We start from the raw sequence: 288358 nt of genomic DNA, 5'->3' as shown, positions 1-288358 counted from the left end.
AACCAGACCAGAATTGTACCACTAACATGATATAAGAGCTAAGAACACCTCAGATCACCTTTGGTAACCTCATAATGACTTCTGAGAGACTCAAAGACTTAAATAATCCTGTTAATACATATTATATTTAACCTGCAGAACCCTTATTTCACTTTTGTTTTCCCAGGCTGACACAATAATGTCCTGCTAAATTTATATAAGTGCTAAGTCCAGCATATTTTTATGTAAAGAGAAAAACTTAATAGATACTATGTAATGGAAATAATTACCACAAAGCTTCCACACTGTTACAGTGCCCTTGTTGTTAAAGATGAGGGGAAAAAGACATTTGAGGGAAATGTTCCTTGTATTCATTAAATTAGCATAGTAGGTACTTGATTTTATTTTTAATTTCCCTTTCTGGTTGTTGCTGAGTTTTTACATGAGGAGGAGACATAAACAGAGTCTATTAAAGAGACTTGGATTAAAACAATTGCTGACATAGCAGCAGGAAACAAACAACACTAGTAAATCATATTACGTCTGCAACATATACTAATAACAGGTGTAACTCTATGTAAAATCAAATACTTTACCTAGCAATTGCTTTGTGGATAAGTCATGAGACATGTTGGAAGCCTTTCTGCAGATAGTACATGTACTACAGATCAACTGCAGTTGAGATTTAGCATTCAGGATTATCTCTAAAAAACCAAAAGTACTGGAATTCTGTTCTGATTTATATTAGTGTACCGCCATTTACCCCAGAGGATTTACAGCTGAGTCTAAATGAAAATAGAACCATGTCCTTAATTTCTACCACTAGGACTATAGGAGAAACTCAGTTGTCAGCAGAATAGGGGTGTTTACCCTTTTGAGAGCCAACAATGAGATTTGACAGTCACAAACAGTTTAGCAGGTTGACTCCATATGAGGACAGTGGTGCTTATTCAGATTATTCCATTATATTGCAATACAGTTTCTCCTAGAATTGGTATTACATATAGCAATGATCAACACCATGCAATTTCCATTCAGATGATGACTAAGTACAGCTCACATGTGATTTCATTTTGGACTCATCATTGATTAAAACAAAGCTTAACTTTCTCTATCCTACATCAAGTATATGCCTGGGCAGCATGCCCAGAAACACAGACAGAGAATAAACTAAAAAATAGTGTTAATGCAACATTAGGGTTGAAATCAAGCTCTCTAAAGTCAAGACAGCTCCTGGATAAGACTGGAATCTCAACTGTAACTCCAGTCTCTTCTTTAAAATATGGTCTCTTTATACTGCTAATTCAATATGACACACAATTGAGTTTTTCTTATCCCAGCTTACATATAGTCCCTGGTGCTTTCTTTAAGCACTGAAATAAATAAATGCTACAGTACAGTGTATGCAGTCTTCAGACTTAACTTGAAGGCCCCCAAAAAACTACAAAATAAACCATTTGAAGAAAATTGCATGTAGATGAAAACTTGATCCTTGCCCCCAAGACCATACATCTCTAGTCCTTGGCACAACACAGTCTGGGAAGGTGAAGGTTGCCTCCTGTTGTATTCCCTTGCATTAATCTCTGTGCTCCCGCACACCAGCCCAATGAAGCAAAAAAAAAAAAAGTGCAGAAAGGATGAGAGCTGGTACTGGCTCTTTCTTTCCACTCACCCACAGAAAATGCTGCACACCTGAAAGAACACCATGCACAGAAAAGAGCTCAGGAACTAACTACGTCTGCCTGAATGACAGACTTAGCCTGAGCTCCTCCTGGACAAGTCCAATGCAGAGTTGTGCCTTACAAACTCAATCAATGTCCTCCAGCACACATTACCTGTAATGTAGCCCAAGGAGTTTTCTCCTTCTCTTGATATATATTCTCTGAGGGCTAATCAACAAAAGATCGGTAAACCCAGTCTCCAACTCTAAAGCCATTAAATCACTCTGGAAGACACTTCATTAAACTGGATTTTCATCTAAGTGCTACTGACCCAGACTAGGCTATGAAACATCTGGTCATTTTTGGTAAGGAGATTACAACAGATGCTCTGTGTTGTGTCTCAGGGCTACATGTCCATTAAGGAAATCACCAAGGCCAAGATGTTTAACCACAATGTTCACTAATCCCTCTGAGTCTGACAGTGTATGAGAGGCCCTTGATGAAGGTGTAGTTTTACCACAGAAATAAATGTCCTTTACATTCCCTACTTTGCAAACCTCCTAGAAGCAGAGTGACAGTGTTATGTCAATAAATCATCAATCACAGGATGTGCTAATAAAAAAGAAACAATGATTGACAGCGAAAAGCACAGTGAATCAGTAACAAGGGTGGTTTGACACGACAGTCAAGGTTTGATTGACCTGTCCAGGTGTCTAAATATAAATAGTTTCCATTTCTCATTTTTAATTTGAAAGAGTGCCTTACAGATATGGTAATAGAGAGAAAAAACTCACATTGCAGGGAGGATGAATTCAGGTTTATAAAGTACTCTGACAGCTCTGGATGAAAAGGGATGCCCAAATGCAGAAGACCCATACCTTAAGGAGTAAAAGCTGGGTTTCTAACCAGGATCTTCAGCTCTGAATGCACTATCTATGACTGATGCTAGTCTTGTCATTTGCTGCATTATTGAGAGGTGCCCAGATATTATGGCTGTGGCCATCAAGCATAAAAAGCTGAATGGAGTAAAATAAAGCTTAGCTGTTTGATTGAGAAGACCCATTAATTTTTTGTGTGGTCCAGCTACTAGCAGAGGCTGCAGCAGGGCCGGATTAAGGCATGGGCTAGCCGGGCAGCTGCCCGGGACACCAACCTATGGGGGGGCACCTGATGGTAGCTGTAAGGGACGCACAGCGCCCCTTATAGCTGCCATCAGGCGCTGCGTGCCCGGGGCAGGGGTCACATTAACCCCCTCAGCGTCGGCCAGCAGTGCCTTTCCCCCCCGCTGCCGTGGGGCCCTGCACAGCCAGGTTCAGGCACACCCCGGGCAGCCACGGGCTGTGCACCAGAAGTGGTAGCCGGGCTGGGCTGGGCCAGGCTGGGAACGTGCATCGTGCCGCCGCCAGCTCCGCGCGCCCTCCTCCGCGTGCTGGGCGGGGGTAGGGTCGCACATGCGCCTCCCCAATCCGGGGCTCAATTAAACTGTCCGGGGGCACCGGAATGGCTCGGTCCAGCCCTGGGCTGCAGACCCACATGTGGCTAACAAGTTATATATCCTTCCTATATCTGGGAGCAATGCACTAATCCCAAGTGTCTCAGGCTTTTGAGAGTTCAAATCCCAAATTGGGTGCCATAATATAAGCGATCTGTCTTGGGCTGTCAGCAGAGTTTGAAGCCCAGACTTCTAATGTTAAAGACCAAAGGGGAAGACTAAAAGCCAGATTTTTAAAGCCATTTAGGTGCCTATAGTAGGACTTTCAAAAGCATCAAAAGATGCCTAACATCCATTGAAATCAAAGATGTTTGGTGCCTAGTTGCTTTTGAAAACCTGTGAGACACTTAAATACCTTTAAAAATCTAGCCATAAATCCCTTAGGTATCATATTTAGCAAACTCATTACCCTCTTTTTGGACTAGTGATGAGGAAGTAAGTTTTGTACTTCTGTATAGGGATAAACTTAAAAACACACTTACACGATTAACTGACTTGGTGACAGCTTTTTGTTCAAAATATGCTGGACTAGCAAATAGTGTATCAAGTAAAGGTTTTCTCAGTACCAGCTACTGATGAGAAAAATAATATATCAAACCATAGCAGAGATGCAATCGTACAGTGAGCAATTCTGAAAACTTTAATGAACCATTTGAAACAAACTCATTGAAAGGTAATTTGACAACACCACTTTTACAATTAAATGTTCTGTTTTAGCATGCAAATGCAGCACATTAATCCCATGTCAGGATGGAAAATGAAGTGAAACTGAAGGAATTCTGATACATGAAAGTCTTCTCAGTAATTTCTCATCACTCCACGGTGCTCTTAAGCAGAGTAATGAAAGAATGAATTGATTTAAACAACATTTTGTTGGAGCAATGGGGTTTGAGGAATTAAATTAACTTGATGGTTTGTTGTAAGAGCCAAGCCTAGAATTGCATTATATTACTCCTGAATATTTCTTTCCACTCTAAAGTTTTTTCCCAGCCACCCCACACACTTGTTTTGGGTTGGTATTTTACTCTTGTTTATTTTCATGACATCAGATAAGGACTTCAGCTCTTGTCTTTCTGCATTTATTACTTCATTAAAATAAAAAACTGTTTATTCAAATCCTTGTTTTCAGGATCCTGAAGATGGTGAAGGGGAAATCAGCAAGACATTTGTATGACAATGTATTTATTAAAAACAATGGAACCTTCCTTTTGTCTTTTGCACTGCTAATAAAATGCTTATTTTCTTCCCTCTTTTATCTAAGAAGCCAGCTTTGATAAACAAAGGAAGGTGGAGTTGATAAATGGAACAAATATTTATTACAGTTTTATTACAGTTTTATCCAAGAAATCTGGTATAATTTTTGTAATAAAGCAAAACACTGCACCTTTCAATCGATCCACTACAATATTCTGTGCTATTAATGTAAATACTGCAGTATTTTTACAAAAGGATGTACTGTATATTCATAGATAGGTGCTGACATGATTTCAGTTTAATCTTTTAGAAATGACTACAATTCGTTTCAATGGACTTTAGACTTCTGAGAAGCAGTTCATAATTGTTTTTATTTCTGTTGGATTTGTTCCACTGATGGCATTTAGCTAAGGCATCCGGTGATAATATACCCTGAGTCATATAACATCCTTTATATTCCTATATGCAACTTCCATTGATATAAATGGGAGTGATATAGATGAAGGAATTTTTCATTGGAGAGTACAATTCTCCAGTTTTTATAGCTAAAAATACATCTATACATTTGGGAATGAGAATGGGGGGACCAGCTCTCATAGTGGATTGAATTTATATGGTTGAACTGAAAATAAATCAATTAATTTAAGGTGTTGGGTATATGTCTGAAAAGAGTAAAAAATAAACTTTTATTCCTGGATGATCACATTTCGCTCTTAATACAAAAATAAATTAAATAGACTAGGGGACTTTAAAAAAAGGCAGGTTTGTGGCCCTGGATTTAGTAACTTTTGAAAGAGAAAAAAATACTTGAGATATCAAAATACCTAATTCAAATCTATACTGCAATTTCAGTAAAGTAACAGATTAAGTTATTGAATGTATTGAATTTACAGGAAACCACTGAAATATCCAAAATTCTTGTGGTGGTATTCAAATAGTAACACAGAGTCTTTGTGACACTGGGTCTGACCATTGATGTATTTAATTATGTTAACACACCAATTGTTAAGCTCTATTCCCATCAATGTATCTTGCACACTATATGGGCATGCCTACATTACAGCGTTATTTCAAAATAATTCATGTTATTTCAAAATAACGGGCTTCTTGTTCCAGAATAATAAACCCCCATTTTAGGAGGAATAATACCTATTTCAAAATAACTATTTCAAAATAATGGTAGTATGGATGCTCCACTGCTGCTATTTGAAGTAGCTCCTCACCAGAGCCATACAAAGTAATTACTCCCCAGTGTTTGCTAGGGCTCTTAGTCGAGGTAGTGCATCCACATTAGGGGAGCCTACCTTGAACTAATTTTGAGGCTTCCCTGTAGTATGGACCTGCTATTTCGAAATAGTTATTTTGAGAGTTATTATTCTGAAATAACTTATTTCAAAATACCCTTGTAGTGTAGACATAGTCTATCAGGGCCTGATTGAAAGCCAGTTGCATCCAGTATGGATTCCCGTCGACTTCAGTGGACTTTGGATCGATCCCCAATATCATGGGAAAGGATATTGGCTGACCCCAAGCCATGGCAAGTAAGCCTTTTTCAATGTGCCATACTTCATCCATTTACTAGCTGGTCTCTGCTTCCTGCTTGACTGGATTTCTTTATTTGGTTAATTAGCTACCATGATTTCCCAAGTGTCAGATGTTTCTACTACAGTTACATTACCTTAGCCAGAGGAGCAGTTTACCCCAAGCCTTAACTCTTTGAATGCCGAACTTCTAGAATGCCTATTTTACCTTCAAGTCCTTTATACCCAAACTTGTTGAATGTGCTTTTCTCAATATATCGCATTTCTATGTGCTTCTTCCTGATTTTGTCAGCTTGTCCTTTAAATGACTGGCATGCAATGTGCATGTCCGATCCTGACATATACAATATGAAAAAAAAACTTAAAATGTGGGGCACTTTTCAAGCACAAGGACTTCTTCATTTTGCTTGTGGGGAAGTTGCAAACTGCATCTTAATGTACTAAAGCTCTTCATTAGGTATGTAAAAGGAAAATTAAGCACTGAAAGGATTTTTGCATACCATTCCTCCCACCACGTTCCATTGGAGCTAGACAGGTTCCTTCTAAAAGCTCTCCTCCATTTGGACCAACTTTAGGCAACAATAGCAGATAGCCCAGATGATTTGTTTGTTTTTTCAAGTCGCCGCATATCTTTTCTGGACTCTTTCCTGTTACCATCTGAAGAAGAGTAATAGGTGATTGTCATTCTGCATTACATGTTCAGTTCCTTCTCAATCAGACAAGCCTGCTCTTTCAAGCAAGGATGTCAGGATTAGGTCTATATGAAATTCTGAGAAGCTCATAACAAAGAACCAAAATGCAGGACAATGTAGCACTTTAAAGACTAACAAGATGGTTTATTAGATGATGAGCTTTCGTGGGCCAGACCCACTTCCTCAGATCAAATAGTGGAAGAAAGTAGTCACAACCATATATACCAAAGGATACAATTAAAAAAAATGAACAAATATGAAAAGGACAAATCACATTGCAGAACAGAAGGGGGATGCGGGGGGGTGGGAAGGGGGAGGAAGGAAGGTAAGTGTCTGTGAATTGCTGATATTAAAGGTAGGGAGAGTGAGATGTTTGTGAGTTAATGGTATTACAGGTGATAATTGGGGAAACTGTCTTGGTAATGGGTGAGAAAGTTCAAAGTCTTGTTAAGTCCTAGTTGGTAAGTGTCGAATTTTAACATGAATGACAGTTCAGAGGATTCCCTTTCAAGTGCAGATGTAAAAGGTCTTTGTAGCAGAATGCAGGTGGCTAAGTCATTTAGAGAGTGTCCTTTCTGGTTAAAGTGGCAAGAAACTGTTTTCTCTTTGTGATCTTGTCTGATATCTGTTTTGTGGGCATTAATCCTTTGGCGAAGTGTCTGAGATGTTTGTCCAATGTACATAGCAGACGGACACTTTCGGCACATGATAGCATAGATTATATTTCTGGATGCGCAGGAATATGTGTTCTTGATCTTATAACTCACTTGGTTAGGTCCAATAATGGTATCAGCAGAATGAATATGTGGACAAAGCTGGCAACGGGGTTTGTTGCAAGGGAAGGTACCAGGGTTGGTATTAGTGTGGTATGTCCTGTGGTGGTTGGCCACTTTAACCAGAAAGGACACTCTCTAAATGACTTAGCCACCTGCATTCTGCTACAAAGACCTTTTACATCTGCACTTGAAAGGGAATCCTCTGAACTGTCATTCATGTTAAAATTCGACACTTACCAACAAGGACTTAACAAGACTTTGAACTTTCTCACCCATTACCAAGACAGTGTCCCCAATTATCACCTGTAATACCATTAACTCACAAACATCCCACTCTCCCTACCTTTAATATCAGCAATTCACAGACACTTACCTTCCTTCCTCCCCCTTCCCACCCCCCCGCATCCCCCTTCTGTTCTGCAATGTGATTTGTCCTTTTCATATTTGTTCATTTTTTTTAATTGTATCCTTTGGTATATATGGTTGTGACTACTTTCTTCCACTATTTGATCTGAGGAAGTGGGTCTGGCCCACGAAAGCTCATCATCTAATAAACCATCTTGTTAGTCTTTAAAGTGCTACATTGTCCTGCATTTTGCTTCAACTACCCCAGACTAACACGGCTACATTTCTATCACTATTCAACAAAGAACCAGATGCAGAAGCCTTGTAAATTAAAAAGGCCCCCTTCACAGCCAGCTGTGTCATATTAAAAATAAACATTTTATTTGCATTCCCTTCTGGTAGTGTCATATGGTTTTATCTTCTAGCCTGTCCCCTCCACAACTTCCATTCATATATAATATAACATGATTTATTATAGATTATATTTGCATAAGTTATTTTACCAGGCACTTTCAATTCATGGTCAGTGTTTGCTTTTTTTCCTGGAAGTTCTCTCCTTACAGTCTTTTAGCAGAAATTAATTTAAGCACAAGATAAACCAGTTCAGTTGTAAAGTTCATACAAAGAATCTGTAAAGGTAGAGTGAAGACTCCTTTGTTGCTTTTATAGTTTGACATAGAGTATGTGGGGTATCAAGAGGTGGAATACTAGGTGTTTGTTTTATTTTTCTTAGTAAATGTATTCAGGTACTGGGATGCAGTTAGTTATTCTTTAAGTTATCCAGAGGAATTTGGCCACATGCATAATTAAAATAATAATACATTATTTTAATTATATATTTATAATTATTATGTTACACACTGCAGGTGGGATTTCCATAAACATGCAAAGAAGCATTTATGCATATTATTTTTGTATTGATTATTCTTACCTTAAAATAATTGTTATACATAACAACTATCAAAAAGGGGGGGAAGTTATTTTGCATGAGTCAAACTCCTGAAATCAAGATTTTTCAATAACTGAAGGGACCAATCCTCTGCTTGTGCACTTTTCTTTAGGTCCATTGGCTTCAGTGAAGTTACAGCAGTTTTACCAACTGGGGATCTGGCTCATAGTTTTTAAGTACTTCAATTTCTTGTGCTGTATCATTTTCTCAGATTTATTTACACAAGATTCCCACATTGATTTCAATGGAGAGTTCTACTCAAAAATTGTTGGCTTGCTCTAGCCTTTGATTTTTGCACATGAAGCATCTGTTTTAGTGACTGTTCTTCTTCTGCTAGGATGCAAAACACTGGTGGGAGCAGTCATCAGAAAGACGTCTCATTGTGGAGAGGAGAGCAAAGGACTTTTGAGGAGAGGAGAGCACACAACATAAGGCCCACTTTTGCCCATACTTCAAAAGTGTTTTTTAAGTGGTGCATAGGATTCTCTATTAAGCCTCTCCAAAGAGCTCAATTTTATCCATTGTGATTCTCAAAAGAACTCTGCCATGATATCTATGTGCTCTCCCCACTTCCCCCCCCCCCCCCCCACACACACACACACTCACCCATATATATATACAGTTTCTGCAAGAATTCTCAGGATCAAATCCAAACCTTGGACTTAATTACACACTAAGCATTACATTCAGTGAGAATTTTTCTAAATATGAAATTTATAACTGGATCCTATAAAAATAAAGCTAGATGTACCACATAGCTATGGCTGAAATCACTTTCTTATCACAATGTTTTAATTTTAAAGGGTTCTATCTACTGGGTTCTCATCCATAGTTTTGAAGGGAGGAAATAAACCTGTGACTATTAAAAAATGCTACCTACTAAAAATAAATAGAAATGCCAGGATTTTCCATACTGGAATAGACCACTGAACCATTTAATTTCTCATCCCATCTTCAGAAATGTCTATTTCCAAATGCTTAAGGGAAAACACGCAGCAGAGCCCATATACTTGGCAAAGTTATGTTCTTTCATGACACAGGAATCTTGAATGACATAGACAATACTACAAACATAATTTCACCCTGAAAAGTACATAGTTTACTTTTTTTTTTTTTTTTTACTTCAAGAACTTTTCAGCATACTTTTGAAATCACATTCCGTGCAAAATTTTGGGAACTGTCAAGTTCATTTGAATTTGAGTAGTGTTGCATATCACAGATCAATATGACAAATAGTAATTGCTTTCATAACATCTCTGTTTTGTGTTCATTGTCATTCAAGAAGTGGGCCTGATAATCTTCTACAGGACAGATCAGCCATAAAGGTGAGGGGTGAGGTATCTATCCATTATACTATTACTAAACAAACCAATCCATTCAGAGACTTCGGTGGACATAGGATAAGGTCCTTTTAAGATCATAAGACTGGCCATACAGATTCAGACCAACAGTCCATCTAGCTCAGTATCCTGTCTTCCAACAGTGGTCAATGCCAGATGCCCAGAAGGAATGATCCAGTCTCTGTTGTTCATTCCCAGTTGTGGCAAACAGAGGCTATGGACACCATCACTGCCCATCCTGGATAATTACTTTTGATGGACCTATTCCTCCAGGAATTTATCTAGTTCTTTTTTTAACCTTGTTATAGTCTTGGCCTTCACAATGTCCTCCGGGAAGGAGTTCCACAGGTTGACTGTACATTGTGTGAAGAAATACTTCCTTTAGTTTATTTTAAATCTGCTGCATACTAGTTTCTTTTGGTGACCTCTAGTTTTTGTGTTATGAGAAGAATTAAACAGCATTTCTTCATCTCTTTTCTCTACATCAGTCATGATTTTAGAGACCTCTATCATATCCCCCTTAAGTCATCTCTTTTTTTTTTCATGCTGAAAAGTCCCAGCCTCATTAATCTCACATCATACAGAAGTTGTTCATAAGAACATAAAAACTGCCATACTGGGTTAGACCAATGGTCCATCTAGCCCAGTATCCTGTCTGCCGACAGTGACCAATACCACATGCCCCAGAGGGAGGGAACACAAGAAGTAATCCTCACATGATCCCTCCCCTGTTCCGTTCCCCTAATCTTTTTTGTTGTTGTTTTTGTCCTCAAACTTCTTTGAATAGAATATTTTTTCAGTCAGTCAAAAAAAAACCCCCACAGTGTTTTTGTACTACAATACTAAAATACATATGATTTTTATCTGATGACTGATTTATGCTCTCAGATACCTAGGTTCAACGAGACTTGCCTGAGCCAGTAGTAAATCTTCTGAGAGGCCAAATAGGTTGAAACTATCAAGTTCTATATTGGAAAATTTAAACCCATTTAAAATATAACCTTCCTCTTCATTTAATTTTCGATTGCTAAGGGTTTATAGCTGATTTTATGGCTCTACTGTGGTTAATTTTAATGCAATTCTTTCTTTGTTCTTTGATCAACTTTTCTCATTTTCTGTTCTGATTTAGTTGTACTTTGCTAAATGTATCTCTTGCCTTTCTTTTTGTATATTCCTTTTGAAACAGTAAAATCTTCTCGAGAGACTGCCTTGCTAAATTTACTGTAAAGTGCCCCTGCAAAGTTATTGGAAGATATAATGTCTCTGAGCCTTTCTAATGTTACCCAATTTGATCACGTGATCCCTTTATCCTAGAAAAATCTCCAGCATCTTCCATATCTGGGACTTTTATAGTAAGCCCTGGTATTGCCACTAAGTGGATTAATATGTTTCAACCTATCAGGACTTAAATTTGAGACACTTCTATGTCCAGTATCAATAGTGGTCAATGTTCAATGCCCCAGAAAGAATGAACAGAAGAGGTATTCATCAAGTGATCCATTCCCTGTCGCTCATTCCCAGTTTTGGCAAACAAAAGCCAGGAACGCCACCACGCCCATCCTGGCTAATTGCCCATCCCTGTCCATTCTAACACTGAGACAAAAAAACCTAGTATTGTAAGGGTATATCTACACAGCAAAGTTATTTCGAAATAACAGCCATTATTTCCTAGCGTCTACACAGCCAAACCGCTATTTTGAAATTAATTCAAAATAGCGGAGCACTTATTTCGAATTTGGTAAACCTCATTCCACGAGGAATAAAGCCAAATTCGAAATAGCTATTTCAAAATAAGTGCTGTGTAGACATTTATATTGAAATAGGGGGCCTCCAGCCTTCCCAGGGTGCCCTGGCGGCCATTCCAGCCGTAACCAAGATCACTCCTCTCCCTTCCCCATCCCCGGAGCCCTTAAAGGCTGGGGATGTCCCCAATGTCCATGATCTCTGCACTAGATGGAGGAACACAGCCATCTATGGCAGGATAGCAGTCAGCCTGGCCACCAAAGGCCACATGCAAACCCAGGAGTAAGCATGAAAATCAAGTTAGTCCAGCGAGTCCCCACCCCAACCCTGAGCCCTGAGCTTCCCCTCCCCGTTCTTCCTCTTGCTTCACCCTTCCAGCTCCCTCTTCCCAGGTTTCCCCCTTTGGTGGCCAGGCTGGCAGCTTTCCTGCCATGGATGGCTGCATTCCTCTGTCTAGTGCAGAGATCATGGACATTGGGGGCATCCCCCCCAAACCTGAATAAGGTCCACGATCTCCACCCTGGACCAGGAAGGTGCCATCTTCTCCGGGCCCTGCCAGGCTCCTGGGAGCTGGCAGACTGCTCCTGGAGAGCGGTGGAGGGCTGGCTGCCAGTGGCTTGCTGGCTCATGTTTTGGAGCCACTGGTCGGGGCAGTGACTTCTGGGCCAGCAGATTTGGAGCTGGCACAGGCACTGTGACCAGAATCAACCCCTTTAAGGGCTCTGGGGCTGGGGGGAGGGATAAGAGTTTTCCTGGTTTGGCCCAGAGTGGCCACCACAGGAAACTGGGAAGGCTGGAGGCCAGCTAATTCAGACTAAGCATCTACACAGCGCTTATTCTGAATGAGCTAATTCAAGTTTGGCGTTACTCCTCGTAGAATGAGGTTTACCAAACTCGAATTAAGAGCCCCCCTATTTTGAATTTAATTTGAAATAGTGGTTTGCTTGTGTAGACACTATGGAAGTTAATTCAGAATAACGGCTGTTATTCCGAATTAATTTAGCAGTGTAGACACCCTTAGAAAACATGCCATTTGCTCTCAGGAGTAGAGTGCCTCACCTTTTTACAGCAGGCAGCTTACTACCCAATACACCGCAGCTATTCTAGTCAGCAAGTAGAGGAGTAAAGCCAAATCTGTGACCCACTCCCTGCATGCTTGCTCATAAGGCAGAATATTAGAGAACCAGCTACTGCTCACCCATCATGACCAGAACCACACTCTGAGCTTGCTCAGTGGAGTAAATCAGAGGAGAGGGAGACTTCTCCACATTGCTCTCCTATGCAGCCAGGATAAAAAAAAAAAGTATCTATTTCTAGTATGATTGCTGAAAAGCAGATAACTAAGGTCACTAGGTTTGAGTTCCCATTGATCTCCTGATAGAATTGTTTTGAGAGAACATTGATAAAAATAGGATTCGTTATTATTACTCTGCCAACAAAATAACTGGATAGCAAATAACCAAGCACACATGCGAAAAACATGTTCTTAATAATATAAAGATGATAAATTGATACATTTTTGCAGTAAAGCAATAATTGTGAAGATATTGATCAAAGGATTTCATACATATAATTCCTCCTTTTTAAGAGACTATTTTGCGTTTCACTTTTTTTCTCTTCACTTTTTCCTTTGGAAGTTTAAAGCTGATTTATTTCTAATCCCAAGTGCTTTTAACAGTAAACAGCTTCATTAAGAAATATTTTCCTTTTTTCTCTATGAATGTTACCCAGAGAAAACAGTTTCACTGCAGAAGTAAATGATTAAGAAAATAGTCTTTAAAAAGGGAGGAACCTGGTTTGGAGGGGATAGCCCCATAATCATTACTAAAACGAATGTTATTAATTCATCCCAAGGTACAAAAAGTGTTCCTTTGTATGGATAGAATGATATTTAGTGGCCACTAGATATCATAGGGAGGGGTATGCTGGAAAAGCCAATCTTGTCTAATTCTCATTCACTCCAGTTGTCCTCTTGCACGTGAATATATGAAGTCAATTAGAATCAGGGCCTTAGAGATAGATGGACAGATTACAGAGAGATGGTAAGGAAGATTATTAGACCACTAGTCATTGTGCTTTGTCCACATTGGACTCCCCTTTTTATTGCAAGACACTTTCTCAAGCTTTCCCCCTCCCCACCTCTAGTTGGGGTGAGACCCTCTCTCACTCACCAGTATAGGAACTGCATCATGGTAGAGACTGCGGAAGTTAAGGACTAATAGATTCCTCACCCCCTCTTGCTGCCTCCATCAAATAGAGGCAGCAAAGGGGGATGAAGAGGGAATACTTCAAAATGGCAGCACCGCACAGCTGAGCCCAGGTCAGCTACTCCAGCCCAAGGGACTAGTTCAGCTGATCCCGGGCTCCCCAGCTGAACCCAAGGTTCACTGAAATGCCACGCAGAACCCGCAGTCAGCTGTGGAGTCCCCTGCTGATCCTGGGTTCCACTGAAATGCCACGCAGAGCCTGGGATCAGCAGGGGAGTCCCCAGCTAACCCCGGCTTTGCATGGCATTTCAAATCGGCAGTGCAGCATGGAGCCCAGAGTCGGGGGGACGGTCTGACCCCAGGCTCCATGCTGCACAGCAGCTTTGAAATGCACATGGGGACCCTTGCGCATTTCAAAGCTGGTACGCCACCTGCAGCCCAGAGTCAGCGGGACTTCCTGCTGGCCCTGGGTTGCACATGGAGTTCTGCATTCCTCCTTTGAAATGCACAAGAGCCCCTCTTGGGGCTCTTGTGCATTTCAAAGGAGGAATGCAGAAGTGCCTATTGACTAGTCGGGTAGGCAATGGAAATTCCATTGACTATTCAACTAGTCAATTAACCATTACTTAACCCCCTTAGTAGAGACCTCTTGACACCTGTTTAAGCCAGTTGAGGGGGGGGAGGGGTCTTTAGAATAAAGCAACTTCTTTGAAGACTAAAATGAAGAGTTTGTTTTTTCATTAAGTGATTTTTCTCTGTTGTTTTAATTATAACAAGTGTCAATCACCTTGCAGGAGTACAACAGATTTTAAATAAAGTGTTTGTTTATAGCTGATTTAACAGTAATTGTGCATTACTAATGAATAAAAATTTTCCATGGACCAGAGATTGGTTACATAAAAGGGATGTCTCTTATTATGCAACCCCGTAAGAATGTTCTTCTCCCTTGCTGAGCAGTAGCAGTTTGGGGAGCGTTTGGACTGGGTCATTTTCCAGTTGGGAAATAAATTGGTGGGGCAGAGATTTAAGATATTTCCCATGATCGGTTTTTTTATCCACCAGACTTGCTTCCTTTGAAGAGAAATGGCAAATAAAAAATCAAACTATACACTGGCAATTCTCACTTGCAAGAGCACCGTATCAGACAGCTTCATAGCCAGAAAGAAGCAGCCTATCTGAAACTCTCAACACACTTCCTTTCTTTGCCTTGTACACAGTAACACACCATTTCTCCCTGTGGTTTGCCTACTCTCAGCATTCAGACCTGGAAAATGTCTCAGTCTAACACCACAGGGTTCTTGAACTGCTTGGAGCCCATTGTCTCAATACAATGTATGAGCTAATTCAGGTTGATCTTTTCAGCAAAGACGCTCTTCATACAGCCCAGCTACAGCCAAGATCCACTAGAAATGGCTTTTCTGGGTACCTCCCTTTGATCCTTGGAACTTCTTGCGCAAAAGCGCATCCACACTACAAAAGCGCATCGCAAAAGCAATGTGCTTTTGCGCAGGAGAGCATCCAGACTGCATGGAAAGAAAGCTCTGATTGCTATTGACAGAATAGCCACCAGAGTACCTGTGCTTTTTTGATTGGCTCTTTTTGCACAAAACTCCCCTGTTGCCCATCCACACAATAGCCTGTGTGGGTAAAATCACTGTCAGTGGCCCTTCTGGGGGCCATTGAGGAAAGCAGACCCTGGTTACCATTTTTCAATGCAGAGTTTAATTTCAAAGTATGAAACTACCTCTGCCAAACAATCCATTTACAACAGGTGGAAACCAAAACAAATTTTTTGGAGCTTGGGGAGGAGTATTTTAAGCAGAAGATCCTCCACTGGGAAATATCGTCATACTGATGATCAGAACAAGCCCATGTTCTCCTTTTTTACTGTAAAATCAATGTTACTCTCAACAGAGCAGGCCACATGACCAAACTCATGGAGCAGACAAGAATTTCCCTTCTAAATTCCTGCTCCAAATATGTCCCATAAGAAGTATTACTACCCATGCAAAGAGTGAAGAAATTGATCTGTTCATGAAAAAATAATTCCTGCCATTGTTGCATTTGACACTCAGGCTATGTCTATACGGCAGGCTTCTTGCACAAGAAGCTTTTTGCAGTAGAGATCTTCCGTAAAAACTTCTTGCGTAAAAGTACATCCACACTTCAAAAGTGCATTGCAAAAGCAATGTGCTTTTGTGCAAGAGAGCATCCAGACTGCATGGATGCTCTCTCGAAAGAAAGCGCTGATTGCTATTGACAGAATAGCCACCGGAGCACCTGTGCTATTTTCGATTGGCTCTTTTTGAGCAAAACCCCCCTGTTGCCCATCCACACACACCTTTTTGCACAAGAAGTCTTGCGCAAAAAGGAGTTATTCCTCATAGAAAGAATACCTACACTGCAAAAAAACCTCTCTTTTTTATTACTATTTTTATTTACTGTAAATTTACTGGCACAAAAACTCACTTCAAGTGTGGATGTTTCGTGGGTTTTTCACAAAAACCCTGTAGTGTAGACATAACCTTAGTCATGATGGTTCAGGTGCTTTACAAATTCCTCCACAGTATAGCGGTAGCTCCCTCCATTACACTAGTTTATTGCAGAGGTCTCTGATCAATGCACAGTGTCTTACAGAGAATTGTACTGACAGATTTAATTATATCTGCTCTTCACAAGATCCCATAAATTTCCATATCTTGGCTTTTTTGTACCACAACCTTAATGTTGCTGAAGTGAATTTGTTTACATAGTTTATTGTCTTGTTTGTAAGATAAAGCCAATCAGCAAGCTACTATTAACACAATTCATTTACAAGAAGTGTTTTCCAAGCAAAGTGAAATTACAGCAATTGTTCATCATTAATTTTGTTAATAGATGTTTGTTCATTTGTATTACCTTGTAAACAAGGCACACCGTATTACACAGTAGTCATATAGCTAAACTTCGAAAGCTGTTTAATGTCCTCAGTATTATTATGTAAAATCGCAACATTTCCAGGAACCCATGACTAATAACCTTGAGGCACGATTCTTTATGAATTTTGAAGGACCAAAAAGCTCAGCTTTGGAACGAGTCCTGAATATTACAAATCTTCCCCTACATCAGCACGAGAGCAATGTAAAGTGAATTATTGAGACAGCTAGCTTAGCAAGATTCCAAAAAAAGAATTAGACACATCTGAATACCATGAGAAAAGCATCTGCAGTTACACTAGGTAGGATAAAATTACAAGGTCTATCAGTCCTCATGGTTCAAGGCATACGCCAATCATCAGCTTGAGTCAAGAAGAAATTTTTCTCTTTGAGAATTATTTTCCTTCCGATTGCAGTTATATGCATTACAAGAGGAGTTCAGTTTTTGATAAATCGGTCACTGACTACTGTTAGAGACAGGAACTAAAATAGATCATTGATCTTTTCTGGTAAGGAAATTCCTAAGCTAATGATACCTGGCAGATATAAGGCTTCTGCAGCCATAGATCTCAAAGCATTTTATAAAGCTATCAGGTGGAGAACCTGAGACTCAGCAAGATTAAGTGACTTCCCAAAGTCACCTCATAAACCAAAGCCCAGACCAGAACCTAAGTTTCTTGACTTCATATTCTATCAACTGAACCAGGGCCTGGTTTGCTTTCTGTTCTCCACAGAACTGTCCCACAACAAATTCCTTATGAATATATTCCTACTGCTTCATGTGTGGTGTTCAGTGCTCACAGAGAGCCAAGGAGGCTCACAGAGATCTGCTGCATTCAGTGGCCAAGGCCTAACTGATCTGCATTAAGAGCCTCTGCATTACATAACAACCAATGCCAGCTAGTTTTTGCCAGTCTCTCTTAAAGGTACAGTTTCCCAAATCTTCCTTTCCCAGCCAAATATAACAATAATCACCACTGGCAACCAACATTAGCCTGACACAGAATATAAAATACTTATAATGAACCTGCTAACTTAATTAAGTGATAATGTTCAGTTAGTCTCTGAGGTGGCGTGTATTGTCATGTGGACTTGTGAGTGTCTCTTGAGACTTCAGTACTATTGTTGTTGGGAGAGGTGGGAGGAAGAGAGAGAAGACATTAAATCTATTAATTCCAATTGTACCATGTCCTGGGTACAATGTCTCAACCTGCTGAAGTTGTTGCCTAAAGGGTACCTTCTCAAGCATCTTGGACAACTTAGTGTCCCCAAAGCTCCCTCTCTTTTGGATTTGGAGATGGCATCATATATTCCTATACAGCATGTGTCTGTCGAGGGTGACAACCTCATGCAACTGCAGGATAGCCTCTTGTGACACCACTGCTGTTTGTGGCCTTTGTTGTCCATTTTAGGTATACACTGCTACAGAATCATTCTTATGCTTATGCGCTCACGCTCTCTCTCTCTCATTAAGAATAGTGATAGAAATGTAGCCGTGTTAGCCTGGTGTAGCTGAAACAAAAAAACAGGACAACCATATAATTTTCTTCCACTATTTGATCTGAGAAAGTGAGTCTGGCCCACAAAAGCTCATCACCTAATAAACCATCTTGTTAGTCTTTAAAGTGCTACATAGTCCTGTTTTTTGTTTCTCTCATTAAGAGTCCTTTGAGTGACAGAGAGAGAATGACTCTCTAGCCTGGTAGTTCAAGCACTAGCCCACAACATGGAAGACCCATTAGCCAGCCCTCATGTCTAACAACTATTTAATTATCTATCCAAAATACAATAGCCCCAAATAGGAGAGGCTGTGGGAATGCCATATCAGAATTTCCCATAGCCCAGTGTTTAGCACAAAACCCTGCTTGGTGGCAGATTCTTGTACAAATCCTTCTCAGATGGATGACACAGGACTGCAACGGGGGTGGGTCTCTTACCTTCCATGTGAATACCCTAACCACTGGGCTAAAAGTTGTGAGGGAACACTTCCTCCCCCTTCCCTCACTTTTTTTCAAAAACTGCATGGAAGCTTATCTCCAAAGACGATATCCAGTGCTGGATCACTGGCAGAAATATCTGCAATCTCTTATCTTTATGAGTGGGGTTGCGTTTAAGAAACACTGCTCTTGTGGGCATATCCTACTGGCTAGCTTGGGAAGGCCCCTGCCTAGCATGCTGGTTTTGTGGATCTCAGTCGAAGGCACCGATCTCTTACCCCCATTCATTGTATTGTAGCTTAAACACCTGACTTAGGGTAGATGAATCACAGTGATTATCTCCATCTCTAGAAGTTAGGCTTTGTGAAGCTCACCATCACAACAACTAATGCCTTTTGTGCATTCAGACCATAGTCCTTAGGTATTACCCGATGTTGTACTTTTAAAGCACCACAGCAGAATCAAGGGGCCTGCTTCTGATCTAAACTACTCCACTGTAAATTTGGAACAACTTGCCTATAAATCAGGCATGATGAAAGAATGTGTATAGACAGGGTGCTGACAGCCATTGAACCGAACTGTAAACCTTGTCTATAATGAAAACCACTTCAAGCCAGGGGGTGAGATAGAACCCTTAGCACTACTAGTTCCAGCACCTATGCTATAAATCAATGTGTAACGGAGATTAGAATCAAATAAAAGGTTGAATTTTACCGAACACTTGTATGAAAGGAGTTAAAATGAGTTCCCCCAATTGTTAGTTAGAGGTAATATCGGGCCTGATGCTCTCTCATCTCTGATGTGTCTGTTATGCTGCACCGTAGGTGACCTTGTATTTTTTTTTAACATGCATACGTTCCCATTTTGTCTGCCCTGGATACTATTCTAACTGGCTAATATGTCCTTGTGATTCTTAAATCACCGCAGTGACATTTTATCTTAAGATTAAATATCTTTCTTCTCAGCTGTCAAAAGGAAAAAAACTAATGACAGCATTACATTTTATTGGAACACAGATGTCAAATCAAATCAATTGTTTTGCCCAATGGTCACTAAATCTGTCTTTATGCATTATAAAAAAGGTCCAAGCTTAACAAAATTGAATTAAATCATATAAATATTAGAGTTCTGTAGGAGCTGATGAGAATAGACATTTGATATTATGGGATTTGTAAATCAATTTATGAACTGTGTGACGTATAATATTGGAATGAATGCAAGATAACTATTTTATGAAAAAATAAAATCATATAGCTGTCTGAAAGTCTATCTTGGCATGCACAATGGACTATTGAAAGCTAAGTAAATGAGGCTACTGCAGACCTTGCTGAGCAAAGTTAATGAATTTCTAATTTTACTATTAGTACCATCTTTTTAATGACAAAAAAGATCATTTATTCCTGATTTCACAATATGGCCATTTACACACAGCCTCTTAGGAGTTAGTGAATCTCTCTGCAAGCCAATCATCTAATGAAGCTTTTTTCATGCATTTCTGTATTTACTAAATTCTCTATCCCTTTTACTTTAAGCTATCCTGGCCCGAATGTCTTTGTATTATTACCTTGTCTCTTGTCAGACAAAAATGGATTGTATTGTGAGTTGACACACCCTTTTCTAAAGAGCAATCTTGGAAATCCTGATCCGTAATGCAACAGCAGAATGGTTACAGAGAGTGTACATAAGAACAATACAGAAGATAAAATAGCTATCAAATTTAAAGCCCTGGCAGTGTGCATTCTCTGCTGTTTCATATTCCAACTGTGTCAGGGGGGATGCTATTTACTACTCATGACTGTATTTTTCTTTTCTTTTCGGTTTTGGGCAGTGTCAACATCTGTCAACATAACTGTAGATAACATAATACTCAACAGTCTAAGATGAAACCATGTTACATAAAACTATTATAAATAATGCATTTTCCCTTAAATCTTTTAATTTGATTAAGGAGATAAAAGAGAGATATCATGCAAATGTTATTCAATAACTAGTTTATCTCTGCCAGGAAACAGGAAAATCAAAAGGCCCCACTTTAATGTATTCATGCATTACAATTAATCAGCATTTTTAACTTACAGATCACAAACTATTCTATATGTTTTGGCTGCTGTGCTGAGACATCAAATTAGAAATTCTTTTTCTGAACACACTTGTCAATACAGATGCGACAGTAGGACACATGCTCAGTTACTTCATTGTTCTCCCTGATGAGGCCCATTTCCTGTCGAACAGCATAAAATAAAACACAATCATAAAATAAAATTTCAGTGGTGGAAGTCATTCATGAAATTATAGTTCATGGTCACTGCCAGGGGACTGCTATCATGTATTGCCCTTCTATCAGCACTTTTCATCTGAAGAGGTCACTGTAGTTTTTGCAAATGTGAATTAATTCACCCTTGCAGCACATTTTTTCCCTGGTACTGTCAATATTATTGGTGTCATTTTTCAATGGGGTAAAGTGAAGCACAAAGTGGCTAGATGATTTGCACCAAGTCAATGAATGCAGCGATGCAGTATCCAACTAGGAACACAACAGGCTGTAGGCTCCCATTCCTCTCTCTCCTAAACAAGGCACTTTTCCAAGGAAGAGAGTACAGCACAACATGGATTCTTTGAAAAGAAGAGCCTATCGCGTTCATCTAAATTAAGGTTCAAGCCAGGCTGGAGTTCGCAGTGGCTCTGTTGTGCTCTTTCACTGGCTGACCTCCTCCCCTTGGTTCTGGCACTGCTCATTTCAGGACTATGCCAATTCAGCCATCTACTGAACCCCACTTGTAAACCTTTGCCTCCTGGCAAGACATGCATGATCCTAAGGTGGAGCCACAAGAAAGGTGCCTTCTTATTTGATACTAAAGAGTGCCTTGGTTTTCAGTCCTGTGTTCTAGCTAGTGTGAAACTATTACACTGAGGTTTCTGGGGGCAGATTTTGTGCCACAAGCTGCTCTTCTCACAAGACGTAGACAGCACAAAGAAAGGGAAAACCTTCTGCAAATCCTTGTAGTGGATACTCTTGCCCAGGGGGATCCTTAGCATGGTACAGCTTCTTACTCTTCCTGTGGTACATGGTTCAAGGCAGTGTTGGCAAAGAGGAGGGACATGGTGAGGGCAAACAGGGATGAGGAGTAGGAACTAGTTCACATATGCTACACTTCAACTACCCACTGCTGGCAGACAGTCCCTTTGAGACCATCACCTAAGAAATTGCTCTGTGAGGGAGCTGGGCAGAAAATCAGAGAGCCTCAGCCATCTCCCTGTCATCCCCTCTCCCTGCCCTGAACAGAGAAAACTGGGCACATCACAGAACCTGCCAAAAGTAATAAGTATGGCACCATCTAAATTTAAATATAAACTTCCAGTCCATCTCCCTCCATTTGCGGAACACCTTATTTAGTATTTGTAACATTGCAAAGTGATTGGGGGAAAAGATCAATTGCTGCCTCATTTACATTCTGTTAAATAACGCAAAATTTGGGGGAGACAATTTTCTCTGTTGTTCTCTAGTGTTGTCGGGAGGGTGGGGGGAGTACATTCCTGTCGCCTAACCCTGTAATATGGTGTTTTTAGCAACATGATTCTGAGCAAAATGAATAAAAGATAATTCAGTGCATATGTCACTTCTGGTATGGGAAAGACTTGATTTGATATTTATTTGAAGAAGGCTCCTGGTGATTGTCTATTGTCATAGCATTAGATGAGAGGAGAGAGAGAGAGCAGCAACTCTATGAATGTGACTGCAGTGACAAGGAGAGCCTGCAGTCATGTCTTGTTAATTCACTGTGGAGGAAAATGTCACATTTACATTTCAAATTATCCCATTGCACTGCTCACAACTTGCTAGGATTATCTTGAGTTTTAAGCCATCCAGATTCAGGTCTCATTCCTCTTCTCTCCACTGTAATCTTCTTCTTCTCCCCACTCTCCCCCTCCCAGGAAAGGAAAAGAAGCCACTCCTGAAAAATCTAACTCCAAAGAGAATAACCATTGTCACTCTGTAAGTATAAGATGATTCTCTACAAAGGGGGTAACGTGATTTTTATTCTTTCTTTTCACCACCTCCTACTCACAGTTAGGTATCAGGGTAAATTTCTCCCTGGTACTGCCATGTTCAGCATAAGGGGTAGTGATTTAGCTGTTTGAACCTATTGCTATTGTTAATGAGAACACATTAGCACAGCCAGATGAATGTGTGCACTCTTTAATGTGTATCTAAATGTTCTCAGGCCCAGATCTTCAAAGGTATTTAGGAACCTAGCTCATTGAAATCAATAGGAGTTAAGTACCAAAATACTTCTGAGTATCTGGGCCACAATCTTCATTTATATCCTGGGCCTGAGTCTGATTTCATATTGGTTCTACACTGATATAGGTGATGACAGTAGAGTTATCCAGTGATCAGAGGGGTCAGACTTATACCCTCTTCCCATCTTCCACAAATGCCACATGCCAAATCCTTCAACTATTATCCACAATTGTCATCTTCAAGTCCTAATGCCTTTTATTTCAAGGGACACTGCCAAGAAATTAGGACCCTTTAAAACAATAAAGGAGACATTTGCAGACTGTTTTGTGAAAATAAACATTTTCATGGTGTGTTATATAATGCAGGAAAACAAGGGATTTGCTTTCTTTTATTAAAAACACCTTTCTAGTCAATGAAACACAAATGGGTTAATCAAGGGTCAGTGTGTGTGAAAAGGAGAAGGTGACAGAAACTATAAACTTAAAGTGAAACTGATCACGTTAGTGTCACAGTTCAACTTGAGTGAACTGCAAAAAGCAAATGAGTGGCATTGATGCTAGTGAAAAAGAAATCAGGTTTCTAAAATGCTGGTTGTTTTAATTTACGGCATTAGTAGTAAATAGCACAGGGACTTATTTATTAGAAAGCTGATCTTTATGTTGACGGTGTTGCTCTCAAATGTTTCTAGATCTAATACACTGAAGTTTTACTTCGCAAGTGAGAGATACAAATTGGCCTAACTCTGCACCTCTTAGAACCAATTAGCCAATGCTGAGTATTTCTGAAAATCCCATCTATAACGACTCACTGATGTGCTAATGTAGATTGTAACAGGAGTGGGAGATTACATAATACCAGCCAAGGGCTAAGGAGGTGCTCTGACTGAGAACAGAAACAAAAAACAGGACTATGTAGCACTTTAAAGACTAACAAGATGGTTTATTGCATGATGAGCTTTTGTGGGCCAGACCCACTTCCTCAGATCAAATAGTGGAAGAAAATAGTCACAATCATATATACCATATGGTATATATATATGTATGTACCATATATACTATTTGATCTGAGGAAGTGGGTCTGGCCCACGAAAGCTCATCATCTAATAAACCATCTTGTTAGTCTTTAAAGTGCTACCTAGTCCTGTATTTTGTTTCAGCTACACCAGACTAACACGGCTACATTTCTATCACTATTCTACATGACTGAGAACAGTGCTCCAAAGTCCTGTAGCTTTCTCTATAGTCTCCTTTATCAACAGCTCTCCTAAAAGTGAGGTAGGTAGCATTATCCCCATGCTGCAGATGAGTAAGATGAAGAGAGAAAGAGAGATTAAATGAATCACAGAATGAGTCAGGCTATGTCTAGACCTCAGGCTTCTTTCAGAAAAATCTTTTTTCGGAAGAGATCTTCTGAAAAAACTTCTTCCGAAAGAGAGCATCCACACACAAAAGCACTTAAAAAAAGTGATCTGCTTTTTCGAAAGATAGCATCCACACTGAATGGATGCTCTCTCACATGTAAGCTGTGATTACTATGGATGGAGTGGCCACCAGAACACCTGTGCTTTTTCCTCTTTCCTTTTCTTTTGAAAGAACTCCTTCTTCCCCATCCACACATGCCTTTTTGCGAAAGATCTCTTTCAGAAAAAAGGCTTCTTCCTTGCAGAAAAAGGATTACCAATGCTGGAAAAAACCCTCTGCACCCTCTGTTTGATTTACTTTCAGTAGAACGTGATTGCAGTGTGGATGTAACTCAGGTTTTGTCAGAAAAACAGTCATTTTTCCGACAAAACTCTGTAGTGTAGACAAACCCCTGGCTATATCTACACTGCAAGCCTCTTTCAAAAGAGGCTTTTTCAAAAGATACTTTCGAAAAAGCCTCTTTTGAAAAAGAGTGTTTAGACTACAACCAGTACTTTCGAAAAAGCAAGCCACTTTTTCAAAAGAGAGCACCCCGGCAGTCTGGATGCTCTCTTTCGAAAAAGCACAGTTTGCATTACATAGCTCCTTTTTTTGAAAGAGCACTTTCGAAAAAAGGCATTCTTCCTTGTAAAACAAACTTTTCTGCGGTCAAAACAATTCCTGCATTCTTTCCATTTACTTTCAAAAGAATGCGGCAGCAGTCTATATGCAGGGGAAGTTTTTTCAAAAAAAGGCCACTAGACACACCCTCCGTGTCTAGTTTTTCAACCAGCTTTATGTAATATTTATTTCTATGGTAGTAGTGCTTATTACTCCCACTCAAGCACCTTAGGCTCATTGTATACACATGTGAAACAGAAAGAGAGTTTCTGCCACAAATTGCTTATACCCTAAGTACAACCCATGAGAGAACAAGTAAGAGAAACCTTACTCTTATGGGTGAGGAGCTTCAGATAAAAGTGAGACAGTTATAGTCAGTGCTAGAAGTAGCCTTTGCACCACAATAGTTCTGAGCCACCACACTGCTGCATATAAGCAACATTTCAAAAAGTAGCTGGGAATGCAAGTACAAGTGAGACTAACTCCCAGGGTGCCCTAACTTTAGGCAAAAGCATTAATTGAGGTAGATAGGAATAATACTTATCTTCAAAGTGCTAATTAACTAATTAATTAGTCAATCACAAGATAACCCTCCAGTTGATACTTACAGAACATTGCAAGGACCACAGAGGGTTGGTTTTCATTCAGATGAACTATTGTGAGTGATTTCTGCAATTTATTATGGGCAGAAAGGTTTTACTCTCGTGTCAAGAGTGCCATGCCTGGTTTTTAATTCCAACCCTTCTTTTGAAGGCACATTGTAAAAGGATACAGCAGTGAAAGGAAAAACTTGCTTTCCAATTGTGTTGCATGCATCTCTCACGCATTATATCAAGGAACTGCTGTTGTACTCTCTGAAAAAAACCCACACTGGGAACGTTTTGGTTTTTTTTACATTTATCAGAATTCAGCACTAAGGGTGCATCCACACTGTACTCATAGCTTGAAATAAGCTACGCAATTTGAACTATGCAAATTGCATAGCTTATTTTGAGTGTATTTCAAAATAGCTTATTTCAAAATTTGGCACTGTCTACTCAGTGCTAAATTTCTAAATAGACAGCTATTCTGACAAGTCCCTTAATCCTCATGGAATAAGGTTTACCAGGACGTCAGAATAGCAGGCCCATTATTTTGATTGCATTTCAAAATAATGGGTATGCTGTTTAGATGTGGAAAACGCTATTTTGGGATACCGGAAATATTCTGAAATAGCGCTGATGTCTAGACATACCCTAAAAGTGGAACTGAGACCTCTCAATTACCTTCTGCATTGGAGGGTTTCTTGCAGAGAGGAAAATAGTGCATCTATAATGGGATAATTCCTGCTACGTATTGTCCGAGACAGAACATCAGAAATGACTGCCCGTCACAGGGAGCCATAGCCTGTAATACCTCTGAGGCTGGTATAGGGGGCTCTGTCTGTGAGGTGGAGTGTTTTCCATATAAGGGCATGTAAATTAATAATCTTCCCCTGCTCGCTCCACCCATTGCAGTAACAGATCAGCCAGTGGGCTGACTGGTGCTCAGGCCTGCTACTCCACCCACTGCAGCAAAAACCAACCTATGGGGTGATAAGTTCACAGGCAATAAAACAGGCAGGCAGCCCCTCTCTCACTGGGGATTCGCATTGAGTGAACGCCTGGCCTGATCACCCAGACGCCTTGCACCCCCCGCTCTTGAGTCTTACTGAGCGTACTCCGAGTTGGTCGACCCGAGTGGAGACAGTTTATGAGCGTGTGACCGGTACTTGTGTTCCTGCTGTCTCCAGAACTGGTATAACACCCCCCCCCCCCCCCCACCATCATCCCTATCCTAATTGATTTTTTAGTTGTCCTTATTGCTTGCCAAGTGACAGTGGCTAAAAAGTTACTAAGTTAGTTTATAAATAGTTGTGGTTTAGATTTTTTACTGTTTCCTTGTATAAAGTTGTGTAAATAGTCAGCCCTATGGATAATACCAATGTTAATTCAACTGTTCCTAACCCCTGGGCAGTTATTGGGAATTATTGTGATTTAGAAAAGCCTCAGGGAATTGTTTTGTGTTGTCTGGCAATCTGTTTAATTTTTGTTCTGATGATTGTCTGGCGCCATCAAAATAAAATCAGTTTGTACTTTTTGAAACCCCCAGTTGTGGTCTCATCCTTTCCGGCATCCCTTCGAACCTCGTGTATTATGGGGACTGACATGGCGTCACGAACAGGATGCCGGAACCCCGGAGACCATGACAACTCTGATAGTTGCCCCTGGGCTAAAACTGAGACCCCAGGTTCTGAGGAGGATCAGTTTAATCATTTGCAATACCACCTCCTCTGTACTCGACAGCGCGAAGGGGCCCCTAACACTTTTGACTGGGTCTGTGTCATAGGACACGGCCATGATTGTAGGACCTACACCATTCCTTTGGGGTTGAGCGATGTGGGCTGCTTGCTAACTTGCCATCCCACCTTCAGGGCCACCCCGGCTGATAATAGCCTTCAACCGTGTCTCACTCAAGTGGGTGAGACAGCCCCTAATTCAAACCCTCTTAGCCTCTGGAAAGAGGTGAACAGGGTAATTAAACTCTGTGGGGTAGCCCCCTCCATCTTGGCCCCCGAGCCAAGAGCCCCACATGGATCACCTGCACACCACCTGTTAATAGGATTGGTCCAAAGGTTAGATGGGATAAAAAAGGTTAAAAAACTACGCCCCGATTCTTATAAATCAGAGGATGTTCTGGCTGCCATCTGCAATACCCTAGCAGCAGCCCTTGATAAAGTTACTGTCTACCATGGGGCCGTTACAAATTGTGCACGTGGGGTGGCGCACTCACAGTCAGAGGGAGAACCGGAGTTTTCCCCTCAGGCGCCAAAGACGCCTCCTTTAGAGACACAACTTCCTCCCCCATACCAAGGCTCTCATGACCCACCAAACATTTACCCTGGCTTGACTACCCTGAGTTCAACCATACCCACAGCTCCCGACCTGATTGTACCGGAGGCCCTCCCTGTGACTGTAACCCGATTAAAAATGGATGGTCAGGGGAATACCTCTCAGGTAACTGAGACCCGCCCCCGAACTAAGGCGGAAATGAAGGAGTTCATCACAGATACTGCCCGACGTCCAGATGAGCCTCCTATAATCTGGGTAGGGAGATTAGCCTTGGAACAGGGGAGTGACTGGGTTGACCGGGAGGAAGCCTTAACGTTAACCCGTACCGGGAGTTGGTCGCGGGGCCTTATGGGGGGAGTATTGGCAGCGAATAATCATTGGCCTGTAACGGCCGCAGCTGCTGCGCACCTCCAAATACAAGGGGGATTTCGCGCAGTACAGATGCCACCTGATTGTGTGAATAACTCCACTACCCTTATGTACGCAATCGCTGGGAGTTCTATTCTGCTCTGGGATCCCACCGCACACCCCCTCAACTTAACTAACGTTCAGACGGTAGCACAAAACCCATTTCGTTTTGTTGATGATCCCACTCAGATTCCCATAGAAGATGCGGCTGTTACCCTAGCCGTGGACAACAGCCCTAATCTAGACACAGGGGCTCTTCTGTGGCTAAGGGGATACACAGGACAACCTATTGGCCGACTATACGACGCTGTAGAGAGGGTGAAGTGGGCAACACTAAAAGCCGCCCTACTTGCAACCCCCTTTACTCTGGTGAAAGGGTCCAAAATGGCGCCCAAACCCAAATACCCCGAGCGTTCGTTCATCGAGCGTAAGATTTTTGGATTTTTATTGGGTAAGGGACTCGCCAAGGAAGCTATTAGGAAAATGAATAGTGATCAACAGAAAGACTTGGCTGTGAAACTGGGCTGGGAAGATCGCCCTATTTCCCTGCAGCCAAAAAACGGGGAGAGGCCGAGTGCCTAGCGGTCACTCGGCCCGATTTAAATGACCCTCGACCCTATCAAAACCTGACTACTGAAAACAAGACAATTATCCCCTTTTTGTTAGGCACGGGGGCACAGGTATCCATCATCCCCCCCGATATGTCCCACACCCCCACTGGAAAGATAGTCTTTGTACAGGGATTAAATAGCGTTGAAGCAACCTACGTTAGTCCATCACAATTGGCCTTCTCTTCGATCTTAATTAGCCCGCCTTGAGGGCGTTGTTTGTCCCCTTTTTGTTTTTCAGGTACCAACCCATTCGAGCCCCCCACCGGCTGTTTGACTTCCGGAGCCGATGAGAACCATCAAGATGGAAAAAATTTAAGTCTGCCACTGAATCTTTCGTTTGGGAATATGTTACCAAATGTCCCGCAATCTCGAAGCCCTCACTAATTTGACCGCTGAAGGGTTTCGACAAGTCGATTTGGCTCTCACTGTACTAGCTCATTATGCCGAACAGAATCGTCTAATGATACAGGTTATATTGCAGAAGGACTTTTGTATGGCACTCGAGGACCTTGACCCCAGGTTTAAGGACCAATACTGTTTGCGTTTCAAGCCCGGGTGGAACAACGTTTCAGCCATCACCCAACAGCTGACCTCACTTGCAGTTCGGATTCGCGAACAGCGGGAAGAATGGGACTGGTGGCAAACAAAACTTTCCTCTTGAGGACTGAGTACTTGGGCTTCCACCATTAAGCAGTGGTTGATTGTATGTGCTCTTGTGTTACTAGTCTTTTTAGTGGGCACTGCTGTTGCAAAAGCTCTTATCCACAGAGTTGTTTCCGCTTTCCCTGTTACTGTTGCTTACTTTTCCCTTTCTCCCCTTTCTGAAGACAGCAGCTCACCAGAACCTCAATTTACCCAATTGGCTTCTTGCTGATTACCCTTACGTGCGCTCTCACCTTAGGCAACCCCCTTACCGCTTGCTCCGGACAGCCACGGGGGCATGTCCGAGACAGAACATCAGAAATGACTGCCCGTCACAGGGAGCCATAGCCTGTAATACCTCTGAGGCTGGTATAGGGGGCTCTGTCTGTGAGGTGGAGTGTTTTCCATATAAGGGCATGTAAATTAATAATCTTCCCCTGCTCGCTCCACCCATTGCAGTAACAGATCAGCCAGTGGGCTGACTGGTGCTCAGGCCTGCTACTCCACCCACTGCAGCAAAAACCAACCTATGGGGTGATAAGTTCACAGGCAATAAAACAGGCAGGCAGCCCCTCTCTCACTGGGGATTCGCATTGAGTGAACGCCTGGCCTGATCACCCAGACGCCTTGCACCCCCCGCTCTTGAGTCTTACTGAGCGTACTCCGAGTTGGTCGACCCGAGTGGAGACAGTTTATGAGCGTGTGACCGGTACTTGTGTTCCTGCTGTCTCCAGAACTGGTATAACACCCCCCCCCCCCACCATCATCCCTATCCTAATTGATTTTTTAGTTGTCCTTATTGCTTGCCAAGTGACAGTGGCTAAAAAGTTACTAAGTTAGTTTATAAATAGTTGTGGTTTAGATTTTTTACTGTTTCCTTGTATAAAGTTGTGTAAATAGTCAGCCCTATGGATAATACCAATGTTAATTCAACTGTTCCTAACCCCTGGGCAGTTATTGGGAATTATTGTGATTTAGAAAAGCCTCAGGGAATTGTTTTGTGTTGTCTGGCAATCTGTTTAATTTTTGTTCTGATGATTGTCTGGCGCCATCAAAATAAAATCAGTTTGTACTTTTTGAAACCCCCAGTTGTGGTCTCATCCTTTCCGGCATCCCTTCGAACCTCGTGTATTATGGGGACTGACACGTATCACATGAACATTTCCATTGACTTCAATGAGGCCACTGGTGTGAATAGGCTAGCAGGGTTGGGCCCAGCCAAGAAACATGCCAGGAGAAGATAGATATATTGCACTATATATTTCAAGTATTTATACTCATTTAAAAGAGAGAAGACAAAAATGACTAGATGTGTTTTCAGTGTTGTTGTACCCATGTTGGACTCCAGATACTAGAGAGTAAAGATGGGTGAAGTAAAATGTTTAATTAGACCCAAGTCTGTTGGTCATATTTATATGAAATGAACTACCTAGTACAGGGATGATTAATTTTGGTTCATGGGCCAGATGTGGTCTGCAGGGTTAGTCCCTGGCAGGCTGCCGTGGCTACCTTTACCTGCACCTCCACAGGTATCAAACAATATCATCTCTTGATGGCCGGGAATTGTCATTCATGGCCAATGGAAGCAGCATGGACTGAGACACCCTTCCTGCCATTCCCATTAGCCACAAATCATTAATCGCAGCCAACGGGAGCTGCAGTAGCCAGATACCTGTGGAGGCACAGGTAAATATAGTGGCAGCAGCCCGCTAGGGACTAACCATGGCAGGCCACCATTTTTTCATTGCCCACCCCTGACCTAGTGGGGGGCATGCCTTTGTAACTATGTCAGGATATAGAGATTAACCAGGTAGTCAAGCAATCTTCCTGTGTTCACAGATGCTAGTTCTCAAATTCAGCTATGCATCATAGGAAATGAGAGATGTTCTTTTGAAGACACTTAATTGTTTCTGCAAGCATGTTTGCCACAGAGGAGAAATTCAGTAGGAAAGTACAACTCGTTTTTTTTTCTCCCCCGTTCTAGTTGACTGCTTATGAGATAAATAATCAGAAGACATTTATTGCTTAAGGGACCGATTTGCCAGATAGAACAGTTGATTGTGTTATTCTAAAGAAATGATACATAGTATCTCAAAATAATTTCAGCTTGTTGCTCTCAACTCACTTAATGCATGCCTTGCTGCAGAAACAGCATTCAACTAGCACCAATCTGACAGTCCATTTTTCATTTATTTCAAAAAAGGGGAATTTGGGGGGGGGGTGTTAAATAGGTTGCTAATTTTGTTTTCTTATGCCACATCTTTTTCTTATTTTAAATTTGTTTTACTTCAATTTGTCTTATTGAATTTCAACAAACACATAACAGTCTTTTTAGTATTTCATTTTCTTAGGCCAGCCTGTGCATTACCCAGCAGTTTCCATGTAATAGTAAAAGAGGGTAAGCTGCATTTTTTGAGACTGTCAGATTTAATCATACCTATCTATGTAATATGGATCCATGATTGCATGATGTGAATAACTCCCAGGTTTTTATAGATTAGTTCTCTTAACGCTTCTGTGAGAGAGAGAAATATTATCTCCATCTTATACCCGGGGAAACAAAGGCATAGAGACTACAACGGAAGTGGGGGGAAAGATCTAAGTCACAGACTAATGTCTTAACAAGGACATCCTTTCTCACTTTATACCATGCCAAATTCAGTGTAAATCCAAAGTAACTCTCGTCATTTCAGTGAAGTTACTCGGATTTATATTAATGTAATTAAAAGCAAAATTACAGCCTTACTGAAGCTAAGCTCTATGTCATCAGATTTATGAAACAAAAGTCATGAGAGCACTCAGACAATTAAGCTTTGATGCAGGTTAGGGTGTTTCGTAAAGCATAGTGACTAATTGTTTCTTTAAGACTCTGTACTATGTAGCAAGCCTTGGATATCACCTAACTGTAAACTGATAATATTATTATGTAGAGTAGGGCTGGGGAAACTAAGGCCTCTGACTTGCCTGAATCTGGCCCCTGAGGCTCAGGGCTCCCCTCAGCATTGGGATGCCTGCGCTGGTGCTCCAGCCCCTCCTCTCCTTCCCCCCCAATCATCCCCCTGCGGGGCTGGAGTACAGAATCTACTAACCTGGTGTGTAAGGGGAGTGTTGGGAGTTTGGTTGTTAGGGTTTTATTTGCTTCTCACTTGTGCGTAACTAATTTTTCTGTGGGTGGCCCCCAACCCAAAAAAGAGTTCCCACTCCTGATGTAGAGTTAACACTATGGCTGAGTCTAGACTAACAAGTTTTTCCGCAAAAGCACCTGCTTTTGCGGAGAAACTTGCCAGCTGTTTACACTGGCCGCTTGAATTTCCGCAAGAATACTGACGATCTCATGTAAGATTGTCAGTGTTCTTGCGGAAATACTATGCTGCTCCCATTTGGGCAAAATCCCTCTTGCGCAAACGCGGTATTGTTTTGTGCAAAAAAGCCCCGATGGCGAAAATGGCAATCGGGGCTTTCTTGCGCAAAACCGCATCTAGATTGGCACAAACGCTTTTCTGCAAAAAGTGCTTTTGCGGAAAAGCGTCCGTGCCAATCTAGACGCTCTTTTCCGCAAATGCTTTTAACGGAAAAACTTTTCTGTTAAAAGCATTTGCGGAAAATCATGCCAGTCTAGACATAGCCTATGTGATAAATTGTTGGACTAGATCTGTTTTGACATTATAATTACTTTAACGGGGAAGATCAAATACACGCAGCATCAGACAATGAAAAATAGTTATGATCATTATTTTGAACCTTCTTCTCAAACACAGTACATTTAATATGGAGTTTGTCATCTTTTGTTTCTCCAGAACAGCATTGGGTACTACTAAAAAATCTGCCTGAAGCAGTTTTTTTGGGGGGAAAGGAGTACAAATTAAAATAACAGAAATATGATCTGAAACTTTCATGGATAATCAGCATGAAATTCCAGTAGGAAGCTGTTAATTTTAATAACCCATCAGATCTCATTTTGGATGATAGTTCAATATTAACTTATTACATATATCTAAATGGTATTTTATTGCCTTAATGTTGTTAAGGCATTTACATTCTTTTGTACCATTGTACATTACCCTTTGAGAAGCAAAAAATAAATCATTTGCTACTAATATGCCCCGTAGGTGCATAATGGGGTTTCTTACATTATTTCTAGTCTAGAAGCTCTCACTGACTCCTGCCCAACCCTGCTAGCTCAGAAAAGAACCAGGCATCTGCTTGAACAGAAAATGTCACTAACATTTTGTGTTACTGGACTGTTGGAATGGAAGGATGAAACTTTCTGTCCTTTTCTGATGCAAATCCCTGCACCCAACATCTCAGCCGTTCTAAAATGCTTGCTAACGTACTGTATGAGAGAAAAAGCCCAAATAGCTTGACTGTTTTATGATCATTTGCTGTCCCATGGTATTTTTTTACTGAAGCTGAAGGTGCTAGCTCGGGGACCTGAGGGACCGTTGCAGCCAAAACTAAAGTATCTCAAATGTGTGTCCAAGACTAAGAAAATTTTCTAGAAAATATCCTACCATTTCTAACAACACTTCATTCAGTCCCAAGGATGTTAGCAATACTGGCAGTCCTAGTAAGGATGGGCCACCTGCTGGTGTTACCATTTTATGTTCCACGTGAAGTAGATTTTTTTCTGGAGCAGGGTTATATGATTGATACAGTGCTTACATGAGCAGTGGTGAATAAGAACTTACATACATATTGTCTATGGACCAGACTAGGAGAAACACCTTGAATCTCAGCATCACTCATTCCTCTCTGTGGCCAGACAAGAACCCCCCATAACATCCATTTTTGCTTTCCTGGAGCATACAGGGCACACAGAACAGTAAAAGCCTTGAACAGAAGTCCCAGATATGGCAGGCTGCTGTGACCCTGAATGGCTGTAAACAGAGATACGCCAATCGCTGACCAAGAGGCTGCTGAGGAGTGCCCTTGACTGAAACCCATATTGATACGAACACACAGCCGTCAGCGGGGGGAGGAATCTCTCGCCCAGTAAAAAATGTCTAATACTCACAATTTATTTATCTCTCTTGCAAGTGTAAATTAAGTTGAAACTTGCTTGTAAGAACTGGCACCACAAAACGGACCAGTACAATTTGGCATCTTAGATAAGAAAGAGGATACGGGCCCCTATGGGTATAAAGATGGGTCCAGCAGCACATTTACTCTGAGTGTCAATCTACCATCTATCTGCTGGTCAGGTTAGGTGTTTGACCTCCCAAGGTTCCACGGGGACACCCACCTCGTATTCATCTTTCCTAGGAATTGAGGGACCAGCCCTGGCTTGACCCGCTGGAGTCGAGAGGCACAGAAAGGGGTAAAAATTGTACCTAGATGTGGTCCTTTGTCTTAAGTGTACACATAGACTTAGAGCTCTTTAAAGATTAAGCTGTCACTTGGTACCATTATTTCTATTTTCTATCTTTATTTTCTTTGTAAACATTTTTAAGATCTATGTTTGCTAGCAGTTAAGAAATAGAGCAATAGCCATTGTAACCATATGATTTATAAGACTTTTTAATAAACCTGTAACTGGTTAAGTTTTAACCTGACTCCTTCAGTTGCTATAACAGAACCAAGCACAATTTAAAAGAACTCCAGATGGTCATAAGGGACAGGTATAGGGAGAGCTTGCGCATTTTGGATCGTGTCACTCCCAGGTGACAGATCCATTGGGGCATCTCTCAGTCTTCCCTAGACTGCCCACTGTGAAGGGATCCTGTATCCTAGCAGCTGAAATCTGAGATGTAATAAGCTCTTCCTTGTAAACTCTGGGGTGTCTGTCAGCCTGTTGGATGCCTTCCACGACTGGACCCCGGTCCTAGCGGTAAAGTCACGGACGTTAAACCTTTTCACGGTCACACACACACACACACACACACACACACACACACACACACACACACACACACACTGCCCTGACTGTCGGCTGACATTCTCCCATGGATAAAACAACTCATTTCAGATGTCTCAGGGCCAGACCCTTATTTGATGTAAATCCTCCGCTGAAGTCAATGGAGCTTTGACATATACACAAGTTGAGGATCTTCCTCCTTCCCCACCATCCCTCTTCTCCCTTCTGCCCCCATACCCTCAATTCTACTGTGATGGCACAGAAAATGGGAAAGCAATTTTTTAAATTCCTGTGGAATGAAAGCTTCATGATGTACATCCAAGATATTTAGTTATATGAATTTATAATATGAAGTCTGTTGTGCTAGAAAGTCTATTTATTTACCAACCTGGAAGAGAGAGATAATTTCTGTCCATTTGTATGTGTGTTTCAAACTCTGAGTGCCTAATCCTCATTTGGTGTAAATCAAGACTATCTCTTGTACTTTGAAAGTGGGAGTTTCTATGGCTTTCTTCAGACGAAGGCAGCATCTGGGTAGCGGTGGGGGTAATGCACAATTCAACATTTTGCTGAAATCCAGTACCAGTGCTACTCAGAATCTTTTAATAACCTTGTCAACTTGGACAAGTCAGTTTGCCCTACAGCAAGATTGCCTTGCCAGCCTTATTGCTCTCCCTGTTGTTCCTGCCGGGCTCAGGAGACTAAGAAGCAAAGTTGCTTACCAGTTTTAATCTCACCGAAACCAAGTGGGAATGTTTATTTTTTCACTTGCTTCAGCCACGTTCACTAAGGGGATTATATAGGCATTCCTGTTTGTGAAGCTGAGGGCTTTCCAGGTGTTGACAAGAGACGCAGAACAGCTATTGCTTTCTTTCCCTGGTTTTTGTCCATTTCCATTAGGCACTCGCTTCCCTTCCCCCACCCATGCCCATGCCCGTGTGTGTGTGTGTGTGTGTGTGTGTGTGTCTTTCTCTCTCTTTCAAGTGCACATACACATATATTGCAGGAGAAAAGGAAGAATCAACAAGCTCCTCTCTTTTTAGTTTGAAGAAATTACTTAAAATTGATTTAAGTTGCAGGTCACTATTCATCATTGATTTTTTTTTTTTACATTAGTCAAAAAAAATCATGAACACTCATCCACTGCATAAATGATGATTTTCTTAGAGTCATGCATTCATTTAGGTCTGGCTAGTAGGATGATCTATGCTACACAGCCTCAGGGATAATGCATGGCCCACGAGTGCTTCCATCTCTGAGTCACCCAGGCTTTTCTGAACAAAGTTATTTTGGGAATCTCATTAATTTTATGTCTGGATTTCAGATAACCTATTGTGGGAACAATGTTTTATTAAAAGTACTTAATAGACAGAGAGAAGGTCTAATTAAGTGGCATAATGGTATTTTTAGCTGCATCGAGATGGACACAGGTTTCATTACTGCTTCTCAGCTAATCGGTCCATAAGAATATAAGAATGGCCATACTGGGTCAGACCATCTAGCCCGTATACTGTCTTACAACAGTGGCAAATGACAGGTGCTAGAAAGATGATGAACAGGACAATTGTCAAGTGATCCATTCCCTGTCATCCAGTCCTAGCATGTGGCAGTCAGAGGCCCAGGAACAGACAGAGAGTGGGGTTAAATCACTGACAGTGTTGGCTAATAACCATTGATGGACCTATCCTCCATGAATATATCTAATTCCTCTCCTCCTCCCTCCCCCCGTTATACTTTTGGCCCTCGCAACATCCCCTCATTCAGTAGATTGACTGTAAATTGTGTGAAGCACTTCTCTATCACTTTTCATATTTATTTTTAACCTGCTGCCTATTAATGTCATCAGGTGAACACTGTTTTTTTGCATCCTGTGAAGGGGTAAATAACACTCTCTTATTTACTTTCTCCACACCATTCATGATTTTATAGACTTGTATCATTTCCCTCCCCTCCCCCCTTGTCATCCGTTTTCCAAACTGAACAGTCCCATTTGTTTTAATCTCTCCTTTCCTCCCTACCCTTAATAATTCTTGTACTCTTCTCTGTACCTTTTGCATTTCTAATACATCTTTTTTGATATGGGGTGACGAGAACTGCACACAGTATTCAAGGTGTAGATGTACCAGGGATTTATAAAATAGCATTAGGATATTTACTGTCTTATCTATCCAAAGGGCAGGCAAAATATGGCCCACAAGCTGCATCTGACCAGCCATGAAACTCTGGGCCACTGACCCCACTCCCAGAACAATCCTCAAAACTCCCACTGGCCGGTTCCCAGCCAATGAGAGCTGCCTGGCCTGTGCTTACCAGTGTGTGCAGAAAGCAGAAACCTGCTGCCCCCTTCTCCCAAGAGGCTCACTGAGCAGAGATGCCTATACTAGCCCCCAGCAGGTAGCCGCTTTGAGGAGCATGTGAGGGCATGACAGACAGGAGCATGTCTGAGGTTCCTACTGGGCTGCTGGCCAAGAGCTGCCTAAGGTCAGAGCCTAGACTTGGCACCCCACTCCCTCCCATACCCCAATCTCTGCCCCAGGTCACAGTCTCCTCCCACACCCTTACCCCTTGCCCCAGATCACAACCAGCTCACTGCACCCGCCTCTTGCATCTCTCCCCCAGGTGAGAATCCTCTTCTGCACCCAAACCGTTCCCTAATCCTGTACTCCCTCCTGAACCCCAAGGTAACACTTACAACACAGGCAACTCCATGAGAACATGAGTAATCCCTAGAGACAGGTTGTAAATCTTAGCCAGAAAAGAGTGTGCTGAAATATAATACCAACAGACATATCTGGCGAGTTCCATATGTCAGTGGAGCAATTTGCTATGTTCCAATTCCTGATAATCACATAATTAATAGTATTGTTCTAATGCCTCCCATAAAGCCATTGACTAAGACACTTCACTGGATTTTACCCATGTAAATCAAACCATAGCAGTACATATGATCTGTTTAATATTACAAAGCACTAAGAAAATCCATAATTATATCTACAGAGCTCTCGTGAATTCAGTTTAGCTTTTCAAAATCAGCTTCCGCTATTGCAGTAATTATTGACCCACAGTTGTCAAGTCTGCCATGGGTTACCAACTTGAAGGAACAGATCTTTTTTACAAGTAGAAGCCATTCATCTTTTAGGGATTGTCATCTTGCTCCTTTCAAATTATTAATAATCCACTTGTTATCGTGAGTATTTTGACACATCTGCAATAGCACAGGTTGAGCAAATATTTCCTTCTCTCTCTCCCATGTTTAAAAACAAGACACAGAGAGAGAAAGAGTCCAGGAAAGCTAACACACTGGTATAATTATGCTCTGCTCTGAACCCTAGTCATCTGGGATATTGTTATTTCACAAAAGAGGCAAAAAATAGGGAAATGAAGATTTCCATCTTTATCACACAGTCAACTTCATCCAGAGAGTGTCAGACCTCATAAACAAATATTATAACTACAGGGGAATTGCAGGTTTGGCAGCTACAAGTTCGTGTCGAATTAGAGTCAGACTGAATATTTCCCCCTTGCTCTGTGTTTAATAATACATTTATAAAGAAGACAGTGGGCCAAAAACATCCTTGGGATAATTCCATTTGAAGTTTGGCCCAACTAAATTTAAGGCAATGAAGAAAATTGCATGGTTATGAGCAGGAACTATTACACGCACAAAGAGAAAACAAAACTTTGTAATACATTTGAGAATACAAGAAGGAATACAAGCCCCAATGCATACAGGAGAAAAAGACTGGGGGTATGGCTACACTGCAATGCTATTTTGAGATAGCAGAGATATCCCAAAATAGCTACCCCACATCTTTTGAACACGTCCGCTATTGCGAAATATAGTGCACACGCTATTTCGGCACCCCTGTAAACCTCGTTGCACAAGGGATAAGGAATGTCTCAAAATAGTGGGGGAGGGGTTCGAACTTCGGTGCTGTGTAGATGCACCAAATTTCGAAATAGCCTATTTTGAAAAAGAATCGAAATACAGTACACAATTTGCAAAGCACAAATTGCATATCTTATTTTGAGCTAAGGATGCAGTGCAGATGCACCCTCAGAGTCAAAACTCTTGGCATCTATTCCAAATTGTGACACTGACTTACTTAATGACCATGAGCACATCATTTAACCTGTTTGTATTTCCCCACCTGTAAAATGTATATAATGCACCCTTTGTTTTTCTCTACCTTTTGTCTCTTGTCACAATCATAAACTCTTTGGAGCAAGCAGTGTCTTTTTATGCCAGCACAATGAGGCCCTACTCTCAGACTGGGATGTCTCAGAGCTCTAGCAATACAAACAAATAGTTGTTGTTAACATAATAATTTGTTCTTGCTAGCTGAGGAACCAACAAAGCCACTCTCAGGAAGTGGCTAAGTTTAGACTAAGCATATTGGTCTAGAGTCTCTCCTGACACCTGACCCTTTTGTGCCATACAGTTGGTAGAAAGTGGCCAAATTCTAACCACAAATCAATAGCAGAGAAATTCCCCTATCAACGAGGAACTCCTTGCTTAGTCATCTGTGTTGGATTTGGGCTCTGCACCTCTATCCACCTGCTGCCAGTGTAAGGATTATACTGGGGGTGGAAGGTTATGGAAAGGAGGTATGGCTCTGCTATGCTGTATCTATCTTTTGTTGGTATAGGGTCTGATCCATCACAAGTGGAGTAACTTAGCGAGGCTCTGCGGCAACTCCAAGCATTGTGGGATCCTACATTTGCAACTCATGGAGATTTAACCAGCTCATTCAAGTGTATTGGCCTGAGCAGTATAGGAATGCCACCTGCAAAATGAATATAATTAAAATAGTAATACTTCGATTTTATTAATTAAAGCTGAAATTCGTGGATGAAAGGCAGTGAATAACTGCAAAATATTATTACTGATCATACTTGTCAAAAGAAATACTGTTGTTATGAAAGCAAAATAAATTCTTCTTGTTCCTCTCTCAGGAGTAAGTGTGAAGCAGAATATAAAGCGGTGACTTATCTTGATCCAATGCTTGACAGGAGCATCGCTCCTGTGATAAGAGGGCACTCACCTATTACTGCTATTCATTAATGATTCAAGTAATCTTATTTTGTATAGGCACAAAGATTTCAAGATCTCAATATGGATCAGAGAACAGCCTTAGGATGCTCTGAAAGACAAGGTGGAAGAGTAATATCCTTCATTGGACCAACTTTCGCTAATGGAAGTGGTTCTAATAAAAGATATTACCTCACCCCCTTTGTCTCGTTAATATCCTGGGACCAGCAGGGTACGAAAACATTACAAACAATTGAGGATGCTCTGTCATTCCATTGTATTGACAGTGTTGATTGATGAAGTTCCTCACAGTGGATTTAAGCATTTTCATGCATGATAATCTCAGTTTGGATTCTTTTTCAAAGCCAGACATGTAATATACTCAATTAGTATTATACTGTCGCATTTCCATTTTGATGGGTATTAGAGAGGAAGATACTTCTAGGTATCCAGCATTCATCAGCTGTAATTACCCAGATTTTTTTATTGTTGTTGTTAGCACTGCAGCCAACTGGAATATACAATTATGCATTTCTGCATATACTCAGCAAGGAGAGAAAAGTTTATAAAACAGACTCTGTAATAACAACAACATCATGTTTAAATTATAGTGACATGAATTACTTTGTAATACTTTAGAACCCTATAACCCAACAAGAGCTGAAAGGTCTATTATAGTTAATGAGGCTGGTAGATGGGGTATTATTATAGGAACAAATGAATAGATGTATGAATCACCAAAACAGAGTGCAATCTTAATAATTTGTTCTGATCTAAACCACGACATTACTTCTGTATTGAACATTTGTCTAAATGAAACATGATGTGCTACTTTAGATATTAAATTATAGTGTTTAAGGACAAAAGTTGGACACAACAGCTATGGAAGGAAAGAATAAATAAATTGAATCCTCTGAGTGCAGTCTCAGACAGCTGCCACTCCTTGAAAAGATGCCAATAAGAATATTATCAATTACTTTCTTTCTGACTTCATTTTCACGTTTCAGTTAAAAGCCAACATCAGTTCCATCTTTCTTGTTAGTTTGTTGGAATAAATGAAGAAAACAAAGACCATTTTTGTGGCTGAAATCCATTGACACCTTACTATGCTCTGTATATAAAGGTGAGTTTTGAAACCAGCAGTGATGCACCCAGCACATCAAAGAAAATGTTAAATTTTGCCTTCATCTTGTAGAGACAATTTCATCCAGTGAGAGGTGCTCCCCAATATTGTTCTCAAGGGAGTGCCATTTGCTACCAACAGCAAGATTTCTCTGTTCCTCCCATAACAGACTTTGTGTCATAGGCCACGCCGCTGGTGGCCAATGTGCTCGTCACTGTATGCCCGTGGGCGGAGTGGGGGTCCGGGCCCACCCTCTCTCCGGACCCCGGCCCAGGGCCCTAACGCTGAGTGCAATGCTCTCGGCGGTAGCAGACGGGGTATGTCCCCCAAACGCGTCTGCTCTCGGGTACCACGGCCCGCCCTGGGCCCGGGACACTCCGCCGCAACTCACGGGCCGGTCACGGACCTCTCTGCACCCCCCCCCCCCCCGCTTGCCGTCCATTCGGCACACCCGCTCCTCACCCCTTCCGCCAGCCCCCGTTCGGTGGCCGCGCCTGAACCCTCCCCCTCCTGCCTGGTGGGCTCGCCCCTACCTTCCTGCTCCAGGCGGTTCCCCCCCCTTCCGGCATCCGGCGGCTCTTAAGTGCCGTGCTTCCGGGTTGCCCTCCCCCGTGACGTGCCCGGGCATGGCCGTGACGTCAGCGGCTGCCCCGGACGCGTCTGTGACGTAGGTGCCTCCCTCGGGCGCCGGTTGATGCTGCAGTGCACTGCCGCGCGGCAGTGCACCTGGCGGGGCTTGGCCCGCCACGCCGTTTTCCTCCTCCCCTTCCTCGTCCTGCGCTAGTAGGGGGTGATGGGGTTGCTCCACCTCGTCACACCTTGCCTAGAAAAACAATCATGTTTGACATCTAAGCCAATAATCACTTCCCACTGCTCTCTTTAATTGCTGGTTAATAGACTGTAGAAAGCAAATGATGCAACAACAAAAAGTGATCTGCCCTACTGAACGCTTATTCATGATTTTTCCAAAGAGCTATTTAATTTTTTTTCTCTTTTGTAATGCTGAGCCAAAAATGAAAATAATATATTATTCTCTTGTCCTTTTTAATGTGATGCTTGTGAAAGGTCTTGGAGAGAAAGCACAGTCAGCAGCAACATGAGGGTTCCTAATGCTGCTCTACCATTGTCACCAACCCTGCTATTTATGGTGGCAAGAGGATAGTTCAATAGAGCCTTGCATGGATACAAAATTTGTATCCACATCCGCATCCATATCTGCCAAAATGAGCCCTGGAGGCCCACATCCATATCTGCAGCTGCAGATACCCGCAGATATAAAGCATATCTCTGCGGATTTGCAGGTCTCAAAAGTTTAACATTTGAGTAGTAGGACTGCCAGCAAGGATGTGTGACCCTGTGTATAAAAAGATGACCATTTATATCATTACTGTTCCCACAGTTATACAATTGCAACACATCTTGTACAAAGTATATCATCTAAAGTGTCAATGGAAAGTTACAGGCTATCAAATATGATTTTCCAGGTTAAATCCATCTATCATCGCTGTATCTAAGCCTCATTGGAAATGTCTCACCAGGGATATGGGCAATGGCTACCTCCTGTGAGTCATGAAGCCATATAAGGATCTGTGATATGCTCATGTGATCCTAGAACCAGTAACTTTCCACAAATGGAGCTGTAAGCTTTGTTTCAGACAATGGCTTTGCAGGCACATGGCAAAGATCATTTTTAAAAAGCCTCAAAGATATCTCTATTTTGCCTCTTTTCTGCTCTAATGTATGGATTATGTATTTACAAATTAAAGAGCATTTTTAACTATAGACTGAAGAGCTTCCCCTCTTTTGAAACTTTCAGAAAGACTTTACAAGCTACAATCTAAGAACTTTGCAATTATTTGTAGCCATATGATCCATTAACAATTATTAACTCTGTTCTTCTTCCCTTTTATTATTAAACCTTTTGTTTTTAGTTAGTAAATTATTGCCATCATATGATTATTGGATAAGATCTGAGTTATATTGACCTGGCTAAGTAGCTGATCACTTGTGATTAGAAAGTCCCCATATTTGGCCCATAATTTTCTTTCATTAATCTCTCATCATAAAGTCTAGTGTCTTGGTGCTGAGATAAGAGCTGGAATGCTTAGGGAAACTTTTTTGTTGGGTGGGGGGGCTTCTTGTTAACCAATGTGGTGGGAAAGAAGTTTACTTTTATTACTGGTTTGGCATAACCTAATGATAGAACAAAAAATTGTGGTGGGAGAAAAAGGAAACAAAATGTATATATTCTGTTTAAAAAAAGGAAGACTCAGATGGAACATGATCAGGATCTATAAACATTTCCAAGAAGATAATATAAATGAAGGAAGGGGATTACTAGAATTATCTCAAGTTGGTAGGATAGGGAGCAGTAGCCTAAAACTGAGAGAAAGTCTAAAAGTAAATAAATAATTATAAAGGATGGGCAGACAAGTCCAATGTAAAACATTCCAATGGTATCATGGGTTCACAGCGCTCATAAAACTACTTTTAATTTATTAATATCCCTGCCCTTTCCTGCACTTTAACCCAATGCCTTTGCCAAGAGAGATCTAGCTTTAAAATTGTTTCTTTAATTAAATGGAAGCCTGTGGCTTGTACTAAGAGTAGAACAATCCCCTAAACCTAGGCTGACACAAGGGGCCCCGTTATCAGGACTAACTGCTATAGTGAGGCAAAATGCAGGATTACATAGCACTTTAAAGACTAACAAGATGGTTTATTAGTCTTTGAAGTGCTACATGGTCCTGTATTTTGCTTCAGCCATGCCAGACTAACACGGCTACATTTCTATCACTATGCTATAGTGAGGACAGTCCAAGTGTTGATGCTCCAAGACTAATCTTCTCCTGTCTCTTCTCTTAGTCTGGTGAGGTACACAAGAAAGGAGCTTGCCTACAGCACAGCCTTTTGTTTAGCAGAACACTGATCTGCTTAAAGAATGCAAGATTAGAGCCATTGGTTTTCCAGTAAATCAGTGGTTTCCAAACTGTGTTCTACAGATGACTGGTGGTCAGCGGAAACCTGGTTGCTCACCTTTTTATCACTTACAGATACATCCAGTGCTTTTTTGTTTAAAAAAAAAGTGGAGTTCTGACTGGAGGTGCCGGTACTACGTCTGCAGGTACTGGTACTGCGTACCGGGTAGTACCATCACAAAAAAGAAGCACTGCTTACATCCAAACCTTTCCCCCCATTTCTTCTCTCAGTACGAGTGCATATAAATCATACGAGAATGGAGGAGGGAAACATTCACTCACTTTTTTTGAAGGTGCTACTCAGTATCTATTCTTATCTCCTCTAGAAGGGTGGTTCTAATCCTGGGATTTTTTTTCTCAAATCTGTTTACCATGACTTAGTGCCAATTTTGTTTTCCCTAGCCTAAAGCAGTCATCACTTCCTCACAGGCTGACCAGTGAAACTGCCTATTAAGCATGCAGCATCAGTGTCATGACATTTAGTTTTATAGCAGTACATTTATGGTCATTAAATAAGTCAATCACAGTAGATCTAACTCTGTATTGAAGTGGAAAAACTCCCAATGACTTCACTGGAAGTTGTAGTCAATAAGCAGCCTTGACACAGAATCCAAAGGCATTTATCTGTATCTAATGATAATTTCATATAGAGAATAAGGAAGAATTAAAAGGATGGGGATTTCAATGTTTTGTGAATTAGGGGTTAGGTATGAGAGAGAAATACCTTACAACTTTAAGTATATACTGCAATGGAGTCAATTTTCAAGATACTGTATGGAGTGATTTTTCAATTGTATCATTGATTTAAAGAGAACTTAGAAAATGGTTTTACTAAGAACTGCTGCATTTTGACATGTATAAGATCTCTCAGAGAACTACTGGCTTTGAATATTTTCATTTATTCTTTAATATGGTAGCTTATTCCCAGTCCTCTGAGCCACCAAGTTCTCCCCTGACTATGGTATGATGAATGGAACTAGAGCAAAGATCAGATTTAAGAGTGGACTTCTATTGGAGCAAAGATCCGATTTAAAAGTTGTGAAGGATCAGGAACACAGAAATGCAAGCCAGAGGCTGCCTGCTAATGAGTCAGCAATAGTACCTCAACATGTGGCATGCTTAATGAAGCTCTTTTTCTAATAACTCTTAAGGCATTATTTAGTGCTAATGAAAGAAGAGACCCTTTTCTGTTTTAAGTCCTCTTTGCCAGCAATGCCTCACTTTAAAATTCTATTTCTTCATGTCATACCAACATGAAACTTCTACTTTTAGACATGGTCCTGCTACCGCTATTATCCTTCAAAGGCAAAATTTCAGAAAATACTTTTTAGGCTCACCATGGCTCTAAAAAAAAGATAAAATTCCCCCAAAACATCTGTAAGTGACTTAGGAAGTCACATCTTATAAGTGGTGTGTAGTGGTTCCCTATTTGAAATAAGTTTTTCTAAATAAGATACGCAATTGACATAGCTCAATCTGAGTAGCTTATTTCGAGTTAAGCCCTGCTGTGCAGAAGCACTGCAAATGCCTAAGTCCCATTGAGCTAGATAGATTCATGGAGGTTAGGTCCATCAATGGCTATTAGCCAGGATGGGTAGGAATGGTGTCCCTAGCCTCTGTTTCTCTGGAGGTGGGTGACAGGGGAGGGATCATGTGAGGATTACCTGTTGTGATCCCTCCCTCCAGGGCATCTGGCCACTGTCAGCAGACAGGATACTGGGCTAGACGGACCTTTGGTCTGACCCAATATGGCCATGCTTATGTTCTTATGACCTTCAGTAAGACATTAGCTCTTTATTGTCTAACTCACTTCTGAAAAGGGGGATTAAGCATCTCTCTAAAGTGTGTTTGAAAATTGTATTCCAGAACTACAGGCTCAAAACTTTTTGCACAAAAGATTCAAGAGACCTCAAATTGAAAAGTGATATTACGGTAAAAAGACATTTTAGCAGCATCCAAAAAGAGTAGAACTCTCTTTCCTGGTTGCTTCAAGCACAATTGCATGCATCTCAGAATGTATGTTTTCATTCTTAATTAGTATTGTTATTCAATAAATCGGCTGAAAATAACAACAACATAGGTGAAATGAAAGAAAAACCACCCTATACACACAGCAAGCCTGTGGTGCAGCACTTTCTGTTCTAAGATGAATTTCAAGTTGTCCATTGTGCTTTTCTATTTTTATAATCACTCTTGACTGTTAGAATAGCTAAACTGTCCCAGCTCAGGGACACAATATTTTTCCTTACAATAAAGTGAGAAACAAACAGTACAAAAGCATAGAAGAAATTATTAGAGAAGAAAGAGATTTTTTTTCATGCATTGGAAGCTTGGTCCCAGAAATTTTGTTGCTTTTTTTTTCTATGATGTGTTTTCATTGTACTTTTGGGAATGAAAATGCTCACAGTCTCTCTTTTAAATCAAGTCTTTTCAAGAGTATCTTACATCCCCTTCAAACACACATAATGTCTTCATCAGTAAGCATGTGAGGGAGGAAAGGTTGCCAAAGGCAAAAGATAAAGAAATAGCAATATTATTTAGAGACATTTTAAAGTAGCATATCACTGATCCCAAGCTACCATCTTTGCTTTTTGCCTGTTTCACACCGCTCACATATGTAAACAAAGACTCTGCCTCACACTATCCAAGAAATTAAGGAATCACCTGATAAGTATTTTATACAAGAAACAGAAAAACATCAAGAATGACATTTCTAACTTAGAGAGTCTCATCTCAAGACAAACATCCACACCGACTGACACCTTGCAAGACTTTTGTTCCACCAGACAAGAAATCTACTATACACACTTCTATTCCCTACAACAAAGAAAAGACAATAAACTTTCCAAATTGCTCCACACCACAGGCTACAACAGCAACAACCTCAACCCACCGGATAATATTGTTAACCTCTCCAGCTACAAACTCAATCCAGCAGAAGAGTCTGTCTTGTCCAGGGGTCTCTTTTTCTGCCCCACATCCCCCACAAACTGGATACAATTTTGTGGTGACCTTGAAGCTTTTTTTCGCCACCTCCGCCTCCGATAATATTTCCAAACCACCAATGAACACCAATCTGACCTACTAGATCCCCCCTATCAACACAAAAGGAAAAATAATTCTATATGGACTCCAACACATTATCAATAAATTACAGCCTATACTGGAACAGGATACTAAACTCCAAGAAGCTCTGGGAGACAGACCCATAGTCTCCTGTAGACAACCACTTAACCTAAGATGATTCTTACCAACAACCACAGGACATACCACACTAATACCAGCCCTGGTACTTTCCCTTGCAACAAACCCCGTTGCCAGCTTTGTCCACATATTCACTCTGCTGATACCATTATTGCGCCTAACCAAGTGAGTTATAAGATCAAGAACACATATTCCTGCGCATCCAGAAATATAATTTATGCTATCATGTGCTGAAAGTGTCCGTCTGCTATGTACATTGGACAAACGTCTCAGACACTTTGCCAAAGGATCAATGCCCACAAAACAGATATTAGACAGGATCACTGTGACGGGGTGGAGCAACCCCGCCACTCGCCAGCACCACCAGAATCGGCCGGCGGCAGGAAACGAATGCTACAGGCCGTCCAGCCCCGGGACGCCTGAATGATGAGGAAGCGGCGCGTCATCATGGGGCGCCCGGGCGCGCCGTTGATGACGTCACGGGCGCGACACCAGAGGGGGAGGGGGAAACCCGGAAGTGCGGGACAGAGAGTGAGCGGGGTACAAAGGGAGCCGGAGCGGCCAGAGGGGGTGGCCGGAGCCAGAGGAACCCGGTGGCAAGGGCAAGGCGGAGGTGAATGAGAGGCCTGGACAAGGGGGAAGGCAAGGACACCACTGGGTCTGGAGGGTAATTGTTGCGGCCAATGGCCGGCGGAGTGGAATAGGACCCAGGGCGGGCCGTGGAACCCAGGAGCAGGTGTGTTTGGGGTTAATAACCCCCCTGCTACCACTGAGAGTCACACTCTCAGTGTTAGGGCCCTGGGTCGGGGTCCAGAGAGAGGGTGGGCCCGGACCCCCCACTCCTCCTGGGAGGCACTGAACCGGGCGGTGACTGGCGCAGCTCTGAATATCAGCAGGTCGGGGTGTCTGACCACCACCCCACCCGGTGACAATCACAAAGAAAAAACAGTTTCTTGCCATTTCAACCAGAAAGGACACTGTCTCAACGACCTAATTACCTGCATCCTACACCAGAAGACTATCAAATCTGCACTTGAAAGCGAATCCTCTGAACAGTCATTCATGCTAAAATTCAACACTCTTCAAGGGAGGCTCAACAAAGACCCCAACTACCTTACCGATTACAAAGATAGCTTCCCCAATTATCACCTCTACTACCATTAGCTCACAGACATTTACCTTTCCCCACCTCTAATATCATTAACTCACAGACATTTACCTTCCTCCCCCCCTGCATCTCCCTTCTGTTCTGAAATGTGACTTGTCCTTTTCATATGTGTTCATTTTTTTTTTAAATTGTATCCTTTGGTTGTGACTATTTTCTTCCACTATTTGATCTGAGGAAGTAGGTCTGGCCCATGAAAGCTCATCACCTAATAAACCATCTTTTTAGTCTTTAAAGTGCTACATAGTCCTGTATATGTAAACAAACTGATGTTTTATTGCAAGGAAGCATGAATCATGTGGAAATTGGGTATTATTAACAGCATCACCTTACTGAATAGTAAACATATTAAAGATATGATTAAATAATGATACCTTACCTTGATTAAATGCCTTTCATGCTGAAGGACCCCAAAGTTTTGTATAAATCTATCTATCTGGTACATAGGGAATAGGTTATCATGTGTTATGGCATGAAGGGTCTTGTCTGAAATGGATACAACACAAATGAGTTGCAATAAAACCATCTTCCAGTATCCTTGAGGTGGGAGGATCTCAAAACTCAGGTATCAGCTTGAGCCCATATGCCTACATCACAATTGAACAGCCCTGTGCCCTAGCCTCACAAGTCCACGATAGTTGAGAAGTGGTTAATCACAGTGTAGACATACCCTTGGGTCCAACTTCAGAGGGCTCAGTAGAAGTCATAAATTCCAAGGCCAGAAAGGACCACTATCATTATCTACTCTAGGGTATGTCTACACTACCCTCCTAGTTCGAACTAGGAGGGTAATGTATGCATACCGCACTTGCTAATGAAGCCCGGGATTTGAATTTCCCGGGCTTCATTAGCATAAGCGGGGAGCCGCCATTTTTAAATCCCCGCTGCTTCGAACCCCGTGTAGCGCGGCTACACGGGGCTCGAACTAGGTAGTTCGGACTAGGGTGCCTATTCCGAACTACCGGTACTCCTCGTTTCACGTTTCACGAGGAGTACCGGTAGTTCGGAATAGGACCCTAGTCCAAACTACCTAGTTCGAGCCCCGTGTAGCCGCGCTACACGGGGTTCGAAGCAGCGGGGATTTAAAAATGGCGGCTCCCCGCTTATGCTAATGAAGCCCGGGAAATTCAAATCCCGGGCTTCATTAGCAAGTGCGGTATGCATACATTACCCCGCTAGTTCGAACTAGCGGGGTAGTGTAGACATACCCCTAGTAATAGAGATGTAGCCGTGTTAGTCTGGTGTAGCTGAAACAAAAAACAGGACTATGTAGCACTTCAAAGACTAAAAAGATGGTTTATTAGGTGATGGGCTTTCGTGGGCCAGATCCACTTCCTCAGATCAAATTGTGGAAGAAAATTGGCATGACCATATATTCCAAAGGGATACAATCAAAAAAAGTGAACACATATAAAAAGGACAAATTAAATTTCAGAACCTCTAATATCATCAGCTCAAAGACATTAACCTCCCTCCCCTCATTCCCCCTCTGTTCTGAAATTTGATTTGTCCTTTTTATATGTGTTCACTTTTTTTGATTGTATCCCTTTGGTATATATGGTTGTGCCAATTTTCTTCCACAATTTGATCTGAGGAAGTGGGTCTGGCCCACGAAAGCTCATCACCTAATAAACCATCCTGTTAGTCTTTAAAGTGCTACATAGTCCTGTTTTTTATTATCTACTCTGACCTTCTGTATAGCAAGCACTGGTCATAGAACTTCTCCCAGATAATTTCTAGAGTATAAATTTTAGGGAAAAGAAATCCAATCTTGATTTAAACTGGATCCTTCTAAAATCCTTTTAAAGTACCCAAATAACTTTCTATGCATTAGCAGGATCATCACTTTAAATCTGTTATTTAAATTGTTTTATGAGGCATAAGGGATCGGATGGAAAAGGCTTTCCTTGTCGACTGATCACTGTCTAGACTGTCACTTGTTGCCGGTAAAGTGCCACGTCGGCAAAAAGCGGCAGCCATTTTTATTCTAATGAAGCGTGAGATATTTAAATCCCCACTTCATTAGCAATTTTGGTATGTCTAATTTACATCCCTGTGGTGACAGAGGGATGTAGTCTAGACATACCCCTAGTCTTTGAGAATTTATCCATTACAGCTTCACCTACACCACTTTCTGTAGCAATTAAATGTTCAGGAGCAGGAGGCTCCCTTCCAGTTATTGGCCCAACTGAACCCTTCTTGGACTCAGCATTATGCAACTGCTGTAGAATGGTGTGTTTTCAAGTGAGATATTTAACATTCTCTCCATGCTGTTTTGTGCATGGCAGTAATGCCCAGACAATGTGGTGTTTTCCTTCATTTCATTGATAGTAATGTACTCAGATTACTACACATCTGAGGTGCTCAATAAAGGTAATAAGACTTCAGGCTTTTCCTGTATAGTACCACCCAAGGCGTGTAATAACCATTCAGAAACAGACTACCTGCCGAGCCTTATTGCTTAATTAAGTATTGTTTGAGTGTTAAATCTTAAACAGCTTGTAATATTTAAGAGCTTTATTCATGTTCTAATGTCCACCATGGATAAAAGTACAGAAAGTTAGCAATATATCAGTGCACAGGACAAAGAGCAGCTATTAAACAAAAAGCCATATGGTGTCCTAGAATTTCCTAAGTAGGAGATTATAGAATCATAGAACAATAGAACTGGAAGGGACTTTGAGAGGTCATCAAGTCCAGTCCCCTGCCATCATGACAGAACCCAGTACCATCTAGACCATTATGTAAAAGGGTGGCCTCTGCAAAGGGCTGATACCCAGGAGATGCCTGATTTCAAAACTCTGGGGGCATACATTAAATATTGTGAATTAATTAAGAAATAAAACCATCAGGTCCCATCGAAAGACCTGTAGAGCTATTAAAAACCTATACATTCTGTTATTTAAAGCCCATTTCCATAGGCATATTTACACATAGCTTCCCACTGAAAGCTCCCAGTTGTGGCATTCTATAGCTGTGAGCTGTATTTATGTGCAGTTCTACTAATCCCTAGTCCCAGAGCTGCCTGCAGTCTGTAGAAACACTTTGTCTCTGTAGACAAGTCCTTGTAAATCTCTTCTTGTCGAAGGATTTAGTTCACTGATTGTCAGCCATGAGATACTTCATAAAACAACTCACAGAGGAATATAGCCTTCTGCTTTTGCCTTTTACTGGCTAGGTTGTTACACTAGATAACCTTTTAATGACTGTATTCCATTTTAACTTGACTCCAGAGAGAGAATAAAAGAAAAGGGAAGCTCCTTCCTTATTGCTATGCATTTTTCATATTGCATCTAGAGCAGCAGATTAGTAAAGATGGATCATGGTCATTTGTGACTCTGAAATGCCAGAATCCTATATCATTGAAATTGGCATGGTAGTCCCAATGGTTGAAGGGAACTTGTGAATTGTCAGGCACATCTCTTTATAGTTGTTAGCATTCTCTGTTTCTCTAAACACCTTCCCGCTTTTAAGTTAGACACTTCCACCTCAGGAAAGGGGTCTGCATCAGAAAAATTAAGCTTCCAATGCCAAGACAGTAATGTAGCAGTGTCTTTAATATAAATTACAGACAGGCCTTGTTGCAGCAGCTATCAAAAGCATGCAGAGTCACAGCATGAACCAGATTTCCCCTCACTTGGCAGATGTCAATAAAGTGTGGTTCTCATCAGAACATCTTTGTACAAATAAAGCTTCCCACAAGCTGGGCCATCCATTCCTGAGCCCCTATCAAATCTGATGACAGATCAGCTTAGTCACCTTTGAGCTCTACCTGCCTGAGTTCCTCATTAGCCATCCAAATTTCTTGTCTCATTATTAAAACCTTGCACAGAAAACAGCTATCCCACATTGGGATCAGTCACCTCCTCCAGCAGTATTCATACACGAGCTTGAAGAATACATCATACATACAAGAATCCAAAATTTAGCCAGGCAAATTCTGATATCTAATCAACTGGGGAGGATATTGCCCAAAAAAGTTAAACTTGGGAGCTGCCAGAAAACATTCACGCCTCCTCTCTGCTGAAGGTGTTCCACAAAAGCAGCTGAGAAACCTGGTTTAGCACTTCTCCAAAGATACCCCATGGGGAAAGATCTCAGCCCCACAGGTCTCAAATCTGGAACCAAAGAGTTCCCCATTTTCTCATGTTTCCCTACTCTCACCCAGTGACTCACTACCAAACATCTGGGTGGAAAAGCTATTAAACCTGAAGCTATATCAAGGATGCTCCCTTTGGTTCCTGCTTGGAGGAATGTTATGGCCTCTTTAAACCCAAAGACAGGCACAAGAAGTTGTCTGCACAACTGAGTGTGACCTGACTGCTGCTTGGACCCCTTTCCTGTCTGCAACTACAGACTCCAACCCTTCCAATTTCTGGTATCTTAACTTTGGCCTGAATCCTAGTGACTCAACTAATGCCTGATGGTGACCCAGTAAGTTTAATTTCATTAGCTCCTATCTTGATTCCCATATCATCACCTTGGCCTGACTTCTAGGGATCTGATTGCACTCAGTCCCATTTGGATTAGTCTGACTGGCTCCTACCTGATTCCTAGTAGCTTGAACATGACTCTTTTCAACTAGGTTTGCTGATCACTCAAGCTGGCCACCCACATCCCAGCCCTTATACTTGGAACCTGCTACCCAACCGTGATTCTTGTTTGCACTGCAAACCAACAAGGGTACAATGCTGCACTGCAGCTAACACATGTACTTTATCACACACACACCCTCATGCATGCTAACCTTTTCACCTTCTTTTCACCTTCCATCCTTCAGGAATGTAAATGAGGACAAAAGGGGGGTTATGACATGAACCACTCAAAGACATATATATATAGTTGCTGGTGGAGATGTACGCTTGGAAAATTCTAACACATTTCTGTATCAATGGATGTCCATAAAAGCAGGAAGTTTAATATTATTTTGAGTGAAAGCTTCAGGTCTTCAGTAACTGGGCATGGAGGAGATCATCAAGAGGCTGCAGTAATATGTTGAGGTCCAAACAGGCTGCTGACAAGCCTTGAGCGATGTGTGTTAGACCAGTGTTTCTCAACCAGTGGTACGAGTACCCTTAGGGGTACTCGAGACGTCTGGGGGGTATGTCAATGCAAATAAAAAATTCATAAAAATATGCAGGACTTAGCACTTATATAAATTTAGCAGGACATTATTGTGTCAGCCTGGGAAAACAAAAGTGAAATAAGGGTTCTGCAGGTTAAATATAATATGTACTAACAGGATTATTTAAGTCTTTGAGTCTCTCAGAAGTCATTGTAAGGTTATCAAAAGTGATCTGTGGTGTTTTATAGCTTTTATATCATGTTAGTGGTACAATTCTGGTCTGGTTTTTAATGAAGATAGCACACAGAAGATGGCACTTAAAAGTGATGGCCAGATCCTCAGATGGGATGAATGAGCATAGCTGGACTGATAGCCCACTGAGTCTCTGGCATATAAATCTTCGGGTCATTTTTGTTGTCTACATCAGAGTTTCTCAACCAGTGGCATGAGTACCCTTAGGGGTACTTGAGAGAAGTCTGGGGGGAGGTACGTCAACACAACTGAAATGTGGAGAAAACTGAATTTTTGTTTTAAGTTTTTCAGCGCTTTATTATTTTTGTACTTTTTATACCCCAAAATGTAATTGCCCATCCAGCTATGATTAAGTTGTTTAAACAAATGTGTTGCAATGGTAGAAAAAAATTGTGTGTGTTTGAAAACTGTATGTACTGGGAGTACTTATAATTTTATTTTTTTCTAAAAGGGGTACTTTATAAAAAAAAGGTTGAGAAATACTGTGCTAGACTATCATTCAGTGTCTGCTTTTGCATGTGTTTATTTATAGCATCCTGTATCTTTGTGTATAGCAACTGCAGCTGGGACTTGTAAGCAGTGACTTTGTCCTTCTCAACAATAATGAAAATGATATTATTAATGCAAAGGTTGCACTGACATGGTATCAACCTCAGTGCTACACATCTTACAGAGTTTTTAAGGCTACCTACATCTAGACTGCAAGCATCTTTCAAAAGAGGCTTTTTTGAAAGCTGCTTTTTCGAAAGAGAGCACCCAGGCAGTCTGGATGCTCTCTTTCGAAAAAGCACAGTTTGCATTATAGAACACCTTTTTTTTTAAAGCACTTTCAAAAAAAGGCGTTCTTCCTCGTAAAATGAGGTTTTCTGCCGCGTTCTTTCAATTTACTTTCAAAAAAATGCAGCAGCAGTCTATATGCAAAAGAAGTGTTTTTGGAAAAAGGCCACTTTTTTCAAAAAACCCCTGTAGTCTAGGCACATCCTAAGTCAGTTTAGTGGATGAATTACATCAGTGGAAGCTACAGTGTGGTGTAGACACTTAGGCTATATCTGCATCTACACAGCAAGCAGTTATTTTGACATAATGTCGAAATAATGGCGAATGGAGGATTGCTTACTCTGACTCCTGTAACCCTCATTTTACAAGGAGTAAGGGAAATTGGAGGAAGAGTGCTCTAACTCGGATTTCCTGCTGTGTAGACAGCTCCAAAAGCTGAAATAAGCTATTTCGAATTAAGCTACACAATTGACGTAGCTCAAGTTGCATAGCTTATTTAGGCATTAGTCCTGCTGTGTAAACATGCCCTTACAGAATTAGGTCAATGAAAGCTGTCTTATGTCAACCTAACTCTATAATGTGGATCAGGCGTGAGCCCATGTTTTTTAGTGTGTATCAGAGTTACGGATTTAAATTTCCACACGTCTTTGGAAGGTGTTATGCAGGCTGTCACTAAAGTGACATCCACGTTCGTGATATTTCTGACCTCTTTCTTCACCTGTCCATGAGTATTCACAAAGACTAATGTGTGTAAAATATTCATCAAGGTACTTACATTAGAAATGCTCTCTCAGCTATTTTGAATGCAATGTTTTATTATTCACACATTGGTTTTACTGAACAACTGAAGATAATCAAGGGTAATTTGTGAACAAAAAGAAAGGAATCCTGTTTATAAAGCTTATGTCAATCAATCAATCAGGAAACAAAATGAATATCATGTAACTTGGATGATTGACCACTAGTGTGAATAAGTAGGAAATGTTCACAGTGACCAAACTATCCTGTCACTAGAAGCCAAAGAATGAATTTGTTTTGTTGATTGATAGCTTGTTGTTTCCTGTCTCCATATAAAGATACAGATCAAGCAACTGAACAAAATAATAGACTAAAACTGGTATTATATATGATTTTCACAACTACGATTAATTAAAGAGTAGGCTTCTGGCTTTTTGTATCGAGTTTCTATGGCAGAAGTGATAAAATCTTATATTATACAAAACCCTAGTAATAACAAAAAATATGTTTCTTCCTTGAAAGACAGATTGTCAAGCAGAAGTTGTAATTGAACCAAGATGATTTACATATAGATTAATCCATATTAGACCGTATGAATCATTCAGTTCAGTTAAGAGAATGATCAACATCCAATTTCTCTGCTCGCTTAATCCAAGTGAGTTTATAACTTTAATTGTGGTGTATGTTCCATAAATATCCATCATGAACATAGTAGGTTTGAAATAATTAGGCAGAGACTATAGTTACTGGGTCTTGTGTTTTAATTTTGTTGTAGATGGGCCCTAACAGCAAAGTCTAGATCTTCATTTTAAATTCTCACCAAAGTTCAGGGATGGAGAGAGTGATATTTGAATCTGGGGTTTTGCTGCTAACCTGCATTTCTTGGACAAAATGGCAAAGGTGACTACCCCGTCTCATGACTAGAATCAGTTTCCAGTGGCTACTTTTACAAGGCCTGTCTCTAATTTATACTGAAGAAACTGCTAAAATAGAACTGTAGATGATATTTTCAGTGCCTTCCTCCAGTTCAAGAGCACGCCACTGGTGCGCTAGATTTCTCTGCTTTGGTTGAGTATGCAGTATCAATGGACAAGGGGGACAATGGACAATGGTTGAGGGGACCTCTTCTTTATCTCTCTCCATTCTCACAGTGAGTCATCAGTTTGCATATCACAGCTGATAAAAGCATTCTGGGCTGCAGGACTCTTTACCTGGACTGACTTATCATTAACTTCCTCCCGCAGACCCCATGGGAACTGGTATCATTGTACTGCCTCACTCCATTCAGTGTCCATGATAAGCCAGTGGATGTGAATTGGGTAAGACCTATTGATGCCTGTATCTGCTGAAGCTTCTGTAAAGAGCTTTCTGCCGAGTGGGCACAATGAGGATTATCATAAACTGTATTTCCTGAAGTAAAATGTCCCAGTTTGTCAATACTTAGCTATGGCTCTCCAGCAAGGAAGAAAACCCAATTGAAAGCTTCTCCCAGAGAGCAAAATAGCTGCCGGGCATACTTTATCCTGTTTTAGAGACATAGGCCTGATGACAGTGTAAGAACTGGAGGCAGCCCTGATCTATGAAATCCTGGAACCAATGACTATTACAATCAAATTGTCCCAGCGGGAATTTTGAGGCACTATGCTCAGGGGCTGATATCACAGGTCACACTCACAACATTGTGTTCTCATTGCAGAGTTAGCTCACCTGCTTTGGCAACAGTCTCAGAGGTCAATTGTTCAGCTCAATTCTGCAGTGCTTGATTGTCTGCCTGGAGGCAGGTGATCCACTCAGGCAAGCCCGGTTCTTCCTGAAGCTGAGGTTGACAAACAGGCTCCACTGACATTCTTTTGCTGGGTCCCTCTCTTGTGGTAGCAGTCCACACATTCGGGATCAGGATGTAGGCAGCTGGACCTAGTGGTTAGTGACGTAGTTCAGCAGAGTTATGTTCAGGCTACCAGTCATCAGGCGGGAGTCAGCCAAACTAATCCATATGGGGTAGGTACTGTTTGAGTCACCAGAAGTCAGGTCAGGATAATTGGGTATCAGGCCTGTCAGATCATCAGGCCTGGGTATGTCTACACTATGGGGGTTTTCCGGGATACCTCTGGTATCCCAGAAAAACTCCACTGTGTCTAGGGAACTCGTCTGCTCTTCCACTTTTTTTTTGCAGAAGAGCAGACGCGCTCTTTCGGAAGCCCTATCTTTCTCCTCCCACAAGGATGAAGGGCTCTTCCGAAAGAGGAGGCTTTTCTGAAATTTGGCCCAGTGTAGATGGGCCAAACTTCGGAAAAGCCTCTTCCGAAAAAACTATCGGAAAAAAGCAATTTGCATACCTTTTTCCGATTCATCAGTGTAATGTCGTCATAGCCTCTGTAGCATTTGGTGAGGGACCTGAGCAGTGGCCAGCTAGTGCCTATGCCCCTCTTTGTGCTTAAAAAGGAAGCCCTGACCAATCAGAGGCCCCAGTGTTCCTCCAGTCCAGGCACAAGGGAAGCCTCCCAAATGTGGCTTTAGGTTTCATGGTCTCCTCACCCCACGTTACTTGGTAGCGAGAGCAGGATGGCATCAGTTACATGGGAACTTTCAGCTTCAAGTAACTTTCAGCTTGCCATGCGCTCATGACATTGAGTTTCAGTAAAAGCGACGAGGAGTCCTGTGGCACCTTATAGACTAACTGAAGTGTAGGAGCATAAGCTTTCGTGGGCAAAGACCCACTTCGTCAGATGCAACTGACGAAGTGGGTCTTTGCCCACGAAAGCTTATGCTCCTACACTTCAGTTAGTCTATAAGGTGCCACAGGACTCCTCGTCGCTTTTGCAGATTCAGACTAACACGGCTACCCCTCTGATACTTGAGTTTCAGTAGTCTTCCTCATCCATTCCCACAATGCCCTAAACCTTTTTCTTCCTGACCTTCACACACAGAGCAAGATGCTTGCAATGGGGAAAAAACAGTTGTGCTTTATTGACTTCCAAAAAGCATTTGACAGAATCTACCACTACAAATTGCTCAGCGTATTAAGATCAGTAGGGATTGATGGATATGAACTCTGAGTAATAAAACAAAATTATATTGGAATCAGCAGGTGATTATAATGGGAATTGAAAATGAAAATCTAATAGAGATCTGGAGAGGAGTGAGACAAGGTTGTATAATGTCACCAACTTTGTTCAATGTTTATAACAAGTGTTTGATTAAATTAATGCAAGAAAGAGAAGAAGGAATTAAGATGAATAAAAAATGGGTGAATAACTTTTGCTATACAATGGCACAGTGCAGTTGGCTGATTCAGGGTAAAGTCCAGCGAATTTGGTGGAGATTATCTCTGAATACGGCAAATATGGTCTAGAGATGAATGTGGAGTAGATGGAAACTATGGTGATATAAACTGATGCTTGGAAAACATGCTAGATTCCAATGAATGACACAGCCATACAGCAAGTGAGAAATTATTGCTGCTTAGGAAGCATCATTACGGAAGACGGAAGATCAGATATGGACGTCAACACCAGAATAGCAAGAGAAAAAGAGACATTCTGGAAGAATAAACATCTGATGAGAGAGAACATAAATCTGAAGAACTGAATTCCAACTCTGAAAAACTTACATTTGGTCTGTGTTAAATTATGACTGTGAAACTTGGGCATTCAAAGAATCAATAAATACGAAATTACGCTCCTTCAAATTATGGCGTTATAGAAGACAGAATAACCAGTGAAAGGGTATTGCAGATTATTGGAACTCAGAAAATGCTAGTCAGAGATCATATGAAAAGATCATTTGATTTGCAGGACACATTTTAAGAAGCTCGGTAGGCAATGCATGTTTATGGGCACAGGAAGGGAAAGTTGATGACAGAAGACCCCAGGGCAGAAAAAAAAGATCTGGATGGAAGATATGGTATTCTATGTGGATCAAAAGGACTATTCATCCACAAAGCAACTAGAAGACAACGACATAGAATGGACTCCTATGGTTGCAATTGTGAAGTGATGGAGATGCCACATAAGAAAAAGTAGAAAGGTGCCTGTTCCCCTGTATGAACCCCTTATGCAGGCAGGAATGGTGGAAACTCCCTAAAAGTGAGAGGGAACCAGTGCTTCAACCATGGCCCCACCCTCCCACATGACCCCTTTGCCCTGAGACCCCATCCTCATGATGCCCATTCCCCCCAAAGCCCCAGCTCACATTGCCTCTTAATGGAGGCCATGCCCCCACACTGCTTCTGCTCCCAACACATCATCCCCTTCTTGCTCTTTTCTGCACCTCCCCTCTTCACTTGCCATTATGATCAATTAAAAATGATCAGGCTATGTGCCCCTTCCCCCTCCCCCCCATTCTGACCAACACACATGTATGCAGGTAAAGGCATGCTGCAAAGACCACGCCAGAATAGCTTTCTCTTTTACCCTTTATAGATTACTACAGGTGACAATGGATCCAGCTCCAAGAGCAGCCTTTTGGCCTGCCAAGGATCCTCGAGTACTCTCTGAGTGGAGTGCAGCACCCTCCCTGATTCTGGCCACAGTGGCAGAAACTTTGATTTTCAGTGGCAAATCTCAAGAAGGCTGGGATAGACTGGCATTCACTGGATTGTGCAACACTTGAGTTTCCTGTACAGTTTCAGGAGGGCTTCTTATAGAAGACCTTTCTATAAGGAGCTTGAACAGGAATTGTCAAGACCCCCAGTATTCAGCCCAACATGGCTCATGATTCCCTCCTCAACCCAGCAGCCTCATTGTCTGACAAGACAGTGATAAGGGCCCGACTGAGGAGGCAGCAAGGACTGTGATGGTCGCCCAAAAAATCTTAGAGAGTGAGCATGAGGTTATTCTGCACCTTCACCCAGAGCTTTACCTCAAACCATTTCACTGTGATGCTCCACACCCACACCAAAATCCTCCAACTTTCTTAGTTCCTGTTCTGCTCCACCCCCAAAATGGTCCTCTCCTGAGACAGAGGGTACGTCTATATGGCCAAAGGAACAAAAACATGGCAATAAAATTCTCCTGTGCTGTCATCACTGCATGTTTAAAAAGAGCTGCTTGTTGTACTTTTAAAATAGGTCCTTAAAAACATTCCAGAGACAATTTCACTTGTGAAACCATTTCAGTAATGTATAGGTTGCATATCTTGCCTTCATGTTCTTTTTACATTTCTCTAGAAAATAAACCTTCTACCTCAGAGTTTTAATAAATTTTATAATGTGTTTAACTCCATGTCTCCTCTGTCCTTGGCGTGGCAAACTTAAGACGGTGGAGAGTTTTGACAGGGATTGTTTGGGGGCACGAGGTTGGTTGGGTTTTTTTGTGTGTTTTTGTTTGGTTCAGGAATAATCCCTAAGATTTGTGAGTAATGTAATAGTAAAATTTTGGTGTCATTACAGCAGCAATTTTGAGACTTCTCCCAAGGTTCACAAATATGTGAAGTCTTGGGGAAACACAGGCGGAATGGGAAAAGTGGAGTGTATGTTTTTTGTGCTATAAAAAGTTTCTATTAATTCTCACCACAGCAGAGGTCTTATAAAAAGGCACTAAGGGTGAATTGATGGCTTTTTAATGACTTTATTAAACATGTTGAAATTCAAAAATAAAAAAAAGTACTTGCAATCACACAGCATCTGTCAGTACTCTATACTGCATTCACCACCCTCGCCTGAACTTTAAGCCAACCTTGGATTAAGGCCAGAGTATCAAACAGCTGTGAATTGTAGTTAGAACTGGTGGCCATTCTTAATCAATACATTAACACACAGGACCTATTTCTCCCTTGAGGTGGCATTAGCTGAGGTCCATGGTGAATTTGCACCCACAGAAATCAGGTCAGATCATACTTTCTCACTCAAAATTGGCCCCTTTTCATGGAGGCTGGGTCAAATTTGAGTGAGTGCTGTTGCAACCTGGTGCATGAGATGGTATCATCATTCAAGTTTAATGTCTGTCATTGATAGAACGGGGAGCAACTCACCTGCACCAGCAAGATCTGCTCTCACTGTCGAGAATTTATGCTAAACAGTCTGTTCAAACTTTGTATTTAGCAGCGACGCTTTGAGTTAGTTTCTCAGATCTGAAAAAGAGCTCCATGTAGCTTGAAAGCTTGTTTCTGTCACCAACAGAAGTTGCTCCAATAAAAGATATTAACTCACCCACCTTGTCTCTGTAATGTCATTGTGCCAGGCCCAAAGCAACCCACCAGATCAACACCTCGGATAAGGTGTTAGTGATACCACTTCTACCTGCAGAGGGACTGGGTTTGAGGAGAGGTACCTGGCAGAAGGCAGGGCAGAGCCCATGCAGCTACCTCCCCACCCCCACACCACCACCAAGACACATACACACAGGCCTAGATGCCTGGGCATGCTCTGTCCCCACATGCAGACCCACTGATAGGGGGCAAAGGGGACAATTGAGCTGGGGCCTGACAATTCAAAAGGGCTTGGAGCTCCTGGGGGTTCTGCTACCATGGCAGTAGCAACTCCTGGAGCCCCGAGCCCTTTAAATTGCCACTGGAGTCCTACACAGCATGCTCCGGGGTAGCTCTGAGAGCTGAGGGACACACTGTGGTCCAGGCAGTGTTGAGGACAGGCTGCCCCCAGCCCTGCCCCTTCTGCTTGAGGCCCTGCCCCCTCTGGGGGTATGTCTACACTAGCTCGTTAATTCGAGCTAGGTAGGCAAATGAGGTGACTGGAATTTCAAATGAAGCATGTTTCCATCCAGTCGCCATTTTGAAATTTCACTAGCCCGAACTCACTGCTGTGTGGCTACACGCGGCAGTGAAATGTTAATTCGAACTAGTTCGGGCTTGTGAAATTTCAAAATGTCGACCGGACGGGAACATGCAACTCCGGTCACCTCATTTGCCTACCTAGCTTGAATTAACGAGCTAGTGTAGACATACCCTGGGAGTGTATACGTCGCCCCCCCCCCCCCATAAACTTTGCACAGAGGCCCTGTCAGGCTGTTAGCTTCGCTGCCCACCCTATGGAATTGGGAGCTCATAGCTGCCTCTGCCACCAACAGTAATCAACAATGCCTCAGGAAAGTTTAAATACTTACAAATAGCAGGGGTTTCTAAAGAGATATGAAGTGTGGCAGGCACTTGAGGCCCTGGAAAGTTATTCAGACACACAATGATAGCATTTGTCTCCATCACTAGGAAAATCCCACACCTTCAACAGCTCTTGAAAGGCTGAAATTAGGGGTTGCATTCATCAAAGAAATGTTTTATTGATTAAAGTACTTGGAAATTCAGTATTTCACAAAAAGAAGTGCAGATGGGTCCTTCACTTCTCCAGGTGAAAACAAAAATAAATCACACATACACTGTGTGAATTGGGTTAAGTGTGACTCCTCATACAGCTATAAATTCAGTCAGGAAGATGAGAAGTTTTTTTTTAAAAAGTCATCTGTACAAATAGATGAGTCACCATCATCAGTTCTACCCCCACTAGATTTTTTACAACGAATAACTGAGGAAATGACTTGCTTTCAGACATCAATAGTGAGAAGAACAAATATATTGAACAATGAGTGCATAACTACCCAGCCATCATCCTCAACAGCAGAATCCCAGACCAAAGCTGTTAACATAATGTAGGAGCCCTGTAATAACTGGGTTTGTAAATGTTTGCATTGTAGCCTGCAGGCGTGGCTAACAAACTTCAGCAACAGCAGATAAGGTGGGGGAAAAAAACCTTAAGATCTTCCAGAGTTCAAATTAGCAGGTCTAGTGAAGACACGCTAATCCAAAGTGAGAGGGGCACTCTGGTCGATGCTGCTAGTCCTGCTTCCTCGAGGAGTAATGGAAGTTGAAAGGAGCGTATGCTCCCTTCGACTTCCTGCAGTGTAGACAGCACCAAAATTTGAGTGACGATACCTTGACTTCAGCAACGCAATTAAGGTAGCTGAAGTTGCATATCTTAATTCAACTTTATACCATAGCATAGATATACTCTAAGGTGCTACACGACTCTTTTTTAGTTTTGCAGATACAAACTAACATGGCTACCCCTCTCATACTCAAGGAGATATGTAGCCCTGTAAGAATATAGGTATACAGGTTGGACCTCCCTGGTCCGGCACCCTTGGGACCTGACTGGTCCCAGATGAGAGATTTTGCCCGGATGATGGGAGGTCATTTCTAGACTCCTGCTACCAGCTCCCCTGACCCAGCCCACTGCCCTGCCAGCCCCTAAGGGAACCTGGCTGTTGGCCCTCCATCGGGATTCTCTTGAACTGCAACATCCCAGTTGGACCATGGAGGTTGCCTGACCAAAGGATCCTGGTTAAGAGAGCTTCAACCTGTATTCCCTGTTATAAAGCAGCTTCACAAAGAGATGTGAAAGTGTCTTTGCCACAAGTACAAGGTGGATGTTAACCTCTGCCTCTGTTGTGTCAGAATGTGAACACAAATGGTATCCTTAATTTCCCCTTAATTTCTCTAGGGAGCACAGCGTAGTGGGTTTAGGGATCATGGCTTGACTTCGCGAACGAAGATCTAGGAAAGAAATCCACTTCTTCTGCAGGCACACTGGTGGCTGACGAGGCCTATGCGGGACAGGCAGGTCCTGCCACAACAGCTGCAAATATAGGTCTGATCCAGGATAGGTGCTGAGGGGTCACAGTTCTTCTTCCTTCTCCTTTTGTCCTCCATAAAGGCCCTGCGGGTATCTTCGAAGAAGGAGGTGGCCTGGTGGACTGTATGCCACCAGAAGTTGCAATCAGCTGCTTGTGTTGCCCACTGACGGTGATTGATACAACAAGCAGTGAGGGACTTCTTCAGGGAGTCTTTGTACTGCTTTCGTGGTGCCCCTATGTCGAGGTAGACAGAGGACAGTTCCCCATACAGCACGATATTGGGGAGGCGGTGGTTCTCCATCCTGGCAATGTGCCCTGCCCAGCGAAGCTGTATCTTGAGGACCATGGCCTCAATGCTGGTAACCTCCGCTAACTCGGGGTATGTCTACACTACCCCACTAGTTCCACAAGGAGTACAGCTAGTTCGTATTAGAAGCCTAATCCAAACTAGCTACTCCGTGCTGTGTGTAGCCGCGCGGCACGGGGTTCGAACTAGCCGGGATTTAAAAATGGCGGCGCCCGGTTTATGCAAATGAAGCACGGGAAATTCAAATCCCGGGCTTCATTTGCAAGTGCGGTATGCCTACATTACCCTCCTAGTTAGAATTAGGAGGGTAGTGTAGACATACCCTCGAGGACTTCAGTGTTGGCGACGAAGTCACTCCAATGAATATTGAGGATTGTGCGGAGGCAGCGCTGATGGAAACTCTCAAGGAGACTCAGGTGACGATGGTACGTGACCCAGGACTCAGCGCCATACAAGAGAGTGGTCAGCACAACAGCTTTGTAGACGCTGACCTTCGTGTCTCTTTTGAGGTTGCTGTTGTTCCAGACACATTTGTATAGTCTGCCAAATGCACTGTTTGCCTTGGCCAGCCTGTTATCGACTTCTTTGTCGATCTTGGCGTCAGACAAGATCACGCACCCCAAGTAGCTGAACTGGTGGACAACTTTCAGTTCTGTTTGTTCAGTGAAGATGCTTGGTGGATGGTGCTCCTCATGGGGTGCGGGCTGATGAAGAACTTCAGTCTTCTTCAAGCTGACTTCAAGACCAAAGATCTGAGCAGTTTTTGCGAAACAAGACATAATTCGCTGCATAGCCGCAAGAAGGGCAGCATCGTCAGCAAACAGCAGCTCCCTGATCAGTTTCTCCATGGTCTTTGTGTGGGCCTGCAAACGCCTCAGGTTGAACATGCTCCGTCGAGACGAAAACGGATGTATACACCATCAGTGTCGTCGAGGTCCTCTGTGACCTGCTGGAGCATAATGCTGAACAAAATGGTGAACAGTGTGGGAGCAAGAACACAGCCCTGTTTCACACCGTTTGCAATAGGGAAAGGCTGCGAGAGGTCGCTGCTATGTCTGACTTGTCCAAGCTGGTCTTCATGAAGCTGGATGATCATGGTGAGGAACTTCAGTGGGCAGCCTAGTTTTTCCAGGATTTTCCAAAGTCCCTGCCTGCTCACGGTGTCAAACGCTTTTGTCAGGTCCACAAAGGTGACATACAACACTTTGTTTTGCTCCCAGCACTTCTCCTGAATCTGCCTCAGGACAAACACCATATTTGTAGTTCTCCGGTTGGCTCTGAAGCCACACTGTGTTTCTGGGAAGTGATCTTCTGCTATCGCGGGTACCAGTCTATTCAGTAGTACTCTTGCGAAGATTTTGCCGGCGACGGATAGAAGTGTTATGCCACGATAATTGGAACAGTCTGACTTCTCCCCTTTGTTCTTGTACAGGGTGATGATGACTGCGTCCTTGAGGTCATGAGGGAGTTTACCCTGCTCCCAGCAGCAGACGAAGAATTCATGGAGTTTGGTGTACAGTGCTGGGCCTCCGTTCTTCCATACCTCAGGAGGGATGCCATCAACTCCTGCAGCTTTACCACTCTTCAGCTGTTCAATGGCTTCCTCAATCTCTTGTAATGTTGGTGCCACATCCAGTTCAGTTTTCACTGGTTGTTGTGGGATGCGGTCAATCGCTGGTTCTTGGACTGAGCGGCTAGCATTGAAGAGGGTGTAGAAGTGCTCAGACCAGCGGTTCAGGATAGAGTCCTATTCAGTGAGCAGTTCTTTCCCGTCTGCACTCCGCAAGGGGCTCAGGATTTGGTACGAGGGGCCATATACCACTTTTAGAGCTTCATAGAATCCCCTGTAGTCGCCAGTATCAGCACAAAGCTGAGTTCTTACTGCGAGGTTGGTCCACCACTCGTTCTGAATCTCTCAAAGCTTGCACTGGAAAGTGCTGCATTCAAGGCGGAAGGCTGCTTTTTTGTGCGGGCAGGATGGTTGGGCCTGGTGTGCTGACCTCTTCTTTGACAGCAGCTCTTGGACTTCTAAGTTGTTCTCATCGAACCAATCCCTGTTCTTCTTCGTGGAGAATCTGAGGATATCTTCAGATGTTTGCAGAACAATGGTTTTGATATGATCCCACAGCACTTCTGGAGCCGGAGGCGAGTCTGCTAGGCAGCTCGGTTCCTCTAGCCTAGATTGTAGGCTCTCCTGGAAAACCGCCTTGACCACAGCAGACTGAAGGCTGCAGACCTTGAGCTTCTTCCTCGGGGCACCACCTTTCCTTGGTTTGGGCTCAAAGTGGAAGCTGAGTTTGCAGCGGACAAGGCGGTGGTCTGTGTGACACTCGGCGCTGGGCATTACCCTGGTGTGAAAGGCATCTTTTAGATGACTCTGGCGCACTAGGATGTAGTCTATGAGATGCCAGTGTTTTGACCGAGGGTGCATACAGGTTGTCTTCAGACTGTCTTTATGCTGGAACATAGTGTTGGTAATGGAAAGCTGCTGTTCCGCGCAGAGTTCGAGTAACAAGCATCCATTATCGTTGCAGCTGCCCACACCATGCCTTCCAAGTACGCCTTTCCAGGTTTCCGAGTCTCTGCCCACTCTGGCGTTGAAGTCGCCCAGGATGACAATCTTGTCATCAGCTGGAACATCCGTCGAAATAAAACTTGTCTTTGTCAGCAGGGTCTGCCTGGAGAGTTGAAGCATACACACTAAACAGTGTGGCGTGTTGCTGGTCACGAAGTGGTAGACGCATTGAGATGATGCGGTCAGAGTGGCTGGTTGGCAGGCTTGCTAGCTTGATAGCGATGGAGTCCCTGATCATGAAGCCAACACCTGAAAGGCGTCTCTCTGTCGCTGGTTTGCCTGACCAGTAGAGGGTTTAACCTGCGCCATGCTCTCCTAGGGTATGTCTACACTACAAAGTTAGTTCAAACTAACAGACGTTAGTTCGAACTAACTTTCATAGGCGCTACACTAGCGCTCCGTTAGTTCGAACTTAATTCGAACTAACGGAGCGCTTAGTTCGAACTAGGTAATCCTCATTCCCCGAGGATTAAGCCTAGTTCGAACTAGCTAGTTCGAATTAAGGGGTGTGTAGCCCCTTAATTCGAACTAGTGGGAGGCTAGCCCTCCCCAGCTTTCCCTGGTGGCCACACTGGCCAACACCAGGAAAACTCTACTGCCCCCCTCCCGGCCCCGGACCCCTTAAAGGGGCACGGGCTGGCTACGGTGCCCGTGCCAGGTGCAAGCCTGCCAGCACCCAGCCAGCAGACCCTGCACCTGGCACGGATTGAGCCACCCACCCGATGCCCCCCAGCCCTCCCCCTCTTCCCGGGACCAGGCTGGCGGCTCCCGGGAGCTTGCCCAGGACCGCAAGAGGCGGGCACCCGCCTGGGCTAATGCGGACATCGTGGACCTCGTCCACAATCTCCACACTAGGCACAGGAAAGTGGCCGGGTTGGGCAGGAGAGCTGCCAGCCTGGCCACCCAGAAGCAGGTGTGCAAGAGAATCAAGGGGGTCCACTAAAACCCCCGACCCCGAGCCCTGAGCTTACAATGGCCGTCCTGGGTCAGACCAAAGGTCCATCTAGCTCAGTATCCTGTCTGCCGACAGCGGCCAACCCTAGGGACCCTGGAGGAGATGGACCGAAGACAGTGACCAAGCCATTTGTCTCGTGCCATCCCTCTCCAGCCTTCCGCAAACCTTGGGCAGGGACACCACACCTACCCCCTGGCTAATACCACTCCATGGACCCAACCTCCATGACTTGATCTCACTTCCCTTTAAACTGTTCCAGTTCTAGCCTTCACAGCCTCCTGCAGCAAGGAGTTCCACAGGTTGACTCTTTGCTTTGGGAAGAACAACTTTCTGTTACTAGTTTGAAGCCTGCTACCCATTCCTTTCCTTTGGTGTCCTCTAGTCCTTCTTTATGGGAACTAATGAAGAACTTTTCTGTATGCACCCTCTCCACCCAACTCCTGCTTTTAGAGACCTCTATCCTGTCCCCCCTCCGTCTCCTCTTTTCTAAGCTGAAAAGTCCCAGTCTCTTTAGCCTCTCTTCATATGGGACCTGTTCCCAACCCCTGATCATTTTAGTTGCCCTCCCCTCTCCCAGCCTCTCTCTTCCCCTCTCCCACCTCCTTTTCCCAGTCTCCCCCAGTTTTGTTCAATAAAGACAGATTCCATTTTGGAAGACACGTTATCTTTATTTTGTACATCAAGAAGAGGGGCTAGGGAAGGATAAGTGGAAGGAGGTGAGGGAGGAATGGTGCACGAGCCCCCGATGGGGAGGACTGGGCTGGCTCTGCGGGCTTCTGGGGGTGGAAGCTCTCCTGCAGCCCCCCCAATTGCCCCCTCTCCCCAGATGGCAGCCTGCGGCAAGTGCAGCCGGGGTGATGGCCGAGTGCTGTGATGTGCCCAGTGTGGGCACTCAGGGCACTCCAAGACAGGACTGCTTTGCAAGCGGGGCACCCCTGAGAACTGTCTGTCCGGGGTGGAGGTCGGGACCCTTTAAGCACAGCCCTCAGCTAGCCTGAGACAGCATCTCCACGCTCTAAGTCCTCCTCTGATGCCCTGCTGGCACTGCTTCCGGCCATCCTTAACCCCGGTTCAGGGTCCACTTAATGTGGACATGCTAGTTCGAATTAGCAAAACGCTAATTCGAACTAGTTTTTTAGTCTGGATTCGTTAGTTCGAATTAGCTTAGTTCGAATTAACTACGTTGTAGTGTAGACGTACCCCCTGACTGCCTTCCTCTGAAAAGCAGATTTCGCTGAGTGCGGTGATGTCAAAATCCAGCCTATTGAGTTCATGTGCAATTAAAGCAGATCGTGGCTCAGGTCGAGTGCTGTCGGCTGAGTCTAACATGGTTCTGATGTTCCAGCATGCGAGTTTAAGTCCTTTCCCACCTTTTAAGGTGAGTGGGATGCACCGTTGATTCTTTGATATAGTTCGACCGCATATGGAGATGCCCATTGGCCATGGTAAGCCAACTGGGGGAGAAAGAGACTAGCTTTGTTTAGGCCACCTTTTCTAGGCCCCTCTCCGTGTGGAGCAAGCAGTGCTGTCCCTAAAAAAGGCTGCTTGGTCACTCAGGGTGCTGCCGAGTGATGATGTTGTCTCCAGGTCATCATCAGACGACCACTAACGCCTGAGCCGCCTGCATGCAGGATTGAGACTGTGGCTGCCAGTGTCATCTTACACCTGCCGAGTTCGCCCCTTTCCCATCGCTACAGGACTTAGTGAGACCAGGGGGAGTAGACATGAGTATTTCCTTCTTGCCTGCGCAAAGGAGCTTTCAAGTGGAGTGCAGTGAGCGCAGAACTGGCTCCACCCTTTGAATCCGGGGTTCAGCTGCCATGGCCTAGCAAGCTGGGACAGTGACAGCGAGGTCCTCAGGTCGTAGGTTTTACATCAGAGTTTCCTTCTCTTAGGCAGACGGCCTTCCAGGGCTGAAGAGATCCACCTTCCCTGCTATTTCAAACCATAGCTGGTAGGCCACAGCCGTAATCCACAATAACGAAGTGGTGCGCCTTGGTCCCGAACACTTGGCCGTTGGGTCCTAACGAGACCCTTCCGCCCTGGCCGGTTATTCCGTCGTGGGAGTTCATTCACCCAGTGATGCAGTGTAAACATCACCCCCTCACGTCGTTTAGCCCGCCAGCTGAAGCGGTTTACCGGGGTGTGGCACTAGGAGCCAAACATGAGAGATTTAGGAGATGGATGAGGACCAGTGCTTCCGTCCACTCAAAAATTGAGTGCAGCTACCAGAAAACAAAGGTACCACCTCTACCCAGAGCTCCCTACATCCCAGGGATAAATTAGAGCTAAATAACAGCACAGAACACTGAGAACTAGGACTGGTGGCTGTAAACAAACTTTCCAGGACTACGACAAACTTGACCACACCCATGATAATGGATGTCTGGTTAACTAAAATCTTTCTGGATCATGCATGTTGCCAGATTAGAGAGTGCAAGACCAAAGAGGTTCAACCTGTAACAGCAATCAATATTAGTCAACTGTGACATAACTGTATTTTCATTGACCCTCAAGGCCAGACATTTTTAATGTCAGAAATTGCTGCTGACAAGCCATCTGAAATTTCCCAGAGTACATCCTATACCACATAAAGATTTTTCCCATAATGATGAGCAAGAGCAGAACATTATCAACCAGTTGATCCATGACTTCAACTTAATTGTTCATGGGAAAAAATAAGGGACAGTGTGATCCCGAAATGCCATTGGCACATCTGTGAAGGCAGGGAAAGGTACTGAAAACACATGATAAATGCAGTCCCTAGATTGCCTCCCTAGGACACAAAGGACCTTGGGATACAACCCCTGAAATGATAGCAGTAACCTCACATACTGGAGTGTGGCAGTGGATTCAGATACACAGCATGCACAAGCATGAATGTGATCCATACTCCACGAAGAGTTCCACGAGGAGTACAGATAGTTCGGAATGGCTACGTAGTTCGAACTATCTAGCCCGTGCCGCGTGTAGCCGCACGGCATGGGGTTCGCACTAGCTGACTTTTAAAAATGGCGGCGCCGGCTTTATGCTAATGAAGCCCGGGAAATTCAAATCCTGGGCTTCATTAGCAAGTTTGGTATGCATACATTACCCCGCTAGTTCGAACTAGCGGGGTAGTGTAGACATACCCCCTGACAGTTAGGAACTTTTTCCTAATGTCCAACCTAAACCTTCTTGCAATTTAAGCCCATTGCTTCTTGTTTTATCCTCAAAGGCCAGGAAGAACAATTAAGCTTCCTTTCTCAAACTCAATCTTTTCTATTTAGACTGTAAACTCAATGGGGGGCAAGAACTGTATTTTACACAGTGTGTAGCACAATGGGGCCTCAATCTCATCTTGGCTGGAGCATAATAATAATAAATCCAGTACCTGCTCTCTTTAATTTATATTACCTTATTGGATTGGGACTAGCAAAGCAGCACAGCTAATAGCCTCCCTGGCATGTCAGCAAGGCTCTCTCCCATCCCTCATTCAAAACTCGACAGGACAGAACAGTATCTGTGCTCTCCGACTGCCATCAAATTGCAGTACATCATGTGGCACTGCCCAAGATATATGCCACTGGTCTGATCACTCTGACTCTGATGTTCCACTAATGCTGCTGTACATCTGTTTCAGGAGGCAAAAGCAGAATCCAGATTGCTGGAGTTTAAAAGGAAAAATAAGATATTTTCTTAGATACCAAAGATATTTTAATATCCTTGCTACTATTAGATATTTAACCCTGGTGGTGACTCTTACTCCTGAGTTTGAGGGTGAATACTGATCACTCAATTTAGAGAAGTGAGAATTTTCCCCAAAGACACTTTGATAGGAATCGCGAAGGTTTTTCATCAGTGAGCACAGGGCAGCCATTTGGTTCAGATACATATCAAGATACAATTCCGGTGATTAGAGTGGTAGGCACTGCAAGATGTGACCTCCAATCGCCTCATCCCTATGTCTCCACAACAGGAACATTTTGTATCACCTTTGCTTTCTCTCCTTAATGCTAAGAGTTGGCACTAAAATAATATGACTGGACATTTTTTAATACAAGAAGTATAGAATAGACTCTTAAATGTCCCCAGCTCTTAGCAATAGGGCTAAGGCTTCGGAGCTTCCCAGATCCTCATTGCATACTCCCCTTTCCTTCTCTTATTAGAAAGATTGAGACAGATTTATTGACAAGTTAGGGTTCAGTACAGGTGTTGGCTACAGTCAAACTAGTAGGTCTGTGATGCCAATTTATACAAGACTTAAGCAACGATAAAATGTTGTCTGTGCCAAGAAATGTCCAGTTTTAAATTTGATTAGTCGCAAAGGTGTCTCTGTGGATTAATTACTGGAATTTCTTGTGAAGAATCTGGCACAGATCCAGTGTCTGACTAGAATAGCCAAAAAGTCATTCTCATGAAATAGCTGAAAGTCTTAGAGCAATGCAATTCTCCCCCCCCCCCCCGTCACACACCTCCCATTAATTTCTAAAAATTGTCAGCCTTCAAAAATCATTCTTTGTATGTTACAGATGGTTGGTCTTTGTTCTAGAAAAGTCAGTACATGAAATCTAGAGGGGAAAGGAACAAACATCTTTTGAATGTTTTTATTTTGCTTTTTTTGCCCCTCTGTGAAATAAACCCTATATGTTAATTAATAATTGTGAAATTAAATTGATAGGGTGCAGCCCAGCAATTCATATTCAGGGAATATTCCCATGGAAGTCCATAAGGTTACTGAATGATGGATATTTCTAGAAAAATTAGACCCTTTATATTTCTGCTTCTCTGTTAGCTTTTAATCTCTTGCTGTAAAACATGAATCCGTGCAAAAATAAGCAAATCTTTCATGAAGCTTGCTACATGCCTATGTGATGCTCACATACTTGTGTTAAGTTCCCATCCATTCTTATTTTTCCCCTAAAACAAATTTCTGGTTTTAAGGCTATGAAATACAGCTCCTGAATGAGTCTGCTGCTCTGCAGTTAATATTGCTCTTTTCTGACATTTAATTTAATGCTGCCAACTCCTTCCCATTTCCTTGCATTCCCGTCCCCATCTCACTTAGATTTTTTATAGCTTTTGAGAAACACGCCATCAAATGAATAGTATTGTGCGATTTACTCCTGGTAGTTTTTCCCTAAGGACTATTGAAATTAAATTCTTCATTAACTGTTTTATGACAACCAGAAGGTTTGGTAGAACTTCCAAATATTTCCTGCTCTTGGGTTTTTTTTTTTTTTTTTTTTAACTTAAAATCTCAATAGTCTCACTGGGAAAGAAAGCCACAATAAGCTTTAAGGGGCCTTAAACTAATGAATGAGACACAGTACATAAATAATGTGGGCTATCTGTAACAGCTATAAGTAATGGTGACACTACTGTAAACTACCTACTATAAAAGAAATGTCATAAATGAGGCAGAAGCAAAGAAAAACTCTTGCATGCTTTGCATCTGATTAAATTGATTGATGGCAAGAAAGACAAATATAAAAAAGGTATAATTTTGTTCAACAGCATGTCAAGAGAAAGCTGAGACAGTTGCAGGGAAGGCCAAAAGGCTTACATTTCCCAAAGTGACTAGAAATTTTGGATGTTCCAGGTATTTGGTATACATTTTGAGATTGAAAGAGGCTGTTTCCACAGAGTGCTGAGCATCAGCCCTCTGAAAGCCAGAATTCCTCACTGGAATGCAAAAAAGGAGGAACCCAAAGTCCTTAGTCACTGGAAAATTAAGGCCAACATTTTCACTCAGTTTTAGGGCACTTATGTGATATCTTGAGCTTGTGTTTCCTAAGTACTGAGTTCCTATAGCTTTCCAATGGGAGCTATGGTGCTCAGCACATCTGAAAAATCAAATCCCAAGTGCTCCTATGCGGTGTCAGAAGCATTCTAGAAGGGATGCAGCCATCCAGTATTTCCCCACATTCCCCAGAAGTCGCCACCAGGTCTCACGCTGATGGTAAAAATTGACCCAAACCAATACATTTTGGTGAAGAAACATACCATTGATCATAACATTGATTTCTTCCAAGCTATCTGAGCTGTTTTTCAGTACACCCAAGGAGCTGAATTTTCTGAACTGTCCAACTAGTATTATTACATTTATTTTGGAAAGGAAAGGAGCAAAGTAAAGAATTAATGCAGAGACACAAAAGTTACTTGGAAAGGAAATATGTTAAGTAGCAAATTGCTCAGCTTCAGGATAATATTTATCAGCCAAATCCTTTCTGATCCACTCTGCAGCATTACATAGTATTTTACACCCTATGTAAACAGTTCCAAAATAACCGCATCTTAACAGCGTCTGTTATTTCGAAAAAGTGCTATTTCAAACTAGCACCATAAAGCGAATATGCAAATGAAACACAGGATATTTAAATCCTGACTTCATTTGCAATTTCGAATGTCTTCATTTTCATCTCTCTCTCAAAAGAGGGTGCATGTGTAGACATACCCGTAAACCAACAGTTAAAAAATTGAAGAACGGATTACAGCAAGCCTTATACCAGATCTAGCAAAATGATGGCTCTAATACATAAGGTAATTAAACCAGATTGTAAAAAAGCAACTGGAAGAGCAGCTGTCAAGTGCTGGAGAGGAAAAATGCATGAGAGGTAGGGAAGGGGTCCTCTTGGAGTTAGAGATCTTGCATGGTAGTTAGAATGAAGTTTTCAGTAGGAATCTGAAAGAGAGGGATCAGTTAGGAGAACAGGCAAGCTTTGGAATGGAAGGCAAGATCCGAGAAATGGTGCAAAGACTGACATATGGGATAACTGGACGTCTGAGTGTTCTGTGGGTAAAGAATTCCACAGTGTTCCCAACCCAAAGAATTATAAAATCATGAGTCAGGCCCTCAAAAATCATGAAAATGACTTTAAAATCATGGAAAAACTTAAAATCACGATGTGTTCATAAATAAATAAATTACTTCATTTGGGGCTCTGGAGCCTTTAAGGTTAATGTTTTCAAGCTGTTCTTTACAACTGTGAGGGTAAGAAAATGACTTTAAAAGTGAAGATTGGTTTTCTCGTGTAACCCCATGACTTCCGGTTTCTAAAGCTACTTTAATCAGCACAAGATTTCTGACAAAATCATGAGGGTTGGCAATACTTGTGCTGTGCTGCTATCATTTTGTCTTTGACCCCAGGCCTTGCAAAATCTTAGGGAGTCTAGTCACCACTTTGATCTTTTGTTTCAGCTCCAATTAGTCAAAGAGAAATGAAATATTCATACTGAAGGTTCCTAATTTTGGAATATTTGTCGCTCAGATTCCCAGGTCATGTAATGTATATTATGAATCTTGCCTGTCACTAGCTGTACAGTTTTGACAAATAAAGCATAACAACAATCTAACATGGACTTTATGAAGCCACAGGTAGCATTAATCTTTCATCTTCATGAAAACAAACAGAAAAATAGAATAACCCTCCTTATCTGCAAACTGCGGAATAACTAAAAAATCTGAAAGAAGTCAAGAGGAAGGAGAAGGATGAACTAACACCATTTTTTAAAAATTATGCGAGGAAGAAAAAGGCCTCAGTATCAATGGAAAGATATGAAATACCATTCTCTGTGTTTGCACAGAAAATGTTCCTGCTTCTAGACAGTAAATTTGATCTGTAAAAGCCTCTAGAGGAGCTCAGCTCCCAAGTAAAATGGTTGAAAGTGAACTTTATCATGGTAAAGATCAGGCTCAATAAACTGTACAGCTATTTTTTGGGAAACAATAGGCTGAGACAGCATTATGTGTCTCATCCCCAAATTGCCCCAACAATGGACTACAGTGCTGTACGGAAGTGTCTTTCATATACTATTTCACAAGTCACATGCTTACTATCTCGCTATTCACAGTGCACAAACAACACCCTGATCTTTTCAAAGAAGTCTGCACAATTCTAACTTCCAGAACAAATAATCCAAGGTCTTACTGATCGCACCAAAACTGCACAGGTTCAGTATCAGAGCCTGTTTTGGAGGCTGAAATGTTCTTAATCTTTATTTATTTATGTGTTTATTTATTTTTAATGCTGACACGGATCTAAATCACGAGTAATGTCCATTTAAATGAGAATTAGGTCCAACTTCTTTCAACACCAGGCATTCAAATCTTCACTTCTGTATCAAAATTTGGCCTAAAAAATGAACAGTAAAGCCAAGAAGAGCCCAGTTCTCTTCTGGGTTTTGTACATCACTGCATTAATCAACTCTTATGCCGAAAACCAAGCCTGGAGCACTGTTTCAATACCAACTCAAGGTATAGCTACACTTGAGCTTAGCGATGTGATTCCCAGCTTGCATGGCTATACCCACACTAAGGCTACATCTACACAGCTTCCCTCTTCCACAAAAGCCTATGCAAATGAAGCACAGATTAGCATATTGCCGTGCTTCATTTGCAGAATTAATTACGAGCCAGTTTTGCGCAAAAAGGCACCGTCTACACAGCGCCTTTTTGCACAAAACCCCCTCTCTTGTGCAAGAGCCGTTCTTCCTGAAAATATGAGGCCCACAGAGGTGGAGGGCCAAGGGGGCAAAAAGGGGCCCAAGGCTCCTGGCAGCAGCAATGATCTGGTCCCTTTAAATTGCTGCGGGAGCAATGCATGGTGCACTGAGAGCCCCGGGTGGTGCACACTGCACTCCAGACAGCACTGGAGGAGGGATGGTCCAGGTGGCTCTGAGGGCTGGTAGCCCACCCTGCCCCTTCTGCCTGAGGCCACAACCCTTCGGAGAATGTGGAACTACCTCCCCAACTTGCCCAGGGCCCAGCGAATATGCCAGCTCCCCTGCCAGAGTACAGGCTGGGAATCACACCTCTCAGCTCAAATTATTATCTCTATATATCTCATTCAATCAGTTTCAGACTCCAGTGCACCTCTTTCTCTACTATTAGCAGCCTGTGGCATATAATAGTCCAGTCTTCTGTGGGCTGTAATACTTTGATCTTATTTCTGTCACTGGGTTTAGAGTGCAGATATTTCATGATATTGGTGGCCTGTGATAAAGGGGTCAGTCTAAATAATCCAGTGGTCCCTGTTGGCCTTAAAGCGTATGAGTCTCTGACAACTTTCCTGTGTCTTTGCATTGCCTGAACAGTGCAAAGTAGCCAGATCTGGCCCTAGATGTAAACAAGGTAGTTCAAGAGCTGTTTCTTATACATGTAATTTTCTTATGCTGTATGACAGAACTCCTAGGAACTGATGTTGCTCCTGTAAATAGATGTATAAAAATTTTCTTTATTTTCTTAATAATGTATCTAGATTTAGCCTCTCCTTTGCAACAAACAAAATTAAAAATAGTAAATCTGCCTTGGGCTATGAGCCTATTATTAATATGGGTGTGCTTACTGCATGCTAAAATACTATTGCATTCCCTAACACTTTCAGTTCCATTTGCATGAGGGAGAGTGAGTTCATCAAATTGGAAATAAAAATGCATGACCTCCCGAAATGAATGTCCTGGATGAATGAATCCTGCTGGTTGCACACGCAGCCCAATGTGTTGCTTGTATGCTCTTGTTTTCCGTGCGGGTGAGTAATAGAAAGTCCCGTGTTCAGCGGCTTCTTTTGCATATGACTTACACACAATAATAATCCAATGCCAAGTGTATCTTTTCTAGAGAAACCTTAAGCAGAAATCCAGGGTGTTACCTTTGCATTGCTCCCCTTAAGGTAGCATAAAGGTTCTATTTGTAACCTACCTTCATTGGTTTGCTCCAAAATATGCCAGATCTCAGCCAACTTCTGTACATACAATTGTCTACGCTTCACGAGCTATACTTTCAATCTACAGAACATTTTAAAATATTTCAACAGCTCTGTTCCAAGCTGTGATTATCCAGGAAACTAAAAGTGAAGCACATTTACTGGCTAATGTTCACTGCATCTTGTCTTAGATTCACTACTTCACTGCCTGTTAGCTTCTTATGTGTGTACATGTGCCCTTGAGAGCCTATGAATGAATCCAAAATATTAACTCAGCAGGGTATATTGATGTGAAGGCTACAGAAAGGGTATTAATGTCCCTATGTGAAAATTTCAAGCTGACCTAAACAACTCATTCAAAATCTCCAGGTACTATGCTGTGAGGAGGAAGAATAAAAGACCAAGCATTTCTTTGGCTGATGCTAGAAAGAGTAACTTCCTAATTAATGGCTCAGCTATTGTTCCCTTAGCTCTTCTATTCTGTCTCTGACTGTTGTTTTCTTTCCTGTTTGCTCTTCCTAATTCAATTCCATGTATTCAGAAGCATAGTATCAAGCGAGTAAATTGAGGCATGTATATTAACAAAAAATACAGATCTCCATACCTACATAAAAAGGGATTTTTGTCTTATAAGGAGCAGCCATGTTACTAGCCAAATGGTGTGTCTACACAGCAGGGCTTAACTTGAAATAAACTACGCAAACTGAGATATGTCAATATCTTATTTCGAATTAGCTTATTTCTAAATAGGGAGTGTCTAAATAGCACTTATTTTGAAACAGAGCACTCTTCCTCCGACTTCCCTTATTCCTCGTACAATGTGGGTTACAGGAGTCGGAGTCAGAAGTCCTCCAGCTTGACAGTATTTTGACACTATTTCAAAATAACTGCCTGCTGTGTAGACACAGCTGAAGTTATTTCGGAATAGCGCTAGTTATTTTGAAATAGTGTTGCAGTGTAGACATACCCTAAGTTACCTTCTGATCACTACAGTTATGTTACAAACATGGCTGGAAATTATTTCACATCTTAGGTCCAAATATATCCCTTTAGTCACTTCACTGACTCCAATCTCTATTGCTCTCAGTGCTCAGTCAGTTTATCACCATGTTTTAAAGGATGCTTTCTTCATTGACATCACCTCCAGGCAGCTCCACCACCATCTTGCTCCACCAACATCACGCCCTCCCCAAGCAGCTGCCAATCCTTTCCAGCACCAGCTGTCATCCATTCTCCATGCCCTTCCTCAGAATCTTCAGCACCTCTCAACCTAAGTACCAGCATGCCCACGATCCGTCCGCTCCTAATGTAACCCCCTATGATGAAATTTGGATTTCTTTTCAGCTGTCTAGACCATCCAAATAGTATATGTATCCATATTATTAGTGTTTTCCTCCATAATGGGCCATTAGAGATAAAGTAGGGTGATGACTTGAATCATGGCTGACAGATCCTCCTATATTTTTACCTAAATTGTCTAGATTTTACATTCCCAAAAGTACTGACAGAAAACTAGTCTGGTTTCTAAACATCAATATATTTGTAATAGTCTGTTACATCTGCTGTAGAATTTGGGAAATAAACCATTTCTAAACAATAAAACCCTGAGTTTCTATCCAACTGTAAGTAATAAGTAGGACTGTTTGTTGTCCATGATTATTTTTCAAATCCCAAATGGTAAACTCCAACTTCATATTAATTTCCCACATGAAATGACTCTATTGATTGTAAGTTGGTATTGAACATTCAGCTTCCAGCGTAGGCCTCTGTCACTTGAACTAAAGGAACAAATCCATTAACTGGTAGAAATAGTAAACTGTTACCCTCTATACATTGAGCACGCAGTAGGGGAATGCACACGTAGCTATTATACTAAATCATAATCATATACACGTAGCCATTATACTACAAATACAATTGAGGACTTCCTTAATGATTATTCAGGCAGGATTACAAAGCTGTGAATAGATATTCACAAATTACCTGGTAATGTCCAGCAAAAGATCATTTTAGAGATGGATCAAGGGAGCAGTAATCAAATGTGCATCCAGAGAGATGCATTATAAATTTAGGCCTGGGTTGAGCCATCTGTACTAGAGAGTGTACAAAGAAAGGGGCAGATAGAGAAATAGAGAGAGAGAGAGAGAGAGAAATGTCTGGTCTAACCTGTAAGCAGCATAAGTACATAATTTTAGTAATTTCCACCTCTGTTCATTATGTATACATCCAACCAGTGCACCAATTAGACCATCACACCACAAGTATGAAATGAAAAATGTTAGAGGACATTGAACATGATTATTTAGTGAAGGTAACTTTATCTGTAACTGTGATATGCTGAGAAAAAAACCACAGTGTTTAATGGACATCATAAAGGCCGTGTCCAGACTCAGGGGTTCTTTCGAAAAAAGTAGCCTTTTTTCGAAAGAACTTCCCCTGCGTCCAGACTCAAGCCGCGTTCTTTTGAAATAATTTTGAAAGAACGCGGCTTTTCTTTCGATGGCGGTAAACCTCGTTTCACGAGGAAGAATGCCTTCTTTCGAAAGCTCCTCTTTCGAAAGAAGGCGTTCTTCAATGTAAAGAGGCCGTCTTCGAAAGAGAGCATCCAGACTCGCTGGGTGCTCTCTTTCGAAAAAGCGGATTTCTCTTTCGAAAGATCCGCCTGCAGTCTAGACGCGATCTTTCGAAAGAGGCTCTTTCGAAAGATGCTTTGGAAAGAGCCTCTTTCGAAACAAGCCTGCAGTCTAGACAAAGCCATAGAGACTTGTTTGCTTTCTAACATTAAAGTATACTAGACTGTAAGGGTATGTCTACACTACCCCCCTAGTTCGAACTAGGGGGGGTAATGTAGTCATACGGAGTTGCAAATGAAGCCCAGGATTTGAATTTCCTGGGCTTCATTTGCATAAAGCCGGCCGGCGCCATTTTTAAATGCCCGCTAGTTCGGACCCCGTGCCGTGCGGGCTTCATTTGCAACTCCGTATGACTACATTACCCTCCCTAGTTTGAACTAGAGGGGTAGTGTAGACATACCCTAATATACTATGAAACATGCAAGAACACCAGCTGTCTTGGCACCTGGTTAGAACAAAATTTGCTATTATTATTATTATTTATTATTTAAGTGCCTGTCTCTCTTTTTTTCTTTTTTACATTACAAATGTAAGAGGGAAATATAATGAAGCATAGATATAAATAAAACAGTGATATCTATTCCACCCTTTCAGCTGTGTCTGATCCTGCAATTGCAGAGCCCTCCTCCATGCAATCTCCTTCAGTCTATTCTCTATTTCCATAAGGCGAAGGATTGAGCCACTGGCAGAGCAGGGCTCACCAGCATCAGTGCCCCTACTGCATAGAGAACTTAACACCAGACAAGCATTTTGCACCTATGTGTCCCCTACACCTATGTGTCCCCTTCTAGGCACCAGCAAATCAAGCACGTGCTTGGGGGAGCACATTTCCAGAAGCGGCATTTCCATGTAAGCAGCTGCCCCTGGCAATGCCCGGCCCCACCCCACCAATTTTACACGGCTGCGTGAGACGCCACTATCCACTGTGCAGCGCTGGCACCATGCGCACCCGGAGCCTGCTGGCTGCTCTCTGCCTCCTGCTGCTACCCGGCTCCACTGCCTACTTCAGGTCAGCCCTGCCCACAGGGAGCTGGGGCGAGTTCACGGGGGGATGGCCCTGGTGCAGGAAGCGCAGTCTCCCCTCCGGCCAGGCTCATGGCGGCTGCTATAACATTACACATTATTTTAACATTACCAGTATCAGTGGCTTCTGGTGAGTGCAGTTTCTCAAAACTGAAATTACTAAAAAATTATTTGAGGTCCACCATATCTCAAAATCATTTGTCAGGACTCGCATTAATTTCAATTGAAAGTACCATTGCAGAAAATTTAGATTTTACAGAATTATTAAAAGGGCTACGCAAGTATAAAACCCAAAAAAGTTCAGTTCATATAAATTCTTTTAATTTATGAGAAACTGGGTGCACTGGAAGACACTAACATTTTTCATTACAATGTATAGTTGAACCCAAATTGTTTTTAATTGTGATTGTGTTAAAATTAAATGAGTTACACTAGTAGGAAATTGGTTTATTTCACTAACTAAAAATTTTCAGTTTTCATTTTTTTTTAAATTTTAAACAGTCAAAAACACAAAAGAAAAAAAACATTGCAAAGTGCAAACATGTGTAAAAGCCAACAAAAAAAGGGGGGGCAGCCAAAAATTGTTTGCTTGGGGCAGCAAAAAAACCTAGAGCCAGCCCTGATCCCCTCCACCTGTTTGTGTAGCAGAAGCATATTAGATTCATCACCAGGAGACTCTCTGAGCTGCAGATTTCTCTCGGGTGTTCCAGTTTTTCATTCTGAAAGTAGAAGAGCAGGGGCCAAGAGGAAAGGGGACCCATTTCCTGTCTACTTCCCTATTCACCTCCATTATTGCCCACTTTGAGACAGCCCCCTTTATTTCCCACCACAGCCTGAGCCACTTACAGCAGAAGGAAGGAGGCTAGGAATGGAGGAGGGGAGCAGGCCACCTGCAATGCTTCATGTATTTTGAGTGCCATCCACCATACATACCACCATACATACCAGCTCTTTTTTTTTTTCTTCCATTTTATTATCTTGAACAAAGGCCAGACAATGATGGACTTTTGGACCAACAATGTTTGCCAAGGAAGTATCTAGCGGGAGGGGGATGCAAATTTCCAAGTTCAAAAACAAAAGCCCGGGGTTTTTTAAACTATGCACAGAGGAAGGGACCATTGTGTACTGATTACATGTTCCCAGAATTTGAATCTCAAAATCAACCGCTTTTCCAGAAAAACTTGCCAGCTGTCTACACTGGCCGCTTGAATTTCCGCAAAAGCACTGACTTCCTACTGTAAGAAATCAGTGCTTTTTGCGGAAATATTATGCTGCTCCCGTTTAGGCAAAAGTCCCTTTTGCGCAAAACTTTTTGTGCAAAAGGGCCAGTGTAGACAGCTGAGATTTGTTTTGCACAAAAAAGCCCCAATCGCAAAAATGGCGATCGAGGCTTTTTTGCGCAAAAGCGCATCTAGATTGGCCACAGACGCTTTTCCGCAAAAAGTGCTTTTGCGGAAAAGCGTCCGTGCCAATCTAGACACTCTTTTCCGAAAATGCTTTTAACGGAAAACTTTTCCGTTAAAAGCATTTCCGGAAAATCATGCCAGTCTAGACGTAGCCTAAATGTGCTTGCTTAGAAAGAGCTGTGTGGTAACTGAAAACTGTGGGCAATTATACTGTCTATATCCTCAGGAAAGAGAGCAAAGAACAGATTTAGGCAATCTGGATTGGGAATAACAGAGTGTAGGCTAAGAACTCAGCAGCCTGGAAAAATCCCCCTCCAAAAGAAAGAAAGAGCTGGGCCTCTGCCCAAAAGAAGTGATAGCTGAGGATGTGGAAGCTTAGGCTACGTCTAGACTACATGCCTCTGGCGACAGAGGCATGTAGATGAGGCTACCAGGCATAAGAAAATGAAGCGGCGATTTAAATAATCGCCGCTTCATTTAAATTTACATGGCTGCCACGCTGAGCCGATCAGCTGTTTGTCGGCTCAGCGCGGTAGTCTGGACGCGCGGGTGTCGACATCAAAGGCATTTGTCGACCACCCAGGTAAACCTCATCCCAGGAGGCATACCTGGGTGGTCGACAAATGCCTTTGATGTCGACACCTGCGCGTCCAGACTACCGCACTGAGCCAACAAACAGCTGATCGGCTCACCGCGGCAGCCATGTAAATTTAAATGAAGCGGTGATTATTTAAATCGCTGCTTCATTTTCTTATGCCTGGTAGCCTCATCTACATGCCTCTGTCGCCAGAGGCATGTGGTCTAGACGTAGCCTTAGAATGGGTGTCCTTGCTCAACTATGGGGAGCGAATACAGGCACAGTTGCCCTTAACTGTGACAAATATTAGAGAAAAAAGGGGATAAAAAGAGGAGAAGTCTGACATAAAAATTCCTTTTTACATGGAAGATGATTTATAGAATATTTCAAACCCTTCAAAATCAATTCCAGAACTATTCAGAACAATAAAGGAATATGACTCAATTTCTTGCTGTAAGATAGATGACAAAAAACCAGCAGCGATGGTGCTAAACAACAGGTAAACAGATAATACTGGTATTATAGATATAGTTAAATAGAACGAAAGGGGATTGAAATACATAGGAAACACAACTAATGCCAGCTTTCAATGATTCATTTACAGAACATTAAAGTGAATGATTCCAAAGAATAAAAGATTATTTAAATTGATGAGATAACTCTAGTAAAGATAAGTCAGGCTAATAGAAATAATCAAAGGTCCTAGGAATACTGCATTTCTTCCGATATTTTCTACCCAACAATACCTGATAAACACATCAAAAGATTCATATGAACCAAAAACTATGGAAGAGTGTCTTGGCCAAATCTATGACTATGCTAGTGTATACATCAAGTTTATGATAGACTCAATCAAAGATAATGAGATCAACATGGTTACCAGATTGGAAAAGGTGAAACATAATTAATAACATTGAAAGATGTACATATTAGTCAAATAAATCAGAAAGAAACAAAAAAAATATGGCAAATAATTTGTGGATTTCCAGGGTACAGACAATATAAGACACACTAATGTGTTTATAATGTCCCATATGGCTGAGACTTAATTTCACAAAAGATGTAATTATAGAATGATTAGAATATATAGTAGTCAGACCCTGCCACTCTTATATGGGGGCTGGTCCTTAGTTTATTTACATCAATGGACAGACTGTCATAAATTTCAATCTGAGGAAGTGAGTCTGGCCCACGAAAGCTCATCATCTAATAAACCATCTTGTTAGTCTTTAAAGTGCTACATTGTCCTGCATTTTGCTTCATAAATTTCAATGGCCTTTGGATCCATTAATTCATTCTGTAGTATCAGTGACTGTGTATGTTGGACCAGATTCACATTTACTCTAAGGTCCCGGTCTAGCCCTGTAAAGAGATCTTATTACAAGAGTCAGCTATGTTGCCAGGGTAGTATTAATGGACTTTAGTGGAAATGACAATCTCTCCCATTAAAACCAGTGATTCTTGGTGATAGAATCTAGTCCTAGGAAACGTATTGAATGGCACGAGAAATATGTTCCTAAAACAGGGCTTTTCCATCTTATTATAGTGACTGCTTCTCCCCACACACCAGTGTAAATCAGAAGTAATTCCACTGAAGTCTGTGGACTTTTGCTGGGGTAAAATCAGAATTATACCCTGTATTTACAAAAATCGTAAGACCTGGAGGCTATTTAAATCCGATTAATCCTCAGTAGAGAGCTATGTGCAGAAATTTTAAGAGAAGGTCACTAGTGACAATTTTTTTAAAAAGTAGACACATTGTTTTCAGATTTCTCTACAGAACTATAAGGTCATATTGATATCATGCAGCTATGTTGGGGGAAGAAAATGAACCAACAATCTCTCTGGAGTGTTGGAAGAATATAATGCGTTGTACTATGATCCCTCGCAGAGTAAATACCAGTAGAAAATTTTCATTAGATACATCAGTCTTAGACATGGCACATCAGTCTTAGACATGGAATTCAGAGCAAAATGCTCAAAGGAGCCTGATAATACTGGGAAGCCAATTCATGTAACCTTTGGCCAGAACGTGGCCCTCGCTGCATGCGTAAGAGGGAGTCAAACCTTGGGTCCAGGTGCACAGAAGTCAGTGGGCCTGACTGTGTACTCACTACTTCTGTGAGCTGTTGGGTGGGGAATATGGAAAACCTGGGTTCTGCTCCTGCAACACACCAGTGCAATTGAACCCGTACATGATGGAATAGTAATATACTTGTGATCCGAACCAGTAGTATTTTGCTATCACCCCGTGTGACAGACCGGGCCATGTCTGGGCACAGCTGAGGGCATCCGCTCAGGGCGAATTGCTCAAATCCGGGGCTTCTTACAGCCCCCTTGACTGGTGACCTCTCCAAACAGGCCACAAACCAGTCTCACAGAGCGCTTCAGCTGCCTGCCTGAAGCCTCCCGAGCAAAACCCCTCCGACACCCCAGCAATATCCGTGCCCCAGATGGCCCCGGGCCTATACACGGGTGGGGGGTCCTAGCACCCAATCCCACCTACCCCGAACAAGTTCTGTCCGGTTCCAAGAAACCAGCCACAGATCCCTGGTCAATTTACCCTCTGGATCTTACCCACAAATCACGCTGGGCCAATCCTTTAGAATCTATATCTAAAGGTTTATTATTACAAGAAAGAAAAGCCTGAGAGTAAGGTTATTAAAGTACAGTACGTTACATGCACCGAATCTCCCAGTTCTCGATGCAGGCTCTAGCAGAGATGTTGCAGCTGCTGGTTAAAAGTCCTTATTGCACATCCTACGATCAGGATGGGTTCACAGGTCTTCCGGGCTCTTCAATCCCTGCAGTGCTGCCTCTGGGATGAAGTACTGAGCTGAGAACAAAATGGCATCGACCACATGGCCTCTTTATACTCCTTCCTGGCCTCTTCTAGTATGTAGCAGGTCACCTGGTCCTCAGCCTCTCTGCTGGCAGCTCTTGGGTCTCTGCCCTCCTGCTTTAGGTGTGTCTTTGGGCCATCAAGGGCCATTGTTCCACAGGGCTTCACTACTCAGTCTGTCCATAGCAATGCTCAACCACATTCACAGAAATATTCAGCTTCCACACAGATTACAGATTCCTACCTACACACACAGACATTATACACTCACATAAATAGCGTACATAAGATCAACAAACAATAATCTCCCATTCAATACCCCACATGGCTCCCCCCACACCAATTTCTGGGGCCAACACCCCCACCTAGGGGTGCAGCAGCGATCTGGCTGCTTCCCTCCAACTCAGTAATGTGACACCCCGGAGCAAGGGCACAGCAGAACCAGGAGGCACAGTTCTTTTTATGTGTTGCTTCTAAAGTATTACTCATCACTGTGATGGGGTGAGGCAACCCTACACTGACCTGGGATGCTGTGAGGGCCGGGACAAGAGACACCCCAGCAGGGATCCCCTCCGGAAAGCAGTTGGGGACGATATTCCTGTCCCATTGGGGGACTGGCCGGGGTCAGGCCAAACGCTGGCGCAGGCACAGAGAGCGCAACAGGCGCTGGGGTGCTGGGCGCCGGCTGATGAAGTCACCCAGCAGTGAGGTGGTGACATCAGGAGAGCGCCGGGAACGCCACGGGAGGGGAGGAAAGGCCCTGGATCTGATCGGGGAGGGGTTAAAAAGGCCGAGGATTTGCCAACAGGGCGAACGGATAGGGGCGTGCTGAGGAAGGTGCAGCCGCTACGGTCGGGGTTAAAAGGGAGCGCCCTTTGCTCCAGGGGGGGAGAGGGAAAACAAACAGGCACCAACATGGAGGTAGGAAGTAGCCCAGGGTGGGGTTGTGGAGCCTGCAGGCTGATATGTTTAGGGGCAACTCCCCCGTCAGCCAGGCCAGGGAGGAACGATCCCTGCCTTAGGGCCCTGGGCTGGGACCCGTGAGAGGGGGTGGGCCCGGGGCCCCCTACCCCACCATTTGTGGTCGGGTGTCTCTAATAGGGACGCTGTAAACGCTGATAAAAACTTGACAGATTTCAGGACGTATGGTGCCGAGGGGGTACAAATGGTGATGGGGCGATCACAATAAAAGGAGCCTTAATAGAAACTCCAAAAGTGGTCTGCGTACAATCACCCTTTAATTATGGCTGGAAATAAAGGGGCAATTTTGTCTGTTGGCTTCACATACATAACACCTACTATAGAAATGTGGTGGGCAAGAATAAAAGAATTAAACAAAATGGAATGGCTTCATTCTCTTATTGGCACTATTGGAGAAAGCAGTGGACCAAGACAGGAGAGATGATTAAAAAAATAAACCAATCACATTTTTGTGTGTGGCAAATAATAAATAATAATAAACTTTTTTCAAAGCAGCCTTGTTTACTATAACCCATATATATTCAACTCTACAGTATGCCCTTAGCTACAGCCAAGCCTAGGCTGCTTATTTTGAAAATATCTTTTACTGTCAACAGTTCTGTTTTATCATCAATAAAAAAATGGCAACAAAAATAGATGGTGTTTGATTTCCTTAGTATCATTTTAAGAAATCATACACGCCAAAGTGTAAAACTCTGTTTTCTTGCAACATCTGGGCAATTTCTGTGTGCTATGTTTACTTGGTAATGTGCATATTATGAGTTAACAATATCTTAATATTATTATGGCAAATTGGTAGCAGCCTTCTTACATACAGGGTCTTAGGGAAAATATTATCAGAAAATGCAGGTTATATGTAAATGGAGAAGGATGAGATTTTTTCTTAAATGAAAAGCTGGGAATAAAATTGTAGATAGAGACAAAATGTCATGTGGGAATCCTTTTGATTTGTGATCAATATGAACCCATAATTTCTGAGTTCCGAATAGGACTCCTTTATAAAGAGTTTGTTTAGCAAGAATGTGGGTGTTACATTTTTCCATGTCGCAAATTCTAATCCCATCTGGATGATTTATGTTAGATTGTTGTAAACAGCCAAACAAGGAAAAATAAAAAAAGTCAACATAACAAAGTACAGTGTGTCCCTCTAGCATGCGGCATCTGTTCTACTTCACAAAATGGAGCTGGCTGTGGACACGGCAGTTCTCAGAAATGTAATGGAGCCATCAGCAGAAAACAGGATTGTTACACTTATTTAGTTAAATAAATCAACGTGAGTACCATGGCATGGTTTCTTTGCTGCATTATTCCCTTACGTATGTGAGGATGGCAGCCCCTAAAAAATCAGAAAATTCCTTTCCCTCTGACAGCTAATTCTTGTTCCAGGCAACATTAGGCTCCAATGTAGTTCTGTGCACCCACCATCTTCACAGGAAGTTAATACCACAATGTGGGCATTGATATATTTCTAAGAATATTATCATCCAGAGCAATTTGTTGTAAACTTAGAAAACCATTTCAGATTGAATGCTGCTCCCCAGCTTCTCTTCCCCTTTGCGGTGAAGAAGAACATCAGCCAGAGTCATTGCCTGCCCTCCTGCCCCCCAGTCCACCTTCTTGCATGTCTTTCTTATATGGGCATAAGGGAAGGGAAGCACTGGGTCTATAGCTGTGGTAAGACACTGAAGAGTAGCTTGGTCTTCCCTGTAGCACAGCCATTTGTAATACCTGAAATCAAAAAGTATTAGAGAAAACTAGACGAAGTAGCCTAGTTAGTCAGGAAAAAAACAATGTGAGATGCTGAGTCAGGACTTTGTTCCCACGTAGCTGTAGTCTTCATGAAACCTAAGCATAACTATCTTCTATTATTGGGAAAGGTTACAATCACAGTGCGTCATTCCATGCCATGAGCGGGCACAAGATAGCCCACACAAACCAACTTTCTGACATCAGCAAACTAGTTCAGGAAATTTGCATGGCAAATTCCACCAGAATGGAGAAAACTATGATGCAAATAACTTCCATGTGTTAGACAGTAACCCAGACACCCAAAAACCTTGCAATTGGCTTCAATGGTGACCTCATACGTGCAATCTCAGGTTGCCACTAACCAAAAAAAAATGCCATTGCTTCTGCACCTATCTGCATGAGAAGACAGATAGATCTTTCAGCATGAAGTCATTTAATAGAGATATTCTGATCTGGAGACATTCACATGTGGTCCAGCCTTTTAAGCTTATTGGCATTGTGGAGTTGGAGCTGATGGTATGAGACATGAGCATCTGCTTGAAAACGTTGCACAACAATTCATCAGTATTTGAGATGTGACATCATGTTGCCACTAGTGATGTAAGGGAATGGTTGAGTAGTCGACTACTTGCTTCCCCATCCCCTCACTGCCTCTGTATCAGAGAGAGCGAGGCGGGGAGACAGGAGCTGGTGCTGGGGACAGCCGGCTTAAAATCTGGTTCCCCCAAGCACTGTCCGGCAGCAGCCCCTATCCATGGGGAGGGTCCAGGACCACTGCAGCTCTGCCTTTTAAAAGTAGTAAGAGCCAGGAGGCTCCTCCTGGCACTTACTACATTTAAAAGGCAGAGCTGCAGCAGTCCTGGCTGTCCCAGCTGTCAGGGTCAGGAACCTACCCCAGCTGCAGTTCTGTAATTTAAATGTAGTAGCAGCCAGGCTGCCTGCATGTCCAGCTCCTACTACATTGAAACTGCAAAGCCTCAGTGGGGGTAGCTCCTGGACTGGCGCGAGCCAAGACAGAGCGCCTTCCCTTATCAGCTAATTGTGTAGTCAATACAAGTTGTATCGACTACATGATTAGTCAGTTACCTGCCTCTTAACATCTTCGTTGCCACAGTACAAACTTTTAAATGATTTTCTGAACCAAATCTCCAGCATTAGAGTTGCATTTGTCAGAGTCAAATGCAGCTGGCTCATTATGGACAATATGCCCACTCCTGCTCATGATACATGTCTGCATACTTGAGGTCACAGATGAGCCCTTATGCCATACATGTCTCCGTTTTAGGAGCTATGTTTTACACAAAATATTCCACCACCATAATGCTTTTTCTCCCTCAGTTGCATTCATTTCCAGTTTTCATGAAGCTTGCTTTCCAGATAGTTGGTTAATATATTTGCACTTCGTTCATATGTTAATCTCTGCAAACTCCCTGACATTTCTGCATGCTGTTCACCTAGTCACAAATTATTACTTAATTCATAATATGTTATGAATCTATGTAATTCTAGTCATTCTAAATATAGGTAAAGTAAGACTTCAACTAGAACCTCACAAAATAAAACCAGCTGAAGGGAGCTTTATTCACAAATATAGAAGCAATGAAGTTTTTTTTTTTTTCAATGTTCAATCTAATGAGCATTAGGGAAAATATTTTAAAGTTCAGCAAGTAGTTTTGAATTTTAATATACACATTTACTAATATAGTTCTTAGATGTGGTTTAGAATTCTAATCAGGATGGGAAAATGTCAGTGCACTATGAAGTAAGGAGTCATTTAATCTCTTCTGTCTTATCCCTTCCTCTATTCAATTTTCTATTACTAACAAGAGAATGCCATTAGGTTTCTCCAGACCCTGTGATGATATTATTTATTTCCCATCTGTAAAATGCAGTTCTGTATTAAAATTTAAAAAAAACAAAAACAAAAAAACCTTGGCTGGAGTTCACCAAAATCCATTGTTCCATATTACTGGTTAGAATGCATTGAAGCAGGAGGGGGAATGCTTGCCTCCACATCAAGAGAGAGAAGTCCTTTCCGTATGGATAATGCTACACTGCAGCTGGAGCCTTGTCTACACTATGACATAAGATAGAATTTATTAAGGTTGATTTTTTGGCACCAGATTTTGTAAAGTCAACGGTGCATGTCCCCACTGTGCACAAGAGTTCGTGTGGGTAAATCTACAGGGGGTGCTGCTGTGATCTAAGCAGCCAATGCAATCAATACTCGGCTACAGAGAGAAGTAACTCTGGGAAACTGCAGGACAAAGTAGATGGCTTTGCTGTGATGGGTTCCCTAACTGTGGTGGGGTGACAGATGGGATGCACACTCCTATTCTGGCACACAGCCACCTTGCCAAAGAGTACATCAACTGCAACGGGTACTTCTCAATGGTGGTGAAGGCACTCGTGGATCACAAAGGCTGTTTCACCAACATCATCTGGGATGGAAGGTGCATGATGCACGCATCTTTAGGAATTCTGGTCTCTTCAGCAATCTGCAAGATGGAACATTCTTCCCAGACTGAAAAATTGCCATCAAAGGCTTTGAAATGTCAATAGCGATCCTTGGAAACACAGCCTACCTCTTGCTCCTGCGGCTCATGAAACTATTCCCCAGCAGCTTGGACCGCAGTAAGGAACAGTTTCACAGTTTATTGACTAGGTTAGACCTCAGCGAAACCCTGTGTACCTTTCCCTCCCGTGCAACATAAGCAATAAAGTACCTGTTCTTGAACTTGAAAAATCATGTGTTTTTATTTAGGGAACATAAGGAATCAGTGACAGAAAAGGAATTTGGGGGAGAGTATCTGTGTTTGCAAATGGGGGGCCATGGTGGCATGGCAGTAGGACAGGACAGAGGCTCATGTAGTGACCATATGTTTAGCACCCCCCATTTGCCAGGAGAGTGCAACTTTCCCTTCCCACAGGAGCCTACAGGTAAGAAAGGGGGTCCAGGCATGGTGGCAGGGCAGGTGCTCAAACCAGGCTTTACTGGGCATGAGCAAATGGAGGTGCACTGCCAGTGGTATGAGTTACATATGTAGCTTTCCCTGCTTCATCATCTAGGTTGCCATGTGAGATATCAGTCTTCTCTGAATCACACAAAGTGATAGGGAGCAGATGCTGAGTGAATGTGGCCAGAAACCTGGACCTTATTCTGCAATGCCTTGTACTGCAAGGATTCCAGACCACTGACTGCTGGCTTGGGGTGGAAAGGTGCCCTACCATGGAGGATAGAATAAGGCAAGCCTCTCCAGAAACCCTGTGGGGAGTCCCCACTGTATAGGCAGAGTGGCCACCACAGATCACACCCCATTAACTTACTTAAAGCATGATTTAAAATATGAATTCGCCAGAAGTGCCCTCCCCACCCGGAAGACCTGGCATCGATACATTCTGAGAGCAGGGGATTGGCTCCAAAGTTACGAAAAGGTCATTCGTAATCTGGTGTGCTGCTGGAGTGTGATGCCTGCTCTGAGGTCTGCTCACCATGCTGGCCAAACAGAAAATGAAATTCAGATTTTCCTGGGGCTTTTCCTATGCTCTTGGAGTGCAGCAGAGTTGAAAGTGTGGGCCAGAGCGGTCAGACTGAGGCACTGTGGGACACCTCCGGGAGGCCAAGAATGTTGACTTTCACAGTGCTGCATCTGCACTCCCCTAAAGTCGAGCATGCAAGGCTGAATTTACCATTACTCCTTGTGGAAAGTAGGAGTACCAAAATCAACGTTTTTGGTCCTTACAGTTGGCAGAACTTGGTGGTTTAAACTCATAATTTAAAAAATTGATCTAATGCAGCTAAGTTCAATCTAAATTCTTAGTGTGGACCAGGCCTGGGCAAATGGACATTGGGCTATCCCAGCTATGCTGCTATTTAGCTCAAGCAGAGATAGCCTAACAGGTTTGAACTCAGGCAGGTAGCCTAACTTGCTGCCTATGCTATGCATGGCTATGCTGCTATTTTCAGCTTACCAGCTCAAACAGAGCTAGCCCACATCTCTCTAGCCACACTGAGAAACACACAACTGCAATGTAGATATAACCTATACTTGAAGCAGAGAAGGAGGAGCTGTACTACCCTGTGACGGGGCTGGCCAGCCCCGCATTGAACATGGGGGTGAAGAGCCCACCTACTGGCATGCTCGCAGTGCAGCCTCGGTATAAAAGGTTGCCGGGCTGCTCAGTTTGGGGTGGCCATGGGAGGGGAAGGAGTTCCTCTCCAGGCACCAGAGCCACAGCTGCAGCAGCTGGACCAAGAGGCGCTAGACCAGTTACCCCTGCTGCTGTTGTCTCCGGGACGAGCCAGACCGCACCGCCGGCCGTGCTGTGCAGCCTCCAGCTGTCTCCCAAGCCATGCCTGCCGACGTCGCAGCAGTTGCCAGACCCGCACCTACAGGTGGGACCACCATCAGACCGAGCGAGGGGGTAGGAAGCAACTCAGGGCGGGGTCCAGAAAAGGGCCCCACGGGCTCAGCAAGTTTCGGGGAGGACGCCCCGCTGAGCCAGTGGTGGGAACCACCCGCCACTGATAGGGCCCTGGGTTGGGGCCCAGTGGAAAGGGAGGGCCCGGGCCCCCCATCCCTTCCTCCCAGATCCCGGATGATGAGGGGATCCATTTGAAGGAGTAGGCCCCCGGGCCTGCATTGAAACGACTAGGCTGCTGGGCCTGCATTCGAAAAGACTAGGCCTCTGGGCCTGCATTTAAAGGGACCGGACCTTGAGGAGAAGAGGGCAGGGCTGGTGAAGCCGCCACACACCCACACAAATCTCACTTATTTGACTCCTGCATACATTCCAAAAATCTTAAAATTTCTTTTCTTCTGTGGGTGAATGTCATTGAATAATATTGAGTTCCTGTAACAAAAACGTTTAAAAAACTTTGCATTGCTGAAGGCCAGGATTTATGTTAAGGTCTTTGGTTACTAAACAATTAGAAAATCTACCCAATTCTGCAGTGGTGGTATTGGAAAGGGAGGCAGAGAGGTATATAACATAGTAGCTGGAGAATGGAAGGGGAGGACTTCTAGTCTGGACACTAGGGAGAACCTCTACTCTGACAAAACTGATGCAGGATGTTAAACATCCAAGCAGAGAAGACAGGGTACGATTTTTAAGAACAAACCAAAACATAAAATACAACCCAGAGTAAACTGCACTCTATTTAACTGTTTTTAGAAGGTTCTGAAGCTGTGATTCCAGGAATTTTAGGTGTTTCAAAGAAGATGTTTAAATTACTAAGCCATTATCATTTGACAGCTTATCTACTGCAGTTATACTGTTATCTGGAGGCTGATGCTTTCCACCATGTTAGATTCCCATGAAAATACTTTACATGAAAATGGCTAATGCAAAACTGCAGCTGTCAAGCGCCTGCGTATTTGAAAGTGGTTCTGAGCCATATTGTTAATGCTGGTGTAGAGAGTGACTGACTAATCATGGTTGTATCTTGCATTTTACTATTAATTAATTATAGTGACTCAGAGCACTGGTTGGGGATAAGGCACAGTGTCCCTGTACAATTTCAGGCTCAAGTTTGGGAATGTGGCACATTCCGTACCTATGGTGACTACTCTTGGGCTTTTTCTAAACAAAGACTTCCAGCTATGCAGCATTGTAGCCAACTGTGAGGTGGATTTATGAGGAAGACAAATTTCCAGTGTGGAATGAGTTCTTATCAGTAAGCTTAAGTCTTGAGCAGCAAAAGGTGGTGCAAATGACTCCCAACAGTTATTGTGTATTTTCCAAATACAGCAGTCTTATTGGTTATTTTAACAACATTTCATTATCTAGCCCAGTTCCTAGATTTCATAGATGACTTGATCACTCCATGTTTACTTACATTCTCCATACTGTATAGTGATATTAGACTCCTGTGTCTCCTTGTTCAGCAACTCAGGATGCCTTTTTTGTCACTGATTGTCTCTATTAGCGTTATTAGAGGCCTATTTCTTCCTTTTCCTATGTGAAATCTGGATAAAATCCAGGCTTTATTTTATTACAGGAATTTTTTTCATGTGAATTCTTTGCTTTTTAGAAGCCAATTACAGTAGTTAATCGTAAAGCATCTGAAGACTTCATAGGTTATAAGTGGGGTGCAATAAATAAATGTCAAGTCTTGCTGCTTCAGGCTAGAAAGAAATGCTCCTTATGTAATGATGTGTTAGAAACTGAAAAGGACAGAGTATTTCTAGGCCAAAGTTTACTAGCGACATTAGTGCCTTTATTCCTGAAATCCAGCAGCATAAAAGCTGAAACCAGTGTAGTGACCTTTTGTTAATTATTTTTTCAAACAACCTCAGTTACCTCAAGCAATAACATTTAAATTAAACAAAAGTTGGGAAAGGAGGGTTTTTCCATAGTGAAGATAGCTCTTTCTTTCCATTTCGCTCCTACAAATGTCTAGAACAGCAAAAAATCCTTTATAGCAATGCCATCATGTATCCATCACAGAAACTAAAACGACCGTCATTCCATCATGGATGGGGCATACCCCAGGACCTTGTCTGCTAAGATACCACACGACATGTGAAAGGATCAGGACACTGAGAGGGCTGTACCAATGGTGTATTTCTGTTACACTTGGTCACTCAATCAAGACTTTAAGTGATTTGGTCAAAAATCTCCATGTCACTTGGGCAAATGGTTAAAACTTTCAGACATTTGGTTAAAAAAGTAAAAGGAAATCCAAGTGTTAAGTCCACAGACTTAAACAACCCAAGATCAATGAGGGAAAGGCAAAGAGACTAGTTCTTATGATATGATAGCACTGATGCTAGCACTGGACTCTGGGGTCACTGCGAGATAGCACATGCCCAGTCTCAACTTTAGGTGCACGTGTGCACTGTTGTTTGTATCACGGCCACCTTCAAATGTCGCTTCCCCATATTATAGCTTCGGGAAAGGTCATGCTAATGTGTAGTGCAGGTGGCAGAGCTTGCTGCAGTGGAGTCTTCTTTAGCGAGGTGGTGAATTTACTCCTAGCATTGCTTCATATGGGACCATGACACCTAAGTCAAACAAATCATCTCTTTGTTTCCCTGGTTGTACCCTGATAGCTCCCACCTGTTGCTTCTGAAATTACCTGATGGCATGAGATGTCCTTTCCCTTCCTGGGGGGGCAGGGGCAGGGGAGTTGAGGGAAAGGGCTAATCAAAAGTGTCTAGGAAACAGTGTCCAGAAGATAGCATACTGATCAACTGATGGGACTTGTTCATGATGTAATAAGGCATCTGTTATCACTCATTACCCTGTTCGTCTTGATGTTCTTTGTTCTCCTACCCCAAAATAGGACTCAGCTTATTGACCTATTCATTATTATATTCTTTGTTCCTCTGGCCCTGTAATAGGAATCAAGATATGCTATGAGGATCCCCTCTCCGAATTTCTGTCTGATCATTGCATCAGGAAAAGAAGCTTTCCCCTTGCAGAATGGGAGAGGGTGGAAGGAATCTAACCACCCCAAATTTGCAGGTATGGGGAAGGTCAGGCCTGTCCACACTGCCCAAATATCTACTCCAGCTCTCTTCTGCTCCCTGTCAGCATGATTTCCATGGAGCCACACTGACAGGGCTTCCTGTGCAGATAGCTATCTCCGGAACCTTCTTAGGGCATGTCTACACTAGGACATTATACTAAAATACTTATTTCAAAATAATAACTCCCAAAATAACAATTTTGAAATAGCATGTCCACACTATGGAGAAGCCTCAAAATTAGTCCAAGGCAGACTCCGTTAATGTGGACACACTATCTCAACTTAGAGGCCTAACGAGCACTGGGGAGTAATTAGTTTGAATTACTCTGGGGAGTAGTTATTTCGAAATAGCAGCACCAGACTGTCCACACTACCACTATTTCAAAATAAGCATTTAAAAATCAGCATTATTCCTTGTGGAAAGCAGGAATTATTATTTCAAAATAACCAGCCCCTTATTTTGAAATAATGGGCTTGGTAGTATGGACACCCCAGGGCTCAGTGCAGAACGGAGGTGCACAAGAGTTAATACAGCCTCAACTCATATCAGCCTCAAAGTGGATGGTCTAGTGGTTTCAGAGGGTGGGAGAATGAGGGGAGGGATAATTCATATAGCACAGCCATACCTCCACCAGCTTTTTCCCTCCTGGCTCCATTCCTTCCTACGTCTGGATCTCCTTAGTATATGGGAACAGACATAAGAACATAAGAATAAAAGAACAGCCATACTGGGTCAGACAAAAGGTCCATCTAGCCCAGTATCTTGTCTGCCGACAATGGACAATGCCAGATGCCCCAGAGGGAGTGAACAGAAACAGGTAATCATCACGTGATCCCTCTCCTGTCACCAATTTCCAGCCCCTGACAAACAGAGCCAAGCGACACCAGTCCTACCCATTCTGGCTAAGAGGATTATGTTTGTGCACAGGTGGCTGACTCCGTTTCTCTGACTCCAATTCCCAATTAGGAATTTACTAGGTTTTCATCCCCTCTATCTTCTCAGAAGGAATTTGGCCCTAGGTTTCAAAAACCATTGGTATGACTCTCTGGAAAATCAAAGTTTTCAAAAACTGGTAATGCCCATATACTCACAGATAGTCTTTGCTTCCACAAAAACAAGATGATAGATCCATAAGACTCAAGTAAGCATCATACTCTTCTTTCTACTATGTATTAGTCGCTAAAAGAAAAATCACACAAATTTTCTGTCCCTCAGGCAATCCTTTTTAGAACCTGCCCTCAAAGTTGGACTATCTGTAACTATTTCTCTACCCTATAGTTCACCTACTGATGTATTTCCAGCTGCATAGTGGAAATAAATCTGCATGCTCAGGAATCCTTGCAAATGATTCTGGGAATGTGTTTCCTAATATTCCTCACACCATCCTTTAAGCTAGATTGGCACAGATCACTTGCAGCGGATCATTGTGACTTTAATATTTATTTATTTAAATATTTTTACCCCACCTTTCTATTTAAAATATTCAAGCCAGCTTTAATATAAAGCTCCGAGGGCATAATTTGTTTTCTTAATCAATATCAAACCTATTCTTCATAGTGCTTGTTTGAGACCACAGACCTAATATATTTTACCAATGTATGGGGGGCTGGGGAGGAGGACAGAAACAGTCCAAAGCTTTTTTAAAAAAAAAGGAAAAGAAGAAGAGTGGAAATAGTAAGGAATGAATCTTAATGTCCTTTTTTAAAACAAAAAAAATATATTGGGCCTCACATCTCTGTAGATCACAGGTAGTAGTTTTTACAAAAGGGAAATGATTTTCTTAATAATAGGAATAAATGTGTTCCATTTCATTTTCTGAATCAATTCAGAAAAAAAGAAAGCATGTAACTCAAATTGTTTGGAGGTACAGAGGTTGCATATTCCTTGTGCCTGTCCAGATTAGGGTCAAGGGCACATAATGAAAATCCTACTCCTTTGTAATCCTCACAAGACAAAAAGAACAGCCTGAGAGGCAACAGATGTTGAAAATTGCACAGTATAGTGCAATTGCAAAGTAGTATTTAAGAAGATATAATGCAGATGTGAACTTGGAAGAGGCAGAATAGGGAAAAATTTTAAAAAACCCTTTGATTAAGGACCATAAGAGGTGTTTGTTATTTGTTTTGTTGTTATTGTTGTTGTTGGGGTTTTTAAAAGGAGGTGAGAAAGCAAGTTTCAAAGAACAAGATATATGTTGGGACTGATAGCAGGAGGCAAAGGTAGTAACCTGTATCAATCAACTCTGGTATATAGTGCCATCTGAAGGTTATTTGTTGGCTTGTGTGAAATGAACGTGATGGTCTCTGTCCAATTTCTAATCAGACCTCTAAGATAGAGCTCATTTCAAGGTAGGCCACTCATTTTAGTCCCTAAGTTACCACCATTCCACACAAATTTGGCTTCTCACTTGTCTTGTTGAAACTTACTAATGTCAGAAATAAAGAATCCTAAAACTCAGGTTAAATACATTGGTAGCTACACCTGCACCATAAGGAATGACATTTCAAGTTTCCTGCATGAAGAAATGTTCTGGGACTTGGTAAGTTCAGAGACATATTTCTAGTTCTCTGTCTCAATTCTGAGACCAATGACTGTATGGATACTGAACTCCTGATTAGCAGTCAAAGTGGCCTCTCCATCTACAATTTGAGACAGTGATAAATGAGGAGCATTGCTCTATTACTACTAATACTGTGCTTGTTCTGTAGATAAAAAGAGAATGTAACAGTTCTAGGATTGCCAATCTTCACCTTAAACAGGCATAGGCAAAGTACCTTTTACATTACTTTTATAAGCCAATAGGTTCAAAATCATCCCTTGTGTAACTCCAGTGACTTCAATAGAATTCCCCAGGGATGACTCTAGCCAGCTATCCTCTTAGATGTGTGACAGAAGGGGATGCTTGTTTGCCTGCTTCCCAAACTTATTTTCCTCTCTTATGTATGGAGATGGATTATTCATGAAGACCAACCTGTACAGATCAATTTGTAGGTACTGTATAGTCGTCTTTAATGAGAGGTACGTAGTTCCCCTGCTATGGATTGTCTTTCAGTGCAAAACTTGTGCCCTTGCCTGCTTTTATTTATTTTTATTTTTAATGGAGTTTAGCAAAGCATTAGTTTTGAACCCTAGAAATCAGAATTGTCCCCCTCATGAGCTCTCTCAACCTATCTCCATTTTAACCCAGAGCAAGTCTGATATTCCAGCCCTGGACCTCCCCTGATCAAGCAGTGGGACTGTTTTGAGGAAAATAGAACGACACTAACCAAACAGTTTCTCTTTTCACCAAAATCAGGATTTGAATTCAGGTAGATATGAATGGCTATTTTAACAATTCAAGGGTGGCAGGTTGTAGCACTCCCTTAAAACCTACCTATCTTAAAAAAAGTCCTCTTAAAATGTTACTTTAGTGGAGGTGAAAGGTACTGATGTATTTGACATCTAAGCAGGGCATATAGCTACAGGAAAAGCAATGGCCTCCTCTTTGTGGCCACAAACATAGAGTCAGCTAGTGTGGGAGAGGCAACCGAACAAGGGCAGGCACAGGTGTAAAGTCAAAGATACAATAACAGAGCAGAATATCATGAAAGGTGTTAGACTGATAGTCCTGGAAAATGAAATGACAGTGCATGCTTCTCCCAAACTACTTGAATGTGCATCAGTTGTGGCTTTGGAGAAAACTCCTGCCAGGCTGAGAGGAAATTGAAGATCTATGGCCCATCAATTCTTGGATTGCTATATGGACTTTTTCAATGAGGGTTAATTTTCATGCCAAAATAGGTGGGTTTTGTGATATGGACAGTTACTTGCTGGCAACTGGTTCAGCAAACGCATGCTAATATCCCTCTTGAAGCTTTTCCTGTTGAGCTACATGAAACATTTTGCATTGGCACCATTTTTGAAAAGACATGTTTGGGCATTCAGTTCTAGAGAAGGGAAAGTTTACATTTAGAAGAGAGCTTTCTGATATATATATAGAGAGAGAGAGAGAAAGAGAGAGAGTTCATGGTAAGCACATTAGAACACCTTCTGAGAAGCAGAAAGACCTATGTCTTGTAACATTGGTGTGATGGGCTGCTGCTTTCTTTGTGTCCTTGGTGGGTGGTTTGTTTTATTACATTACGTGTTCCTCTCAGGCAGGTACTGTTGGTTTGATGCTATAAAACTAATTAGTTAGATTTTTTTTGCAAAACTTGGGATGTTATTGCTACAGAATTCAAGCTGTATCTGAGTTTATTATGCATTTGAATTATACAAGTGCAATAAAAAACAAAAATGTATTTTTCCCATACCATACTGTATATTTTAATAAGAAAACATAGTCAGTGCTACCAAGCACAAGTATAATGTTCTCTGGTTAAAACACCACTGTACTACATCTGCCTATTTATTGCTTAGTAAATTAATATTGGTTGAGTAAGTACTCTGAACTACTGTGTACTCAGAGATGGTGCAATATTGCCACCAAGAGTTCTCAAATGAGAATTTTTTTGAGATGTCAATGCCATTTTCCTGTTTTCTATCTTAAGCAGTTCTAAAAAAAGTGCTTCCAAAGGATGTATTTTTCCATTACAACTTGGATGTTTATTTTGAACTTAGAAGCAGGAAATCCGTACATAGAAATATCAAAGTAATGTGCTAGGACTGTGAAATGATGCCAACCAAAGGAGCCCAATATTAATGTTGTAATCAAGTTTTCCACACTCACATTTTTGCTCTCATTCATTTAATCTTTCTTCCTCCACAGACAATAACTTCCTAGTTAGTAGCCCTTGTTCTACCCTCTCGTCATCAAGCTTCCCTGAAAGCCTGACTATCATCCTCTAACCTCTTATGGCAGCTCAACAACACTAGAATCACACTTCATATTCTCCTTCTGGTTTCCTCTATTCTCAGGGCAAAATTTGAGCTGTTAATTAATGATCCCTGATGCGAGTGGGAGACTCAGAAATCAAAATATACTACGCCCTGAATTCCCAAAAGATACAAAAGGACACTACCAATAATATAGTTGCTGAAACTCTGAGCCAAATTCATCCCTAGTGTCACTCTGTTGAAATTACATTTGAGTTACATTAGGAATGAATTTGGCCTTGTGTGACTGTGTTAGGGACCACAGGTAAGGCCTTTGCAGTTGTGGTTCTTCAGCTCTAGAGTTCGTGTCTGCCAAAAATTTACCTTGAGGGCATGCTGCAAGAAACATTTCTCTTTTCAGGATTTTTCCCTAGCTATGAATGTTAGCTTCCCTTTCAGACTTAGTCTCTGAGGGCACATCTGCACAGCAGGGCTAAAGCCAAAATAAGCTACACAACTTATGTAGCTTATTTTGGCTGTTGGTGCTGTCTACACAGCAGGAAGTCTGAGTTAGAGCACTCTCTCTCCAATTTCCCCTATTCCTCATAAAATGAGGGTTACTAGAGTCGGAGTAAGAAGTCCTCCAGCTCGACATTATGTTGACATTATGTCAAAATAACCGCTTGTAGTGTAGATGCAGACTATGTTATTTTGGAATAATGTCAGTTATTCCAAAATAACACTGCTATGTAGATGTACCCTGACTTTGGTTTGCTCATCTCTAAGAAAGAAGAAATGGATGATAAGAGTGGGTTACAGTGAGAGTATTGTTCCCTAATCATGAAGCTTTTTTCCAGCTAGATTATATGAAAGGTGCCTGCTCTGGGATATTGCTGTGATAGTGAGTTCACCTCGCTTTGATTTCTGTGGACAATTACATAAAACAGAGGAATGTTCCAGTGGGGCATCTTCCCTTCCAAACATTTAATCCCACTACAAGATTTTCAGAATATTTCATTGCATAATACATCAAGAAAGCCACAACTGTAATTTGAGTTTGTGCAGATAATTACAGAACCAATTCATAAGAACCAGAAAGAGAAACAACCAGTCTAATTTCACTGGTCTAACTGAACAAAGTGTGAAAACAAACAAACAGTGGAGATACATAAAGGAGATTTTTTACTTTCTTTTTGTTAAATAATCTACTATGATATTAATAACACAAGGCTGTATTTTCGTAAATACAGTGTCTCTATAGGTATGTTCCATTTAGAGCATAAGGAACTGGCAATATGTAAATCTTTCAAACTATTAACATGTTGGGGCACTGACTGTATTTTCTGTTGTGTTTGGTAAATATCTCGATACTGTATATGCTATCAGAAACTAATAAAATAAGAATAGTATTAATCCAATTTTTAAACATAATAATTGTGTGATTATTTGGAATTTTTTTGCTTATCATGGAATCATAGAATACTAGAACCAGAAAGCACCTCGAGAGGTCATCAAATCCAGTCCTCTAACCTCATGGCAGGACCAAGCACCATAGAACATCCCTGACAGGTGTTTATGTAACCTGCTCTTAAGTATCTCTAATGATGGAGATTCCACAGCCTTCCTAGGCAATTTATTCTAGTGCTTAACTACTCTGACAGGAAGTTTTTCCTAAAGTCCAACCTAAACCTCCCCTATCGTGATTGGACAAATTTATAAACCAGTTTGACTTCTCATTTGAACCATGTTCAGCCACTGAGCAGCAGAAATAAGAATTTGGATCCAGAGCTGAACTTTTCCAAAAATCTGGTGTATTTGAATCTGGGCTCAGAACATGCAATAATGTTAGCCAGCTGTGAAGTTCAAATCCCAAACTTCTCTAAAATTCAGAGGTGCCCTGAACTAGGGAGATTTATGTCAATATCATTTCAACTATGTAGGCAATTTGTTTACTACTTCTACCTTCCAGAATATAACACAGTAATAATTTTTGTTTTTCCATGCATGGTAATGAACAGCTAATGGTGCCAACTCAGCAAAAGTGAGACTGAATGAATGAGCAATATTTATTTTCTACAGGAGACAAATATTGGTGTCAGCTAATTTAATCATTCCATGATACCATTTAGCACCACCATAACATGTATCAAATTAATTAACAGGCTTCCCTTCCCGTCAAAGGTATAATCAAGGCTCTTTGCTTCAAACATCATCAAGAAATTATGTAAGGTGATCTTAGCCATATGAGGCATTTTTTTCATGCTGAAAATTTAATTGATTTTCTAACATTTTTTCCTGTGGGATTCAAATGAAGCTCTATAAAAGTTGTGGTGCTTTTATGTGTAATTAAGCCTCTTGAGATCTTTGAGATTACTTCAAATTAGACTGGCAAGCTATTTTTTTTCTTCACATCTTGTGACAGATTGCATTGACCATCATAAAAATGTGATTTAGAAGCCACTGTAAACCCAAGTGCATACAACAATTTAAAATGCTGAAACCTTAACATGAGGTAGCAATCAGCACTTTCTTTTACTGAATTCTTCAGCAAACATCTTTCGGAGTGCTAATAAGATGGTGTTGGTTTGAAAGACCCACAGCTTTGTTTCATCTGTGCTTGTGGGTTATGTAAATTCCATGTAGGAACAAAAGGTTAGGAAAGGTGATCTGCAAAACAAAATTGAAAAGTGAGCTAAAAAGCAGGTGCATATGCCGAATGAGCAGTCTAAAGTATTTGGGATATGCCCATTACCATAGCAATGGTGAGCACTCTCTAACTATGCTTTTCTTTGTAAAGGGTAGACATAGACGTGTACATGTGGCACAAAAATCAGATTCACCTTTTTAAAAGTCTTTTCTTCTCTGTGAAACCTCCTTGGTACATAATTGAAGTTATTCCAGAAAGAATGGCTCATTATATGAGATCATAAATACCATGGATTGAATTTAGATTTCTGTGATTTCATATACCAGTTCTGGGTCACCTTCAGTGAAGCAGGAAGGGCAAGAGGATTTCACAGGGGGTTGGAGAAATTATTTCTAAAAGGTTAATTGAATTTATTTCTATACTGATGTACCATTACCATTACCACTACCACCACCACTACCTGGTTGGCATCAACTATTCAGCAGAAAATGGATTGAACTGATTTTAACTAGACTCTCATTGTCTTAATTTACAGCCCACCTTTCGGTTCTCTTTGTAAAAAAGGAAAGCACTGGAGGAAAAGGACTTCCAACTAAGGGACATGTTTTTTGTTTCCCTTAGAAAATATTTCTTGCTAAATCCATTTCTGCAAAGGTAGTGATATAATCTCTTCACACTGATCCATTTGGTGTCAAATATACACCTATGATAGATACAGTGATAAGTAAGTACTGAAATAAACAACAGAAGAAGCTGATTTCTAAATCTGAAGCTGATTCACACCAACAATTTATCAATTCTGGACGACTTCTGCTTTGAGGCATCTCAAAGTCAGGCTAATCATGAATTAAACTCAAGACAAAGCTGAATCACAAAGTTCAGCTGGATTTGGAGTGGCCCCAGGGTTCCTGTTCGGATCCAAGTTGTGCACCTGAGCAATGAAGTTCATAAGGGGATCCAGTTCCAGATGTGAGTTTTCCAAAAGTTCTGGGAGGGTCTGATCTAATTCCAGCCTGCCTGAAAATGAAGCACTATAGTTGTTGTAAAGGTAAAAATGAAGCCTTCCTCGTGCCTTCAGTACTGTTCAAATTACTGATCAAAGAGATTATTCATATAGCTCAACATTGTTATGTCTTTGTTGCAAATATACCAAAAATGTTGTATGTCACAGAATGTCTTATCTGTGTACAAATCAGCAGCTAGCAGATAATCCTTTGGGTTTGGTAGCACAAGAAAAGATCAAAATCCTGCTATTTAAATTAAAATCTCCTGGTGATGAAAATCTCAACAAGTAAAATCTCTCACTTAAAACTACTCCGACTCTACGTCTACACTGACCACAATTTCCGGAAAAGCCATGCAAATCAGGTAAGTCAGGATAGGGAAATCAGCGGGGCATTTAAATATCCCCCGCGGATTTAAATAAACATGTCCGCCGCTTTTTTTCCGGCTTGGGGAAAAGCTGGAAAAAAAGCGTCTAGACTGGCGTGATCCTCCGGAATAAAGCCTACTTTGAAGTAGGAATAAGAGATCCTCCGGAAAAGGGCTTTATTCCGGAGGATCACGCCAGTCTAGATGCTTTTTTTCCGGCTTTTCCCCAAGCCGGAAAAAAAGCGGCGGACATGTTTATTTAAATCCCCCGCTGATTTCCCTATCCTGACTTACCTGATTTGCATGGCTTTTCTGGAAATTGTGGCCAGTGTAGACGTAGCCTCATAGTATTGTAAATTAGAGATGGGAAGCACCATCAGGTTATTCAGTCCATTTCCTGGCTAGAGTAAGCATTGATCTCTATAGTGTATTTCCAGTGTTGGCTAGGCTAGCATTAATAACACCAGCAAATCAGCTTCTATTACTACCCTTGGGAGACTTCCAGCATCGACAGATCAGTTTCAGGAAATATTTTTGATGGTCATTCTAAATTTAACTTTGTTTAATTTCATCCATTACTTCCAGTGAAGCCACCTGAAATTATTCAAGCTATGTGGCCATTTGATCTGATTCTTGTTGAACTACTCCAAATATCTATTCTTAAAAAACTAACCACCTGGTTGATATTTACCTTGCAGCTGAGGCTTAGGAAAAGGGAACACATAGAGTGGGTTGCAAAGCACACTACTGATGTGAGTTGAAAATGTGAGTTGCAGGAGTCTGATGTCCAGTTTTTTGATCCCTTAGAGTATTACTATCAGAGTCTTTGGTGTCGGTGCAACTGGATGTGTAAGAAAAAAAAATAGATATATGAATATATCTGCAAGCACTTCAATTTGCAGCTATTCATGTGATCAGTCATTATGGGTACTGCTCTACAAGGTGCTCATATTAAAGACAATGGAAGCTGAGAGTATTCAATATCTTGTAGAATTAGGCCCTCTCTGTGAATTTTCATATCATTGTAAGTGTTCATGGTGATGTTAATGACTGCAAACTTTCCACAAACTTGCACCAGAGAGGCATTATTCACTATTCATATCTCATTTCCATTATAATCTGTTTATTATTCACTGTCATTCATAGTCTCCTGATTAAAAAGCTTAAGTCAGCCAGTGACTCACTGAGCGAAAATATGCCATGTGCCAAATCACATGCCACAAATAGCAAACAGTCTCAGCAGGATAGCCGTGTTAGTCAGGAACTTTTAAAAAAAACAGCCTTAAAAAACTAGTGTCCCTGTTACACCTTAGAGACCAACAAAAAATACTATATGTAATCTAGAGACTAATAGTCTCTAGGTGTCACAGGATCACTCACAGATTTTTAAGTGTGTGGGTTTTTTTTTTTAAATTGAAAACAGTAAAGGTAAATCTTTCTGCATCCAGTCCATATAAAAGCCCAAGTCAGGAAAAGTCCAGTCTGTCTGATGAATGCTTATGACTGAGTGACAGACATCTGCAGGAACTGTTTTCAAGTGCTGCATAAACAAAACAAAGAGGCCTTAAATTGGTCCATATTTTGATTCAGTGAATACTATTCACCAAGTACTAGCTGGCAGTGTTTTGACAATCTGGATTTTGAACTAGACTAGTTAACAAAGGAGTGGGCAAAAGGGCCTCCACAGGCCGGATCCGGTTCGCCAAGCGGGTGAATCAGGCCCACATAGGCCCTGCTGCTCCCCCGCCCCAAGGCCAATTAGGGCCTGGGGGCAAGGAAGCGCCCAAAGCCTTCTCCGCTCTGCCCCCACTCTGTGAGCAGCATGCGGCGGGAGCAGAACAGAGAAGGCTTTGTGTGCTTCCCTACCCCCATGTCTTAATTGGCCTGGGGACGGGGGAGCGTGCAAAGCCTCCTCCGGCCCTGCCAGGAGCATGTGGTGCTCTCAGGACTTGGGGGGGAGAGTGGAGGTGGCTTTGGCAATCAGGGTCTGGGGGCGGGGGAACTGCATGAAGCTTCCTTCGCCCTGCTCCAGCCCTGCGAGGAGCCTGTGACTCTTCAAAGTGCCATGTGCTCCTCGCAGGGAGGGAGGAGGCTTCCCACGCTTCCCCGTCCCCGGGCCCTGATTGGCCTGGGGGGAGGGGAACAGGCCAACCTTTTCCAGGGCATGGATGCATAGTGGGAAAGGGGGGCAAAGGGGCTCCTCCACCCCCAGAACAATCATAGTCTGGGGGTGGGGTAGCCCCACCCCTTCCTGTTTAGGCCCCGCCCATTCCGGGGTGCCCAAGGGCTACTTCAAAAATTTTGGAAGTGGCCCCCAGGAAGAAATTATTTCCCACCCCTGAGTTAACAGAACCTTTGGTGGGTTGGGAAGTAAGTCTGTCCTCTGTTTAAGTCAGATGCTTAATCCTGCATTCAATTTTCACTCAAGAAGCAGTCTGACCTTAATTTGGATTTTTCTAATCCTTTGTTTTTGAAAGCTTTGTAAATATTAAGCTTATGCATAAAAACACTAACACAGCATCAATAAAAGCATAAGCATAAAAATACTAACACAGCCTGGGACAGATACTACTAGCCTTCCATCTTCTTTTACTGTAAAAATATATCCAAGCAGGAAAGTAGCTCATTTAGATAAATGTATTGTCTTGTCATGTTTAGGGAAGGTGGTTGTAAATCTGATGCACACAAAAAAAGTGCATCTCAGCTTCCATCTTTTAAAGAGTGAATGTGCAATTTGCAGCGAATCTAAATGGCAGAGTCAACACTTCTAAGTAATGGGTGGAATTTGTCCTCTAGCTGAGTTATTCAGAAAAATAGAAGCAATATGATGGATGACACTTGCATCTTTCTGAAAGTTATGCATATTAAATTTTCTAAGGTTTTATTCATAGGAACAGGAGAGCAGATGTGTTCTACAACACCTATGAATCTTGAAGTGTATTTACTGCCAGGACCTATCTGCACAACAAAAGCAACCATGTCTGAACACCCAGTTACAACATTGTTGAAAACTGTTGTGCTATTGGGTTCTAACTCTGTTGTAACCATTGCATGCAACCAAGGAAAAGCCTTGGATTTTAGCTAAAGGCTGTAGCATGGTTATGAAACATAATCAAGTTCTACCTACAAACTTTAACCTTATTGTAATGAGGTTAAAGGACAGGTGTGTTGTAATCCCCTACCATCTACAGAATGTAATAGATATTAATAAACTTCCCATGGGTTTTTGAACCATTCTATAAAATTAGCTATAGAATTGTGTCTCTGCTATAGAATTTTTATAGGATGAGTCAATCTATAGAAAACATAATTTTCTACTTAATTTTAATGTTTTTACAATATTTTCTATAGATCCCAATTGGTTTCATTATTATTACATTCCATGGGAATTTTCCATGCAGGCAGATCCTTTTACTCCATTATTTTTCTAGTACAGATGGACTCTTAGGGTATTTCTACACTTGTACCCTCTTTTGAGAGAGGGATGCAAATGAAGTCATTCGAAATTGCAAATGAAGCCGGGATTTAAATATTTCGCGCTTCATTTGCATATTCGCATTATGGCGCTATTTCGAAATAGCGCTATTTCGAAATAACAGACGCTGTTAAGAAGTGGTTATTTAGAGAGAAACCCCTTCTCTTGAAATAACTGGTAAACTTCATTGTATGAGAAATAAGGGTTATTTCGAGAGAAGGGTTTTCTCTCGAAATAACCGCGTCTTAACAGCAACTGTTATTTCAAAATAGCGCCATAATTCAAATATGCAAATGAAGCATGGGATATTTAAATCCTGGGGTTCTTTTGCAATTGCAAACTACCTTCATTTGCATCCCTCTCTTGAAAGAGGGTGAAAGTATAGATATACCCCTAGAAACAGAACTGAGAAACACTGCATACTGGTCCAAGTGTCAACTTACCCCAAGTTTGTGGTGTTCAGATGTGGGAGTCTGACTTGTCCCTTAATAGAATGAGTGGGGACAGCCCCTGAAGCTCAGATCGAAATCAGACCCAACAATTTGGTTTATGTCCATACTTACTTGCTATTTTGGAACATGATTATGTGAATAATTGTTCTGAAGAAGATATACAATATCCTACCGTATATTCCGGCGTACAAGACAACCTCTGATGTTAAAAAACATCCCCCAAAAATCAGGGGTCGTCTTGTACGCCGGGTATACATCCCAGGCGCGCCTGGGATGCCCCACCGCCGGAGCCCCTCCGCGGCTTTGAAAGCCTCAGGGGAAGCCGGCGGGGGAGCAGCCCAAGCGCGCCTGGGATGCCCGGCCGCCGGCTTCCCCCGAGGCTTTCAAAGCCGCGGAGGGGCTCCAGCGGGGGAGCAGCCCAGGCGCGCCTGGGATGCCCAGCCACCGGCTTCCCCCGAGGCTTTCAAAGCTGCGGAGGGGCTCCGGCAGGGGAGCAGCCCAGGCGCGCCTGGGATGCTCCCCCACCGGCTTCCCCCGAGGCTTTCAAAGCTGCTGCGGCTTTGCTCCCGGTGCCTCTGGTCTGCTGGGGACCATCTCCAGCAGACCAGGGACACCGGGAGCAAAGGAGGCGGAGGGGCGCTGGGGTATAAGATGAAACCCTATCTTTTAATTAAAAAGATAGGGGGTCGTCTTATACGCCCAGTCGCCCTATACGCCGGAAAATACGGTATATAAAGTCACAATTAACTACTCTGGGGAATTTTCATTGCTATTATTTTTTTCAGAAATTATGTAAATAAGACAGCTCTTTTGTATGCTCACAATTTAGTACTACTGATTTCCATTAAGGTGTGGGTCCATGTGATCTCAGATAAATTAGCTTGACTCTGAGAATGGTCTTAACCATGGCTTTTCTTCTTGAAAACATTTCATAACAAGTAGTAAAGACAAAATATCTCCAATTTGCTTCCTTATACCTGACAGTATTACAAACGTGTGACATGGCTATACAATCATCCTGCCAACAGAGAACAAGATGTCTCTTCAAGCAGCTTTTCCAAACTCCTAATCATTTAAGGAGTTTAGTTAAAGCCCTTTAAGAGAAAAACACCTTTTTGTTTTCAGAAAGGACAGGCAGACATTTAACACCTGGCAGAATTTCAGATGCCAGGGACTGGCCAAAGCAACCAACCAATCGGTAAAAAGGATACATTCCCTTCAAGAGAACCCCCAAGACAGATGTGGCACCTCACGCCCACCTGTGCTAACTGCCAGTTCACCACAAGAAAGTTCACAGCGGTGGGAATGCCCTTACTTATCACAAGTTCTCATCTCTGTGGTGCAGGGAACTCATCTCGTGAGGCTGCCAAGAATCATTATCAAGGGTTTCCTCATCTTTCATGTGTCACTTCAACTATTGTGAGCTGAACTTTTCTGGTTTGTGAAGCCGACATTTTCAAGCCCTCTCATCAGGACTCAGGCTGAGTAGATGAACGATGTGCTGAAGAGGTCTGTTGGGATCAGGACAAATGAATCTTGCCCCGATATTTTCAGTTGCCATTTTGCATCCACTACTATAGCTTCTGAGATGCGTAGCACTCACAGCTGCTCCACAATGCTTTAGTCAGGGAATTTTGACCAGCAGAAGCGCATACCTGCATGCAACTAAACTAGGGTTCAGGACCCTTCCTGGTGTGGTCTGAAGAAGATGCAGGCCCCTGGTGAACTGAAACTGAACAGGTTTCACTGTCTGCATGGCCTTTCCTGTCCTCATTTGGACAGCGGAATCTGGGCCAAAGTGAAAATCAAGCTATCACTGGTGTTATTAAAAATGTGTGGTAAAAAGCATGGAAGGCACATTTCATCCTAGTAGGTAGGTGGATATTTTTACATCCAGGCTGTTGGTTAGTCAAACTGCAATACATGGTGGTGTTGGATTTGTGCCATATATTGGGCCTTAGAATTGAGTTTTATGTTGAGTTCTACATCACAAAGGTTTGCTAATTCTTGAGTGGAGAGGAAGGGAATCTAGGGGTCAGCAACCTTCAGCACATGGCTCATCAGGGTAATCCACTGGCAGGCTACAAGACACTTTGTGTACATTTACCGTCTACAGACACATCTCTTCGCAGGTCACAGTGGCCGCAGTTCACCCCCATGCTGCTTCCCACAGCTCCTGTGAACTGCAGCCACTGGGAGCTGGGGTGTGTGTGCCTGCAAATGGCCAATATAAAAAAATATTTTAAAAAAGTCTCCCGGCCTGCCATAGACCTTGATGGGCTGCATGCTGCAGACTGCTGACCCCTGCAATTAAACAATACCAGATAGTTATCCATTTGTATCAGCTGAAGGAAGACTTTATGAATAATTAGAGGACAAGAAATATGGTTTCCCAGCAGCAGAAGCAAGGAAATGGGAAGTTAACAACTCGATCACATCTAAGGAGGTCAATAAAATGAGCTGATCAGCACATCTAACTTACTGTGCCTGATCACCAGTATCCTATTTATCTTTAGAAGCAAAGGGGAAAAGGATAACTCATGAGAGGCCTAAGTGAAGTAACCCATCTCTCTGGTGCAATATTCATCTTGTGCAGAGTTAAACCTCATTGTTTAATGTTGAACATTAGTTAATTTCTTTATCTCAAACTGAGCCATGTAATGATCAATCTGAGGGTATATCTACACAACACGCTTATTTCGAAATAAGCTATTTTGGAAAAAAAAATCGAAATAGCACATCTATACTACAGAGAAGCATCAAAATTAGTCCAAGGCAGACTGCCCTAATGTGGACGTGCTACTTCAATTTAGCAAACAGCCCCAGTGGCTGAGGAAATCAAGAAGAATTGAGTCCTACATACCTCATGACTCTCAGGAGAATGCTGATCCATACACTGAGGGTATGTCTACACTTGCAGCCTAATTCGAAATAGGGCTGCAAATATAGGCATTCGAAATTGCAAATCAAGGCCAGGATTTAAATATCCCGTGCTTGATTTGCATCTTCCCGGTCGGGCGCCTTTTTTTTTTTTTTTTTAAATTGACAAGCCCGGAATAACTACATGCGGCAGTGAAACGGGCATTCGAAATAAAGCCATAGTTCAAACTACCTGTTAAACCTCATTGCAGGAAGAATAACAGGTATTTCGAACTAGGGCTTTATTTTGAACACCCATTTCACTGCCATGTGTAGACGCAGGCAGTTATTCCGGGCTTGTCAATTTCAAAAATGGCGCCCGGCCGGGAAGATGCAAATCAAGCGCAGGATATTTAAATCCCGGGCTTGATTTGCAATTTCGAATGCCTACATTTGCAGCCCTATTTCGAATGAGGCTGCAAGTGTAGACATACCTTCAGTGTATGGATCAGCATTCTCCTCAGTGCTTTTGGTCACATGTTCTCCTTTCCTTACATGTTATGCAGCACATTGAATGCATTTCCACTGGTATAGAATGTATGTCATGTGGTGAAAAACCTTGGAACCATTTCCCATAGAAATGTGTGAAATGTCCACATTCATGGTCTAAATTAAGCTATATACTGGGTTAAATCACTGCTGTTCTGCGTCTCCTGTCACTTTGTGACCAAACTATTTTGTGACCCCCCCAAAAAAAAAAACATGATTTTTCAGGAATTATACACATTTAATTTAAATCACCATAAGGAGAAAACACTGAAAAATAGAACTATTACTTGTCTGAAAAACTGAAATCACACAGAAGGCATCAAAATTTTTCTTTTCATCATTGGTCCACAGATCTGTATCTTTACATCTTATAAGACTAAAGGCTGAATGCTCAGTTGCAACAAGCTCATGTTACACTCCTGAGGGAGCCAGGCAAAAACAGCTCTGAGGCAACACGGGGCTGGTTGAAGGCTGAAGCCAGCACAGAATATAGTCAGAGCAGTCATGGAGCTACTCTAATTTACACTAGTTTATACTGACCTCTAAGAATCATTATTCCAGCAAGGATAGTCTATAGCACTGCAGGCATTATATGACACTCGCTTTTTCTTCACCATGGGAATTCCTAGTTGCCTTTTAAGGCACCATTCCTTTTGGTTTGTGATGCCAGAGAACGACAAAGCAACTGGAAGAGGAGCTGAGAACCAAAACCAGTGATATATGATATGATGCTTATAGAAACCATATAGTCTGGTGGGCTGTCAAATGCTTTAATTTATCTGCATGTACTCAGGTATGGCTGCTTGCCGCTCCTGTTGGCAATGGATCATCATTCCCAGACACTGGGAGCTTCAGGATGTGGTATCCCAGTCTGCACCACTTCCCACAGCTCCGGTTGGCCAAGAACAGTGATCCGTGGTCAACTGGAGCTGCAAGCAGCCATACCTCATGACCGCATCTGGCCCCTGCTCTAGGGATATGGAAAAGGGGCAGAGAGAGAGGAATCTACCCTCACAGGCTGGAGCTACCATGCTTAGACTGTGAGTTCACTGGAGCAGGGGGCACTCTTTTGTTGGGTTTGAACAGCACCTACCACAGTGGGGTCCTGCTCTATGACTAGGACTCCTAGACACTATAGTAATATGAATGCTATGCAGTGAGCATTGCAGCCCAGTGCTGCACAGGGTAGGAATATCTGAACATCCCATAGGTTCTATGAGAGGCCCAAACTGGCCCCATTGCAAAAGAGGGAGCTACAATTGCAGAATAGGAGCTGGATTTTTCCCCTTAAAAATATTTTCCCAGCTGATTAACAGCGAATGCCCCACAAGGTACGTCAGCTTCCCTCTTCAGATCCTGTTGACTTGAGGCCGATCCATACTTTCTTCTGTTCAGACGAGTTCATAATGGCCTTCATCTCAGCCTCAGAGAACTTGGGGGTCAATGCCACGCTATCATAGTCAAATTCTTTATCAAGGGAGAATAGCTGAACCTCATCCCCACATGGCTGCAACAGGGACAAACACAGAAATATAAATAAAACAGCAGCAAGTAACGATAAAGAAGCTTACAACGGAAACTTCCGATTAATATTTAATTAACCTATTTTTTAGACTCCAGCACTCTCAGCTGATTAAGTTGTTTTTAAGTAAAAGAATAAATTCAATTATTCAATTTGACCTAATTTAAGCCATTTAATGTGCCCCATTTGTACCATACTGTATCTGAATGAATATCATTAACTAATTTTTGCTCAAGGCAAGGAATCAAAAAACCTCCCTTGCATACATCTATTACATTTACACCACTTGTAGCAGCAGGGCTGTGAGGATATAGAAAAAATATGTAGAGCAACATTAAGTAGCAAGGATAGATCCTACAACTTTAAAATTTGGCTAGATTTAAGTGTTGTTTGCTCAACTGCTACTACATTTTGCAGCATTGTGAATGTGTATAAGAAAGAAAAAAAGAAGCATGCAGAGAACCTGTATGCAAGGGTGTGCAGTGGGTTATTTTGGTTGAGGAAAGGTACCGTATTGCAAAATTACTATTGGCTCTGCTGACATGTCGCATGGAATATTTTTAATCACAAATGTGTTTTGAAAAAAATTCAGTTGGGCACAATTTATACATAGGATCAATAAATAAATAATAACAGTTTAAAGGCTGCATAAGGACAAGCAAAGGGACCATAACATAAAATGTTTTAGATAAGACCCGAGATAAGACGTGCCCATCTGTAATTTCGAGGATTCATTTTATTAGCACATCTATCCACCAGTGCAGGATTGTTCCCTGTGTTTTGCCCAATTTAGCATAATATGTCTATGTCTACATTGCACTGTCACCCAGGGAGGTGGGACCTAGGTTTGTAGACTTCTGGTTTCCAAGCCTGAGTTTATAGTTCATAGTAACCTGGGTCTCAGCTGTGCTAACACGTCCATGCTGCACTACAAAGAGCTTTGGACTCAAATCTGTGGTTCAATCTGAATCCACACTGCTAAATGACAGGTTTGGGCCCAAGTCACCATGGGACTCAGGCTCTGACCCTCCCAACTAGCAGGGCCTTAGCACTCAGGATTTCAGTGCTTGCTGATCCAAATCAGACTAATTTGTGGGCGCACAGAAGTGGGGCTTGGGCTCAAACCTCAACCAGAGTCTGAGCTCAGTGCACAGTGTAGATCACGGGTGGGCAATAATTTTTTGCTGGGGGCCACTTTGGAAATTTTTGAAGAGGCCCCAGGCCGCCCAGGAAGGGGTGGGGCATCAAGCGGAAGGGGCGTGGGGTATCAAGCAGAAGATAATGATTGGTCTGGGGTGAGGGAGTGCCTTGGCCCCCCTCCTGTTCTCTTAGGTGCCCATGCCCCTGGCATGGGAGGAGACTTGCCCGCTCCCCTGCCCCTAGGCCAAATCAGCATGCAATGCTTCAAAGCACCACATGCTCCTGGCAGGGCGGGAGGAGGCTTCACGTACTCCCCTGTCCCTAGACCAATTAGGGCCCGGGGCAGAGGAACGCGTGAAGCCTTCTCTTTTCTGCCCCTGCCCTGCGAGCAGTGCTTCTCCTGGAAAGGCAGGAGTAGGCTTCCTGATTGGCCTGGGGGTGTGGGAGCAGCAGGGCCCCCGTGGGCCGGATCCGGCCCAGGGAGGCCCTTTTGCCCATCCCTGGTGTAGATGCACCCTCTGGACTTCAATAGCAATAGACAATCATCATTTTCTTGAGCATCAAGAAATCAATGCTACAAAGTGCTGAGTACTCCTGCCCCACCCCAGCAAATCTTAAACATACTTCATGTCAAGCATGTGATTAATCCCACTAAAAACAATGACACTACTCATGTGCTTCAAATGAAACACATGCTTAGGTGCTGTGCAATCATCTTGCAAGATTGAGCCCCAAATGCTCTGCATGTGATGAGACGCTTCAGAATTCACAAGATGAAAATAGTGAAGGTGTGGCATCAACCAGCATGCTACAGCAGCCTGACGGCAAAAGAGAGGAATGATGAGCAAAACAAGTCTAGGCTGAGATTTTCAGTTTTCTGTTTTTCATCTGAGTTTGTGTCACATGCAGCTTCGTGCATGGCACTATTTGAACACTGGGATTGAGGTGTTTTTCATCAGATAGTAGCACCTCAGATTGTTCAAGGGAGGGGAGGTCAGATGGTGTAACTGAGGGCAATAGGATACAATTAAGGGGAAAATGTGAGCAGAATATGAGGAACAATTTCCTGAGCATGAGCTTGGTTATATTGAACACTAGCCTCTCCTGGGCACTGTCCCATCTCTTGAGTAAGTTTGCCCACTCTTATTTAAAGCACTGCAGAACAATTTTGTATTGGCAGTAGGGTGGACCAGATGACCCCACAATAATTGATCTTTCCTATTCCTAGTTCCTGTGTTACTATTAACTTTTTCCACTAGCACTTTCATGACAGAAACTTTGGTATCAACAATGACTTTGGCAGCAGAAGTAAAATGTAACTTGAAGCAGGCACACATAGGGTTTCTATTATAATCCACCTATTTCTCCTCAAGCGAGTTCATTAAATTGTAGTCGATGGAAGGAAATGTCTAACTTTTCCTTAGATTGCTTACAGTACAAGATCCTGGTACACAAATGTTCTCCCAACCTGCTGAGCACACACCCAATCAGTAAGTTACACAGGGCTGTTTGTTAGGGCTTTGGCCCAACAAATATGTACTGAAAGTGGGGCAGCTTCAGCAGAAAAGAGCAAGGGTAAGTCTACACTGCAGGGTATCACCTGTGTCTACACAAGGCGTCCATTATTTTGAAATATTTTTCGAAATAACAGGCATGCTATTTTGCCATCCCAGTAAACCTCGTTGCACGAGGGATAAGGGATGGTTCAAAATAGCATGTTATTTTGAAATTTGGCACTATGTGGATGCTCCAAACTTCAAAATAAGCTATTTTGAAATAGATTGAACATAAGATATGCAATTTGCTTGTGCAAATTGTGTATCTTATTTCGAGTTTAGAGTGCTGTGTAGACTCATCCCTAGGGAAGCCCCAGGTCAGAATAGCACCTAGGTATTAGGCCAGTCACTTAAGAGGTAAAAGACTAAGGATTTCTTGCCTGTGGAAGCTGTTTAATTAAAAGTTGGTCAGGCCAGGCATTGCTTCTAGCTTCTTCTGTAGCCCAGAGGGTTGGTTGTGGGCTTGGACTGGCAGGTGTGTGTTTGAGGCTATCCTGGGACCTATGCTTACCCATGTTCTGTAAGAGCCCTGAGCTTGCTGCTCCCTTGTCTGTTGAATCTGTTTTGGTTGAGCTAAATGTGCTTTGAGCCAGGCTCACAGCTACCATCACACTCTAGTCCAGTTGCTTAAATAAGACAGCAGGAGACTTGAGGCATTTCATATGCATTGTGAACAGCAACTGGGCGTATGTGATTTTTATCAGTAATAGGGATGTATTACTGAGAACTAGCCTCAAGAGGACGAAGTCTTCATTGCTCACTGCTAGCTGGAACTTTTTGGTCATATAGCCTGTGCCTGCCTCAGGGATAAAGTCCCTGCACATTGAGCCCTGAAGATTGGACTTAAGGTCGGGGGAGACGTTGCCCAGCCATGGACAAATGGCAGCCTTGTGCTCATCCCTGATTAAAACAAAGTTGTTACTGATTTGATACAGCCAAATTAAACACCTGAAATAAGGTCATACAATGTGGCCATGGGCATTCAGTGTTATGGACCCACCTTGCCAAGCATATTGTTGTTGTTATGAAAGAACCCCCAGGTACACTGGAAGATTCATAGAACTTTCAAGCAAGCCTGAGCTGGTTTAAGGCTTTCCAAGAGAAACAAGTAAAATCCCCCATTTCCAGACAGTTTCAAACTTCTGTCTGTTTTGGTTTGATATTGTGGATTGACATGAAATGGAAGGTAAAATGTGTGTGTATGTGTGCGTCTGCATGGGTGCTAGGGTTGCCAGGTAGACCCCGCTAAAAAACTGGACACGCTTGTCCGGAGGGGGGGGGGGCGGGGGCGGGGCTGGCTGGGAGAGGGGCAGGGGCCGCGGGGCTAGATGGGAGGGGGGGCGGGAAGCAGAGCTGGCGGGGGATCGGGAGCCATGGGTCTGGAGGGGAGGATGGGGGGGACAGAGGAAGGGGAGCGGGAAGCAGACCGGGGGAGGGGGGGGTGCAGCCACTGGCTGCAGCCAGAGTCCTTCTGGCCACGCCCCCGGCAGGCGCTCCATTTACTTGCCAGCAGAAGACGGACGAGGGCGGGGATGGGAGCCAGTCCCCCCGCCCGGCTTCTGCAAGCAACCAGAGGCTCCCAGCTGGGAGGCGGGGCTGCGATTGGCGCTGGGAGCCTCTGGTCCCATGCAAAAGCTGGGCAGGAGGAGGAAGATAGCTGGGAGTCCCGGTGGGCCCCTCCCCCCCGGTCCCACCCGCAACCCAACCCAGCTTTTGCGCACGACCACAGGGCTCCCAAAGCCAATCTCGCTCCACTTCCCAGTCGCTCCCCCTGCCAGGCTTCCCTCCAGCGCCCTGCCAGAAATTCACAAAATACCGGACATTGCACATGTCCGGTATTTTCTGAATTTTTCTACCGAACAGACTGTGCAAATACCGGACTGCCCGGTAGAAAACCGGACACCTGGCAACCTTAATGGGTGTGTGTGTATACTCCTTTCCAACTGGTTGTCAAGAGGGCTGAGTCGTTCAAGACAGTGTGTTCAGATTGCAGCCTCCAACAGAGCCATGAATTCAAATCCCACTCCTGGTAGTCCTTTTCATGCCGCTTGGCAGGGGGAGTTGGGCATGGCGACCTTCTAAGCCTTTTTTTGATAGATTTTTTTTTTGAAGACCAGGACATTAACAGGGTCCAAAAAAGAACTAGATACATTTCTGGAGGTTAGGTCCATCAATATTTATTAGCCAGGATGAGTAGGAATGGTGTCCCTAGCCTCTGTTTGTCAGAGGGTAGAAATGGATCACTTGATGATTACCTGTTCTGATCATTCCCTCTGGGGTACCCAGCATCGGCCACTGTCAGCAGACAGGATACTGGGCTAGATGGACTTTTGGTCTGACCTAGTACAGTCATTCTTATGTTCAGGGCTCGCCGAACCGTGGCGAACCCCGCTCGCCAGCCGTGCTGTCCGGTGTTCTGCGCACGCACAGACCGCCCAAACCCAGCTCTTCTGGGATGTAATCTACTCACCACGGGCAAGTAGAGTACATAGACTGTCGAGCCCTTCTTATGTTCCATACTGAACAAGTGTTGGCTCTAGTTCTGGCCTGTGTTGAAGTGTCTCATACAATGAGATCATAGATTACAGTAACTCCTATAGTGCTCCTCCATGTATGTTTGAACAATGTTTTACCTTATTTATGTAAGCTGGTAATCTCTCCTTATGTACATACTGTGATGCTGGCAGACTAGTCACCAGCTCATGCCAAGGTCTCTGTGTCTCGGCGGGATGCTAACAGACACCTACCTGGAATATGTGTGGCTTATTTAATGCAGTATTGAGATAATAGCATGGGCAGTGGATATTGGAGTCAGGGGGAGTCTGAGCATCCCCAAACAGCCTATTGTGCCCCTTCCCCAGGCCAATGTACTTCCCACAGGGAGTCAGGGTTGGACTCATTGCTTGGCCAGTGCTCTGAGGCCTGGAGCCCTGTGGCTGTAGGGGCAGTGGCCACACCACCCAGGAGCTGTGTGTACTGAAGCTGCGGCACACCAGGGCTGAGACCTTGCCTCTCTGCCCCCAGGCGAGCAGTGCTGGGGTCATGGGCCCTGGTGGGTTTGCTTTGGGCTCCTACAAGGGTGAGGGGAATGAAAGAGGCGAGGGGTCGGAGCTAGCATCCCCAGGCAGCAGGGTTACTGGCCGCCCATGATGAGCAGCTTTTCAGATTGTGGAAAAGAAAGCAGGAGAGGAAGCTGGTACGAGAACACTGCCCAAAGAATTCCATGTCACAGCGTGAAAAATAAATCTCACCTTTTTCTTGTTTCGGATGAAAGCTATAAAATCCCCAAAGTCTAATTCAGAATTGTCACCTAGTGGAAATTCCTGTTCAGAATGCTCCTGCTTCCTATTAATTCTAGTTGACATTCAAGTTTTGAAACACAGTAACATGTCTATTAAACTACTAGTTACAGTACAAACTGACTGTTTACCTGAAATCCACAGAGTGTCTACACTGGGCCACTTATTCCGGAAAATCAGCCGTTTTTCCGGAATAAGCTGCGAGCTGTCTACACTGGCCCTTGAATTTCCGGAAAAGCAACGATGCTCTACTGTACAAAATCAGCTGCTATTCCGGAAAAGCTACGCTGCTCCCGCTCGGCATAAGTCCTTATTCCGGAACACTGTTCCGGAAAAGGGCCAGTGTAGACAACCCAGTAGTCTTTTCCGGAAAAAAGCCCCGATCGCGAAAATGACGATCGGGGCTCTTTTCCGGAAAAGCGCGTCTACATTGGCCACAGATGCTTTTCCGGGAAAAGGGCTTTTCTAGAAAAGAAGCCTGCCAATGTAGACGCTCTTTTTCCGGAAATACTTATAACGAAAACTATTCCATTTTAAGCATTTCCGAAAATTCATGCCAGTGTAGACACAGCCCAGCAGAATTCTACCAAGACCTATAGAAGGATCCTAATGGGGCTAACTGGAAATTCCAATCAGGACTATACAATGAAACAGAATTGAGCACCAGGGGAAAGTGACATTTAGATCACCGTACAATGATGAAGTAGTGCATCACGTTGCTGTGTCAAAATGTCACTGGGTCATAGTTCAACAGTGTTTACAAACACACATCAGTGATCTAGGATTAAGAACAGTAAGATCACCAGATGCATCTCCTGCAACAGCAGGTGTTGATCAGACAGTAGATATGAAATTGATCATACTCTACACCTGATTTTAGTCACAGGGCTAAGAAGCAATCATGATAATTTTAATGATGGTGCAGAGCTAGCAATGCTGCAGTGTGTGTTCCCTCATTAGGCTGGAAACTTGATTTGCTTTTCCTGGGGTAGAGGGAAGAGGAAATGACTTACAATAAAAAATATTTACCCTTCAGTTTGCAAAACCTTCAGGAAAGAAGCCAAAGGAAGCATGGCATATTAAATATGCGGGAGCAGAATAGTGCAGGTCTCAATGAATCTGACTAGTATTAAATTTAGCTTTAAGTTTCTTTGGAAGAATTGGAATCTTTTCTTTTCAGATGCACTTTCAGACATTCAATTTCTATAGTTCTGTTCTTTGAAAACTGCTTAAATGTTACCAACATTCTAGTTGCTGAACAACTCAAGGTTAGGAAATAAAGTCATGTCTACACTAGGAAATTATTTCAAAATTACTTATTTTGAAATAATAACTCCCAAAATGACTATTTTGAAATAATGTGTCCACACTAAAGGAAAGCCTAAAATCACTCCCAGGCAGGCTCCCTTAATATGGATGCACTACCTTAACTTAGAACCCTAGAAATCACTGGTAAGTGCTGGAAAGTCCACACTACACTATTTTGAAATAACTATTTTGAAATAAGCATTATTCCTCATGGAAAGCAGGAACTATTATTTCAAAATAACCAGCCCCTTATTTTGAAATAACAGGCTTGGTAGTGTGGACGCTCTGCCTGTTATTTTGAAATAAGGGGAGCTCTTTTGAACTAAGTCCCTAGTGTAGACGAAGGCTAAGAGTCTGCTCCAGTAGGAGCGGTCTCACTGGCTTCACATGAGTAAGGGTTTTCAGGATCTAATTTCAGGTCTGAAGGAAATCAGGAACTGTGGCTCCACTACAGGGTTAGTGTTGTAGCCCAAAAGCTTGTGCTCTGCAAAAGGTCAAGACTGTGATTCTAGGAATGAGCAGACTATACAAATGCTATTTGTGTCTTTATTTCTTTAATTTCCATTTATCAGTTATACCTGTCTAATGCCTGAAACACTTGCTATTGATTTCAGTGTGCCTTGGGTCAAACCTTAGGTGCAGAATGGTATATCCGTGATTTTTTTTTTAAATAAATAACATTCAAATAAAGCTCTGTTGGGTCAATATCCACAAACAAGTTCTCTTGACCCCCCCCAAAACTAAAGTTCTATCCCTTCAGTACGCATTCCACTAGTTCTCCCAAGAGAAGCCTATTAAAATACCACACCCTGGAGGATGCCCATAAGATCTATTTTAATGTTCTAAGTGCTCAGAGAAAAATCCAAAAGCAACCCCTTTAAAGTATTATTTAATCTCAAAGGGTATGTCTACACTACCCCGCTAGTTCGAACTAGCGGGGTAATGTAGGCATACCGCACTTGCAAATGAAGCCCGGGATTTGAATTTCCCGGGCTTCATTTGCATAAGCCGGACGGCGCCATTTTTAAATGCCGGCTCGTTCGAACCCCGTGCCGCGCAGCTACACGCGGCACGGGCTAGATAGTTTGAACTAGCAAGCCATTCCGCACTATCTAGCCCGTGCCGCGTGTAGCCGTGCGGCACGGGGTTCGAACGAGACGGCATTTAAAAATGGCGCCGGCCGGCTTATGCAAATGAAGCCCGGGAAATTCAAATCCCGGGCTTCATTTGCAAGTGCGGTATGCCTACATTACCACCCTAGTTCGAACTAGGGTGGTAGTGTAGACATACCCAAAATGTTTTCCAATTACTGTGGCTATAACTGTGACTGATACCATGCTTACAAGTATTTAAATTAAGAAAACTTCAGATTGAAGTACACCTTTGTAGCACTTCTACAAAATCAAATCTGTCACCTCTGTACCAAAGCTATTACAAGAACTGAGAATACACATTCAGACTCTATGGCCTTGTCTTGATTTGTATTTGACTAAAGCATTTTATGATCATGTAGATGAGTAATGGGAAAGTGTCTGTATGAAAGGAAAATGCACATGTAATTCCAAATTAAATTGGATGTAAGAGTAGAACAAACCAGACTTCACTCTGCTATCTCCTCATTGCAAGTTTCAAAAAGTCTAGTACAGCTGTATGTCTATTTGTGTGCTTCATTTCTCAGGCAAGTACTGGAACTAGTAGGTTTGGTTTTTATCTTCTTCTCCCAAGTATTAGTTCATTTCAGCATCCTCTGAAGGAAATCAGTCCAAAGGCCATTAGATTGGAAACTGAAATTCTGATTTATTTCAAAAGGAAGAAATTCAACTATGGAATACTGAATCCCTTGCAGCTGAACAAAAACAACAGTGAATCAAGTTATTATCTTGTTATTTTTGCCTAAGGAGCATAGAGAAATATGTGTATTTCAGGTGTCTAATTTAACATCTAATTGAAATCTTTTCTGGAAGCTCTCTGGGAATAGAATTTGTGCTCTATTAGAAAACTGCCAGTTTTCTTAAGATTGCCCATGTGATTTACTCAGAGACACCTCTGAAGGAAAAATCATTTCATTCACATCTACCACAAGTCCAAATTAAAGAGGAAAGAGCGCACTGTTCAGATTAATAACTGGAGCATTTTGCTGGAGGCCACTTTGCAAAGTAACTTTGTAAATTAAACACCCTAAATTGAGAGTTTCAAAAGTATATTAATAGTTGGCAATTCTGTTCCTTTTTATTTAATCTCTGTGCAGATACATTGATTTAAAAACCTCGATTCTGTCCTTCCTAACATCTATTTTTACATAACTCAGAGTAACCTACACTTCCCTTGTTTAAATGACATAAAGGGTTTTCCCCATAAATAAATACTGCTGAATGTATTGTATGTTCAAGGGTAAACAGACCAGCTCAATAGCCATGTGGAAAAGATAGAAAAAAAATATGTGTAGGTAAAGTACACATGAATATAATGAGCTAAAATACTCATAGAAAGGATTGGCTAGAGGGTAAGGCACTGGGGTGAGACTCAGAAAACCCAGCTTCAATTCGTGCTTTTTGTCACAGATTTCCTGTGTGACCTTGGACAAATCGTTTAATCTGTTGTCCACCAAGGCTTGGACTGGGCCACCAGCTCTCCTGGGGCTGGGAACCAACCATGCTCTGGGGCCTACATTCCCTCCAGGGCTGGGAGCCCACCCATATCCAAGTAAGGCTGTGGCCACCCACAGGTAAGACTGGAGCCACACACCACCTGCCCTCTCCCCATTCTCCAGCTGGGGAAGGCTGGGCCTGCTGTCTCCCCCTTCCTCAACCCTCCCCACCGTGGTCGCCAGGGACAGGAAAGGCTGGGCCCACACACCCAGGCTCTCGCTCTCTCCCATGCTCCAGCCGGGACTGAGTAAGGCTGGGGCCGCATGCCGCCCATCCTCCCTCTCCCGGGTTGCTGAGATGCAGAAGGGTGGGTCCCTGTACCACCCACCCTCCAATCTGTGATCTGGCATGGGCCAAGGAAGCTTGGGGTTTCGAGACAGGTCCCAAAGTTGCCAGACTAGAGAGGTTCAACATATATAATTATAAGGGGAAGTTCATGTGCCTAAAACCACTGAAGAAAGTGGAAGCAAGTTGTAGCCAAAAGTCATTCATCCTTGTTCTCACTGCATTTAGAGAAGGATAATTTTCAGGGTGATGAACATCCCTTTAACAATTAGACATGCTTACATGTACTTCACCTCATTAAACACATTAACTATAGCCATTTGCTGAAAACTACACATTCTTCCAAGTCCTTCACACTTTATGTCAGGGACACCAACTCCCCTTCAGCATCCTATTAGTAGTTGGGTGTATTTTCAGGGGTGGGGAATGGAAAAGCCGGATCCCAATAACATAGCACAGAATAAGGTACTGCTGTCCTCCAACAGCAGTTTCGATGGGCTGGGATGTGTTTGGGTTGGAAGAAGAGCTGGAGGTGATTGTGCTAATTTGAACCTCTAGAAATAATCTTCCCCCTTGTCCCATGGCAGGTTCCTTGCTCTGATAAGATTAGGACATGTTTACCAAGGGACTGAGTACTTGCAGCACCCACTGACTTCAACTGCAATTGTAGAAGCTCAGCAACTCTGAAAATGAAGCCCCAATTGTATTGTCTAAATGGAAAGACATAGGCTTGTGTATCATTTGAGGCAGGAGCAGCTTCATTTTGTAGCTGGTAAAGCACTAAGCATGTTGGCTCACTTTCACATCCTTCCAAAATGCATGAACCTTTCCCCACTGTCCCCTGTAAGCAGTGCCATCCCTAGAGAGGTGTGGAGCCTGGGACAACTCTCCCTCTGCTGCAGGCCCCACCCTCACTCTGCCTCTTCCTCCCCTGCTCTGTGCCTGCCCCGCCCTCACTCCACTCCTTTCCCCTAAAGCACCACCACTGCTCTGCATCCACCCCGCCTCTTCCAACCCCTGCCCCATCCCCTCCCACCTCCACTGCACGCCTTCTTCCAGGTCCTCACCCTGAACAACATGACCTGGGGATCATGGAGGGGCCGGCACTGACCCCCTGCAATCACCCACAGCAGCAGGAAATGGAGCACCTCAGGCTCAGTCAGCCCGCTCCCCCAAGCCCGGCTCCTAGCCACATCACATGAGGGAGCAGAGCAGCTGAGGTCAGGGCAGTGAAGTGAGGAGCCAGCAGCCTGCTCTGCTATGCCCTTGCCAGGGCCCAGCTGCAAGGGCACAGCAGAGCAGGCTACTGGGTTGCTCCACTTTCCACAGTTCCCACCACTGCTGGTGAGTACGAGAGTGGCCCTGATCACTGCTGCCAGCCCCCAACCTCCTCAGTAATCCTCCAGGCTGCTCTGGTGCCCCCCAATTATGAAGGGCCCAGGGTGGCTGCCCAGATCCATCCAATGGATCTGCCTATTAACACTCAGTTTATTTCAGGTACAGTAGAACCTAGCAGTTAGAACGCCTCGTGAATGGAGACTGTTCATAATTCTGAAATGTTATGGTTGTTCATTCAAAAGTTCACAGTTGAACATTGGCTACGTACAGCTTTGAAACTTTACTATGCAGAAGAAAAATGCTGCTTTTCCTTTTCTTAAAATATAGCTTATGTTTAACACAGTGCTGTACATTGCACTAGTTTTGGGGAGATTGTCTTGCCTGACTGTATATTTTCATTTCAAAATGAGGGGTCAGTTTGTAACTCTGGTATTCATAATTCTTGGATTCTATTATGACCAAACTGTTCCTCCAATAGAAATAAATGCTGTCACAAATTGGATTTTCATCTTCTTCTGATAAGTTGTAACTTCTAGTGTCATGTACAGGCTGGACCTCCCTTAACCGGGACTCTCTGGTCCGGCAACATCCTGGACCACAGAGCCCAAGTATAGGAAGGTTGGGCTGTGGGGCAGCAGCGTAGTGGCATGAGGGGGGGAGAGGCTGGCGACTCAGTTGGGACTGCCATGGGGGGACGCAGAGGGGTAAGTGGTGCAGCGAAGAGTTCTGTCCCTGCAGCAGGGAGGTATCAGAGATTGGCAGCAGCAACGGAGCTTGGGGTCCAGCAGTGGCTGCAGAGCTCCAGCCCCGGCCACGGAGCTTGGGGTCTGGCAGCCACAGAGCTCTGGCTTCCACGGTAGCTAGGCAGCAGTTAAGCACGGGACAAGTTGGGAGGGACCTCCCCTGGTATGGCAACTCCCCTTATTCGGGACTGCTCCGGTGCTGAGGGTGCTGGACGGGGGAGGTCCAACCTATACATTCATTTATTAACACTTAAGATTTTTGCAGATTCCCTTCTTCTTTATGTCAACATATGCTAACCTCCTGGGATATGTGTTTCAGTATGTCATAATAGATTTGTATAAAAATGTCTGTTTCTAAAGGTATAAATGTGCACGTTAACTGCCATGTTACAGGCCATTCAGAGGCTTTTATTTTAATTGGAGAAACATATGGGTTAGAGCTGGAAAAGATTTATTAAAGCATCTAGTCCATCTCCCTGCCAATGCCAAATTGTTCTTTTTGGTATATTTTCTAGTGTTGATTGCAAAGAATCAAATATATTTGCACATGCAGTTTTGCTGCTGAGCTCAATGAAGTAGCATCAATCCTTCATTGGTCACACATCTTTATAATCTTGATTTAAACCTCATAGAACAATGATAACCAAATGAAACTATCAAAACTGCCTGATTTTAGCTAGAAGAAATCTTAACATTTCAGAGTCTATCATCATGATTAACCCAAAAAAAAAAAAAAAAGCTCAACAACACATCACCTCTGCAACAGAAAAATTCCTTATCCTAAATTTAATGTTCACACTGGCTGATTTGTCAGAGAGTTAAAGACTTCCAATAAGCCTGCAAGCATTCTAGACCTACATTTCTGATTTTAGTGGGGCTGAAATTCTAAGGGAAAAGGGCAATTTAAATTAAAACATGTATTGATTGCTGTTTTCTGACAAGCTATGGTGCTGTCGTAAATAGTACTAAAACTGAATTGCATCTTGCTGACAATAATTTCCAAAAGATAAATCCCAATTCTGTGCTTAAGATACGTTCTAGGGATTCTTTTTTGTTTTGTCTTGTGTATAATGTGGCATTAAAGAAATTGTTCACTCACTGCAATTTGGGAACTCACTCAGCAAGAGTGTAAGTGTAATGTAATACTACCAAAGCCATCAGGAAATTAAATATTCTCTCATTCTATGTACCCTAATGATTTGTTAAAAGTTCAGGGAGCATCAAAGGGTTTGTTTGAATAGCTTGTGAGTTTTACCAGTTATACAAAATGTATTGGCTAAAAGTACAAAAAGCAAAAAAGTGATCTATTTCACTGGATCATTTATTATATAGAAGAACTATACATTACACAAAGTAGGACCTGTTCCATCAAAGAGCATAATTACTTTAACTTGTCTGTGATTTTTTTAAATATATTTTAAAATGAATTGCTAACTCAGTCCAAGGCAATTCCACACAGCTCCCTCTACACCACTCTGTTCTTGTATGGAAATAGCTTTAAAAATCCACTTGGAATAAAAAAGAAAACTATGTTTAAATACATCTGACATCATACCTCTTGAGTTTTGCTGTTTGATGATTGTGCATCTGACAAGGTCCCGAACTCCAGATTAGTAGGCTGATTAAAGGAAGGTCTATAGCAAGTTGCTGTCTCTTCCACCTCTCCTGGAAGCACTAATGACCCTGCTGAATACAAAATACTTCCACTCAATATATGATTTAGCAAAATCATATTCTAAAATCTTGCAGAGCTCAGAAGCTTGGTAGCACTTGAATTATACTTTTCCTGTTGCACAAAATATAATAGGTGTACAGGCAATCCCCGGGTTACGTACAAGATAGGGACTGTAGGTTTGTTCTTAAGTTGAATCTGTATGTAAGTCGGAACTGGCGTCCAGAATCAGCCACAGCTGAAACTGATCAGTTTCAACAGCGGCTGAATCTGGATGCCAGTTCTGACTTACATACAGATTCAACTTAAGAACCCCAGGCGTCCCCAAGTCAGCTGCTGCTGAAACTGATCAGCGGCTGATTCCAGGAAGCCGGGGGCACAGCAACTCTGCCTCGGGCTTCCTGTAGTCAGCCGCTGGTCAGTTTTAGCAGCGGCTGACTTGGGGACGCCTGGGGAAGAGCAGCTGGGGTGCTGCTGGGTTGCTCAAGTAGCGCGGCTCCTCGGCGCTACTGGAGCAACCCAGCAGCACCCCAGCTGCTCTGCCCCAGGTGTCCTGATTCAGCCGCTGCTGAAACTGACCAGCAGCAGCTGAATAAGGATGCCTGGGGCAGAGCAGCTGGGGTGCTGCCGGGTTGGTCCAGTAGCGCCGAGGAGCGGTGCTGCGGGACCAAACCAGCAGCGCCCCAGCTGCTCTACCCCAGGCGTCGTGGGCAGAAAAGCCTGGTCTGCTGTGGGGGAGGGGGCACTAGCTGCCTCCCCCCCAGCAGACCAGAGAGATGGGGAGCAGCTTTTCTCACCCCGGAGGACGTGGGCCGCAGGACCGCGGCTCATCTGGGCGTCCCGCCACTCCCGTCCTCCGGGGCGAGAAAAGCCCCGTTCATAACTGCGGATCCGACATAAGTCGGATCCGCGTAACTCGGGGACTGCCTGTATTTATCTTTAAAGCACTACTGAAGCTAAAGCCAGATCCAAAAAACGCCTGTACTTTGGGAACTCAAACAGGCTTTAAACTTCATGGCTGGTCCCAATTTTTCAAATAAGCTAAATCAAAACCATAGATTGTGGAGACCCCCCATATTCTCAGGAAGTTTGGGCATCGTTTCGCCTCTATTCAAAAACGGAGGTAGTGGCCAGTGCAGAGGTCAGTGAACTGGGAGCCAGGAAACAGGAGTTCTAGCCTGAATGCTAGCCTGCTGAATGACCTGTGGCAAATCACTTCAGTTCCTCTATTTGTAAACTGGAGAGGATGGAGCCTCTCTTAGAGGATCCTGGAGACAGAGACTTCTTTTCTCTCCCCGAGGGATTTGTGAGTGTGCTGGGGCACCTGGGAAGTTTACAAGAGAGCAGTGCTCCAGCCACATGTCTTCACTTCTCATTTTTGCTCATAGTCCCAGTTAGGCTATGGATATCCCAAGGAGGCCTAGTTTCATCTAGCTTCTCCTCTGAAGATTGTTTATTGAATTACAGTCAGCAAGATTAAACACAGTGGCTGCGTCTAGACTGACAGCTGCTTTTGCAGAAAAAACTTGCCAGCTGTCTACACTGGCCGCTTGAATTTCCGCAAGAACACTGATGATCTCATGTAAGATTGTCAGTGTTCTTGCGGAAATGCTATGCTGCTCCTGCTCAGGCAAAAGCCCTCTTGCGCAAAAGCTTTTGCACAAGAGGGCCAGTGTAGAAAACGCGGTATTGTTTTGCGCAAAAAAGCCCCGATGGTGAAAATGGCAATCGGGGCTTTCTTGCGCAAAACCACGTCTAGATTGGAACGGACACTTTTCCGCAAAAAGTGCTTTTTGCAAAAAGTGCCAATCTAGACACTCTGGGTATGTCTACACTACCCCGCTAGTTCGAACTAGCGGGGTAATGTATGCATACCGCACTTGCTAATGAAGCCCGGGATTTGAATTTCCCGGGCTTCATTAGCATAAGCGGGGAGCCGCCATTTTTAAATCCCCGCTGCTTCGAACCCCGTGTAGCGCGGCTACACGGGGCTCGAACTAGGTAGTTCGGACTAGGGTCCTATTCCGAACTACCGTTACTCCTCGTGAAACGAGGAGTACCGGTAGTTCGGAATAGGCACCCTAGTCCGAACTACCTAGTTCGAGCCCCGTGTAGCCGCGCTACACGGGGTTCGAAGCAGCGGGGATTTAAAAATGGCGGCTCCCCGCTTATGCTAATGAAGCCCGGGAAATTCAAATCCCGGGCTTCATTAGCAAGTGCGGTATGCATACATTACCCTCCTAGTTCGAACTAGGAGGGTAGTGTAGACATACCCTCTTTTCCGCAAATGCTTTTAACGGAAAAACTTTTCAGTTAAAAGCATTTGCGGAAAATCATGCCAGTCTAGACGTAGCCAGTGGTTTTGTAAAGGGGACTCTTCTTTATTAAAGAGCTGAAGATCATTCCCCTTAGGATCTCAAATCAGGTTCAAATCACAAGTCAGAAGATGAAAGTCCAGAAATAAAAGTTTTTACCTTTCAGCCTTATTTATTTGTAGTTTACACCATAAATAATTGCATTGGCACTCATTTCCATAATATTTGAGCACTTTCCCGACCAACTAGACTGGCAAAGCCAAGTAAAAGGAGCCTGTATAAAGTTGCTAATAAGCATGTGCTAAGCCTTGACATGTTCAACAGCTAACCATGGTGTGATCTCCCTAAATTGTTTCAAATTCACTGCTCAATATACTTATTGCAAGAGGCAGGTCTGAGCATCCCCACCTGGTGATGTAAATCTTTGGTCATTACTGTACAAAGAACAAATATGTCACTGTTTATTCCCAAGAGACTCATTTGGGGAGAGAAAAGGGAGGAACCCCCCAATGAAACCATCTGGCAAGAGCTCAAAAAGACAAGGCTTAAAAATGAGGACAACAGAAGGAAATTTATTTTTGCTTTCAGCTAGAAGTGCTTTGTCACACTCAGGATGTCAGTCCTAATTTTTTAAAGCTTGTTAGTAATGCAAACAATGTTTCAGATTTCTTTCAATCACTGCCATAAGAATGTGGTAATCAACTTTTGGGTGCCTGTAGACATATGAGAAATGAGCATTTTCTCTGTACCCTGGCTGTGCAACAGCAAATGAGAGCCTAATCAGTAAATGTTGCTTTCTTTGGTAACGTTTAATCAAGAAACTCCTTCAGAGAGAAAAATTAGAGAGTCTTGACAGCCTTCCTACTCAGTAGGAGGTTCCACATGAGCTGTAGGGTTCTGTAAGATATAGCCAATACCTCACAGCTGGCTTAGCCCAATGCTTCTGCAGGACTAGTGGAAGATGATGATCCTAATTAAGCTGCTAATTACATTGTCACTGGAGGTGATTAATAAGCAACAGGACAGCCTTGGATGCTGCCAATGGCATCATATAGCTAGACATAATTGAACAGGTACTGATACTATAAAAGGAAGGATTTGGAATGTACTGTGCTTAACACTATGGAGAATCACCTTTCTAGATGAAGTGGTTTTGAAAGCTGGGATTCTAGTAATATACAACACAGCACGGCAGATTTGGAAGCTGAGCAATTGTCTTATGTTCAGCGTTATGAGGGATCTGCAAGAAGTGGTTACTAAATCAGTGAACACTGTTAATTGAGCCAGATTCTTAGGTAGTTTTGAAGAACTGATGTATTAATTAAACCTAAAAAACTATATTAATGTTATAGATCTGATCTGAACTCACACACTAACACGGCTACCCCTTGATACTAGTCAAGCCTTTGAATTTCTTCACAATTTGTATCTGCAAAAACAACTAGGAGTCCTGTTGCACCTTAAAGACTGAGGGTATGTCTACACTACCACCCTAGTTTGAACTAGGGTGGTAATGTAGGCAACCAGAGTGGCAAATGAAGCCCGGGATTTGAATTTCCCGGGCTTCATTTGCATAAAGCCGGGCGCCGCCATTTTTAAATGTCCGCTAGTGAGGACTCCGTGCCGCGCGGCTACACGCGGCACGGACTAGGTAGTTCGGACTAGGCACTAGCGGACATTTAAAAATGGCGGCGCCCAGCTTTATGCAAATGAAGCCCGGGAAATTCAAATCCCGGGCTTCATTTGCAACTCCGGTTGCCTACATTACCACCCTAGTTCGAACTAGGGTGGTAGTATAGACATACCCTAACAGAGTTATTTGGACATACACTTTCCAGGGGGTTTTCTCACAAAAGCTTAAGCCCAAATAATCATTGTTTTAAACTCTTGAGTGTGTATCTTCATTACAGCCCACCATGTCTAACTATAAATGGTCCCAAACTCACTTTCAGAATGCATCTGACAAAAAAATTGTTGCTAAGAGGTGTCAGAAAACTGAGCCTTTGAGCTTTCTATTTATTTACCACCCCTCCTATCTCTTCCGATTCTCAAGCATCAGGTTGTCAGCCCCAAAGAGCTGTCTCGTGTGAAACTGTCTTGAAGCGGTGCTAAAACTGGGATGCAGAGGCTGGGAAGAAGCTATTTATGGATTTTTTTCCAGCATTAATAAAGCCTCACAGTATTTATCTAAATCTGTTTGCCCAAGCTGTTTTTCCTGCATGCACATATAGGTTCAAATTTAAACAAGGAAGCATGGATTATGGAAAATAATGGGTAACAGAAAAACACGCAGTAAAGTGTTGTTAGCTGATAATATCTGGCCTGATTTTTCAGAGGTACTGAGCACCCATAGCTCACAGTGTCTTCAGCTGAAGTTGTGGGTACTCCGCATCTTTGTAAATCAGGTCCATAGTGGCCTGTGGCCTAAACTATCTCAGGGCTAGATTGTGATACACTTACTCATATGGAATAGTTTGTTACTCTTCAATTACATTGATTCCAGTGGGATTATTTGTGGAGGAAGGTACTACTCAATATGAGACTATCACAATTAGCCCATTAAGTTCCATTCTGTAAAATCCTTACATCCAGCAAATTCCTTACCTAGCACATACGTAGAGGACTTGCTGAATAGAGATGGTTTGCTGAATTGGGCATTAGAAAATTATTCCCTTCTTCATTTCAGCATTTAGCCTGCAGTTTCAATAGGATACTGTGTTATTATGCACAGCTGATCCTAAGGCCCAATACTTCAAACTCACACAAGCAGTCCCATTGAAAGGCCTCACATACCAGTATCATTGTATTTAAGGCCTGATCCTTCTCTTTAGTCAACGATAAAACTCCTGTTTAAAATACTTCCTGTATCCCAAAATAGCATTTTCCACATCTTGACAGCACGCCTGTTATTTCAAAATAGCTTTAAAAAAAAAATAATGGGAGCACTATTCCAACATGCCAGTAAACCTCGTTCCACAAGAATTAAGGGACGTTTTGGAATACCGCTCTGTTTTGAAATTTGGCATTGTGTAGACAGTGCCAAATTTTGAAATAAGCTATTTCGAAATTAACTCAAAATAAGCTACACAATTTGCATAGCTCAAACTGCATAGCTTATTTTGAGCTACAGGTGCAGTGAAGACACACCCTAGGTTCCCCTCAGTAAACTGAAATGGTTTCTCAGAGTCATTACAATCTGCACTGTCAAGAATTATTTGAAGCAACAGTAGCTCATGCACCATAAACCTATGACGGAGGAGGGATAGCTCCGTGGTTTAAGCATTGGTCTGCTAAACCCATGATTGTGAGCTCAATCCTTGAGGAGGCTGTTTAGGGATTTGGGGCAAATCTATCAGGGATGGTACTTGGTCGTGCCATGATGGCAGGGCACTGGACTCTATGACCTCTCAAGATCCTTTCCAGCTCTATGAGATAGGTATAACCTGGGAGTGGCCCCTAGCAATGAAAAAATATTTCTGTGTATGTGTCCTGATTCGCTTATCACAAGGAAATCTGTTTATCTTAGTCATTAATTTTCCATAAAGATTTTAAAAGGCAGTTAAGCCTGGGAGTGGACCATCAGAACATACAATAAAATATCTTTAAACTCAAATCTTATCTATTAGTAACTAGACAGCTCTTTTATTAACTCCTGTAATTATTTGAGTGTATCTCCATGAGTAGGCATCATTTTACTTTAGCTCTCTTACACGTCACATTTAAAAGAGTGGATTTGAATGTTACAATGACTCTTTTACAAGAATGCCATACCCAATGGCTGCATCTAGACTGGCATGATTTTGTGCAAATACTTTTAACAGAAAAGTTTTTCCGTTAAAAGTATTTGCGCAAGAAAGCATCTATACTGGCATGTGCCTTTGCGCAAAAGATTTGCTTTTGCGCAAAAGCGTCCGTGCTAGTGTAGATGCTCTCTTGCGCAAGAAAGCTCCGATGGCCATTTTAGCCATCGGGTTTTCTTGCGCAAGAAATTAATGTTCCTGTCTACATTGGCCCTCTTGTGCAAGTATTCTTGTACAAGAGGGCTTATGCCTGAGCGGGAGCATCAAAGTATTTGCGCAAGAAGCACTGATTTTGTACATTGCAAAGTCAGCGTTCTTGTGAAAATTCTCACGGCCAGTGTAGACAGGCGGCAAGTTTTCGTGCAAAAGCGGCTGCTTTTGTGCAAAATCTTGTCAGTCTAGACGCACCCAATGAGTTCATAGTAGGAGGGCATTTTTCCCATGAAGTTATGAACCCTTAAAAACAGGAGATTGTATATTCAAAGCTTAACTAGGAGATGGTGTGGTCTATGAAAAAGGCCCTAAAACTGGAAATCAAGAGGGTTCTCGTTTGCAGCTCTGCCAATGACTTTGGACAAATCACTTAATCCCCTCTTTGTGTTTCAGTAAAATGGAGACAGTGGTTACGCATTTGAGATCTGCAGATTAAAAGTGCAATACAAGTGCTAAGTGGGGTTATTTCTCATGCTCTTCTCCTCATGTGGCATTCAGAATAATTTTGTATTTATATTTTCATGTGTCCTTTACAAGTTTTGAGATCTTTATGATGTTATGTTTATTGGCATTTTTTAAAATTGTTTCATTTTATTTAGAGATGACTCAGTAATTGAGCCATTCTTGGAGCAGTGCAGAAAATGGTTTGTCAACACTCCTGAAAAAGGTTAGCTGTAAAATGAATCATACTGCCGAAGTGCGGAAACCAGGCATTTCTCCGTCTATCTCCTGAGAATTCCTGATCCTCTGTATTGTTGCCTTAAGCTACTTACAGTCAGAGATTAAATTTAATGAGAGAGAGAGATTAAATGGCCCACATGCACGTGCTGTCTGTACACTGTGGGTTAAAGCTGTGGTTTGGGGACTCAGATAGATTTGCATGGCTAACTAGAGGTTTTTATGCCAAATTCCCACAATTCAAAGTACTAGTTCCAGACTTTCAGTTGCTGTCTAATGAAAATAACTACAATTTATCTGTACTTTGGCCAGCTGATTTCTAGAGGCCACTGTATTTCTAAGAATTCTTTTGTTCCCAAGCAGCAGTTACATCTGGCCCTGATAGGGCAGGTTAGTTGAACATAGAATTAAAACGAAGAAAAAAAGAGAGTGATTAACCAGCTGGGACACTTTAACACCTACAATCTAGTATGCTTTTTGCACAGTCTTGTGTTGATCCATAATTTTTAAAGATGTACACATTTTACAGGTGTGTATACTACAGAATAGCCAGCAATACCTTCATTCTCGTTAGGCCCATTATGATGGTTTTTCCATACAAGATACAAACCAGTCAGTAAGTTCTAGAAATCAGAGTACAGGACTGGAAGCCCAGTACTCCTGAATTCTATCTCAGCTCTGCAGCTGTCTCCTTTGTTGCCCAATGCAATATATAGTTAACTCCAGTGCCTCAGTTTTCCTATCTGTAAATTTAGATTCTATGTATCCTATTCACTGGGAGATTGTGAGGAATTAGTTCATGTCTGAAGAGCTTTCAGGGCTCTAATACACTATACACATCCTCAGTGTTGTAATGTGCATTGTAGATGGCTGAGAGTTCATAAGGATTACTCCTGTGTTTATAGAGGTTTTGTGCAGTGAAAGTTTTCTCATGGGACAAGCTGAGGAGAACAAACCAAATCAAGTGTCACATAAAGGGACAGTAGTTAACTCAGTGATAATCTGCAATAGTAAAGGTAGAACATTATGATTATTTTATAATCATCCATAAAAGCAGCAATTGCAAGATCAACCCAACATGATTTGCGTTCCTACTCTAAATCAGTATTTATGCAGGGCAAACAGATAATCATTTTTGTAGTTTCCACCATTTTAAATGCAACCTAATTAAGTTGGTGTTTTTAAATGTATGTGTTTAATACTGATTCTCTCAACAAATGACTGGTAGTGCATGAAACAGCTAGGCACGTATGGGAAGCTTCAGGGTAAGCTATTATTTCCACCTTTGCCAATTCTCTGTGCTACTGACCATCATCTGTGCTATTCTAGTGCTGGCCCTGCCATGAATGGGAAATGCCAGTCATTTCAGACTTATCACCCTGTAGCCTGTTTTGAAATAGGGACATACATTCACTCTGGATTAGATTAAGATCATTTAATTCATTTCATTAGTGATATAAACCAGATCTGAATTCAGGTTTCCAGAGAAAAGGCAGCCGTGAGAGTATACTCACTGCATCCATGGAACCCTTAGTTCTTTAACAGATAGACTTAGATTTTGACCTAAGTCCTAAAAATGTATAAAGGGAAAAATGAGGGCACTAAGGACCATCACCATGATTAGACACCTTTGCCGTTCAGATCTAATATAGGAGTGCAGTCTCAAAGCCTGTGTTTTGAAATGCCCGGGGTAAAGAAAAAAAAATAACTCTGCATTTGTTTTCTTCTGCGATTTAAAACCAGACCTTGAATATTCTCCTATCTGAATGGAAACTCTCCATGCACAGAGAAGTGAAGAACAGTCAACTCATAACCCTCCACTCAATTCCATATGCTGCCACAGATTTTGTGTGTGATCTTAGGCAATACTTGTAAGGCACACCTACACTGGAATAAAGACTCATGGCACAGACATAGCTGCTTTGGGATCAGCTGACTCAGGCTCACAGGGCTTAGGCTGTGAGGCCAAAAAATTGTACATGTTTGGGCTTATATGGGCACATGGGCTCTGGGTGGATATGGATTAATTCTTGAGTAGATGATGTAGTTTATTTTGGAACTCCTCGGTACCATAGGGTAACATACAAAAAAACAGTGGGAGAACATTTTAACCTCCTTGGATACACAATTATAGACTTGAAAGTTGCAAAAAAAATTTCAGAAACAAGCTGCAACATGAAACTGTGGAGCTGGAATTCATATGCCAATTTGACACCCTGAGAATGGGTCTGAACAGGGACTGGAAATGGCTCTCTAATTACAATAAATAATTTTCCCTGTTAGATATTCTCACTTTCTTATCCACGTCCACCCTCATTTAATTAGCTCTGATATAACACTCCTATCTATCTCTGTATGCCTACCATCAGTGAATTTTTTTTTTCAGTTCATGTATTTGGCGAAGTGAGTTGCAACACCCAAATTCTTATGACCTAATAAAATGGTTGTTTAAGGTGCCACAACAAGAACTTGTTGTTTTCAGTGGTAATGATGGGTGACAGGGGTCACACAAGTAGCTACAGAATAGACTCTAGCAAAATTGCACATGTACGATTTTTGGGGTGTGAATTAAAATGACCTTAGGTGTATGAAATATCTCAAATTAAACTTTGAAAAATCTGCAAATTTGTGAGGTATGTCCATACAAATTTCCAACTTTGTGAGATTTTAACACTAATGAAATATTTGTAGCAAACATATTTCCATGTTTGAGTTAAACTGTTTCTCCGCAGTACAAATAAACAGAACTTTAGTATTCTGCATCTCTTGGTAGCCTTGTTGAGATATTTTGCAAAATCAAAATGATTTATGGATAAAATAAAAGTATGAGCAAAAATTCAGGAACAGTTATCAAAAATACCATTCACCAGTACTCAGAATAATACATCTTAATTTGTTACTTGTACTAAACCTCTTACAACACTGAATAAGGAAATTACTTCAATATTCTCTTGCAGAGTGTGAGTTACTGTTCCTAACTACAGCTTGACTCAGAATCTAAAGAGGAAGGAAAAGTCCCACATTTGGAGCTAGGGAGAGAGAGCAATTACAAAAGTGGAGGAAAAGAAACATACCACTGCATGTCTCTTGACCAAATTCGTCATCTGTGTCAAAATCTTCCAACTCCAAGTAATTGTCCACCTGTGAAAAGGCCCAAAATCAAAAGACTGGACATATAAAATTAAGTCTATTCTTTCCATTGTTCTCACTCACTGCACCTTAGAGCAAAGCAAAAGTTGTATCTGTCTACATCAGTTTCTCCATTCTCCTCTGGAGCTTTTACAAGAGTTTGAAAATTTATTTGGATATTATTTGAAAGAAAGAAATGTTTGGGTATAGTTTCTGTAAAAAGTAATTTAAAAAGAAATATTGCAAAAGTTATATAGCAATGTTTTCCTTAACTTACAAGATTGCAAAAACAGGAGCAGGAGACAAATGTTACTATGCAGTCTTGGAAATCCCCTGCTTGAGACCAAGAAAGTGAAACCGACCCAAAACAAAAGAAAAACTTGCAATTCTAGTTTCATTGTTCAAACTGGCTAAAGTGAAAAAAAGGAAAAATATTACATTAATTGTTTTCGGACTTAAATCGGGACTTTTTAATTATTTTATTTAGCCTTGACAATGGCCATTTAAAAATGTCTTAGGCATATTTAAAATGCTTTGCAATAACATTGCTTTATCATTAAGATTTCCCATGGGTGAATAATGGGAGGGTAACAATGATTCTCCCCACCAAAATTGTTCACATAAGGGTTAGGCACAACTTTATAAATATTCAAACCTGACAAAACATCACTAAGTTCACTCCCTGGGCTGAGGGATGCAGAGGATCAGAAGAAATGTTATGACCCACCTGAGCCCTTTCTAAACATTAAAAATAAATTCCCTCCTAAGTACCTATAAAAAATAAAATGAGTTTTCAGATTAAATATACAGCATGTATCAAAGTACAAGAGAAGGGACTAGAAACTTTTCTTCCTTGGGCTCAGAACTTGCTTTTCTTAGAAGGGAAACGTTTATTAGCACACTTTCTCTACAGTATACCTGTCTGCAACTCTGAACATATGAATAGTCTGGTCTCTATAGATACATTATTACAAAAATATTAAAATGACCCAATGTCATGCTAAAAAACTGAGACCTTGCCCACTCATTACCCTCAATGAAGCTCCTTAGAAAAAGCCTGGGAAAATGGATTAGCCTGGCAACAGAGGCTGAAGGTCAATGAATCTAAGCTCAGTAAGAGCAAAGTGGGGAGTCATTTTCACAGTAGAAAAAATCCTTTCCTCCAATTCCCAGACAAACATATCGAGGAACTGCCAGATAGCGCATCTCAACTGACCTCAGGTCTTAGATTAAAAGAAGGGAAGAGACACAATCCAGAATGGGATTTATAGGTCAAAATAAGCATCTTGAGCTACCCCTGTAAATGAACTGGAAGCGAGAGCAGACACTAGAGCACAGCTGTACTGTGCTTCTTTGAAGTGGCACTGATGAGTTGGAGAGTTGCCCTATATTGCACTGTGCTTGTAGCACAGAACCACAGAGAAACGAGAGATGCATAGGGTCTAATAATCTCATCCAGTTCAAGACCCCTCCCTCCATCCAGTCTCTGGCAATTTAAGCCACTGCTAAGAGCACACTCCTGTAAGATATTAAAAGTATAAATAAAAACTTAACAGAAAAAAGCTGGGTAGATAGTGGTGCTTGAGTTTTTCATTCCCTCAGAAGGATCATGGAAGCAAACACTGTATTTCCAAGCACTTTCCCTACCCCAAGTAAAATAATGTGTAAATTAATGCATGAGACAGAGATTAGATGTGTTCTGCTTATAATTCCTACCTCGAAAAGCATTGAAGCAAATCTTACCTTCACTCTTCTTGCCAGACTCAGGTCACCTAGTACACAGCAGCCCACTTTCCAGCCTTTGCCCATCATTATCTGTAAGTAGGTAGGCAGAAATATTTACATGCATTAAAATGAAACAAGAATGTAGATCACATTCAAAACATCCACTGTGTTACACTAGCAAAAGTTTGGGTTCTTTAAAATGTATGTAAAATAAACATAAAGAGTGAATGAAATGTGTTTCTGAACAGGGAATAGGGAAACTATCATCCTAAATATATCCAAATGAGATCTAATGGAGAAACACAAGGGGCAACCAAAATAAGCACAACAGCAGTACTTCGAACAGAAACAATGTTTTCAATGGCAGTTGTTCTCTCTGTTCTTTTCCCAAGGCAGATATAAAGGCTACAGCAGCCAATTCATTGCATTAGGAATGCTCTGTGCTATTACTGTAGCAATGTTTCTAGTGCGTCCAGTTATTACTGAATTTGTGTATTAAACGACCAATGGGACAAAAATTTGAAATCATGCCTGGAACTTTTGTTCTGGGGCAACAAAAATAAATATGAGGATGTTCTATTAACTAAGGAATAATGGAAGTCGCATGGTGCTTTACAAGGCAGAAAACCAGTTCCCAAGTGACTAAGACAAGAGGCCAAAAGACAGTTTATCCAAAGATGGAACCATATTCTCAATGAGAAAAGTAGCACAAAGCTTCTGTTTTCAGTCATATTATACAAAGGGTCTGAAAGATTGTGATTCTTTTAAAACCCCTGCATGAGTTTCATTCACACAAGTCTATTGTCCCTGCAGGACACTGTGTTGTATACTACAGCAGCTCTACAAGTAAATCAAACAGCTGGTGTGTTCCCCTCCCAGTACCTCTGAGGTCATCACACCTTACACAGGATTCTATGGAATCTGCTTCAGATCAGATATTCCCTTCAGTCACTACCACTCAGCTAGTACATCTCCTCAGCTTCACATTCTGAGTGCCTTTCGAGTCAGAAGAGTGCCGCCTCTTCTCCATCAAGGTTCCCTATAAGCTGCGCGGCAGCACAGCCCCATAGCTGCTTGTAGCACAGGACTGGGCACAGGGCTGCCGCGCACGGAGCTGTCTGGCTGGGGGAGAGGCACTTCTCCTTCAGCTACAGCAGCAGCTCCCTCAGCAGGGCGGGGCTGATTAAGCAGCTGTGGGGCTGTACTGTCGTGCAGCTTAGAGGGAACCTTTCTCTCCGTGCATGAATATTTTTGCCTTTCTTCACTTTAACTTAATGTTTGCCTCTGTGGACTGATGCCAGTCTCATTACCTGGTCTTCATCCAGAGATTGTGATGAGAGAGACACTGATGGCTCTTTGTTCCTTATAGGAGAGACATTCTGTTTATTTCTGTTTGACAACTCCAGCAATGAAAATGTATTTTCTATGGACTCCATTTGAGATACTTGGCTTTTCATTTCCAATTCTTCTGCAGAGAGAAATCATAGCGCATTAGAAAACATAATACACACTCCAAGAAAAAAAAAGAGGTCCATAACAAATGCACATTGTATCTTGTTGGAACACACATTATTACTGTAACTGCTTCTTTTGTCTATTCAATATCATTTTCCATTCATACTTGGAGCTTTTGATACGTGCGTGTGTTATGACATGAACTGTGTGATCTTTTTCATGAAACTGAATAAATATTTTGTATATAAAAAACACAAATTCCCCTTTACTCTTGTTCTCCAAGTACCCACTGTTATTGTGTCTCATTTTCTGTACAGAAAACCAGATGACAATAACACAGTGAATGGAAAACAGAAAAACAAAAGCCCAGTTCATGTTGAAGGATGCTACTTTGTTCTTCATTTAAACACTTCTGTTCAGAGGGTGGTCACCATGTATATGCTGTACAAAATGACACATACTTGTATGCATAACCTCACTTGGCAAGTGAACACAAAGAATCAGAACGTTCTGTGATACCAATGAAATACATGAATTAACTGCATGTAATTCAAAAGAATTTCATCCGATTTATACCAATATAACTCAGACCAGGATATGAATCCTGCTCCTAAACACTGGTGCAAACTCCAGCAATTATCAGTCTTCTTTCAATAATTTAACACATGTAAAAGCTGCATTTCCAAAACCCCACTGGCCATTTCTCATGCTGCCTCCTGCACCAAGAAGGCCATCCTCCTCCCAATATGCTAAGTAATTTCCATCTCTTCCTTCATACCACTAAAATGTTAGAGCATCTTCTTGCTGTGCAAATGGGAAAACTCTAACTTTGACCTGGATAAAGTGATGACCAGGAGAGAGGAGTAATTCTTGTACTTCCTATCTTCTCCTCTAAAGTGAAGGCCAGGTCAAGCATCTGCTCTCACATATGTGGCTCTGGAGACAATCTAGGAAAATCCATTGGTGTCTAGAGAAGAAATACAGCTCTGAAGTTTCTTGTCAGCATCATTGCTACTGTGGGTGTCTGAAGTCTCATTGCAGAATTCAAGCCCCTTCATGGACAATGGTTCTGTTATCTCTGCCTGTCTAGGACAAGAGATTCTAGTGTGGGCTTGTAGCCTACTGTTACCCACAGTGCAATGGCTATCAGGAAGAAGGTGTGGGGGGACAAATGCTATAACTAGATAATAGGAGGGAAATGTGGAGGGGCCCCAATGGAGGAACAAACTAGATGACAAACGACCTGCAAGTATTATGATTGAGGAACCCCATGGGACAAGGTTAATATTCTATCCTGTATTGGTACACCCACATAGAGGCTACATTGGGAATTACTATGTTCACCCTTGTCTGTAACTAAGTTGCTGTACCTAATTTATTTGCTTCCTTTTCTTCTTTGCAGCCCAAGTAAAGAATGCTTTCATCTGAACTGAAACAAAAGACAGGACTATGCAGCACTTTAAAGACTAACAAGATGGTTTCTTAGGTATTGGTTCACTTTTTTTTTATTGTATCACTTTGGTATATATGGTTGTGCCAATTTTCTTCCACATATTGATCTGAGGAAGTGGGTCTGGCCCACGAAAGCTCATCACCTAATAAACCATCTTGTTAGTCTTTAAAGTGCTGCATAGTCCTGTCTTTTGTTTCAGCCAGACCAGACTAACAAGGCTGCATCTCCATCATTCATCTGAACTGTGCGTGAGAGTGCTTATTGGGACCTCTCCAATATAGAATGAATGAATGCAGATCGCACTCTGCATTAGCATGGTCCTAATTTGGTTTTCCACGGCATTCCTGAAACCCCATTTGGTTACTTGCTGCTTGGTAGACAACAGTCAGACAGGATGCCTCTACTGATCTTGTTCATGAGTGCAAAGATTAAGTAGGTTCTCTTGAAGGACTTCTCTGGTACTGAAGATTAAATTAGAATAGTGGGACTACTCTGACTTCTGAGTGGGATTCTTAAGTACTCACCACTGGCCTCAGTCTGCATCCCAATGAAGTTTTCACATTAATGATGAGGATTTTGAAAAGACACCAATGACTTTCATTTGACTTTAATTAGTAGATGGGTGACACCTCAGGCCTTTTGTGCCTGTGAAAATTTCCCCAACTTCAACAGGAGTTAGGAAACTGGGAATGCTTCTATGGTGCATCTGCTGAGGTAGGACTGACCAGATTTCAGCCATGAAAGCGCAGCCTAGGCTTTCCTGGAAATCAGAGCATGTTTAATAACCAGCTTACTGACTGCTGACCATGCACTGAACAAAGAGAGGGTTTTCTTTTTGCACCACTACAAAAAATATTTTGGAGGCTTCTAGGGGGAAAATCGTGAAGTGTAACTATTCTCTTTTCCTATAAAAAGATACATTATAAGTTATTAAATGGCTTTGAGAACAACAGGCATAAATGCATGTCTCACTTCATGCCAAGAGCCAGCCCATGCTCATAATGCACAATCTAACGCTCTACCTTATTTTTAATTGGAAAATTATATTTTCTAATAAAAAGAAGCTGTCCACAATGTATTTCTAAGGCATGATTAAATGTCTCATGCATTTAAAGTCACTCATACATAATAACACCACTCAATGCGCAGTGTGAATGGAGCATTTTCCAAGAACTTAATGACAGCCTTACAGTTAATATTCACAGCAATCAACTCTCCCAGTTATTTATTAATCCCTAGAGGCACCTCTGTGCTCCAGTCATTATTGTGTACAAATCATGACAATACTATGGCCAACCCTGCAGTCCTCGCTCATATAAGTAAAGGCTGCAAAAATATAGGTTGTACCTCCCTGAACAGGCACCCTGAGGACCTGACTGGGCCTGAACCAGGGAATCGGCCAGACCAGAGGAGGTCAATGTTAGCCTCTCTTCTACCACTGACCCCTGTGGCCGCCAGGATGCACTCCCCACCCTACCGCCGACCACAAGACTCCACAGCCACCTTGCCTCTTCCCTGAATACACGCCCCACCCCGCCCCGCCCCAGGCCCTGCCCGGTCAATGTCAGCCCCTCAGCTGGCACCGTAGGAAGAAGTGCTTGGGGGGAGTCAGGGTGGATGTGGAGCCCCAGGAGCACAACAGAAACATTCTCTCTGATGTATGGCTCAAGATTCTCTGAGCATTTCTTGCCCCCTAAATATCCCCCTTTGACACTGGTCTTTGCACTGTTCTTTTATAACTACACAGGCTTCTTTTTTTAAACAGTGTTTGAAGAAAAAATGACACAAGGGCATTCCCCACTTGCTCTCCTCCCCACTGTCTCTTTTTTCAAACCAATGAAACAACTTTGTAACTCTCATGGGGCACCTTTATACTTAGTGCAAGATTGATGCTCCCAAGCATTTGATGTAGCGGATCTAGTATGGAACACTGAGGGCAGTCCCCACTGGCGTAAGATACTCCTCTTTTTGTGAGGAGTAGGGAAAGTTGACAGGAGCATTTGTCCCGTCAGCCTCCCGCTGTGAGGATGCCACCAACACTTGGTTTAAGGTAAGCCGACTCCAGCTACACATTTTGCATAGCTGGAGGTATGTACCTTAAGCCCACCTTCCTAGTCTAGTATAAACCAGGCCTAGAAGACCTTTCCTAAATGTCTTACAGCTGAGATGACTGGCTTCTATCTGAAGACATTCACCTTGCCCCACAAAATAACAGAAACAGCAAACTGAATAATTGGAAACGCTTTATTTTTTTAAGATAAAAAGTTAACAGCCTGTGTTAAGGACTAAAAGATATAGATCCTTTTCAAATGGGTGGTGGTGAGCCCTAAAATGCGGCTTGCCCTAAAGTTCCAATTATTTTGTTAGCCAGATGCCTTCCCATGTCTGTGCCTTTGGCAACATAAATTTGATACATAAATGTTGGCCTCAATTTGGTTTCTGTTTCTATTTTTCATTAGAGCCTTCTGCCACTCTTTCATCTCATCCCTAATATTTCATGCTTAGCAAGAACTGTCAGCCACGTGTCTTACAAAATCTGTTTCATGGAACAAGAAAGCTCCAGCAGCCTGAAAGCCTGTGTCACAACTTTAATACATATGAAACAAAAGCTTTTCCAAAGGTATTTAAATGTTTCATTATTCTGAAGAACTGATATCAGTTTATTTTGATACCAGGCAAACTTTGAGCTGATTGTTCTTGCCAGGCCACCAGACAACCAATATCTTTTTCACAAATATAACTCTGGAAAATAGTTTAAAGGGGCCCAATCCTATTCTCAATTAAATCAGTGGGGAAGAATCTCAATTACTTCAGTAGAAGAAGGATCAAGCCCATGCTATGTAAGGCTGATGCTCCATGATCCTGCTGGTACCAATCCATACCAATGAAGGACAATGCTAAGTGGCATGGATAGAGAACTGCATTGTAACTCAGGAGACCTGGAATCTATTCCTGGCTCTGTCACTGGTCTCCTAGGTGACCCTGGGCAAGTCACTTTGCCATTCCATACCTCCGTTTTCTCATCTGTAAAATGGGGGTAATGATACCGACCTCTCTTTGTGAAGCACTTTGAGATGTGCTGATTAAAAGTACTATGAGAGCTATGTATTCTTGCTATACTGTAGAGCACAGCAACTCAGAACTCCGTGGAAGCAATGAAGATGGCCTAGCCCTATGACACACAAACAAGCAGTTCCAATTCAACCCTATCCACACAAATATGCACACAAGTTTGTTCACTGATATTTTCTGGGGGCCACTGTTAGCCCCTTGATTTCAAGACGAAAAGCTATTCAGCTCAAATGAACAAATAAGCAATCAAGTGTAATTTCAACAGATACAGACCTTCCATCTCTACAGGTAGTATTCTCCAGCCCAAAATAGCCAACCAGTAGCACTCTTTCCTTCCACAAACCAAAGGTGAGGCATTTGGGTCAGTTGTGAAGATCAGAAACGTTTTTGTTGCCAAAGCCTTTCCAGGGCTTTTGGAATATATAATACTAAGCATTTCATTTGATGAAATGTTCACAAAAGCCATGAGATGCTAGATTCATAATTGGAAAGGAAGCAAAAGTCACAGGGAAGAAAAAAACCCAAGCAACCCAGGTCAGTAGATAATGCATGCTGCAAACAGACTACAAGATATGCTATCATATCTGTAATGAGGCTATACCATATACATTGGGGATTGATTTTAACATTACAGAAGTAGCCTGGGGCATACTCCCTCCAGGTAAGTGAGATTTACTCTTGATTTGTATATACTAGCTAGAGCTGTGCATAGCTTCCTTACCACATGCATCTCAGTAACTAGCCTCTCCTGAAGCATTTGCAGTAGAGATTATAAATAAGTCATTTAAAAACACTCCATCATAAATTGGATAAAGCCCAAAGAAACTACATTTTGTAGACAAATCTTTTGGCTAAATTCCTTTGTCAGTGATCTGAAATCAAACTGTTTGTCCTTTGTAAAGGAGATGAAGGTGGGGGGTTGGGTGGAAGGAGGACGGACCACAGTCCAGCCAGTGGGTGGATAGGTCTGCCTTCCCGCCGGCAAAGCAGTAATTGACTCATTATTCACAGCCACATTTCTTGACCTGCCAAGACCCAAATGTGCAACACTGGCCTTTATTAGCATGTCACAGAGGCCCAAAATATAGGACACAAACACAATAAAAAGTAGCAGAGCAGGATGCCTGAAATTATACGGGGATTCAGTTATTTGACTTGCACAAAGTTTTCTAACCTCAATTTTACTTTTCAGAATTTTCACTGTCAACATCTTAAAGCAACTAATAATGAAACAACAAACAGGCATGGGTGAGTGAGAAAGTGAATAGGAACCTCTAAGGAGGTCCTGATAAGTCTATGGGGGAAGGTATGAAATTGCCTACAGTAGCACATGGCCCAGATAGGACTGCTATTAGTAAATATCTCCAACAGCCAGAGATCGGACGCGAGGTTAGTTTACTATAGAAAATTTTTGGGCAGGTGATTGGCTTTTGGGTCTTGCCCACATGCTCAAGTCTAACTGATGGCCATATTTTGGGCTGGGTCAGAATTTTCCCCAGGTCACACAGGTAGAGACCCTGTGGGATTCCTGCACCATAGGGCATGGGTCACTTGCTAGTTTGGCCCAGAGTAAATGGTAAATTCTCTATTTCATGAAGTCTTTACATTGAGGATATAAGTAACTCAGCAGATGTTATGACCAATAGGAGTGGGTAGATGAGGTTCTGTGGCCGGAGATGATCAGAAGTTAGACTATGATGATCCTGTCTGGCCTTGGAGTCAATAGGACTCTTAGGAAGAGCCTCTGAGAAGTAGTACCAGGCTTTGTCTACACATCAGTATCAGAGAAGTGTATCCCATTTGATGTGCTGTCCAGAGCTGTCCTACCCATAGGACAGTTTGGGGTTGCTGCCCAGGCCCCAAGCTTTGGGGGATCCCATGGCAGCTGCCTTAACCATCCTATGGATGGGACCCACGGGGCTGAGGGCAGTCCAGAAGATAACCTGGAGAAATTGGCACAGGCCCCTCAGATAATCATTTTTCATCTCCACCTTTCATCTTCAGTTCACCATATTCTTCATTTTTCAATTAATGAGGTCAAACTGCTCTCTGGTGCAACAGTCAATATTCTGAAATGTCTCCACCAAAGTCAGAGGAGACACTCTGGATTTAATTGAGAGCAGAATTTGGTGCTTTATTTTACAATTTTATTTTGTTGTTTTTGTTTGTTTGTTTTTTGTTTGGGGTTTGTTTTTGTTTTTTTGAAGAAGAAAGTTCTGCTCCGATTTATATCCTTGCACAATTTCCTGGCTTTCAGAAGGTTTTCATGGGGTTGAAAGTTAATGTAGGGTTTGGACAACTTTGTGTTTCAAAGAAAAGGACCAAATGTTCCCACCAGTCTGAATTTGATATTAGGGATTCAGAAAGGTTAATACTCAATAGTAATTAAATGGCCAAATATTGAAGGCCTTATTCAAGCAAAACTCTCATTGATTTCAATGACACTGACTCCCACTGTGACCTTGAGAAAATCAGAGAAACTTCTCTAACACAGTTTCCCCATTTCTAACAGAGGGATAAGAGTACGCACTGGTTGACATGTAAAAGTTAATGACTGCAACACAACTGAAGTTATGAAATGTTAAGATCAGAGGTGAAAGTAAGTACGTGCGCCATGGTGCACAGAGCTGGCAAGAGCTGGCTGAGCTGCAGCAAAAGCCAGCAGGGAGCTATTTAAAAAGATAGCAGGAACCTGGGTTGCAATAGGACAGTACCTGTAAGAAATGTTACGTTATATTCACCGTTGTTTAACATTCTAAATTCCTAGACTATTCCTCTCTGTATCATATATTATGTCTTCTATCACAAGGATATTTATGGGTCTGATTCTTCTCTCACATATCAATTTTACAACAGTGTGCCTCCTCTGATTTCAGTGGAGTTATTCCCAATTTATACTGTTCAGAGTGAGAGGAGAATCGGGTCTTATAGTTCTCTCCCTCACTTTCCTGCAGTCTTATCCACTAGCCCAGGGCTATTCGACACGCCGCCCATTTGTTTGTGGCCCACAGTGCAGTTCGGTTTTACACGGGGCTCAACACATGGCTCGCGGGTGGGATCCTTTGAACGTAGCCACCACTAGGAACACGCTCCACAATGTAGAGTCAATATAACAGTCTTCTATTAATATGCGTTTTAGTAGTTAAATTCCTGGACTGTCATTGCTTATTAAATGTGCTGTCATATGGGTGGAAATTGGGGAAATATTGCATTTTACTAATATCAGCAGAACTGACTTAAATGGGGTCTGCGTGTTGTGTAGTCTTGCCTTAATCTTTGTATTCATGCCCACCTGTGTGAAAGAAGTTATTTGCATATATATTTGCATGTACATGCAACCACACTTAAGTTGCGGTCCTTGGCATGTGCTGTGAGTATCATTGTGGCCCCTGGGCCTTCCAAAGTTGAGTAGCCCTGCACTAGATCCTGATAAACAGCAAAGATAGGTTAGCTATAGTTTTTCATTAAAAGTTCTACTACAGTGAACCCTCGTTTATCGCGGTAGATAGGTTCCAAACCCGACCGCGATAGTTGAAAATCCGCGAAGTAGGGACATGTATATTTAACATGTATACAGCGAGCCCTCGCTACTTCGCGGTTCGACCATCGCGGATTCACGTATATACATAATATAATGAAAAAAGTCCGCGAAGTCGTGAATCCGCGATGGTCGAACCGCGAAGTAGCGAGGGCTCACTGTATAGCTGAGAAGGGGCCGATTCTCCGTTCACTTATGCTAGTTTTACATTGGTGTAACTCCACTGTCCCAGTCCCTTAGCTAATCAGTGCTCCATGAATCTGGGCAATTGATTTAATTGGAATTACCTCTGATTTACATTGGTGTGAATAAAGAATCAAATCTTAATTATTACATTTTGATTGTTCTGATTGTTTATATTTAGTTCTTTCCTTTTGAGAATCTTTGTCTTATTTGTTTATCATCCTGCAATAACAAAATGATTGCTGCTGGCAGGTACAATTCAACAACTACTGGCATACCTTATTTTAGTGTACTTTTACTTCCCTGCTCTAAATTTGCAGAAGCCTAACTATTCTCTTACTGTAACAGTGTTTCTCCTTTGTCCTTGTTGTAAGCTAAATACAATAGTTAAAAAGTTATTCTTTGCCTATGCTTTGCTTTACATGTTCTCAATGTCTGGAGATTAACATTTCCTGTTTGGGCCACTTTTTTGCCCATCTGACCATTTTTTAAAAAATATATATTTTTCTTCCACGGTTCAGCAATGATGTTGCTAAAAACTTTCCATATTTGAATATGCACCCATTCAGTTGAAACACAAGGCACACGATCACCTGACCATTTCAGCTTCCTCAATGTGCAAGATCCTACCTTTTCCAACACAGAAAGAAACATCTGTGCCACAACAATGGCCAAAAATAATTCTATAAAGAGTCAAAACATCCAAGACAAAAATATAAGGTCAGAACCCCAGCTGATGTACATCAGTCTAGGTCCTCTATGGATGGGATTAAATCAATTTATGTCAGTTAAAGAACTGACCTATACAGAGTAAAAGCAGTAGATTACATTATGTAATTCTGGCTAAAATGTTGAGTGACCATGTGGGAAAAAACAAAACAAAACAGGAGCAACTTCCTAAAGGCATATTTTGTACGATTTGCACTAGACTTGATTGCCTGGTTCCCATATAGTGTGATCTTACCATTGCTTGACCTGATCACAGGAACTACAACATATCAGGAGTGGACAAGCTATGGGTAATTAATTAATTCCTTCTAAAAACACACAATAAGAGGGGCATTCTGTAGGGAAAACTGGACAAATCTGGCAGTGAGCATCAAGGAGGCTCTCAGAAGAGGATGGCAGACACCCATGGGTAATTAATTCTCATGAACTTGACTGAAGTGAGCTACACTTTAGACCTTTATTTCTAACTTCCTAACTGTCAGGTTGGTTAAACACTGGAATAAATTGCCTAGGGAGGCTATGGAATCTCCATCACTGGAGATATTTAAGAGCAGGTTAGATAGACATCTATCAGGGATGGTCTAGAAGATGCTTGGTCCTGCCATGAGGGCAGGGGACTGGACTTGATGACCTCTCGAGGTCCCTTCCAGTTCTAGTGTTCTATGATTCTATCTTGACTGAGGGAAAGCCTGGTGTATTTGTCTCTGGCTCATAAAGGCATTCATTCCATTAACTTTTTGGTTTTATAACAAAGCCTACCATAAGCTTTTAAGCTCTACCTGGAAAGTAAAAATACTTCCTTACTTCCCCAACACAATTCCTAGCTACTACATTTATATATGCTGGGAAATTCCAAGGAGAGAGAGAGAGATACAATATAAATGGCTGGATGTGACCCTAATAATATTCAAATAAGAACAGAGACGGGTTGAAAAGTTGTATGTAATGCTCATAAAGGTGGAATTCAATAAACTGGCAGATATCTCAGTTGGTTTCATTAAGCAGGGCAAGTATTATTGAAATTGGCAACTATTGTTGTTTAAATGGCCCAATCACCTGATATTAATTGTTCCATACATTTTATTTCTCCCATTTTATTTCTTTACTGTAATAGAAAATATGATACAAATGGGGAACAGGATAAAAAAGATTTTCAGAAGTGATTAGTGATGTGGAATTCATCAATTCTGAGGTGTCCAATTTGAGACACCCTGGCTTCTGTGTCTGTTGATTACTTCTGCACAAGATGGGGATGTAGACTTCTTGTATTATGTTCTTGGTTCATAATCCACTGAACTACTATATGATTTTGAACAAATCTGTTTACCATGTGTAAAAGGGAACTATAATATTTCCCTACCTCAGCAGGGTGTTTTGAGGCTTAGTTAATTGATGTGTATGAAATATTTTGGTATCACTGGTGGAAGAGTGCACTATCAGACCAAATCATTGTTACATACTGCGTATTACTATTTCATAAATAGGCATACTACACTATCATACAATGTATAAAACATTAGAAAGAGATTTAGAACAAAATATTCAAACCCAAAATCTTCTTTCTGGAAATAGGAAAACCTCAGTTATACAACCAAGATAGTAACATTTTATCTTTTACAATTTAAAACAAAATAATAACTTCTTTTAATGTGCTTGATTAGAAATCCAAACAACTGCAAGAAACAATTGCTAGCATAGCACCTTTTAGAGGCAACAGTCACCACACTAAATCTGCCCCAACCCCCTTTCCAAATTTGGGCTGCTAACTTCCCCACTATGAGTCTCAGTTTCCCTTTTTGTAAAGTAGAGATAATGATATACACCTTCCCTTGGTAAATATTTGCCATCTATGGATGAAAATCATTCAGAGAATGGATGAGCTGTTATTATTCTACTGTAATATGAATCTGTAACAGCCCATTGTATCCATATAGCTGTTTTTTAACTTCAGAGCTCTAGCTGATTTTTGCACCATGATGAAAGGAAGTTACATAGAGATGGGCAGTGAATTTATAATCAATAGGAAATTGCAAACCTTTTTTCTCTCCACCAATTATTTTCCAGTGATCCAGCAAAACACACCAATAAAAAACTGAATTGAGGTTGTTTCCCTATTTCATGCCCTGCTTAAGCTCCCTGGGGATGACAGATTAATTTAATTAGTTTTATTGAACTGCCTAGTTGCTTTTATTGGCAAATCCACTCATACGAGGCCTACTACAAATTTCTCTTGGGGTTAACACCATCCTATTGGTCCATTTTTTAAATTAAAGTAAATTTATTGCTATCCCTTGTGTTATTTTCAGCTGTGCTTCATGCTGTTAAACTCACATGTGTAAAATGCCTTCATATCCACTTATGCTGAAGTTTAAATTTGTTGTGTTTTCTTAAACGTGGTTAACGAAAAAAAGGAAGCAGACAGCTATTGCTAAATGGAGTGTGAACTAACTACACCACTCAACGTTCCCTGGGGAATTAAATTAACCTGATCACAACAACAAAGAAAATGCCTTTTAAATGCCACCTGGAAGCACAAAACTGGTCAGTCAGTTTCCAATTTCCTCTGCTGGCCAGCCAGCCTGCTGCTGGGTGAAACAGTATCAAAATAATAGTGTTGAGGGTCAAGGTGAATGAGGTAATATTTTTATTGGACCAACTTCTACTGATAAAAAGGGAGACAAACGTCTCTGTCACCAACAGAATTTAGACCAAAAGATATTACCTCACTGGCTACAACACCTCTGAATACAGCATTGACAATGTAACTAGACACACAAAAAAGACAATTTTCTTAATGTGTCTGATCAAATATCCAAGATCCAAACTAAGCTCTGAGATGTGAACTACAGACTATATAATATAGACTATATAATATAAGAGTAGGGGATAAGCAGCCCGCAGACCAGATCTAGTCCACCAGGGTTAGTCCCGGCAGCCTGCCAGAGATTTTATTTACCTGCACGTCCACTGGTACAGCCGTTTGCAGCTCCAAATGGCCCCAATTCACTCTTCCCGGCCAGTGGGAGCGCCGGGAAGTACTGCAGTCCACACAACCACTTTCTGCAGCTCCCGCTGGCCAGGAACAGCGAACTGCAGTCAACAGGACATGCAAATTACTGTACCTACAGATGTACAGGTAAATAAAATGTACAGCAGCCCGAGAGGAGGGCTAATCCTGGCAAACTGCATCTGACCCATCAGCTGCTTATTGGCTATCCCTGATATAATAGCTGTAATGCAGTGAATTTAAACACAGGACCCAAAAAACCTCAAAGAAAATTCAGACCATACTTTTACTACTGACAGTCTTTTCTATGTAACAGGCCAATCCAGATGCTAGATCAAAACATCTCCACATTTTTAGAAGGGTGATTTAAAATCCAGATGCAAATTTTGCAGCTTGGACCATTTCTAATTTTTCTCTACATTTCTGTGGAAGGGAGGAAGAAGATATTTTATGCTCTAGTGAACTTCCCATTCCACTCTGAAGTTAGAAAAACAAGCAGATGCTGTCTTATTATTTTGTACTAGCAAATTTCAAAACATGTTTTTAGAGCTGGAAGAGACAGTTAAAATATGTGACTTTTTTGCTGAAATTCAAAAAGATCTGAAGCATAAATCAGCTCTATTGAATGGTCAGTACTGCAAATATCATTCATCTTCCCAACCTCAATAAAGCTGTGCCATCAGTTCTATTGTAAACCCACTTTCCTCAGGCTTCTAACTCAGGCCCTTATCCTGCAACTGGATTTCTGTACCATGCAGAGTTCCACAGACATCAAGGGGATTTCACCGAGCCATGAAGGTCCATCAAAATGGGTCCAATCTTACAATCAGCATATTGTTAATATTTGCTATTCACTGAAACTTAACCTAGAAAGGTAATGTAGCCTGAAAGTAAATGTTTGTTATTTGTGTCTATTTCATCCTTTTTATATTAAAAATTTAAAGGAGCATACGAACCAAAAGCAAACCCTAGCACAATAAGTTACAATGAAACTGGGAAAAATATAAACACATATGTTAAAAGAAATAAGATCTATAAAAGAATGCTTCTTTCCACTGTTTTTATTACAGCTTTATCCAAATCCTATTAAATAAACCAGCAGTCTGATTCTGCCCAAGCTGAAGTTCTGAATACCCTACAAGGAAAATGCAAGAGTTTCTTTCTTCCAGAAACAAATTATAACCACTAGACTGCATTGCCTGCCTGATGGTCCATCATTGCCCATGCTTTCCTGTAGATGAAGGAGACTCCAAGGACAGTATTGAAAGGGAAACTATAGGACTTACTGGGGTTAAAATTTAGCCCTCAAGTGTCCACCCACTACAGGGTCAATAAAAATTATTACAATCTCTACCAATTATGCCTGGAGTGTTGCCATGTTTTGTCAATTTTTTCAATGATAATATATTAAAAACATCTGGGTCTTCTTTTGCAGGAGTGTACACTTTTAAAGTACTGAGTTCACTCTTTTTTCAGAGTTGGTAGACAAGAGGCATAATCCTTACTAATAAATTAATTTCTTGAACCCTGTCATAGGTAGTAAGCAAACTTCAGTGATTGGACTCATAAGGGCATAAGATCAGCCGCACTGGATCAGATCAAAGGTCCATCTAGCCCAGTATTATGTCTTCTGACAGTGGTCAATGCCAGGTGCCCCAGAGGAAATTAACAGAAAGGTAATCATCATGGCTACGTCTACACTGGCCCCTTCTTCGGAAGGGGCATGCTAATTTTGAACTTGGGAATAGGGAAATCCGCGGGGGATTTAAATAAACATGGCCGCCGCTTTTTTTCCGGCTTGGGGAAAAGCCGAAAAAAAGCGTCTAGACTGGCGCGATCCTCCGGAATAAAGCCCTTTTCCGGAGGATCTCTTATTCCTACTTTGAAGAATAATTCCTACCATGAATTTATCTAGTTCTTTTTTGAACCCTGTTAAAGTCAGAACATCTTCTGGCAAGGAGTTCCACACGGTAAATATGTGTTATGTGAAGAAATACTTTGTTTTGAACCTGCTACCTAGTGAGTTCATTTTGGTGACCCTTAGTTCTAGTGTTATGGAAAGGAGTAAATAACTCTTCTTTAGTCACATTCTCGATACTAGTCACGGTGTTAGAGCCTTCTATTATATCCCCCTTAGTGGTCTCTTTTCCAAGATGAAAAGTCCCACTATTATTAATCTCTCCTCATATGAAAGCCATTCCATTGATGTGATCATTTTGTTGCCCTTTTCTGAACTTTTTCCAGTACCAAGGTATCTTTTTTGAGATAAGCTGACCACATCTGCATGCATTATTCAAGATGTGGGCAGACCATGGATTTATATAGAGGCAATAAGATATTCTCTGTCTTATTCTCTATCCCTTTTTTAAATGATTCCTAGCATTTTGTTTGCTTTTTTTTATTGCTGTTGCACAACAGAGCGGATGTTTTCAGAGAACTGAGCACAATGACTCCAAAATCTCTCATGAGTGGTAACAGCTAATTTAGTCCACATCATTTTATACTTATAGTACGAGATTATGTTTTCCAAGATGCAGTACTATGCATTCATCAACATTTAATTTTATCTGCCATTTTGTTGCCCAGTCAACTAGTTTTATGATATTCTTCTGAAGCTCTTCACAGTCTGCTTTGGACTTAACTATCTTGAGCAGTTTTGTATAATCTGCAAATTTTGCCAATTCACCGTTTATCCTTTCTTCCAGATCATTTATGAATATGTTGAATAAGACTGGTTCCGGTACAGCTGCCTGGGAGATATCCTCTCCATTCTGAAAACTGACCATTTATTCCTTTTCTTTGTTTCCTATCTTTTTAAGCAGTTACAAATCCATGAGAGGATCTTCTCTCTTATCCCATGACAGCTTACTTTGCTTAAGAGCCTTTGCTGAGGGATCTTGTCCAAGGCTTTCTGGAAATCTAAGCACACTGTATCCTCTAGATTCCCCTTGTCCACATGCTTTTTGATCCCATCAAATTGTTCTTCAGGTTGCACCTCTCTAAAATAGAACTCTCTGGTTCAGCAATATCCGTGGTCCAACAGGACCATAGATGTTCCAGGATCAGAGAGTCCCAGGGGAGGGCTGGCAGCTAAGGGTTGGCAGGGCAGTGGGCAGCCAACAATAGGGCTATCCAGCCAAGAGCCTGGTGCACAGCAGTAGGGTTGTCCCACGGGACCAGAAGCTCAGTATGCGGCAGAGGGGCTGCCCTGCAGGACCAGGAAGCCCAGTGGACTGGCACAAAGGGAGGGCTGGTGTGAGGAGGGGGACTTGGCTGGGAGACCAGCAGCCAGCCAAGGCTGGGGAAGGTCAGTACCTGGAGGGCCAGAAATTACCTCCTCTAGTCCAGCAAAATCCCTTATCTGGGACAGGTCAGGTCCCACGGCTGCCAGGCTAGGGAGATCCAACCTGTAGTAGATTGGTCAGAAATGATTTCCCTTTATAAAAACCATGTTGGCTCTTCCCCCAACAAACCACATTCAAATAGGTGTCTGACAATTCTGCTCTTTGCTACAGTTTCCACCGGTTTGCCCAGTATTAAAGTTAGACTTACTGGCATATAATTGCCAATAGGATCACCATCAGAACCCTTTTTAAAAACTGCTGTCACATTAACTATCTTCCAGCCATATGGTACAGAAGATGATTTAAAGGATAGGTTAGAAACCACAGTTAGTAGATCTGCAATTTCACATTTGAGTTCTTTCAGAATTCTTGGGTGAATGCCATCTGGTCGTGGTGATTAGTTATTGTTTCATTTACCGAACTGTGTTTTAACAGAGACCCATAGTCCACATTAAAAACGTGGGTATGCCTACAGATCTGAGTTTGCACACATAAGGGCATATATATATTGGCTGAGTATGCATATAGGTATTTAGAGGTCTAAAAATGTATCTGAAATTACTGCATCACAGACAAAGCTTGGCATTTGCATGCATATATGCCTGGTGTGTAAAAGTATAATCTTGTTTACAATGCATGTACATTTAATCATGCAAACTAATGTGCAAAACGTTAGCAGTCTTTTTTTTTCAACTCTGTCCCTACAAGGATCTTGAATTTGTGCTGACCTAGAAGTGAAAATCTCTGTCTATCCAGATAGACCTTGAGCTTGCCCTTTAAAATTATTTTCATTAAAATCCAAATGGTTCTTTTTTTTCTTGATATTTGAGTGCCAAAGAAAGAAAACAGAAATGCAATAGTTTAAAATGCATTTTTGCACTGTTCCAGCTCTTAAGGCTTTTGTGCTTTAAGTGGATTTTTTGCAGGTCATTAGTTTATAATGTGAACCAGTGCCTTTGGGTATTCTGAAAAGGGAAAGAAAAAAAAAGCAACCCAAGTTATTTTGTTTAGAAGTGCACTTTCCTATGCTGGTATAATCATTTATTTCAGCTAGAACTTCAAATATGTTTTATATACGCATTTGGAGCCAAATGTTGTGTTGAGAGTCAAGGTGAATGAAGAACATACTGTGGTTTTCTGCAAGCTGTATAACGATATGCACCCTGCATCTGGATCTGAGCTCTCTCCAGAACAACAGCTGTACATCAAGAAGTTTGTTTCAGACCAGATCCTAGTATTAACCCTCTATTTGATCTTCCAATGTCTCACCTTCTCTCTGGTTTTCTAGGAGGGTGAAAGCTGTCATGGGAGCACTGCTGAAACAGTTTCCACTCCCCCGACTGCTTTTCTGCTCCAGTGCCTATGAATAACACTCAGTTCTGCCTGACAGACAAGGACAGAGCAGGAGTGCCAATCAATGGAGCATGCCCCATGGTGTAATTGGAAAATACTCTGCTTCTGGAATAAGATGAAGGTATCATTCTTAATAAAAAGCTGTGGCCAAGAGCAATGTAATTGGAGAATATTAAATTGTCATGCTCATTTTGTAAGGCTGGTTTAAAGAACCCCTGGGTGCACTTTTTACCAGTGATGAACCTGAACAATAGTTTGAATCCAGATCTGATCTTTGCTAGAGTCTGTGGAAGTTTGGATCTCAGAGACTGTTTCAGCTTCACTTGCTAGGCTTACTTTGTTCAGAAAGCATGGCTGTCCGAAAGAAACAATTTAGTCTTTAATTTGCGACAGGGCCTTCCTTCACTTTCATCAAATCCTTCCTTTGCAATTGTTGAGCTAAGTTATCCATGTGACCAGCACAATGCATTATATAGATTGCAGAGCACCTGTAAACAGCACTTATATAACACGCCAATTAGAATGTATGAATAACACAAGCCTGAGTAAGGAAATTTTTAGTAAAAAAAACAGTAAGTCCCAGAAAGGTCACCAAATAATATAGTTTGTTCTACAACATACACAAGAGCATAGTGAAAGTGCTGAAAGGTGAGAGCCAGTGGGTGAGGGTTTGAACAGAGAGTCCATCACGCATTCACATTACAGCAGCAGTTCTTGTACCGCAAAGCTGGCCCACTTCCCCACTCCTGGAACTGCAACTTGTCTCTCGGGGTCATGGTACAACTCAGTTTCCCACACACACATACCCTACCATACATGGAGATGGAGCAGCATAAAGGCTGAACTTGCAACTCCGTACACCACTTTGCAATGCAATTTGATTTTGGGGCCTAATCAAATGTGTTTTTAACAGCCAGTTCCAAGATTTCACAAACTTTATTCAAAATCGTGGTTTCCATGGCCTCTAATCTCTGTGACAAAACCAAAGCCCTAACTGTGAGTAGGGGTGCAATAGTACAGTTGATTAACTGATTAACCAATAAGCAAAAGCTTATAGGTTAATGCTATAGACTACATGCATTTCCCCCTACCCCTTTCGACTAATTTTTTTAGCAGGCTGGCCAGCAGACCTGGCTCAGTTCCAGCTTGACTGGGTCCAGGACCTACCCCCTGCTGCAGCTCTGGATTTAAAGTGTATCAGGAGCTGGGCGGGCAAGCAGCCTGGCTCAGTTCCGGCTCACGCCTGGTCCGGGAGCTCAGACACTCACTCCGGACAGAGCCTGCTGCCACCCCACTCTGCTGCCTCTGTACCAGTGGCAACAGCACAGGGCAACAAGCATCCAGTCCATGAGGGGAGCTGGTTTTTAAACTAGCTTCCCTCACGGACCAGCTCCCACCTGGCACCCCATGCTGCTGCCTCTGACACAGAGGCAGCAGTGCAAAGTGGCAAAGGGCTCCTCGGAAGTGGGGCCAGATTGCACTGGCTGCCAGCCCCACCTGGGGACTATAGAATAGTTGAATAACTAATAAGAACTCATGAGGTTAATCAACTTTTCAGTTAACTAATATTTAACATCCATAACCATGAGCCACAAGGCATCATATCTTCCTTTCTTTCTTGGATTCAAACTTTTGGTCCCCTTCTTATTAAAGTGATAAACTCAAGACAGGTATTAAATCACCCTATCAAATCAAATTAAGGTGGTAAGAACAAAGTTGTCATGTCTCTGGGGTTAACCCTTTCCAGGCAATGTAATTAACTAAATGGCTGAGCCGTCTAGAAAAGGATAGTATCTCTCCCATCAATCACAAATGGTTGACTATTTTTATTAGCATTGTTCCTGAGGCGCTGATCAAATCAGTCAGTCTAAACAACCAGCAATTGAATTCAGTGAAATGTGCTCTACTGTGCAGTCAAATTTTTCAAGCAAGGGGAAACTAAATCCACATTCAAGCACCTAAATAATAATGGTCTGATTTCAGAGATGCTGAAACCCCACTGCCAATAACATCAGCCAGGGATGAAAATTCTAGCCTGCACGCATCCAAATGTACCCTGCAATCTTCCACCTTCCACTGAACTGCATACTCAACAAAGATTCAGAACTTCATATATAATGTACACATAACATTATGTCAAGTTCAAGGGAAGTACAATTGTGGATAGCAGTGAATTCCAGTGGGCTGGCTCCAACTACTGTATCTTAAGAACACAAAAACCTTGCCAACCTATTTTCATTCCACTCGTACCTGGAGACCCCTGCCAAGACTGAGACCTCATTGCTCTAGGCACTGTACATACAGAGAGTGTAATCTAAATAGACAAGACAAACAAAAGAAGGCACAGGAAATAAATGCACAGAGAGTTGAAGTGACATGCCCAAGGTCACAAAGCAGGTCAGTAGCAGAACCAGGAAAGCCTCCCCCCCCCCCCCCAAGTATCCCATCTCCCAAAAGAGTTCTATTCACAAGACAACACTGCCTCTCTTTATGCACTCTTCCTTTTTCAATGTAATTTACTATAAGAAATTCTAGAAACTGACATACCTTTAGAAAGGTAACTGAATGTGCTGAGAAATTCTTCATACGTTTGCTCCTGGCTATTAATAAACTGATCGAGGACACTGTTGTTTGACGGTTGCTTTTCCATCATCCACGATGGTCAAACAGGCATATCTGTTCTAACAGTATTCCTCTGCAATGAAAAAAGAAAGAACCCTATATAATAACAAAGGCAGAAAACAAATCCGAGGATCTTTTAACTTCAGAGGGAGTTTCTGCGGTTAGCATAGGGCAACTGAGTGCTGGAATTCAGAAAATCAGCTATTTTTCTCCTATAAGTAGTGATTCCTTCACTGGGGCTCTTAGGAGGAATAAGGGAAGGCATTTGTAGAATTAGGGCCATAGTTATTTCAGATACATTTAGGTGAAAAATAGTGACCTATTTGAATCCTAGGAGAAAGGTTGTATCCACAGAACAGGCACTAAGTGAGCAGCACAACAGTTCTTGTGCCCCCCAGAATATCCTATCAAACTACTTGCACCCTGTTCAGGGTGGACTATGTCTAAGTAGTTCAGTTCAGTCACAATGACTGACCCAGCTTTGCTTTCTTTGCTGAGGGGGTGCCACTTAGCACTACTTTGTGGGTACTGGATTTTATAATAGCGTTTCCTGTACACAGGGAACTTGGGCTGAATCCACCAGCTAATTTCACAGGTGCATTGTGTGCTATATTCTCAAGTCCACTAAAACCCAAGCTTTGGGAGTAGCGTTGCCAGGTGTCCGGTATTGACCCGGACAGTCTGGTATTTTTGCCTCCTGTCTGGTAAAAAAAATTCAGAAAATCCCGGACACCTAAAATGTCCAGTATTTTCTGATTTTTGGAGGCGAAAATCCTGGGTGCTTACAACTCTTGGGTTCCTTTTGTTTTTTGTTTTTTTTTTTTTTGCTCAACAACTTTGGTCTCCCCCTTTTTTTTCCCTCAACAGAATTTTTTCCCAGTGGTTTTTTCTTGGAGGGGCGGGAGGACGGGGGGGGGGGGGTTTGGTACTTTTGGTTAAACCATCTGGCAACCCTATTTGGGAGAATGTGATCTTGCAGTATTATTTTTTATATTCAAGTGGAACACAAAGGCCCCAATCAGCTCAAGAGACACTGTGCCAGGCATAGAGGCATAGAAGAAGGCATCAAAAAAGTGCCAAGAGCTCACCGCTACTGAGAATGTTCTGCCTTGTCTCCAGGATTTTAACACAGTGGCTACTCAGCTACAGTATTTCAGCTGAGCCTGATTCTTTCAAGAGGGCACAGGGAAAATGGTGGCCCCTGAGATATTTGCAATCAACTACATCAAAGTTAATGCTGTACTGTGCTTCAAAGTACTATGCATTATTAGTATGGGGATTCTGTACAGGTACAATCAGATTATCTAAAAGAGAAACTCCAGGCTAGCATGCACACAGACATGCATAATTTGTGTGCATCACTGCAGTCTCACACTCAGTTGGTCATGTGGGACTACACAATGCATACACAACTTTATAATTGTGTATGCATATTAAGGATGCAATTATGCACACAAAAATTCACGCTGCCCACAGTTTCTCACCTTTTGGAAATGCAATCTTTAATTGAAAGGAAATAACTCATTAGAAGTACATTAGAGGTAAAATTCTGTTCCACTGAAGTCAATAGCAACATTACTAGTGATTTCAGTGGGGCAAAGCTTAGTTATCCCTTTATTTTGGATTGCAGTTAAAGCAGAATGAACTCAGGACGTCCAAACCACAGCATCAAAATAAACCATGAATGCTAATTCTGTCCTGCTGTTGCTTGTCACAGGAGGTGATTGTTCTGAAGTTTAAAATAAACCAAAACACATTCAGCCCAAAACACAGAACTTTAAGTTTCATTAAAAACAAGCTAATATTAACCACTCTAGGGACCAGTAGATAATTATTTACCAGACGGACAACGTGGTTTATGCAAATACTAGTGGTTTTCAGGAGGAAGCAATGGGTTTTTTTTAATTTTTTCATCGCTGTTCAGTTATTAGAGTCAAAACAACAGTGAATTTCACTGTGAGTAAAACTAAGACTTATAAGGATTTATGAAAGAACCTCATTTGTTAATTTAAGATCTAAATAAGAATGACAACAATGCCCTTCTGCAGAACCTGTTAGCTAAGGATTTTGAAGTGCTTTACAAACATGAATGAATTCAGCTCACGATCCTCCTGGATGGTAGGTGCCAAAACATATATTTCCCCTTTACAAATGATATAACTGAGGCACAGAGAGTTAAAGTGATTTGCCAGGGAGTTAGTGGCAGTGCTGGGAATGCAGCCAAGATCTCCTAATGATCCTTTCCTCTGTGATGTGCTAAGTATTTTACACCAGTGGTTCCCAAAAGGGGGCAACTGTAGCCCTCTTAGTTTGGTAAAAAGTTAAATCAGTGTCTATCAGTGACTTCCCCATCCCACAGGTTCTACAACCACCCTTCCTTAATGATCAGCTTGAGTCCCAACCTTTGTGCTGGCTCTTTGATCAAGGCCATTCCCCATCTTGCTAACTTGTGTACTACCTAGCTTTTAACAAACTTTGAAAGGCTCTAAATCCTGAAACTGGAGCAGTCTCAGCTCACTGTAGGTGCAGACATCTCGTGATGAATACAGACAGGGCAACACCAGGTGACACACCAGGATTTGCCACAAAAAGCCAAGACTTAGTTTTATCATTAAGGTTGAAGGGAAGAAGCAATGTTGGCCTCTAGGGGTATGTCTAGACTACAGGGATTTTTCAAAAAAACGTGGCCTTTTTTCGAAAAATCTTTACCTGTGTCTAGACTGCTGCCGCGTTCTTTCGAAAGTAAATCAAAAGAATGTGGCAGTTTTTTCAACCACGGAAAACCAGTTTTATGAGGAAGAATGCCTTTTTTTGAAAGTGCTCTTTCAAAAAAAGGCGCTGGGTAATGTAAAGTGTGCTTTTTCGAAAGAGAGCATCCAGGCTGCCTGAGTGCTCTCTTTCGAAAAAGCGGCTTCCTTTTTCAAAAGTACTGATTGTAGTCTAGACATTCTTTTTCGAAAGAGGCTTTTTCGAAAGTATCTTTTGAAATAGCCTCTTTCAAAAGAGGCTTGCAGTCTAGACGTAGCCTAGGTGAGAATGTCCAGTAAAATACCAGGGGTAAAGTCTGCACCCCTAACCTCTTCAAGAACAACTCCTGGATATTGTGGGGAGAGGGGGCCATCTACCATATTGTGTCTTAAATCTTTCCATTTTCCTCCAAAGAGTAGTAATCCCAAATTACTAACCACGCTGCATTCCTAGTTTCATTTCACTGAGCCTATAGATTTCCCATCAACCCAAGAGTATATTACATACATGCATTATAGGGAGAAAACCCACTGGTTCTATTGCTTCTGTTTCAAGAGAGAAATTTTCTCACTGGTTTTCCAGGCTTGCCAAAGGTTGCTTTCTCAAGTTTTGAAAGTTTCTATGCAAAAGAGTGGACCAACTTCTGCTCTCAGTTACAGCAAATGTAACTGTGGAATCAGTGGAGCTGCTCTAGATTAACACCAGTGTAAATGAGACCAGAGTTTGTTCTTAACCTATGCTGATGGGTGAAAAATAATTCATCATTGCTAAAGAAATAAAATAAGTACTGTAATTTGTAGAATTCATAGGGTGCATTTCCTTTATTTTTGAAAACCACAAAAGTGCATTACAGAACAAAATAATTAGTCATTAATTTGATAAATCCTGACATGAGAGATAATAAATTACATGGAGGTAGGTTTTTTATCACCCATATGTATATTTTTCCCATGTTGATGTGTATTAGAGTTTTGCTCTTTTAAAAAACAAGAGTAAGAAATCCAACTATATAGGCCCAAGATGTAGTGTTTCAGTTTGGATACAAACTTTCCCTAAATTTCCAGCAGTTTATTTAGAGAAGCATAAGGTTCTATCAATCATAAATAAGGGTGTCTACACTAGCTCGGTAGTTCGAGCTAGGTAGGCAAATGAGGGCAACCGGAGTTGCAAATGAAGCCCGGGATTTAAATATCTCAGGCTTCATTTGCATCTTCCCGGGTGCCGCCATTTTTAAATCCCCCTTAGTCCGAACTCCATGCCCGCGGCTACACGCGGCACTGAGTAGGTAGTTCGAATTAGGATCTCTCATTCGAACTACCAGTATACCGCGTTCCACGAGGAGTAACGGTAGTTCGAATTAGAGATCCTAATCCCGGGCTTCATTTGCAACTCCAGTTGCCCTCAGTTGCCTACCTAGCTCGAACTACCGAGCTAGTATAGACATACCCTAACATTTTCCACACTATGAAATATTGCTTTACGCACTCAAATTTTCTGTTCATTCTAATTCTAGGCACTCTGGAGAAGTTTTGGTTTCTGTGTTGCATGGATCTGGACGATAAGAATTGAGAGTTGGTGCTTATTAGAATTCTTGTAATTGACAGGCAGTACCTGACTGGAAATATGTTAGGAAAATTGTCCCAACACTATCTACCTGTGGTCTTATACTGGCACGCTTTTATTCTGTTGTGGCCTCCTGCTGCATCCCTTTTATACCAGACCTGTGTCCCTTTTTTCATAAAGACCAGCAGCTGTTTCAGACTATCAACTCTGTGCAGAAGTTTTGTGGTGCAAATAAGGGAAACCAGGCTGACCAGCAAACTCTCATTTTCATTTTTGAGCAAGCCCATATCTGAACACTGCTCTCCAGAAGCGAAAGGCTAGTGCATTCATGCAATTCACAGTATACAAGAGGCACCCTTGCTGAACACATATGAATAAAACAACTGAGTTTGTTTGACATGGTCATATTTCTCACGATGCTACTTTGTAAGGATTCATTATACTGTGGAGTTGCCAAGCAATCTAAAGGAAAAAAGACAATATAGAACCAGAAAGTTGGCAGGGCCTGAAGTCAGTTCTCCTTGTCTTGCAAGATGAACCAGGGGCATATATAGCCTTTCCAAGGTATGATGGCTGAGTGGCAAGGTGCTCAATCATAGTCCTGAAAGATCTGGCTTTGAGTCTTGCTCAGTTTCACAGTGAAAGGCAACCTCCCGTTCATTCAGCTGCAAATCAGATATCTGATCTACGTGGCTGGGGCACTCAAAGGCAATTGATCATGATCATGCTACCTACATAATTTCTAAATATACTTCAGAGGGGTAGCCGAGTTAGTCTGTAACAGGAAAAACTTAAAAAACAATCAATAGACGGTTAGCACATTAAAGACTAAAAGATGCAGATGGCATCATGAGCTTTCGTGGGCACAACCTACTTCTTCAGATGACCAGAGTATTAGAAGTCCAGATCCAAGAATAAATAAGGGAAGGAGAGGTGGGGAGAGGAAAAAAGGAGGAGGAAAGGAGAAAGAGGGAAAAAAAGAGAGAGACAGTGAATAGATGGTTCAAGTACCTCCATTGTTTGGTTGGTTGGTTAGGTGTGTTGCGTGGTTACTGGAAAGAATTTGTTTGAGGTTAGGGAGATGTCTGTAAGTGAGAATTGGCCTTTCCCACAAGATCTGAGAGTGAGGAGTCATTTTCCAGGACAGGTTGTAGATTGTTGATAATGCGTTGGAGGGGTTTAAGTTGTGGACTGTAGGTGATGACAAATGGAATTCTGTTTTCTTTTTTGGGCCTGTCCTTTATATACTGTTACCTATGACATGGATGTGCCTTAACCCCATCAGCCTGATAAGCCCTTGGCTCAGGAGGAACTTTGGACTACTAGTTCACCAGTTCAAATCCAACTCAGGTTGATATCAGCCAAAAGGCAGTGCTGCATGGCAGCTGGTTGGCTAACTATATAAAACGTGTTGATCCTACTAGATCTGATGTCTGTTGTTGCTGACAGTCTCTCAGTAATGAGAACAATGCCTGAGTGGATCATGGAGAGTGATACCACCCTCTTTCTCCTCAGAGGTGGTCCCTCCAATACATCAAAGGAGTTTCTCTTTGGGGGAAGAGCACGTCAAAGACTACTGAATCTTCTCGCCTTGTTAGAAGCTGTATCTAGAGTCAAAAAATAATTGAATAAGTTCATGAAGGATAGGTCCAGCAATAGCTATTAGCCAACGTGACCAAGGATGCAAATCAATGCTCTGGTGTCCCTAAACTGCCAACTGCCAGAAGCGGGGTCCAGATATGGGAGATGGATCACTTGATAATTGCCCTGTTTTGTTCATTCCCTTTAATGCATTGGCCTGGGCAACTGTCAAAAGACAGGATACGGGGCTAGATTGACTATTGGTCTGACCCAGTACAGTTGTTTTTACATTCTGATGAATAGAACAGAATAAGAGTTTCTGCAAATGATGTGTTTAAGCGGAAACCAATTTTTTTTCTTTTAGAAAAATTTGCATTCCTTTCCTGCTCATCCATCCAAGTTACAGTAATGAGGTTACTTCAGGCGATCATTCATTAAGCTTTGCTGATCATCAGCAGATTGTGCAGAATCAATTTTATTTCCCAAAATGTAGTCTTCCTCCCAGCTGTTTAAACCAAACCAGAAATGTCTGCAGTAAATCCCAGAGGCAAGCTGGCTGAGTATTAGCATGATTTCAATTACACAGTTATTAATTCCATTAAAGAATGAAAAATGTAATAGCTACAAAACATGGATTTCTTGTTTTATACTGCATTTTGACACTGCATTATGATTCTTAAAGCCTTTTTATTTTTTTAAACCAGTGAAATCAAAATGAACTTACAAACTTATAAACTCAAAAAGCAGGAGTGCCTAACTACACACAGAAAAATCCTACATAATTCTACTACTACATTATGCAGTGTAACCTTTCTGATTATCACACAAGGGGGGAAATCACATTCCAACGCTGGTAATTTGGATCTATCAACAATCATGCTCAATAAAAACAGGTAAGTCATCAGTACATTTATTTATAGAGTACTATTTAAATGCATGGAGAGATATAGAAAGACAGTCACTGTTTTGAAGGGTTAATAATTTAAATCTCCGTGTCTCAGGCTCACAATTGTATTAATTTAATATGTGACACTCTGTTTTCCTTGTATTGTGCCAGATCAATTTCCTCTACAGTCACCCCATTACCTCAAACATTGTTTTCCAAAGCTCCTTGAGATACCCAGATTATAAAACCAAAGTCTGTTCTCTTTCAGCCTAGATGACAGTGATAATCAACATATTTTTCTATGGCACCCTGCAAGGAACTCCCTTTGGGCTGAATTGAGTCTGGGTAGTGTGACAACACAGGGGCTGAGGGAGAGCAAGACATGCAGCAGTGTAAGAGGGGAAGCAGGCTCTAAAGGTCTGTTACCTTCCTTCCTCATGCCTTTGGGCAGGACAGAGGGGAGGATAGATGACGCCTTAGCTACACTGGCAAATTGGGACCAAAACACATCACTGTAGCAGGTATAGACTCAATGCCGTTTACTCCCTCCACAGAGCAGCAGACTGACTAGAAGGGAGATAGTACCTCCCTGAGTCACACTGTCCCTTTCAGGCTCCTAGAGTGTACAATATGCTCTCCCTTACTCAGGGCAGACTATAAAGTCACAATTTACCCCTTTGATGTCAATGCCATAGAAATCCGATTATAGAAATCAGGTTATTAAATAGAGAGATAGATATACATATTTCTATAACCTCACAAGTAAGGATAATGTACCACAATCACCTACTGCATAGAATCAGGATGGCTGACCTGTGCCTTCTAAAGCCTATCCTGCTAACTCCTAAAGACATATCTCACTTAGCCTTAGTAGTAGGCAACTATGTTGCTGAAGCAGGAGTGTCTGCGATCCGTCCCCGCTGTCACAGTGGTGATCAGCATGGAGGTCACCATGAACTCTTAGGTGGCTGTGGATTTGCTACAACATTATTAATTTATTATTAATAATTATTGCAATTAGCGAGCCAGCATCTGTAGGGCAGAAGTAAATGCTAGTCTAAATTAAGCAAGAGTACTTTGTAACATGGTGCAATTGGCAGATGGGGCATAAGTACCATGCATTTCACAGTACTATCCTCTATTTGCTGGACAGCTCAAGACCGTCAGTGACAAACTCCTCAGAAAGCTGCAGTGTCCATGCACCATAGCCAGAATGGCAGTCCCTGTAATACAGTGGTCACCAACCAGTAGATTGGGATCTACTAGTAGATCTTGGAGCCTCTGATAGGTGATCTTGACTGGTTTGGCCAAGAGGCTGTCAAGTGCAGCACTTCAGCTGCCCCTTGCCCCACTGCTGCGCATCTCCCTTTGCCTTGGAGCTGTTTCCCTCTCCCACCCTGTATTCTGCTTCCACAGAAGTGGGAGGGGGAGTGAAGGACACAACAGGGTTTAGGATGGAGAGAGTTTGCTGGCTGCTTATGAGAGTGGTGCAGGGCCAGTGCAGGAGTAAGCCTGCCTTTAGCACCACTGCATTACCACACAGGAGCCACCTATGGTAAGCAGTGTCTAGCTGGAGCCTGCAACCTGTATCACTGTCATGGTCATGTGCCCCCTCCTGAACCCAACCGCTGCCCCAGGCTAAGCTCAGAGCCCTTCTCACACTCCAAATCCCTTAGCCCAAGACCAAAACCTGCACCCCAACCCTCTGCCCCTGCCTGATGAAAGGGAGGGAGAATGGGGGAGGGAGGGAGGATGAAGTGAGCAGGGACAGGGCCTTGCGGAAGGGGCACTAAGGAGGTGGGGCAAAGGTATTTGAGTTTGAGGTAGATCCTGGTTTGTACTTAAATTCAAAAAGTGATCTCATCCTTTAAAAGGTTGGAGACCCCTGCTGTAATATATTTACTCATAGTATATCATTTAGCCACTAGATGGCCCTGTATGCTGTATGGATCCAGACAGGTGTGGTTCCTTGTAAACAGCAGAGACAATGGTAGAACTCAAGTTGAATTAGCCTGTTTGTCTGTAGTTATACTTTTTTCTTCCTGTTTAAGAAGAGTTTACATTGATTCCACATATCACAATAGTCAGTACAACATGGTACCTCAAGAGTATAGAGCAGTGTTTCCCAATTTTATTTGGCCACAGAACCCTTTTCAGCTTGAAAGAATTTTAAGGAACCTCTAGGGAGAAACATTGTTCTTCCTGGCCTCTGAGGGTAGAACAAGAAGCAATGGGCTTAAACGACAGCAAGGGAGGTTTAGGTTGGACATTAGGAAAAACTTCCTGCCTGTCAGGGTGGTTAAACACTGGAATAAATTGCCCAGGGAGGTTGTGGAATCTCCATCTCTGGAGATATTTAAGAGCAGGTTACATAAATGTCTATCGGGGTGGTCTAGACAATACTGGGTCCTGCCATGAGGGCAGAGGACTGGACTCAACCTCTCGAGGTCCCTTCCAGTCCTAGTATTCTATGATTCTATGAGGGTTGCCAGGGTAAAATTTGTCAAGCAAAAAAAAAAAGACCTGCCAAGTCCTGCCACAAAGGAGGGGATAGGGAAGGTGCCAAGTTGTCAAGGAACCCTTACTTTTGTTTCATGGAACCCCGGGGTTCCGTGGAGCACTAATTGGGAAACACTGGTATAGAGAGTAAAAGAGGGATAAGAGGGGTGATACTTGGGAATCCTCAACTTTTTTGAGACAGCAGCAACAGCTTTTTTTAAAACTATATTCCCCTATAACAGTTCAACATGTTCGTTGGATTGCAACAATGCAGCTGTGCTAAAAAGCTCCCTCCCCTACGTGTGCTGCAGTCTTGCCCTACCTACCTTCTCTCCCCACACCCAGCCACCTGCAACTAGACAGCAGCTCCTGAAATGAACATTAAAGAAGAACCTAAATCTCTGGTTATGAGCAGGTGCAGATCAACTGAACTACATGAACGAATTCCAAGCATGGTTGTTTCAGTTACGACTTTCAACCTTTCAAACAATTCTTGGATGTTTCTTGTTTCAATTGAAACTGTTTTAAAGAGTTAAGGACCTGATCCCACTGAAGTCAATTGGAAGTTTCCTGCTGAGTTTAGTAGGAGCGGGATCTGGCCTTTAGATACACAGATGGACAGCACTCATCTGTTTGTGCTTTTACAATAGTTGACCCTAAATCTCATCTTTGCAGATACCCTGTAAGCTACCATAATGCTCTTGTTCCTCTGTGGAAATATTACCTGAGTTCAGTGCCAAAGTAGATAGTAGTTATGCATTCCAAATGGCTCTGACGGTGCTTTAGGGAAAGAAAAGAATTGGATTAGGTACAAGGGTACATTTTTTGTGTGCCAAATTTGTTTTTTCTAAAACCAGCAGCCCCAATCCCAAGAGGTATGATCTTTTCAGATTTCATGGACTAAGCACTGGTGGGTTTCAACAGATCTGGCATGAGAGGCTTCCAAAGATATCCCATTTGCTTCAAAAGGCGATATTGGGAATATGGCTGGGCATTCATTCCTATCTGGGTACATCTCCATAGTGAGCAACATCACTGCAGTGAGTTTCAGAGCCCGGATCAACAGATATGGGCTCGCAGGGTTCACGTTACTGAGCTAAAAATAGGTATACAGACATTGCAGCTTGGGCTGGAGCTTGGGTTCTGAAGCCAACCCCCGCCCTGGACTTCAGAGCCTGAGCCCAAATGTTTACATGGCTGTTTTTAGTGCTGTGGCACAGCCTGAGTCTGTCCCCTCGAGATCTGAGTCTCGCTGCTGCAGGCAGTGTAGACATAGAAGTCCATGTCACTGATGAATGCCCAATAGGGTTTAGTGTTAAAGGGCACTGCTCTGTCTTCAGATGACACACAAAGCTCTGGTCTTGATCACTAGAGGTCATTAAGGACTTTGTGTTACTTTTCATCAAAGCCAGTGTTAGCCCTACAACCCAAATTCCAGACTGTGGAATCTACATTTTGCCTGCCTACACCCTCACAATTGAACAAGACATCCTTCACTCTCCATAGCAAACTGCTTATATTACTGCATGGTTAGCCAATTGATGAGTTCTACCACAAAGGAGAATGCTTTACAAATATAAACAAAAATCTGTCAAGGACAGGCAATCTGGAATCATTTGGAATGAAGGATCCTGTATTAAATGTAAGAGACATATTTCAAAATAATACCCGTAGAAGAAATAAACCGGTTATAAATAAACATTATTTCCAGACTAGCAAGTGACCAGTTAAAAGTTTACTGCTACCTAAATTCATGTTATTAAAATACTGTATTTAAAGAAATGGGTCTGTCACATGGATACTGTTTTTGTTTGGTGCTATGACTTTAACTGCCAAACAAATTCAGGAAGAGAATCTGACATTTTCATGTAAAAAATCTTAGTATTCTGAATGCACAGAAGTCTTCTGATTTCTGGACAGGTGACTCTAAAACTACCTCCTTCAGGATTTCAGGCTCCTTCCTCTGAAGGAGCTGATCATTTTTCGGGGAAAGGAAACTGGACTAGGAAGACCATTGTTCTCATTCTGTAGGACAGTTCTTGTGATTAGCATTTTGTTGCAGGAAAAATTTAACCTCCCTTTCTCCTGAACTAAATTAATCATGTCACAAAGACAAGCATTTTCTAAGGACAAGACACACTAACTGACCCAGGAAGAGTAAAATAAACCTAAAATATGAGGTGAGACAATAGGGAAAAATTGTCTATTTTCTTTTGGAATCTGTGCACAACTTCTGCAGTAAGACTGCCTTTCCCTCTGTTCACAGGAACTAAAGGGGGTCATGGTGGGTCAAGTACTGGATGGAAACTTGACAAATATCATCTAGGTGCTACTGGAAATAGGGATGAACCTGAACTGAACAGCCCAGAGCACTGGGGAATTTTAATTTTGGATCTGATCATTGTGGTTCAAGACTATATATATCAATGTGATTGCCTCTGAGTGTCAACACTGAAACAATATACCAACATGGGTGTCAGAGGACGCTGTACTAAGATGTCATATTGCAAATGAGACATAATGCCATCCTCACATCTGCATTACAGTCATTGAAGGTTTCTTGGCAACTTTTTACAAGAGTTCAGTGTATTCACCCTACTGTCCTAGCAGAGGCGTAGCGAGGGTGTTATGCGCCCAGGGGCAAAGGAAAAATTTGCGTCCTCCCCACTGCCACCAAACGGCCCCAAACCTGATGCACAGATGAGGGGAACTTGTACCGCATCTTCCCATGGGCAGAATGAATTTTGTGTTGTGCACCAGTACTGAGTTCATGGGGCTTGTTTGGATGTGCCACTGTGGCACCCAAGTTATTAATAAATATTTTTAAACCTTTACCTTTTCTCTCTGCTGCCATGTCTCCTCCCCTTGCTCCATCATCTCCCCTGGTGTCTGCTGCCCCCCAACTCCTCACCCTCCTCTGCTGTCCTGACTCCTGCCCTTCTCACTGCCCTCAGCCCTCCTGAGACCTGCCCCCTCCACCAGCCCTTCTCTCCCCCTTGTGCCCACTCCTCCAGTAGCCCCACTCTGAACATGTGAGCTACCCCTCGTCCTCCCCTCTTCTAACACCTCCTTCTACACACCTGCACTGCCTCTCTCCTCTGGTGCTGGTCCCTCCCCTGCAGGTGTCTGCCCTTCTGCTTCACCCAAGAACCCCCTGGCACCTGCACCTTCCCTTAGCCCTGCACCCTCCTGGTACCTTCCTCTTCCCTCACTGCCCCTTTGCCCTCTTTTTCCCTGAAGCCCACCCCCTCACCACTCTCTGTCCTCATGCCCCGGTGCCCTCACACATGACTTGCTCCATTTCCACCTTTCTCATGCCCACCCCTTCTTTCAAGCCTTCTCCCAGCACCTCCTCCTCCCCACAGAAGGCACAGTGGCCACAGAAGGGAGCTGGTGAGGCAGATGTGAACTCCATTCCTGCTTCTTCCACTTAAATTGCTGAGTGATCACCTAGGAAAGTCACTAAGGGTATGTCTACACTACAAAGTTAATTTGAACTAACAGCCGTTAATTCGAATTAACTTTCATAGGTGCTACACGTGCAAACCGCTAGTTCAAACTTAATTCGAACTAGTGGAGCACTTAATTCAAACGAGGTAACCTAACACCTAGTTCGAATTAAGTAGTTCAAATTAAGGGCTACGTAGCCACTTAATTCGAACTAGTTGGAGGCTAGCCGTTCCCAGCTTGCCCTGGTGGCCACTCTGGGCCAAACCAGAAAAACTTTTCTGCCCCCCTCTCGGCCCCAGTCTGGCTACACTGCTTGTGCCAGTTGCAAGTCTGCCAGCACCCAGCCAACAGACCCTGTACCTACCATGGCATGAGCCAGCCACCCGCTGCCACCCAGCCCTCTCCCTCTTCCCAGGACCAGGCTGGTGGTTCACAGGAGCCTGCCCGGGGCCACAAGAGGTGGGCGCCCAGCTGTTCTCGTGCGGAGATCGTGGACTTAATCGAGGTTGGACACAGCCTCCAATGTCCACGATCTCCGCACTAGCCACAGGAATGCGGCCATCTACAGCCGCATGGCTGCCAGCCTGGCCACCAGAGGCCACATGCAGACATGGGAGCAGGTCCGCTGCAAGGTCAAGGACCTGCGGCAGTCCTACTCCAGGGCCTGCCAGCCAGGGGCCGATCCAGAGGCCTGCCCCCAATTTGAGTCCCTGGACCGCATCCTGGGGGCTCACACCGTCCATGCCCCCTGGGGGGTGATCGACTCCAGGGCAGAGGGACCCATCCCTGACACCGAGGAAGAGGAGGAGGACGCTGAGAGCCAGGAGCCTGCAGGGAGCCTTCCCAGGATCCCCGAGGCACCCCACAGAGCACATCGGCTGTGTCATCCGAGGCCGAGTAGGGCTCCAAATGTGAGTGCCATCTTGCTCCCCTTATGTGTATGGGGTGGGGAGAGAGGGAGCCCAGGGACCGTGCACCTGGGCCTTGCCCACCATGGAGCAGCAGCTGGGTGCCATGCGGGGGCCCTGGCCCGTTCCCCACATGCCGACCTCGCCTTGCAGAGGGGGGCTGGGTTTCACCCACAGTGTCCCTAGGGAGAACTGACCACTGCTTTTGTTTCACCACAGCTGCAGCACCTGGGACTGCAGGGCCCACCACCCCACCTGCAACAGCCACCTGCACCCAGGCCAGCAGGCGCACCAGGAACCTGGAGGACTACCACCAGCGGCACCTGCGGCTACTTGAGCACCAGCTCCAAACCCAGGACCACTGGGTCTGGAAGGACCTGCAGCTGCAGCAGCGGAGTTTGGAGGCGCTGGAAGAGCAGAGCCGTGCCCTTGGAGGCCACCTCCAGACCTTGGTCGACAGGTTCCTGCCTCCTCCTGCTCCGGCCCCTGCAGCCATCCCAGCTCTCGCTCCCCCTCCCGCTTCCTCTGTGCCCCCGTCCCTCCTGCCCCACCCTCCACACCCACTCCCCCCCGACACCCCCGCACCCGCAGTGCTATGAGACGGGAGAGCCAGCAGGACCCCCAACCCTGAGCTTTCCCTTCCCTTCCTCCCCCTTCTAGCTCCCTCCTCCCAGGTTTCCTCCTCCTCTCTCCCACCCTCATTCCTCCCTCCCCCCCGCCCCAGTTCTGTAAAATGTAAAGAGATTGTTGTTTTCAAAACAAGTGTCTTTATTTAACATTAGGAAGGGGGGGTTAGGGAGGGGAAAGGAGAAGGAGGGGAGGATGGAAGAAGGCCCCAATGGTGCATGCAGGGAGAGTTCAGTCCTCCTCCTCCACCTGGAAGCTCTCCCGAAGGGCTTCCCGAATCCAGACAGCCCCCCGCTGGGCCTCCCGGACGGTGGCGGTGCGGGGCTGAGCGTAGTGGCCAGCCATGCAGTCAGCCTCAGCCATCCAAGCTGGCAGGAATGCCTCCCCCTTCCGCTTGAACAAATTGTGCAGCACGCATCATGCTGCCACCACGGGAGGGATATTGTGCTCGGCGAGGTCAAGGCGGGTGAGGAGGCACCTAAATCTGGCTTTCAGGCATCCGAAGGCCCCCCTCGATCAGATGCGGGCCCTGGTGAGCCTGGCATTGAAGGCCTAGCGGGAGGGGTTGAGGTGCCCCGTGTACTGCTTCATCAGCCAGGGCTGTAGGGGGTAGGCTGCATCCCCCACCAGGCAGACGGGCATGTCCATGTCCCCGACCCTGATGTGGCAGTCGGGAAAAAAGGTCCCAGCCTGCATCCTCTGGCACACGGAGGAATTGTGGAACACCCTGGCGTCATGTGCCTTGCCGGACCAGCCCACACTAATGTCCGTGAACTGGCCCCGGTGGTCACACACGGCCTGTTGGAGCACAGAAAAGTATCCTTTGCAGTTAATGTATTGGGAGGCCTGGTGTTCCGGGGCGTGGATAGGGATGTGCATCCCGTCAATGGCCCCCCCGCAGTTGGGGAAGCCGAAGGCGCAGAACCCCCAGATGACTGCATCTGGGTCGGCAAGGCGGACCACCCTGCAGAGCAGCACCCGGTTGATGGCCTTGACCACCTGCAGAGACACAGCAAACCGTGAATCACTGGGGCGCCCGGGTGGCTGGGAGTGTTTGTTCCCTGGCACTGCCTCGTGCCCGACTCCCAGAAGCGACCCCTGGTGTGATCCTGGCCACCACAGGCAGCGTGTAGTACAGCTGGGATAGATCGAACCCTCCTGTGCGGGGCACTGTCGCCTCCTCTCCCGCCCTCGTTTTTCCTGGGGCGGCCCATTCCCTCCTTATAGTGCCCCTCCCCCCCCGGCCCAGTGGCTGGTGAGTGCCTTACCTACATGAGCACTGCTCCGACGGTGGATCTCCCCACGCCGAACTGGTAGCTGTCCGGCATGGAGAGCTTCCAGAGGGCGATGGCCACACACTTCTGGAGGGGGATGGTGGGCCTCATGCGAGTGTCCCGTCGCTGCAGAGCAGGGGCAAGCCACTCGCAGAGCTACAGGAAGGTGTCCCTCTTCATCCTGAAGTTCTGAGTCCACTGTCTGTCTCTCCAGCGCTCCAGGACGATGCGGTCCCACCAGTCGCTGCTGGTGTCCAGACGCCAGATGCGGTGGGGCACGCTGGCGTCTGGGCGCTACTGCAGTTCTTCCACAGCTCCCAGGGAGGCCAGGTGGAGAGGCAGGGGGCTGACATGCACCAGGTGGTGCCAGGCAGCCTTCAGCCATTGCTGGCAGGCTTGCAGCAGGAAGTCCAAGAACTGGAGCAGAATGCCCAGGGCGAGTTCTGGCTCCATACTGCCAACTGCGGCGGCGTCCCCAGTGGGAACCACCAACACAGGCAGGCGCAGAGAAAAACGCTTTGCTGTCCCTTGGCGAGGTGGGCAAGCAAGCGGAAAAGCTGAGAACCGGCTATACAGGGGGTCCCTTTAAGCACAAGGCTCAGATAGCCTCAGACAGCAGCCACACAAAGCAACTACTGACCTGATGCCCTGCCGGAACCGGTTTCAGCTGCCCTTAAATGCGCCCCAACGTCCAATCGGTGTGGATGCGCTAGTTCGAATTAGCAAAACGCTAATTTGAACTAGTTTTTAAATCTAGATGCGCTAATTCGAATTATCTTACCCTTACTCTCTCTCTCTGCCCCAATTGCTCCATCTGTAAGAGGGATGTATCCTCAGAGGAGTTGGGAGGCTTAATTATGGTTTGTATGAAAAATGTTCTGAGGAACTCTGGTGAAAAGTGCCACCGAAGTTTGCAGAGCACTCATATTTTTTCAAGAGACTGGTCCAAAGCCTTTAAAGTCTTCTATTGATTTCAATGGGCTTTGAATCAGGGCTTTAGTCAGCCTTTACTTATTGGGCTGCATGCACTTAACACTTCCTTTATTCAGTTTCAATGTCACAATCTAGTTATAGCCTAAGAATTCCAAAGGGGAAAAAATGATCCCAGTCAAAGTGTAGGGTTGGGGTATTTTAAGTTCATATAAATTAAAATTCCAAATGTTGTCTTTGAATTTAGCAGTGACTTTGTAACACATTAGTATCCAAAAGCAGATCAAGCTGGTCATCACCGTACAAACATCAAGTAAAATACAGCATCAATCCTTTCCCACCCCTCCACTCCCCATGATGCATTTACAATCTAAATAACAGCTGTCCACTGCCACTCTGAGTTGGCTAGGCATGAATAGGTTAAACTTCTAAAGATGCAAGATGGATTTCTTTTTGAACCATCTGAAGAAGAAAAAAAAACGGTCACAGGCAGTTAGCCACATCAGAGGAGCACTAAGGAGCACATCTGCAATCTAAGCATACATACCCTCTGCCTGCTTACTGGCCCATGCCACAGCCCCTGTGTGCAGTCACAGAAGATTCCATAAGTGCTGACTTTTGAATCCCAGCTACAAACAAAGGTTTCAGGAGGAAGCAAAATCCCTCTGTCAGCCAGGTAGGTCTAATATGTTTATTGTCTTACCCAAGCAAACTCTGGGAGCCAAAGTTAGAGAAAGCTTTGATAAATGCTATTTATGTGCTTCAGTAGATGGCTAGTTTAGACTAGAGTTGCCTGGAGGGAGAAGGGTGTCCAGATGGGAATCTGATCATAAAGAATTTAGGAGCCACATTTGCTCAGTCTACAAGTCTCGGGGGGGTGCTGTGGGGAATTAGCCCCAGCTCTCTCAGAAGGCCCTGGATTAATCTTATTGAACAAAATGCTGCAATGGCAGGATCATCAAAGAGGAAAACAAATATAATCTTGCAAAGTAGCTTTCAATCCCTGTACTAAGCACCTGTGTTCCTGCCAAGAGACCAATGATTTCAGACTGATGGGAGAATTTGGGAAACAGTAAAGGGAGCATTTACCAATTAAATCTCAATGTTACCCTGGGATCTGATCTCTGAGAGAGTCAGCAGTCTAACATTCTAATCAAAGCTGTTCAAATTGCAAATACAGTGCTTTGCAAATCTGTTTGCGACCAGAAGCTGAGTTGGTTCACTAGGATTCATGGGGTCATATAAGTCATTACTTGCTAGTGTCCAGACATATACCAGGTATTTATGAAAACAGACGTGGGCAGTAAACTTTTTAAGAATTTTAGTCCAAATTATTATTTATTTGATAATCATATTAATTAGAAACATTTGTTATTAATTATTCTCCTGTTTAAATTGCTTCAATCATCCAATTGGGAGCAGAAACATTATCATGTGATTGACATGACCAGTCAAACAGTATTTATTGTCAAAGAGGACAGTTAAGAAAAAAAAAGCTGTTATCTAAAAACTATACATCCCAAACTTTTCAGCGGATATTTCTGAAAAACAAAAGACATTTTTATACCCAATAAGCTTTGTTTCTGCCAAGGGGTTTGTGTCTATCATCACCTCAATCAAACTACCTGTGCTCTCCATGTCTACTGAAAGTAGGACAAGAATGGGCTTAATCTGCAGCAAGGGAAATTTAGGTTAGATGTTGAGAAAAGCTTTCTATTTAGAGGAATAGCTAAGCTCTGAAATAGTCTTCCAAGGGAGCTTATGGAATTCCCATCACTGGAGCTTTTTAAGAACAGGTTAAACAAACACCTGCGAGGGATAGTCTACATATACTGATCCTGCCTCAATGCAAGGGTCAGGCCTTGATTGATTTCTCAGGGTCCCTCCCAGCTGTACATTTCTATGATTCTGTAATTGAATTGTGTTGGCACAATCCTGTTATGACAAAACGGATGCTACAAATAAACTACTCAGTCTTTTTCATTTCAAATTTCTCTCATCCCCAGAGGTGAATGGAAGAATGGACCATTCAGTGTTATTTTCCAACATGTTTTGTATATTAACACACTATTTTAAAGTCAAGTTTTAGAATAAAGAAAGCAAATGTGAAACATTCCAGTAGAACCTGTCTCAAATAAGCAGGCAGTGAATGACAAAGGCAAATAACAAACAACAAAGAAATTGGACATAAAATAACAACAAAAAAAATAACAGGATTTTCAAACCAAACAGAAGGTGATTAGCTACTCAACACAAGAAGTTTGATACAAATAATGAGGAGTCCTGTGGCATCTTAAAGACTAACATATATATGGGCATAAGCTTTCATGGGCTGGAAATGGGTCAAATTCCTCCCTCCCTGAAATATTACGGCCACCACCCTCTATGGCCTTCATAGCACCTACAAGGTGTCATTAAATCTACATTAATTTACCCCACACATTTAAATGCACATTACAGTATTTTTATTGTGAATTCACATTTCTCAAAGTTCAAATGAATTTTCACTGAGAAAATTACAGTACATCTGGTCTTGTGTATGGAGAAAAAAGTCCTTTTTTTATTGCCTAAATTGAAATGTTCCTTCACCCACACACTACAAATTATTGAATAGGGAGTTACGAATTGTAATCCACAAGCAAGCAAGAGATATATTTCTGATGCCTGGATAGGCCTGTATCATGTTTATGCCATGCTCTGTTCATAAACTCACTGGCCCAGGGAAAGAAGGAAAAACCTACAAAACTGGATTTTCCCACCAGCGTATTGGTCTTTCAGTTTCTGTAACCCAGACCAAGCAGTCTCAGCCTTTTTCTTGATTTACCTCCCACCCCCATGCTATAAAAACTCCACAGTCATAGCAACTGTTTTTCTGCATATAAAAGTCAAGGCCTCTGTGGGTGTGTCTAGACTACAGGGTTTTGTCGACAAAAGTGGACTTTTGTCGACAAAACTAAACCTGCGTCTACACTACCGCTGAGTTCTGTCGACATAACATCGACAGAACTCAGCAGTTTTGTCGACGCTGGTAAACCTCATTTTACGAGGAATAACGCCTTTTGTCGACAGAGTTCTGTCGACAGAAGGCGTTATTGCATCTAAACTGTCCTTTGTGCCCACACTGTTATGTCGACAAAGCAACTTGCTTTGTCGACAGAACTGAATGGAGTCTAGACGCTCTTTGTCGACAGAAGCTTTGTCGACAGTATCTGTCGACAAAGCTTCTGTCGACAAAACCCTGTAGTATAGTCGTACCCCGTGGGGGTAGCCTCTTAGGGCTCCACAACATAGGTGGGCCCTGCAAAACTAAACTGATAGGGCTTTGGCTTAAACCTCAGGTGGCGGGGCTGACGGTAAAGGGCTTCCACTCTGTGTGGTGGAACTTGGTCTTTCTTTTCTGCCCTGGGCCGCACTGAGTCTAACACTGGCCCTGCTTGGCAGAACCCCTGAAATCGGACCATAGGCTTCCCGGGGAGGGGGGGGATCCCCAGATCCTGAGAACTGCTTGAGCCAGTTTGCATGGAGGTTCCTTGTGCTCTGCCCCCTTCCCTGCTCACACCCACGACACTCTTCAGTGCCACACACGGCAAGGACAAAACCCGGCTCTGGGGCACCCGCGCATCCTAGGCGCTTCAGGGCGATGCCCCCTCCGCCTGCCGAGGAGCGCGCGCAGCATCGGCAGGTGGTACCCGCCCCCACCCTGCCCTGGGCAAATCAAGGCGCAAAGGCAGCGCCAGAGCCCGAGCGGGCAGCCCCGCCCCCAAGCTGGCTCCGCTCCTGGCAGGCACAAGGAAGATTTCCCCCGCCTGCCCTAGCGCATCTCCCGAGCCCAGCCCGCGCGGCAGCCTCCTTCCTCCCCGCTCCCACCTCATGAGCCTGCAGTTTAACCCTTCACCGCCCGGCCCTGGCAACTCCCCTACCTGAAACCCACTCTGCGGATGCCAGGGCACAGTACTGGGGCTCAGGTGCCTGCTGGGAAATGTAGTTCCCGCCGCTGGGCAGTTCCTATTGGGAGATGGAAGCTGGAGGGAGAGGACGGACTCCACTTCCCAGAAGGGGCGTGATTCCCAGCGCCGCCTTAAAAGCCATCCGGCTGGCAGGCAGTGGTGGGGCAGAATGGTTCTGTTATAGGCCTGTTAAGGATGTGCATGAGTGGGAACCCCCCCCCCCCCACACACACACACACACACACACACACCTGTATCAGAGAGGTAGCCATGTTAGTCTGAATCTGCAAAAGCGGCAAGGAGTCCTGTGGCACCTTATAGACTAACCGAAGCGTTGGAGCATAAGCTTTCGTGGGCAAAGACCCACTTCGTCAGATGTATGTCATCTGACAAAGTGGGTCTATCTGACGAAGTGGGTCTTTGCCCACGAAAGCTTATGCTCCAACGCTTCGGTTAGTCTATAAGGTGCCACAGGACTCCTTGAAACTCCTGTAATAACATTTGAAATACCAGCAGCAATTACATACAACAAAACCAGCCTTCAGCAACCATCAGGCTGAGCTTAGTTTCTTAGTTTGATCTTTAAATGGACGACATATATACTAAGAGCTCAGAGAGGGCCTGGTTCTGACCCTTTATCCACACCAGGGGTATTTGCTAAAACGAGTAGTGCCAATTAATGGAGTAAATGGTACTTCATATATGCTACATGTCTTAGCATGGAATCCAACCCAGAGTTCCTATCTAAACATAAAATTCACCGTATGAATATGTTTTAAGGCTGAGTAAATACCATCACTCCATTTGACAGGTGGGGAAAGAGAGATACAGATTTAGCCTGGCTTGTCCAAGGTAACAGTCATTTGCTGAGCTGATCACCTTGACATTGTTTAAAGTGTGTCTTATGTGGTTTTCTGTGTCTTTTTTTTTCTTCAGATACTGTCAGTACCATGACGCAAACATCAGACATAATGTCCCTGCAGATGATATCAGTCATTAATAATTCATCCTTGATTCAGCCAGGCTTTTCTCTGCTGAATTTTGGTGGGCGGGTTTTCTTTTTTGGACAAAAAGGCTGGCCAAAGAGATCCTGCCCCACTGGAGTTTTTCTCCTTGATTTAAAAAAAAACGAGCTCAAATTGAAGCCTGCGTTTTTCTCTAAGGAGTCCTGCTATCTTCCCCCTCTCCGTTACCCTGCTCTCTGTGTTCTCAATGGCAAAACAGAGTCTGAAAAATGCCAGTATGTCATCCACGGTGGGAAAACACCAAACAATGAACTATCTGATAAGATTTATGTTTTGGATATGGTATGCAAGACTAGCAAGAAAATCACCTTTATTTGCACTGAAAAAGAGTTAGTGGGGGATGTTCCTGAAGCCAGATATGGCCATACCATTAATATAGTTCATAGCCGAGGTAAAAGTATGAGTGTTATATTTGGGGGAAGGTCATATATCCCTCTTGGGCAAAGAACCACAGAAAAATGGAATAGTGTAGTAGACTGTATGCCCCATGTGTTTTTGGTTGATTTTGAGTTTGGATGCTGTACATCTTACATCCTTCCAGAGCTTCAGGATGGACTTTCTTTCCATGTCTCCATTGCCAGAAATGATACCATCTACATCCTAGGGGGTCATTCCCTTGAAAATAACATCAGACCTCCCAACCTGTACAGACTGAAAATTGATCTGCCACTAGGCAGCCCAGCTGTGAGCTGCACCGTCTTGCCTGGGGGGATCTCTGTCTCCAGTGCGCTTGTGACTCAGACTGGCGATAAAGAGTTTGTCATTGTTGGGGGCTACCAGTGTGACAACCAGAAGAGGCTGGTTTGTAACACAGTCACTTTAGAAGATAACAACATAAAGATTATAGAAAGGGAGACCCCAGACTGGACACCAGATATTAAACACTGCAAGATATGGTTTGGTAGTGATATGAGCAATGGGTCCATCTTGCTTGGTATACCAGGAGACAACAGGCAACTAATTTCAGATGCAAACTACTTTTACATTTTGAGATGTGGAGGAGAAAAAGAAGATGAGGAGGAGGCAGCACAAATTTGCAGTCAGACATCTACAGAAGACCCAGGGGACTCCACTCCATTTGAAGATTCAGAGGAGTTCTGTTTTAGTGCTGAAGCCAATAGATTTGATGATGATGATATTGACACCTATAATGAAGATGATGAAGAAGATGAATCAGAAACAGGCTACTGGATCACCTGTTCGGCTAACTGTGACATTGACATCAACACTTGGGTTCCTTTCTATTCAACTGAACTCAACAAGCCAGCTATGATCTACTGTTCCAATGGAGATGGCCATTGGGTCCATGCTCAGTGCATGGACCTGTCTGAGGGCATGCTCATACACCTTTCAGAAGCAAATGTCAAGTACTTCTGTAATGAGCATGTTGATCTTGCTAGAGGGCTGCAAACACCAAAGAAGGTTCTGCCGGTGAAAAAACAACCTATGAAACCATTGCACAGAAAAACATCCATGAAGATAGCAACTCCATTGAAAAAATCTTTTCTTCGGAGGTTATTTGAGTAGATTTGAGCTAAGGATTAAGGTTCAGCTAGGAGTAAATGAAGAAATCACAAACCAAAGATAGTTAATAATGGTTGCAACAAAATTTAATATTAGTGCTCTTAGTGATGTTCTATTTTTTAATTTTAATTAGATTCAGTTTAACATAGCTCACAAATCAACATTTATTGTTTGTATTTTGATAGCATCCAGTGGCCCCAGTCAAGATTAGTGCCCCAGTGGGATGGGCTCTATACACACACATAGGATTATGGTTATTTAGCCTTCCTCAAATTGAATAGTACCATTACTCCATCCATATCCCCACTGACTTTAAAGAAATTATTTGAAGAGTAAGGCAATACCCTGTGTGAATACTGATATAGACTCTGTCCCACAGGATGCACAGTGCAAATCAATCTATTCAATCAGTAGAACTAGAAATACCAGGTCTAATTCATGACTGCATTACTCCAGTTTTACACTGGTATAATTAATTAAAATCAGGGGACTTCAAGTGATGTTAAATTGGGGTGGGTAGTTTAAGCCCATTGTATCAAAAATATGAAGGCATCAAAGGCCATCTCTAATTTGGGAAGCCTCTATTTTGGTGTGCCTAATTTTGGACCCTATTTTGATTTGGAAAGCACCAGCTGGAGTTGTGGAAGCTCAGCTCACTGGAAAATCAGGCTCCTTGTTTAGGTGCCAAAATATTTGTTTTGTTTTTATTTTTCAAAGTGGGTCCCATGGCCAGGTACTCCGCACGTAAGAGGTTCAATTTGTTCAGCCTCCCATTTCTATGTGTGTTTTTAAATGTACAGTGAACTAATAAAGTTTATAAGAAAATTGCCTTTACTTTTGTTTCCACCTATTGTCTGGGTAGCTAAGTATTGTGAGTGTCAGACTGGAAATAGCTAAATAGCTCCATTGTCATTTGCAAACAGTGACTCGTATGGCTATGGTATATATGCCTGAGATGCCTATGTGAAGTCTGATGAAGAGCCTGATTCTGCAGCTGCTCCATGCCCAGAATTCCCATTAATTTCAAAAGGAGTTGTGAACAGGACTTTAATCATTTCCTTTGGGTCCACTGTCATTCCTTTACTCTCCCTGCATCACTCTGCAGCGTGTGCAAGCATTGAAGTGTAGGCTGTAGCAGCTTATAGTGTCTCAATGGTCCATTGTCAGGGTGGCAGCAGCAGACCTTCTGTACTGCTGCTGGTGGCAGACTTCCTTGTGTGCTTGGCTACCGCACACTCTTGCTGCCCAGCTTAGAAGTCAGAGCCACTGGCAGCAGCAGCACAGCAATACCGTAACATATTACCCTTCCTTATGGGTAGCCATCTAGGTTGGGCACCTAACCAGTTGCTGCCAACATCCCCTTATAAGGCAGTGCCACTGCCATCAGGAAAGGAGGCAATACCTTACCGAGCCAGCCTTCCCTCTCCACCGGCTGCCCAGACTAGAAGATAGAGCTGCTAGCAGAAATGGTGCAGAAGGAAAGGTAGCAACACCATAAAACGCTTCCCTTTGTTATGTGCTGCTGCTGGTGGCAGTGCTGCCTTCCAGAGGTGCCTGGCCAGAGGCTGCAGTTCTGTGGCCTCCCAGTTTGGAATTCAACACTGCCATCAGTAGAGACACAGAAAGAAGGGTGGCAATACCATGCCATGCCACCTTTCCATCTCCACCACTACCGGTGATGGGACTGCCTTTCCATCTGCCCAGCCTGAAAGGTAGAGCTGCCACCAGCAATGGTCCAGAAGGAAGAGTAGCAATAAAATTCAATGACACCCTTCCTTTTGCACTACTGCTGGCAAAGGCACTGCCTTCTTGTTAGCTGGAAATCCCTTGGCCTAAAGAACACCAACTATCAGAACTATTAGGTCCATCCCCACACTTGCATCTATATCAGAGGGGGGGTCACAATTTCTCAAATGATTAAGATAAACAGATGAGGTAAACTAACAGGTTTTTATTATAACAGTATAACAGGGAAAGATAAACAGGCAAGTAACTATTTAACAGGATTTTAAGGACCCCACTACACAGGAATATAGCAAAAACAAATAAAAGCTAGACTGAGACCTAAGATAGCCAAGGTAAAAAGGTGATCAGAAGAGTGATCACTGGCACAGTACCATCTCTCACAGCTTGTCTTGCCCCAGCCACCCGATTCTGATCTCGTCTCAGGAAAAGTAGGAACAGCAACTGGATAGCAGCGATGACAGACTTCTCCCCAATTATTCCCTTCCTTGCGTCATCACGGCGGCAAGTGTGAACGAACGCAAAGAGGAATGGCATGTGGCTGCATACTCCTTGCTTGTGAGGCATGCTACCCAACCCAGAAATCCTATGACGTGATACCGACAGAGCACTGGAGAGGGAGGAGGATGTATGGCATGGCCCCAAGTTTTGAGTGACTGCATACACCGCCACACAGATGGGCAGCCCCGAGCTAAGCTAGAGGTAGCCCTTATATAGTAAGCTGTCGTCGGGCAGACTGCAGTTACATGTCTGCTGTCTCTGGGCAGACTATAGCCATGTGACCACAGGGTTTTCCAGCCACAGCGTGGGAAAGGCGGGAAAAATGAGAAGACGAAGGACGACCAAGTTGGAGTCTGGTTGTTGTTTCAGAACTCCAAAATGGCGTCTGTGCCCAAAATGGAGCCTATTGGAATTTTGCTTTAGATTCTGAGATCAGCACCTGGCCAGTAGCACCACTTTTCTCCAGCTACCCAGCTCAGAAGGCAGCCCTGCCACCAGCAGCAGTGCAGCAGGAAGGGAGGCAATACCATATCATTCCAAACTTCCTTCTGCACTGTTGCTAGTGGTGGCACTGACTTCTGAGCTGGGTGACCTGCCAGCAGCCACAGCTCCGCTGCTGCCCAGATCCAAAGGCAGTGGCATCACCAGCAGCAGTGCAGATGGAAGGGTGGCAATACCATACCATGCCACCCTTCCTTGTGTGCTGCTACTGGCAGTGGCGCTGTCATCTGAGCTGGGCATGTGATCAGAGATCATTGCTCTGTGGTTGCCTAGCACAGAAGGCAGCACTGCCACTAGCAGCAGTGAAGAGGAAAACATGGCAATAAGATACCACCCTACCCTTCCTTTTGTGCTATTGTTGGCAGTGGCATTGACTTCCATGCTGGGTGTAACCTCCGCTCTCCAGTCCCTCAGCATGTAAAGCAGTGCTGCCCCAAGCAGTGGCATAGAAGGAAGGGCGACATGGTATGGTATTGTCACACTTCCATCTGCACAGACAATGCCACCTTCCTTCTGCACTGCTGCTGGTGGAAGGTTGCCATCAAGGCTGGAAGGCAGACCAGTTGCTACCAATTCCCAGCAACCCCCCTTAGAAGGTATGGCTGCTGCCATGTGGCACATAAGAAAGGGAGGCAATACCATACCATGCCACCCTTCCTCTCTGCTGCTGCTGTGGTGGCACTGCCTTTCCAGCTGCCCAGATTAGAAGAGAAAGCTGCTACCAGCAGTAGCGCAGAAGGAAGGACAGCAATACCATAACATGCTACCCTTTGTGATGTGCTGCTGCCTTCCAAGCTAGGTGCTTGGCCAGAAGCTCTCGCTCTGAAGCCACCCTGTTTTGAATTCAGTGCTGCCATCAGCAGTGGCACAGAAGGAAGGGAAACAATACCATGCTATGCCACCCTTTCTTCTTTGCTGCTACTGATGATAGCACTGACTTTCTGTCTGCCCAGCTAGAAAGACAGAGTCACCACTAGCAATGGCAGAGATGGAAGAGTGGCAATACTATACACTGCCACCCTTCCTTTTGCACTGTTGTGGGTAGTGGCACTGCCTTCTGAGGTAAGTACTTGGCCAGTGGCACCTGCTTTCTGGCCTCCCCCAGTCTGGAAGGCAGTATAGAGGAAAGAGTGACAATACCATAATATGCCACCCTTCCTTTTGCGCTGCTGCTAGCAGCAGTACTGCCGTCTGAACTGGGTTTCCAGACAAGGACCACTGCTCTCCAGCCAGCCAGCCTGGAAGGCCAGGAAAAGATCACAGACATTTTTTAATATTTCCAAAATGTGCCCAGAGGAAGAGTTGAGAACCAAGAAAGAGGTCATATTTGGAAAAATCTGGATGGCTAGTGACTCTACTCACAACCCCCCTACACTAGCCTTGTGATTCTCTTTTGATATGGGAGCCCCAGTTGAAGAAAGGCTGCACTTTGGGGGTTCCCCAATGAATCCTGAGGTCCAACACTGCAAAAGGTTCTGGCAGACTCTTTCTCACAACTTCCACTGAATAGTTCATAGATAAGGCTCTGCTAAATTCACCATGCATTATTGTCAATTTCACAGCCAAATGTTTTCCAAATTGGTCAATTTCACAATTTCGGATGTTTACATCTGAAAATTCATGGTGTTCTAACCATGCAGATCCTAGCCCAAAATAAGATTGTGGGGGGAGGGGAAGTTTGCAAAGTTATTGTAGGATAGGAGGTCCCGAGATTGCCACCTTCAGTTCTTTGCAGCCTTCCTGGCAGGGCTACAGTAGGTTCCCCCTTCATTTCTGCACTGCCTCTCAAGGCGGTTCTGACCTCTCCACCAAGAATGACTGTGTAGGGGAAAGACAACTCCTGTCCCTCCCCAGCCTGGCCGGACAAGCAGCTGGGTCCCCCAGGTTCCAATGAGCATGGGGAGATCAGATTTCAGAATACAGGGAAGATTTCATAGACTGTGACACATTTTTTATGGCTGTGAAAATGATAGGGCCCTAGTCAAATTCTCAGGGACCTTTTCCCTTTAGTGGTCTGCACTGTATAGTAGTCTTTATTGGAATGTTCTGGCAATGCTACAAACGCCAAGGGGAGGTCTACAATTCATTGTCTTTGCTATTTCTTTTCTTTCTAGCATCATTCATTAATGATGCTGGCAGCCTAAACTCTGGTTCTGGTGAAAAAGGCATGATGAGGAGGCCCTTTTAGTCTTTTCAAGTCTTCACTAGGTCCACGTGACATAGCCTCTACCTCATTTCTCCTTCCTGGATGACAGATTTCATCATCAGCTGCCCTTGCCCTACTTATAACCTTGAATGGTCCTTGCCACTTGGCCAGCATTTGGGGAAGGGCGGGCCTAGGACAGAACAGGGGCACTGTGGAGTGGGACTTGGGGTGGAAAGGGGGTTGTCTTGGGCATTGCTCCCCCCTAGGAATGGCCCTGCCTAGTATAGATCATTTCAGGAACCCACTGGTCACCTCCCTCCTTTGGGAGCTCCTGTGAACCATAGTCCACCTGCCATCCGTCTGTGCCAGAGCGAGGGGCTCTTTAAAGAGCACAAGGATAACTTGAGCAGCAGTGATATTTGAGACAGATGGACAGAGATCCTGGAGCACCAAAACTTGGGCTTAATAACTTTCTATATAATCAGCCAGTCTCTTTCAGGGATTTTCCTTTAGCTCGGAATTACTGGAAAACTTGTTTGTTCCCTCAGCAATGCCCTGTTGTGGCTATTAAAGCTCCCCCCATGCACCTGTTTTGTACCCTCCACCATTCTTTTGAACCCCACAAACCGCACAAAATCCACCATCCAAGCCTTTGTTCTCAAGAGCTAAGGTCCCAGTGCCACACAGTAATGCTTTTGCACCTGCAGGCTCCAAAATCAGACATTGTTGTCTTGCAAGCAGGCAGGTATTGGCACGTGGACACAAAGAGAGAAAGGCAAGAGGATGTGGTGATTATGCTTTTCATTTGGAAATGCAGGTCCAAAGTCAACTCAGCCAAACCGTCTGCTAAGGAAAGGTCCCTTTCCTGTTCTGTCAGGGGGAAGTCACCCACAAGGCCTAGACAGCACTGTAGTGTGCCTTATACAATGTGGCTGGTGATCTGGTGATTTCCTACAAGCTGAACAAGGCTGGCACCCAGAGGAAGGAAAACCAAGGTACCGATGATTTTAATGGCATTACTCTCTCTGAGGGTATGTCTACACTACAGCGCTAATTCGAACTAACTTAGTTAATTCGAACTAAGCTAATTCAAACTAACGCATCCAGACTAAAAAACTAGTTCGAATTAACGTTTTGCTAATTCGAACTAGCATGTCCACATTAAGTGGACCCTGAACCAGGGTTAAGGATGGCTGGAAGCAGTGTCGGCAGGGCATCAGATGTGGACTTAGAGTGTGGAGCTGCTGCCTCAGGCTAGCCGAGGGCTGTGCTTAAAGGGACCCGACCCCCACCCAGGACAGACAGTTCTCAGGGGTGCCCCGCTTGCAAAGCAGTCCTGTCTTGGAGTGCCCTGAGTGCCCACACTGGGCACATCACAGCACTCGGCCATCATACCGGCTGCACTTGCCGCAGGCTGCCATCTGGGGAGAGGAGGCAATTGGGGTGCTGCAGGAGAGCTTCCACCCCCAGAAGCCCGCAGAGCCAGCCCAGTCCTCCCCATCGGGGGCTCGTACCCCATTCCTCCCTCACCTCCTTCCACTTACCCTTCCCTAGCCCCCTTCCTGATGTACAAAATAAAGAAAACGTGTGGTCAAAAATAGAATCTCTCTTTATTGAACAAAACTGGGGGAGACTGGGAAAAGGAGGTGGGAGAGGGGAGGGCAACTAAAATGATCAGGGGTTTGGAACAGGTCCCATATGAAGAGAGGCTAAAGAGACTGGGACTTTTCAGTTTAGAAAAGAGGAGACTGAGGGGGGATAGGATAGAGGTCTATAAAAGCATGAGTGGGGTGGAGAGGGTGCATAAAGAAAAGTTCTTCATTAGTTCCCATAATAGAAGGACTAGAGGACACCAAAGGAAAGGAATGGGTAGCAGGCTTCAAACTAGTAACAGAAAGTTGTTCTTCACAAAGCAAAGAGTCAACCTGTGGAACTCCTTGCTGCAGGAGGCTGTGAAGGCTACAACTAGAACAGAGTTTAAAGAGAAGTGAGATAAAGTCATGGAGGTTGGGTCCCTGGAGTGGTATTAGCCAGGGAGTAGGAATGGTGCCCCTGCCCAAAGTTTGTGGAAGGCTGGAGAGGGATGGCACGAGACAAATGGCTTGGTCACTGTCTTCAGTCCATCCCCTCAAGGGTCCCTAGGGTTGGCCGCTGTCGGCAGACAGGCTACTGGGCTAGATGGACCTTTGGTCTGACCCAGGACGGCCATTCTAAGCTCAGGACTCAGGGTTGGGGGTCTCAGTGGACCACCTTGATTTTCATGCACACCTGCTCCTGGGTGGCCAGGCTGGCAGCTCTCCTGCCCTAGACGGCCACTTTCCTGTGCCTAATGCGGAGGTCATGGACAAGGTCCACGATGTCCGCACTAGACCAGGCGGGTGCCCGCCTCTTGCGGTACCGGGCAAGCTCCCGGGAGCCGCCAGCCTGGTCCCGGGAAGAGGGGGAGGGCTGGGGGGCATCAGATGGCCGGCTTGAGCCGTGCCAGGTGCAGGTTCTGCTGGCTGGGTGCTGGCAGGCTTGCACCTGGCACGGGCACCGTAGCCAACCCGTGCCCCTTTAAGGGGTCCGGGGCCGGGAGGGGGGCAATAGAGTTTCCCTGATGTTGGCCAGAGTGGCCACCAGGGAAAGCTGGGGAGGTCTAGCCTCCCACTAGTTCGAATTAAGGGGCTACACACCCCTTAATTCGAACTAGTAAGTTTGAACTAGGCTTAGTCCTCGTACAATGAGGTTTACCTAGTTCGAACTAAGCGCTCCGCTAGTTCGAATTAAGTTCGAACTAGCGGAGCGCTAGTGTAGCGCCTATCAAAGTTAATTCAAACTAACGTCTGTTAGTTCGAATTAACTTTGTAGTGTAGACATACCCTGAGCTAGTGCATTCAGGCAATGTGGCAGCAGGGCAATAAGGGGCACAAAGCTTTTGGTGGTGCCCTTTCACAGAAGGGTTATAAAATCCAAGCTCCTGGCCATGGAGGATCCCACGAGAAGCAGCGGTCCATCCTGTGGTCCCAACCAGGCATGGAGGGTAGAGAACATTAGGCAGGGATATTTTTTGGTCAGGTCGATCAATCTGCCCCAAGCCTGTGGGACAGCTGTTGGAATGTGTGTGTCCCTCTCCCTGTGCAAACCTTAAAGATAAGAAGGTAAATAAAAAGACCAGTTGCACAGTATTTCTTTTTAACAGGAGGTTAATGAACTTGATATGTACTGCTTGTTTCTGATTGATTGCCATTGAACTCACTTGAATCTGAGTAATTTTACCAGGTGTCCTGTATTCAACAAAAGAAAATATGGTCACCCTATGCAAGTGAGAGTTAATTTCTGCATTTGGCTTTGAACTCAAGAACAGGAATCTAGAATTTGATGCAGAGGATGTGAAGAAGCAAGCGAAGAGATTTGAAGAAGGGCTGGACAAGGTAGATGAAGTTAAAGAGACCAGATATCATTTCTAAATGAAGCAGTAGGAGAGTCCAAGGAAGGTATAATGCATGGTCAAACCGTACCCTGTGAAGTAAGATGCTGGATTGGGCTTTTGGGCTTCAGAGGGAATCTTCCTAGGTGTTTGTACAATGGCTACCACAGAAGGTTTTTGGTCTTGCCTGGGGCCCTTGGTTTTATTATAATGTAAATGTTGGCGAATACTGATGATTTGTTCGGAAAATACTGAATAAATGCAAGCTGATTATCATTAACTTGTTTGCACAGTTACAATACTGTTCAAGACACCCAAATCCAAATCCAATGTCTATTTCTAATAACTTTATTTAAAACACATTTTAAACATAAAGAAACTGGAATACAATAAGTAGCAATAAAAACATTAGGCAAGTGCCTTATTACAATGCACTGAAAACATCTTATTCAAGTAAAATATTATGGTATTGTAAATATCTAGGGTCTGGTTCTGAACTTGTTTACTCCACATACATCAGGAATGATTCCATTAATGTCAATGGAGCTATCATTATGAAAAAAATGGTATGAGACCAGAATCAGGACCCTAGCTTGCTACACATTTCATAGTACAACAATTGAATACACCTTTAATAAGTTCTTACAAAAACATTAAACAAAGGAAGATACAGAATGTGATTGTATAAACCTAGCAAGAGTTTAGTACAATTTTCACAACTGGAAAACCATTGCCCACAATCATCTGAGGTATTTAAATTAATTATTAGAGTAGAAAAAAATGTGATTTTTGAAAGCATAAAACGAATACAAGTGTCTCCACTTATTTAAAGACTCTTCAAAATCAAACAGCTTAATGATAGACCATTTTTCAAATATGAAGTGAAAACACGATGTACTTTTAGCAATCAAGAATCCCTTGCGTGTAGATTCATGCCTGTGTGTTTGTAGTATTGTTTTTCTGGTCTCTGTTTACAAAAGCTTCACTTGCAGGTGTTTAGTATTTGAATTGTTTGGTTTAATGAGTTCCAAACTCTCAAGCAGAAAGTCTCCTGATTTAAATACTGTGCCAACAACGGAAAAAGAGATGAATCAAAATTCAAGTTTGTTAAAAAAATAACAATTGCCTTTTAGATGAATGCCAGCCAAACAATACATAGTTGCTAGCACTTATAATACGTCTTGCCGGCTTAATAGTGTAATTTCCATACTGTTATTTCACAAAAGAATATTTTTAATTCCATTGCACACCTAAGTCCCAGTCCATGTACTGTTCAGTGTACTGAACTTCCCCAGAGTATGTGCCCAGTCTTGTTAATCCTTACCTACACGAGTAATCCTTAATTAGTCCTGTTGAAATCAATGAGTCAAAATCCAATTGCTTTTACCTAAGCAGTCTGTTGAAGTCACTTTTTTTATTTGAGAATTTCAGTAAAATCACTGAGATAATTTGTGCAAAAAAAGAATATGGCCCATTGATTTGGCTGGAACAATATGCGAGTAAGGAGAACTTGTAGGTGAAATTCGCTCCTGAGCAGAGGGTTAGCGTACACTACTTAAATCTCATTTAAACCCTTATTTAAGCACTTGAATCAATGATTCTCAACCAGAAGTACATGTACCTGTTGGCATAGGTGGAGTCTTCCAGGGGGTGGGTCAACACATTTAGGTATTTGCCTGGTTTTACAACAGCCTACATAAAAAGCACTAGCAAAGTGCTTCTGACAAACTAAAATTTCATACAATTACTGGTTTATACTCCTCTGTATATTATACCCTGAAATGTAAGTACATTATTTATATTCCAATTGAGAAAATAAGTCATTTTTCAGTAATAGGGTGCTGTGACAAATTTGTATTTTAATGTCTGATTTTATAAGCAAGTAGTTCTTAAGTGAAGTGAAACTTGGGGGTATGCAAGACAAACCAGCCTCTTGAAATAGGTATAGTAGTCTGGAAAGGTTGAGAGCCATTGACATAAATGATGCATTTGCCTTATGCCAACCTTCAGCACAGGAATGAATTTCACTACAAGTGAGTAAGGGTTGCTAGTTTGGGCCCCGTGGAAATGAAATCGTTCAAGTATAAAATCTGTATATTACAATCACAGAAAATAAATATGCAAAGAAAAATGGATACGACATTTTTTGCATGATGAAATATTTCCCAACCAAACGAAGGAATATTCTTTGAGTTGGTTTCTGAATTTATTGGGAAAGAACGCTACTTTATGTAAAACTCACATTTATACATTACGGAAAATAACTGTTATAGTCCCTAAAGAGTTAAAAAATTAATCTAAGAAGAAAAATATTTAAAATAATCAAAATCCTTATGTAGTATAAATGGAAAATTATACTGCAAAGGCACCATTAAAACATATTTTAAAAGCACCTTTTTTTTGCAATGCTTCTGACAAATATTTGGAAGCATGTAAGTTCTGATGCAACGCTTAAAAGTTGTTTAAGGATATTATATGAAGTATTAAATATAAATTATAAAACTTTATGAGAAGTGGATATTGCTTCTAATAAAATCAAAAGATGAAGCCCAAATAACACTTATATATAAATCACTAGCATTTAGTTCTCCCTATAAATTCTCTATAAATGGTAAATACGAAATTATGGTATATAATCACAACGAAAAACAACTACAAAAGAATAAAAACTATATTTTACTGTTTAATTGTTCTTATCTACTGATGAGCCAAATGTAGTATCAAAACACAATAAAATTGAATTATTTTAAAAAGTATGTGCATTTAATCCTGTTTCATTTATGATTCTACAAATATCAAAATGCCTCAGCTAGTGAGCACTCATTGTGGGATTTTCAAAAGTGCATATGTGTTTTAGGAGCACAAGTCCGTGTCATACAGGTATTTCTGAATTATATTTCCTAAAAAAATTATTTAATGAATGTTGTGACTTTTTGCTGAAAAAAGTTATTTGATGAATTTAAAAAGGTCTCCCAAATTTGGACCCCAGTCAGCAAGTCACTTAAGCACATGTTTAACATTAAGCATCTGAGTGGTCATACTGACAATTCCCTTGCTTACATTTTAGTGTGTGCTTCGGTGCTTTGCCACATCAGGGTCACAGAACTGTGCTATTAATTAAACAAGTATGTTCAGAAATAATTTAGTTGTAAAATTTCACAATATTTTAAAATAATTTTACTGATGGTCACTTTTAAAGGCTGATTATTTATCACTTGTAAGAGTCAAGTTTGCTGTGGCATACGATCTATTTCCTATTCTGTAGATAAGGCATATAGTAACATCTGTATAAAAGAAAAATGTTATCATTTTAATGCCCTTAGTAAAATGAAAACTGCTCATATGAGCTGTCTAAATATTGAAATAATAATGCTTAGCACTTAAATAGCAATTTCATTTTCAAATCAGTTCACCCATGCTAACTAAATAGTTTTCACAACATGCCTGTGAGATAGGTAAAAACTATTTGCATTCTATAGATGTAAAAAGTGAGGCAGAGAAGTTAAATGACATGCCCCAGAGAGCGGTGTCAATATTGGAGACAGGGCTAGAACACAATGAAAGGTTCCCTTAGTCTGTAAAATATACCCTACAGAAGAGCATAATAGCAATATATAGAAATGAAGAACAAATCTAAGCCAGATGCTTGGCTTCTGTATCTAACTGTAGTTCCATTAAGGTCAATAGGGGAATTTCTGGCTCTGTTGAAGTCATTATGAGCTGTGCCAGTGTCCTCTTTGGATTTCACCCACTGAAGCTAAGATGATATACACCAGTTAGGATCTAATCTTGGAAGTACAGATTGCCTATTGAACACAATTCCTTGTTGGTTCCAGCTGTTAGCAAGATTTACAGCAAAGCTTCAAAGTATACAAGGTACAAAGAAAAAATATATTGCATTCTAGGGTCTGATTTCAAAGTAATGCACAAGCTTGCATTTTAGAACAAATTGACTAGGTTACAATTATTATTATTATTATTATTAATAATTATTAAATGCCCAGTACATGTTCTCTATTAGGCTTGCCAACTCTGTCTAAAACTATTCCGGGAGCTTCCCCTCCACCTCAATATGACAGAATGTCATTTTCTTAAAATATCCTATTACAATCTCCAGAATTGCTTTCAATAGGGAGATGGATTCCAGAAGACTCCAGACCAGTCCTGGAGGGTTAGCAACCCGATTCTCTGTGCTTGTACAGTAACTAGCACAATGGGCCCTAAAACTGATTGGTCTCTAGGACCTATCACAATATAAATGTTAAATAAAATAATATTGTAAACTGTTGATGAAGTCAACCTCTGAAGCTTGAATCAGTGTGTTATATTAAAAATACTGACTCTGTACTTCAAAATGATTGTCTACAAAATTCTATGTTTAATTTTTACTTATAAGAAACAAGAGGCCATCAATTAAAAAAGGAAGACTAGTACTAAATAGTAAGTAAAATGCAAAAATAGCCATCCTTACTTTTTTGTAACTGCCATAACACTTCTGAATCCTCTTCATTTCACAGATATCACATAGTCTAAAAACTTTGGCTCACTTTGGCTATTTATTAAACAATAAACCCAAGACCAAAGTTGATCACCTTTCTTTCCACTTTTACCTCACAAAATGGCTGGAAAATGACACCAACCAGTTACTCTGCATTACCATTTTCTGGAAACTATCATCCAGAATAGATGTTAACCAAACTCCTCTGAGCAGGGACAGATTCCCTTTAATGGCCAGTGTAAAAGTGATGTTTACAGCATTAATGCACCCCATGTAGGAAAACTTAATTGCAAGCCCAATTCAAAGACCATTATGCTTAGAATTCCATAGAATCAGTAATATCTAAAGTGCCTTCCAATGCTAGGGAGTCTTCTAAACTCTGCCCTGGATCGATTGTGAAGCCCTGTCCTTTCAATGTATTATGAGCATTCATGAACTTCTGCAGGTACTTAGAGGTATATAGCCAGTGATGCTTCAAAACATCCTCCATTTCATAGCATTTTGACTGCCTGGCATTCATTTTTCGGAAACGCCTAAATAATTTATTCCCGGACTCATTCCCTTCACTTGCCCAGGCACCAATGGAACCATCTCTTTCAATGATTTCAGGAACGTGAGCAAGAGTTTTGTGAAAATAATTTGTAATCTTGCCCTCATATCTGTACTTGAACTTTGTGGACAAGAGCTCAGCAAAACGTTGTGAGTTAAAGCTATACTGACACAGCAATTCTGGGCATTCTTTAGCTGGGCATGAAGACCTCCACACTGGTTTCATCTTAAGGTAAAGGTCCATCAGTTCTCTTAGGGCTTCATGCCTTTCCTCACACTTTATTAATTCACATATGGCTTCCACTGTCTCTTTGGTCATAAGCTTTCTAGCAAAGTTTCCATTCATCCTCATTATGGGTTTCAGGTTCATCTTCTTCCTGAGATGCTTGTCAAGAGTTGACTGCCACCTCTTCCTCTCTTCTTTAGATGCGTTGGGGTTCTTGTACACCTCACCTATCTCAAACTGGAATATCTTGTAGAACTCAGCTGCATTGCCAATATCACAGTGCAATGCATCTATGGAAGGAACAGTCTCAATAAAAGGTTTGGCAGAAACACCCTTCACTCTGTCACGTAACTCATCAACTGATTCATGATATGGGTTGGACCTCCATACCTCATACCGCTCCAGATTTTCAGCATGACTTCTTGTTATGGAGTGGAGGACCAGGTTCTGAGAGGCTTCCAGGCGGGTTGCATCACAAAGGGTGCAGATGTAAGTAGAGCCTGAGGCTTCAAGGCCTTCCACTTCACGGACAAGTTTCTCATCATACCCTGTACCCCTAAAGATGAATTTGAATGTTCTGAGGATGCCTCCCATTTCAAGAAGCAGGACACTGGTTTTCATGGTCTCCCTTTCTGCTATCAGAGGGCTCAGAATGGCAGTTAGAGTCTCATGGTCAGATTCATCAGCCAGCATAAGGCACAAGGGCTTGCAACACAGCTCTGAATTGGGCTTGACTTCTTCAAAGACCCTTACGTTTTCATTCCCATGAGCTATGCTGATACTCATGAGTGTGAAAGAAAATCGAACTGCCTTCTCCGGAACAGCTGGTCCACTTCCATGCTTCTCGCTGACATCTCCCATCCCATCACAAGACTCCTTCACCACTACAGTGAAGGGGCCATTCAAGTAGTCATCCAGATCTTTTGCTTTCATGCCTTCCAAGATGTCTTCCTCCATGTCCATTAAGGCAGAAACCAAGGCTGCATCATATCGAAACCTCTTGGCAATTGTATCTACTGGGTAGTCATCAACTGAGAGTGGCAGCCCGGACAGCCCATCTATAATTCCCACTTCTGTATTAGTGGACACATTTTTCAAAGGGGGTTTCCACTCAAATGGATGATAGCCTGGCAAGAGGGCCTTCTCCGCAGTGCGGAGAGCGTGCAGTGGCTGGAAGATCTGCCTCCCAGTTATAGCTTTTACAGTTCGGTACATTTTATGGTACTGGCTACAGCTGAGAAAGGTGTTGACTCGGATTGCCAAGCAGACCGCTGGGTGAAGCCCTGACCCCTTCCCTTGCATCATAGCTTCCAACTCATCTGCTTGTCTGTGTTCATTTCTTGCTCTCAGAGCCAGAAGGAACAAAGTTAGGCACACAGCCTTTATATCCCCTCCTTCTTCTTTCTCAGCAAAAGCTTTGACTTGAAGCTTGAGTTCTCTCAGACGATGCTTTTGCGCTCTCCTGGTCAATGACAGCAAGTGTTGTCTCGGTCGGCCCCCTTTATTTACGTGCGTGTAAATCTCTTTCCTTTTCAATTCTTTGTGACTGGACAGATGATGGCAATATTTACCCAGCAAAACCTCCTCATCACATTCTTTCACTGGGCATCGCACAGCCAGGGAATTGAGGATGTTCAGGAAGGATTTCACTGGACTCATCAGGTCGGTAGGGAAGCAAGGGTATCGGCAAGAGGGGCAATAGCTTCCCATAACTTTGAGGCACTTAAGGATGCAGGTTCTGCAGAATAAGTGGCTACATGTTGTTTCCACTGGGTCTGCCAGAATATGCTCACAGACCTGGCAAGAGATGGACTTAACAAAATCTGCAGGGTAATCAACTGCAAGAAGTTTGGTGCTAAGATGTATCTTCTTGCAGTTGGCAATCTTTTTCATAAGGTTTTTGCTGTTAATCTGTGATTGTTTTTTTACACCCTTGGTTTTTCGGGCACGTTCTGCCATGATCTTGAGCTTTTTGCCCAGCTGTAAGTTGGATGGCTGGTTCTTCCTCTTCACCCCACGAGGAGCAGTGCAACAAACAGTGCAGTTTGGGGAGTGGGACTTCCACTCCATGGTGCTGTTCCTTGGGAAATACACTTCACACGGGGCATTGCTGAACTTTCTGTGGATGATACTCCAACAGTTGTGACAAAACCGAGTGGGATGGATTGTGTCGATATCTGCTCGCACATCAATCTTAAAAACCTTGGCAATAAGATCTGGCCAAGATGTTGCCTTTTTCTCTTTCTTTCGCAGAACTCCCTGAGTTTCACTGTCTACTGGTCCATGCACTGGATGACTTCTCTTGTAACGATCAGTTTTAAATGAAACTCCGCAGACGCGGCAAAGTTGCTGCAGGTTTGCTTGGTGAGCTGCATTCTCTTTCATTTTCAGGTTGTCAGCATCTTTTTCAAGAGCCTGCTTACTGTGCTTTAATTCTGCATCTGCCAGAAGTGGCTTTTCTGCCTGTGGGACAGCTGCATCTTTCTGCACCACAGTGCCTTTGTCCAAAGAGACCACCTCCTCTGCTTTCTCTTTATTTGCCACTTGGCTGTCTCCAGAAGGTGTTTTTTCAAAGGATCTCACTTTAAACAGCTTGAACTTCCATTCAGAAAATTTAGTATATGGATGTTGGATTTCTTCTGGCATGGTGTGCAGGCTCATGCTTGGTGATGTCAGTATATCCCTTCTGGCAAGAACTGAATCTCCTGAGAGAAAGAGAGAGAGAGTGCATGGTAAGGAAATGAAATACTCCAAAATGAACAATGATACAAATGTAGGAAGTGTGGGCTTTAAATGGCATAAATATGCAGTCGTTAATGGCTGGTAAATGCTTTGACAGGAAGCTGTTTCCCAAAATATGAAATACCATTATAGATATAAATTGTCATGCCGATAAAACGTCTAGGCTGGGGTAGGGGACCCTTTTGGGTTGGAAGCTGCTGGCCCATGTAAAAATCAATCAGGGGCCACACACCCAAGTGAGAAGCAAGGGGAAAAAAAATCCAAAGCAAACCCTCATCGATGTGGCCCCCAACTGAGAGGGAGAAAGACACTCCCGACATTCCCCTCACACAACAGAGCCTACAGAGGCACAGCCTGGTAGGTTTTGTGTACTCCATCCCTGAAATAAGGCAGCTGGGGGGTTGGAGTGCCAGTATGGACTCCCCAATTCTGGGGGCAAGCCAGGGGCTGCATCCAGCCCTTGGGCCTTAGGGTCCCCATCCCAATCTAGACAATCACAAAGAATAAAATCACCTTTGTGCATAAGGCCAGCAAAAAGATCTGTGTGTGCCACTTCAGCCCCATTTAGATCCTCAGATCATGGTTTAAGTGAGGCTTTTGTGCTATATAGGCTTTTGTTGCCACTATTTCACCCATCTTGCAAAATAAGAAAACGATTCCATGAAAGGAATTCCATGACTGAGTTAAACAAACACAGGATACAATATAATTCCATTTTAAATTGGGAGGAACAAAAGTATAATGAAATGGATAGTGTATGTATGTCATTGCCTTCTACTGGACAGAATTGGAACTGATCTGCTGTGTGTCATAGGCTCCATACTGCTAACAACCAAAGGAGATGTTTCTTTAGTTCAAATGGTAGAAGCCTAAGCTTTTGGATGAAAAATATTTAATTCTATTGCCAACTTTGCTTTAAAGTTACAGTACAGTGACAGCTGTTAAACCTTAGAGAGCCACTAAAGCTACTAGGGGAGATGTTATGGGATGGATGGGACTGTGTGGGAATGCAATAGATTTTCATCAGTTTTCAAGTACCACAAGTTACAAGTAAAATCAGTTTGATGACCTCAGTGTATCATGAGGATATTTACCCACACTGCAAAGTTGCCATATAACACTGTACAATTGGTAACCTTTGCCTAGGCTTGCAGGGGAATCAGGGCTGTGGGTACTGAGAAGAAAGGTAGAAAGGTACACTGGCAGGCCTGTGTAAAGGATGTTTGCTCAGGAAGAGCACCTGCACTGTGCTTTCTGCACTCCCAACCCCAAACACTTCTTTTGCTGCATGTTGTCTACTGAGATTATAAACTCTTCTGAGGTGGAGGGGGGTCCATCTACATATATGTCAGTAAAGCATCACAACACATTTAAGATGCAATAAGAATACACAATGAAAATGATTATCATGCATGCTCTGATTTTATCCAGAAGGGGATGGGATTAAGGTACTGAGTGTGCATGACAAGTACTGGATAGAGATCCCTGCAAATAGCAGTTCACCCTGTTTATCTACAGGACAGGGCCAGCATAGATAGGGACACTGTATAATTCCCCACGCAGCCCCAATGTGCCTCTGCCCTGATCCTGATGTGGACAAATGGCCACTGGTACATGCATTGAGATCGCCAGCTCACTTCACATACCATAGGACAGCTAATGACTAACAAACAGCAGTACCTAACTCTCCAATCTTTATTACTCCACATTCACATAAGGAGCTCTACAGAAGTCAATGGAAGTATGTCTAGACTACAGGCTTTTGTCAACAGAGGCTTTGTCGACAGATACTGTCGACAAAGCCTCTGTCGACAAAGAGTGTCTAGACTACATCCAGTTCTGTCAACAAAGCAAGCCGCTTTGTCGACATGAGAGTGTAGACGCAAAGGACAGTGTAGATGCAATAACGCCTTCTGTTGACAGAACTCTGTTGACAAAAGGCGTTATTCCTCGTAGAATGAGGTTTACTGCCATCAACAAAACTGCCGAGTTCTATCGACGTTATGTTGACAGAACTCGGCGGTAGTGTAGACGCAGGTATAGTTTTGTCGACAAAAGTCCAGGTCTAGACGCACCCTGGAACTACATGAGTGAATAAGGACTAGGATATCTGATGACTTATGATCAGTGCTTACATGAAATAGAGTTACACTGAAGGCTGAGACGTGGAAATCTATATTTCTCCTACCATATTTTAAGTCATTGAGGCCACAACCACTGATTCTTTTTTTTTTTAGGCCCTGATCCTCAAATGGGATCACTAGTGGGTGATTCCTGTAAAGACATTCCATGCTAGCCTATCCCTGTGTGGAATAATGACCTCATTTAGGCCCCAGTTCAGCACATAAAGACTTCAATTTCATAGAGCAGAAGCAGAACCTCAGTAGACATCACTGGGGCCATACAACTTACTCCAGCTGAGGATCTGCCCCACAGGCTCAACTCATGAGATTAAGCATTTGTCAAATTTTAAGTGCCTCTCTGAACTGCAACCTTACTTGGAAGGGTTAGATGGTTTGAAGGATTGAAAATGTCCAGTCAAATTTGGGCCAAATTTTAGATTTTGCAAAAACAATCTTTTATCAAACACAGCACTGATGTAGTTGCCGTGGAAACCTGACACAATATACAAATAAATATCCCCTGGAGGGGGTTGCAATTCAAACATTGCAACATTGTGCTAGAGGATGAGAGCCTGAAAATAAAATTGGCTAAAAGACAAAAGTGAAACTGACCAGCCTATTTCTCTATGCCCAGGTGGGAGAAGTGCAGAAAGTAAGCCAGTGGCAATATTGTAAAGTATTTAGAATTGTGCTTTTAATATTTAAGTGGCAGGTAGTAACAGAAATGAAGAAAATTGTACTTTAAGAATATGTGATTTTATAGTATTTGTTTCAAATAAAGGCTGTAGCTTCACTTTGCGGTAGTGTTCGCTAAAACTCTAGACTGCGCCTGTATCTATTCTGAGGATGCCTTACACAAGAACACATTCTTTTCAGTGTCTGAAATTTTGATCTGCCTTTCCTGCATTATGCCTCTGAGATTATCTCTTTAAAAATATAACCTTTCAATAGAGCAATATTTCAATACAATCTTCCAAAGTCCAGCTGGAAAGGATTACTGGCTCTGATTAAGTTCCAAATCCAGAGTGACATGTCAACCTGCTCAGCTCTCGCCTTAAGAGTTTTACTTCAAAATCCTTCAAGTGGACCTTGGCAAAAAATGAAAGGTTTGTTTTCTTGCCAGCTTCTCTTAATTCCGTCCCACTGAGAACAAGTTGCCTACACTGCTATATCCATCTGCCTGCACTGCTGTAGCCCGCTGCCAGCAGTGCTGAATACAAGTGTCTGCATTGCCATCACCGGCTGTCCCTTTTGGCTATGGCCTGCTGTCCTGTTTGTTTGTACCCTGCTATCTATAAAATGGTAACCTACTATCCGCTGCAGCTGTACCCAGGTGCATGACTATTTTACCCACTGTTTTGCTTAGCTTGACCCTGCTGTGGACCCTGCTGACCTAATTGTCAAAACCTTCTACCAGCAGAGCTGAGTCCTGCTTGCCCCACGTAAGTCCTGCTTGACTACTGAGCTATACTCTGCTGCCTGCAGAGGGACTGAATGGCTTGTTGTCCTTCATTGTTTTACCCTATTCTCCTACAGTTTCTTGCGCTGTTCTGCTGCCTTACTAGAATTCAAATGGGAGGGAAAAAGGTCAGATCATCAAGACAAAAATAAATATTACAAACTATATTTTCCTCAGGGGATTGTCAATACAGAGATAAAGCCTCTAGAGCACTTTGCAGTGAGCTAAATATGGAGTTATTTGTGTGTTACTGCCAACAGTTTTACATGGGAATACTGAAATATCTACGTTGATAAAATCAGATGCAGAAACTGGGACTTTTGCATGAGAAAGGATTTAGCCCCCTATCCAGTGAACAATTTGGTGTCTTAGCTGTGCTATTAAATTGTAGTTGTAGTTGTGTTGTACACCGTATATGAGAAAAAGAAGATAGGTGAGGTAATAGCTTTTAGTTTCCAACTTTTGATAGTGAGCGAAACAAGATTTCAGGTGACACTGAGTCCTTATCAGGAATTTTGTGTGGCTGGATATCTTGTCTCTCTCACCAACAGAAGTTCGTGCAGTAAAACCTATTACCTCGCTCATCTTGTCTGTGCTATAAAATACTGACATAAGCATGCAGTGAATTTGTAACCACACAGGACTTTTCTGTTTAATTCTCCTGATACAGCATAGTACATATTCATCAGTTAGACGGTCAATATTTATTCTGCAAGTAACATATAAAACTGTTGTTTGCCTATAGCCTTTTCCAAAACATTTGTCAATGGAATATCTGAGCACCTCATGTGCATTAGTCAGTTTATCTTTGCAGCATACCTGTGACATAAGGAAGTCCCATTTTAATATTCCCATTTTACTGATCACACACATACTAGAAGAGACCTTAGATCTTATGATTTTGCAGCCAAAGCAGAACATGTTCACAGGGACTTGCATCAAGATTACCACTGTCTCTAACTGCATCATCAGCACCTCTTCATCTTTGGAGAGCAGCTAGCAAGCTATGCCCCCTAAGGTTTGCTCAGGGCTATCATTTGCTAGGGGTCCAGCAAGGAGAGTTGCCTCCTCTGATCTTAGGTTGCCCCTAAAAACTTTTTCTTGGCTCTTTATGCCCTATTATTTCTTCCACTCTCCCCTCCCCCAAACTTTGCAGGATATAATATAATCACATCAAATGTTCTATATGCCAACACAACTTTGGCCTTCTTCTCCTCCCCTCTGCCATAATTTTTTTTAAATGACATCCCTGAGTTTGTTCACTAGTTATTGAGATAAACCAGCCAGCAATAGGTATGATTAGACCAAAATAGCTAATACCTTCTTTCCTTGTCCTACCCTTGCATGGTGTGTCATCTAAGGGTATGTCTACACTGCAAGCTTATTTCGGAAAAAGCTATTCTGGAAGATATCTTCTGGAATAGCTCATTTCAAAATAAGAGTGTCCACACTACAGGGAAGCTTCAGAATTAGTCCAAAGCAAGCTCCTCTAATGCAGACGCACTATCTCAATTTAAAGCCCTAGCAGGCACTGGGGAGGAATAACTTAGAACAGCTCTGGTGAAGAGCTATTTCGACATAGTAGCAGTGGAGCATCCACACACACCCTCTTCCAAAAGAGCTTTTTCAGAAGAGTTGTTATTCCTTGTAGAATGAGGTTTACCAACGTCAGAAAAAACCCTCCATTATTTCAATTTTCTTTGCTGTAGTTATTGTTTTTCCAGAATAACAGCTATTATTCTGCAATAGTGATGCAGTGTAGACACACCCTTAGTACCACACCTGATTCCATGCCCCGGGCCTTGCTGGCAAACTGCAACTCAAATATAGCAGATGGCTCTTGCCCCCTGCTGGGAAAAAGTTCAAAAATGCATTTGCTTCCTTTCAGCAATATGTCCCAAAAAGAGAAGAGACAAAGAAAACCTATTAAGTCACCTAATCATCCACTCTGTTGGTCCAGGATTGTTCCCTACAGTCTATGCATCAAATACTTTATCTAGCCTAATTCTCTAGCTCCTAAGCAATAGAGCTTCCATCCAGTCCCTTGGAAGACTATCCTAAAGATCTCAATGCTAGGAACATTTTGCTGACATCCATTAGACATTTGCCTCTGCTCTGTTGTTCTAATTGGGCAGTGTTGAACAATCCTCGGTCATGAAACACGCCCACACCCCATCATCAAATACACTGGTAATTTAACGGGATCTGATAGCTGTATTTAATTTCACCTCTTTTTAGCTTGGAAAGAAAAAGAAAATTCCTTTTCTGGCCACCCCAGAATACCTCAGGCAAAGTCCTTCTGAAAGGGGATCAGACAGTGTGAATAAGAGCATGACAGAGCAATCCCTTATTCTGTGAGTAGCCCCACTGAAATGAAAGGGACTGTTTGTGGAGTGAGATGCTACTTGTTGGAAAAAAGAGGTTATAAAATCAGACTAATGACATGTACATGAATAGAGGAAAATAGTTGGATCAATACTTGTATGTCTCGCAAGCAGCTGGGTTATTGGAGTTAAGACTGTCAGCCTACCTTCTCTCACTGCCAGAGTGTAGAGTTGTTTGTATGTCTGTTCAGTTGGTTGCAAACGTCAAGATCTCTGTCTCCCTCTCTCTCCCTCCCTCTCCCTTCTGATTTTTAAAGCTCACTGCAGTGCTGTTTGTCTCACCCTATCCCTGACCCTCCCATCTCCCGGTACCGCTCTGGTGCTAACCACAACTTAACATCAACCACACACAATACAGAAGTCTCTACTCCAGGTGCCACCTGATAATTTATGAGGCTTAACTTCGACGTTAATAAAAACAAGGTCTTTCTCTAAGAGACCTCTAGCCTCGAAAATGCGTTTTAATTCCCTGCAGAGTCACCGCAGGAGCGTGTCTGCACCTTTATGTGACTAAACTTTTATATTTGCTTTTTTTATGCCAATTGCTCCAGAGCTAATTTCTCCACTAAGTTACACAGTGGGAAGAATGTGGGACCCAGTCATGCCAGCCTTGCTCACAGGATTAATTCTTTCAAAGGTCCCTGACATTTAAGCCTACATTATCATAGCCAAGCTTCCATTATTGTGGGTGCAATTTTGTGCTGACAATATTAGTCATATTTTTGCCCTTTCTTCTGACTTTAGAGTCCCATTCTGATAATAGTGCTACCCCTCTGATGAATACAGATGGCCAGGCTCTTGCAGTCAGGTACCCACTGGAAGAGAAATCAGTGATGTAGAGTCTAGATAAAGTCTGTGTGTAACTTGTTTCACTTGTTTAGCTCTGGAATAGGCATCTGAGGGCGGTCATGGAGTCCCCATGATTGGAAGCTTTTAAAAACAAGTTGGATAAACTCCTGTCATGAATGGTCTAGATTTATATGCTCCTGCAATAGTGCAGGGATCTGGACGTGAAAACTTCTGAAGATCCCTTGCTTCCCTATAGTATGATTCTGATATACATGAGGCCTGGAACAGAAGTAGTCACAAAAATCATGCAGATAACCCCCCTTTTTTGGAATCTCAGCTCCAACAACAATAACTAGTTCCCACAAAGAAAGTTTGCCTCAGAAATTGACTCCGATCAGAGTATAAAGAGGAGAGAAAACTGTAGTGTTGCTTACGCAGTGGCCTCTTCAAGGGCCATTCCCCTACACAGAACCTTGCACAATAAAATCTAACTACCCAGTAAGTCTCCCCAAAACTGAACATTTGCTTACATGCTAAAAATAGGCTATTGACAGACTAAAACTACATCTATACTTGGGGCTGGTGATTCCCACCTTATGCAAACATACCCGTGGTACCTGTGCTCGAGCTAGCATGCTAAAAATTGTAGTGTAGCTGCAACAGCATGGACAGTGGCAAGCAATGGCACAAGCTAGTCATGTGAATGCAAGCCCACCTACTCACTACTGGCTCTGCTACACAGCTATTTTTTACATGCTACATAGAGCAGATCTAGTGCATTTATGTCTGTGCAAATTAAGAGTGAAATCCCGAGCTCCACGTGTAGACGTTGTGATACCTGCTGTAACTACATAAATACTTACATCTCTGACTGCACACGCAAACGGCTCTTCTTTCATAGGGTATTCTCAACGTGTTTCCAGAAGATTCCAGCTTGTCTTACTTATTCCCCCTACTCCTTGCACGTACCCTTATTCAGCAGGAATGTGGGCCAGTCTGAGGATTAGTAAGGAAACATGGGCTATGCTGAAGAGTGGCAGCCCCATGTCCCCATATCTACTCATCTCAGTACAGGTTAACCCTCTCTAGTCCAACACTCTCTAGTCTGACAACATCCATGGTCTGGCATGATTTTAATTAGCTGGTTGTCCACTTTTCATGGGTGTGGCCAAATTTCCTGTGGTCCTAGAAAGTTTTTTTTACAGCCACCAGTCCTGGTGTTCTGTGCTGTTATTAGCTCTAATTTAAGGATATTAAGAAGTGGGTATTTGGCTAATCATGTAGTCAATACAATTTCTATCAACAACACGATAAGTCGATAAACAGAGGCACTCTGCAGAGCCATAGCGGAGGTAGTTCCCAAAGCTGGCGCAAGCGGGGACTAAGCAGTCCCAGCTCATGCCAGTTCCAGGACTGTTGTGGCTCTGTATTTTAAATGTAGTAAGAGCCACCGGGCACTTACTACATTTAAAAGGCAGAGCTGCAGCGCGGGTGGCTGAGCTGGAACTGAGCTCTTACTACATTTAAAAGGCAGAGCCACAGCGGAGTAGGTCCAGGTCTTGGTACAAGCCGAGACTGAGCAGTCCCAGCTCGCACCAGTTCCTGGACCGCTGCAGCTCTGCCTTTTAAATGTAGTAAGAGCCACCCAGCTCTTACTACATTTAAAAGGCAGAGCCGCAGCAGTCCAGGACCATGTGAGCCAGGACTGCTTGGTCCCAGCTTGCCCTGGGTCCAGCAGCCCCTGTCTACAGCAGCCCAGTTGGGCTGTGGGCAGAGGCTGCTCCAGCAGCAATCCCTGTCCATGGCCAACCTGGGCCACTGCAAACAGGGGCTGTTGCCAAAGCAGCCTCTGCCTGCGGTAAGCCTCAGCTTGTTGCAGGCAGAGGCTGCCTCACAGCAGCCTCCCCTATCTCTCGCCCGCTGCTGCCTTTGATAGAGGCAAAAGCAGGGGAGGCAGGCAGCACTACAAAGATGGTGCTGGGCAGAACCAGGTTTTAAGCCAGCTCCCCCATTACCTGCTCCTGCTCCCACCCCCCTTTACTGCCTCTGATACAGAGGCAAAAAGGGTGGGGGAGAAGCGAGTAGTCAAGTACTTAACTATTCGCTTACATCCCTACTCTAATTTACCCCTAAATGTCTTCTATGAGCCCAGTAAGCAGTGAGAGCATTGGCAATGCTGCTAGACAAAATAACCTCCTGTAGTTTGGCAAATTCTCTGATTCAGCACTGGTCAGGTCCCGAGGGTGCTGGACTAGAGAGGTTCAACTTGTAATGCATTCAAGAGCCTTATGTGATGTCTGGGGCAGGGATGAGGGCAAGCTGGCTGAGGTTGAATCAAGACGAGATTGCAGTGATGCTGAAAGACTGAGGAAAGTGGTCAGAAGATGCAGCAAAAGTTATAGCTGTTCCCCAGATCCCATACTTTGTTCATCTAAGTCCTGATTAAATGACAGTATATGCAAACAAGGAATTTGGACATCTTCTTAGGCACACACTTTTGGGAACTGAGCCTTAAAAAAAGTATTCTAGATCAAATAGTAAGAAAGTGTCACAACTGCCATTAGGTTTCAGGAGCCTCAGCTTCCTTCTCTAACTATTACTAACACTTAGCTTTTCCATAGCACTTGTCATCCAGAGAGCTAAAAGAGCAAATATCACTATTTTCATTTTACAGATGGGGAAAATGGGGCAATAAGAGGACAAGTAGCTTGTCCAGGTCACAGAGCAGGGAGAGCCCAGGGAAGACCTAGGTTTCCTGAGTCGTAGTCCGGTGTCTTCTCCTCTGGCTCACACTGCCTCCCTCTCATTAGACTGTGCTCCCTAAAATGTTATTTATTTAAATCTTCTCATATGAGGCACAGGTAGCTTGCTACTGGGGAAAAAGGTGGGAGGGGTCCATACTTCCCCTCCAGTGTCCCTTAAGAATACTTGCTTTAAAGGTGAGGTGAGGCCTACAGGGCTACGTCTACACTGCAGAGCTATTTCAGGATACTGGAAGTATCCCGAAATAGCTATTCTGTGTCTATTGAAGCAGTCCATTGTTTTGAAATAGATTTCAAAATAACAGGCAGCTTATTCTGATGTCCCGGTAACCCTCGTTCCATGAGGGCAAAGAGGCATTTCAGAATAGCGAGTTATTTCGAAATTTGGTGCTGTCTTATGAAATAAGCTATTTCAAAACACACTCGAAATAAGAACATAAGAATGGCCATACTGGGTCAGACCAAAGGTCCATCCAGCCCAGTATCCGGTTTGCCAATAGTGGTCAATATTAGATGCCCCAGAGTGAGGGAACACAACAGGTAATCCTCATGTGATCCCTCTCCTGTCACCCATTTCCAGACAAACAGAGGCTAAGGACACCATTCCTACTCATCCTGGCTAATAGCATAGTGCAAACTGCGTAGCTTATTTTAAGCTAAGGGTGCTATGTCAACGCACCCTAGAAGTGCAGCTACTCTTGAGTAAGTGATTTATATTGTACCACCTACTACACTGGGTGCTAACAGTGCCCCAGTAAATGGGTTTAATGAGCAAAGTGTTCACAATGATCCAGACCAAATGCAGAGCAAGATCCTGACTCAAATTTGGACCCAGGCAAAATTCTCACTTAAAAGGAGTAGAACTTTTAAGATTTTTGCTTGAGTAACAAATAAGCAGGGATATCAGGGTTGGGTCCATAATAGGGATGTTAATGGGCAGTCAATTAAACAGCTATTAGTAAGTATCACCCTTAGCAGGTGATGCTTACCAGGTAATGGTTAACCAGTACCCAGTACATGGGCAGAGGGCTTTTCCAGCCCCGCCAGGCCCCCCCCCCCCCCCCCCCCGTGTGAAGGCTGGAAGAGGTAGCCACAGCAGCAGTGGCAGCCCCTGCAAAGGAAGCGGTAGCAAAGGTGTCAGCCAGCGGCGGGCGGGGGGAGCGGACGGTGAGGAACCACAGCATGGCCACTCCCCTACAGCAGGGACCACTCTAGCCCAACTAGGGTTGCCAGGTGTCTGGTTTTGAACCAGACAGTCCAGTATTTGAGCTTTCTGTTGGGGAAACAAATTGAGAAAATAGAAATGTCCAGTATTTTCTAAATAAGATGTAATGTAGATTGTGATGTAATGTCAAGTGTGTCCAGTATTTTTGTTGAAACCATCTGGCAACCCTAAGCCCAACTCCAGAAGGTGGCGGGGGGAAGGCCGCTGGACCAGCCCCTGCCCACATACCCCTTTAATCAGTTAAACGGTTAAACACCGTGTCAGCGCTATGTTTACCTGTTTAACCAATGAACAGGATTTTACATCCCTAGTATATAGTGAAAAAGAAAACATGGAGGTTATTCCTGGACTAAGACAGTCCCTGCCATGTGTCAGCAGGATCTCGCAGTTGAACTGTGAATTTCTGTAAATGTTGGACCCTTAACAAGAGTACTTCTTCTGGATTCTGCTTCCTCTTAGATCCCCCTTCTGCAAAGACTTCCTTGGAACATGAGTGGAACTATTCACCCACTAGCTCTTGGAAAAATGTTTAAACGTCCTCGAAATCTGGGCACAATAGCAAATACCAATCAAAATCCCTCTCCACTGACACAGGCTATGTTTTCCTTCCTTACATGAAGCAGCAGATGCAGTTTACTAACTATGTGGATTGTTGGAGGGGTAGTTTGGCAAGTAGTTTAGCAAAGCCCTCTCTGAGGTGTTTACTAAGAACTTCTCCTAGATGGCTGGATGCCTGTTCTGTCTCCCTGGAACAGGGATTTCAGCCCAAGCCATCAGGTACTCTAAATAGCTCAATTATTGCAGTAACCATTTGAGTTATTAAGCTGTATGCATAATACTTTGCTTCTCAAGAATATGTGGGACTGTCTTGTAGAGAAGGCAGCTTATAAATTCATCCTGAATTGCAGTAGCTTCTGCTGTGGTTAATTCCCAGACAAAACCTAATTGCTGCAATCCAGTGAGCGGCATTGAGCCAGATGGGTATTTGTTTTCCCCAGGCAGCTAGCACCACCAAGTGGTGAACAGTATTTCTGCATCACTTTATGTCACAAGGTAGGCATCTGACAGCAATAGCAATTCTACGTTGGAGAAGAAGGTGTAAATTCCCTCTTGAGATGACATGTCTGTGCTAGCTCTGATCAAGTTAGCATGCTAAAAATAAAGTGTAGATGCTGAGGAGCATCACCTCCCCAAATACATACCTATCCAAGAACTAGTCGCATTTAGGGGGTAGCTAACTCTTCCTGCCAGGACTATACACTGTTTTTAGAAGACTAGCACAGTCAGAAGAGAGGTATATTCCTTGAGCTGGAATTTACACCTCCAGCTCTATGTGTAGACATAGTCTATAAATTACCTAATGCAGGACAGAGTGGATAGGCCCTTAATTTTGCCCAATTTGTTACCATGTTACTAAGTGTTACAAGGGGAGGATCTCAAAAAAATCACCACTATTGTTCCTGCCTGCAGCCATCTTTAAACGTCACAGGCACCCAGGATTAGCATTCTGGCAGCAAGCCAGCTCCAGCCAGGACCCTGAGACTGTGCTGCTCTTTCTGGTCACGCAACTCAGAGCCATGTCCCAGGGACAAGTCCCCCAAGACCTCCCTTGGAGCTCTGGTCTCAGGAGGAGGCTCTTCAGGACCCACAGTCCAGGCAGAGGAACGTGGACATCTACACCCGACTGGCTGATGGCCTGGCAAGGAAAGACTACTGTGCAGCAGTGGCCACTCCAGGGTGAGACCCGTGAGGAGGAGGAGGAAGACAGCACCAGGAGCACCCAGGAACCAGACGCCCACACTCAGGCCTCCCAGACAACATCAGACACCAGGAAGGGAACATCAGGTAAGTGCTGTGAAGGTCCAACACACACAGGGCAGGGCAGGTGGGAGCAAAGTGCACTGCTGATGTCATGCTGATCACAGCCTGGGGGAGGGGGCACACACATGGCCAACCTCAGGAAGGGCCATCCTACCCCTGCAACCACATGGCTGCGAGGCACTGATGCCAGGGGCAGGCATGGGTTGGGGACACTGGGATTGCCACATAGCAACCTGCGGGAACTCCAAGGGTACGTCTAAACTACATGGCTCCGTCGATGGAGCCATGTAGATTAGTTTACTCAAAAAAGAGAAATGAAGCAGCGATCTGAATAATTGCGTCTTCATTTAAATCAAAATGGCCACCGCGCTGTGCCGATCAGATGATTGTTGGCACAGCGCGGCAGTCTAGATGGGGATCTGCCGACCCCAGAACCCTTCATCGGCAGATCCTGTAAGCCTTGTTTCATGAGGCATAAAGGATCTGCCAACTAAGGGTTCTGGGGTCGGCAGATCCCCATCTAGACTGCCACGCTGTGCCGACAATCAGCTGAGCGGCACAGCACGGTGGTCATTTTGATTTAAATGAAGACACAATTCTTCAAATTGCCACTTCATTTCCCTTTGCTGTCCTACCTAATTTACATGGTTCCGTTGACGGAGCCATGTAGTTTAGACGCATCCCAACAGTGGCCTGACACTTGTCTGTGCTGCTTGCCATGGGATGTGCATAACAGGGGGCTGGATGGTGGCCTGCACACCTTCTGGGCTCCAGGGAGGCCATGACTACTGGCCAGGCCACACCATGCCTTCCTGAGATGCACATATGCATCTTCTGACCCTAGGACAGGCACTGACTGCTGAGAAGAAGGAGGGCATGCCCTCTCAGGGAAAGTGTGAGCATGCATGACTGAAGACTTTTCCCTCTTGTCCTCCATAGTCAGACCAGCTGACCAGGAGGGGGGTGTCACACCTGCCCCACAACCCAGATGGTTGCAGAGAATCCGTCAGCACTAGCGCACGTATTTGGACCTGGTGCGCTAGCACATCTCGATCCTGAAAGGGATGCAGGACGCAATGAACTGGAGGATGGAGGCAGAGGCAGAGTGGCACAGGCACTTGCTGGACGAGTTTGTCCAGAAGCACACTAAAATTTGCGCTGCGATCCAGGAGGCCATGGCCTTCCCTGGTCCTGTGCCTGGTCATGCTCCTCCTGCTCAGCCTGCCCCCCCTTCAGCCCGTGCCCCCGCTCAGTCCCTGCCATCCCAAACCCAGGTACAGCCCCACCCCCTGCCTAGCCCCCTACTGTCCCAGCCCACATGCGTGGCTGTGTGCGAAAATGCCTCCGCAGCCAAAGTGCCAGGGGATATTCATCAAGGCAGTGCCCTCACCTCTGAGCCTCCCTCCCCCCTTCTAGGTTGACATTCCCCCTTCCCACCTGTGAGAGTCACTGAGGCTACGTCTAGACTGCAAGCCTCTTTTGAAAAAGAGCGTCTAGACTGCAAGCAGTACTTTTGAAACAGCAAGTCGCTTTTTCGAAAGAGAGCACCCAGGCAGTCTGGATGCTCTCTTTCGAAAAAGCCCTGTTTGCATTCAAGAACGCCTTTTTTCGAAAGAGCACTTTTGAAAAAAGGCGTTCTTCCTCGTGAAATGAGGAGTACCGCCGTCGAAAGAAAAGCCGCGTTCTTTCGATTTAATTTCGAAAGAATGTGGCTGTAGTCTAGACGCAGGTGGCGTTTGTTTGAAAAAAGGCTACTTTTTTCGAAAAAACCCTGCAGTCTAGACACAGCCTGAGGGAAGCACTTTATTTTGTTTAAATAAAAGTCTGTCCTTCAGACTTTATTTTTCTGAACAAAAGAGTATTTTAGTTTTTCAAAAAAACAACAGTGAAATATACTGTAAACATTTTTTCACCAACACCTGTCTCTGTTCTCAGTGTGTGATGAATGAGTACAATGTGTGAATATGGGGCTGGGAGGGATTTTGAGGAGGGAGGCATCGGTGGCATGGGGCAATCCCACATTTGGAAGGCCTTGGGGAAAATCATCGACCTCCTTGGGAGAATTGCTCCCTCAGGGCTTCTCGAATGCACAAGCCCAGCTGGTGGGCTGCTCAAAATGCTTCCCCTCCACATCAGCCTGTGTCCCCCATGCAGGGAGGAAGGCCTCCCCTTTCCTCTCCACGAGGTTGTGCAGCACACAGCATTCTGCAACCACATCGGGGATGTTGTGTTCCCCCATGTCCAGCCAAGTGAGCAGGCATCTAAATCTGCCCTTCAGACAGCCAAAGGCGCACTCCACCTGGAAGTGAGCCCGATTCAGGCAGGAGTTAAACAGTTCCCTGCTCACATTCAGGTGACCAGTAGAGGGCTTCATGAGCCAGGGCATAAGGGGGTACGCCGCATCGATCACAATGCATGTAGGCATCTGCACATCGCCGACTGCATAGTTCCTCTCTGGAAAGAATGCCCAGTCTGCAGCCTGCAGTACAGGTAGGAGTTCTGGAATATGCGGGCATCGTGTGCCGAGCCTGACCACTCAACACAAATGTCTGTGAATTATCCCGGTGGTCGATCAAGGCCTACAGCACCATGGAAAAGTAGCCCTTTCTATTAAAATACTGTGCTGCTCGATGGGGTAGTGCGCGAATTGGAATGTGAGTCCCATCGAGTGCTCCACCACAGTTCGGAAAACCCAGTCCCGCAAATTCGGCCAAGATGGTATGTAGGTCTCCGAGGCAGACAGTCCTGTGAAGCAGTTCCTAATTGATGGCCGTCACCACCTTCAGAAAGGGACAAATACAAACACACATAACAGGACATGAGTGGAGTTGCGTGAGCTGGTGAAAGGTGCTCCCTTACCTCTCCCTTCCCGGACCCCAAGAACTCCCCCTCAGGCAAACCCCCTGTGCCTCCCGCACCACCGCAGGGTGAGGCCAGGCAGGCTTCTACCACTCCCACCCTATTCCCTGTGCCCGGTCCTGACCGTCCCCCTTATCCACCCTCCTCCTGCCCCCATGAACTATCCCCCAAGAGTGACTTACCTCCATCAAGACGGCCCCAACAGTAGACCTCCCCACACCAAACTGATGTCCCACTGAGTGGTAACTGTCGGGGGCGGCCAGCTTCTACAGAGCAATAGCAACGCGCTTCTCCAGGGGGATGACTGCCCACAAGCAGGTGTCCTGGCATTGTAGGGCAGGGGCAAGCCAGGCTCAGAGCTCCTGGAAGGTGGACTTCCGCATCCGGAAGTTTTGGAGCCACTGGTCGTCGTCCCACTGCTGCATAACAAGCTAGTCCCACCAGTAAGAACTGGTGTCCAGCCTCCAAACTTGCCTCTCCAGGAATAAGTTCGGGGGCAAGGGCAGTAGGGCTGAAGCCTAAGTGAGGGGCTCAAAGCTGGGCTCTGAATCTAGCTCTGCTGCAAACGTCATGATACTCTCATGCAGATGCAGCAGAACTTCCATCATCACAGTGTGGGGCCATTGCCTGCCCAGGGAAACTCAGGCTCCATGGCCAAAAACACAGTGCAAAGCAAAAAAACAAACCTGAAAATAAATTGCTGTGGTGTCTGAGGAAGCAGGGCAACCAGAGCAAAAACTGTAGCAGCTTTGCTTTCCCTCTAGGATTTGGATTCTGACCTGTAGGTCTGATCACTTAGAAGGTGACCTCCTGCCAGCTACCTATACTCATTGCTGCCCTTGCCCGGTTCTTGTGCCTTTTGAAACATGATAGACAGACAAGACCATTAGAGGTCTCCCAAATTATTTAAAGCAGGGATGGGGAATCTTTTTATAGTAAGAGACAACTGACCCCCCCTAAAAATTCGAGGGCCACACACTAGTGAGAAGCAAAAAGAAACCAACCAAACAAAAAACCTCGCTGGCCCAGCCCTAGAGAAACAAAACAAAACAAAAACCAAAAAGAAACAAACCTCACTGACTTGCCCCTCTCCCAAGAAACAAACAAAAACAAACAAAAAAATCCTCACTGTCCTGGCCCCCAAGAAACCAAAATAAAGGCATACAAACACACTCAGGACAAGGGGCACCCTTGCACTCTAGCTCCACAGGGCCTGCTCCAGGCCCCATCTTCCCTTGATCTGGCCCTTGGTGAGATTCTGGGTTTCTGTTCCACCTGCCCCTCACAGCTAGGGTTGCCAGATGGTTTCTGGAAAAAGAGAGAGAGAGAGAGAAGAGCATAGCCTCTTTAAGAAATGCTTTTGAGGTTTTTGGTTCTAACATGCTGCCAGCAGCTGCCTGCCATCTTGCCTCCCTGTGCGGGGCCGGACAGCTCCCCTGCAGAACCGGGTAAGCACTAGAGTTTCCAGGATGCCTCTTTATTGAGCTGGACAGCTCAGGATTTTCATTTTAGGTTTCTGGTATTTTCTGAATTTTTTTACTGGACAGGAGGCAAAAATACCAAACTGTCCAGTTCAATACCAGACACCTGGCAACCCTACTCACAGCCGGACAAGCTGGAGCTAGTCCTCTGGCCTCACAGTAGAAGAGGGGGAGCATCAAAGCAGAAAGACTTGCAGTAGGACTTGAGTGCTAGCACCAGTTCGCCCACTGCAGAGAAGGAAGGGTAGCCCAGTGATTCACCGTAGGCCAGATTACGGGAAGCCAGACTGGATCTGTAGAGTCCTGCATGGATACAAAATCTGTAGCCACAAAAAAGAGCTGTGGGTCTCTGCACTAACATCCACAGATGTGGATAATCACGACTACAAAGTGGATATCTGTGGATCTGCAGTGCTCTATAGATCTGGCCCACAGTTCCCTGCCCCAATTTAAAGACATAACTACAGAAACATAGCCTAACTCTCCTGCTCCAACTACTGACCAATGATACCGCCCAGGGTAGGGTGATCAGACATCCCATATGTAAAGGAACAGCCCATATTTAAGCCCTCCAAGTGTTCTTTTCTTTAAAATGGGCAATTTGTCCTGTATTTTCTGTCTCCCCTCCTGCCCCTCAGTACTGCTGGGTCCTACTGTTGGCTAGATACCCTCTTGCCAGCCGCCCATTCATCAGCAGCGAGTGGGAGGAGTCAGTGGCCAATGATAGGGGTAGGTATGCAAGGCTGGTGGCTGGTAAATGCTGCAGCATGCGGGGCTGTACGCTCCCCTTGCTGATCTGTCAGCATAATCCCTGCTGTGTGCATCCCTTGTCCCATTTCCAGACAGCACTTGCTGCACTCTGTGGCAGCTGGTGCCTGCTAGGCAGCAGCCAGCTATGTGTCACCTCTGCTGCCCACCATTGGCCTTTTAGATGCTCCTCCTCTCACTTCCTGCTTTGGCCCTTCATCCCCACGCACCCTGCTCCCTGCTACTGCTCCATATTCCCCTGGCAGAGCACATCCTGTTCCCAGCACTGTGCAGAGAATCAGCCCCTGGTCAGAGTCCTCAGCTCAGCATCAGCCTAGCCAACAGGTTCCTTCCTTCCCCCATTGCCTCCAGCTGGGCCAGTGCCCTAGGAAAGCCCTACCCTCCAGCCCAGGGCACTGGCCAAGAGGACCAAGCCCTGCATATGCAAAAGTCCCACACAGTGCTGACATGGGAAGCTTCTCTGCCCGTCATCTAAGCTATGTCTAGACCAGTGGTCCCCAACCTTTGGAGGTTGCCGCATGCCTGGGGGCGGGGCCACCTCCAAGAGCCGCGCGCCCGGGGCCGGTGTCCCTCCCCCCCCCCCAAGCACCGCGCGCCCAGGGCCGGCGCCCCCCCAAGTGTCACGCGCCCGGGGCCGGCTCTGGCACCATGCGTGCGCCACGTGCCCAGGGCCAGGCCAGCCCTGAGCACTTGGTGGGTGCACACGAATGCCCCCACGGGCGCCATGGCGCCCGTGGGCACCGTGTTGGGGACCACTGGTCTAGACTATGGAGTTTTTTCTGGGATGCTGTCCAGGGAACACGTCTACTCTTCTACTTTTTTTTGCAGAAGAGTAGATGTGCTTTTTTGGAAGCCCTGTTTTCCTCCTCCCACTAGGAAGAAGGGCTCTTCTGAAAAGCCTCTTCCGAAAAAACTATCAGAAAAAGGGAAAAACTATTGGAAAAAGGAAAAAATTGTGCTTCGCAATTTGTGTACCTTTTTCTGATAAAAAGCGGCAGTCTAGACATAGCCCTAAGCTCTGGCGTGTGGAGGGAGATGGGGGAGAAGAGATTTCCAGCATATTCACACCCCAGTCCTACAGGCTCCACAGCCACCCCCCAGACAGGGGCTTATCACAAACTCTCCCTATCCCTAGCCTGCATCCTGCCCCACAGGGATCATGGGGCTGCTCCAACCCTAGGGCACCCTCCCTTGCTGAGCCACATCTCTGCTTGGGTTCACTGAAACCCCTCCAGTCAGGTTCCCTGGGCCTCCGGTGCACAATGCATTTTTAGGGCTTAACCCCGTCCTGCCCGCGCTGTAGCCAAGGGACAGGAGGCAGCTAGTGTATATCAATAACTAGCACCAGCCTGGAAGCATGAACTGCCTTTCAGCACTGTGTGGGCGAGAAGGGACAAGCTGCTCACAGGCACAGATGCTGGGGATGGGAAGGAGGGACGAGCCCTGCAAAGATATGAGTCAGGTCATCCTTTCCCCTTTTCCATCTCCCCTGCAGCTGGAAGCAGTTTCAGTCCCTGCACCCTGCCACAAGGCTGCTGCTGTCTACATTCTGGTGTGAGTCCTGGCAGAAATTGGGAGACAGAGCACTCTGTGTGTCCCTGCCTCCATGTATTGCCTCAGGAAAAAGTGGTGCCAGGTACTGGGAGAGACAGTTCCATCCTGAAGGCCCAGCCAGGCATGGAAAGCAGAGAGTTGGGTAGGGAAGGTCAGTGAGTCTTCACCTCCCTGTGTGAACTCTAAAGCCTTAAAGATAAGAGAGTAAATAAAAAGAATCCAATTATGCAGCATTTCTTTTTAACAGGGGCTCAGCCAACATTAGTTTGAACGTTGGTACTGCATAGTTCTGATTGATTGACATTGAACTCACTTGAATACAACTAATTTTACCAGGTGTTCCATATTTAGCATACAGAAATATCATCACCCTATCCCTCAGAGAATTATTTTGTGTCTCAGTGGCTTTTTTTTTTTTTTTTTTTTTTTGGACAAGCGTTGTCCTCCCACTCATCTTCTTTAAGTGTCTATGAAGGAATGTGATGTTTGTTCCTCTCCTCCCTTCCTTGCTGACTGAAAGGGATGCTGTCAGCTCCAGTTTGTTAGCTCAGTGCTCCCTAGAGCACCTTGTGTGCATCAGTTATCATGGAAGAGTATTCCAGTAATCAGCAGTCTGTTTGCTCTGCCTGAAATATAACTCCAACGTGGTTTCTTGAAGGAACACCTGCAATGCCCTGATAAACCACACTGGCTCTGAAACCGCAGGCTGAAAATCACTGAGATAAGGCCATCACTTTGCATTCCTCAGCTTATAGAATGGAACTGACTGTCCATCTGTCTGATTTGTATCTGGGTTTGGATTCTTGAGTCACACAGAATGGCTATGTCTACACTCACGGCTTCTTGTGCGAGTAATATGCAAATGAGGCTAAGTGTGGAATATCGCCACGCCTTATTTGCATACCTAATGAGCCACCATTTTTTTCAGAAGAGGCTCTTGCGCAAGAAGGAGCATCTACACTGCCCCTTCTTGTGCAAGAAAAACCCTGTTGCACAATGCCATTCTTCCTGAAAAATAATAGGTGTAACGGCATTGCGCAAGAGGGTTTTTCTTGCGCAAGAAGGGGCAGTGTAGACGCTCCTTCTTGAGCAAGAGCCTCTTCTGAAAAAAATGGTGGCTCATTAGGTATGCAAATGAGGCTTGGCAATATTCCACGCTTAGCCTCATTTGCATATTACTCGCGCAAGAAGCCGCTAGTGTAGACATAGCCAATGTGTGCATTTTCAGGTCTGGATTGTTGTTCTGATTCAGAGTCATCTCTTTTTGGAATCAGGCAAGGTGAAGTTCACAACATACGGCAAATGTGTCCCTTCTGAACTGTTCTGTGGCCTGGTTCCTACTGCATATTGTGATCTCAAGCTTCAAAAAGAGCTCCCTTTAACTTCCATGCACATGCTTACTTGATACTCACGTGAATCCTGTTTTTCAAATTTAATGTAGATTGGATAGAAGTTTTTCAGATTGATTTTTTTCATTGAAAAAACGGCCTTGTTCTTTAAAAAAATATCCAAAAGAATGTTTTTTTAAATTGTTTTTTCCAAAACTTTCCTCAAACATTTTTCAGTTGAAATATGTATAAAAAACTTCATTGAAATAGTATTCAAAATGTTGCATACCCTGAAACCCAGGTTTGGGAGTGTAAAACGTCAATAACCATTTTAATAAAAAGTCACTAACATGTTTGGGAAAATGGGTCTGTACTGAGCCTTAGAATCAAAGCTGATATTTCTGAAAATTTCATGATATAGACTTCATAAAATTTCAAACAGATCCAAAGTTGGAGCCAGAATCAGAAAGAAGCATTGACTTCTCATAGGTCCAGGGCCAGAAGTTGGGCATAGATGATGCTACCTTATATATTTTTAAACTCCTGTGACCACTGACAGTGGAAGGAGTAGGAGAAAAAAATCATTCCGACTCAATTACACAGTTGTAAAAGTATCTCTGAATTGGTTGCAGATTTTTGAAATCCAAAATTTTAACTAGCGTTACCATATTTGAATTTTCAAAAAAGATGCAAGTGAAATTTCAAATGTTAACAAAAAGGACAACTGTTGGATGGAAATTTGTGTTTACTGCCAATGTTGATCACCTCTATGCTATGGACCTACAAAGCCAACTCCTTTCCTCAAGGCCAAACTTCTTAAGGGAAAGCTGGAAATTGAAATGTATAGCAGCTTTTTGGTCATTTTTGCAAATTTTATTCTCCTGTTTGGAAGATTAAGACTTTCCAGTCTTCAGTTTTACCAGATACCCTTAATGGGGCAGAAATATGCAGAAACCTTACATGCCTCTTGGGTGCATGCTAATAACAAAGTCTAAATCTTGATGATCCCATGAAGTCCAAAGGCTGGTAACTCTTTGGACGTGGAGTCCCTATTTAACAAATATTGATGGCTACTGTTCGGTATTTGATCAGAGAGAGAGAAAATGGAGAGCTCCCCTCCCTACTAATTCCTTTCTGGCTCCCTAACTGCCCCCTGCAATTTCAACTGAACACTCTATTCTTCTCTACTTCTTGTCCTGAACTGTTGTAGCGTTTGCATCCTATACACAGTTTGAGGCAATATATAAAATGCACATGATATTAATTCCAAAGCAAGAGGAGATTAATGAAAAATGATAGCTTCTAAAAATAACCTCTCCGCCTAGAAAACTGAATATACTCCTCTGGTTTTGCAAACATAAAAGATAATTTAGGGTTTCCTAAGCAGAGCTATTACTAATTCTCACTTGCATTCCCCCTTCCTGAAGTGGCAAGGCAACTTTATGAATCTACCGCAAGATGGCACTGTTGACATATAAACAAGACGCGGGAGTAATTCTAAACAGAACATTTTCATTCAACCAAGCACTCTTAAACAAGGTTAGATAATACTGTGGTGAACCAACAAGCGCCTTGTCTATGGTATCACTTTCCTCTTCCTAGTATAAAATACTTATCAGGTGATTTCTTAATTTCTTGGAAGACTCTTCCTAGTACTGGTGGAGCTGAACCATTTGTACTGCAGGAGTGAAAGTCTGGGGGCGGGAAAGGGGAGCCTACTCACAAAAACTACAGTGAAAAGGAATTTCCCAGTTGCCCACCCAAAAAATATAGCTGCAAAAAAGTACTTTCAAAAGGAAGTGTTCACAAATTCTTGAGATAATTGCTGTCAACATTTTGGTCAGTGGGGATACCTAATACAGAGGGCAGTTAATCACATTGGAATATGTTAGCTATGTGGTCGGATGAGAATAGAAGCACTGACCACTGTAACACATACCTTTACATAGAATATTTCATACTAAGGTCACAACACACTTTTAGAACATTACTATAAAAAGCAGGAGCACTTTTCTATTCAGATTCCTGTGCACAATGACCATCGTTGTGCACCAAAGGCCCCATTCTACAAAGAATTACTTGGAAACCAATGGAATTGCACATCTGCTTAAAATAAAGCATATATGTGTTTGAAGTAATTGGGCCAAAAATAACCAAGTGTTTGTACAGGTGTCTCTTTTGCAACCTACAGCTGTGTGACTCCATGTAGAAATGTAAGCATGCAGCGGCATAGGTGTTTCTGTGTGAACACACGACCCTTTAAAAAAGAAAATAGGAGCTAATTCGTTCATCAGAAAGTGTTTTATATCCCCCTGCTACAGCACGAGGAAAGGAGATACAGAGTGGGGGAGGCCCAGGTGCCCAAAGGGGAGTGAAGTGTCATTCCAATGAGGGTTGAAACACCTCCTTGCAGGCGCCCTGCCAGCTGCTGCACTCCTCAGCCTCGATGCACGGGGAGAATGAGGCAAGAGAGCTGCAGATGGGCCGGCCGGAAACCAACTATACTGGCTAGGCTGAAACGACAAGGGATCGCTAGAGGCTGCAGGTGGCGGGCAGCAGCCGGCTGCAAGGGGAGGCTCAGGCAGAGCAGGGACTCCTGCACAGCAGCCTCTAGCGCCCCAAGCGGGGCGCTGCTACTGCGCGGGCTGGTAAGAGCCGGCGGAAGCCGCAGGGAGCGCTGTGTGGTGACGTCTCTTCCCTCCGGGTCCCTCTTGGCCGCGGCGCCCGCTCCTCCTCCGGAAGTGGCTGGGGCAGCAGCTGGAGGTGGCGGCTCGGCTGGAGGGTGAGTGTTCGGGCGGGGGCCCTGGAACCCACCCGCGCCTCCCCCAACCCCAGCGACCTGGGCGGCTCCCCGCCCTGACGCGGGTTCGGTTCCCAGCTCCGGCGCCCGCTGCGGTGTGTGGGCCTGGGCTCCCCGGCTAGGAAAGGGGCCGCGGCGTCTCCCGAGCGGGGGCCTGGGTTCCGGGCTGGAGCCCTGCGCGGGGCGCCGGCGGGAGGGAGAGCTGGAGCTCGCCCGGGCTGGCTTGTCCTTAAGCGCGGCCCGCAGCTCGGGGTTCCTCTTGGGCGGGGCGCGGGGGGAATCCCGGCCGGTGACGAGCCGCGGGGATGAACACTGAGAAGCCGCCCGCTCTGGTTAACTTGGAGAAGAGACGCCGTCGGGTGCCTCGGTCGCAGCCAGTGAGTCCCTGTGCGCGGGGCCAGGGGTGAGCGTGGGGGCCAGGCAGGGAGAGGGACACCCCGGGCCAGTGGCTACGGCAGCTTGGCACTTGCTGCAGCCGGAACTTCCTTCCCGTCTGGAGTTGTCATCACTTTTCGTTATCGTCGGGCACAAATGAGCAGCCGCGGGGAGGATGCCTGCTCCCACGCTGGCAGCCTGTAAACTACAATTTGATGTTTAGAAAGATCGTCCCTAGGAATTATTTTGAGGAACTCCTGTGTTCTCTAGATGGTCAGACTAGAGGACCGCCAATGGCCCTTTCTCCGGTCTTGGCTTCTCTGAAACAATATGATTTTTTTTCTCCCTTGAATGGTGACCCAGGCCTTAGTCTGATCTGTGTTTATAGACGTGGTGAGCCAGAGTCTTCTCTCGCACTTCAGAGCAAGCCCCAATGAGATTAAGATTGTATTGCTCTGCCTGAGAGGAATATTTCTGATTAGTAGATCCTTTTCCCAGATATCCAGATGGACTTCTTTTCATGCACTCTAATGGCTTGAGTGAAGAACTAGCTGTAAAAATCCTTGAGTTCTAAATCGAATTCTGTCAGAATCCTTGTATAGTCTTGGACAGATCACTTGATCTCCATCTGTTTCCATTTTCCTGTCAGTGAAATGGAGATAATAGCTGCTTTAAGTGCTTTTAGAAATGAGATCTGAGGGAGCATGTAACTTGCTTTCAAGAATGGTAGTTGCTTGATTACAGGTATTTGATAATTGTATCAAAATGTATTTACTTTCCTTACTAAATACAGTAGCTTGAAGGGTTTTTATTTGGGGTAAATTCATGGGATAGATACTGTGTATTTTCTCACTTGAAGCTGATCACTGTTGCCTTCTATTAGTTTTCTAATGCCAATGTTGGCTTTTAAAATGAGTATTCTGCACTTGTTTGGTGCTTTGAGAATAGAAACTGGTGGTAGATTCTCTTTTGAGCTTTCTCTCTATCTTTTCATCTGTTAAACTATGACCAGGCTTTAATACAGGGTTAGTATTTTTCTGACATTCATGGGATCAGTATTCAAAAAGAGTCTGACCACATGCGAGTTTGCAGTTCTCAGTGTTTGATGCGAGGATTAATATTGGTGGTGTGGGGAGGGGAAAGGAAACACTACCTAGTATAAATGTCTTAACTTATTACACAGATGGAGAGGAATAAGAGGTATGGGTGCAATAACTCTAGTTTCATTTAATATAGTCTGCTTTAAACAAGGTAATTATGACTCTAGATTTGAGGCAAGAAAGCTGAAAACCTGATCAGATTGCAATCTAACCTGATTTGACAGTCACTGTTTAAGATGACTGGACACCTTCCCCCTATTAAGTGATAGTCTGTAATTCATAGACACGTAAGGTGTTCATAACACATATTAAAAGTGATTAAGAATGAAGCCACCTTGTCAGAGGCTAGGTATGTCTCTGACAAATGTTTAGCGCTTCACAGCTGTCAGCCAACAGTCAGGGCAGTGAGTCCCTTGTGACCGGCTGAAGTTCTTTTAAATTGTGCTTGGTTCTGTTACAGCAACTGAAGGAGTCAGGTTAAAGCTTAAACAGTTACTATTTTATTGTTACAGGGTAAACTTAGTTGTTAAATGCTGCTGCTGTGTTACAGATAACACAGCCACTACAAAGGACAGGACAGAAATTACACTAAGAAGTCACTTATAGGTACCATGAAACCCTTTTGGTTCTCTGAGCTCTTATTAAATGCATGCAAATAGATACCTAGCAAGTATATATTCTCACCCCTGCATTCCAGACTTGGCGTGGCCAGCGTCTTTCTCTCAATCCCTCGGGAAGAAGTAGGGCGATGTTGGGCGTCCCACAGACCTCGGGAGACAATCAATACCTGCCAGCAGCTATAGATAATTGGAGCTCAAATGGGGTGGGCTACTATATCCCTCTTTATACCCCTTGGCTCATGTAGGCTTCTTCCTGGTCTCAAGTGGCCAATTAGGAAAAATGGCTTTGAATGCCAAGTTTCCCACTAAGGGTGCAAAGCATAATTCACACCTGGGAAAATGCAGACAATGGGCACCTCTGGTATGTGATGGGCGAAGATTCCTCTCCTGGGACAATGCAGGCGTGTCAATTACTGGTACTAGCCATGAGGACGGCGGGAGGCCCTGGGTCGTCAGCTAGCCCATTTACTGTCTGGTTTCTGTTTATGGTAGAGTCAGGGACAGGCAGCACACCTGTGTTCCCAGGGCATCAAAGGCTGACTGCCTTTCTCTTGCTCTCTGGGGGGGGGGGGGGTGAAACCAAGTTGGGGTTCGTGTCTGGCTACAACAGCCAATCTGCTAATTCATGAGCAATGTGAATTCTGTCTGTCTCATCAACAGAATACTAACGTTCTGAATGCTGTCCTCAGTGGTAAAGATTTAAAAATATATAGGTTTGGGAAGCAGTCTAGCTTAGTAGCAGCTAAGAATGTGAAAGTGTAACCATTTATATGGGCTCATCAGTTAATGTGCATAGTTATATGCATGGTTATATGCACCCCTCCTCTGTCTCTATCGGAGACAACAGTGGGAGTGGGGAGGGAGGTGGCTCTGTGGGACTCCATGTGCCCAGGAAGCAAAGCTGGCTTTCTTGGCACGCCACTTCCTACAGAGCCATCTGCTCCCCACTCCCATGCCCTGCGGAGACTACAGTTTGGGCCCCAGGGAGCTAACTTTAAGCCGGCTCCCCGTGCACACCAGCTCCCCCCATTGTAACCACTGTATTTTCAGCAGTTACATTACATAATTAAACACAGTGCTTATAGCAGTGCTTGTCATTAGAATATCACCTTTTGATTTGTCCTAAACTTGGTACCCCTTTAAGTCATTTTTATGGTTTACAATTGCATTCAAGTTATAGGATTTTGTTTCCATATGAGAAGACAAATGTACACATGTTGTGAAGAATTCTAGCAAGCAACATCTTTCTACAGATCCTGTGAATAAATTTTAATATTAAGAATCATAGCAATGTAGTCCATGAACTTCATTCATGTTATTTCACTTTTAGCATGAAAGGACCACAGAGTTAATCTCAATAGTATGGAGAAAGCTTATTCACTTATTCAGCATATTTAAGAAAGCGGTACAACTATTTTGGTGATGGCCAGCAAATAAGTCTCCTTGCCCAAATTATGTACATATCAGTCTGATGCTCCTTCCATGTTTTTATCCAGTTTTTCATCACAATTAAACTTTTCTGGTATTCCCCCAGACACTAGTGAATGAGAAGAGAAACACCCAGCTAGGTTTCAGGTTTTAATAATGTAAAACAATGTGGATTTTTTTAAAGTCATACTGCAAATAAATTTACTACTAGAATTAATTTTGTGAAAAATCTTTGGGGATATTCTCTTTTGTTTTTTAATGATCTTAACTCTATTTGTGAGGTGCTGGATTAATTATTTTTCTGATCACAATAGTGCCTAGAAACCCAAGTTAATTCAGCACTCCATTGTGTTAGTGGCCGTACAAACATATAGTGCAACACAAGTGATCTATTGCTCTTATAATTAACCTGCCAAAGGGGATATAAAAGTAAAGAGTGAATAGAGGAGGAATATTTCAGTTGTTTAATAATAATGTATTCATATCCAAAGGTCTCATAGCATTTCTACAAACACTAATTTTCACAACCATCTTATGAGGTTAGAAGATGCCTTAAATAAGGCACTAAGACTTGACAAGGGTCACTCTGCAGATCAATGGTAGAACCTTGGAGTTTGGTCCTGATCTTGCAAATGTGCATATTTTTAACTTTAAAGTACGTTGCCACTCCTAGTGAAGTCAGTAGGGCTAGCTGTATAAATAAAACTATTCCTGCACATAAGTGTTTTCAGGATCAGAAGAGTTTGTGTCTGCATTAAGCACAACCTGCCTTACGTAATTGTATCAGTCCCATTACCACAGCGTCTGATCACCTTGTAATCTTTAATATAAATCCTTACAGAACCGTTTTAGTATGGTGAACTATGGAATAGAGAGACTGGATCACACAAGTCTGTAGCAGAGCAGAAAATTAAACCTGGTTTTTTACATCCCAGGCTGGCACCCTATTCTATGAACCATCCTTTGTGTGTCATTAATTACACTTGCTCTGTATTTATTTATCAGTGCAATAGAAAAGTATTATTTTGAGGAACTGAATATAGCTGAAGTATTTCAACCAAATTAAAAAATAGTGTAAATGGATGTCATGGCTCTTTATTTAACATTTTTCTTAATTGCATTCATTCACTGTATTTGCCATCAGATATTGATGGGCAGTCACTCCAGGGCCATTTACAGAATACTTAATAGAAACAAGATCCTTTTCTTAGTAGTCTGCCTTGGACTGTGAGTGCATTTTTGTACATCACTTGCCTCCTGTTCAAGAAATTTTATTAAAGCAAGAAAAGTGAAACACAAACTTTTTTTAATTAACCAGGACATGCATGCTCCAGGGAGAGGCTACATCAGGGATGGGCAATAATTTTTGAGGTGGGGAGGTGCATGCTAAGGTTTTGGTAAAGTGGTCAAGGGCCACACTTTCTTATGGAGTTGGGAGAAGGAGGGGTCGGGGTGCTAGAGGCAGGCTGTGGCCTAGAGGCACTTAACTAAGCAGTTCCCAGCCAGCAGCCTACTCAGACTGCCCCAGATTGCTGGCTGGCTGTGCATGTGAGGGTCTGCAGGGGAGGAAGAAGGGAAGGAGAGGCTTTCCATGCTACTCCCACCACCAGCAAAATCTCTAACACCTATTGGCCAGAAACCAGCTAATGGGAGCTGTGAAATTGTGCTGCATTGCCTCACCCCAGCAAACTTCCTTAGCTCTCTAGAAACTCAGAGATTTTGCTGGCAGCAGGGGCAGCGTGCTGAAGTCCCCTCCATGCAGCGCACAAGCCACAAGGAGCAGCCAGCTGCTTTGATCGATGATGCTCCCTGCCACAAGGGTGGGCACAAGCTGGATCAAAAGGATTGGGAGCCCAGATCTGGCCCCTCTCCCAAGCTACATGCATAACTGAGTGGCTCATATCTAATCTCCTAAGTAACACTCAGTATGCAATTACTTAATCATAAACTATGGTCAACATCTCTGCAAGCAAAGAGAAACTAGCTAGAAAGCTTTTAGAAATTCCCAGAAGCCTAGAGAGAGAGCAGTTATACCCAGCACCAATGACTGGGATCGAAATGAAGTGTTACAGACATCAGTTATTGCTGTTTGATTTTTTTTTCTGCTCGAGCAAGAACATTTTCTCCTTTTCGTAGTCCCAGGTTGACAGTTAAATAATATTTAAACACAGTTGTTACTGGCAGAGAGATTAGGGAATTTTAACTGTCACGAGTAAAGAACTGATGCCTCAAGGAAAAATTTGAAATGGAAAAACTTTACTAAAGTGTTAGCAAGAGAACAGAAATTCTGCTTTTTGCTCTTCATATGCTCTGTTTGAATGTAATGTTACATTTCGTGCTTCTGGCACCTTCCCTGTTAGGCTCTCAATGTGTTTTACAAATATTAGTATAAATTTGCAACACGTTTTGCATTGCTATAACCAAATAGGGTGAAAGTGAGGTACAAAGAATAAGGACCTGATTGTGCATTTTCTTCTGCATATAGTGCTCATTCAGGTAACATTCCCACTGACTAATATGCCTTTTAATAGCGTTCATAGGATTGAATTCTAAGGTGCCCAAAGTAACACAGCAAATTTGTGGGAGAGATTGGAATTAGAATGTCAATCTAAACTCCCAAACCTGTATCTGGCACAAAACCATCTCCTTCCTGACACTGAAGTAATCACCTCTACTGACATCAGTAGGGAAAGCACAGATTTTTGTTTAGTAACTTCCATACTCCTTATATGTATTGGAAGAATATTTTCCATATTTGATTTTTTTTTCCTTGTATGATGACTAGTCAATATGTATTTTTCTTCTTCAGCCCTGTACCTGAGGCAGAGAAATAATAAACATTTATAGAAAATTCCTAGTGTCTAGTATATGTGACTTTAGATTTTTATAATTTCTAATAAATCTCTTTTATATTGATTTTTAGAGAGCTGCTGGTAAGCTACATACCAAACATGGAGTATAAGGAAACACATGTCCTATACAATGTGTGGAGAATAACAATAGGATTTGTTACTCCCTTTATCTTTTTCTCTCTCAGTGTAATTAAGTGTAATTATTTAATGTGGTGGTTTTTGTTGTGGTTTTTTTGTGCCCTCCCTGTATATACAAAAAACCTGCTTCAGTAGGTATTGTGAGTGCAAAAGAGAGACTAGTTGTGTGACTTATAGATTGGGCATTTAAATTATTGTTTTACCTGAACTTGGAGGATTTTGTTTTAAATACTTAAATCTTTGCCGTGTTATGAAATTAAGTTAATATATAGACTTTTATCTTGCACAGCTAAAGAAATGGCCATATGAATTTTGAAACTTTTCTTTTCTTTTTTTTTTTTCTTTTTTTTGTGAATCATGAGGCACGTTCACGCAACAGCCAGGACTTCTGGTCTGACACCCATCTCCTGTTTAGCCTCATTGCTTCATAGTGCAGGAGTGCAAGTAGCTTCACAGCATCAAGTTACCTGCTGGTTAAAAATTCAATTGCAGTTTTATTTGAAAGCAGAAGAGCCAATACTGATGGGCTTTTGGAGTCCTAAAATTTACTCTGGATCTGTGCTCTGGACCTATGGAGGGGACTGACAGAGAAGTGTTCAGCGTTGCATTCTCTATTTTTATCAGAGTAGTTTTCCCTGATGCTTGCAGTTTGAGTAAACTCGCAAATTGTGTCAACCAGCACCAGCAGTCAGCTGCTATATCAGGAAAGGCATACCTGATTACTCAGCTCAGAAAGCATCTCTCTAGCTACTGTTGAACAAGCTGCCTGCTCCCTTAAAGGTGAATTCCTCAGGCTCTCTGTCAAATGGTCAAAATGATCATCTGTAGGACAAATCTGAGTGCATCTTATTTTGCACACAGGCTAAGAATTCTACACAGCCAGCCTTCTTAGCTCCTTAAAAAGAGAAGCATTACTGAGTTTAATTCTCAGCTTGTTCCCTTTTTTTGGAAGAGTTACTGTGTGTGTTTGTAGACATGTGTATGCACTCCAATTTTGTTTCAGATGTTTAAGGGAACAGAATATAGTCTGAACTGCTTAACTTGGTATTGCCTTTACTCTTCCAAGAATAAATAGCCCAAGTTTAGGCCATACTGTACATATAATACATTCCATGTAACTTGTCCAGGCTTCTAAATTGCAGGCAAATTCTGGTTGCGGAGATCTATGAACATGCATATTGATAAGGTATGCTTGGAGAGAACAGTTGTTCCTGTTAAATTCTATGGCCTTGTCACTGGGGAGGTTGTACCACCTCCTTTCAAAGTTATTCTAATGACCAGGGCTTGACAAATCAGTGAATCTACTCGCCTCTGATGCGTAGATTTCTGCCGGTCACCCTGTTCATCGGTGGCGCGCACATGCGCAATGTGGGTCTGGCGCGCATGCGCAGTGCGGTGCTGGCAAGCAGATTTCGCCATGGTTTGTCAAGTCCCGCTGATAACTAAAGGAATACCATGGCTAAGAAATCATCATTTTTCTAGACTTAAGCTGTATGATATGATAGTGCTAATATGTGACCACAGAAGTATTGTTCAGGAGGGAAGGGGGTAAAAATATGAGCGGAATATCAGGGAAGGATTCCTAAGACTTCACTGGGAATTTATTCTCCAGTCTAGAAGTGGAAAAGAAAGGGTTATATTTGGTGTAGGGTTGGAATATCCTACATTTTCAAATCTACCCTCTTCACCTGGCCTACAAACAATGTAAAATTCCCCTCGAAGGGAAATTCCTCAGGAGAGGACCATGTTGGCGCACATACACTGCTTTTGTAATGTCACTGTTCAATTTATTATCTGCCCCAGGTCAGCCAAGAGAGAAGTGTTCAATCCTATAGTGAACAATACTAGGTTGATATGTCTCCTTTTTGTGCACCATTCCAGTACTATTGTGCAGGAGTAGGAGCACATTTTGGAGGAGGAAACCGACTCAAACGCAAAGAATAAAGAAACTCACTTAAACACAAACTACTTCACCCTAATTTTAAACAAGTCTTTCATGTATTTTTTTTATTTCAACTGTCTAATCAGCAACACTGCACATTTTAAGAATTGGAAACCTCCGCTCTCCTTTGTAAGGACATGTGGGAGGGACTTAATTTTGTTTTGTCTAAAAAGAAGGTCACTGAGGCTTTGTCTGTACTGCAAAGGGTTTTTGCGCAAGAAGCTTTTTGTGGAAGAGATCTTGCGCAAAAGCACATCCACACCTCAAAAGCACATCACAAAAGCAATGTGCTTTTGCGCAAGAGAGTGTCCACACTGCATGGACGCTCTTGCGCAAGAAAGCTCTGATTGCCATTAACAAAATGGCCATCAGAGCACCTGTGCTTTTTCTGATGAGCTCTTTTTGCACAGAAACCCCTGAGGAGCATACACACATGCCTTTTTGCACAAGAGCTGTAGCGGAAAAAGGAGTTATTCCTCGTGGGGAGAGGAATAACACTACCGGCAAAAGCCTTCTGTCCTGTCGATTTACTGGGGTTTTTTTGGTGCAAAAACGCGCTTGACGTGTGGATGCTCTGCTAGGTTTTGCGCAGAAACCTTGTGGTGTAAACATAGCCTGGGTGATGGAAGAAACTGCACCACAACTCACTTAAAATCTGATTTGATTAATTTGTGAAAAGGATTATCTTTGTGTGCCTGAATTTTTCCCCTCTATAAAAAACAGAGTACAGTAAAAACAGATGGCCACCTTTTATAAATCTCCTGGAGGTGTGCAGATGGAAGGCTATATATAAGAATGGAGTAATAGTGTATAATTTAAATGAGGGATTTTTATGCAATAATAGGATGCTGATTGGTTGCATTGACTCATCCATTAAGATGACTTTTTTCCCCATAGACTGAATGGTTCATAGCTATTCATAGCTGCTTTCATTCACAGGAAAGCAATTCATGTTGGAGAAGGAGTAAGGGTAATGCTTTAAACTCCTGTAGAAACTGTAAAGTGCTGTACATAATAAACTGTTCATATTATACTGGGTAAAATCCTCCTCTCCTTAAGTACTACTTTAACAGGATTTTCCAGAATGATAAAATGATGATCACAAGGAAGAGATCTGTCTTTAACAGATGCTATTCTATGAAATAGAAGGAATACTCATACTTGTGATGAAAATACAAAGCCTACTCAATTTCTTTTCCTACTTTCAGCTTGACTTCTTGAATTCCTGTATCAGAGGCAAGTGTGGGAGGGGTTGGGTCTAGTTCTTTGGATTAACTGATAACTCTAGGCTTATCAGTTAATTGTTTAACGGCTATACCCACCATCACTAACTGTCCTACACACTGTATGATTGTCAACAGTAAAGGGAGGGGAAGTGACAAAAGTCCCTCTCAGAGGTGGAATTTTTTTGTTGCTGAAACTGGGCATTTTTTTGCGACTTCTGTTCCGTTGCATTGTGAATGCTGTCTGGTTTTTGTTGCCAAAAAGGGGGTTTGGGCAGCAAAACTTGCCAGTGTAGACAAGCCCTGAAATTTAAACCCTTTTGAGTTTTCTGATTTTTTTTCCCTTCTACCTTCACAAGTACTGATTTGTACCAGAAAAACATGTCTGACCAGTCCACAGAGGTCTCATTGGGGCATGGAGGTGAATGGCTCTTGCACTCTTGCAAATATGTACTGACAAATCTTTGTAAACAGATCCATCTCACCATTGGTCTTATCTGTATCTGAAGCCAGGGGTTTGGTACTACAGGCAGTCCCCGAGTTACACGGATCCGACTTATGTCGGATCCGCAGTTACGAACGGGGCCCGTCTCCCTGGTCTCCAGCAGACCAGGGAGAGGAAGCAAAGTGGCGGAGCACGCGGGCAGCGGACAGCCCAGACGCATCTGGGCTGTCCGCTGCCCGCGTGCTCCGCCGCTTTGCTCTGCTTTGCTCCCCGTCTCCCTGGTCTGCAGACCAGGGAGACGGGGAGCAAAGCGGCGGAACACGCGGGCAGCCCAGACGCGTCTGGGCTGCACGCGTGTTCCGCGGCTTTTCTCCCCGTCCCCTGCAGACCAGGGAGAGGGGGAGCAAAGCAGAGCAAAGCCGCGGAGTCCGAGGGCAGCAGGACAGCCATGGCGCGTCTGGGCTGTCCCGCTGCCCCCGTGCTCCGCGGCTTTGCTCCGGACGCCTGTGGTACAGCCCAGAGCGGCGCTACAGGACCAACCGGCAGCGCCCCAGCTGCTCTGCCCCAGGCGTCCTGATTCAGCCACTGCTGGTCAGTTTCAGCAGCGGCTCAATCAGGGCGCCTGGAGCAGAGCAGCTTGGGTGCTGCTGGGTGGTTCAGTAGCACCGAGGAGCGGCGGCGCTACTGGACCAACCCAGCAGCACCCCAGCTGCTCTGCCCCAGGCGTCCCCAAGTCAGCCACTGCTGAAACTGACCAGTGGCTGACTACAGGAAGCCCCTGCCCCGGGCTTCCTGGAATCAGCCGCTGATCAGTTTCAGCAGTGGCTGAACCTGGATGCCAGTTCCGACTTACATACAGATTCAACTTAAGAACAAACCTACAGTCCCTATCTTGTACGTAACCCGGGGACTGCCTGTAGTCCCTTTTAGAGGAATCTGCCTGTCAGCACCTCAGCACACCTGTACAAAATATAAAGCATACAAAACAGACAGTCTCAAACTTAAGAACTACATACCCCATCCTGACAACTTGGCCTTGCCTAGCTTTTCAGGCAACTGACTGAGTGGCTAGATTAAACTTGGTGCCTTTGGGTTCAGCAAATTCCAACTGTCAAAGCAGTGATGGAAAATTCCAGAGAAAGGCCTTCTGTGAACCCCCAACCCTAATCTTACAAATCCAGTGGCTCTTAACTTGAGCATCCCAGTAGATCCTACATGCTAAGTTGAAGTATGTATATGTGTGAGTGTGTATATATGACTGAGGGGGAGAGAGGTTGCAGTTTTCTAGCAGCCTGAACCCAAAATCATTGTGCAGTTTATTAATTAAATCTGTAAACCATTTACTGTGATATAATATTCCATGTAGTCTATCCTAAAAATGATGCATCTCAGAATTAATTGATGTTAAAATTCTACCACTCAAACTACACTGAGAAGGTGGTTGTTCCCCTTCAGTCCTCCTGCTGACAACTAAATAGTATAAGTAGAGTGACTAGAAATTAGCTCTGAGGAATGGACAGCCCTATTAATTTTTTCTATGCATTCCCTATGCCAGAGACTGATTATTTCATAAAATGTATCCCATGAAGCCATTTCCAGTCTATTCCTAAGTGACCCAACCATGGGAACTTGGACTCTTTCATAATATAATAGATTTGACCTTTAGAAACTTTTAAGTTGGCCAAAATTATACTTCTGATCCTGTTAAAGATGGTGTTTGTAATGTCATCGATTGCTGTGTTTTAGCTTGCCTAACATTTGTCATTAATAGATGCCTTTTTTGGTAGCATTTCTGTAGTACTTTTGTGTTCAATGCACAGTTCCAATCTGCCTCAGTTAGATTTGTGAGCCCTCTCTACTTCCCCAGGTGTCTCATATTGGCCTCTCAAAAATGGACACACAATCAGTGGCCACTTCTTAACATTTTGGTTTAAGTGTCTTTTGCATAGGAATGTTGATAGAGGCAGGGATGTCCTCTAGGATGGCATTTAACTTCCTTAATCATAAAATCATCCTGTCTTTTTCTGCAGTCCCTTGCTGTGTTCATCATTAACCTTCCAGCTTCTGCAGTCAGTGAGACAGGGACCATACAGACAACAGCCTCACTCTGTATGCTACTCCGATTAACTTCCAGCACGTCAGTCTTTTGTGTTGACTGAGGCAGGGGTCCAAATAAATAAATAAATGTGTAACTGAAGCTAAATTAAGGTCACACAGGCAACATTAATTCTGGCATGCCCTAGCCTTTGAATGCTTGACTTCTCAATTTATTTATTTTTTTAAAAAATGTCTAGCTACACTCACTATGCCATGCTTCTGTGGATTTTATATCCTTAGGCAAAGTGACAATAAAAAAAATAACAAAACTAACTTCACAGTGACCCAACCAGCATCGGTTTCATGTACAAGAAGAAAATCTATCTTTGAGAAATAATAAATGACAAAATTGGAAAGAGTCTCTTTGCACCAGGCTTGCAAAAGTATTGTTAAAAAGGACAGGAGGGCTTTAAAGAAATAGAATTCAATGATGAATACAGAGAAGAGTTGGCAGTGTTCCTAAAGCTTTGAACACTAGAAACTAGCCTTTATCAGCTTTATTGATATGAGTTCAATGTGTCTGAGAGCAGCATTTGAAAAACTAATTTTGCTAACAACATTCTCCCTTCTGCAGGTAAATGGGATTAATTTCCTGTTTTGATGCTGTCTTTTCCAGCTATATTGGAGGAGGTACAGGAGATCAGGAAAACATTTTAGAGTACTATTAGTTTGTGTCTAACCTTTACAGATGGTACTGCAGAAATTTGACCCTTATCTCATGTTTTGTAGAGTCTGACTAAATTGAAAATGTTGCAGTGCTGATAAGATTTTTATATCAGCAACAGTATTTGACTCGCATTTGCAGCTGGGCATCTACTTTAAGTTTCTTGTACTCCAATTTTATTCACTGATGTTCATCCAGAATACTTGTATCAAATTATTTGAAACCTAAACCACAAGACCTACTTTCCTAAAAATGTCAAATATGACTTAGTGTCACAAAATGTGAAGCTGAGTTTGTTTTGTACAATAAATGTTTTGTACAACGTTTTTCATACAGACTATCTCAGCAGGTGTTCTGGTGGGTAAATAATATTGGAGAATCTTTCTAATAGAAGATGTTTTCTTGTGAGATGGAAATACGATGACAAATCAGAGATGGCGCATACTGCAAGAGTGGTTAATAGATCTTAAGGCTGCTTCTCCCCTCCAGGCTGCAAGATTTCAATGTGGAATAGAAGGGACGTTAAGTCTGTGGAAAAAGTAGTCCTTTGCTGAAGGTTTTACTTTTCAGGAGCCATCTCCACCTCCTTATGTTCAAGATGAGGGCTGAGTGTGGGAGGGAGAATGGACTTGGAAACCCAGTTATTAAAATACTTGATTTAACATATAATTCTTTGTTCTTTCAGAGCATCAGCTGAATATTCAGCTCATTACTATGAGCTTGCTACACAGTGACAACAGCTATAGAGCCAAAGAACTAGAGTCTGGCTGCTGTGCAGCCATGGCTAGTGCATGCTGTGCTGGAGCTAAAGAAGACAGCATAAGTGTCTCTGTCAGCAGTGGAACTGGAAACCTTCCAAACTCCTTCACAGAGGAGATTCAAGGATATGATGTGGACTTTGATCCCCCCTTGGAAAATAAATATGAATGTCCCATCTGTTTGATGGCTCTACGTGAAGCAGTGCAGACACCATGTGGACACCGATTTTGCAAAGCCTGCATTGTCAAATCAATAAGGTAAAGGTGTGCATGATAATTGAATTTAAGGAAAATATTGACTTGAATGTGGCAGCTCAGTGGCAACATAATTAAATGCAACTTGTGAGGACACATTATATATGTCTTGTTTGAATTTTCAATGTGTTAACTGAGTATCTCTTTAAAGATGCAAAAGCAGCGAGGAGTCCTGTGGCACCTTTATAGACTAACTGAAGTGTTGGAGCATAAGCTTTCATGGGCAAAGACCCACTTGGACAGATGCATGCATCTGACAAAGTGGGTCTTTGCCCACGAAAGCTTATGCTCCAACACTTCAGTTAGTCTATAAGGTGCCACAAGACTCCTTGCTGCTTTTGCAGATTCAGACTAACACGGCTACCCCTCTGATCTTTAAAGATGCTGTATTATAGGTGGCCTAGTTAGCAATGCTTAAACAGGTTGAACCTCTGTAATCCGGGTGGAGGGAACCACAGGAAATAAGTAGGGGGAAGGCAAATTCCTGCCAGGTCCTCTCCCTACAGGGCTCTCCTTGCCTTCAGTCGCTGCTCTTGCAGCTCCCATTGATCAGTAATGAAGAACTGTGGCCAGTGGAGGCTGCAGGGTTCGGGCCTGTGGATCCATGGGAGCTGCACCTGGAGCCTCTGCAGGTTCCAAACAACCTCACTGGTTCCAAACGAGAGAATTTTCTGGACCATGGGAGGTCAATATTGTCTAGCATCACTTCCACTGATAAATGTCCTCTAACAGTACAGTAAGGGATAAATTAGGGTAAATAAGAGCTAAATAACAGAACACTGAGAGCTAGGATAGATGGCTGTAAACAAACTTTATGGGACCTCAGGAAACTTGGCCACACCCATGAAAAGTGGACATCCAGCTAACTAAAATTGTGCTGGATGACATTTCTCAATGAGAGAATTTTGGATTAGAGAGGTTCAACCTGTAGTTAATGTTGTCCCATTATAGGATTCTGTTTTCAGTTTCTTAATCTTTAGGCCATGGCCTCAAAATTCCCTGCTTTCTAGCAAGGACTTGAAAGTTGGCGCACAGATCACCCTGGAGTCAACCATGTGCCTTTTGCCTTCCCTGTGAATATTTGCCCATCTTTGATCAAGTAATGAGCCTCTAAAAATCAGTTTGTACAAGTTCAGTAGAAATGTATTTGGGAACTAAATTCTGATTTCATCTGCATTAGGTATGCTGTGTAAGGCTGAGTGGGACTTACCTTGCTGTTCATTCCTATAGCAAAGGGCTGCTGGCATGAGGTACAGGAACTGAGCAGGAGGATTACTTGCTTTCACTACCCAACCTCTTCCCCACGGTTACCCAGGCAATGAGGAGAAGGATGCTGCCTGCCTAGAATGCAGAGGATTGGGAATAGGGGTGTTGAGAAGCGGGGAGAAAGCATTTGGGGGACTTAAATGACAAGCCAGGGAGTGAGAAGTACTGGAAGAAAAGCAAGCCTGGGGCAGGGAACAGGACAGAACAGTGAGTCAGTCTGTCTTTGTCTGTCTCTCTCAAAACCTGAAATAGAACCCAGGATTCCTGGGTCTTGGTGTTCCTCTGTCAGCAAGTAACTGTGGAACTGTCCCATTCCGACGTACAGTCCAGAACAATGAGCAGTTCTTTCTGCCTGTCCTGCAATCTTAGGATATGTCTAGACTACAGGCTTTTGTTGACAGAAGTTTTGTCAACAGATACTGTTGACAAAGCTTCTGTCAACAAAGAGAGTCTAGACTACACCCAGTTCTGTCGACAAAGCAAGCCGCTCTGTCAACATGAGAGTGTAGACACAAAGGACAGCATAGATGCAATAACGCCTTCTGTCGACAGAACTCTGTCAACAAAAGGCATTATTCCTTGTAGAATGAGGTTTAGAGCCGTTGACAAAACTGCTGAGTTCTGTCGACATGTTGACAGAACTCAGCGGCAGTGTAGACGCAGGTATAGTTTTATTGACGACAAGTCCACTTTTATCAACAAAACCCTGTAGTCTAGACACACCCTTAGGTGCCTTACAGTGTTTTGCTGTTGTAGATTCCATCACAACCGGGGCTACTCAGAAACATCCCACCACTGTGCAGGCCACACACTGAGTGTAGGGGGCTGGTAAAGTTCAATCGACCCGCTGCTCAGCAGGAGCCTCAAGCAGCTCCCTCCCTCTGCAAACTGCCCAGAGCAGCTAGCTGAGGGGGCTGTGAGCTCAGCAGGGCAGAGGTTTCATGTGCTATCGTAGCCCTCAGCACAATCTCGTAGCTCCTGTTGGCCAGAAACCAGGCAATAGGAGTTGCCTGGGCAGTGTTTGCAGGTCAAGCAACATGCAAAGGTCTCCCCACCCCTCTGGGGCTCATGCCACTCAGAGAGGCACATGGCCCCTGCAGCTGGCCACTCTGAGCAGCATGCAGGAGTGTAGAAGGTAGGGAGGCAACTTAAGGGTCCCACTGGACTGCTGGTCGGGAGACTCCTAGATAAGCACCTCCCAGCCACAGTCTGCCTCTGACACCTGGGCCATTCACTCTCCACAACTCTCTGCCCTCCCTCTTGCACCCCTACCCCATGTAACCCAAACTCTGCATCCCCACTTCCTAATCCCTTCCCCAGGTCACAACCCAAACCCCTTCAGCCTCTCGTGCACCCGTGCCCCAGGTCATAAGCTCCTCTTCCACCCATACACTTTCCCAGACCCTAAACTTCCTCCTCCACCCCAGTCCTCTACCCAGAGTTCCATTAATATCATGGAAGAGTGCAGCCTTTGACCACTTCCCAAATTCTTGGAGTGTGCCCTATCAAAAATTATTGCCCACCTTTTGTGTAGGAACAGCCTTGGCCCAGCAGTTCTGACCCCAGCAGCTAGTTAGCAACAAGCTCCTAGCGATGTAAAATCCCATTTAATCAGTGAACTGGTTAAACATGTTTAATTTCCAGCCCCAGGAGGGCTGCCAGTTGACTGGTTACCTATTCACATCCCTACAGGATTCTAGAAGCCTTGGTTACTATTTGCAGGTGACCCCAACATGCTCCTCTTCCCAAGTTTTCTCCAAAAATCTGTGTTCTGCATTGTACAGCCCTCTTTTCAGATATTACATGTCTGTTTCCTTTGTTGAGGGCTCAATAGTCAACAGTTTACTACTTATAACTGGAGTTACCAGACTGCTCAGCTGAAACATGACATTGGATTTGTTTAGATGGTAACTAAACAAACTTTTTTATTTTTCAAGAGATTTCAAGTGAGTACAAATATGAGGTATCAAAGTCAGAAATAATTACAAGAGAAATAGAGATAAAATGCTTTTTGTGAGCTAAAACTTAAAGGTAGACTTGGTTTACAGTAAAATCCTTGCTACATGTTCCCAGTAACATGGCTGACCAAGTTCTCAGATCAGGATCTCCCCCAGAGTCCAGGGGTTGGTTCCTTTGTCTCCTTAGGTGAGAGCAAAGGAAGCTTTGGAGCAGTGATCGCCAACCTTTTTACTCCCAAGATCACTTTTTAAATCTCCAAACAGGCGAAGATCTATCACCCCGCCCCTTCCTTGAACCCCCACCCTCTCTAGTCTCCTCCTGTCCATCACTTGCTATCCCCAGCGCTTACTTACACACTCTGATAAACAGTTTATTTTTAAATTATGCGATTTATAAAATTAAAATTACGTGTTTATAGTTATGAAATAAATGGTCTGTTTTTTATTCATGCTATTTAAATCTAAAATGAAGCATTTATAATTATACATTTTGTGGGGACAGAGTTCTGTGGCAGGGGGCAGGGAAGAGGGAACAGGGTGCTGGGAGGGCAGAGGATGGGGTTCTGCAGCAGGGGACAAGGTGCCAGGAATAGGGTGACAGGAATAAGGACAGAGTTCTGTAGCTGGGAACAGGGGAGTGGGGACAGTTCGGGGAGTGGGGACAGAATTCTGTGGCTGGGGACAGGGGAGTGGGGACAGAGTTCTGTTGCTGGGGACGGGAGTGGGGACAGAGTTCTGTGGCTGGGGAGTGGGGTGCCAGTGGAGGCAGAGAGTCCCCTGTATCTGCCTCCTCCCAGGATTCCCTCCCCATCCCCCAAGAGGGAAACAAGCGCGTGCCTGCTCCGGGGCCGATGGCCGACACCCCCCACCCCCACCCCCACTCCCTGGTGCAGGGAAACCCTGCGCGCGCCTGCCCCAGGGCCGACCGCCCCACGCGCGTGCGCGCGCCTCCCCTGGAGCTGACTTACCCCTCCTGTACAGTGCAGAGAGCCGATGCTCCCTCCCGCAGTACACCCAGCAGAGCAGCTAGTGCTACTTCTGGAAGTGGCGCTAAGCTGCGGGACTTCTGTCCATCCCCGGGAAGCCTACACTACCTCCATTTTCACTTGAGGTAGGTAGTGGGGCTTCTCGGGGATGGGAGGGACAGGATGCCTCATGATCGACCGATCGAGGCCTCGCGATCGACCAGTCGATTGCGATTAACCTGTTGGTGACCACGGCCTTGGAGTGTTTTTGTCCTTCAGTTTTGTAATCGAGCCACCATTTTTAATTAGATTCTTTCAAGGATTACCCATTAAAGCAAAGTTTGAGCACTAAAGAAGGCAACATGGAGTCTGAAGATGGCTGCATGCTCTTCTTCCCAAGTATACCTGGGTCCTGCCACTTCCCCCTCTAGTTGGCTCATGGGATGTTTACTACTTGAATGTGTATTTACTTGAATTTGCATGTCTTTGTTTAGGATAGAACTGTGTACCAAGTTTTGACGGGTCAGGGCTGCGTGGTTTTGAACATGTGCTAACACTTCATCATGCAGAAGGAGTTTATAACTTTATGTGCATAATATTGAGCAGCAAGCTGTTAGTTTCCAAATAATGACTGACAAGGCATATTTTGTATCAAGATTATGATGATAGTATGTAAGGCAGACTTTGCCTAGCAAGGAGAAGGAAGCTGCTCTGCGTGCTACCGTTCCTCGCCCCTCCGTCTCCTCCACCCCTGCTGGGGGGACAGTCGTATAGGGAAGCTCTTGCAGGCTCCACCTCCATCACTCCCACTGGCCGGAAATTGTGGCTAATGAGTGCACCCGCTTTCTCCCCTCCCCCCCCCATGGGAGCTGCGCCAGGAAAGTGCTCCAATCCCCTGGCCCCTCCCACTCAGACAACTTAAAGCCAAGTTGTGTGTGGCTTCCCACCAATGGTTCTCTGCCTGTGGTGTAGGGCGCGAATACAGAGATACTTTTGTTCACAGGAATCCAATAGTAAAACATGCCTAGCCTACATTCCTACATAGAGGACAGCAACATACTACTACTATGTGCTGTTGAGCAAAGTGAGAAGCTGAGTTCTGTGTTGTGGATCAGCAGGGTTAGTACCTTTTTAGTTGACTCATGTAAAAATCAGTATGTTTCCACAAGACAGAATTTGGTGGGTGGGGGTTGGTTTACTTTTTAAAAACCTAGGAAATAACATCCATAAAAACTACATTAAAACGTTATGGTTGTAAAGTCAAGCACTCAGAACTTAGTAAATACTGGAATTAAGAACTGCCTGTACAACTTTAATTTGTCACCCTTGTGTGGGCATTATGATAGTCTTTAATTACACGATCACATACTGTCTTTTCCTTAGGTTTCCTGCCCTATTCTGTGCATGGGATGGACAATACTCATGGAGTTAATCAGTGTCGCATTAAGAGGCTGTTGTCTATAGGACCGTTGTCTTGATTCTTGTAGTTTAAGAGGGACAGCTGAGTTAGTCTGTAACACGAAAAACTTAAACAACAAATGGTCTGGTAGCACTTTATAGACTAACAAAACATGTAGATGGTATCATGAGCTTTCGTGGGCACAGCCCATTTCTTCAGATGACCGGAGTGTTGGAAGTCCAGAACCAAGAATAAAGGAGGGAGAGGGGAGAGGAAAAAAATTGGCGGGGGGAGGAGGACATTGGGTAGATACATTTCAAAGGGTTAGCTGAGCCAGCCTGTAACAGGAAAAACTTAAAAAACAATAAATAGTCTATTAGCATCTAAAAGACTAAATCGTTAAGAGACTGATAAGAACCATTAGTTTGCACTAGGAAAGGAAGAGTACTAACACCAGATTCTACAGCGACATCAAGAACCATTGGCACCTTTGTCCGTTGGTTGGTTGATAATGTGCAAGCCAACCAATTTAGCAATTTAAACCATTAGCATGAGAGTTAAACTTGAGAATGAAGTGGAGTTCCAATACTTCCCTGTGTATTTAAAACTAATAAAAGAAAGTAGTTCTTCACACAGCGCATAGCCAACCTGTGGAACTCCTTACCAGAGGAGGCTGTGAAGGCTAGGACTATAACAGAATTTAAAGAGAAGCTAGATAATTTCATGGAGGTTAGGTCCATAAAAGGCTATTAGCCAGGGGGTAGAAATGGTGTCCCTGGCCTCTGTTTGTCAGAGGCTGGAGAAGGATGGCAGGAGACAAATTGCTTGATCGTTGTCCACCCCTTCTGGGGCACCTGGTGCTGGCCACTGTTGGCAGACAGGCTACTGGGCTAGATGGACCTTTGGTCTGACCCAGTACGGCCGTTCTTATGTTATGTTCTCATGGCTTGTGGAATTGGTCTGAAACAAAACAGCAACTTAGAGATCCCTTAATGAGTATCTAGGGAGGTTAAACTGTTCCTCAACAGGTTTTTGTGTTGCCTTTTCAGATATCTGATTCGTGTCCATTATTTTTTTCCCATAGGGACTGTCCAGTTGTCCAGTATATATCGCAGTGGGGCTTTGATGGCATAGATCACATTACTGGATGTGCAGTTAAATGAGCCTCTGATTTGGTGGCTGATGTGGTTGGATCCAGTGATGAAATTGCTTGTATAGATGTGTGGGCAGAGTTGGCATCACGGTTGATTGCAGAGGTTGGTTCTTGGATGCTTATGATGTAGCTGTGTAGTGTGGTTACTGGAAAGGATTTTCAGATTAGGGGGTTGTCTGACGTGAGAATAGGCCTTTTTCCCCTAAGGCCTTTGAGAGTGAGGGATCATTTTCCAAGATAGGTTATAGATTGTGGATAATGTGTTGGAGGGGTTTAAGTTGTGGACTGTAGATAATGACAAGTGGAATTCTGTGTTTTCTCTTTTGGGTCTGTCTTGAAGCAGTTCATGTCTGGGTATTTTTCTGGCTCTGTCAATCTGTGTTTTCACTTTTCCTGGTGGGTATTTCAGTTTTAGGAATGCTCTGTATCAGTGTTTCACAGTTTCATTTGGCCACGGAACCCTTTTAAACTTGAAATAATTTTGTGGAACCCCTAATAACAGTCTTAGATATGGAGCTGAAAAAGTAGACCACAAATAAGTAAGGATAATAAACAAATGCTAAACAAGGTCATGAGATCTACGATTAGTTTAATTGCACATAATTAAAAACAAAAATAACATTTAATGTGTACAAAAATATTATTTTTTAAATCATAAAATGTTGTTATAATAGAATTTTCTCACAGAACCCTTATGTTCGCTTCGAAGAACCCCTAGGTTCCGCAGAGCACCATTTGGGAAACACTGCTCTGTATAGATCCTGTAGGTGTTTGTCTCTGTCTGTGGGATTAGAGCAAATCCAGTTGTATTTTAGGGCTTGGCTGTATACAGTAGATTGAGAAATGTATCTGCGATGAAAGCTACAGGCATTTATTTTTTGTTATGGACATCCAACACTCCGGTTATCTGAAGAAGTGGGCTGTGCCCACGAAAGCTCATGCTACCATCTATGTGTTTTGTTAGTCTTTAAAGTGCTACCAGACTATTTGTCATTTAAGTCACTCCTTGTAGACATTGGAAGGTGTATAGTGAATGGAGGGGGACAGGGGGATTACAGGGAGAAAAAGGAAGATCTTATGGCTTAGGCAGTTAGTTGAATGCTGTCTTAAAGACTTGGATTCTGTCCCTATCTCTGTCTGAGTTCCTGTGTGAGACTGGGCAAGTCACTTAAACTTTTCATAGGTGGCCACTGATTGTGTTTTCCTCATTTTCTGGATGCCTGATTTGAAACCCTGGGATCTGATTTTCAGAATTTTGAATACTCACAGTTGCAACTGAAGTCAGTGGGCATGTATTTGAAAGTATAAACAGCTAAATACTCTGAAAAAATCAGATCCTAATCACTTTTCAAACTTGGCATCCAAAATTAGTGAATACTCTTGATCTGTTGTGACGATCGATGCTTTAGTGCAGGGGTGACCAATCAGTCAGAGATGAAGAGCCAAAATAGCTGTAGATAGATTGTGAAGAGCCATGTATTATATTTCTATATATAGACAGAATACACAAAATGTAGTGATAAAAATAACATTACAGGACATTTCAGACACAAACCAATAAAAATGTCTCTAGTCACTTAAATTCACAGCCAGTCCATAGATCTTCAGAGAACTTGACAAGGAACAAAAACATCAAATTAAAAAAAAATCCTTTACAAATACAGTAATATTCTCACACTTAAAAAAAAAAAAAAAAAAAAAGCATCTCCATCGTGTATTTTAAATTCAACACTACTGCCCTATTGCATCCTGTGAGTTTTTTAAAATTAAACTGAACTAAGATGTAAACTAGCACAATCTGAAGTGCCTGTTTCAGTCCATCTTGTTGATCTCTGGTATGGTTTCCTCGTTTATTTATTTATTTAATTATGAAGATTTTGGCTTTTTTACAGTTCTAAAAATTCAGGTCTGTCCCAGACTGCAAATATGACAGGTTCAAAAACGATAAGGGGAGAGACTCGCATCTCAGAATAATTGCTTCAGCCTGGCAAACAATAGCCTTTGGCTGTGTCTACACTGATGCAATCTTGCACAAAAGCAGCCGCTCTTGAGCAAAATCTTGCTGCCTGTCTACAGTGGCCGTGTGTTCTTGCGCAAGGAAACTGACGTTCTGATGTATAAAATCAGGGCTTCTTGCGCAAGAACTCTGACGCTCCCACTCAGGAATAAGCCCTCTTGCACAAAAGCTCTTCCAGAAGAGGCCAGTAGAGACAGGCAACATGAATTTCTTGCACAAGAAAGCCCTATGGTTAAAGTGGCCATCAGAGCTTTCTTGCACAAGAGAGCGTCTACACTGGCATGGATGCTCTTGCATAAAAGCACATGCCAGTGTAGACGCTCTCTTCTGGGGAGAGGTATTGCAGAAGAACTCTTCTGCAAAAGAGTTTTTGTGTGAGAACGTGCCAGTGAAGACGTAGCCCCCGCATTTTCTTTAAAGAAACAAAGTGTAAACGAGGTACATGCTGATTCTTTTTTTGCCCTGGAATTTAAATACGACATCTGTGTTGGCTGCCTTTTTCTGCGTCCATGAAGACTTTGAGTTTAAGGTGCTTCAGCCTCCTCTCCCCCAGAACCAGGCACTCCCAGCCCCCTGGCTCTAACCCAATGCACCCACTCCTCCCCCAGAGCCAGGCACTCCCAGCTTCTCTCCACTCCCTCCTCCCCCATCTCACCTCCCCGCTCTAACCCAATGCCTGGAGCCTCTGCCACCGCCGTACACTTCTCCCTTCAGGTGCTGGGGCGCATGTGCAGAGCTACCAAGAGCCGCATTTCTTTAAGTGAAGAGCCACATGGTTGGCCACCCCTGCATTAGTGTTTGTGAAGTACTCAGACTAGAGATGATATTCATATAAAAGCCATGAAGTTAATTCTGTATTCAGAAAAGAACTTGAATGAGGAGCAGCAAATACGTACAACATGAAATATAGAGTAGCTTCTCATTAAGTGAGCACAATCAGTCCTGTGTACTGAATAAGGCAGGGACTTATGGATATGCAAAAGCAGGGAATATATGACCATGTAATTAAAGACTGTTTTATAATGCACAGCTAATCTTAATTCTAACACTTGCCTTTTTTTCATAGATCCAAAGGCCAGAAGGGACCATTGTGATCATCTAGTCTGACTTCCTGCATAATACAGGCCATAGAACTTCCCCCAAAATAGTTTCCAGAGCATATATTTTAGGAAAACATCCATGCTTGATTTTAAAATTGCCAGTGATGAGTGGGGATTCCACCATGACTTTTGGTAAATTGTTCCAGTAGTTAATTATCTTCACTGACAAATTTGCTCCTTACTTTCCTTGGGCACCTGACTTTTATCTCAATTTTCTTAATGTATTTCCTATATGAAAGCTAGAGGCATGTAGGTGAGAATAATGGTCAGTAGCTATATACCTCTAGCTTTCATCCAGGACACGTTACTCGATCCATTGCTTGCAGCCAGGCCCCAGGCTATAACTGCATTTGCTTCAGTTCCACAGAGACAAACACCTACAGGCTCTCTATCAGGTATTCCTAAAAACTTAAATTCTCACCCAGGGAAGTGAAAAAACACACTGACAGAGCCAGACGAGTACCCAGGCATCAGCTTTTTCAAGATACACCCAACAAACAAAATAACTGAACATCAATGGTCATCACCTTCAGCCCCCAACTTGAACCCCACCAGCACATCGTTAACAATCTACAGCCTATCCTGGAAAATGATCCCTCTCTCTCACAGGCCATGGGGGAAAAGGCCAATCCTCACCTACAGACAACCCCCTAACTTGAAACAAATTCTTTCCAGCTATTTCATGTCACACCACCCTTACACTAAACCCCGGTGCCAATCTACACAAGTGACATCACAGGATCTAATCACATAAGTCACCACATCAGAGATTCATACAACTGTACATCCACTAATATTATTTATGCCATCAAGTGCCAACAATGCCCCTCTGCCATGGATACTGACCAAACTGAACAGTCTCTATGACAAAGAATTAATGGACGTGAATCAGATACTCAAAATAGTAGCACACAGAAACCTGAGAACATTTCAACTTGCCCGGGTAGTCATAATGGATTTAAAGGTGGCTATTCTCTTACAACGCAATTTCAGGAGTCAACTAGAGCAGTATTTCCCAATTGTGAACCGCAAGGTTCCGTGAAGCAAAAGTAAGGGTTCCGTGAGGAGCTGGCACTCCTCCGCCTCCTCTTAGAGACAGAGCTTTTTTGCGTTGGGGCTTTTTTCCCTTGACAAATTGTGCTGGGGGCCTTTTTTTAAGGAAACCCTAGAGGTTCCATGGCCAAATAAAATTGGGAAACACTGAACTAGAGAGAGAATCTGCTGAACTAGCCTTCGTATGCAAATTAGATACTATCTCGCATGGCCTGAATAAAGATATGAACTGGATGGGCTATTATATTCAACACCCAAATGACATCAAAGGCTAATTATCAGGCACTTAAAGCCTACTCTTTTAGCCTCATTTAACACAGACACTTTAATTGACAGATTTTTTTCCCTTTCTTTCTCCTCTCCCTCTCCCTTTTTTTCTGTTTTATATTTCAAACTCTGTGCCACTTGCTCCATATTTGTCAACTGAAGAAGTGGGTTGTGCCCACTAAAGCTTATGATACTATTTATATATTTTTATTAGTCTTTAAGGTGCTACAGGACCATTGTTGGTTTTTTTTAGTTACAGAGTAACATGGCTACCCCTCTGAGATTTTTAAATGTTTAGTTATCTGTTCAATATAATTGTCAGTCATCACTCAAATGAAAAATCTGTTCCCTTTAAGCCATTACTACTTCTGCCACTTGTTTCTCGTCCTTCCCCATCTCTGTTCATAGAATCATAGAACTGGAAGAGACCTCAGAAGGTCATCAAGTCCAGCCCCTTGCTCTACGCAGGACTAATTCCAACTAAATCAACCCGGCCAGGGCTTTGTCAAGCCGAGACTTAAACACCTCTAGGGATGGAGACTCCACTACTTCCCTAGGTAACCCTTCCACTGCTTCACCACCCTCCTAGTGAAATAGTTTGTCCTAATATCCAACCTGGACCTCTCCCACCACAACTTGAGACCATTGTTCCTTGTTCTGCCGTCTGTCACTACTGAGAACAGCCTCTCTCCATCCTCTTTGGATCCTCCCTTCAGGAAGTTGAAGGCTGCTATCAAATGCCCCCTCACTCTTCGCTTCTGCAGACTAAACAGACCCAAGTCCCTCAGCCTCTCCTCATAAGTCATATGCTTCAGCCCCCTAATCATTTTGGTTGCCCTCCACTGGACCCTCTACAATGTGTCCACATCCTTTTTGTAGGGGGGGGGGCCCAGAACTGGACACACTACTCCAGATGTGGCCTCACCAAAGCCGAATAAAGGGGAATAATGACATCTCTGGATTTGCTGGCAATGCTCCTCTTAATGCAATCTAATATGCCATTAACCTTCTTGGCTACAAGGGCACACTGTTGACTCATATCCAGCTTCTCATGCACTGTAACCCCCAGGTCCTGTTCTGCAGAACTACTACTTAGCTCCTCTTAATGCAACCTAATATGCCATTAGCCTTCTTGGCTACAAGGGCACACTGTTGACTCATTTCCAGCTTCTCATCCACTGTAACCCCCAGGTCCTTTTCTGCAGAACTACTACTTAACTGGTTGGACCCCAGCTTGTAACTATGCTTGGGATTCTTCTGTCGCAAGTGCAGGACTCTACACTTGTCCTTGTTGAACCTCATCAGATTTCTTGTGGCCCAATCCTCCAATTTGTGTAAGTCACTCTGGACCCTATTTCTTCCCTTAAGTGTATCTACCTCTCCCCCCAGCTTAGTGTCATCTGCAAACTTGCTGAGGGTGCAATCCATCCCCTCATCCAGATCATTAATAAAGATATTGAACAAAACCGGTCCTAGAACTGAACCTTGGGGACTCCACTAGAAACCGACCGCCATCCTGACATTGAGCCATTGATCACTACCCGCTGGGCCCGGCCTTCTAGCCATCTTTCTAGCCATCTTGCTGTCCATTTATCCAATCCACATTCCCCTAACTTGCTGGCAAGAATATTGTGGGAGACCGTATCAAAAGCCTTGCTAAAGTCAAGGTATATAACATCCACTGACTTTCCCATGTCCACCAAGCTAGTTACCTCATCATAGAAGCTAATCAGATTGGTCAGGCACGACTTGCCCTTTGTGAATCCATGCTGACTATTCCTAATCACTTTCCTCTCATTCAAGTGCCTCAAAATGGATTCCTTAAGAATCCCTTCCATGATTTTTCCAGGAACTGAGGTAAGACTGACCAGCCTATAGGTCCCTGGATCGTCCTTCTTCCCTTTTTTGAAGATGGGCACTACATTTGCCTTTTTCCAGTCATCCAGGATTTCTCCCGATCTCCACGACTTTTCAAAGATAATAGCCAAAGACTCCTCAATGACATTTGCCAACTCCCTCAGTACTCTCAGATGCATTAAGTCTGGACCCATGGATTTGTGTACGTTTAGCTTTTCTAAATAGTTCCTATCCTGTTCTTTCCACCACGGACTGTCCATCTTCATCCCATCTTGCGTCATTTAGCACAGAAGTCTAGGAGCCGACCTTGTCCGTGAATACAGAGGCAAAGAAAGCATTGAGTACTTCAGCTTTTCCATGTCTTCTGAGGCTTTGTCTACAGTTGCAGACTGTCATTCACAGGTGCTTACTTCTAAAATTTGCTACCCTAAACCAATCTCCAAGCACTCATTTAATAATTAAAAATAAAATGTGACTCAAGTTTTCTGTCCCCTACAGTCTCATCAGGCCAAAACATATGTAATGCTTGAGCATTTTTCTGATACTTAATGATACATCTAATGGACTAGCAGAAATAAGTGGCTTGAGTTCTGCAGTCAAATGCTCTCTCTGAAAAAACACTCTGCCTCCACTTTCCCTCCCATTTCAGTTTGGGGCGGGCATTGGGGCACAAGCAAAGCACTCTGACAGATTACACATGCTGTAATAGTGCAGGAAAAGAGGTTATCTCTAAAACCACCCCTAGACTGGTTGAAAACCTGCCAGAAGCAGCAGCAAATGACTAATAGTTTCCAACAGTCGGTAGAGCTGCACAATAGGGAAAAAAAATCACATAAGACCAGCCATACTGAGTCAGATCAATGGTCGATCTAGCCCAGTATCCTGTCTCCTGACAGTGGCCAATACCACATGCCCCAGAGGGAGGGAACACAACAGGTAATCCTCACGTGATCCCTCCCCTGTCACCCAGACACTGGCAAATAATGCACTGAGCAGCTGAAAGGAAAAGCTAATCAAATGACTTGCAAATATTTGACTAGTGGTAGAAGCCAGGGAACATGCAATACAGTTTTTATTTATAGGGCAAAATGGCAAAGCGGATTCAAGGTTGCCAACGGTGGGAGCTATTCCATCGCAGCATCATTGCCAAAGAGCCTATCCACAAAGCATCTGGAACATAGGATTAAAATGTTTTTCGACATGCCTTCCTTGGAAAGTGCATATTGTCCAGTCTGAAGTTACAGTAGCAATAATCATAACAATCTTTAAAAGCAAATCTAAAATTCCTCAAGGAATCTAAATGTGTAATGCACACAACTCTGCTACTTTTCATTAGAGTAGTTAAACACTGAAGAATTAAATGTTTTTAACTCAATAACTTCACTGAAAATCCTGCCATTTCAATTACTTCTATAGGAAAAGGGCCTGCCCACATGAGATGTTAAGAGAACCGTTGCCAAGAAAGTCTGTGACCTAACCAGAATGTGGGTGGGGCTTAAAAGGAAAAAAATGTAAGCAGAAAGAGAGGAGGGGAGAGGACAAACCGTGGGCCAGAGCAGACAAACAACCGCATATAAAGGAATCCAATGCATCAGGGAAGGGCAGACAAATAAGCAGTGGAAAATTTTTAAAGTGCTGCTACACAAATGCTAGGAGTCTGACTAATAAGATGGGTGAACTAGAGTACCTCATATTTATTAAAGGAGGAGATTGACATAATAGGCATCACTGAAACCTGGTGGAATGAGGAAAATCTGTGGGATACAATCATACCGTGATATAAAATATATCTAAAGGATAGAGCAGGCCAAGTGGGTGGTGGGGTGGCACTGTATGTGAAAGATAATGTAGAATCAAATGAAATAAAAATATTAAATGAATCAACATGTTCCGTAGAATCTCTATGGATAGTAATTCCATGCTCCAATAATAAGAAATTAGCAGTAGGGATATATTACCGGCTACCTGACCAGGACAGCGACACTGACATTGAAATGCTGAGGGAGATTAGAGAGGCTACCAAAATAAAGAACTCCATAATAATGGGAGATTTTAATGATCCCCATATTGACTGGATACATGTCACCTCAGGAAGAGAACCAGAGATAAAATTTCTCAATGGCTTAAATGACTGCTTAGAGCAGCTGGTGCAGGAACCCACAAGGGGAGAGGCAATTTTCGATTTAGTCCTGAGTGGAGCACAGGATCAGGTCCAGGAGATAACCGTTACAGGACCGCTTGGGAATAGTGACCATAATATAATAACATTTAACATTCCTGTGGTGAGAAGAACACCTCAGCAGTCCAGCACCCTGGCATTTAATTTCAAAAAGGGGAATTACGCAAAAATGAGGAGGTTAGTTAAACAGAAATTAAAAGGCACAATGACTAGAGCCTAATCCCTGAAAGCTGCATGGAAATTTTTTAAAGACACCATAATAGAGGCCCAAATTAAAAAACATAGCAAGAGACCTAAAAAAGAGTCACCGTGGCTTAACCACCATGTAAAAGAAGCAGTAAGGGACAAAAAGGCATCTTTTAAGAAGTGGAAGTCCAGTCCTAGTGAGATAAATGGAAAGGAACATAAATACGGTCAAATCAAGTGTAAAAATGTAATAAAAGCAAAAAAAGATTTTGAGGAACAGCTAGCCAAAAACTCAAAAAGAAATAACAACGTTTTAAAGTACATTAGAAGCAGGAAGCCTGCTAAAAAAACCTGTGGGTCCCCTAGATGATCGAGATATAAAAGGAGCAATCGAGGACGATAAAGCCATTGGGGAGATTCCCAATTCTGCACTGTCCTTTGTGGGTGATTAATCTGAGGAACTGTCCCGAATTGAAGTGTCATTAGAGGAGGTTTGGAACAAATAGAAAAACTTAATGTTAACAAATCTCCGGGACTGGATGGCATTCATCCAAGGGGTCTAAAAGAACTCAAATGGGAAATTGCTGAACTAATATCTGTGGTTTGTAACCTATCCTTTAAATCGGCTTCCGTACCTAATGACTGGAAGGTAGCCAACGTGACACCAATATTTAAAAAGGGCTCTAGAGGCAATCCTGGCAATTACAGATGGGTAAGCCTCAGTACCGGGCAAATTAGTCAAAACAATAGTAAAGAATAAAATTGTGAGGCATGTAGAAGAACATAATTTGTTGGACAAAACTCTTTGAAGGAGTTAACAAACATGCAGACAAGGGGGATCCAGTAGATATAGTATACTTAGGTTTTCAGAAAGCCTTTGACAAGGTCCCTCTCCAAAGGCTCTTGTGTAAATTACATGGCCATGGGATAAGAGGGAGGGTCCTTTCTTGGATTGAGAACTGGTTAAAAGACAGGAAACAAAGGGTAGGAATAAATGGTAAATTTTCAGAATGGAGAGGGGTAACTAGAGGTGTACCCCAAGGGTCAGTCCTGGGACCAATCCTTTTCAACTTATTCATAAATGATCTGGAGAAAGGGGTAAGCAGTGAAGTGGTAAAGTTTGCGGATGATACCAAACTGTTTAGGATAGTCAAGACAGAAGCAGACTGTGAGGGACTCCAAAAAGATCTCACCAAACTGAGTGATTGGGCAACAAAATGGCAAATGAAATTTAATGTGGATAAGTGTAAAGTAATGCACATCGGGGAAAAATAACCCCAACTATACGTACAGTATGATGGGGGCTAATTTGGCTATGACAAATCAGGAAAGAAATCTTGGAGTTATCATGGATAGTTCTCTGAAAACTTCCACACAGTGTGCAGTGGCGGTCAAAAAGGCAAATAGGATGCTAGGAATTATTAAGAAAGGGATAGAAAATAAGACCCAGAATATCTTACTGCCTCTGTATAAAACTATGGTACGCCCACATCTTGAATACTGTGTACAGATGTGGTCTCCTCACCTCAAATAAGATATTTTGTCCTTGGAAAGGATTCAGAAAAGGGCAACAAAAATGATTAGGGGTTTGGAATGGGTCCCATATGAGGAGAGGTTAAAGCAACTGGGACTCTTCAGTTTAGAAAAGAGGAGACTGAGGAGGTATATGATAGAGGTATATAAAATCATGAGTGGTGTGGAAAGGGTGGATAAAGAAAAGTTATTTATTAGTTCCCATAATAGAAGAACTAGAGGACACCAAATGAAATTAATGGATAGCAGGTTTAAAACTAATAAAAGAAAGTTCTTCACACAGCGTGTAGTCAACCTGTGGAACTCCTTGCCAGAGGAGGCTGTGAAGGCTAGGACTATAACAGAGTTTAAAGAGAAGCTAGATAATTTCATGGAGGTTAGGTCCATAAAAGGCTATTAGCCAGGGGATAGAATTGGTGTCCCTGGCCTCTGTTTGTCAGAGGCTGGAGAAGGATGGCAGGAGACAAATCGCTTGATCATTGTCTTCAGTCCACCCTCTCTGGGGCACCTGGTGCTGGCCACAGTCAGCAGACAGGATATTGGGCTAGATGGACCTTTGGTCTGACCCAGTACGGCCGTTCTTATGTTCCCTGTCAGGCTGGGAATAGGATAGATGTTACCTTTATCTCTTTTTTTCGGGTTTCTCCAATTAACTTTTTTCCATTGAGCTTTCTCTAGTAGCAATTGTCATTTATAACCTGACTAAGCTAGTTCACTTTTGATTTTCCTCCTTTATGCTTCCTGTGTCTTCCCCAATCTAAGTATTCATTGATAGGTGTATGGAAGATACAACCAGAGCAAAGCAATCCTGTTATAGAGTCATTATTACGTTTTTCAGTTAACCCACTCAGTCTGCCAGAAGTTTGTCTAGCAATTGTTAGAGGTTATATATGTAGTGGCTTTGTCTTTAATGGATGGATTTAGATCACCAGCAAAAACAATATTCTCATGTTACTTGCTCGTAATTCTTGTCCCTGTCAGAAACACCAGCTCACAGCAGAACTTACCATGGATACTCATTAATGGATCTCCAAGTCACTGTTTTGTTTCAGACCAATTCCACAAGCCACATACACAGAGAAAGGATTGGAGCTTAACTTTATTCACAAATTTAATTCTTATGCTGATGGTTTGAATGTGATATTGGATGGCTTGCATATTATCAACCAACCAAACAATGAATGTGATAATGGTTCTTGATGTCTGTGTAGAATCTGGTGTCCGGTCATCTTCCTTTCCAAGTGCAAACTAATGGTTCTTATCAGCCTCTTGTAACTATTTAGTCTTTGAGATGCTACTAGACTAATTGTTGTTTCTTAAGCTTCAGGCAGTAGCCAAGTTAGGGTACGTCTACACTTGCTCCCTCGTTTGAGCTAGGGATGCAAATGTAGGTGATAGAAATTGCTAATGAAATGGGGATTTAAATATCCCCGCTTCATTAGCATGATTTCGCCGGTACGTTACTCCGCTCGACAGCTGATTTCGAACCAGGAAGTGCATGCCGGGACGCGTTAGTTTGAACCAAAAAATGAGGAGTAATGTTAGTTCGAACCAAGGGGTTAGGTTCGAACTAATGCATCCTGGCGCGCACTTCCTGGTTCAAATCAGCTGTTAAGCGGAGTAACACGCCGGCGAGATCATGCTAATGAAGTACGGGATATTTAAATCCCCGCTTCATTAGCAATTTTGGTCGCCTACATTTGCATCCCTAGCTCAAACTAGGGAGACTTGAAGATCTTTTAAACAGTGATTAGGAAGATTAAAGTGTTTCCCAACAGGCTTCTGTATGTTCCCTTTACGTATATCTGATTTGTGTCCATTGATTCTTTCCTGTAGAGACTGTCTAGTTTCTCATATATAATATAGCTAGCAGTGGGGCATTGCTGGCATTTGATGTCATAGATCAAATTACTGGATGTGCAGTCAAATGACCTTTTGATTTTGTAGCTTATGTTGTTGGCTCCAGTGATGAATTCGCTTGTATAGATATGTGGGCAGAGTTGTCACCGCAGTTGGTTGCAGGGCTGGGTTCCTGGATGCTTATGATGTGATTGTGTGGCATGGTTACCGGAAAGAACCTACCTCCCCTTCAATTTTTTTTCCTTCTTCTCCCCACCTCCTCCCTTATTTATTCTTGGATCTGGACTTCCAACACTTTGGTCATCTAAAGAAGTGGGTTGTGCCTATGAAAGCTCATACCACCATCTACATGTTTTGTTAGTCTTTAAATTGCTACTAGACTATTTGTTGTTTTTTAAGTTTTCCCTGATGCAGACTAACTCAGCTACCCCCTCTGAAGTTCATGATTCTCAAGAAAGTATAGGCACTGACTCTTTGGGTGGTCTGGGACTAGAGCACCCATGGGTTAAAAATAGTGGCCTGGCAGGCCTGATGGTCAGCTCTTCCCTTTCCCTCCCAGCACCTCCCACTTCCAGTGATCAGTTGATCATCCGCATGCAGGAGGCACTTGGGGAAACAGGGCGCTGAGCTAGAAAGGGGTGGTGGGAGTTGGGGAAGGAGAGGCGTGAGGGCAGAGCCTGGAGCAGAGCAAATGAGCACTTCTGTGGGAAAGCTCCCAATTGGGAATAACAAGCAATGCAAATTGATACTGAGGTGCATATATTGAACTGTGTGAGAGAAGTGTGTATAAGATCTTCCCACACCTAGTTTGGCTCTAACCCAGTCTTGATGTCACATTCGCAAATGGTTACATGCTTCAAATTCACAAACACGTTACTAAAAATATGTTGTAAGTAATTGGCATTTAGATAGTACTCTACAATCATTGAGTATCCCAAATGCTGTCAAGGTGTGGGTGGGTGGGAGTCCCATTGTAGTGCTGAGGCAATTCCCATTTCCCTGGCTGTGGGAAAAAAATGCTGATTTTTATTTAATGTGGTTCAGCTGCTACCTATAAGCTTAATTAGAATCAGGAAGTTTGTAATATGTTGCACCACATTATACTTGTAACAGCCAGCTTCCGGTTGTAGGCTGTCAGAGTGAATGTGAATTGTGACACCGAAAGCAGAGTTAGGGCTGGGGAGCTGTGAGGTTTGAAACTGCCTTGCTACTGCATTGTTTTTTCCGTTTGTTTAGGAGTGAAATGCTAACTTGTGGCAAACCATCTCCTAAAAGTAAAACCATAAAGGAAGTTTATTGTCTCTTTCTAAAGTCTAAACTTACCTCCTTTTTCTGTAACAGTAATGCTAACAAAAGTAGGTGCTGGCTAATCAGTTCCTTATCAGACAAATACCACTATCCCCACCCAATTTATCTATCTCTCTGGCCCTCAAATCTAATGAACTTTGAAGGGCAAATGCCCTCTGTTTCCCAGCTCACTTAGAGCATTGTTAAATCCACCGTTTTTTCACACTAGCAATATTGTCCATTAGCACCACACCTCTCAAGCTTTGATCTTACTCTTCTGTTTAACTGTATTAACTTTGTATTTTTCCATGTGCATTGAGTTTAGTTCATACTTGAAGGCAGCAGGTTTCAGGTAATCTCTGCTGTTTCAGACAAAAGTTGGGAGGTGGGGGACAGTATGGGCAAATTGCTATTTGAATTGCTCTTTTTTTATTATATAATTTAAAGTGCCTTGTTCATCTATGAATTGTAAAAATGGTACATTAAGCTTTTTAAGGGGCACCACTTGAAAACTAGTCAATTTCAATTTTCTTAAAATTGCTTTAAATATATCTGCCCCAATCCCTGTCATATTCGTGTCTTGAGCATTACATTCTTAAGACTTCTCCCCAGTAGCTTTTCTCCTTTCCATGTTGCATGGAAGACACCAAACAAAAGATTCTAACTGATTTCACAGAGGTTAACAAGGAAACTGATCAGACAAAAGTTCTATCAAATATAAAGTAACAAACTGGAAAAAATAGAATTACTTGCTTCTCAACTTCAGTCATGGGTGTTAATAAGAGAAGGGTGAAGGTGAAGAACTTTTTTAAATGGCTGCTTCCAAATTCCTTGTGTTCCTATTGACTTTAATAGGAATTGTTCAGGAAATGACTACATAAATGGGACCCTAAAATAATTAGCCTTTCTGCAGCCTCTTGGCAGATTTATTCCAAGAATGATTACCAGTGCACCCGTCCAGCTAGAACTGAGAAAACTTAACACTATTTTAACCCAAAGGAATGTTGCTACAAATGGAATTATTTTGAAATTACATACATTTAGCTTTGTGTTCACATTAGTTACCAGGATATTGTATGCCATAATTCCTGCTAGTTGGTTAGGTATTGACATTATTTCCAGTTACTGCTTTAAAACTTTATCATGACAATATGACAGACTTTTTTCATAGGTGTCATTAGTGATCCAAGAGAAGATTTTAAAATGATAAGAAAAGAAGTCTGAGATCTGCTAGATATTTTTTCTTCTTGTGCATACATATACCCTCATCCTCTTTTTTTTTTTTTTTTTTTTTTTTTTTTTCTCGTGGTAGAGATGCAGGTCACAAATGTCCAGTAGACAATGAAATTCTACTTGAAAACCAGCTATTCCCTGACAACTTTGCCAAACGGGAAATCCTTTCACTGAGTGTGAGATGTCCCAACAAGGGCTGCCTTCAGAAGATGGAGCTGAGACATCTAGAGGTAAAAATTATTTGAAAAACGGAACATTTCACATTTTGAAATTTAAAAAAAAAATCTTGCAAATGATTCAATGTAGTGATTGGGTTTCAAATCCACCGTTAGTTTGGTCAAGCACCAAGACGGGTTCTCTTGCTTGAATGGAAAGAAATAAGTGGCTGATCGTGGTTATCTTACCTGAGGCTGTATGTCACAGCTTGCATACAGCAAAAGAGAGTGCCTATCATGTTAAATTTCCTTTTGGACTGTCTTTGCCATTTACAATTTTAAGCAATTATGTTATATAAGTTAGCACTTTTTATGTCTAGTGTCCAAAATTCCATTTAATACCTGCTCAAACAATCTGAATAAACTTTTTTTTTAATAATCCTGGTAGCTGTGTCCAATTAAACAATGTGTTTAAACTTAAAAAAGTAACCATATGACAAATCTTCAAATCTTAGTATTTATATAGTGCTTTGAATTTATAGTTCTGTTCAAACTCTGATTCTGCTATGGAGCCCTCCCTTATGAACTGTGATTAAAATCATTGAGGCATTGGGTTGAAGGGCAAATCTTTTTGAAGGATTAGGGCGTAAAAGAATATTACAGGATTTGGAAGCCATTTTGCTTTATTGTGCTGGTACCTGGAGCACTTTTTGAGGTTTCTAATACTATGTTGTCTTGTTATCCTTATGCAGGAACATGAGCTAAATTGCGACTTCTCTTGTGTGGAATGCCTGCAATGTCAGGGCTCCTTCCAAAAGAACCAGCTGCAAAACCACATGATGCTGGAATGCCCTCGGCGGCAAGTCTCTTGTCCAAATTGTGCCACATCTATGAGTTATGAAGATCAAGAGGCATGTACTGAAACATTCAACAGTATTTTTCATCCACTCTAATATTTGTTCTCAATTGTTAGTGCAGTATTAATAGAGAACATTTACTTTCGTCAGAATAGTAAATTGACCTAGAAACCACTTTCTGGTGGGCATTAGGAGGTTGTGACCTCTGCTTTGTCCTCTTGTGGTTGGTGAAGACTAGCCTACCTACCCCCCCTTTTTGTTCCAAGCTGGGGTCCTGCTTGATTAAACCTTTCTTAGAGATCGTATGGTGCATGGAGACATGAAAGGGTTTTCATAACATGGGACCTTTTAATTTGGCCTTACAAAGAGAAAGCAGCATTAGCTGTCCACAGTGGATTTAAAAAAGAGTAGGGGAGGGAAGAGAATAACAGGATAGGACAAAACTACTGGTATGTGGTTCCCTCTAACAAGCCCCACAGAAGGGCTCAGAGCAGCTTCAGCACACTATCTCTGTCTGCCAGCCTCTGACAACTTTGTGTGTGGGAGCTGGCAGGGAGGGGGCACCTCTCACCTGGCCACAGCAACTCTGTTTTTGTGGGGAGGGGAATCTCTTCCTTGGCCATATCACTCAACCTGGAGCTTTCCCAGAGCTGTTGCTTCTGGGGGACAGGCACCCCTTCCCTGGCCTCCACCCAAAGCTGTGGTGGCCGTGGAGAGGCGCCTCTCACCTGGTCCCAAGCTGCAGCGGTGAGAGAGGGCTGGGAATAGTTCTCTCTCCCTGGAGCAGCCTACATCCTAGCCAACCCCAAAGTCTGCACACCCACTCCCCCCCAGCCAGAGCCCTCTGCCCCAGCTCTGAGTCCCTCCTTCACCCCAACCCCTCAGTGCCACCCCCGACACACACTATCCATGTATCGAATAACTAACCCCTCTATATTGATGAACATAACCTATGTCATTTCACAAATGGAAATACAAAATTAGAGGGAACATTGTGTGGTGGGCTTTGTATTCAGAGCAAGAAATATGTTACCTGCTGGAAACAAGGATGTGCTCCAATACCTTAGAACAAGAGAATAAGAACAAAACTTCTGGATTTTCTTCTTAACTCTGATTCTGACTCCTGGATGACCTTGAGCATCTAGTGTCAGTGTTTTGAGCTTTCATTTCATTATCTTCTATATACACCTAATCTATCTTAGGAGGATATTAGGCTTATCTGAAAAGAACTTGCAAATTTGCCATTGAAACTTTCCATTTTAATGTACATTATATTTGTGGCCGTTTTCACCTTTTTTTTTTTTTTTGGTCAAAATGTTAAAAAATTCAGGTAAGTTGAGAGACTCAAATATTCAGGCATCAAAAGGAGGTTACTTTCCTGTTTCCCAATTTGCAAGATAAAAAGCTCGAGTCTTAAATAAATGATCAAGAATTTTACATAAACATTGAGAACACAGGCTAATCAATGCTTCCTTCTCTTTTAATAATCATTTATTTGTTTCTAATAGTTTTCTTTTTCTTTCTCACCTTTTCAAAAATCAAAGCTTCATGACCAGAACTGCCCACTTGCAAATGTGTGCTGTGAATACTGCAATACAGTGCTTATTAGAGAGCAGGTAAGAATCTACTTCTTCATATGTCCATGTGTTGGGTTGGAGTACATCCTAAATAATAATATTATTTTATAAATAATAATATTTAACGCATCTAGCTGCAAATAATTTAAAATTTTATGGTAACTCATCTGATCCCTCACATGTCAAACTGTCCTGGGGTTCTTAATCTTTTTCTCTGATGCCCATTTGTCACAACAAGTGTTTCTTCATAAAAAAGCCTTGGTTGGCATTAAGGAGTAGGATGCAGGTCAGTTGCCTCGAGCTCCACTCTACCAGAGGCACTGCAAAACTAAGTTACTCGGGCTTTGACTTCAGCCCTCGTGGCGGGAGCTCGGGGCCCTGAACTGCAGTCCTTCACAGTGGGGCTCCAGCTTTCTGCCTTGGTCTCTAGCAAGTCTTAATGTCAGTCATGCTTGTCAGACCTCCTGAAACCTACTTGAAGACACTTGGTTGAGAACTACTGCTCTAAATGGTGTTCCAGTCTGAAGTTGCAGTTCTAGTGAAATTGAAACACATGGATTGTTGGTAGCAAACTACTGTGCAGGAAATCTTCTGGATAGGAGCCATGGAGTATATCGCAAAGTGCCTGGCTATGATGGTGATCTTGCATGGAGTCAAATAAGATTTCAACAACTGCATGTACTTGTGGCTGATCCTGGAAAGCGAATTTGTTCAAGGCTCTGATCAGTTCTAAAGTAAAATGTAAACATACTGTCTATAAAAATGTGCAATGAGGTAATTGCCTTTGGAGACATCTGTCACCGTCTAGGTCAACATAACTATAATCCTTTTTCAGGAGTCTTTTTACGGCATGTAATAGTTATTAAGGAATATTACACTGGGATGACTTACAGTGATGTCATTGCATTTACTTTCCAATTTACTAAATGGTCTTTAATACTTAGTGTCTATTCAAATGCAAATTGGTGGGGTGTGATTTCTCATGATGGCATTAAAATCTTGGAATTTATTGTATTTAAGGATAGCCACATGTTTAGACTGGATCATTGGTGTGTGCTTGGCACACGCTGTAGCTAACCTTTTCATCAAGTTCTCTGAATAGCGTCATTTCATTTCTAAAGCAAGAACACGTTGGTCTGAAGAGAAGAATGTAAATTATTCCTCTTAATGAAAAATTTATCGTAACTTTCATTTTGGTTTTAGATGCCTAATCATTATGATAATGACTGCCCGACTGTTCCAGTACCATGTACATACAGTGCCTTTGGATGTCCCGAAAAGGTAATTCTTTGTTTTAGGCACATCGTCAATACAAGGATCTCCTCAGTTTCTCTCATCTAGTCTCTCTCACTTTCTGGGCTTGATTTTTATAGAGCAACTTTCCAAAGCTGTCAGCATTGACCTGATTCAGCTCCTGTTGAAGGCAGTGAAAGCTTGATTGGACCAGTGCTTGCATCCTTTAGCAAAGTCCGCCCTAAATCTGTTTTATTTATTGGGTGGTTTTATTTTGCTGTTCTTACCTGGTGGTTCAAGAGTATATATTTAGCTTGAATACCAATTATGTTCTGTAACATTGCCTTATTTACGTAACTCTTATAGTTTAGAGAAAGGTAATATAGATTTGAAATATTCTCTATGATCCTCACTCATGATTTTGGTGAAATTGTGCTAATGGGAAAAGTTCCAAGTTTTCTAATTACAGTATTTCCTTTTAATATATTTCTCTCTAATGGGTAGCTCTCCTGGCCTTTCCTGAATACACTGTCATATTCAGAGCTCTGATGCCACTACCGCAATGTAGCCATTACTAATAGCTAACAGGATAATGGCAGTATTAAATTTATGCAAGGCATTGGAGGAATTGCTGCCTTTTTCATCATGATTTTAACAAATTGTTTTGCATTAATGCTATTTGTGTCTGTAGGCACCTGAACTGGTCATTTTTCTGAGTTGTCTGATCTTAAGGCTGGTCCAAAATAAGTCCTTTCTGTTGGACTTGACTTCGCTTTGTCAAATCACTAAGTTTGTGTTAGTTCTTGTTCCAGTTGATCTGTGTTAGCTAAAGCCTCTTCTATTATGTACTACAGTTTATCTTTGAAGCCTGCTACTTTGCAGCTTAGTTGCAGGAAATGTTTTTGCTGCTTGATGTGTTTCTGATGCCATGTCTTTTTAAATTTTAGATGCAGAGGAATGAATTGGCACATCATATGCAAGAGTTTACTCAGGTTCACATGAGAATGATGGCTCAGAGTCTCCGGAGTCTTAGTATTACTGCCACAACTCCCATGACCTTCCTCAGTGGTGTAGCCTTTGAGTCATCTCTCTTCTCGCATGTCCCACCTGCCCCATATGACTGCAACCCAGATGTTGAGAACTTCAAGGAAACCATTCAGCAGTTGGAAGGTCGCCTGGTAAGACAAGATCACCAAATCAGAGAGCTCATTGCTAAGATGGAGACTCAGAGCGTTCATGTCACAGACCTCAAACGCACTATCCAAAATCTAGAGGAAAAACTCACCGAAATGGAGGCGCAGCAATGTAATGGCATTTACATCTGGAGGATTGAGAACTTCAGCACACATCTGAAAGCCCAAGAAGAAGAGAAACCTGTTGTGATCCACAGCCCTGGCTTCTACACTGGGAAACCAGGCTACAAACTGTGTTTGCGCCTGCATATCCAGTTACCAAATTCTCAACGCTGTGCTAACTTTATATCCCTCTTTGTCCATACTATGCAAGGAAAATATGACAGTCATCTGCCTTGGCCATTTCAGGGGACCATACGACTTTCTATTTTGGATCAGTCAGAAGGACTTGAAAGACAGAATCATGAAGAAGTCATGGAAACCAAACCTGAGCTTCTGGCCTTCCAGAGACCAACAGCCCACCGCAACCCAAAAGGTTTTGGTTATGTGACATTCATGCACCTGCAAACTTTGAAGCAAAGAACCTATGTAAAAGATGACACTCTCCTGGTGCGCTGTGAGATTGTAACTCGCTTAGACTTGAACAGTGTACGGCGAGAGGGCTTTCAGCCTCGCAGTACTAATGGGGCTGTATAGTCTCTTGTGCCCTAACTAAGAGAGCCGTCCCCTGCTGTTCTTGCACAACAGAATGGAAGGACAAAGACTGAACAGAGGGGTTTCCCAGAGGGAAAAAGCTTCATAAGAGTGGTTACCTGGGTTGAACAATGCCGTTTTGCAGGTTATTACTGTTGATTACACTGAAATAGAATTTACCTCTTTTGATACACAGGCTTTCTCCTCTTGTGTGTGGGTCATGTTTTAAATACTACTTCTTGTTCTTTGCTCACATATTAAGCTAACCTAGGGAAGTATTGGTGTGGGTCATGTTTTAAATACTACTTCTTGTTCTTTGCTCACATATTAAGCTAACCTAGGGAAGTATTGGTGTATCATAAAAGGTGAAATTCTTCCATGAGAATTTATTGAAGCACCTCTCTTTCTACACTGTGGGAAATTGGGTCAAATTACACTTCTGGAAGCCTGTGCATTGAAGCTAAATGCCCCAGGTGTTCTAAATCTGAAAGTACTAGAAAGCCACCAAAAGGGGCAGAGTTCAGGGGATGAAGATGGGGGAAGCAGATGGAAACGAGGGATTTTATAGGGTCATGTGAGGGTAGTAAAGGGTAAAGCAGTAGGATTATCTAGGGCTCAGGCTAGCAGTGCTTAGCATAGGAGAGCTAAGAGCCAGGGGACAGGCAGGATGAGAGAGAGGGGGGCTGCTCCACATCACATCTCCCTACCAAGCAAGACCCAGAATCCCAAAGAAGTTGCTCCTGTTTGCTCCGGGGTTATGGCACCTCCAGCTTTCTGGCTCCAATTTCAGCAGGTGCTCTGAGACCATCCCCTTTTCTGCCCTTCCTTGAGGGCTATAGAGCAGTTGTCCTCAATGAGGGCTTTGTGTATGCCTGTCTGCTCCTCTGACCTGTGGGATTTTTTCTGTGCCTGCACACCTGCCTCAGTGCCTCTGTGCTCTTGACTGACCTTTTGTGCTCCTACCCAACTAGACATCACCCCTGCTCATCCAGCTGTCTCCCTGTCTGCCCTTCAATCTCAGCTGGTTTGTCCCTTTGTGTGTTCCTCTCCCTTTTCTGAGCCACAGGCTTGAAGCACCAAGGCCCAAAACACTGCTGCTGCTCACAACCAGGCACAGTAACTTCCTATACCTGGGAGAATCGGAGCTACCCTGCACCCACTGCCACCCTCACTGTCAAGCATCTGCTTTAACTAAAATGGACACAGTCACCAGGAGGCTGCTGGTGCTGCAAATGCTGGGACATGCACCAAGTGGCTGCAGTGCACAAGCACTTCCCATTGTGACCAGCTTCTGCCAGGCAGTGCAAACATTGAGAGAAGCAGCCATGTGACGTGGAGGAGGGGCTGACCAGGGCAAGGCTGGTGAGCAGACTGGACCCACCCGTGTTGTAGGGCTGCTCACAGGTTGGACAATTCAGAGTGTGGGTGAATACAACATTGTCACAGCTGATGCTGAGTGGAATGGTGTTCCTGTAGGACCACCACTACCCAAGGGGAAGTTAACAACCCTGACAGGAAGTTTTTCCTAATGTCCAACCTAAACCTCCATTGCTGCAATTTAAGCCCATTGCTTCTTGTTCTATCCTCAGAGGCCAAGGAGAATATTTTTTTCTCCCTCCCTCCTTGTAACACCCTTTTAGATACCTGAACACCACTATCCAGTCCCCTCTCAGTTTTCTCTTTTCTGAACTAAACAAACCCAATTTTTTCAGCCTTCTTTCAGTCATGTTTTCTAGACCTTCAGTCATTCTTGTTGATTTTCTCTGGACTTTCTCCGATTTTTCCACATTTTTCTTAAAACATGCCCAGAATTGGACACAGTACTCTAACTGAGGCCTAATCAGTGCAGAGTAGAGCAGAAGAATGACTTACCGTGTCTTGCTCACAACACTCCTGTTAATGCATCCCAGAACCATGTTTGCTTTTTTGGCAAGTGTCACGCTGTTGACTCATGTTTAACTTTGTGGTCCAGTATGACCCCCTAAATCCCTTTCAGCAGGACTCCTTCCTAGACAGCTACTTCCCGTTCTGTATGTGGGAAACGGATTGCTCCATCCTAAGTGGAGTACTTTGCATATGTCCTTATTAAACTTCATCCTATTTACCTCAGACCATTTCTGAGGAGATAGTCACTTTGGAGTTTCTAATTTGACTTAAATCTAAATGGGAAGAAAAGAGGAAGAAAACAAAAGCACAGACTATTTGAGGCTCTTTATAGCTTAGCAAGGGAATGCACAGAAGGGGAAACTCTCTAGCACTTTGAATTTACCATGCACCTTTTGCAATATGGAGTGAGGTTTAGGACTCAGTCCACACTCTTTAGGAATCTGTAGAGGTTTCTACCTTTTTACCTCCCAGAGAATTATGTTCATGAACATTCAAACAGGAACCCTCATGACGGTATTGATCCAATCTTAGACTTCTGAAAAGCATTCTGCAAAATCTATGCAATACAGACCCAGACAAGCTAACCAAATGTTTCCCATGAATGTACTGAGTCCACTGAAGAAATGCTAATAGAAGTGGGCTTTTAGACCTCCTTGTAACTTATTTATTCTTTGTCCCTCCTCCCAAAATGTTTGTTTCACGTTGTTTGCAATTGTGTAGAAACATGGCTGACACACTTAACTATAACTAAGGTGGTGCTGAAGGGGGTTAAAGTTCTGTACTGGTAGGACTGCTTTCTGTAGTGGTAGATCGTATTTGTCAGATGAAGACAGAGGAAGAACTACTAAACTAGATGGCTTGAGGATCATGGAAACTTTTACCTCTTGTCACACCTGACTTGTTCCAAGCTTACCAGAGAGCTAACCTCATTTCTGTCAAATGGCAGTTGAGTGGCTTGCTGAACTGTGACAGTGGCTTGCTGAACAAGTGACAGTGGCTTGCTGAACTGGATAGCTCCAGCATAGTAGATTAGCCACCCTCATGACCTAGAAGAGAACAGGATGGTAGCTTGCTAGTGGAACAATGTGGGTGAACAGGCGTTGCCATCTGTTCTTATCATAAACAAGCACATTCTAGTTTCTGTAGTGGCACCTTTCACAAACACTACATTCACTTTAAAAGAAAAGGGAGATTCCTGGTGTACCTATTTCTTGGTTTTCTAGACTAGGGTGGGCAAGTTACGGCCCACAGGCCAGATTTGTGCTGCCAGGCCTTTTGATCTGGCCCCCGTCAATGCCCCGATGCAGGCTCTCTGCTGCTCATAATGGCTGGCTGCTCCCTTTGCAGGAACGAGACTTCAAGTGCTGCCTCTGCCCCAATCATTGCAGCTCCCATAGACTAAAAAGTCTTTTCCGCCTTTCCCCTCTCCACTCCCCCACACATGGAGCAAAGAGAGAAACTGAGGGAGCAGGCAGCCATTTTGAGCAACCTGGGACAGCAGCAGGTAAATAGCCTGCCTCTGTATCCCACTGGGCAGCTGGCCGAGAGCCTTCTAGGTAAGTGCTTCCTAGCCAGAGCCTATTTCTAGCACCCACCTCCTCCCACATCCCAATTCCCTGTCCCAGGTCACCACTCAAACCTTCTGCACTCATCTTCCCTCAGGTCACAATTCCTTCCCAGATTTTGCACCCTCTCCTATACCCCCTCCTCCGGGACAGCCACCTGCCCTATACCCATAACCCTTCTCTGACCCTGCACCTCAATCTCCTGCCCCAAGTCATAATCCCCTTCTTCCCCCTCTCAGATGCCACACTCTCTCATGCACCCTACTTTCCTACCCCGAGCTCCCTTCTGCATCCAGCCTCCATCACAGGCCCCACACCTCCCTTATAGAAAAGTGCAGCCCTTGATCACTTACCAAAGTCTTGGAGTCACCCTTCATCAAATATTACTGCACAGCCCCTGTTCTAAACAGTCTGCATCCCATATTAATTTTTTAGTCTTCTGCATTAGAAGCTGGTAAGCCCAAACTCACTGCTGCTAATAGAAGAATAATGGATTTTAATGTATAAAATTATTTTTAACTTTACAGTATCTTAAGACTTGTATATAAAGAGTACATTTTAAAGCACAAAATATGCCTTATTTGTCCTGCTATCAGGATAAACATATAGATAGTTTAATACAGAAAATAGGGAAGTGGGCCATGCATAAATGAATGAATATCTCCCAATCAGCATGGGATAGTTTTCTGATTTGAGGAAGCTGGCATGTAGTGTTAATATTGTTACAGAACAGCCCCAGTGTTGGTCCTCTTCCAAGTAGCCCCAACAAAGGCCAACGACTGCAAGGGAGGACAGTTAATGCAGAAAGGTCCAGTCTGTTACAAACTACATTGTCAGGGCACCGTGTTATAATGACGCTTGTTTTTTGCCTGTTCTATGCCCTGGAAAAGCTGTTTTCATAGCATCCCAGCCTCTTAATCTGTAATGTGGGTGGCGTGTAGGAGGGAATGTTGTTTTGCAGTCTGAGTGGCTCGTCTCTGCACTTATAGACCACCTCTTCCATGGAAAATACTAGGGATGTTAAATATAGGTTAATTAACTAATCGACTAGTCAATGGATTTTCGATAAGTGGGGGAGCCACAGCAGAGTTAGCTCCCTGGCCTCAGGAGCTAACTCCGCTGCAGCGCTGCCTTTTAAATGTATTAAGAGCCTTAAAGCGCAGCAGGGAGGACACAGCACGAGCCGGGAATCAGCAGGCCCAGCTCGCACTCGGTCCCCCCCCCGCTGCACTTCTTTTTTTTTTTTTTTTAATATATTAAGAGCTGATAGGCTCTTAATACAGTATATTTAAAAAGCAGAGTCACAGTGTCTGGGACTGCTGATTTCCAGCTTGTGCCTGGTCTCTGCTACTCTCCTGCCCCCTGTGGAGATGATGGGGGGGACTTTTAACTCAGCTGTCCCCAGCACTGGCTCCTGCCCCTTCCCCTTGCTGCCTCTGACAGAAGCGGGGGAGGGGAGAGAGAAAGCAACTAGTTGAGGGCCTAGTCGACTATCTGATAAGCGTTTACTTATTGGATAGTTGACTAGTCGCTTACATCCCTAGAAAATACAAATGTGAGCAGCAGGTTCGTTTGAATTGGGTGTCTGCATGTCTGGGTTTTGCTGCTTAAGCATCTATAACATTAGGGAGGTTTTATTATGTTCAGAGCTGTGTACTTCCAGCTAAATCCTGTTTTTACATAGTGGGTCTGGACAGTCAATGGGCCAAAATCTGTTCTTACCCAAGATGCTTCCAGCAGTTTAGCTGGGACCATATTTAGATAAAGTTGAAGCATTCTTAATGCTAGGCTTTGATTGTACTTAACAGTGCCTGTCTCATACATCTATAAAGCATTTGTTGGGGTTGCATTCTGACTTGCACTGTATTTTGTGTGATATCAGTTCTCTGCTTCCTTTTCAGACAACCATTCTTTTCCAAGTACATACTTGTTTCTTGCTTTCCTTCTCTTTTTATTGTGTAGGAAATAAAATCAGATCATCTTCCTGGGGACAGAGGGAGAAAGGAGAGGTAAATTTCAAACTTATTCAGGTATCTCTTATTTCTTCTCTCTCTCTCTTCACTAAGGTGTTTAGCGCATCATTTTAAACAACTACCTGCCAGTCTATGTATGGGTCTCTGATGTACCAACTTCACACTTCTAGGAGTTCCATTTTTATTACTCTTTCAAAATCCTTAAAATTTGTTTTTCCAAAACCCATCTCGGGCCAGGCACAGTAATCTGCTTTTTAAAAATGTACTTTTGACTTGAAACTAAATTCAATATGCGGGCTGCCCTTTAGAACGGGATATTTTATTATTTAAACGGGGGTAATGTAAGAGCACAGTCTAAGAGGAATTAGGAAAAAATGGTTTTTTGAATTTTTTCCAGTATAACATTAACAATTTTAGCTGATGTATCTATCATGTACTCATTAAAGGTTGCACTATGGAATTCTAACCCAATGCCAAGCTGATTTAACCACAGAGCTTTCATGGGAGACTTTGAGCCAATATGTGAAATATCAGCCACATATATTCTATTTTACTAACTTTATGACCTTATCTATGCAGAACTAACTCAACTATTTTTTTTTCCAAATTATCTTTGCCACCAGTGCAGTTCCAGAACTGTCTGTCACATCACACATGTGAGAATGTAATTTCAGCTGGTGGGAAGAAATCAGTAGAGCTTAAATGCTAGACAGTTGAGTTGCCATTCAGATATGTACGGTCTTAGTTGTTAATATCATTTAATCTCTCTTTTGAAGCTGGCATTGTTTGAGAGTTCAATTTCTGTGATAAAATATATCTTTGTAGTATGTTTGCATCACCTGTCTCTTTTAAGAAATCATTGTGCTATGGTGGTTGAAGAATGCTCTTGAACAATACTTCAAAGCAGAATAAATAGATTGTGGATCACAATTGACACAGAATTACAAAACAAAACATCTGGAATAAAGTTATCTAAAACAACCATGAAGTTGCGATGATTAGCCTTGTTTCCAACTTTTAAAATTTTGAGGGAAGTGCTGAATTTAGATTTTGTGTGTAGTTCTGTCCCTGTAACTTTTAGTGTTTTGAAATATTGTGCGTGGGGGGGTGTGATTTATATATATTGGATTTTAGGTGTCTAGAAGCTAGATAACTTTTCCCTTCTATTTTTTCATTCCAGTTTCTGTTATCTGTGTAGAACAGCCTTATTCATAGAACTGTATGACTTAAAGGTACCTCAAGAGATCTTCTAGAGGTTAAACCTGTGGTCCAGGACTCTCTGCACCAACAGGACCACAGATGATGATTGACCAGAGAACCCCAGCCATAGAGGTTGTCAGTGGCTGGGAGCTCAGCTGGCAGGCAGCCTGGAGGACCAGTGGTCTGGGGGCAGGGAGTCCTGCCAGCCAAGAGTGGAACTCCACCTACAGGGTCACGGAGCCCCTGCTAGCCAGGGGCATGGATCCACTGCTGGTTGTGGTACTGGAGCTACTGCCAGCTAGGAAGCACCCCATCAGCCAGGGACGTTGAGCCTCTGCCAGTCAGGGGCAAGGAAGCCCCCATTAGCCTGGAATGCAGAGCTGCTGCCAGCTGGGAGGAGGGAAACCTCCAGTGGCTAGGAGCGCAGCGCCTCCATGGACCAGGGGCAGGGAGCCCTATTGTCTGGAGCTGCATTTGGGACTGGAGTCCCGCCACCATCCGGGGCAGCACATTGGCCGGGCCAGTGGACATGAAGGTCTTGTGCCTGACCTTCCCTGGTCTGGCCAACTCCCTCCTTCGGGATCACTCAGGTCCAGAGTAGGGGTGTAAGCAAGTAGTCTATAAGCCTAGGCTTATCGGGTAGTTGAGTTGACTACTCAACTGCTTGTATTTCTTCCCCCTTGCTGCCTCTGTATCAGAGGCAGTGAGGAGGGGAGCGGGAGCCAGCTTAAAAGTCGATTTCCCTTCACAATCGTCTCTGCGGAGCCGCCTCCCACTTCTCCCTGCACTGCTGCCTTGCCACAGGCAGAGGCTGCTCCCTGGGGGGTCCCAGCCCCACCTCTTACTACATATATGGTGCTCACTACACTTAAACTGCAGAACTACAGCAGAGGTAGCTCCTGGGGTGAGCTGGGACTGAGCAAGCCTTCCCTTAACAACTAATCGGGTAGTCAATACAATGTTATCAACTACACAATTAGTGAATTACCCTCCTCTTAACATCCTTAGTCCCGAGGGTGCCAGATCGGAGAGGTCCAACGGTAGTCCAGTCTCCTGTTTTCCCCTGTAGGTTTGCTTCTTATGAGATCTTACCTACCAATTCTCTGTGTTTGCTAAAGCCTACCTTAAGTAGCTGTCTTGTCACAAACCAGCTCCACAGGGTGGCCCTGGAATCACAGTTCATCTGCAAATTCAATTTACATGCTAATGGATTCAGTCTTGATATGGGTTGGTTGGGACACCTCCTACTTAATAACCACTGAAGGTGCTAACAGCTCTCTGAATGGTATCCTTCCTGTCTTGGGAATCTATCTATTGACTTTGATTTTTATCTGCTTAGGTTTAAGTACCCATTCTCCAGATACTTAATGATGCTCTGTCTCCCACCCTTGTCCCTTTTTCTTTCTCTCCCTTCTTCCCTTCCCCTCTCCTATTTATTTCGAGTTTTCATATCCCAAGCTCATAACTCTGGTCATCTGAAGAAGTGGGCTGTGCCCATGAAAGCTCATGGTACCATTTACGTGTTTTGTTAGTCTATAAAGTGCTACCAGACCATTTGTTGTGTTTTTCTGTAACCAACTAACTCGGCTATGGCCTGAAGCTCATTATCTTTATTGTGATGTTTTGTCTCCTAGGCCGTCCTTAGAATCATGAACTCCACTGTTTCATGATCACTTTCACCCAAGCTGCTTTCCACTTTCAAATTCTCAACCAGTTCCTCCCTACTTAACATAAGAACGGCCGTACTGGGTCAGACCAAAGGTCCATTTAGCCCAGTAGCCTGTCTGCTGACAGTGGCCAGCACCAGGTGGACCGAAGACAATGATCAAGTGATTTGTCTCCTGCCATCCCTATCCAACCTCTGACAGAGGCCAGGGACACCAATTTTATCCCCTGGCTAGTAGCCTTTTATGGACCTAACCTCCATGAACTTATCTAGCTTCTCTTTAAACTCTGTTATAGTCCTAGCCGTCACAGCCTCCTCTGGCAAGGAGTTCCACAGATTGACTACACGCTGTGTGAAGAAGAACTTTCTTTTATTAGTTTTAAACCTGCTACACATTTTTATTTCTCAAAATAAAATCTAGAACAGCCTCTCCCTGGTAGCTTTCTCTACCTTACAAAAAAAAATGTCCAGTACATTCCAAGAACTTGTTGGATAATCTGTGCCCTGCTGTGTTGTTTTTCCCAGCAGATGTATGAATAGTTGAAGTCCCCCATCATCACTATTTTGGATGATTTTGTTTGTATAAAAAAAAAAAAAAAGTATCCACCTCTTCTTCATACTTAGGTGGTCTGTAGTAGACCCTTGCCATAACATCACCCTAGTTATTTTCTCTGTTATCATTTCCAGGAGACTTTCAACAAATCTGACTTTTTTTTTCCAAGTGTATACATTCAATCTATAGGGCAACATCTCCTGCCTTTTTTTCCTGAGTATCCTGTACCCTTTTATACCCATATTCCTGTCATGCATATCATCCCATCAGGTCACTTGTAATGCCAGCTAAATCATGCTGTGTTCAGTAACTAGCAGTTCTAGTTCTTCTTGCTTATTCCCCCTACTTCTCACATTAGTGTACAAACATCTAAGATACTTACTTGATTTCCCCCATGTTCTTGCTTGTCTTTCCCTTATCCTATGTATTCCTAATGAGCGTACTTGCAAGGTTGCTGCTTCGAGAATTTTCTGAGTATACTATAATGCACATAGTACTCTTTTTAGCTCAGTCTCTCCCTGCAGGACAGGGGGACTAATTCTTTAAAATTGTAAGTACATGATTTATATGCAGGTGATTATATTTGTGACATGGCAAAAAGCATTCTATGGGCTAGCAGTATAGCCAGTGTTCCTGAGTAAATCCGGTAGTAAACAAACTGGATAGCCCTTTCCTTACTAGAAGACATTCTTTTTCTCCTCAAATATGCACTAATGCTAAACAAGTACTCTAGTCAGTGTTAATGATCTGCATTTGAACACCATACACACTTTGCTGGTTTCACTGAAATCCGAATAGATTAATATATTTTTGTAATGAATGCACAGGCTTATTTCATTGACATCTTTTTTTAAATAAACTCATTCAACTTTTCCAGTACTAATTGTGTATTTTTTTCTCTTGCCTTAGACACCCTAGATCTGTTGTGGGTTGACCTATGAAAAAATGTATGATAACCCCTGGTTTAGGATATTAATCTTTTCTCACTAGGCAGAAAATTTAGGGTTAAAAATGTGAGTTTGGCCTTATCTCGCTCCCTTTCTTGTGCTCTTCAGTAAACTGATAAAAAGCTGGAAGGCTTTCAACAGCAGAGGCCTAGCTCTGAGATCATGGAGTTAGGCTCCTTGTGAGGAGCCTGGACAGTGGACACCAGACTTCACAGTGAACACAGGCTGTTTGCTTTCTACATTGTCAGATGAGTGCTCAGAATCAGGAGGGCCAACAGAGTTGCTGGGTCCCTGGGCAAGGTGGGGGAATGACTGTGTGCTACTGGAAGGGGTGGGGCCTTGGGCAGAGGGGGCCAGGCTGGGACAGCTAGCCCACAGGGCTGCTGGGAATATGCCGTTCCCGCTCCCGCAATCCAGCCCTCGTGCCGTCTGGCGCTCCAGCAGTGATCTAAAGGATCTATGGTTCAGCCCCTGCTGCAGTAGTAGCAGCAGCTGGTGTGGGTTGCCAGGTGTCCGGTTTTTAACTGAACAGTCCAGTATTTGAGATTTCAGTTCGGGAAACAAATTGAGAAAATAGAAATGAGAAAACAGAAATGTCCAGTATTTTCTAAATAAGATGTAATGTAGATTGTGATGTAATGTCGTGTCTGGTATTTTTGTTAAAACCAGCTAGCAACCCTAGCAGCTGGGGCTTTGGGCCCTTCTGAATTGCTAGGCCTCAAGGCAGTTGTCTCCTCCTGTTGACTGGCCTGTTCGGAATCTCTCCATGCGAAATTTCCTCAGCTTTATGTGGAAACGATTGTGCGGGGGAGGGAAAGGAAAGCGTTCTGCTTTCCACATTTATGAATACAAAGGCTGTATTAAAATGTCTTTCTTCTTTAGAAGAATGCATGTCTTGAAGAGTCGTAGAAGCAGCAAGAAATGTGATACTAATTACTCTGCGTGTATTTTGTGTGGCATTGTCTATGTAATTTGCAAATGATTATATAGCTAAAAAAACAGTCACCGACCAACTAATAAAAAGGCTGGGATGGTCAGATAGGCTTATTGCAGAAATGAGGTCCCAGATAATCTTCATCTATCACATTATTTCCTTTGTGCATACTTGAAACTATGTAATAATGTACCTTTTGGATAGATGGAAGAGAAATGTGATCCCTTTTTGCAGTAAAACATGATGTGTGCACCTGTTAGCCAGCCATTTTGCAGGTAAAGAAACAGGCACTTGCAAGGTATCTAGCTAATCTGCGTATGTTCCCCAATCTGTGTGCAAATGTGGGTGCATAAACATTATTGTGCATATATGCAGGCCTCTGCCCTCAGTCTTGGGCCCAAAGGTCTTCTCTAAAGATGACATTTGTTTGTTTGTTTTTACTGTCCATACTTTGAATTATGAGTCATCCCCGGCCCAAGTTGCGACACTTGCTAATCCATAAATCAATATAACATGCAGCGTCATAAAATGTATGAGGTGTTGTCTGGTAACTTCAGCTCAGTCGTGGAGAGACTGGAGCTGGTGCCCACTTGCTTTGTGTCCGAAATAAGGTGTTTTTAATTGCAGCCTTGGGGCTACCCACTCTTGGTATAGTGTTACCTAGTTATTAGGTTACCGCATAGCAAGGAGTTTGATGCAGTGTGGGGTTTCTGCTCTTTGTTTTGTGACCCACTTAGCTATATAGCTGTCAGATGGGTTGAATGGAAGGAAGTACATAATTGCTAAACTGCTTAGATCTTCTAAAGGGTTCTTTAACCTATTAACCTGTAAGCAGTTTACAGAGGTCAGGAAGTACCATCAGTGCACTTGTGTCTCTTGTACAGCATCCATTCTTATCCTGCAGCACATAGCTAATAGAATAACACTCACTTTGGAGACCCAGCAGATTCTGCCTTAGATTGTTGTTACTTTTATAGGCTCAGTTTGTGACCTTCACAGAAGAAGTGTGTTGGAAGGCTGATGGAAGGCTGAAAAGCAATGGGCTTGTGTGGGAGGATGGGAGCTTCCATCATATCTGAATGAACATTTTCAGCAAAGTGTCACCTAATCCTAGTCCTGTTTAGGGCAGGGGGCTGGGCTCAATGACCTCCTAAAGTCTCTTCCAGCTCTATGATTTTAATGTATGAACTGCATCGACCAATTCAGTACTGGCTTATGTAGAGGGGAAAAAGCGCCACCTACTGCTTTTGACATCTGTCCCTGTACATCTTTAAGTTACTCGTGTGAGTTTCTCATCTGAGGATTAGCCAGTTTCACCCTGCTTAGATTGAGACCTGACTAGGTGATAGCCCGTGATGAGATGGATATAGGCTCCACTTGAACACTTTTTTGGTAGCTTGCCATGATAGTCTATTCTCCCTCGAAAGCTTGGAGCAGTAATATGCACATGTTCTCTCCTGATTCATTTGTTACAGGGCACTCACAGCTGCAGCCAATCCATTACATTTCCCCTACTTTCTGCTTGTTCAAAAAAGAATGAAGCCCTGCTGTGAGGATGCATTAGCTCCCAAAATATGGCTCTCCAGTGCCTACAACTGCTGCTGCTCTGCTTTCCCCAGCAGAGTGAAGCTGACTTCTATCATTTCATTGTTAACTGGCGGTCCACAAACTAAGGGTTCTGCAAGAAATTTAGACTGAAAACTAAACAAATTAGCTGTTTGAACAGACTAATAGATTCCCAAGGGGGTTTGTGCCTCCATTTCAAATTTTTTAGGGGCCACAAATGTAAAAAGGTTGAGAACCACTGATCTATTGCTTTCTCAATGGATGAAAAAGAAATGGACAAGAATCTTAACTTCATGAAGTGATGCATGGACAGGCCATGGGCTGAAACAGTGGTGGTGTATGCAGACTACAAGTTCTGACACTGAAGCAAAACTGTTTTTCACAGTCAACCTATGGAACTCCTTGCCAGAGGCTGTTGTGAAGACTACGACTTTAAGGTTGTATCTACACTGCAGTGTAGGTCAAAATAAGATAAGCAATTGCTATTCCAAAATGTCCCTTACTCCTCCTGGAATGAGATTTACGGGGACGTTAGAATGGTGAACCCATTATATTTTGAAAGAACGGGCGTGATCAAAAGACGTTCTTATGTTCTTAACTTCTTTACTACCATGAAAACTAGATACCCTTCTTTGTGGATGCTAGCAAAGTGTGGAGGAAGGAGTTATGTGATTGTCTAATATGCTTAAACCTTTATCTATTATCCTTCCTGATTGCCAGCATTCAGTCAATGGGGAAAGAAAACAGGAAACTAAAAACTGGCAAAGATAAGGCGCCTGGCATGAACAGTTACAAAGGAATTAAGATAACTAACAAAAGCTGGGCCATTGCATGGGAAGAAACTACCTGCTTTGCTCCCACCAGGCTAGTATAGTTTACTTGCCAAAGCTTGACAGTCTAACATCAAATGGAATTATAAACCATTTAAAGATGTTGGCCTGGAAAGAGTGGGGGTTGCTAAGTGAGTGAGTGACTGTTCTCAGGCTTGCAGAAAGACACATCATATTGTGGCAGGAGAGTGTTTCTCCTAGCCAGAGATGGGTGTAAGCTGAGCTTATTTGATCTATTACCTTCCTTCCTTCCCCCCCCCCCTCCCCTGCATCCCCCTCCTGTTCTGAAATGTGGTTTGTCCTTTTCATATGTGTTCATTTTTTTAATTGTATCCTTTGGTATATATGGTTGTGACTATTTTCTTCCACTACTTGATCTGAGGAAGTGGGTCTGGCCCACGAAAGCTCATCATCTAATAAACCATCTTGTTAGTCTTTAAAGTGCTACATAGTCCTGTATTTTGCTTGATCTATGGAGTGAGAAATTCAGCTTAGGTAAGGAAACGTGTATAGGACTCTGTTAAACCATCATTTTAAATGCTATATTTCCTTGGGCAATGCACAATGACTAAATGTTGACGATGCTATTTGAGTCCCTTGAGTCAGCTGCTGTTACAGTTTGGCCTGTTGGAATAACATGGTTGCAGAAACAAGGGGCAGCAACCCAGATAGCTAATCTGAATGGTGAGTGCGTGTGTTCCCTCCACAGTGAGGCACAGGATGGTGAGCTCAAGTGACCAAAAATGTATGACACAGGTCATCCGGCAACCATGATGTACATTCAAATTGTTGCATTCATCCACTGGCCTTCCTCAAATAAATCCCATTGCCCATCTCAGAGGAGTGGGTACTTTCAACCCTGAAAAAGTAGATGTGCGCCAAATACTTTTGTTGGCTGTTTTCTTTCCTGCTTGCTGGTGTGTGTTCCACTTAACAATAAGGTTTTTTTTTTCCCTATTAAACACTTCTACCTCAGAGAAATAGGTCAGGCAAACCGCTCTTTCCTTAAAATCAGAGCAGCACTCCTGGGATTTTATATCCCCTTGAAAACATGGATATTACATAAGGCTTTCTGATGGTTTTAGTATCAATGTAATTCTTAAACATAAGCAAACAATATGATTCATTCAGCAGAAGTTTCCGATCTAAGCTATCCTTGAAGTCTGCCATTCAAACCCCTGAATTTCTATCTTTCTCTTTCAATTGTCCAGCAAAGAGTTAATAGCTACTTAATTATGGACCTAGAACTCTGCACACTTTTTCCGTGTGCATCTACTGCTACTTCTAATGTTTAGGCTGTAGGGATCATGTGTAGTATTCGTTGTCCCTGCTTTTGGGCACTTTTCGGAATAAAAATTTTGCATCTGTTAATACTTACTCAGCACTTTCTACCCAAGGATCTCTTATTTTGCATAGGAAGGTAACGTGTGTATGTGGTTTATGCCTCCATTTCTCTGTCAGTACAGAGAAGTGACTGTCCAAGATCGCAAACTGAATCAATGGCAGGGCTGGAAACAGAGTCCTTGGCTGATTCCGGGGGTCCCAGCCGTCTGTTAGCTGCATCCCTACCAGTGTTAGGACACACCGTCTATAGTTAGATGTCCCATAAAGTGCAGTTCTGCTCTGAAGAGTGGGTTATTTGCGGGGGGAAGGGGGAAGAAAGGAGGCATCAGAAGGTTTGATGTTGGCGTGTCTCACTCCAGAGCAAATATACTCAGTGTGGAAGTAAAACAAATCTCTTCAAAACACTAGCCTAACATCAACCTAGGCTCTGAAAATCAAGCTGGGTTTCTTCCATTAGCACCTCCCACTAAAGCTACTTGTTTGATCTATCCAATGGATCCCAGTCTTGGTTCATATGCCTTCCATGCTTGTGAGATTCAATTCTTTTGGCCAGCTTACACCCCTGGTGCCATACCTGCACCCTGAAGGTATTGCTACACAGCAATTGGAAGGGGCGCTAACAGTGTCAATGAGTACCAGGGCAAAATGTGGGGTTGGGATGCTTCAGGAAGAAGGGGAAGGGCTGGAACCAGCCCAGCCTTCCTTTCTGTCCAGACCATGGCATGCTTCCCCCTAGCTTTCAGAGCTGCTCGGAGAGCTCTGTGCACCACTCTGGCAGCTATTTAAAGGGTCCAGCCACTCCTATGGCTGTAATGCCACTCCTATGGGTATGTGACAGTAGGGAACAGGCATGCTGTTGTGCCTGTGGATGACATACTGTAGGGGATGAGCTTCTTTCAGCAGGGGAGGAATTAGCACTTCAACTGCTGTTGCTTTTTAATGCCAGACTATTGATGGGCCATTATGCCATTTTAATTAGGGTTAAAACACCGAGGCAAAGCTTGCCTCGGTGTACTCTTGTTGCTCTGTTAGTTGTTCAGTTGCAGGAAACACGGCTGCCTGCAGAGGGCAGCATCACTCCAGCCCTTACATGAAGTCCATCTTCTCTAGGCTGTCTTAACACAAACCTTTCAGGTTCTACAGAGGTTTGAACAGGGTGACCCTAGTTCCATATGCTGAACATGGGACACCTGGTAAAATTACTCACAGGCAAGTTCAACAGCAATCAATCAGAACTATGCAGTATAAATATTAAAATTAACATTGAGTTGACTGTGCCCTTTCAAAAGAAATATACTGTGTAGCTGGAGTCTTTATTTACCTTCTTATTGTTAAGGTTTGCACAGAGGTGACACACATCAATTTCCTCACAGGAAAAGGTAGGAGAGTGCCTGACCTGACCTAAACATCCCTGCCCCGTGCTCTCCACCCTCCATGCCTGGCTAGGCCCCCGTGATGGACTTGCCTCTCCTAGTTTTTGGTGCCACATCTTCTCAAGTCAACATGTAGAGGGTATAGGGTTACCAGATTGGTATTCTTTTAAAACCGACACTTGATCTCAGATTGGAGGGGGCTGGCTGGAAGGGGGGAGCAGGGCTGGCTGGGGGGGAACCAGCCACTGGCAAACGGGGCATGCCAGGAGAGAATTGGGGGGGGGGGGGGGGGCTGGCTGATGGGGACCTGGCTGCTGAAGAGTGGGGCTGGCCGGGAGGGGTTGGGGGGAGTGGGGCTGGCCGGTGGGGAGGGAGAGTAGGGAAAACCAGTTGATGGAGTGGGGCTGGCCTGCGCGCATGCAGATCCCGGGGCGCTGCCTGTCCCGCACATGGTGGAGCCCATGGGAGAGTCTGGCCCCGGGGATTCCATCCCGCCCCCTCCTCTCTACTGCATACTGCCTGGCTGGTAGACATGCTCACACAGTGTGGGCGTGTCTACCAGCCAGGCAGTTCGCAACTACGTGCTAATACTCCTAAGCCTACTGATCGTAACAACACCAGGAAATCCTCTGAGGCTATGTTTTCATTGCAGGCTTTTTGTGCAAGAACAATTGTTCTTGCATGAAAACTTGCAGAGCATCTACAGTGTTCTTGTGCAAGTAAAGTTACAGTAAGGCATCACAAGACAAGGCTTCTTGCCCAAGAGTTATTCCTCTCCCCACAAGGAATAAGCCCTCTGTGCACGAGCTCTTCCACAAGAGGGCAGCGTAAACAGGCAGCAGAGGTTTCTTGTGCAAGAAAGCCCTATGGCTATTAGAGCTTTCTTGCATAAAAGCACATTTCTTCTACAAAAGCACATGGCAGTGTGGACACGCTCTTGTGGAAGACCTTTTGTACAAGAACTCGTTGACAAAACAGTTCTTGCACAAGAAGCCTGCAGTGTAGACGTAGCCTGATTGTTTTAGCCAAATCCTGTAGCTCTTCTACTAGTGGCGGGAGACACAGCACTTCCCCGTCTACCTGAAGGCATTCAAGCTATTATTTTAGCTGGGTGGCGAATGGTTTTTCTTTTAATGTAGGGACTTGGGCTGAGCCCAGATCACCCAGGCTACGTCTAGACTGGCATGATTTTCCGGAAATGCTTTTAACGGAAAAGTTTTCCGTTAAAAGCATTTTCGGAACAGAGCGACTAGATTGGCACGGATGCTTTTCCGCAAAAGCACTTTTTGTGGAAAAGGTCTGTGGCCAATCTAGATGTGCTTTTCCACAAAAAAGCCCCGATTGCCATTTTTGCGATTGGGGCTTTTTTGCGGAAAACAAATCTCAGCTGTCTGCACCGGACCTTTTGTGCAAAAGGGACTTTTGCCTGAACGGGATCAGCATAGTATTTCCACAAAAAGCACTGATTTCTTACAGTATGAAGTCAGTGCTTTTGCGGAAATTCAAGCGGCCAGTGTAGACAGCTGGCAAGTTTTTCCGGAAAAGCGGCTGATTTTCCGGAAAAAACGGCCAGTCTAGACACAGCCCCACTGTAACTGAGCTATAGTTAACCTTCTTCCTCTGCCATCATTACCGGATGAGACAGCAGACAGCTGTTCAGCTGACTCAGTGTATCACCCTTACAGGCAGCTGGCCCAGGGAAACTGGAAATTTTTATGGAAGTCCTGGAACTTGCATGGCAGTAATTTTCACATCTCCTCCTATTACTCAGCTTTGCAATGCTGGGGTTGGCTTAGTCTTCCACCTACCAGCCACAGCACTGGAGTACAAGCAGGCCTGCCACGGTTGGGGGGGGTGTTATGTGAACCCAAGTTGGTCAAGAAAAGGGCAGTGCTGTAACCAGGACCCTCCACAGGGAAAGCACTGCACGTAAGGCACAATCCCAGTTATTAGTGTATATTTGACAGGGAAGGAAAGGGAGGGGAGGAAGCTGTATGCTACAGTGGTCCCAACAAAGGGTAGATGCTGCCCCTTTACGGGGGGCAGAGGAATACCCACTCAAGCCAGTTACCTTTGGTGGAGGCTGCTCTCCATCAAGTTAGGTGCTGGGGTTATGGCTGAGGAGCCTACACCAACTTCACGCTTCCTTCCCCCTCTAAAAAGGGAATGTAGCCAGCTCTAGGGTGGAAGCTGGCAGTTGCTTTACAAAGGGCATTTGGACCTGAGATAATGTACGGTTCCCCTTCTCCCAGACTGCTGGTGGGCCAGGGCACAACAGTCGGAGAGGCGTTGCCTTCTCCAAATGAAAGGCAAAATAATCTACCCCAGGCTGAGGCCTACCCAGGATGCTTTTCAAAAGCATCCAACATAGGCTTCATCTAAGTCTGTGTCCCATGAAATCATTAGCTCAAGGGGAGCAAAATTAAGGCTAAGGGCAACAGGGAAGTTGCCCTTTTGGAAATTATCTAAGTGGTGGTTGGTTGCTTGCCAGCAGCAACGTTCCTCTGCTGGTGCTTTTGAGTTAAGTTACAGTGGAAGTGTCAGACTTGGGCAACTAACAACACCTCCAGGCCCTTCCTGGCACATTTTGTGTTAGAATAGAGCTTGTTTTCCACTCTCTGTCATGAGTTTCCTGAACTCTGCTGACAGGTTGTTTTTCACAGGAAGTAGCAATTACCAAAATGGCTTTAGCTTCAAGCAAACACGCTCACCAAGTCAACAACAACGGGCAGCAGTAACAGCTGGGGCTGAACTCCAAAATACAGAGGCAGCACTTCCTCATACCGCTCTGAGGCAGCTGCAAGGGGGCTGTGACTGAATGGCAAAGCTAAAGATTTACTAGTGAGCCCTGACCATGACATCTAAGCAGCAGGTACAATGTAGCTGCCTCATGTCCACCAGTGCTCTTTGCTCCTACCTCTCAGGCTACAGCCTGAGCCCAGCCTGATGGACTTCCTATACCCACTCCCCAAAGGGGCTTTGCAAGTGGGACATCTGAGGGCTGCTGACAAGGCCCCGGACATCCTTCCCGAGCAGTGCAGAGAGAGCTGACATGTGCCAAGCAGAAACTATGTGACCTGAAAGACTAGGTGCTGAAAGAATTACGGCCTCAAGCTCAGGCACAGCTGCTAAAAGGATCACTTTTGCCCTGCTGTCTCTAAATCATCATCCCCACCATTTACAACCCTCACCCTCCCTTTCCAACTGCTACATCAATGTCAGACCACTGTGTTACCTGATGTCCCCTTCACTCCAGGCAGGGTGCCAGCCTCATACCTTCTCCCACCCTCCCATGCATGGACTCACTAGATGTTCCCAAAGTGGAGAGAGGGAGGGTGCCTGGCAAACACTAATCCCAGCCACAGAGATGCCCTTTCCATTCCTTCAAGGGGAGAATGACAACTGGCTTGAAAAAGAGGCAGGTCCGCTCTGAGTCAGGCTAGCTCCCTTCATTTCAACAGAACTATGCTGATTCACATCAGCTGATCTTCTCTGGCTTCCCCACAAGGTCTTGCATCTGGAGGGGCTGGCTCTGTCTTGTGCAGCACGAGCCACTAAACAATGAGCCTCTGAGGCTTTCTTCCTATCAGAAGAGGTATGTCCTTTGCTGGCCAGCTTTAGGTGGCCCAGAGTAGGACCATTGCCAGGGCCTGGTGCACTAGCTTACCACAGGGGGTGCTCGTTCCATTAAGGTCAATGGGAGTTTTGTCAGTGGCGGTAATACGGTCAGGCCTTCACCCCATGTGCTGAAAATATAACACCAGGCTGGTTGGGGCTGGAAATACAAGCTCTCTTGGGGCTACAGTAGAACTGCAGGGTTCAAAAACAGTTCTGTAAAAATTTAACTTCATGAGCAAAGGCAAACACGTGTGGCCAGCGTGACACCAGGCGTGGCTAGCGTCACACAACGTGCAGTGAGTAAGAAGATTATGAGTATACAAGGGATCTACAAAGTGGCATGTTCAGACTATAGCTGTGGTTTTTCAATCTTTTTTTCCAGTTGTCGGGGCTTACTAATTTCAAATGGAAATCTTATAGTGAGTAGGTGGCCCAACACCACTGTTCAACAGGCTCAACAATTTGACTCCCAACCAAACCCCAGCCTTAAGATTGGCACGGGGACCTAAAGAGCAAAGTAAACACTATGGCTACGTCTAGACTGGCATGATTTTCCGCAAATGCTTTTAACGGAAAAGTTTTCCATTGAGCGTCTAGATTGGCACGGATGCAAAAGCAATCTAGACGCAAAAGCACTTTTTGTGGAAAAGCGTCCATGCCAATCTAGACGCGCTTTGGCGCAAAAAGCCCCGATCGCCATTTTGGCAAAAAAACTTGCCAGTCTAGACACAGCCTATGGGTGGATCTAGACTGGCAAGATTTTGCGCAAAAGCGACTGTTTTTGCACAAAGTCTTGCCTCCTGGCTACCCTGGCCGCGAGTATTTGAGCAAGAACAATGACTTTGTACTGTACAAAATCAGGGGTTCTTGCGCAAATACTCCGACGCTCCCGTTCAGGGATAAGCCCTCTTGCACAAGCACTCTTTTGTGCAAAGGCACATGCCAGTATAGACGCTCTCTTGCGCAAATACTTTTAACAGAAAAACTTTTCCCTTAAAAGTATTTGCGCAAAATCATGCCAGTCTAGACGCAGCCTACTTGAAAATCTTCCCAAACCTGGCTGTGATTTGTGTGCTGTCAGGGACGACAGAGCTGTAATACCAACAAGATTGACTACATTTGTTTGGATTAAGAATTAAAATATAAATGCAAGTTGCAGCCCATCCCAATGGGAGACCGGAGGAAACAAAATGAAGTTTTACTATAACTTAGCTTTTAACCTAGACCCTTAAGTAAATCTGCATCATAGACTACAGCAAAACGGTATGGATATATGGAGCCTTGAATCTGGTAGGAGAAAGTGCAACAGCAGTGAGAAGTGACTTACTTTCTGAGTCTATGCTAATCCAATAAGGAGCTAATTCAGACGTATTCTGAGGGGAGTATTTCATCACTTGTTGGCATCTGATACAAAGGCTTGCATCCAATGGCCGGATACTGAGGAGTTGAATCTCTCCACCCTCCCTGCCCTATTTTCCATAGCAATGCAAGGAGTCTTGTCTTGGAAGAATATCAAAGCAGCCCAGTCTGGCTGCTTGAATCAAGACACAGCATTGCATGCTAGAAACCTTCCCCAGGTCATATCTTCTATTGAGCGGTGGGGATCAGTGTTGTCATTGTTTACTACTAGGCTACGTCTAGACTACATCCCTTTTTCGTAAAAGGGATGTAAATTAGACGTATCGCAATTGCTAATGAAGCGGGGATTTAGATCTCCCCCGCTTCATTAGCATAAAAATGGCTGCCGCTTTTTTTCCGCACGGAGCTTTGTCAGAAAAAAGCGCCAGTCTAGACGCTGATCTTGTGGAAAATAAAGTCTTTTCTGAAAGATCCCTTATCCCTCTACGAAATAAGGGATAAGGGATCTTTTGGAAAAGGCTTTATTTTCTGCAAGATCAGCGTCTAGACTGGCGCTTTTTTTCAACAAAGCTATGTGCAGGAAAAAAAGCGGCAGCCATTTTTATGCTAATGAAGCGGGGGAGATCTAAATCCCCGCTTCATTAGCAATTGCGATACGTCTAATTTACATCCCTTTTACGAAAAAGGGATGTAGTCTAGACGTAGCCCTTGAGCTTCTAGCCTGTTGCCAATGTAACCATCTACTGGGCAACCATGATGCAACTATGCCTTAGCACTCTGCAGTATTTGCCATTCAGTGCAACCCCTTCCTCTAGGAGCAGCTGACATCTTCTACAACATCACTTTGCATTAGCTGTTCACAGAACTTTATGCTTCCCAACTTTATGCTTCCTACAGGTCCACTGACAAAGGAGGGGGAAAAGGGGCAAGTGCTCCAGGAGTGGAGATTCAAAGGGGCCTGGAGCTCCCAGCAGCGGCAGGAGCTCTGGGCTCCTCTGAACTGCTGCTGGAGCGCCACTCTGTGCAGCTCTGAGGACTGGAGGGGGCACTACAGTCTGAGCGGTGCTAAGGGCCAACTGCTCTTGGCCCCACCCCTTCGGGGGGGGGATAGAGTCAACCCCCTGCACACCGTGCCATGGGGACTGTAGTGGCTGCCGGCCCTGTTGTGCACCTGAGATGTTCAAGTTAAAACCTAGTATGGAGTCCCATACTCCTCACAGAGTCTCCTCCCCAGAGAGGCAAGGAAACAAACCACCATTTCTCACTGTTCTGTCATCAAAAGAAACTCAGACTCACTACTGAAAAAATGTTCCTGATATTCACCAAATGAGGGGAAGAGGCTGAATTGACATGTTGTAGAGAGATTATTTCCCCTCATCCTTGGAAGCCAATAGGGCTACAAAAGCACAAGTGCCCAAAGAAGAACAATCTGGGTGCAGTAGCAGTGTCGGGCCAACATAATCAGCCTGATGCAGCATCTCACCCATGGAACCCTTAATATAGGGGGTATGTCAAGTAACGGCCAGCAGGGGAAGTCTTGTAACACACACCATTGGCAATATTCTGAGCACTGACACAGTCCTTAGGCAGCCTGGGGAAGATGTGGTAAATTAGAACAGCCCCCAAGGCTGTTCTCATTTACACTGGGTGGCACAGCACTGGCCCGTAATCCAGGCAGAGCAAAAGAGGCTTGAAGCCACTTTTCCCTTCCGCATTCTGTGCTGCTCCTCCTTGGGAGACCTGAACAGAACTCGTAACCAAAATCCGGGGCTATCACAGCCACAGAGCTGGTTGCACTCCCAGATCTGTGCATTGTGCTAAAGCCAACAGCCAAACTCCAGTTGGCTTGACCAGGGCCAGGAGCAGGCCCTTGTCAAATGCATTTGCAGCTCTGCCATTCACCAATCAAAGGAGCTACAAAGAGCCTTCTAGCTCAGGGCTCCTCCCTGGGTATATCTCTGATGCTAACAGCAGCCAGGTAAGAATGTCTACTCGTAACATTTCATGGGTGATTGAGGCCCAAGCCCAAGAGATGCCCAGCAATCTCTACTTTCATTGACATCAATGCTCAGCGTTTTGCAAAAACCAACCTTACACAAGTCACTACCTACAGTACAAGAAAAACAGAGCCCTGAAGTCAGGTATTGGCAGGCAGAAAAAGTCTTTCCGTTCACAGATATATTATCTATATATACATGTTGATGACCATGGGGACATGTAAGGGGGTGCACTTTGGGGTCTGAACATAGCGGACAATGCTCTCAGAGGTGACAGGGAAATTTAAAGCAGCTTAAGCCTCTGTTTAGCAAGACATCAGCAGGAGATATAGGCCAGCATTCATGGAGCTGATTGACTCCATTCTTATGTGACCAACTTCTAGAATTCTACAGATCTCTTTGTAGCAGTTAGAGTGGAATGTACTATATGCCATTGTCAGACAGCCACTAGCATTTCTTAAGAACTAAACAGTCGTAGTGTTCCAAATAAAACAAAAATCACCACTATGTAGCTGCAAACAGGACACGCAAGGGGAAAAAGAAACATTTAGATGAGCCAGATATCATCAGAGGTCACAAGCGCTGCATGGATTTGCAACATAGCTAGAGTTCCTGTCTCTACACCCAGATGGTTTATCTTTGGTTTCACAAATTCTGTAAGAGCTAGAAATTGAGGCACCAATCCAAAACTCATTTTCCCCATCTCATTTCCAGGGTTGGAGCCATGGATTCCTGGGCTCGAAGAGCCACTTTCAAGTCACCTTTCCAATGTAGGAACATACCCTCAGTTACCGTATTGCCCTTTTTCTCTATGAAACTGCCTGTTTAGGTTTCTCCTTGTGGTGGAATCAACAATGCGTTGACATTTTCGACAGCATGCCTGATGCCAAAGTTCAAGTAGGACACATGGGACCAAATCGTGCCCTGAGTTAGTCCGCATAAGACCCCACTAACATTAAAGGAGGTTCACACTGGGGCTTAACAGGGACAGGTAATACTCTCAGGCTACATCTACACTGGCATGATTTTCCGGAAATGCTTTTAACGGAAAAGGTTTTCCTTTAAAAGTATTTCCGGAAAAAGCGCGTCTAGATTGGCAGACGTGCTTTTCCGCAAAAAAGCCCCAATCGTCATTTTCGCGATCGGGGCTTTTTTGCAGAAAACACTACTGTGCTGTCTACACTGGCCCTTTTCCGGAACAGTTTTCCGGAAAAAGACTTTTGCCCGAATGGGAGCAGCATAGTT

General features: G+C 43.3%; 5 protein-coding genes across 8 annotated transcripts; 2 read left to right on the top strand and 3 right to left on the bottom strand.

Annotated features, from left to right (window-relative positions):
* Positions 1 to 112816: 112816 nt before the first annotated feature.
* On the bottom strand, positions 112817 to 181330 carry IFTAP (intraflagellar transport associated protein). Of its 3 annotated transcripts, XM_075927509.1 has the most exons (8): positions 181200 to 181256; positions 170815 to 170870; positions 160739 to 160886; positions 141368 to 141525; positions 140076 to 140147; positions 138278 to 138344; positions 128081 to 128211; positions 112819 to 114193 (listed from the first exon to the last, which is right to left on the bottom strand). In XM_075927509.1, the coding sequence occupies exons 3-8, from the start codon at positions 160842 to 160844 to the stop codon at positions 114023 to 114025; spliced, it is 705 nt and encodes a 234-aa protein (XP_075783624.1). In that variant the 5' UTR covers positions 160845 to 160886; positions 170815 to 170870; positions 181200 to 181256; the 3' UTR covers positions 112819 to 114022. The 3 variants fall into 3 exon arrangements, with proteins under 3 accessions (XP_075783625.1, XP_075783624.1, XP_075783622.1); XM_075927510.1 differs by lacking the exon at positions 170815 to 170870 and having other exon boundaries at positions 112817 to 114193; positions 128081 to 128208; positions 181200 to 181330; XM_075927507.1 differs by lacking the exon at positions 170815 to 170870 and having other exon boundaries at positions 181200 to 181330.
* Positions 175207 to 177705, bottom strand: LOC142829162 (uncharacterized). The gene is made up of 2 exons (XM_075927506.1): positions 176348 to 177705; positions 175207 to 176074 (listed from the first exon to the last, which is right to left on the bottom strand). Exons 1-2 carry the CDS (start codon positions 176732 to 176734, stop codon positions 175628 to 175630), a joined length of 834 nt encoding a protein of 277 aa, XP_075783621.1. The 5' UTR covers positions 176735 to 177705; the 3' UTR covers positions 175207 to 175627.
* RAG2 (recombination activating 2) lies at positions 177848 to 184578 on the top strand. The gene is made up of 2 exons (XM_006124471.4): positions 177848 to 177955; positions 182163 to 184578. The coding sequence occupies exon 2, from the start codon at positions 182177 to 182179 to the stop codon at positions 183776 to 183778; it is 1602 nt and encodes a 533-aa protein (XP_006124533.1). The 5' UTR covers positions 177848 to 177955; positions 182163 to 182176; the 3' UTR covers positions 183779 to 184578.
* A 7882-nt stretch (positions 184579 to 192460) lies between these two features.
* RAG1 (recombination activating 1) lies at positions 192461 to 206292 on the bottom strand. The gene is made up of 2 exons (XM_006124470.4): positions 206203 to 206292; positions 192461 to 200053 (listed from the first exon to the last, which is right to left on the bottom strand). Exon 2 carries the CDS (start codon positions 200007 to 200009, stop codon positions 196890 to 196892), a length of 3120 nt encoding a protein of 1039 aa, XP_006124532.1. The 5' UTR covers positions 200010 to 200053; positions 206203 to 206292; the 3' UTR covers positions 192461 to 196889.
* Positions 206293 to 223275: 16983 nt separating this feature from the next.
* On the top strand, positions 223276 to 264499 carry TRAF6 (TNF receptor associated factor 6). 2 transcript variants are annotated; one of them, XM_075927505.1, is made up of 7 exons: positions 223276 to 223425; positions 237013 to 237343; positions 258733 to 258883; positions 259561 to 259719; positions 261210 to 261281; positions 262446 to 262523; positions 263423 to 264499. In XM_075927505.1, the coding sequence occupies exons 2-7, from the start codon at positions 237042 to 237044 to the stop codon at positions 264302 to 264304; spliced, it is 1644 nt and encodes a 547-aa protein (XP_075783620.1). In that variant the 5' UTR covers positions 223276 to 223425; positions 237013 to 237041; the 3' UTR covers positions 264305 to 264499. The 2 variants fall into 2 exon arrangements, with proteins under 2 accessions (XP_075783620.1, XP_006124531.1); XM_006124469.4 differs by lacking the exon at positions 223276 to 223425 and adding an exon at positions 223463 to 223820.
* The last annotated feature ends 23859 nt before the right edge of the window (positions 264500 to 288358 follow it).

The sequence above is a fragment of the Pelodiscus sinensis genome, chromosome 4 (assembly GCF_049634645.1).
Source record: "Pelodiscus sinensis isolate JC-2024 chromosome 4, ASM4963464v1, whole genome shotgun sequence".
NCBI classification, from domain to species: Eukaryota; Metazoa; Chordata; order Testudines; family Trionychidae; genus Pelodiscus; species Pelodiscus sinensis.
This window is presented reverse-complemented; position numbering and strand designations above follow the sequence as displayed.

Bases quoted from the DNA above. Each gene is read 5' to 3' on its own strand.
- IFTAP (XM_075927507.1), bottom strand. From the start codon at position 160,844: ATGATGGAAAAGCAACCGTCAAACAACAGTGTCCTCGATCAGTTTATT. The intron at 140,148-141,367 runs GTAATGAGACTG...ACCTACTTACAG, and splicing joins AATCTCTGGATGAAGACCAG to ATAATGATGGGCAAAGGCTG. The intron at 114,194-128,080 runs GTATGATGTCAG...TCCCTGTTGCAG, and splicing joins CAAACAGCAAAACTCAAGAG to CCATGTGGGGATGAGGTTCA.
- TRAF6 (XM_075927505.1), top strand. From the start codon at position 237,042: ATGAGCTTGCTACACAGTGACAACAGCTATAGAGCCAAAGAACTAGAG. The intron at 259,720-261,209 runs GCATGTACTGAA...CAAAAATCAAAG, and splicing joins TGAGTTATGAAGATCAAGAG to CTTCATGACCAGAACTGCCC. The intron at 261,282-262,445 runs GTAAGAATCTAC...TTTTGGTTTTAG, and splicing joins CAGTGCTTATTAGAGAGCAG to ATGCCTAATCATTATGATAA.
- LOC142829162 (XM_075927506.1), bottom strand. From the start codon at position 176,734: ATGGCTGAAGGCTGCCTGGCACCACCTGGTGCATGTCAGCCCCCTGCC. The intron at 176,075-176,347 runs GTAGGTAAGGCA...GTGTCTCTGCAG, and splicing joins ACCGTCGGAGCAGTGCTCAT to GTGGTCAAGGCCATCAACCG.
- RAG2 (XM_006124471.4), top strand. From the start codon at position 182,177: ATGACGCAAACATCAGACATAATGTCCCTGCAGATGATATCAGTCATT.
- RAG1 (XM_006124470.4), bottom strand. From the start codon at position 200,009: ATGAGCCTGCACACCATGCCAGAAGAAATCCAACATCCATATACTAAA.